The following is a 235,139-nucleotide window of genomic DNA, read 5'->3' as shown; positions in this document are numbered from 1 at the left end:
ACTTGATAAATACTTATACTGGATACAAAGCACCAAAATGTCAGCCATAGCTCTGCCATCATTTTGAATCAAATACTATGATTAGGCTTTATTATTAACGAAAAGGAATACCATTAGGCTTTAAATAAAATGCAAGGAATAAATAGTCTCCATCCCAGGATCATGTAAAACTGTCATCTAGAACGTATAGCTAAAGGCACAGTGGATTTCTCAGCATACAGTAAATATGTGACATTTGAATTTTTAAACAAATCCTTAGAGACATCCATGACAAGAACGGAGACATTTCCTAAAATTGCACACATTGGAGAGAGTCGCTTGATGCCTTAGCCTGGTCAGTTCCACTAACTCAAAGTGGACTATTTTGCTCCTTTTCTTTCCCCCTGGGTAGCAGTTGGTTCCACCACTGAAGTGATAAACTAGGAGTCACCTTAAGGCATAAACATGCAACATGAAACAATCTTATTTACTAATTTGAATTCCATGTCTGACAGGCACCAAAGGTATAGTAAAGAAGTTTTTCTTTCTTTTTCCTGCAAGATGGCCTGAAGTTTTGTTTCAGCCACTAGAGAATGTTTACACTGTTCACACATCTTGATTTCCCCCCATAGGCTGCATCCCTCCAAAGCTAGAGATTCTGCTGGGTGGCCCCTCCTCCATATCTTAGTTCTCACTGCGCTCCTTTCTATTCCTCCTCCATGTCCCTCTTGCCCTTGTGGTAATGGCTGGTGGCCATTGCTAGCCTCTGGGTGCCTCAATATCCCTTGTTTGTTCCTTTATCTATATCTCTGAAGGAGTTTCCTTATTGAAGTCCCTTCTTTGGAACTAGTTGAGGTAAGGTCAAGATAAAATCTTCTTTCTGCTAGGACCATTGTGGACCCACTTCATCATCTTCTATTTTTTCTTCTTTTAAATGCTTATTTATATTTGAGAGAGAGTGTGAGAATCCAAAATGGGCTATGCACTGACAGCAGAGGGCTCCAAGGAGGGCTCCAACCCACCAACCATGAGATCATGACCTGAGCCAAAGTCAGATGAGTCACCTAGGCACCCAGTCCATCTTCTTTTCAAAGAGGTGAATCAGAAAGAAGAGAAGATAAATGCTTGAGGAAGAGAAAGAAACAATATGGTTTTAAAGATAAGAGTTAACCAGGTAACAGCAAAACTGAAACTCATCAAAAAGAAAATGCTTTTCTTTGCAATGGATGCCCTAGTGAGAGGTCACTTAGTAAAATGGTCACCAACCTACTCTTCAACTTTGCCTTCAACAAAAGCCAGTCTTGATAAACATTTCACTAATTTCCATCTTTTGTTTATTCATCTCAAAGCGAAAATGAAACGTCTATTTATTGAGTACATACAGTGTGCTTATAACTCTTGATAATACTTTAAGGTATCATTCTTCTTATTTTTTTAAATTTATTTATTTATTTTGAGGCAGAGAGAGAATGAGCAGAGGTGGGTCAGGGAGAGAGGGAGAGAGAGAGAGAATCTAAAGCAGGCTCCATGTTATCAACGCAGGGCCCAACACAGGGCTCTAACCCATGAAGCGTGAAATCATGACCTAAGCAGAGATCAAGAGTCAGACTCTTAACTGACTGAGTCACCCAGGAATCCCTACTTAAGGCATTATTAATCTCATTTTAGAGAAGAGGGAACTGAGGCTCTGAGGTAGCAAATAATTTTCCCAGAATCAGATAGCAAGCAGGGGTTAAAGCCAGAATTAATAACTTAGCAAGTATGATTTCATATAGAATATTGCTTTTTTTGTATTATTGCAAAGTATTTTTATTTGTTTTGGCCACAATCTTCAGATGCTTTTGATGCTCTGCAAAACAATCTTATTTTGCTTAATTTTTTTATTAAAACAGTTGATCACACTTGCTATTTTTTGTCTTTCTTGAGATTCTTCTATAATTATAGTTAACAAATGAAAAATGTAAGACCAACTGGTGAAATAAAAGATAGAGTAGCCCTCAGCTGGTGAAAAAAAAAAATAGAAGATGACTATTATTCTTTCTACCCTAGCCTAAGTCTCTGTCTCTGTCACTGTCTCTCCTGGAGAATGCCCACAGCAGGGGATGTACTATGTAGGCAAACAATTAGAAGTTTCTCCCTGGAGAAATTGAATGGTCCTAAAGAAAAGACCTGCATTTTTTTTTTTTTTTTTGACTCTCTGGGTTCTCTGAGATAAGCCTATTGCTTCCACATGATCACTCTTCAGCAAAACTGAAAAACTTGCTTACAAACACAGAGTTCCCAGTCCAGCTTTTCTGTGTCCCATTCTTAAATCTGAATAGATAGGGATCACCAGGCATTTGAGCTCCTTAAACATGCAAGAAAATTTCTGAGATAAAAAATTCACTGGATGAGATTGCAATCAGTTGGATACTATAAAAGAGAAGATCAGTAAATTAAAAGAGAAGAAAACAGGAACTATCCATACTAGAAAAACAGAGAAAACCAGTAGTATGTAAAAAATGAGTAGTCTCAGAGTCTTGTGTAACAGCTGGAAACCTAGAAGGGGAAGAAAGAAAATGGTACAGAAAGAAATATGTGAAGATAAAATTTGATGAAATATATCAGCTTAAAAATCCAAGAATTTTGAGCAAAATAAGCACAAAGAAACCCATACTAGGCATATTATTGTCAAATTAGTCAAATGACTAAAAAATCACAGATAAAAAGAACATCTTAAAAGCAGCCAGAGAAAAAAGATACATTACACAGAGGGGCACAGTGATGAGTGGGCCTTGAATTCTCAGTCAGAAATGATGAAAGCTGTGGGGCGCCTGGGTGGCTCAGTCAGTTAAGCGTCTGACTTCGTCTCAGGTCATGATCTCACGGTTCGTGAGTTCAAGCTCCATGTTGGGCTCTGTCCTGACAGCTCAGAGCCTGGAGCCTGCTTCAGATCCTGTGTCTCCCTCTGTCTCTGCCCCTCCCCCACTCACACTCTGTCTGTCTGTCTCTCTCTCTCACACACAAATAAATAAACATTAAAAATTAAAAAGAAAAGAAATGCTGAAAGCTGTAATAGAGAGGATCAACATCTGTAAAGTGCTAAAACACACACACACACACACACACACACACACACACACACACACACAAATGCCTATAATCTTGAAATTCTATATTCAGAAAACAATTCTTCAAAAATGAATACAAACCAAAGACATCTTTTTGTTAAATGAAAGTTGAGCAAATTCATTATCAGTATTTCCAAATGACAAGAAAGGCTAAAGAAAGTGTTCTTAGGCTGAAAGAAAACAATATTATGTAGGAACTCAGATCTACACAAAGGAACAAAGAGTGGCAGTAATGGTAAAAAAAAAAAATTGTGGGCAAATAGAAATGAATTTTTCTCTTGTGTGTGTTTTTTAAATTTCCTTCAGGGATTTTTGACTGTTGAAAGCAAAAATAATACTTTGTGGGGCTTATAATGCATGTAGGAGTAAAAATATGACAACAATAGTATGAAGAACAAATGAGAGGAAATTACAGTGTATTTGCACTTATTTTATGTGGAGTAATACAATACTATTTGAGGATAGAATGTGGTAAGTTAGAGATATATGTTGTAAACCCTAGAGCAACGACTGAAAGCAACAAAACAAAAAGGTCTAGCTAATTAGCGATAGAAAATGAAATGGATTACAAAAAAGTATTCAGTGAATCCTAAAGGAGGCGAGAAAAAGGAGAAAAGATACAAAGACATAGGGGAAAAAGGGAAATAAATACAAGAAATATTTTCTTAAAGCCAATCATATTAGGAGCGCCTGGGTGGCTCAGTCGGTTGAGCGTCCGACTTCGGCTCAGGTCATGATCTCGCAGTCCGTGGGTTCAAGCCCCGCGTCGGGCTCTGTGCTGACTGCTCAGAGCCTGGAGCCTGTTTCAGATTCTGTGTCTCCCTCTCTCTCTGACCCTCCCCCGTTCATGCTCTGTCTCTCTCTGTCTCAAAAATAAATAAACATTAAAAAAAAAATTAAAAAAAAAAGCCAATCATATTAATAATTAAATTAAACATAAATGTAGTATACAGATCAATTAAGAGAGATTGCTGGGGTGCCTGGGTGGCTCAGTCAGTTAAGTGTCAGACTCTTGATTTCAGCTCAGGTCACCATCTCATAGTCATGAGATCAAGCCTTGCATGGGGCTCCATGCTGGGCATGGAGCCTGTTTGGAATTCTCTCTCTCTCTCTCTCTCTCTCTCTCTCTCTCTCTCTCTCTCTCCTCTCTCTCAAAATAAATAAATAAACATTAAAGAAAAGAGAGATTGCTAAAATGGATTAAAAAACAAGACCTGATATATTCTGTCTACAGGGAATATACTTTAACAATAAAAGTGCTGGAGCACCCAGGTGGTTCAGTCGGTTAAGGGTCCAATGTCAGCTGTGGTCATGATCTCACAGCTCATGAGTTTGAGCCCTGCATTGGGCTCTGTGCTGACAGCTCAGAGCCTGAAGCCTGCTATGGATTCTGTGTCTCCCTCTCTCTCTGTCGCTACCCAACTCATGCGCTCTCTCTCTCTTTCAAAAATAAATAAACATTAAAAAATTAAAAAAAAAAAACAATAAAAGTGCAGATATGTTTTTTTCCCCAATATTTATATTTTTAACCTAATTCCTCTAAGAGACTTCTAATATGTTCATAGCAACTTGATTTGTGTAACTCAAAACTGGAAACAACCCAAAGACTCCCACAAAGAGAAAATGGGTAGGAGTACCTGGGTGGCTCAAGTGGTGAGTATCCAACTCTTGACTTCATCTCAGGTCAAGTTCTCATAGTTAGTGGGATCAAGCCCTGTATTGGGCTCTGGTCTGGCAGCATGGATCCTGCTAGGGATTCTCTCTCTCCCTCTCACTCTGCCCCTCCCCCATGCCCTCTGTTTCTCTCTTAAAATAAATAAATAGACAGGGTGCCTGGGTGGCTCAGTCGGTTGAGCATCTGACTTCAGCTCAGGTCATGATCTCATGGCTCATGGGTTCAAGCCCCGTGTTGGGATCTGTGCTGACAGCTCAGAGCCTGGGGTCTGCTTCAGACTCTGTGTCTCCCTCTCTCTCTGCCCCTCCCCTATTCATGCTTTGTTTCTCTCTCAAAAGTAAATAAACATTAAAAAATTAAAATACATACATACATACATAACCATTTAAAACAAGAAAATGGGTAAATTGCAGTATGTTCATATAATTGAATACTACTCAGAATAAAAAAGGAGAGGAGTGCCTGGGTGGCTCAGTCAGTTAAGCATCTGACTTCGGGTCAGATCATGATCTTATGGTTCATAAGTTCAAGCCCTACATTGGGCTCTGTGATGACAGCTCAGGGCTTGGAGCCTGCTTTGGATTCTGTGTCTCCCTCTCTCTTTGCCCCTCTCCCACTCATGCTCACACACTCTCTCTCTCTCTCAAAATAAATATTTAAAAAAAAGAATAAAAATGGAGGAGAAAAGAAACAAACTACTGATAAAACAAAAGAGTACATACTGAATGATTCAATTTATATCATGTTCTAGAACTGACATAGTTAATATAATGTGAAAAATCAGAAATTTGGTTGTCCCAGGAGAGTGGAATGGTGGGATTGACCGAGAAAGGGCACAAGGGAATTTTCTAGGGTGATGAAAATGTTCTGTCTTGAGAGGGGTGTGGGTTACATGGACATATGTGTATCAAAACTCATTAAAATATACATTTATGATCTGTGAATTTCACTGTATATAAGTTATACCTCAAAATTAAAAGGCAAAAAATTAGATAAAATTCAATTCTTAATCATGATATATAAGCTTATAAAGATATAAAGATGAAAATAACTTCTTTAGCATTATGAATTAAGTATTTCTTTCAAAAACCTATTGAAAAAAAGGCCTATTGAAAACATCAAAATATAGTGAAATTTAGAAACATTTTTATCAAAGCCAGAGACATCTGCTGATAGCCAAATTGGTCAATACTGTATTTGCCATTGTAATAAGACAAAAGAATGACAAATATAGCACAACTTTTTACTACACACCTTTTAACATTTCTTTTTTTTTTTTTTTTTAATTTGAGAGAGAGAGAGAGGGAAAGGTCGAGCAGGCAAGGGGCAGAGAAAGAGAAAGAGAGAGAATCCCATGTCCCTGGAGATCATGACCTGAGCTGATATCAAGAGTTGGATGCTCAACTGACTGAGCCACCCAGGCACCCCACCTTTTCATGTTTCTTAAAGCATGTGAATATAATACCTATTACAAAATTAAATGAAAACAATATCAAAAATAAGTGTTGCTGACTTAGATTAGAAAAAAATAAATAAACTATAATAATTTGAAATGAATACCATCATTTCCTGATAATATTATTATCTGTATAAAAAAATCCAAGGGGCACCTGGGTGGCGTAGTCGGTTAAGCATCCGACTCTTGATCTTGGTTCAGGACATCATCTCACTGTGTGGGTTCAATCTCTGCATTGCACCAGGCTCTGTGCTGATGGTGTGGAGCCTGCTTGGGATTCTGTCTCTCCTTCTCTCTGCCCTGCCCCAAATCATGCACGCGTATGCACTCTCTCTCTCAAAATAAACAAACTTAATTTAAAAAAAAAAAATTCAAGAACATCTATAGACGGGTTACTGGATTTCTGGTGTCTCTTCCCCTTATAAGAAAACCAGTTTCATTGGATTAGGGCCTCATTCCTATGACTTCATTTAACCTTAATTACCTTCCTAAAGGCCTTGTCTCCAAAAACAGTTATATTGGGGGTTAGGGCTTCAACATATGCATTAATTTTTTTTAATGTTTATTTATTTTTGAGAGAGAGAGAGAGAAAGAGCAAGTGGAAGAGGGGCAGAGAGAGAGGGAGACACAGAATCTGAAGTAGGCTCCAGGCTCTGGGCTGTCAGCACAGAGCCTGACGTGGGGCTCAAACTCATGGACCACGAGATCATGACCTGACCTGAAGTTGGATGCTTAACCTACTGAGCCACCCCGGCGCCCCTCAACATATGCATTTTTTGAGGAAAATTCAGCCCATAACAATCAGACTCACCAGTTCATTAGTATTTCAATTATATATTATATAAAACCATCCCAAAACTTACTGTTTTATTGTCTCAATGCAATAATAATAAAAATAATTCAGTATTTCTCAAGATTCTATGGGTTAGCCAGGTAGTTCCTTTGTTTCATGTGGTGTTGATAACAGTTTTGCCAATTGTTTCACTAGCACAAAACATCGCTTACTATCCTTCTGGACTTTAATAGTAGTTTCCCCACTGCTTTTTCCAAGCTTCCACTAATAGTCTCCTTGCTCCCCCAGCAGTCTCTATCCGCTGCCCAGTCCCAAGGCCATGCCACATATGTTAAGTCGTTATTATAGCTGTACCCCACTTTTGGGTACCAATTTCTCTTTCAGCTAGTCTTTGTTGTGGAGTAAAATACCCCAAAACTTAATGGCTTAAATCAACAACAATTCATCATTTCTTGTAATTCTATGGGTTGGCTAAGCAGTTCTCCACTGCTTTCACGCAGGCTCATTCACACAGCTGCATTCAGCTGGCAGGTCAGCTGGCTGGGTACTGAACTTAGCTGAGACAGCTGCTCAGCTTTCTCTTTCCATATGCTCTTTTATCCTGGGCTTCATTATGGTATGGTGGTCTCAAGACAGCATTGCAAGAGAGTGAACGCAGAAACCATATCACTTCATGTACCCCCAGCTCTGGAGCTTGCAAAATGCCACTTCTGCCACATTCTAGTGGATAAAGCAAAGAGCAAAGCCAGCCCAGATATAAGAGGTGGGGAAATAGGCTCCACCATTTAATAGGAGGTGCAAAGAATCTGTAGCCATATTTACCACGGAAAGTTATGCCATGTTCCTAGATGGAAAGACTCAGTGTCCAAACGATGTCAGTTCCTTCAAATAAATCTGCATGATGTCATACCAACCGAAATTCCAAAAGAGTATTTCAGGAAACTTGGGAAGTTGTTCCTAAGATTCATGTGGAAGATGGACTTTGAGCTGTATTACAAAGCTGTCATCATCAAGACAGTATGGTACTGGCACAAGAACAGACACTCAGATCAATGGAACAGAATAGAGAACACAGAAATGGACCCACAACTGTATGGCCAATTACTCTTTGACAAAGCAGGAAAGAACATCCAATGGAATAAAGACAGTCTCTTCAGCAAGTGGTGCTAGGAAAACTGGACAGCGACATGCAGAACAATGAACCTGAACCACTTTCTTACACCATACACAAAAATAAACTCAAAATGGATGAAAGGCCTCAATGTAAGACAGGAAGCCATCAAAATCCTCCAGAAGAAAGCAGGCAAAAACCTCTCTGACCGTGGCCACAGCAACTTCTTACTCAACACATCTCCAGAGACAAGGGAAACAAAAGCAAAAATGAATTATTGGGACCTCATCAAAATAAAAAGCTTCTGCACAGCGAAGGAAACAATCAGCAAAACTAAAAGGCAACTGATGGAATGGGAGAAGATATTTGCAAACAACGTATCAGATAAAGGGTTAGTATCCAAAATCTATAAAGCACTTATCAAACTCAACACCTAAAAAACAAATAATCCAGTGAAGAAATGGGCAAAAGACATGAATAGACACGTCTCCAAAGAAGACATCCAGATGGCCAACTGACACATGAAAAAATGCTCCACATCACTCAGCATCAGGGAAATACAAATCAAAACCACAATGAGATACCACCTCACATCTGTCGGAATGCCTAACATTAACAACTCAGGCAACAACACATATTGGCGAGGATGAGGAGAAAGAGGATCTCTTTTGCACTGCTAGTGGGAATGGAAACTGGTTCAGCCACTCTGGAAAAAAGTCTGCAGGTTCCTCGAAATAGAACTACCCTACGACCCAGCAATTGCACCACTAGGTGTTTCTCCAAGGGATACAGGTAATGTTGTTTTGAAGGGGCACAGGCACCCCCATGTTTATAGCAGCACTATCAACAAGAGCCAAAGTATGGAAAGAGCCCAAATGTCCATCAATGGATGAATGGATAAAGAAGATGTGGTATATATATATATATATATATATATATATATATATACACACACACACACACACACACACACACACACACAATGGAGTATTACTCAGCAATCAAAAAGAATGAAATCTTGCCATTTGCAGCTACGTGGTTGGAACTGGAGGGTATTATGCTAAGTAAAATTAGTCAGTCAGAGAAAGACAAATATCATATGATTTCCCTCATATGAGGACTTTAAGATACAAAACAGATGAACATAAGGGAAGGGAAGGAAAAATAATATAAAAACAGGGAGGGGGACAAAACGTAAGAGACTCTTAAATATGGAGAACAAATGGAGGGTTACTGGAGGGGTTGTGGGAGGGGGGATGGGCTAAATGGGTAAGGGGCACTAAGGAATCTACTCCTGAAATCATTGTTGCACTATATCCTAACTAACTTGTGTGTAAATTTAAAAAATAAATTAAATAAAAATAAAAATAAATCATATAGAAGAGCAAAGGGCTCAGCATCACCAACACAATTTTGAGGAAGGACTGGTCTTCACAGATATCAAGACTTATTATAAAGCTATTTGAACAACAGGGTATTGGTATAGCAATACAAAAATTGACCAGTGGAAATGGCTAATAACTACGTGAAAAGATGTTCATTGTCAGCGACTATGGAAGACAGATACTGATTGCTCACAAATTTTCCTTCTTTCTTGCTCACAGACTATCCTGTCCCTCCTCTCCCACATCCAACAACCATGTACTCCAGAAGAGACAAAGTCCTTCTGAAGAGCCACAAGGTGTGAATCTTGATTAATACATGATTGGTTTAGAAGTGAGCATGTGATATAAATCCAGCCAATGAGACATGAGAGTTCACCTGCTGGGGGTTCTGAATAAGGTTTTATAACTCTTTAAAAGGCACATGAAGAAAAGACATGAGCCTCTTCACTTCTTCCCGTCTTTGGAAATTGTTGTGCAAGAGTTGGATCCTTGGAGCTACTGTCCTTTTTGCAACCATGAGAGAGTATCTGAATCAAAAGGCAATATCCTGACAATTACAGAGAGAAAATGAGGAAAAAAGACAGAGGACTCTGGATGTCTTTGAGCTATTCATTTAACTCCTCCAGCACTTCCCTACCTCCTAAATGGTGTGCAGAGCAAAGAGCAATTCATGTGAAGCCCACACTACATGCAGCATACGTGGGATGTATCACATCCCAAATGGCTTAATGGAGCAATTCACCTTTATGATTTAATAATGAAAATAGATGAGGTTGATGTTAACTAGACTTAGTGTGCTGGTCATTTTGCAACACTATGCTGTACATTAGATAACCAGAACTCATTCATCTTATGACTGTAAGTTTGTACTTTTTGACCAACATCTCTCTATTTCCCCCACATACCAGAGTCTGGTAACATCATTTTTGAGACTTGGCATAAAAACCCCCTCTTCCCATGGGGCATCTGGGTGGCTCAGTCGGTTAAGCATCTGACTTTGTGTGTGTGTGGTTTCTCCCTCAGAGTTTGAGAAGTACAGAAGAATTTGTACTTGTGGAGAGTTTGCAACTGACGAGATGCTAATGAAGTGCATGTGGACCTGGAGGTAGTTTGAAATAAACATAACAGAAACCCAAACCTGTGACTGTTGAGAAGGGCAACTCTCTGGAACTCAAGAAAGAACGAAATGCCAATGACAGTAAGACTTTTCTCTAAACTTAAACAGAAAGGTCCCTCATACCAGCAGTTTCTTGCATTCACACACACACACACACACACACACACACACACACACACACACAGAAAAGCTACCTATTATTATATAAAACAAAAGCCAATTATAGTGTAGGAAAGTACAAACTATAAAAAATCAGAAGTCAATAGAATTGAAGCAACTGGCTTACCTGAAAGAAGAACACCTCATTCTGAGCAGTTACTTGGTGAACACTGCCACCACCGTCCACAGGACCTCATTGGTGTTGGCCTTCAGACCGTATCTAAGTTGAGGAGGTGCCGTACTCTCTTGGTGGCTAAATCATACTGCTCGTCCAGAAGGGGAGCGAAAGCATTCTCCAGGACGTCGGAGGTGTGGGCTAGGTAAATAAGGGCCAGCAAGCATTTGTCCATGCGGTGAGGGTCATTCACCCATTTGTCAAGAACAGCCTTCTGTACCTTCTTGATGAGGCGCTGCTTGATATTGTGGTTGGTGAGGGGATGTGTCATCACATCAAAAAGTAGAAAGTTCTGGGGCGCCTGGGTGGCTCAGTTGGTTGAGTGTCTGACACTTAATTTTGACTCAGGTTATGATCTCATGGTTTCGTGGGTACAAGCCCCATGATGGGCTCTGAGCTGACTGCTCTGGAGTCTGCTTGAGATCCTCTCTCTCTCTATTTGCACCCCTCTTTCCCCCTGCACATGCTCTCTTTGTCTCTCTCAAAATAAATAAAGTTTAAAAAATGTAGGAAGTTTTGGGGGCATCTGGGTGGCCCAGTTAGTTAAGCGTCCAACTCTTGATTTCGGCTCAGGTCATGATCTCTGGTTTGTGAGTTCAAGCCCCGCGACGGGCTCTGTGCTGACAGTGTGGAGCCTGTTTGGGATCCTCTTTCTCTACCCCTCCCCTACTCACTCAGTATCTCTCTCTCTCAAAAAAAAAAAAAAAAAAAAAGGCAGAAAGTTTCTACTTGTTTCTCTGTTTCTCTGTTTCAATATGCCCTTTTATACCAGGTATTTAATCATTCTTGCATATTGCTTAACTGGTGATACAATTCTAAGAGATTCCACATCTCACCTAAACAAAAGTTTTTGAAAATTAGAGAATTTCAGCCTTATTTTTTTTCACTCTTAATATGAATAGCAAAATGTGTTCATGGTAGCTGGTGTGTTTCTATAGAAGTAGAACACAGAAAGTATTTTATGTTAGTCTGTTTTCCTCGAATCTGAACTTCTTATGGAACAGGAATCATATTTTATTGATCTCTGTAGCCCCAAGCACCAGGTATATTTCCTGAAACTTAGTACTTGCTCAGTAAGTATCTGTAAAAGAGAACGAATAAACTATTCCAACACACAGAATAGATGCCTAATAGTATGAGGTAGAAATGAGCCAAATTCTGGCACATTTCAGTTGGCATGAAGGTGTCAATTAAATAGCCAAAGGATAAATGAGAGAGGTTTAATTTTTTAAATAAACTTTTTAAAAGAATAATTTTTGATTTACAGAGAAGTTATGAAGATAGTAGAGCGTTCCCATGTGCCCCACACCCAGTTGGTCCCACACCTCACTAGTTTTCCCATTAGTGTGGTACATTTATCATAATTAATGACCTAGTATTGGTACATTCCTCTTAACTAAAGTTCATACAGTATTCATATTTCCTTAAGTTTTTGCCTAATACTCTTTTTCTGTTCCTGGATCCTGTCCAAGTTACCACATTCCATTTATTTATTATGTTTGCTTAGGCTCCTCCTGGCTTTGACAGTTCCTCCTTGTTTTGAGGACTTGAACAGTTTTGGGAAGTACTACTTAGGTACTTTGTAGATTGTCCCCCTATTGGGATTTGTCTGATGTTTTCCCCTTGATTAGACTGCAATTAAAGGTTTTTGGAAGGGGTACCACAAAAGTCAAGTACCATTCTCTTCTTATAATATCAAGGATGGACACTATGAACATGACTTATCACTGTTAGTGTTGTCTTTGGTCCCTTGGCTGAGTTTTCTCCTGAGTCAGTTTTGGCTGAGTCAGTTTTCTCCGTCATAAAGCCAAAGCCCCTGCCCCTTTTCATTCTGGACTCTTGAAAGGAAGACACTCTGTGCAGCACACATTTAAGGAGTAGTGATCTAGGGGCGCCTGGGTGGCTCAGTCGGTTAAGCGGCCGACTTCAGCTCAGGTCACGATCTCGCGGTCTGTGGGTTCGAGCCCTGCGTCGGGCTCTGTGCTGACAGCTCAGAGCCTGGAGCCTGCTTCAGATGCTGGGTCTCCCTTACTCTCTGCTCCTCTCTTGCTTGTGCTCTGTCTCCTTCTCTCTCAAAAATAAATAAACATTAAAAAAAATAAATAAAAGGAGTGGTGAGCTATGCTGCACTTCTTTGAGGATAAGGTATTTACATAAATTATTTGAAATTGAAAGTTTTACTTTTCATTAAAGAATTGAATTTAGGGGTGCCTTGGTAGCTCAGTCAGTTGGGTGGTTAAGCATCTGACTTCGGCTCGGGTCATGGTCTCGTGGTTTGTGGGTTCAGGTCCCGCGTCTGGCTCTGTGCTAACAGTGCAGAGCCTGCTTGGGATTCTCTCTCTCCCTCTCTCTGCCTCTCCCCTCTTACAAGCTCTGTCTTTCTCTCAAAATAAATAAATAAGCATTAAAAAAAGAATTAATTGAGATTCACATTAAAGATGGCTGGTTGAATAAGTACTCTATTCCTGACAAAAATGCCATGAAAATGAGAGCAGAGGGACTTTTATGGAGGCACAAACCTATGAGACTAGTAAAGAAAACAATAGCAGTAAAATTTTAGACACTGCAAAGTAAGTGGAAACGTGGTAGATGGATTAGCGATCCAAGAAAACGAATCCTAAACTGGCAGTGGGTAAAGCAGAGAGGTAACCCACATTACACTGCAGATCCCCAAGGCTCAGAAACTGGCACCAGACAGCTGTGGAAACATGGGTGGAGGAGCAGATAATGGTAGGGCTAAAAATAGAGAGATTGTTTGAAAGTCTTTTTAGAAAGTACCTCCAGATCCTCTCATCTATTCTGTGCAGCCAGCCTAGTAGAAGAGAACAAAACAGAGGGTCTCTGGACTCAGGCACACAGACACAGTCGAAGGAGGCAGGGATCTCTTACTGAAAACAGGGGGATCAAAGAAAAGTTTATGTCCTAAAATTTGTGACATCTTAGCCTTCTCCTTCCTCTCAATTCCTGGAACTCTGGAAGCTAGGATTATACCTTCCAGCCAAGACATTAGGAGAGTCTTCTCTGGAAAATTCTACCAGCCCAACAGAAAAGAATGAAAAACACTGACAAGAGAATTTCCTCAAAGAAGTATAATGAAGCCCCCACTGCACCACCTCCCATCATGAACACACATAGTTTCCAAATAACTTTTTGGGCCTCTCTTTCTAAATATGAACAGACTGCCAGGGAGTGCATTCATTTGGTAAAACCCCTCTAATGTGAAACACAGAGCTCAACATAAAATATGAAAATAACAAAAAGATGTTTATAATTGCCCTAAAATGGAACACTCTTCAGTGACAGAAAAGGGAACGACCTGCTGATGCCTGCTGCAGTGAGAACGGTGTTCACACACAGCATGTGAGGTGAAAGAAAGCAGACACAGAAGAACATTTATTGTACTATTCTATTTGTATGAAGCATCTAGAAAAAGTAAATGTGTAGAGACAGCAGATTATTGGCTGATTGGGACGAGATGGGAATGGAGATGAATTGCAAATGGGAGCATGAGATTTTTTTGGGGTGTAGAAATGTTCTACAACTGGATTGTATGGGGCACCTGGGTGGCTCAGTTGGTTAAGCCTCCGACTTCGGCTCAGGTCATGATCTCGTGGTCTGTGAGTTCAAGCCCCACATTGGGCTCTGTGCTAACAGCTCAGAGACTGGAGCCTGCTTCAGATTCTGTGTCTCCCTCTCTCTGCCCCTCCCCCATTCATGCTCTGTCTCTCTCTCTCTCTCTCTCTCTCTCTCTGTCAAAAATAAATAAGCATTAAAAAAAAAGAAAAAATAATAAAACTGGATTGTAGTGATGGTTGAATGATTCAATGAATACTCCAAACGTCAGTGAATTAGACACTAAAAATGAGTGAATTTAATGACATAGGAATTATATCCTGGGTGGCACAGTTGGTTAAGCATCAGACTCTTGATTTTGGTTCAGGTCATGATCTCATAGTTCATGAGTTCAAGTCCCATGTCAGGCTCTGTGTTGACAGTGTGGAGTCTGCTTGGGATTCTCTCTCCCTCTCTCTCTGCTCCTCCCTAGCTCTTTCTCTCAAAAATAAATAAACTTAAAAAAAAAAAGAATTATACCTGAATAAACTTGTTTAAAAAACGAAACTCAGAGAAACAAACTATGGAGGGAGAAGAAAAATGAAAAAGGTCATGGCTATCCCCAGAGAAATAAGAGATGATATGTATCCATATACAAGATGATAGTTTTAAAAAGGACATTCAGAGGATAACAACAACAACAACAACAAAAACTAGAAAAATAAAAAATTGGATGGCAGAAATGAAAAACTGAGTAGAAAAGTGGAGGATATAAGGAATCCAAAATGTAGAGCAAAATGGTGAATAACTGGACAATAAGAAAGAAAACATAAGAAATTAGATAGTTGATTCAGGAGGCCTAACAGCTGAATGATAGGAGCTCCAGAAAGAGAGGGCTAAAAACAATGGTGGGGGAAAGTATTGGTAAAATAACATAAAAGAATTTTCCAGAGCTCAAGAACATGAGCTTCTTCTCAGAAAGGACCTTTGGGTATCCAGCCCAATGAATAAAAGACAAAAAACAAAAGCAAACAAAAACCTCAACAAACAATTTTAAAAAACAACAGAAGACTCATTATTGTGAAGTTTCAAACACTGGAGATAAACAGAGGATAGTAAAAGCTTCTGGAAGGGGAGGAAGACATGGGGGGCGCAGATAATGGTGAGACAGATAATGAATAGAAGATTATGAATCAGAACGGCATCAAACATCTCAAATGAGAGGTGGAAAATAATGGAGCTAGACCTTCAAATTTATTTTTAAGTTATTTCTTAGCCAAGTGTTCCATATTTAGCCAAACTCTCCATCAAGTGAAAGAGTAGAAAAGAGACAATCTTCAAAAAATTTTTTTAAATATTTATTTATTTTTTTTTTTTTAACGTTTATTTATTTTTTTGAGACAGAGAGAGACAGAGCATGAACAGGGGAGGGGCAGAGAGAGAGAGAGAGACACAGAATCTGAAACAGGCTCCAGGGTCTGAGCTGTCAGCACAGAGCCCGACATGGGGCTCGAACTCATGGACCGCGAGATCATGACCTGAGCTGAAGTCGGACGCTTAACTGACCGAGCCATCCAGGCGCCCCAATATTTATTTATTTTTTGAGAGAAAGAGAGAGGGGGACAGTGTGAGCAGGGGAGGTGCAGAGAGAGAGAGACACAGAATCTGAAGCAGGCTCCAGGCTCTGAGCTATTAGCACAGAGCCTGATGCGGAGCTCGAATTCAGGCACTGAGATCATGACCTGAGCCAAAGTTGGCCACTTACCTGACTGAGCCACCCAGGTGCCCCAAAAAGAGACAATTTAGACATGGAGAGGCTCAAAAAATGTACTTCCCAGACATCTTTCCTAGGAAGCTATTTGAGGATGTGCTCGAGCGTGGATGAATGCTTGCACGTACACACACACACACACACACACACACACGCACACTAAATTGAGCCCTTTTGGGCTCAATTTAGAAAAAAGATATTGGGATATTGAGATACATGGGATTGAGGAGACAGAAGATCCAATGGAGACAAAGAGAATTCCCAGAGTGACAGCAAATGGAGTTCCAACAAAACAGGAGTGAAGCACCCGCAGTGAAACCTTGCAGACTGGAAAGCAGGGAGAGGCACTAGGAGGATTCTCTGGGACAGGAGTCAGGGGATGCAGGAGGCATGAGGGCCAGGATATAATTCTTCAATCACTGAACATGATTTGTATAAAGTGCAATTTACAGGTATTTTATAGAGCTGTTGAGGATGTGGGAATATTTAGTCAGTTGTTCAAAGAAAATGAAGAAAATATTAAAAAAAAATTTTTTTAACATTTATTCATTTTTGAGATTGAGAGAGGCAGAGCATGAGCAGGGGAGGGGCAGAGAGAGAGACACAGAATCTGAAGCAGACTCCAGGCTCCGAGCTGTCAGCACAGAGCCTGACGTGGGGCTTGAACTCACAGACCATGAGATCATGACCTGAGCTGAAGTCGGACGCCCAACCGACTGAGCCACCCAGGTGACCCAGAAAATATTTTAAAATGAGGCAATTATTGGGGAGCCTGGACAACTCAGTTAAGCATCTGACTCTTGGTTTTGGTTCAGGTCATGATCTCACAGTCACTGAGCTTGAGCTGCACATTTGGCTCTATGCCAATAGTTCAGGGCCTGCTTAGGATTCTCTCTCTCCTTCTCTCTGCCCCTCCCGTGCTCATACTCTCTCTCTCAAAATAAATACATTTTTAAAAAATTAAAAAAAATAGGGGCACCTGGGTGGCGCAGTCGGTTAAGCGTCCGACTTCAGCCAGGTCACGATCTCGCGGTCCGTGAGTTCGAGCCCCGCGTCAGGCTCTGGGCTGATGGCTCGGAGCCTGGAGCCTGTGTCTGATTCTGTGTCTCCCTCTCTCTCTGCCCCTCCCCCGTTCATGCTCTGTCTCTCTCTGTCCCAAAAATAAATAAAAAACGTTGGAAAAAAAAATTAAAAAAAAAAAAATTAAAAAAAATGAAGAAGCAAAATCAGAGAAAATAGCTAAAAAATTGGAACTGTTAACTTGGTGGATGATGGGGTAGGAGGGTTGAAGAGAAGGGACTGCTCTTTTATAAAAATCACTTTTAGTAATAATTGATCTTTTATACTATTCAAATGTAGCATGCTGATAAAAATAAGTGGATTTAATTATAATTATAGTTATTTTATTAAAAGAAAAAATGTAGGGGCACCTGGGTGGCTCAGTCGGTTAAGGAGCCGACTTTGGCTCAGGTCACGATCTCACAGTTCGTGGGTTTGAGCTCCGCATCAGGCTCCGGGCTAACAGCTCAGAGCCTGGAGCCTGCTTTGGATTCTGTGTCTCCCTCTCTCTGCTCCTCCCCCACTTGTGCTCTGTCTCTCTCTCCTCTGTCTCTCAAAAATAAATAAACATAAAAAAAAAGCAAAAAATGTATATTTGAAATTATTCAATATCAAAAATAGGAAACTTCAAATTATAGTATCAATACTCAATTTAATATGCATAAAATTGTATTTAATCATATGAATTAATACCAAAAAGAAGATTTGATTTGGAAAAGCCATTTTGCACTTTATGATTTGCTTTGTAGAATTGGAGTTTTAAAATTGTGATAATTAATTCATGAAGGGTTGAGGATTTGATTCCTACTTTCTGAGGTTTATTAATATTTAAAAGTCTGTATTTGAAGCATAAAGAACTTTATCAAATTAAAGAGTGGTAAATCATTCCCCTTTGAAGAAAAACATTATAATTTGCATTCAAATTCCTTCCTTATCTTTTAAAAAGAGTAAAGACAGCACTGATTTTTAGGCCTCATGATATTTACTACCCCAGGAAGAGTTTGCAAATGGGAATTATACCCAAATCATGAATGTAATCCTGATTACTTTTTCTTCTGGATTAAACATATGTGTATACACCCATATTTAAACATTAAGAAATTGGGGCGCCTGGGTGGCTCAGTCGGTTGGGCGGCCGACTTCACCTCAGGTCATGATCTCACACTCCATGAGTTCAAGCCCCGCGTCAGGCTCTGTGCTGACAGCTCAGAGCCTGGAGCCTGTTTCAGATTCTGTGTCTCCCTCTCTGACCCTCCCCCGTTCATGCTCTGTCTCTCTCTGTCTCAAAAATAAATAAATGTTAAAAAAAAAAATTAAAAAAAATTTTTTAAAAATAAACATTAAGAAATTGACAACAGTTATTTTACGCATCTGTAGTCTGAGCCCAATGATGGAACAGCCATTCTCCCTTCTACCCTCCCTCCCTCTTTCCCTCTTTTCCTTCTTTCCTCTTTCTAGAAGCATTTACTTTGTTCCCAGTACTAGCTGAGTGTTGAGAACACAAAAAAATAGTAAAATAAACTCCTTTCTACAGGGAAATTACAATCTGGTGCCACTTTACACAACTAGCCATAAAGCAAGGTGTAAGGGAAAGAACAAAGTATTATGAGAACAGAGAGGAATCAGAATTTGCAGGGTGTCTGGGGACAGAATGTAAAGGGAAAAACTCTCCAAAGAGGACACTTTCTTGCTTTGACTTGGAGAGTCAGACAAGCTAAGGGAGAGAGGTGATGCCCTCTGCAGAGGGCGCAGCAGGCATAAAGCATCCAAGGGCACAGAAGGAAACAGTGAAAGGTACAGAGTACCCAGTATCTCTGCCTCCCAAGGTGATTAACTTCTGGTCCATTTTTGCCCTGAACACTCATTCCCTCAAAGTCACCTGCATACACTGGGAAGAGAATAAGAAGCCCGAGGCTGTTGAGTTAGAACTGGACACGCCAGGGTGGAGGGCAGGGAGGGCTCTATAGAACTGGGAATGGCTGTTTCATTCCTGGCATGAAGGAGAATGCATTGTAAGCACATTTGAATAAAGGAGTGCTCTATGAATAGTACTAAATTTGAAATTCTTGAACAAAAGGATTTTCTTCAAGTTCCAGATTATTCAGGTTCAGGTGAGAAATGACTTGACAATTTATATTTGGAAATTGGACATGAGATGTTCTTTCATTTAACAATTATTTACTGGGTGCCTGCTGTGGCTGCTGTCAGTGTTCAAGACACTGGGAAAAAAAAAGGTCTTAACGTTTGTGACACATATTCAGGGGCTTCTTTATATTTATAGTTCATCTTTCTAGATTAAAAAAAAATAATTGCCAGAAATCAACTTAAAAGTTCATCAAGATTGGGGCGTCTGGGTGGCTCAGTTGGTTAAGCATCCAGCTCTCGATTTCATCTCAGGTCATGATATAATGGTTTGTGAGATCAAACCCTGCATGGGGCTCTGCATTGACAGTGCACGGCCAGCTTGGGATTCTCTCTCTCCCTCTTTTTGCCCTTCTCCGGCTCATGTGCATGCTCTCTCTCTCAAAATAAATAAGTAAACTTTAAAAAAAATTCATCAAGGCCAATTTAAGGGATTTACCACGAATATTGCAGATACTTAGATGCAAATGTGAGGAGGTGATTTTTAAAAAATTATTACAAGAGGGGTGCCTGGGTGGGTGGCTCAGTTGGTTAAGTGCCCAACTCTTGGTTTCAGAGCAGGTCATGATCTCACAGTTTGTGAGTTTGAGCCCCGAGTCAGGCTCTGTGCTGACAGTGCAAAGCCTGCTTGGGATTCTCTGCCTTCCTCCTCTCTCTGTCAAAGTAAATAAATAAACTTAAAAAAAATTTTAAATTTATTACAAGAAAATTTAGCATTGCCCCTAGTAATACAGAATTATGAAACTGAAAGCACTTATGTGGTGATCTAGTGCCACCGTGTGTCCCAATTACTCAATTACATGATTTAACAGTCAAGATTCTGTATTCTTTTCCTATTGCAGCTGTAACAAATCACCACACATTTGTGAAAAACAACAAATTACCACAAATTTGTCATAAATTTGTAATGTATCTCAGTGGGCTAAAACCAAGGTGTCAGCAGGGCTGTGTGCCTTCAAAGCCCTACAGAAGTCTCTGTTTTGTTACCTTTTCCACATTCTGGAGGCTGCCTGGATTCCCTCGCTGGTGGCTCCATTCCAGAACCAACAATGGCCAGTTGAGTCTTCTCATGGTAAATCTCTCTGACACTGCCTCTCCTCTTTCACTTTTAAGGACCCTTGTAATTACATAGGGCCCACCTGGGTAATCCAGGATAATCTCACCATCTCAAAATCAGTTGATTAGGAAACTTCTATCTGCAATTTTACTTCTCCCTTGCCATGGAACATAACATATTCACAGGTTTTGGGGATTAGGATGAAAATATCTTTGGGGGGGGCATTATTCTGTATACCACAGAATCTATTAGGTTTTATTTGGGGGGGGGGGATATGCTACTTTTTATGTTTCAAATGATAAAGACATTAAACTGTTTCTCTGTCCTTATTTGTAACTTGGAATTGATAAACAGGAAAAACATATCTTTTGCCAATGTCTGTAAAATTAGCCACTGTGAGAAGTGAAATGATTCATTTTCAGAAATACCAAATCAAAGCTGTGCTGTCTAGTTAACAATAGGTTTACAACCTATTGGGAATTTGTATGAGCCCCTCTCCCCCCGCACCCACCCCCCAAATGGATTCCCAAACCCTTAGACACTTCACTTCCTGGTTCTTCCCCTCTCCGTTTTTGGGCTTATTTTCACAGGTTTTGCAGTGAGCATGTGCCAAAGAACTGAAGTCTCTGTATCACCTCAAGGAATGTACATTTGTTCCAATCAGACTACTCCTTGCCTTGCATGGGCATAGGCAATGTCGGGTAAGGCTGTAACCTCTGTAGGGCTCAGCCAATGAGGAACCAGGGGAGGGACTTGCACGCTAGGAGATAAATTGCCTGCTGTAACTGCCCCAAGTGTGCCTGTCCACCAGACACCTGCTTTTGCAACACTGTTGATTAAAGCCTTGCTCTACTGTGCTCGGAGTCCCCACGTCCCTCCTTTGATTGGGGCAGTGGGCTTATTTCTCACAGCCATGCACTTAGAAATCCTTCCAGTGAATTTTTACTTATGCTTTACTAATCTTAGCTAGAAAAACCCAAACTAAACATTAAAATATTGTTAAATACATCTTAAAATTATTTTGACTTGGGGAGCCTGGGTGGCTCAGTTGGTTGAGTGTCTGACTCTTGATTTCGGCTGAGGTCTTGATCTCAGGGTTTGTGGGTTCATGCCCTGCGTCAGGCTCTGTGCTGACAGTGCATGGAGCCTGCTTGGGATCCACTGTCTCCCTCTCTCTCTGCCCCTCCCTCCCCTGTTCTCTTTCTCTCTCTCTCAAAATAAATAAACTTAAAAAAATAATAAAATTATTTTGACTTGGCAAAGGCAGGTGTAAGCCCAAATACTGCTTGATCATATACAAAGTATACAAGTAGAGGGTCTTTTTTGTTTGTTTACCGGGCAAATGGCTTTGTTCACAAACCAGTCAGAATCAAGTTCACAAAAACTCATAATTGGAAAATTTTGAAGGGATTAAAAGAGGAGAAGAAGGGAACCGGTGGATTTTGTTTCTTTACATGTATCTACCTCCATTACCGTAGCAGATGAGCACCCCACTTTTGTACTGGTCATTTTCCAGCCAGGGGAAGAGAGACTGTTCTGCACCCACCAGGATTTAATGGGCTGCTTTCAGAGTAGAGATGAGGTAAGGCAGGGTATGCTAATCAAGCCTCACTGGAAAATCAACAAGATAAAATACTTGTGATGTGGTTTGAAGTGTTGGGGTTTGGAGCTGACAGGTAAGAAAGAACTCTTGAGATGTCTTTGGTGCAAACAACGTGGTTTTATTAAAGCACAGGGACAGGGCAGGTGGGCAGAAAGAGCAGCACTAGGATTATGAGTGACTGATTACCCCGGAGCTGGGGGAAGTAGAGATAAGGGGAAGTTTCCAAAAGGACTTTCATATGCTAAAGAAGACTCAGAATCCTGAAGGCCTAGCTATTGTCAAGCTAAAGTTGTTTTTCCCTCTAGCAAAGCATTAACTTTAAGATAGTCAGGAGTTCCTGGAAGAATGCCATACTCTGCCTATCTCAAGTGTTTGTCAATGGGCTGCGGGTTATAAGGAAATTTAATTTTATCTACACTTCTTTCTGCCTTTGTTTCCCACATCACTTATGTTTTCTTTTTATTATTATTATTATTAGTTTTTATTTAAATTCCAGTTATTTAACAGTGTAATATTCGTTTTGGGTATACAAAATACTGATTCAACACTTCCATACGTCACACGATGCTCATCACAAATGCATTCCTTAATCCTCATCACTTTTTTAACCCATCCCTTCCCCCCCACCCCCACCTCGCCTCCGGTAACCATCAGTTCCTTCTCTATAGTTAAGAGTCTGTTTCTTGGTTTACCTCTCTTTCTGTCCCTTTCCTCACTTATTTTGTTTCTTAAATTCCACTTGTGAGTGAAATCATGGTATTTGTCTTTCTCTGACTGATTTATTTCGCTTAGCATAATACTCTCTATCTCCATTCATGTCATTGTAGATGGCAAGATTTCATTCTTTTTTATGGCCACACCTTTGTCCATTCATCAGTCAATGGACACTTGGGCTGTTTCCATAATTTGTCTATTGTAGATAGTGGTGCTATAAGCATCAGGGTGCTTTGAATTAGTGTTTTGTATTCCTTGGGTAAATACATAGTAGTGCTGTGAGATGTAAGGGAGATGATTCATTTTCAGAAATACCAAATCAAAGCTGTGCTGTCTAGTTAACAATAGGTTTACAACCTATGGGAATATGTATGAGCACCCCCCCCCCCCCCCCACCACAATGGAGTCTCAAACCCTTAGACACTTCACTTCCTGGTTCTTCCCCTCTCCGTTTTTGGGCTTATTTTCACAGGTTTTGCAGTGAGCATGTGCCAAAGAACTGAAGTCTCTGTATCACCTCAAGGAATGTACATTTGTTCCAATCAGACTACTCCTTGCCTTGCATGGGCATAGGCAATGTCGGGTAAGGCTGTAACCTCTGTAGTGCTCAGCCAATGAGGAACCAGGGGAGGGACTTGCACGCTAGGAGATAAATTGCCTGCTGTAACTGCCCCAAGTGTGCCTGTCCACCAGACACCTACTTTTGCAACACTGTTGATTAAAGCCTTGCTCTACTGTGCTCGGAGTCCCCACGTCCTTCCTTTGATTGGGGCAGTGGGCTTATTTCTCACAGTGCAATTGCTGGATCCTAGGGTGATTCTATTTTTAATTTTTTGAGGAATCTCTATACTGTTTTCCAGAGTGGCTGCACCAGTTTTCATTCCCACCAACAGTGCAGGAGGGTTGCCCTTTCTCTACATCCTTGCCAATATGTGTTGTTGCTTGTGTTGCTGATTTTTAAATGCTTGGGTTTTCAATAGTGCTTCCCCAGCCTTTTCTGGAATTTCACATATAGTGTACTATGGGAAGGGTACATCAATATTACGCAGGTAGGATGAGGAAGAATATAATAATTGCAGGCTTCTTTTTCTGTTGTAAAATTGTTACCAGCTATTAGCAGGACTGACCTGCACATCTCTCCAGGGCCCATCCATGTAAGGCTTCTGCCCAGCTTGAGGAAAGCTTCATGAAAACATTAAAGCATCTCCAACAGAATTTCCTTACAAAGCATTTCAGTAAATTAGCAGTCATTAAACTGCTGTGTAAGTCTCGGTGATAACCTGTTATAGTTTCCATTGTAGAGGTTTTACATATCTTTTGTTAAATTTCCTCTTAAGTATTTTGTGAAGTATAATGCTTCTTTAAAAATAGTAATGATTTAAAAAACATAATAATGGTTTTATTTCTTCCTTTGTGATATATATGACTTTTGTATCTTTTCCTTACCTTTTCACCGTAGGTGGGACTTCCAGGATAGTGTTGAATGGAAGTGGTCCAAATGAACATCTTGTCCTTATTCACTGTCTTGAGGGGAAAGTATTTAATATCTCATGGGCAGTATGGTATTAGCATCAGGTCCTTTCTAGATGCTTTTTTTTTAATGTTTATTTTATTTTATTTATTAGGTTGTTATTAATGTTTATTTATTTTGGGGGGGGTGGGGAGGGAGAGAGGCAGACAGAGAGGAAGACCAAGGATCTGAAGCAGGCTCTGTGCTGACAGCAGAGAGCCCAATGTAGGGCTCAAACCCACAAACTGTGAGATCATGACCTGAAGTCAGACACTTAACTGACTGAGCCACCCAGGCTCCCCAGAGCTTTTTTTTTTTTAATCATTTTTATTTTCATTTTATTAAAAAAAATTTTTTTTAATGTTTACTTATTTTTGAGAGAGAGACAGACAGAGTGCGAGTAGGGGAGGGGCAGAGAGAGAGAGAGAGAGAGGGAGACAGAATCCGAAGCAGGCTCCAGGCTCTGAGCTGTCAGCACAGAGCCCAACGCGGGGCTCAAACTCACAAACCTGAGATCGTGACCTGAGCCAAAGTCAGATGCTCAACCACTGAGCCACCCAGGTGCCCCCAGAGCCTTTAGTTTTAAAATTATGATGGCTATTGGATTTTATCAGAGGCACTTTTTTCACATTTATTGGTATGGTCATATAGTTTTTCTCCTTTGTTCTGTTAATGTGACAAATAACCTCAATTTTCAAAGATTAAGGTGACCTTGTACTCCTGGAATAAACCCACTTAACCGTGATGTAGTTAGTGTTGCTGCTTTCAAGTAGCTAATATTTTGTGAAAGATTGTTGTATCGTGAGAGATGTTGGTCACAAATTTTCATGTAGTCTCTTGTCAAGGTCTTGACAGGGTTATACTGGCTTCATAATATGAGTTGGAAATAGTTTCCGTTTTCTAAAAATGTGTAAGATTAGTATTATTTCTTTCTTAAATGTTTGATAGAATTCCCAAGAGAAACCATCTGGACTTGCAGTTTTCTTTATAGGAAGGCTTTTGATTAGCATTTCAACTTTAAAAATAGAGTTATTCAGATTTCGATTTCTTTTTGTATCATTTTGTAAGTTGTGTTTTTTTTAAGTTTATTTATTTTGAGAGAGCAAGAAAATGCAAGTGGGGGAAGGGCAGAGAAAGTGGGAAAGAGAATCCCAAGCAGCTTCACACTGTCAGCGTGGAGCCTGATGTGGAGTTTGAACTCATGAACCGTGAGATCATGACCTGAGCTGAAGTCAGATGCTTAACCTACTGAGCCACCCAGGTGCCCCTGGATTATTTTACTTAGCATAATATTTTCAAGGTTCATCCATGTTGTAGTATGTATCAAGGTCTCATTCTCTTTCATGATCAAATAATATTATATTATATGTATATACTACATTCTGTTTATCCATTCATCTGTTGATGGACATTTGGGTTGTTTCCATCTTTTGGCTGCTATAAATATGCTCCAATGAATATTGGTGTACAAGTATCTGAATCTCTGCTTTCAGTTCTTTTGGGTATATACATAGGAATGGAATTGCTGGACTATATAATTCCATGTTTAACTTTTTGAGGAACTGTCAAACTCTTTTCCATGGTGGTTGCACCAGTTTTACATCCCCACCAACAATATATGAAGGTTCCAATTTCTCCAAAGCCTTGCCAACACTTACTTTCCTTAAAAAAAAACCCAAAAAGTAGCCACCCGAAGGGGTATGAAGTGCTATCTCATTGTGGTTTTGATTGGCATTTCCCTAATGACTCATGATGTTGAGCATCTTTTCATGTGTTGGCTTCTTTTATTGACTAGTTGTATATCTTCTTTAAAGAATTCTTTATATATTCTAGATATTAATCCTTTATCAGATATATGATTCACAAATATTTTCTTGTATTCATTGGGAGGTCTTTTTCACTCCCTTGATAATGTTCTTTGATGCAGTAGAGTTTTTAATTTTGATAAAGTACAATACAAAGTCTTTAGGGATAAATTTGAAGAGATTTGGCATCATATTGAGACCTCCTATCTATGAATAATAATATTCTCCATTTACTTAGGTTTTCTTCTATGGCCTATAATGTTTACCTTTTATCTTATAAAGATCTTTTATATTTACTATACAATGTTGAATGTATGTTTGAATGTTTATTCTCAGGTATTTTATACTTAGGTTTCTGTTGTGAATTTCTTTCTGTTGCATTTTCTAACTGTCTGCTGCTGGTGAACTGGAAAACTACCAATTTGTGAATGTCTAGTTGCTATCCAGTCCCTTTGTTGAACTCTGTTATTATTTGCCAGTTTTCATCATATTCGTTTTCACAGTCTATCATTTGGTAGACTAATACTACCCCAGAGCCTCAAATCCCTAGGAATGACAGAAAAGTCATATAAAGAATAAAATCCATAGCATGAAGAAATACCCACACTTTCTCTTTTTTCATGTGCACAGTATGAGAGTATACTATATGCACTTGTTAGTCATTTTATATTTTCTGCTCCCTCCTACTAGTGTTCAATATCAGTACACAGAGAGGACCTCTTCCTATTTAAGGGTGATGGTATAAGGATGTACAATAACTTACTATGTCGTGCTGAGGAAACCTTCCCCAATCTTTTACTATTACAGTGAAAATCCTTGTATGAAAGTCTTTGCACAAATATCTGCAGGATCAAAAATTCCTAGAAGTGAAAATCCTAAAACCTGGATCAAAGAGTATATTCATCTTCAATACTGATAGCTACCATCAAACTGCCTTCATGAAAGCTGTACCAATACACATTCTCAACAACAGCATATCAGCATGCTGTTTTCTCACACCTTTAGCAACACAACATACGCTGTTTACAATTGTCTGAAAGAAATATAGAGAATTAGTATCTTTATTCTTTTTGTAGAAGATGCTGCTGACGTCCCACCAACTTTACCTGCAGCTGTAGAGGATAGTTCCTAAACATTCCAACAGCACCCAACTTGTGTCTGGATCTCTCTGCTTCTCTTCCTGAATCGCTTTTAGGTGCCATAGGAATTTGCTTAGTCCAAGCAAGGGCAGGCTTTCCAGGGTGGCTGGTAAGTAATAGCATATCAGGCTCTCAGAGGCAACCTTCAACATATGGGGAATGGAAACCAGTGGATAAATGTGCAAGCTTCCTCTTCCCTCAGCAGGCAATTCTAAGCCATGTTCTTACTGATTCCTGAGGGGAACTGAGCGCCTGTTGACTATGGCAGTAATCTCATTGATCTGTTGTTAACTTTTCCACCTTCCTACCTTACTTTCACTGCTTCTTCACATCCTGATTTCACCTCCAAGATAAACCACATGCACTCAAATCCCTTCAATACCTGCTCTGAGGAGGACTTAAACTAAAATAGATGACCAGGTTTGGTCCTAGAAAGTTGACCCTCAAGAATCGGACTACAGAATTTGTTCACTCCCTGGTCAGGGAGCAACGAGAATCTCATTGCCGGTTTAAGTGGGGGTTGTGGTAATCCATGGCATGCTGGGTTTACTAAGACTCTCATGTATGATTGTTTAGGATGAGGTGCAGGTAGAGGGTCTGGGCTAGGGAATAGTTACTGCTCTTGAAAGACATGGGGCAATGGTAATTATTAAGAACTGTGGAGGAGGCTGACTTTTCGTTAACTTTCCTGGAAGCCTCGGAGAATGGCACACTAGGTTGGCCAGCTGTCAACTCAGGGCATGCTAGAAGGCTCTCATGGCCAACTTTAATTAATCTGACCCTCATCTCTTGCAGCAGGAGGGCAGATTGTGCTGAATATTAGCCTCAGAATACAATCATAAAAATGTCACAGCTCTAATGGATATCTAGTGCACAGCCAGAGCAGGTGTCCCATCTTAAATTCAGAGCCCTGGAAGGGAAGAAATAGGATTGTGAAATCTGGATGGTTTTATTTAGGTGAATGCACTACACAGTCCAAACCCAATATTTCTCTGAATCTTCCAGACAGGCATGCTTCTTGGTAAACAGGCCGCCTTTCTCTCCTGTGTTGTCTGATACTTTCCTTCCCTTGCTCCCTTCCTTCTTCTCAAACTTGATCCATTTGTAATCTATTTTGTTGAAAGGAGTGAATTGGGAATCCGACCTTTTCTTTTTGAACTAGCTATCCAGTTTTTTAGCACCATTTATTGAATATTTCATCTATCCCCACTGATATAAAATGCACCCTGACTGTCTAATACATTCCAGTATGTACTTGGGTCTTGTGGGAGAGAATGCTAAGTATTCACCAAACCTTTTCCCTCCTCTTTCTGGGGACACAACAGGGTGGTCTCTCAGCTTCCAGCGCAGTTCGGAAATGATGGGCCTGATACCCAGAAGCCTTCAGCATGTGACCTTCTAACCTCCTTGCCTTCTGGTAGGTGGAATGGAGCTATCCTCCAGGAAAACTCAGGAAGCCACATGTTCACAATGGCAGAGTTACAGATACAAGGGGCAGGAGTCCCAGACGCCTCGTTTGCATGAGAGCCTGCAAAGCAGAAACACTGGTTTTGGACTTTATGAAAATGAGGAATAACTTTCATTTTTTATGAGCCATTTGCTTTTTCTTTTTCCCTTAAACTAGATATCCTTACTTTAACTAACATAGATCTATTTCTGGACTCTATTCTGTTCCGTTCCATTGTCTGACTACCCGTATGCTGGTATTACAGTTTTAATTAATATAATTTTATAATGTATTTTGGTACATAATAGGGCTAATCCCTTCATTAACTTTTATTTTACAGTTTTGGTTTCCCTTGCATGATCGTTTTTCCGTATGAACTTTAGAATTAGCCTCACTACTTAAAACAAGATCTCCTTCATATGCTTATTGAAACTGCATTATATGTAGCTTGATATATACATTGATAAAACATTGACATCTTTATAACATTGAATATTCCTCTACAAACACATATCTTTCCATAGATATTTACACCTTCATTTATATTCTTCCATAACTTCATAAAGCTTTTTTTTGTATAGGTGGTGATTTTTCATTTAGTTTATTCATAGGTTTTTTTTTTTTTTTTTGAGTGAAGTGATGCTATTGTAAGTAAGATCTTTTCTTCTGTTATATTTTATAATTGTTGTTGCTTATATAGGAAGCCTACTGGAGGCTGTGTTGCCCATCTTAGCGTGATGTCAAATAAAAATCAAACACCAGCCTGACAGCCAAGAAAAGCACTTAAAAGCAAAATAAATCTTAAAAATTTTTTGTAGATGTCTCTACTGCACAGCAGAAAAACAGACTGTATAAACAGAAGGTATGTGGTTGTGGGTTGATTCAGAATGGTCATAGAATGTCCTCCTTTTTGACTGAAGTTCCAAAGAGCTACTGCATTTATAAACTTTCCATACTCTTCAACAGACACGCATTGTCATGTTGCAGTTTGAGGAGGCCCAACAGACATAACTGTTCTCCAATAAGTTTCTAAACAACTTAGAAATATGCATAGGCATTCAGGCAGATGGAGACAAAAAGGTCATCATTACTAGTAAAACTGATATTAGAGAACACGGCTTAAGTCTGGGGCAACAACTGGATAGCACCCCAGATGAATTTTGCCGCCCACGGGCACCACTGCACAATGTAAGCTCTCTCTCCCAGGGCCTGTTCTTACAAACTATGGAATGAAGGACAAAGCAGAACATATACAGACTTCCAATAGAAGGCATTCGAGAATTCCCTTCTTTCACTCTTCCTTGCCTGGGGAGGAATGAGTAAAAGGGCACAGCAAGGTCAGGACTCTAATGGAAGGTGCCTCCTATAGAAGGAAAATCAGAAGTGAGGAAAAGTGTTTCTCCACCAACACTCAGCAAAGCTATAATCTTTTTAGGGACCCAAAGTTCATATCCACAGTTTTTGATGGTACTGTCCAATATAGGATTTTAATTTTAGGCCAAATTCAAACTATATGTATTAAAAAAATTTTTTTTAAATTTATTTTTGAGAAAGAGAGAGAGAGAGAGAGAGCACGCACGCGTGCTCTTGCACGTGAGCAGGGAGGGGCAGAGAGAGAATGGCAAAGGGGATCTGAAGCAGGCTCTGCGCTGACAGCAGAGAGCCTGATGCGGGGCTCAAACACACGAACCGTGAGATCATGACCTGAGCCAAAATCAAGAGTTGGACGCTTAACTCAAAGTATACTATAAACTCATAGACTCTCAGAAAAATACTCAAGGATGTGCAATAGTCAGTGGAAAAAGTGAATCAGCATAGAGGCATAGAGAAGGTGGAGAACATGATAGGTAGCAAATAGTTACGGTGATTTAAACCAAAAACAAACAAAAAAAAAAGAAATAAGAACTTTTAAGACCCATAACAAAAGAGCCTGCCATACTTCTTCTTTTTTTAAATGTTTATTTATTTATTTTGAGAGAAAGAGAGAGTGTGTGCAGGGAGAGAGGCAGAGAGAAAAGGAAAGAATCCCAAGCAGGCTCTGGGCTGTCAATAGAGTCCCATGTGGGGCTCGATCCCGTGAACCACAAGATCATGGCCTGAGCTGAAATCAGGAGTCAGTCACTTAACCAAATGAGTCATCCAGGTGCCCCAAGGCTGCCATACTTCTAATTTAAGGAATATAATGAACCCATGAAATATTGTGCTGATTTAAAAACTATTTAGTTGAGAGTCAGCAGAACTGCAAGATTGTGGCCCACATTCTCTTGGCGAGCTGCTGATCTAATCTCAGACAACCTTGGACTCCACTAGGATAGTTAGTTGCTAGGGAATGAAACAAGTTTCCAAGCATGCCAAAATTTTGTATAGAAAATGTATCATTCTAGTTCTTAATCATGTTTTGAGATTTGTTTATTGGCATCTTACACTCTGAGTGATGCGTTCATTTTTCTATGAAAACCAAAGAACCTATAAATTTAAAATAAATTGTTTCTTTAGAAAAAAAATAAAGAGTTGGATGCTTAACAGACCGAGCCACCCCGGTGCCCCAAACTACATGTATTTTCACATTACATTAACATGAGCACTGTGGAACATGCTTCTAATCAGGTGTTTTGTTTTGTTTTTTAATTTTTTTTTAATGCTTACTTATTTTTGAGAGACAGAGCATGAGGAAGAGAGGGAGACACAGAAGCCGAAGCAGGCTCCAGGCTCCAAGCTGTCAGCACAGAGCCAGACATGGGGCTTGAACTCACAAATTGTGAGATGATGACCTGAGCCGAAGTCAGTCGCTTAACCGACTGAGCCAACCTGGCGCCCCTACTTCTAATCAGGTTTTATCTCTAAGAGAACAGAGTGCAGAAGAGCTGGAAAACTGACACGATTGCCTTTCTCTCATTTATAACACAGTTATTCTATGGATATGATCACTAGATTACAGGTATTATCTTTTAGTTCTTTTGGACTCATGTTTTTGACATACCTAATCCTTGGTAAATGTTCTTGTATTAGTAATGCCTGCATTTGTCCAATTTGCTGTCAAAAATAGCATGCTCAGAAGAGGATGTACAACATAGGGCACACAATGTTTATTACTGCCAGCCTTCCAATGACCACTGATATTTTCTGTACTCATTAATTCATTAGACATTAAAAAAATTTTCTTTTAATGTTTATTTATTATTTTGAGAGAGACTGAGCGCAAGTGGGGGAGAGACAGAGAGGAGACACAGAATCTGAAGCAGGCTCCAAGCTCTGAGCTGGCAGCAGAGCCTGATGGAAGGGGGGCAGACTCAAACCTATGAGCCCCTAGATCATGACCTGAGCTGAAGTGGGACACTTAACTGACTGAGCCATTCAGGCACCCCTAAAGTTTATTTATTTTGAGAGAGCAAGAGAATGAGCAGGGGAGGAGGGGCAGAGAGAGGGAGAGAATCCCAAGTAGGCTCTGCACAGCACAGAGCCCATCGTGGGGCTTGATCTCACGAACCTCGAGATCATGAGCCAAAATCAAGACTTAACCAACTAAGCCACCCAGCTGCCCCTCATTAAACATTTTTGAGGCCTTATGATGACCGAGACTATGGCAAGGCCTGGGACTACAAAGATGTACGATATGACCTCAAGGAGCTCACAGTACACTGGGGAGGGCAGATGTAAACAGCTAACTAATGTGCAATCCTGGAGCCCAGTACAGAGTCCCTTAGGAACACAGGGATTCATGACTAACACAAGATTAGATTGCCAAGCTCATATAACTAGTAGCAGGCAGAGGTAGTATTTGAACTTGGACTGATTTTAAAGCCACCAATACCTCAGGGTCACTTTGTGATGATGGTGCCATTCAGTGCCTGTGCTGCTCCAGATGTGGCAATGCTGCAGAAGGTGGATGGTGCTGCCACGCCATTCTCAGGGCAGTTTCTGTTGAAACAGCTGACTTTCCAGTCTAGCTCCAACTCTGCCTCAAGGGAGACAATGAGGTATGTCCCTCCTTGAGCCGTCAGGGTCACGTCTGATGGGCTGCTACATAACCTTATGAGGCCACGCGGACAGAGGCATTCCCTCTTCCTCTGAGGAGCCCACTTTCCTTAACACACGCCAGGCAGAGGCAGCTCTGTGGTAAGGCTGAGACCCAGAGGAGGGACGCGTGTGAGGGGTCTGGAAATAATAGTGAATTGGTTGGAGGTACTCACTCCACCCCCACCTCCCTGTCATGCTCCAGTGGATACATGAGGGACTTTTTTTGGTACCAGGTCACCTATACATCAGCAACATCAAAAATGATGACAATTCTTGGGGCGGCTGGGTGGCTCAGTGGGTTAAGCGTCCGACTTCAGCTCAGGTCATGATCTCACGGTTCATGAGTTCGAGCTCTGCATCAGGCTCTGTGCTGACAGCATGGAGCCTGGGGCCTGCTTCGGATTCTGCATCTCCCTCTCTCCCTGCCCCTCCCCTGCTCTCACTCTGTCTCTCTCTCTCTCTCAAAAATAAATAAAGATTAAAAAAAATGATGAAAATTCTAGATTCTATGAAGGTAATTTTAGATTCTATGAAGGTAATTTTAAATTGGGGGGCAGGTAGCAACTTCCAAACAATGTCTACATCAGGGGTTTAGCATCACAAATTCTAGCTTTATCTACAAGCAGGCAGGAGGGAGTGTGAAGAGGAGCAAAAGCTGGGGCAGGCTTTGACTTCTCTGACATGCATCGCCCCCACCCCTGCCCCCAATTGCATGAATACACATTTTACAATTACGAATAAATAGATGCTTGCACCAATTTCAAGACAACACTTTTACACTATGAGTAACTCTGCTTAAAGCTGTTACTTCTTGGGGTACCTGGGTGGCTCAGTCGGTTGAGTGTCTGACTCAGTTTCAGCTCAGGTTGTGATCCCAGGGTTGTGAGATCAAGCCCTGGGTCAGGCTCTGTGCTGAGAATGTGAGAATGGAGCCTGCTTGGGATTCTCTGTCTCCCTCTCCCTCTCTTGCATTCTCTCTCATTCAAAAATAAACACATAAATAAATAAATAAATAAATAAATAAATAAATAAATAAATAAATAAATAAATAAAAAGCTATTACTTCTTTTCTTATGGGCAAGGACCAGCTTTCTTTGACTAAAAAAATTTGAAAATCCATTATTCACAGAAATACAGTGGAAGCTAATGTAGGGTTTTAAAAAAATCAGTGTTTAGGAAAGGCATAAGAAGAGCAGTTGAGACTTGGAATAGCCATCACAGGAGACACTAAGTAGGGCTGAGTTTGGAAATAACAGTCAATGTTTACTGAATGGTTCTTGTGTTAAGGGTTTTGTGTGTGTTATTCCTCACAACATCCCAATGAGTTAAGTTCTCTTACTGTAAAAGGGAAGCTGAGACTTAGGGCACGCAGCAGGAACATGGAGAAGGGGACACTGGAGCCAGGCAGTAGCTCTTTGAAGCTCACAGTTTTACCACTATGCTCTACTATATTTCAGTCATAACACTTCTTTCTTGTCTCAGTCTTGGCATGATTCACATCAACTAGGGTGCGAAGGCTCCTAAACAGTGCTGGTGGCCCACGGACGGGCTTCAGTGATCTGTCTGCTGTTGATGAGCATTTTGACGTTACAGACGTGCTAGGGATGCTTGTAGCTGGAGGATGGCTATTCAACAAGGTCTTCAGAGAACGTAAAATTGTGCAGCCTCAGCCTTGCTTCAGCCTCTGCAATGAGCCCCTGCTTCTGAATCACAGGAACCAAACTCACAAGATACTAATGTATAGCATGTCAACTTACTAATTTGCGGTGGTGAGACATACGCTTCCAGTGATGAATATTTACTGTGCAGAGAACTCCCTCCTAAGAATCCAGGTTCACAGAAACCTTGTCGCCATAACTTCATTTGTTGAACTCAAATGAGAATAAAGGGACAGGATGGCACTGGTGTTTGGGATCCCAGAAGTGCAGCTAGAACTACAAAACCACAGAGGCAGTGCAGGACCAGTTAGTTTAGAAACAAGCACAAGAGAGCGCTGTGACTCAGAATAACCAAGTACAGCCTAATAATGAGTATTTACACAGCTGATCCTCATGTATCTCAGGCATTTCTAAAAGATGTCCAACAAAAACTCCTTTAGTTTCATGCAAGTACTTTCTCCTAAGCTGTCTGGTGAATGAGATAATCTTGTAGTAAGAAACACACCACTGACTGTAAACCATTAGCAGTATGATGCACCCATTGCCAACAATCCAGGGCCACTACTGCTGAAACAAAATAAAGATTTGGATAGAGTATCATATAAAGGTGAAGAACTTTGACTAAGAGCTCCTTGAGGACAAAGAACAAAGATAGAGGCCTACAGAAAAAAAAAAAAAAAAAAGTATATATATATATATAAATTAAATATATAAATAAATATATATATATAAATAAATATATATAAAAATTATATATATAATATATTGTCATAATATATTATATGTCAATATATATGTCAATATATTATATATATATATATATATATAATATATATATATATAAATATATATTGAGGAGGGCACCTGTTGGGATGAGCACTGGGTGTTGTATGGAAACCAATTTATATATATATATATTATATATATATATAATATATATATTATATATATATATATAGTGCTCATCCCAACAGGTGCCCTCCTCAATACCCATCACCCACCCTCCCCTCCCTCCCACCCCCCATTAGCCTTCAGTTTGTTCTCAGTTTTTAAGAGTCTCTTATGGTTTGGTTCTCTCCCTAACTTTTTTTTTTCCTCCTTCCCCTCCCCCATGGTCTTCTGTTAAGTTTCTCAGGATCCACATAAGAGTGAAAACATATGGTATCTGTCTTTCTCTGTATGACTTATTTCACTTAGCAGAACACTCTCTAGTTCCATCCATGTTGCTACAAAAGGCCATATTTCATTCTTTCTCATTACCAAATAGTATTCCATTGTGTATATAAACCACAATTTCTTCATCATCAGTTGATGGACATTTAGGCTCTTTCCATAGTTTGGCTGTTGTTGAAAGTGCTGCTATAAACATTGGGGTACAAGTGCCCTTATGCATCTCACTCCTGTATCCCTTGGGTAAATTCCTAGTAGTGCTATTTCTGGGTCATAGGGTAGATCTGTTTTTAATTTTTTGAGGAACCTCCATACTGTTTTCCAGAGTGGCTGCACCAGTTTGCATTCCCACCAACAGTGCAAGAGGGTTCCCGTTTCTCCACATCCTCGCCAGCACCTATAGTCTCCTGATTTGTTCATTTTAGCCACTCTGACTGGCATGAGGTGATTATCTCAGTGTGGTTTTGATTTGTATTTCCCTGATGAGGAGTGATGTTGAGCATCTTTTCATGTGCCTGTTGGCCATACAGAAAATATTTCTAAAGAAAAACTTTTCTTCCTCAATACTGAGAAATATATACTTGTTAATACCAAAGCTATAGTCAATGCTTACATTTAAGTCCATTTTCAAGAACTTGCCAAAATCTCATGTGTCAGTGATATGTGTATATAATCCAAAACCCTGTATTGTGGTATTCCTCATTGATATTTAGAACACAGATGAAGGATGTCTTTATAAACTGTTTTTTTTTAAATTTTTAAAAAAATTTTTTTTATTTTAGAGAGACAGAGAGACATGTCAGCAGGGGAGAGAGGCAGATAGACAGAATCTTAAATAGACTCCACACTCAGCACGGAGACTGACTTAGGGCTTGATCCCACGACCCTGGGATCATGATCTGAGCCAAAATCAAGAGACGCTCAAACGAGACACCGAGGTGCCCCTAAACTAAACACCTTATTTGAAATGCCGGTGATATAATTTACCAAATTGGTGGTAGTCAATAGACAGGGACTGAATTTCATTCAAACAGAATTACAGAGCATGAGAACTAAATGATCTGAATGTTCCTAAAATAGAAATTGGTGCCCTTTTATTCCACCTGAATTAAAACGATGCTTGAGTCACATCCTAGTTCATGGGAATTATAACAAATGACTACTGAAGCAGACTCATAAGATCAGTGCTATGAACACACTGAGATCATACACAATTAGTGCTACGGTTTGATTTTAAATCTTTATTTTTTTAATTTCTGTTTTTTGTTTTAAATCTTTAAAATCTCAAAACATACCTTTTTATTTATTTTAGCACACAAAATAATTTACTCATAAAAGTAACATCCGTTTATAGAATTCCAATAAAATTTTTTCAAAACTTAAAAATAAATAGCACTCTTTTGCAATTCTGATTTTACAGAGAAAACTTTTTGGCACATAATGTTCTATCAAAATAGAAAGCTGAATCACTTTGCTTTGCTTTTCACAACAGAAATAGGCATTCACGCTATCAGCCTTGGGAAATTGGTGACGAGAAAAATTCGCAGGAAAATAGCATCATTGGAAAAATGGGATCTGGTGCCATCTATTGAGTGGCAATGGTAATGTGATCTTGGGTATTAGCCATCAAATTAGGTAACATACAATTGCAGTTACATGCAGCTGCACATGTACACATGTGGTCAAGGCCTGACAGTAACATGCAAAATGAAAACAAATGCTATGTTAGGACTGAGGAATGGATGGATGTTTTTTTTCCCCCTTTAAATGCCATCCTACCTTTTAAAGAAGAAGAAATTAGGTAGTGAAAAATAATTGCTGAACATGGGGAATGCTGAAGACGGGAAGACTTTGGTAAATTAAGCAAATGGAAAGTTCTATGATTTAGAGGGACTCAGATAGGGTCTCTTCCTCACGGGGAGGCTGGTGGAAGGCAGTTATGTCTTTGGGTATTTACCGTAGGTCAGAATTAAGGATTTATCTTTTTTTCTACTATTTACATTAAAAGCTAGTTTATTTGAAGAAATTATCAACCCAGACTGCCAATAAAGTGGCACTTAGGAACTGTAATGATAATCGATGCCAATACTGATCATCTGGAGGCACCAAAAACCCTGAAGGGCTTTTCTGATTAGCAAAGAAAATTTTTGTTTTGTTGACTGCTCAAATAGACCTTCTCCATACCAACAATAATGTGAGTTTGCCACAACAGCTGCACCACAACCCTGACAGTCTTGGAAAGGTAGGATTCCTGCAACATTTTCATGGACTAGCAAGTTTATTTATTTATTTTTTTGGTAGCTTTTGAGAATGTTACTTTCTTATTCTGCCAGGATGCCTTGAGTACTAAGAGGATGCCTAAGACATGTTTGTGGTTGCTCCTTCATAATACTTCTCGTAATCCATAATTTGTTTCTTAGCTATCCCCTAAGAGGGCAGGGGGCCTTGTCTATCCTGTTCATCACCATATACCCAGCACTTAATTATGTTTGGCACATGTAAATGCTCAATAAATGTCAGTTGGTTGAGTGAATAAATGAATGAATTTTGTACAGTCCAACTGACCTAGGGGGAAAAAACAACCCGCACAAAATGAGGAAGACTATGATGGAAAGGAAGAAAAATAAGCAACAATCAGTTGGAGGGGGGGAGGGTAGAACTGATGTAAAAAAAAAATTGTCATCATTCAACAACTGATAAGATCTGTTTGAGATTCAAACTATCTGAAAGATTTTAACAAAGTTAATATAAAAACAAAAGTCTTCTCTGGAAGACTCATTTATAATAAGTTAATGAAAACCCTGTTATTACATCAAGATGTTATAGGAACCTAGTGTTTTGTTGTTTCAAGATGGAGAACACTCTGCTAAATACACCAGGTGAATGTCTACAGCCCCATACAGGGAGCTCAGCACATTAAGGACTTTTTCTTGAATGGTGTCAACTTGCTCAGAAGGACAGTAATCGTCCAGACTTGACCTGGAACCGAGAAGGGAAAGAAAAAGAAAAATACACATAAATGTGATCATACTGTGCAGTGAGGAAAAGTCTGCATGTGTTGATTTCAATATAAAATAGAAACGAAGGTGTACTGAATTTTGGAATAATAACAGTTGGAAGCTACTAAATAGTTACTCTATGTCGGGTACATTACATTATATTCTTTAATCTTCTCAGCAACTCTATGAAATAGGTACTTTTACTATCCCTTTAAAAGAATCTAAACAGAAAGATTAACCTGCATAAGTCACATAGCTAGTAAGCGCTAGTGACGGGATTTAAAATGACACAGCATGCTTCAAAGCCTCAGTGCTTTATCATTAGACTGCTGTTTCCCTTAGAGGGAGATATGGGAAATACTGGGGGTTCTTAAGTGAGTGGACATCTTTCCTATCCTTTTATTATGGGTACACTAGGGCTAGAAATTACAAGGGTAGAGTCTTCCCAACTGATAATAGGTTTCTACTTCTACAAACTTTGTTAACAAGCATACAGAATTATCCAGAATCAAATGTGGAGATGTGCTGGTATTAGGATTAGTTTCCTAGATGGTATTAAGGAGAAAAGAGCAAAGTAGGATAAGGCAGGAATCTGTATCTTGGTGACTCTTTGTAGAATCACCAACTACAACTTTAGTTACCAACTAGTTACAATGTCACTGACAATTATAGCCAGATTAAGTTCTGAAATGACTTGATCAGCGTTTCCTGGTTCTGGACTCGGGTGAGGAAAGCCATTTGAGGAGGATGGATTGGAAAGAGTGGCATAGAAATCTTTATGGAAGGAAATGGAGGGGTGTCTGGACGGCTCAGTCAGTTAAGTGTCCAACTCTTGATTTCAGCTCAGGTCATGATCTCCCGGCTGTGGGATTGAGCTCTGAACTGGGCTCTGAGCTGACAGTGTGTAGCCTGCTTGAGATTCTCTCTTTCCCTCTCTCCCTCTCCCCCACCCCCGCCCACTCTCTCTCTTTCTCAAAATAAATAAAAATTAAAAACAACTTAAAAAGGGGTGACTGTGTGGCTCAATTGGTTAAATGTCCAACTTTGGGTCAGGTCATGATCTCACTGCTCGTGAGTTTGAGCTCCGCCTTTAGCTCTGTGCTGACAACTCAAAGCCTGGAGCCTGCTTGGGATCCTGTGTCTCCCTCTCTCTCTGCCCCTCCCCGCTCATGCTCTGTCTCTCTCAAAAATAAATAAAAAACATTTAAAAAAACACAAAAACTTAAAAAGAAAAGAAGGAAATGGAATTAGTTATCTAGTCCTTGTCACAAGTATTTTAGACCTAAATAATCTGTGAGACACAATCTGTGAGACTTCTGATAAACTCATTCTATTCTCTGGTGATCAGGTTATTTTTGAGACTAGATGTAAATATTTAACACACAATAAATAAGACAGAGCGATTAAAATTATTAAATACTACCTAATATATACATATGGATAAAGACCTACTTCAAGGAAGTATCATATATAAAAGTTTAATTTATAAGCCTCAATCAGTCAAAGCTTTCCGGCTTCTTTAAAACAGAGTAGTTCTTGATGGAAACTACCCCCAAGATGTAGTTTTGGAAATCTGTTGGTGCATTTTTGATTGTCACAATGATAACCGAAGGGCCAAGGTGAGAGGACAGGGCTGCTAAAATGCTTGCAACATGCAGGACAGTCCTGCACTATGAATGTGAATATGAATACTTGTCCTGTGTCCTACATACTTTTTTCCAAAGTTCATGGAGCATTCACATAAGTGAAAACCATTTTTAATTTTTTGAGCCTAGAATTTAATACTCTTTTACATATGAACAAAGTATTTTTGAAAATGAATTAAATATAAACTAAATTTCCCAAGAATGCAACTACTCTGTATATTGAGGGAAGACTGGACTTTAAGTTTAGAACTTTACCAGGAAATTGTTATGACCAGAAAAAACATGTCACATGGGGCACCTGGGTGACTCTGTCAGTTAAGCATCTGACTCTTGATTTCAGCTCAGGTCATGATCTCACAGTTCGTGAGACTGAGTTCCACATCAGGCTCTGTGCTCACAGTGCAGAGCCTGCTTGGGATTCTCTCTCCCTCTCTCAAAACAAATAAATAAACTTAAAAAAAAAACCAAACATGTCACTATGGCAGTGCTGTTAGGGTATTTGGCCAATACATCACGTGATTATCTGTCTGCATTTGTAACTGTTACATTTAGAGACTCCTTGTAAAGATGCTAGTCTTGTGTGGCATTTTAATACATACTATTTTATCAATTACTTTTATTTCTTTTATGTTAGGATTTTCTTGTGTGTACACACATATAAACATATGTTTAAATTATGTGTACAGGTATATTATTGCTATAGAATAAATGTTTGTGTCCCCCCCAAATTCGTATATTGAATCCAATCCTCAATGTCATCATATTTTGATTAGATAACAAGGGTGGACCCCTCATGAATGAGATTAGTGCTGTTATAAGAGACCCCAGAGACCTCCTTCACGAGGTTTACAGGGAGAAGACGGCTGTGAACCAGGAAGCAGGTCTTTACCACACTGAATCTGTTAGTAACTTTATCTTAGACCACCCAGCCTCCAGGACTGTGAGAAATGGATTTCTCTTGTTTATAAGCCACCTGGTCTATGGTATTTTTGTTAATGCAGCCTGAATGAACTATGTAGGTTAGATCACCTATGAATTTCATTTCAGGATGGTAAAAAGATGTTACAAAATATTTGTCATAAAATATATAAAGTACTAACCTCATAGTTCCATACAAAACCAGCCCAAAGATGAACACAGAAAAGTTTCATTAAATTGTTGTAACTGTTCAGCAATTATGTTCAAATTTAAAAAATGGCAGCAGCTAAATATTCATTTGTAGGACAAAGAAATAGGAATTCCTGTGTTCATCTGAATAGTATCACCAACTTGAAAGACAAGATAATAAGAATTGTATGTTTTTTGCCAACCATCACTAAGAGGAAAGAGAAAATACAACATCTGAATTTTGAGCTGAGTAGGTAAAAAATTGGTTAGTAATAGTAATCATTAGATTAACCTGTGGAAACTGTATTAATTTCTTATGGCAGCTGTAACAAATTGCCACAAATTTAGCAGCTTAAAGCAACACAAAATTACTACCTTACAGTCTTGTTGGAGATGAGAAGTCCTAAAATAGAGGGGCTAGCAGGGCTGCATTCTTCTCTAGGTTCTAGGGGAGAATGTTTGTCTTTCCAGTTTCTGGAGGCTGTCTGCATTCCTTAGCCTGAGGCCCTATCCTCCATCTTCTAAGCCGAATTCTGACCCTCTTAAAAGGACCACTGTGATCACACTGGTCCACTGGATAATCCAAGGTATTCTCATTTCAAGATCTTTGAGTTAATTACAACTGCAAGGTCCCTTTTCCTATAGAAGGTTACATATCCGCAGGTTCTGGAGATTAGGATGTGAACATCTTTGGCATACCACTATTCAGGCTACCACACTTACCTTGCAATTGTCACGAGAGTAGGTTTTGGTAAATTTTTCAGTAAATAATATACAGACTGAATAAGATACTCAATTTCTTGTTCTGTGCTGATATGGTGAGGAAGTTCTGAATAATCACAGGTTAGACCAGCCTGGTGAACCTGAAAATAAGAAAATTAAGAATTACACTATAAGGCTTTATTGTTTTTAGAAAATTCTTTAACCATTAGAGGACTTGCTGATACATTTTTTAATAATATTGTGGACTGGGATTGTTTTTTCCTTAACAGCTTCTGTGTCACAGAAGTTACCTATTCTCTCAAGTTTTGAAAGAACTGGCCTGTACATTTGTTTGGGCCTGATGCCTTTTGTAGGAATAACTCCTTAACTATTTTTTTTATTTTATAATTATGGATTAACTCAGTTTCTGTCTTTACTTGAGTCTATTTTGACAATTCATATTATCTAGCAAATTATCTATTACACCTAGATTCTAAAAGCTGATATAAAATTGTACATAATATTCTGGTTTTACCTTTTCTTTCAACATATTATTTTATTTTTAAAATACATGCATGTAGTGCTATATTCAAAGTTTTAAGAGGATACAAGGGAGAGTTTTCCTCCTGTCACCAGTTCCTTATATACCCTTTATGTACAATCAAATAGTACTGACATCCATTTATGTGTCTTAAATGTAAATGACTGATGTTCCAGTCTCATAGCACTAAACTGTGCCTGAAAGCTAGAAGTGGCTCACAGGCTAAGATTTTATATCCTTTGCTTGAAGTTTTGAAAACTGGAACTCAAGTATGTCACTGTTTTGCCTACTGTATATAAGTGCAAAGCATGGAAAAAAAAACCATTAATCTGATATTTTATTGGAGGTTCTGAATACACATCAAAAATTTAACTAGGAACAATCCACGTAGTAAAATGATATGAATGTTCTTTTCTACTGAACTGATCAAAACACTTAGTGTTCTAACCCTGCAGCTATAGGCACATCATATTTGATTACATTATCTGCAACCAAGCCCATGCCATCCCTTCTGTCTTTCAACAAACAATGTACAAACCACTCCCAACCAGTGGAAAATCCAGATGTAATATAATGATTATAGCAGACCTGCATGAAGACACATTCAATAATGTCATGTGAACTCAAAACATTTTTAAATCCTAAGGATCTTCTAACTCTATCACTCTTAATAACTGCCATGAAAAAAGGGGTGGACTAAGGCGTTTGGACTAGCTCCAATTTAAGCAAAATATTCTTTTGCTAATATTTTTTATTCTTATAAAGTTGGCATTAAATCAATACATAAACTTCAGTTCAAGTAAGGTGGTTTAATTGTATTCCATAACTAAATAAAACACTAGAACAAAACAATTTATTGGAAGTAAAAGCAGCAGCAGGAGTAAAAGAAGACTTAGAGGTCTTAGTTTTAGCACAAAATCTGAGAAAAGGCACTTGAACTTCAAATAGGAAATTTTATGCCTCAAATACTGAAAAATGATATAAAAATAAAAGAAATTATCATTAGAAGTATTCACTTTTGCCATAGCTTTCAGGTCACTGTTGGCAAACAAAGTCAGCAATACAGCTGATATGGCTGAGATGTACTTGTCAGAACACCTTCTTTTATCTTCCTGCTTGGTTTTTATAATCAGGAAAGTTTTTAGAGGGAGGAAAGAAAGAAGGAGGAAGGGAGTATAAAAATGAATCAATAAAGAAGGGACAACTTTAGAAAGCTTATTTTTTTGGAAAACTTTTCCAATGTTCTGACTTCTAAGAAGTGTGTATTTTTTCATTTCTTCTCATTTTTTAAAAAGAATTCATTTACACTTCCCTGGTACACAAATAAAAGCAAACCACTTAAATAAAAAGTACTTTTTCTACCCAGAAAAATGTCTTTCTAAAGGGTCAATTTTATACTGCAATATATTTACCATTTCATAGTCTGGTACTTCCATCCGTTTTTTCAAACTCTGTACAAGTGGAATTAGTGATTCCATTCTGGAAAAAAGCCACCCCTCAATTAAACATCACACCACCTCAACTAAAATTACAGAAGCAAATGATAGATACGTAACATTTAAAGTATATCTTTAACAATACATTTCACATAATTGAGAAATGAAAGATAAAGACATTCAAATATCATCTTAAAATATTAAGAAATAAATGTTGTTTTTTCTTACTTAAAAAAGTATACGTTGTGTTAAACGTTGAAAATTAACACTCAAGAAACTGAGATTTTCCTTTTTTAAAAATAGAAGCTCTACTGTGATTTAAAATTATTTTGATCAATAAGAAAACTAAGTGCCTTGAGCACATGGTGTTGAAAAAGTTACCCAAAAGTTCAAAAAAAAATTAAGAATATATTTATTGACATACACAATTACACCTGGGAAAGTTCTATACCATTTAGTATACTAACACTAGTGCCTTTAAGTCATTTAAATTTTATTTATTATTTATTTTTGATGCTTTTTATTTTTGAGAGAGTGCACGCAAGCAAGCGGGGGAGAGGCAGAGAGAAATGGAGATAGAATCTGAAGCAGGCTCCAGGCTCTGAGCTGTCGGCACAAAGCTTGACATGGGGCTTGAACTCGTGAACCACGAGATCATGACCTGAACAGAAGTCGGACTTTTAACCAACTGAGCCAACCAGGTGCCCATTATTAAATTTAAATAGAACTCTTTGGGAGTCCTGACTGATGTTTCTAGTATTTTGCCTTCCCCATCAATATCTATGCAACTGCTAGGAGGGAAAAAAGAAAGAAAGAGGGGGTCATGGAGACCTATCTATCCACTCATTCTGTTATTCTCTTTTTATGAAAAAACTTTCTGGTCTTCTAGACCCTAATCACCTACTTTATTTCTTTTTTTTTTTTTTTTTTCTTTCTGAGGGTAGGAACCCCTGCCCATTTATTATTATTTTTTTAATATGAAATTTATTGTCAAATTGGTTTCCATCTACTTTATGTACTTCTTAAGGAACAGTGAAGACTCCTTCATGCTGAGGGTCTGGCTCTTCAGGGGCATGGTAAATTTGGGGAGATTCTTCTTGCTATCTCACCCACTTTTCCTTTGTGCTATTCTATTTTCCCTCCATTCCAATCATGGTCTGGACTCATTTCTGTTGTAGCCTCATTGTTTCTTCAACTCTGTGACAGAACTCTGCAGGTGCTGAAGAGTTAACTGGGCATGCTTACCAGGCACAGTGGGTTTCAGTGAAAGTGGCCCCATCTATAGGCTAGATCCAGGACTCCAAGGTTTTCATGCTATTTTAAGTTTTAAACTCGGCTTGAGACATCACAAATTCACAAAATAGTAGGTACTTTTCAATGTTTCTAGGAAGAATCATGTTCTGTGAGATATTTCTAGATCTCCCTCTTCCATCATAATTTCAAGAAGGAGGGAATCATTTTTTGAATGAGTTCCCTATACTGAAGAAGAAGAGCATTAACTGATGTTAAAGTGCCTGGTCAATATTTATTGATGTGATGAATACAATTATGGTTTTTATTCCATACTACTCTTTTTTTAGAGATAATAAAGTTTTAAAATGTTTATATTTCAGGGAGGTTTCTCAATATTTGAAACAAAAATTACACTGAATATTTTGAATAGGTAATACATACACATAGCAAAAGATGTTTCTCCCTCATAACTTCATCTATTAGCCATACAATTCCTCTCTCCAGAGGCAACCTCTATTCCAGTTTCCTATGTATTCTTCTAGAAATCTGATGAATTATTACCAATAACAATGACATAATAAACCTTAGTGGCCCAAAGAACTATGATTCTAACTTTCTAATTTATGTTGGTATCTTATGACTGATTTCTTACATTTACACTGTGGAGAATAATCTGTTTGTGAGAGATCAGTTTGAAAATAAGCTGGTTCTGGTCTTCCTATGCTCATGGGGACAAAAAAGTTGATGTCTGATGGTTCCATTTTAGTTTTCAGGCTTTTTGTTGAGTCTATATGATTTAAAGAATTATTTCAAAGACTCAACATCACTAATCATTAAGGAAATGCAAACCAACACCACAGTAAGAAATTACCTCACATAAGTCAGAATGGCTAGTATCAAAGAACAAGAAAAGAACAAGTGTCGGTGAGGATGTGGAGAAAAGGAAGCCTTTGTGCACTGTCTGTAAAAATGTAAACTGGTACAGCCACTATGGAAAATAGTATGGAGGTTCCTCAAAAAATTAAAAATAGAAATACCATATGATCCAGTAATTTGGTATTTATTCAAAGAAAACAGAAACACTAATTTGAAAAGATATATCCACTCCTATTGTTACTGCAGTATTATTTGTTATAGTCAAGATATGAAAGCAACCCAAGTGTCCATCGATAGACAAATGAATAAAGAAAATGTAAGACAGATATATGCACATACACATGTCTATGTATACAATGGAATATTACCCAGACATAAAAAAGAATGAAATCTTGACATGTATGACAACATGGATGAACCTAGAGTATCATGCTCAGTGAAGTAAGTTTGATAAGTACCACATGATTTCACTTGTGCAATCTAAAGCAGAACAAATGAACAAACAAAAACAGAAACAGACTCATAAATACAGAGAACCAGTGGCTGCCAGAGGGGGTGGGGAGACAGGTGAAACAGGTGAAGGGGATTAAGAGGTCCAAATTTCCAGTTATAAAAATAAGTCACAGGAATAAAAACTAAAACATAGGGAATACAGTCAATGGTATAATAATATTGTATAGTAACAGGTGGTAACCACATTTATTGTGGTGAGCACTACAGAATATATCGAATTGTCGATTCATTATGTTGTATACCTGAGACTAATATAATATTGTACGTCAACTACACTTCACTAGAAAAAAATAGAATTAGTTCCAAGAAAAGTAACTACACTATTTATGTCAACATTCTTTCAAACTTGCTTTTTAACACTAAAGGCACTCTTCACCCCACCCTATAAATCGACAAATGATCACACGAAAAGAACTTTGTCTTCATGTTTTCAAGGTAATGTTAATGCTGAGATTGGCCAAATGAAATTGGCCAAATAGATGACCTGATGAAGAATCCAGCTTTCAAATCGTGCTTCCTCATATGATGGGCAGTTTTGACCTTCTACTCATATTGGGTTATCCTTAAAAGGAAGCAAATTTTCACATTTTAATTTACCAATCTAGTAATTTACTTTTTTATTGATAGGTTAAATTTTTTTTTTCTTACTCTCCTTTGAATGGGGGCTGTCTTACAAATCATTAATCTTCTGTAAGACCCAGCACCACATCTTATAGGAGCAGCTACTGCACAATGATTAAAAGCATACCCACTTACTATGGGACTCAGAGCAACTTAAACCTCTGTGTCTTAGCTTCCTCACCTATAAAATGAACACAAAGTCTTAAGATTATTAGAAGGAATAAATGAGATAAATGCAAGAAAAAAATCTTACAACTGGGCATATAGATAGCACCTAGTAAAGGCTAGCTATTGCTAGTAAATTTGTGTTGGCATTTTTTTTTTTAAGATACTATTTTTAAGTAAGCACTACACCCAATGTGGGGCTCCAACTCACAACCCTGAGATCAAGCATCACATGCTCTACAAACTGAGCCAGCCAGCATCCTTGTGTTGGCATTTAATACTAATTTTTAAAAAGTAATTTATCTAGCAAACTTAAAAATATATCTAGGACTGAAATAAAGTTGGGGAAAAAATGTTTCAAGGTCTTACCCAGGGTTTGAAGCCCATTTCTGTACAGTTTCTTCATCATCACCATCACACAAATCAGCAAAAGCAGCTTCTAAATCTTCTAACTGATGAATTCGAGTATCAACACAATCTACCAAATCTTCCTTTAAGTACATTGAAAAGCCAAGATTATAATTTTTCTTTGAAAAAGCAAGTGAAATTCCATTACAATGAAAATATCAGTTCAATTAGTTAAACCATGACTTGTAAGTACTAACCATGGGTTTACCCAATAAACACACAAAGATTCTGGTGAGATGTCCGAGAGCACTCTAACGGGCTATAAGATATTATTAGATATGTAACAGACAAAACGCAAAAGAAATAAATGAAGGATACCTCTGTCAGGTTGGCATCAGGCTTTTTAAATTGGTACAACTCTTGTAAGATTTTGTATTCTTCCTGGAAAACAAAACAAAAACCCATATAGTAGGGAAAAAAAACCTAATTTTTTTGATGATATTCTTTAAGTAAAAATGGCTGTGATATTAGGAAGATAGATAATTATTTAAAAATCAGTCTGTGAAAATCCAGCAAATGTATAGTTCAGATATCATTATAAACACTGTCATTTCTATACTGACAAGAATGTATGAAATAGCTATGGAAAAGACTTGATATGAAAGAAGATTTTTAATAATATTCTACTCTACAAATTGGTACATCCTAGGATCTGAACAGATTTTCGCTATTTACAGGAAATATACATGTCCTGAATAACAAAAGAACGCTCCAGGTTCAGTTTGCAGCCCTTTCCCTAGCTGCAAAAAGGAACCCTGAAATTTAAAGGTGATAGGGGAGGCAGTTACAATCGAAGAAGGATACTTTCTAAGCACTGACTTTGCAGGAGAGTGTCTCTCTTCATTCAGCACGCTAAATAGCCCCATAATACATGGGTATATCTGGCTCCAAAATCCCATTTAGGAGTATTGTTGAGAAGAAATTATATGCAAGAGCTGAAGTTCACAAAGCACAGTGTTGTGCCACTACCCTCACTGTAATAATCCTGTGACTTGGGTGTGATTATTTTGATTTTATACTTGAACTGTGGGTCAGAAAGGTTAAGTAACTTTCCCAAGAAGCGATAAGCAGAAGCAACAAACAGAACTTAACTCACTCTGGACTTCTGCACATGCTCTTTAAAAAAGGTAAACAAGTGACTTTAACTACATTAAAAAAAGTCTATTAAATTATAAAGTATACTACATGCTCTCTTCCAAAAGTTCCATAGTACCAAATGGTATAAAGGATACAAAAATCTCCACTACCCAGGTTTCCTGATAGTACTGGAAAAGGAATACCTGCCATTAAGTTCCTTATGTAACTTTTTAGAAATTTTCATTAAAAATATTTGATGAGTATATTTGTAAAATAAATTCCTAAAGTCAGTTTCTTCAGCTTTCAGACACGCCTATTCTTCAAGTTTTCTAAATAGCTCTAAGGTCATTTCATAATTCTAAGAACTTGTGGTTATAGTCACTGGCTCCAAATACAACAGCAGGAAGAAATAGAGAGCAATTTTTCTCCCTTATTTACAAGTTGGGAAAATACTCTAGGTCCCCCATTCTTGTTCCAGATTACACTAAATCCTCAAATCTTACCTATTTTTAATCATTACCTACTTAGAGGTCTTTAATAACTTAGATAAACCACCATGGCTTCTTATACGTACATATTATGATTGTAAGGTGCAACATCGTTGTTATAATCAAACACTGAATTTGGGTAGAAAAAACACAGTTGATCTGAATCACTGAAATAGGTCTGAATAACCTCCCAAATGTTGAAGAAAGCAGTTGTGCCCATAAAATGCACCTAGGAATGCTCATTTGGATCATGAATTTACCAGTTTCTTAAATGCCTAGTTCTATCTCAGATCTGTGCATACTAATATTGTCTGGTGATTTGCATTTAAGATCTGATGAGGTACCCTACAGATTAGAGGCCTGAATCATTAGCTGCAAATAGTACATGTGTGATCAGGCACCTGATTGTTCAGTGAAAAATCTGTCACACAGGGCTTTCTTTACATGTATAGAATATCTCTGGAAAGATACACCAAGAAACTGGTGATGTTTCTTTCTTAGTTTTTTCAACTACCCATGTACGTATTACCTCAATAAACACAAAATAAATACTATCTAGAGCAGGGATTTGCAACCCACAGCTCACAACCTGTTTTTGTCAAGTTAAGAAAGGTACATATAAACTTCAATTTAAAAAAAAGGTATGTATAATTTAAAAATGTTTAAATACAACAAGGAAGAATGTGTGATAGAGACCATATGGTACCCCCAATAAAGTAATTAATATCTGGTTGCTTGCAGAAAATTTGCTGAGCCCTGATCTAGAGAAATGTCATATAATCCTCAAGATCTACATTTTAAAAATGCCACACGTTTACCTGAGTGAACATTTCTTTGAAGGGATTCTTGACTGAAAAAAAATCCAAGTCAATATCCAAAACAAATGCATCCCCTTTCCTCAAAATTTCTAGAATTTCCCCAGTGCTGACTGTTGTCTGGCATTCTTGGCTTTCAGAAAAGCATGGATGTGACTGCTCTAGGCAAGTTTGGCCCTTCTTCTGTGTCACTGTGTCCTTTTCCAGTCCTTCTGAATAAGAGTCACAGTTAGTAGAGGCAGTGTTTTCTGCATCTTCCAGTGCTAGCTTTGGCTTCTTAGCAGAAGACACCGCATCATTTTCTTCTTGATTGTTACAGAGTTTGTAAGGTTTCACCATAATCACATCCAATTGCAAAGGTTTTTGGTTCTCTAGCTGGTCTTCAGTTACATAAAGACCGTCACTTAGAAAGTAATGATCTGTACTTGTAACCCTGCATTAGAGGAAAAAACTATTTTAAAGACAAATGGACAAATTAGCTGACATTTCATATAGTATTTCCAAAGCACTCAGAAACATAACAAAGAACATATTTAACAAAAGCTAAGAACTATCCCTACTTTTTGTAATTCCTGTTCTTCTGCAGAAATAGCATTCCCCAAATTTTTAGCTGGGCACACAACTGCCCAAAGACTGTTAAGTAAAGATTTCATAATCTACCTTGCAGCCAGGTGTGGCCATTTGACTAAGTTCTGGCCTAAGGCTGTGAATGGAAAAGAAGTGTATAAAACCTTGCTCTCCTTTCCTCACTGACTGACATATGAACATGGAAGTGGCAAGCCCACCTTGGACTATGAGGACAAAGGCAATACTCTAGAGATGAAGCAAAAAGATAAAAGGAACTGGAGTTGCTGAACTGGTAAACTGCCACAAAGGTCCTGGGCTGCATGTGGTAAACTCTCATATGAGAAAGAAATAAATGATCTTCTTTAATTAACCTAGTGTGTGTATGTTTTTTTAACTTAAAAAAATATTTATTTTTGAGAGAGAAGAGAGAGAGGAGACAGAGCGTGAGCGAGGAAGGGGCACAGAGCGAAAGAGACACAGAATCTGAAGCAGGCTCCAGGCTCGGAGCTGTCAGTAGAATCTGAGTCAGGGTTTGAACTCATGAACTGTGAGATCATGACCTGAGCTGAACTCGGATGCTTAACCAAATGACCCACCAAGGGGCCCCTTTAAGCTAGTGTTTTGGAGCTCATATCAGCTGAAACTTTAACCAAATAATCACTTATGAGAAAAATTGTATCTGGAAATAATTTCTCTTAACAGACACTCCCTCCGATGTGTTTCAAAGCTTTGTCAAATTTTATATGAACATATTTTAATATGAAAAGCAACTTAAAAATGTTATACATATGCACAATGCATTTTACAAGTTACAGATTTCTACTCGTAAGTTCTTAGCTTTTCACTATTTTATGCCTTAGTAAATACTTTGAAAAGCAAAACTAAGTGCTTCTTCCAGAGGCAGGCTCTATCCAACTAAAATAAAGGTCAGTATTTATTTTCTACTCCCCCTCCTCCAGTTATACAGCCTTAAATTTAAAAAGGTATTAATTTTCCAAAATAAGATTAATGACATAATAAAGCTAATATCCAGGCTTCTTATAAATTATGCCATCCTAAGAAAGACAAAGCCTGTATCCTCCAAACTAAATTTGCATTCTTCTTTTTTTCTTTTAATTTTATTTTTAACGCTTATTTATTTTTGAGACAGAGAGAGACAGAGCATGAACAAGGGAGGGTCAGAGAGAGAGGGAGACACAGAATCAGAAGCAGGCTCCAGGCTCTGAGCCATCAGCCCAGAGCCCGACGCGGGGCTCGAACTCATGGACCGCGAGATCGTGACCTGGGCTGAAGTCGGACGTCTAACCGACTGAGCCACCCAGGCGCCCCTGCATTCTTCTTTAATAAAGGACCCTTCACATTCATCTCATCACAAGAGAATGTAGAAAGTCAAGAACATGTTGATATTTATAAAGATAATTACAGTATTGCAATACACATAAAACATTGATTAAACTGCTTATACAACAAAAATAGTTGCACATGTAACTCAAGTCAGAGAATGCTGTAATTTAATTTAGGTTAATTACCTAAAGCTAGTCATAGTACTAAAATGAAAACTCCAAATCTACTTTTTAGCTATTGGATTTACAAAAAAAAAAAACAAAAAAAACAAAAACCCAAAATGAGATAATTTTGCTTTTCCACTGCTAACTGTTAAATTCAGTGGACAATAGTTATATTGTAAGGAAATAGCATTTCCTTAAATATATAAATCATTAAATATATATATCTATAAGGTATTTCACTGATTTAACGGAATTAGTCATCAATGGAGCCCGAATTCCAGAAGATGGAGACCATATTATTCAAAACCAACTTGACTAGCAACAAAATATAAATGACATGTGAAGAAGGTCCAGAGACATGAAAGCTTGGTTCCTGGTGTTTTGAGAACTATTTAAATAGTTGAGGCTTAATCTGACCCTATCTGTATGTAGAGAACTTACAAGTTATTATGGGGATTCAAAGTAAGATAAAAGAAGAATTCATTCCCTTTCACACTCACAAATATGATGACATTACCTGATGGTTGTGGTAGAAGTGTCTCTGCCTACTAAAAAGTGATGTTTCCCCTCTCTGATTTGCTGAGCCCACGTGGGATGAAGCCATAGAACATGAGAAAAATGGCCAGCATAAACCGCAGGCATAATCCAATTCTCAATACTTAATTCTCTGGAAAAGAAATAGAAAGCATGAAAGAAATAGAAATAGAAAGAATAGAAAGAAAGAATAGAAAGCATGAGTGGGTTTTCCAAATGTAATTTCACCCAGAACAAGATTTTAACAATTTTCATAATGACATCAAGGGCTTATTTCCCTTTTTCATTGTACTGACATTTGCACTAACAGTGCAAAGCAATGGTGGGTTGATGTCCTGAGATTAATCAAGGCAACAGCATCAACTCTACTAGTAGTCACTGTATTCTTCACTACCAAACACCACTGACCCCTCCCAAAGCCAGTTTCATGTAAAAAAAAAAAAAAAAAAAAAAAGCCAGTTTACTAGTTTACTAAACCTTGATCCTGAATATACATTTTAAATAGTCTGTGCAGTAAAATGAGAAATGCGCAAAAAGTACTTCTGCTACATACTTTGAGGTACCATGGTTGTTTCAAGGAAAAGTACTTGTGACTGAATTGAAAACACCATTTTTCCTGAAAGAAAGATTGATCAACATACAATGGTTATTCAGACTTGAAACTGAGTTGTTGGATTTCCACATTCGAACTGAGCTTTAAGAACCACTACTTGTCAAGTTTTGGTATGGTACTGAATATTCATAATTATCTGAAAAAGCTATGAAAATACTGTTCCTAAATTTTCTTCATATAGTTCCACCAAAACAACATATGGCAACAAATCGAATGCAGAAGGAGATAGGAGAAATAGCTGTCTCTTATAAAGGCAAATATTAAAGAGATGGGAAAAAAACTTAAATATTGTTATTCTTCTCCCCAGATACTTTGCTTTAGAAAATACATTTTTCATAAAAATATCATATTTATGGTAACACATACAGGTCTATTAATTTGAATGAATTATTACTTTAAACATTTCTCAGTTTTAATTTCAAATACGGTAAATGTCAATAGATGTAAGCTACACTTAGAAGAAAGCTCAGTAATTTTTAGGAATATACAGGAATCCTGAGACTAAAAAGTTTAAGAATTATTCTACAACTGTACAGTCTGCATACTTATAATAACTTTTTTCAATTTCTAAAATATGAAATCTCTAAATTTATAAAAGAGACTAACAACAATGGTAGCGCTACCACATTTCTTTAGAAATTAGCGCTCTAGGGGCGCCTGGATGGCTCAGTCGGTTGAGCATCTGACTGGCTCAGGTCATGATCTCATGGTTTGTGGGTTCGAGCCCTGCGTAGGGGTCTGTGCTGACAGCTCTGAGCCTGCAGCCTGCTTTGGATTCTGTGTCTCCTTCTCCCTCTACCCCTCCCTCACTTGTACTCTGTCTCTCATAATTAAATAAATAAATAAATAAAATAAATAGTGCTCTAAAATGGGGTTCTGGAAAAAGTTAACTAAAAGAAATGTGGTAGGTTAAAATTAATTCATGTAAACATCTATCTCTTAATTTTATATTATAAATAAAAGTTACTGCTATGTAACTTTTTACCTGATATGAGTAGACTACATTCTAACAAAATGCATACATAAACAGTGGCAGAATTTCAGAGAACTTTATTACTAAAGAAAGGCTTATAAGTCAATGTTTATAGATACATTAGGTATGATCCTTCCTGTGGATTGAGGTACAAATTGCGAGGTTGGAAGGACAATACTGGAAGAAAGGATATACAAATTAAAGATGTGTTGCCTATATAATTATTGAATAATGTGTTTAAGACACATTATCTTGTGCCTTAGTATTCAGACTTTTTAAGTGGAGGGGTAGGGAGAACTGGCTCAAGTAACATCTAAAGTCTCTTCTACTTCTTTCATTGGCTGGGCCACATTTTTTTTTTTTTAAATCAGATTTTATTTAATTAATTAATTAATTAATTTAATGTTTATTTGTTTTGAGAGAAAGAGAACATGAGTGGAGGAGAGACAGAGAGACACAGAACCCGAGGCAGGATCTAGGCTCTGAGCTATTAGTACAGACAGCAATGTGGGGCTTGAACCCACAAACCAGGAGATCATGACCTATGCCGAAAACTGGATGCTTAATGGGCTGAGCCACCCAGGTGCCCCAGGCTACCTGTTTTTGTAAATAAAGGTTTATTGGAACACAGCTACACTCACTTGTTACATAGTGTCCACCGTTGCTTTCATACTACAAGGGCAGAGATAAGTAGTTGCAAGGCAGACTGTATGGCCAGCAAGCCTAAAATATTTAATATCTGGCTCTTTATGAAAAAGTCAACAATTGGTGTAATTAAAATAAAACAGGCAAAGAAAAGAAAAAGAAAACACACGAGCTCGGCAAAGTCTAGTTCCCTTAATAGTTCATCACATCTGCAAATTGTATTTCAAGCAAATAAAAGATCTCTAACAGGGGTGCCTGGCTGGCTGTTGGTGGAGCATGCAACTCTTGGTCTCAAGCTCTTGAGTTCGAGCCCCACACCAGGGGCAGAGTTCACTTAAAAACAAAACAAAACAAAATATCATTAACAAAAATCACGTATTACCCAAAAAGTGTTTCCTTGTCAAACACAGTGTCAGCTGGCATATTCACAGGAATAAGGAGGTCTGGATGTGAATCGAAATGCACAAAACTTATATTACTGGCAGGAAGATGCTTTGAGCCAATGGCCCGGTATATGTAAGGCAGGACCTGTAAAAACACATGCACACATTCAGAATTGGCACTGAAATCATGAGCATCCGCTCAGCTGCAGACTGAGAAACCATGCTAAACGTAGCCGCCCGGAGTTCGAAGCGCACCGAATCGTTAAACGGTAGGCAAATACGAAATCTGTTCGTCCTAGGTGGGTTTAGATAACGTTCTCCAGCTTTTTTCCCTCAGAAGTCCCAGGTTGCACCTCCAAAGGCCTTAATGGGCATCTCTTGCTGCCATCTTGCCCCCAACACAAACTCAGAAGATGAAGCGGGTAAACAGATGGGCTCTCAGGAAAAGACCGGGTAATGAAGACACATTCCGGCATTAAGGGTGTGTTCAAGCCACCCTGGGTCTCCTGGCCTTTTCCACACCTTAGGATGGTGCAGCCGGGCTAGGTAGTCTGTCAAGCTCTGTTGCTCTAGATTTAAACCGGAAATGGACAGCACCGCTTAACCCACGCTTGGCTTTTGCTCAGGTCCATGCACTCTATCTCTAGGTCCTGGGAAACCCAACTTCCCGCCTCTCCTCTTAACTTTCTCCATCCAAAAATCCGGAGCCCACTCCTTCCCTCTTTCATATCCGGACAATCCCCAAGGTCTACTAATTAAAAAAAAAAAAAAAAAAAAAGTCTTAGATGCATGATCCTCCCTCATAGGCTTCCAGAAGACCAGATAAAGGCACCATTTTAGCTACTCCAAAGTAGCCCTGCCATAAAAAATAGAAAACACCTTCAGTGTTTACAAACGCAGGGCTCTGTGTTAGAAGATTCATAAGGAAGCTTTTTAATGTTTATTTTTGACAGAGAGAGAGCGCGAGAGAGCGAGCGAGAGACAGAACGCAAGCGGGGGAGTGCCAGAGAGGGAGCGAGACGCAGAATCCGCAGCAGGCTCCAGGCTCAGCGCTGCCCGCACAGAGCCCCAGGCGGGGTTGAACCCCCGAGACCGTGACCTGAGCCGAAGTCGGATGCTTAACCGACTGGGCCACCCGGGCCACCCCATATTGAAGGATTTATGTACACACCCAGCACACAATAACAGCAGCGGCCCTACGGGTGCTAAGGTGATAGTCCCGTTTCGCAGATGACAGCCCCACATTCTTTGCTAAAACCTTCCCACCTACACGGCAGGACTGTGTTGGAGACGCCAGGGAGAGCTGGAAGCCTCCGTTAAGAAGCAGGTAAAGGACACGGGACTCTGCAGTCAGAATGCGCAGGTTCGAAGCCCGACGCCACCAGTTGTTGGTTGTGGGATTTCTGGGCAAATCGCGAGGGTTAAATGAATTGCCCGACGCATACTCAGCGAACCATAAATGTCAGGGCCTGTTCCTCCCAGTTAGTCATTTTGGTGTTTTTTTCCCCACAGCAATGGAACTCGCGCGGGTAACAAATTCCGATTATCTCCGGCCTTCGATGCCGAGGCTCCGCCGCCTCCCGGGCCCTCACGCGATTCTGCCTCAGGACCCAGCAGTCGCCGGCTCACCTCCTGGTGATCCTCCACGACCCACACTGGGAGTTTGGAGTAGCGCCGGAGGCGAGCGCGCTCTCCCACAGAGTCTGCGCTCATGGTTTCCCTGTCAGCGTCCTTGCCAGCCGCAGTGCCGAGGCTAGGACTCCCGAAAGCGGGAGCTGCGGCCTCACAGACCCTCCCGGGTGGAAACGCGCGCTCACCCGGTTGTGGTTCCTTATTGGAAGATGTAGAGGACAGGGGGCGGGCGCCGAGGGGTTCTACAAAGACTATTGGCTTAATTATCCATCGCTCTAGTTGACGGACCAATCACTGCGCACAAGGCGCTGTGGCCAGCCCAGAAGCTTTCTCTGTAGAGGTCCAGCTTTCTCCGGTTTGCTTTTTAATTTCCTCGGTTTCCTGTTCCGGAGGCGCGGGAGGCGCTACAGTCCTGGCGGCTGTAGAATAATCCTAGCTTTGCTTTGACGGCAACCTCGCGGCGCGAGAGCCTTTTGTAGGTAAAAGGGGCAACTTGCGGGTGTTGGAAGAGGGAGCGTTTCCGAGTGTCCGGGTTTAAACGGGGCTAAGAGCCCGGGGCTGGGGCGAGAGGCGCCTTTGAGTTCTGGTCGTGCAGCCCCTCTTCAGTTCTGCAGCTAAGGGCAAAAAAGCGACCCTAGGCCCGAATCCCGCAAATAGAAATGAAAAATGAGACCTTTCATTCATTTGTGGAACGCAGGCGGTGGTCCGGGCCCGGGGCTGCCGGGGTCTCGGAGTGCCGCGAGACCCTGAGCCCAGCGCTTGCCTCGTGGGGCTCACAGTCTGGCGGGAGATGCAAACAGGGGAAACCGCAACTACAGATGAGCTCGACGAAGGTGACCGGCCTGCAGATGCAAGTGGGGGGAAAGGTGTTCTTAACGTAGTTGCGCACTTTGCAACTCTTTGAGCATAGGCTGATGTTCCTGGTCGTGTTAACTGTACAAAGCAGTTCATTCAGTTTTCCTGCTTCCAGACAAGCAGTCTAGGAGTAGACCTACGCCGCAAACAATTACTTTTCCAGTTGCAGTGAATTCCTTGACTTTTGAATTAAAATTTGCATCCATAAGATAGCCCGACTATGCCTTTAATATGTCAGTTTCATAATTAGTGTTTTCAGATATTCTCTCCATAGAAACATCCATGAGGATCTAATCCTGAAAGTATAACTATTACACACTGTCCAACAGTGTTAGTGTTCCTGTTTCGCACCTCTAGGTTCAGTACACTCCTTTGTATTCCTCTAGACGCTGTGTTGAAATCTTTTCTCTTGTTTATTGCTTTATTTAAGGAAAATGTATTTGTAAGTGGATTGAGAGCTTGAGTCTTGCAGGCTGTGTGTCTTACTCAACTTGGAGTCTGTGGGACCTGTGACATGTATAGGCTCGTTGAATATTGTATGAATCAGTGAAAAGGTCCACTCTTTGGTTTTGATAATGCAAATCTGTGCTGGATATATGTGAAAGGGAAATGTACAGTAGCAAGTAGAAACATATGCCATTGGTGAGATAGTAAACATTTATTGACCACCTATGTGCAGGATGTTCTGCCAGGAGCTGTGAAGGATACAGAAATGACTTATGAATCAACCCATGTCCTCAAGGAGCTAATAACCTAGTGGAGAAGTTAGAAATGTACACACATGACTATAATATGAGGCAGTCTCTGGTAAGTGCTGTAAAAGAACTAAGTATGGACTAAGCAATGGTAGTCTAGGGGGAGTGGGGTTATTTTCTAAAGGGAACTAGGCAAGGCTTCCCGGAAGAGGTGGCATTTGTAGGTAGATGAAAATTCAGTGGGCAGATTAATATGAGTAGGGAATTTTAGAAGAGTGGGAGCAAAGAACAAGCTGGCTGATAGCACCTGGTAGGTTAGGCAACTGGGGAAATCTGGGATCATAGGCACTTCACAGGGAAGGTAATGGAGGATAAGCCTGCAAGAAGTTGGGTCCAGGTTGTGAAGGGCCTTAAATGCCAAACATGGAGTTTGAATTTGATTCCATTGGCCGTGAACCATAAGTAGCCTGTGGTGGCAAGATCAACTGGGTAGGTCCTGGGTTTATCATGAAGGTCTTAGCCTGAATAATAATCATAAGTCAGACCATATTTGGTGCCTACTAGTTATTAAGCACAGTGATTGGCACTGCTATATAATCTGAAATTATTTTCGTGAGCCTTTTGAAAATCTACCTTAAGCCTATTGGTAAAGCTTTTAGTTAGATAGACTTTAAGAGGATGCTTCTGCATTAAAGTTCTTTGCACTTAATATTTATTTATTTAGTTTTTAAAACCTTTTGCTGAAGCTTAAGTATTTGGAAAGCCGTTCATGTTCACAGAATTCTTCAGTGGAAAGAGTTGAGAATGAAATCAAGGATAACTGTTGTGTTTACAAAGTTATTTTGTTAGTATGCTAAGTGCATTAGAGAATGCAAAAATCAATGTTCAGATAATTGCGGACATTAGCAGTTTGGGAAACATTTTTATGTGTATTTTATTCTTTCTGTTCTCTCTGTTCTGTTTTATTCTTTCTGTTCTCCCTATTCTTTCTGTTCTGTTCTCTAGAGTTTATATTCTCTGTGGAAGATGTGACGTATCCAGACAGTACGTCATGATGCAAGGCAATACGTGGTGAGTAGTGTGACAGTCATGGCAGGGGTTTTGGAAGAACAGAGAGAAGAAGAGAAACACTGGCACTGGGCCCTGAGAGTGGGAGGGATTTATATATGTGGGGAGAGGAAGAAATGTGTTCATGAGGGCCATGTACATAGTTAGGAACCCAGACTGCCCTGATGGAACTTACAGTTCTGAGGTGCAGGCAAACATGAAAGGTGGAATTAATTGTGAATTGGAATTACTGTAGGAGCTGCCAAGAAGAAGCACAGAGTGTGAGAGCAGGGAGCCTGACAAAGGCCTGGTAGGTTGGTAATAGTGATTGTAGAAAGGCCAGCAGTGGTGTTATTATTGTAGCCAGGGGAGAAACAATGATGTGAAGTGGATGAACTCCGGAAGTATTTATGAAGTAGAAGTGATGGGAATTTAAAATAAATTTTTGGCTAAGGGGGATAAGGGAGGAGAAGTTGTCAGATGTATGTCAGATGTATCCCTGGTGTATGACTTGAGGAATAATACATGTTATTATCTATTGAGATAGGCAACACTGAAACGGGAGCCAGTGGTATTGTCTTGGCGGGGAAGGTCATTAATTCCTTTTGGGACATGTTATGTTGAATTTGCAGAGTCTCTGCTGAGTGTGGAGGAAGGTGACGACAGGGAGATACTGGTGCAGGTGGAGAAAATGTGGGGTGTGTGGGTGGGATGACATGGCACAGTTCACACTTTTGGGGAGCCTGAGCGAGGACATAATAGCAAACGTTTAAACAATGGGATGTTGAGTTGGTCATTCTCGAGGAACAGCTTTAGGGAGTGACGGAGTCCAGGGACTGAGACAGGGGAAGAGGAGTTTATTGGCCTTGAGGAGTCTGAGGTGTTAGAGAGAACTCAACGTTAGATGGGTGGAATATTCCTGTGGCTGAAGGGGTCTGTCAGTTGCTCTTGAAGATGATCAGGCATTGTGAAACCCAGCTTATGGTGAGTTTTTAGTTCTTTTTCCCTTTTCTCTTTTTCTTTCCTCCCACAAAGTCATAGAATGTCGTTCCACCCAGGACGAGGGTGTCCCCGAGGGCGAGGAGGACATGGAGCCAGACCCTCAGCCCCAGCCTTCAGGCCCCAAAATCTGAGACTACTTCACCCTCAGCAGCCTCCTGTGCAATATCAATACGAACCTCCAAGTGCCCCTTCCACCACATTCTCGAACTCTCCAGCTCCCAGTTTTCTCCCTCCACGACCAGACTTTGTACCCTTCCCTCCACCCATGCCTCCGTCAGCACAAGGCCCTCTTCCCCCCTGCCCTATACGACCCCCCTTCCCCAACCACCAGATGAGGCCCCCCTTCCCAGTGCCTCCCTGTTTTCCTCCTATGCCGCCTCCGATGCCCTGTCCTAATAACCCCCCAGTCCCTGGAGCACCTCCAGGACAAGGCACTTTCCCCTTCATGATGCCCCCTCCTTCCATGCCCCATCCCCCACCACCTCCAGTCATGCCACAGCAGGTCAATTATCAGTACCCTCCAGGATACTCACACCATAATTTCCCACCTCCCAATTTTAACAGCTTCCAGAACAACCCCAGTTCTTTCCCACCCAGTGCTAATAACAGCAATAGTCCTCATTTTAGGCACCTCCCTCCATACCCACTCCCAAAGGCTCCCAGTGAGAGAAGGTCCCCAGAAAGGCTCAAGCACTACGAGGATCACAGGCACCGAGATCACAGTCATGGGCGAGGTGAGCGGCATCGGTCCCTGGATAGGCGGGAACGAGGCCGAAGTCCTGACAGGAGAAGACAAGATAGCCGCTACAGATCAGATTATGACCGAGGGAGGACGCCGTCGCGTCACCGGAGCTATGAGCGGAGCAGGTAAGGCACAAACACGTGTCTTTTTAATGAACTGCAGAGGTCCAGACACGGGCCATTTGGGTTTCTCTGCAAACCAGACCAAAAAAGTTCAGCAGTGCATTTTGATTTATAAAGGGAAGAATACATGTTCTGGGCTGTTTTAAAGAGGGAGAGACAACTGACATGTCAGAAAAAGCCACTTTTGAAAAGCATTTCAAAATTAATGTAAGCTCATTTCAATGAGTGTAAGCTGATTACGCTGTATACAGCTGACATTTTACTGGTGATCTAATGAAAGTTCATTAGGTTTTTCGCATGTTTTTTGCATTATCGTATTTACTTTTGTTGTATGATCACCGTGTCAGCTTACAGCACCTGAGTTCTTTTGGAATTGATCTGTGTATGTTATCAATTAGGAATCAAAGTAGTGAAGCGGAACTTGCTTTCTGGTTTTTAGGATAAGTGGGAGTTTATTGTACGTAATTGCCTTCTTGTTTTGTTTCCTTGTAAAGTGCAATGACATTGGTTACACATCAAAGTTTTCAAAATAGCTTTTAACCTGTTTTGTTGCATTGAAGTGTATTCATACTGAAGAAAGTTATATTTTAAAAATACCGTTTTATTCCAGATTACATGTTTTTTTCCCCCAAAAGACCAAATATGTACATATATGAGGAAGTAAGGTTTCCAGCAGATACTTCTTTTTTTGTTTAAAAATTTTTTTTATATTTATTTTTGAGAGACAGAGACAGAGCATGAGCGGCAGAGGGGCAGAGAGAGACAGGGAGACACATAACTCATAGTAGGCTCCAGGCTCTACGTTATCAGCACAGAGCCTGATGTGGGGCCTGAACCCATGAACTGTGAGACCATGACCTGATCCGAAGTTGGACGTTTAACCTCCTGAGCCACCCAGGTGCCCCTCCAGCAGGCATTTCTAAACTGAGATTCATAGATGGGTTTGTAGAAATGTTCTGAAATTAATATGCAGCATTTTATGTGTATGCATGTTTTTCTGTAATTAAATTGGTAGCTTACAGCAGAATCTCGAGGTGGTGTGAATCTATTTCTTCAAAAGTCTAAGAACTATTGGTGTAGATGGAAAATACAAATCTACATATTTTTTTGTAGAGAACTATCGTACCAATTAATTTGTACCTTTGGCAAACTCTTTGTATCATTGAAGTTTTCCAGAGGTGGAGCTAGTAGTGGTGCTTCTCTTTCTGTCCCTTATGGTGTGTTTACCCTCATTGTCCTGTGGCACTTCTGTGCTAATAATAAAAATGTTCGAGCTCCCCAAACCAGGTCACTTCACTATGTGGGTCTAGAGAGCTGGTGTTGGCTCCTGTGGCATCACTTTGCTTCTTGGTTTCCATGTTTTTCTCGTGGCTGTTGGCTTGATTCTGACTGAACATTTTGCCAGTAAGTGGTGGTGGTCATTCTCAGTCTTGAAGGGAGTTACTAATGCTTGGAGGGTTGGAAAGAAAATGTGTTGTGTCCTCTCCCTGACGCCCAGTGGAAGATGGAAGGGAACTTGCTTCCTGCAGGGATGACTGATTTCTGGTGGGCCAGAGCTGACTGAAGTTGGTGGACTTTAAAAAATATTTTCAGCATGAGTTATGTCTCTGGTCAATTTTGTCCTTAATTATTCTGTGATGGGTTAATTAGCAGAGGCTGTGATAGTTTATTTTATAATTTTGTGGCAAAAATCTGATCTGAAAAGTGTTTGTTAATAGTTTTCTGTAAACCTTAAAGTGATGATAATCTTTTTTCTGGGGACACACTTTGTTGCAAACTTTAGCATTCTAGAAGGCACTTTTTTTCCTATTTGGGGTGCTGCACTTAGAGGAGTTTTTAGGGTTCTGCTGTAAAACATTCTGTAAAATTCTTCCGCAAAAAAATTCTTGCATCAGGTTTTAATTTGGGGCTATGTATTTGTTTAAAGAAATTCATGTCCTGTCAACTGAGGATCTCTATCAGTAAGTGAAATTAAGTGCTGAGAATTACCACCAATCTTCGTTATCCTAAACCATAACTCCTTTACTGTGAAGGACCTGTTTAGGCAGTTAGTTCATCTTTCTAAATGGCCTTTATTTATGTTGGAGTTGTTTTGTAACATCCTTGGGGGTGTTTGTCCTGGAGCTGCCCCAGTGTCATGGCCACATTATAATCGGCTCCCTTTGAGGTCTTATGTAGAGTGCCAGTCACCTGTCTTATATGGAATGTTTTTGTGAAATAAAAATGGGGTGTGTGAAGTCCCAGTGTAACTGCTAGAAGTATATTGGAGAAAACCAAAACTTCACAAATTTGTGCATTAAATTGTGTTGAGTCTATTCAAATTCTATAGTCTGTCCTCTGGCTACTTGTCCCCTTATTCCTTAGGATAAGTCAGTCTATCCTTTTTCAGATTCCATCTTTCTTCTTTTTCTTCTCCTCCAAAATGTGCTTGAATAGTAATTACCAGATTGTTTTAGGACAAACTGTTTTTAGAAGAAGTTTGTGAAGAAGTGGATCTATGTATTTGTTATTATGAAAGATCAAAATTACTATGGGGAATGGGAAAAGAAACAGCCATAGATGCAGTGCACTGAGCACGCTGTTTTGCAGTGTGGTGGGACTAGTGCAATGGCTTCCTATAACTGAGTGGTGTCAGAGCACAACAATCCCCATAGCTGTCCTGTTGAGTACAGTGTGCTCAGGGAGCTAGTATTATATACCTTATATATCTCAGTGCCTGCAGCTAAGGAAGAGTCTTTGGAAGAGTAACCCAAATGTTGTTTTTCTTGCTCTAAATGTGTTCATTACATAGTGTTAACTGATGTGGTTTGTAACCAAATTGGCCTTTTCAGTTCATACCAACTCAGAGGTAGCAGTCATCATCAGAAGTGTCATTCTCAAATGCAAAATTCTATTGCCTAGATGTTAAAATACAAACAAAAATCAAGAGTGTCCTTTCAATAGAGTTTGATTCGGAAATTATTATTATTGGCAATTATTCTCCACTGCCATCAGTACACATATCTGTTGTGTGTTACTACTCACTAGTTGGGATTTTACTGCTTAAAAGTAAACTGTAATTTTTTAAATTTATTTTTTAAGTGACCTCTGCGTGCACTGTGAGGCTTAAACTTACAACCCAGAGATCAAGAGTTGTATACTCTACGCACTGAGCCTGCCAGGGGCCCCAGTAAACTGTAATTTTAGAAGTGTATCAGATAAAGAATGTAGAATCCCAAGCTCTGGCCACTTTATTTTAGACAGCTGGTGTGTCCCTGAGGCTTATGTATATGGTAAAAGTGTCATTCAGTGGAATCTTTCTTGAGGAGGGAGTGACCTTTAAGTGAAAAAACATTTCCTGTTTTAATATCTAAACAGTTACATTTTTCTCTCAGTTTTGTAAGTTTTGATTTTCAGTGTATTTACATTTCTTCTATTTGGCTATAGGTTGGGGGATATTTTTGATTTCAGACATTTTTATAGTCTTCTTGCTGGACTCAGGCTAATACATTTTTTTTACATGCTGAAATGGGGTGGTTATTTCCCTTAGACTTAGTTGTGATTGACACACACTAGAATTCCAGTTTTGTTCAAGATCTTCATTGTACTTATTAAATAGACTCAGACATTATTATTGTTATTACTAAATTCCCGTTTTACATTGAAAGGTTTTAAAATCCCCTATTCTATTTTACATTGTGTAAACTCTGTCTCTATTTAGAGTTGTTTTCAGATTAAAACACTATTTAAAGGTAAAGTGACTTACAGTCTCATGGCAGTTAATGAATGATACCTAGAACTATAACTCAGGCCTTTTTTTTTTTTTTTATGTTTTTATTTATTTTTGAGAGAGAGAGATAACACGTGTGGGGGAGGGGCAGAGAGAGAAGGAGACAGAGGATCCAAAGTGGGATCTGTGCTGACAGCAGAGATCCCGATGTGGGGCTCCAACTCACAAACCGCAAGATCATGACCTGAGCCGAAGTCAGATGCTTAACCTACTGAGCCACTCGGGCGCCCCCAGAGTTTAGAACCTTAGCTTAATTTTTACTATAAAAGCTTTAATTTACATTTATTTGATGGATGAGATTTAGAGTTTTCTAGCAATCACTAGGTAGTAGAGTCCTTTAAAGTTTTCCCTATAGGTTAAATAAAAGAATTGGCTGCTTGGAAGGTCTGGAGAGAAGATTATGATAAATCCCCTTGTTGCTTAGCATCAAGTATGACTTCTTTCTTCAAAGAAAACAACAAAAAATGTCCAAGTTAGTTAACTTCTGTAAAGAAAAAAACCTCCGTTATCCTTTAATAAATGATGAATAAAAATGTCCCATCGAGAATAGTGCCAGAAAAATTCTTAGGTGAGGTCCATTTATTTAGAAGATGAATTTATTCAGTGAAAAGAGATGGTGTTTTTGAGTCTTTCTGTTGAAAACAGCTCTGTGTATTAATTCCTTTAAGAGAGCGGGAACGGGAGAGACACAGGCACCGGGACAGCCGAAGATCACCATCTCTGGAAAGGTCCTACAAAAAAGAGTATAAGAGATCTGGAAGGTAAGCAAGGAGTTGACACTGAAAGAAGTCATAGGATTATCTCCTTGAATTTAGGTTTTGTGCTTCTGCAAACATCACCAAGTCTTCAAAATAGCCTAAGAGTCTGTCCAAAATGCCCTATGAAAAGCTAAAACAGCCAGTAACTTAAAAACCTTTACTTTCAAGATGTATTGATGATGCACAAGGAAAATTTTGATAAATTTCCAAAAATTAGAAATTATACAAGCCACTTTTTCTGACCTCAGTTGCTATAAAACTGTATATGTTAATAATTCAAGGTTTTTAAAGTTGTTTTTTTTTTTTTTTGAGAGAGAGAGGGAGAGCACGAGTTGGGGAGGGGCAGAGAGGGAGAGACAGAATCCCAAGCAGGCTCTGTGCTATCAGTGCAGAGCCTGACGCAGGGCTTGAACCCATGAACCCCCGTGAGATCATGACCTGAGCTGAAATCAAGAGTTGGATGCTCAGCCAGTTGAGCCACCCAGGCACTCCAGTAATTCAAGGCTTTAAAAAGAAACCTTGGAAATTCATAATTATGCTCTCAAATTTACTTGTTTCAGAAAAAAAAGAGTAAAACTGCAGCCATACTTTATATAGAAGAACGACATTGACATTGTTGTAAACCGAAACTTACAGGGTGTAACCAGTTCTATACTGAGAGGTAAAATCATGGTCTTATGTAATGGTAATTAAAAACAGCACTCTGGAATCTGACAGATTTGGGGTCAGTTATTTTCCCAATTTGGATATTAGGCAGAGTTATCTAACCTTTTTAAGCCTCAATGTCTTTGTCTAAAATAAGAGCAGTTTTACTTGCCTTTTTGCATGGTAAGGAGACGTTGAGAGAATACATGTAAAAACACTTAGAACTGGGTCCAAAGTTAGTGCCAAATGAATGGTAACTATGTATGTGTGTATATATATATATGCGTGTGTGTGTGTGTGTGTGTGTGTGTGTGTGTATAGGTTAAAGTTATATTAATATGTATAAATATGCATATCTAATTACTGTCTGATCACTTGGCTCTACAAACTGGTAGAGTATAAGAAAAGCAGAAAAAAGGATTTAAAGATAAAAAGAAATTAATGAAATAGGAAAAAGAACTATAATACTGTAGCAATATTTGAAAATGAATGCAAGACTTCTTTGAAAGGTTATACAGTTCAAAAAGTGGCAAATCTGGAAAAGAAAAACATACATTCCATTAGGTATAAGAAAGAATGTATCATAAGAATGAAGGGGATTTAAAAAGTATAATATGTTGGTATAAGTACAGATACTATATTTACAAAATTTAAAAACTTGGATGTGATGGGTTGATTTCTATGAAAGCAAAAATTACAAACTTCACACAAGCAGAAAGTTTTAATAGGCCAATAACTGTGGAAAAAAATGGAAAAAGTTGGATTTTTACCACTTCCAAAAATGTATTAAACTGTTCTAGGACACTGATGAAGATGGAAGGGAAAACAGAGATGGCAAAACCTAACCCAATGTAGAAAACTATAAAACAATCTGTTATGAATATGTCTATGAAAATTTTCAGTAGTGCGTTAAAGTAACAGAGTTTATTCCAAGATTGCATGGATAAATAGGTTAGTATCAGGACATCTATAATTAATTTTTTGTGTCAAAATCTGTAGAGTTATCTCTGTACCTGTCTATTAGATATTTAAAATAGAACCAGCATCCTTTTATAAATAGAAACTTTGGTAAACTAGGCATAAAAGTAGACTTTTTTAACATGATAAAAGAATATAGAATATTCTTAGAATACTCATAGAATATTATCTTATGATGAATATGATTGATACCATTTCAGAAGAGTCATATTTAATGTTGAAACCTTTCAGGCCTTCCCATACAAGTTAGAAAAAGGATTGAGGCTCCATTGCCTATCACTGTCACCTAACATTGTATAACTGAATGTTATACAATTCAGTTCTTCTTGAAGTGAATGAAAAACAGTGCATTCTCGTGTGTGCCAGGTATTGTACTGGTGTGAGTGAAACATTCACAAGAGTCCCCACTTTACAGGCATGAGAAAGTTAAGTGCTATGAGGAGTACTTTTGATAGAACAATTACATGTTCTGGGAACACAGCAGCGAAAACTCAGTCTTGGGTAGTCAGAGAAATTGGTAGAGAAATTGGTATATTACCTTTTTTATAATTGGTACTTGAAGTGTGTGTAGGAATGCATTAGAGAAGGGGATGGTGAAGGGAGAGAAAAGAGCACATGGGAAGGTTGCAGTATGGAGAAGTGGCTCTGAGAGGGTTAAGCCTGGAGCTTGGGAAATAAGTTTAGACAGCTTTTGTAGTGATCCGTACAAGAAGTGATTGCCTAGATCAGCTCAGTGACAGTGGTAACGGGGAATGGTAGAAGTAACTGAGAGGTGTTTGTGAGATCGAGTCAGTAGGATAACTGATGGTGAGGGAAGAGCAGTCAGCACCTGAGATCTGGTGGCCTCCATTGGGGGTGGGGAGCACTAAGAAAGATGCAAGGTGAGTACAGTTTGGGCATGTGGAATATAAGAATCTGCGAGACAACCAAGTGAAGTTGTGTGGCAGTTTATTGGTTACACAGGTGTAAAGCCCAGAAAAGAGATCCCAGCTGGAAATACTAAATGCCAAGGATAGATGAGATTAGCTAGAGTTTGTTCAGTGAGAAAGGGCCTGAGGAGGAGATAAGGGTAGGAAAAAAAGCCAGACACTGTGTTGGTAGATATTACTGAGGACCCATTTCAGGTTGGTGATTTTTAATGTAGAGTGCTGGAAACATCTTCAGTCTAGTGGTTTTCTTCTCCTGTGCCCAGTAGCTGTGGGGAAGGCAGAAACTTGGATTCTGTGAGTTCCAACTAATGCAGTGGATGAGAAAATTAAAATCATAGATGTACATGCTGCAAAGGAAGAAAAGTTATCATAGCCTGTACTATAGCTTATTGTTAAGAAACAATTTGTAGTTTGAATTTTGAAGTTTGGAGTGCCTGAGACACTTAGCTAAAAAAGATGTTTTGCCCCTGTTTTAAAATGACCCTCTCAAAATCTTAAAAAAAAAAGAAAAAGAAAAAGAACATTAATTGATATTCACAACAGACAACCCTGGCCATCCATCATTCAAGACACCTGCCTTAAGAGAAATGGAGTGAGGATATTTTTGCCCGTGTTTCTTGACAATAATAATAAACATTTCATGGGCTTTTAGTACAGGTCAAAATGTCTGTGTTAGACAACCATATTAGCATTTAACTACCACTTTAATAGCTTGGGAATATGGGTAAGTGATGCAGTTTCTAATTCTGTTTCCTCTGTAGGAGATGTTCATATCTGCCTCGTAGGATTCTTCTAAGGGTTAAATGTGAGTGTCAGTAAAGTGCTTAGCAGAGTGTCAGGCTTGCAGTAAGCACTAAAATAAACATACAAACCAAGCCATACCAGTGGGAGGTAAGAGTTGCCATTATTAGCTAATGGTATTAGCAGGAAAATTCAAGAGGATCAGCTAAGAAACAATGAGAATAATTCACTGAAGTTGACAGTTGTAAACAAACAAAAAAAAAATCAAAATTAATATCCTTCCTAAATACCAGAAACACCTAAGAAAATGTAATGAGGAAAAAATATACGTTCACTACAGAAATTTTAATTAAAATAAAATATCTTGATAAGCTTAAAAAATACAGATCAGTGTGAAGAAAACTATCCATGTAGCTGATGACAAGATGACATAAATGAATGGAGGGCATGCTGTATTCCCATAGTGGAAGTAGAAGACAGTGTTGTAAAAATACCAGTTTTCTTCAAAATAATGTACAGTATAATGTAACTTCAGTTGAACTGTGGGTTTTAAACTTTATAATGATTTAAAATAGAAGTGAGAATAATGAAAAATAATAATGCAGGGATATTTGAGCAAAATTAAAATGTTCTATACCCATAATTATTAAAACAATTTGATATGGGTATAAAATATTCCAAATATTGAGCAACATTCAAGTATATATAAAAAAATTTACCTCTGTCATAAAATTGTTTCAAATCGGAGGAGAAACTGATGTGGGGACAATTGACAAAACATATGGAGGAAGAAACTAAAGTTAGATTTATGCCTTATATCTTAGAGAGGTAGAATAAAAAAATTTAACGTTAAAAAGTAACTGAAGAAAATAGAAAATATTTATTTAATTTTGGGATGGGAAAGGATTCCAAACATACCACTAAGGCAGGCAGTATAAACAAGATCTCTAGGTTTGGCCATGTAAGTCATATGTAGCAATAGACAGAATTAAAAGGAAAAAGGTTACATTACATTTGACAGAAGGGCAGTTATCTTTTTATTATTTATTTTAATGTTCATTTATTTTTGAGAGAGAGAGACTGAGGATCTGAAGCAGGCTCTGTGCTGACAGCAGTGAGCCCGATGTGGGGCTTGAACTCCGAACTATGAGACCATGAGCTGAGTTGGATGCTCAACTGACTGAGCCACCCAGGAACCCCAGAAGGGCAGTTATCTTAATAAAAAAACTTTTTCAATAAATAAAAAAAACTGTACTCCTAGTTTTAACAATACTGGCATAGCATATGACTCAGATGTTCATAAATGAAGTGACCATGAAACGTTATTTCAATAGTGATAAAAAAAATTGCAAGTTAAATAAGACACTTCTTTCATTGGAATGGCAGAGATTAAAAACAGTCATGTTGACAGGATGTGTGGAAATGGGAACTCCCATATGGTTTTGATTTTAGTCTAGACTAGTACTACCTATCTATAGAGAAGCCTTAAAAAAAGTACACATTCTTTGTGTGAAATAATTCGACAGGTTGCAGAGAATGCAAGTGTGTTCACAGTGGCATTGTTTATGATGACAAAAAAAATAAATGGTAACCTTAATGACTATGATCAGATTTGTTAAATTATGGCATACATGTGTAAATGAATAATACGCACCTATTAAAAGTGGTTCAGGAATGGATGCTTATTGAAGGGTATTCCTGATTTTCTTTTGAGAAGGGCAGGTTATAGAGTTGTGTGTTTTGTTGTTGTTGTTGTTAAATGTGTGTATTTTTATGTATATATCGTCATATTTATAGGTTTTAACCCATTTGTTAAATATAGCAGTTATTTCTTAGTGGTTTTATGGATGACGAGTTTGTTTTATTTTTGTTAATGCTTTATTTTTCTACAGTGGGCGTATATATATTTTATTTTACAGTAAGTTTTCTGGTAACAAAATGTAATATTTAGAAGTTATGTCAATAAGTAATCAATATATAATCTAATTACCCACCGTTTCCCCCTCGATGTATACACACCTACATACTCACACTTTCCCTGTCATAAAGTTAGAAGTTAGTGGTAGAGTTGATGAGAATAGTTAATTTGTGACTGATCCAGATGTGAGCTTTCTTGGATAATAGTGACTTTGTTAGTGTTGCTGCAGAGGATGCTACCATAATACTAATACAACAGTTTCTCTCCTTGGCTAGATTCTCAGGGTGTGTATGGTTGCATTTAAATTTTTGGATGTCAAGTTAAAACCTGTCCTTTAGGTTTTTCTCTCTAAACACATCCATAGGATAGGCCTTTGCACATGTTAAGTCCTAGAAATTCAAGGAGATCAAGTTGTTTTTATCCTTTTTAAATGAATTAATATCAGTATTTGCAGGGATCAGAATTAGAGTGGTGGTTCACTAAGTAGTAACCCAAGTCTGAGCTTCCAGAGAGATGGTTAGGGATGATATAACTGATTTTCTCTTAGATTATGGTCCTCATAATCTATGGTCCTCAGGCTAAATTTATGGCCAAGTTGAGACTGTGTTTTGTGAAGCCTTTTTTTTTCCCCCTTGTCAAAGCAAGCTGTGGAGGATTCAAAAGTAGATTCTCATTGCTGAGATTGTCCATATGTGGAGATTTTCAAATATTTCCGAAATATCTTTCTCTTCTAGGAGTTATGGTTTTCCAGTTGTCCCTGAACCTGCTGGATGCACACCAGAATTACCTGGGGAGATAATTAAAAATACAGATTCTTGGGCCCCACCCCCGGAGACTGTGAATCAGTAAGTAGATCTGGGGTAGGGCCTGGGAATTTGTATTTTTAAACAACTAACTTCAGGTGATTCTGATGCCACCAGACTAGTGTTTGGGAATCACTGGTTTAACAAAAGTAAATATGTTGATTTGGTATGGCATTTTTATTTTAGGTGAAAAAATGAACTAAACAGGTGAAATAGAATAATCTTACAACATAAGAACATGTTAAATAATTAGCCTCTTTTACCTCCTTTTAAAGTCGCTCCCCAAGTAGGGAGAAAAAGAGAGCTCGTTGGGAGGAAGAAAAAGACAGATGGAGTGACAGCCAGAGCTCTGGCAAAGAGAAGAATTATACCTCAATCAAGGAAAAAGAGCCAGAGGAGACACTGCCTGACAAAAATGAGGAGGAGGAAGAAGAACTTCTTAAGCCGGTGTGGATTCGATGCACCCACTCAGAAAACTACTACTCGAGTGACCCCATGGATCAGGTGGTAGGTCTGAGAAGCGATGACCAGGGTTTCTCAACTTTGGCACCTTCAGCATTGGGAGTTGGGTAATTCTTTGTGGTGGGTGCCATCCCGTACATTGTAAGGTGTTGAGCAGCCTCTCTGAGTTCTGTGCACAGGATACTCCCCAGTTGTGAACCCAAAGCTGTCTTCGGACATTGCCAAATGCCCTCCACCCCTCTCCCCAGTGGAGAATCACTGCTGTAGACCAAAGCTGTCTTCCACAACCAAAGGCAAGAGTGCGGTAGATTAAAGTATCTCTTCGTTCCGCATTTTTATAACACTGTTAGTCTTGATAATGGTGGTTTTCTAGGTTCTCACACATAACTGCTTTATGCAGTTTGTGGTTGTGTTTGTATGTACATTTCCCCCCCAAAATGGGAAATAAGGAAGACTTTGAGTTTGTCTCTTAGAAGTCTGACCTTGGCCAGAGATAACCACAGGAAGTTTCCCATGCATATTGGCTGGTTTTGTGGAATGGCAGGGGTTATCACCCTTCATGGGCTCTTGAGAGAGCCTGTGCACAGGCTGCTCAAGGGGAGGTTCCTGGGCTCCGCAGCCCATGTGGAGTCTTTGTTGTATCAGACTCCATGACTTCCTCTTTCGTATGCTTGTTTCTTTTGCCTTTTTTATCTTTTATCTTCATTTTATTTTTGGTCACTCTCTGTTTAGTCTCTCTCTTTCTCCAGGTAGGTGTTAGGACTCCATCCCATTAATTTAGGCCTATTTGCCACAGGGTAGACACAGAGTGACGCTCATTGATTAGATGGGTGAGTGAAGGAATGATCGTCTATAAGTCTGAGATGTAAGTGGTTGGAGATGGTAGATTTTGTGTATGGGGTTAGATAAAAGAACGTTCTGTTTGGAATTTTGTGAAAATAGCTTCTGCTTGGCTTGGGCTCTTATCTGTAGAGAATGTAAAAGTAGACTCTCTTGTCTTTGGGAAAAAGAATTTGAGCAATCTCATGATGCTGTGATATTGTACTTGATAAATTAGAGCAGGGTTTTAAGTCATGGTTCATGTGATACAGGAAAGGGAAAGCTCATGCTGAGCATTTTATGGTGCAACTTTACTCGTGCTTCTCATATCTTACTTAATTCTGAAAACAGTCCTGGAAAGAAGGTATCTGTTGGTTAAGCATGTTTGTAAATTATAATACTTGACGAATTGTGACTTAAACTGTGAGCCAGGTTTGTTTTTCTCAACAAGTTGTCTGGAAGGAAGTGGTGGCTGGTGTACATTTATTGGCTCAGTGATGGCAGAGCTGGCTCTACTTTGCTATCTGCTGCTTTTGGAGCATCCACTGTGAGTTGCAGGGTGACTGCAGGTGTCATGTTCTTACACACGTCTGTCCAGACACAGGATGCAAGGGCAGTGCTGTGTAGGGCCAGCGTACCCATGGATCTTTCCTTCTATTCCTTCCCCAGAACTGTATCATATGTCTTTCCCAGGGCTTCATTTTCCATTGGTTCCATAACAAATTTCCACAGACTTTATAGCTTACCACAGCACACATTTATTACCTCACAGCTCTGTAAGTCAGAAGTTAAACTTAGGTGTTGCTGGCTGAATCAAACAAGGCTGTGCTCCTTTCTGGAGAGAATCTGTTTTCTTGGCTCATTCAGGTTATAGGCAGAGTTCAGTTCCTTGTGGCTATAGGATGGTCCTTGCGTCCTTGTTGGCTGGCTGATGAAGGCTGTTTTCACCATCCTGAGGTCATGTGCATCCTTTGACTCATAGGTCCCTTCCTTCATCTTCAAAACCAGTAGTGCAGGTCGCATGTCCCTTGTGGTTTGAGGATCTCCAGCCTCTCCTTCCCTTGCACCTCTGATTCCATTGCGAAAGGTTCTCTGCTTTTAAGGGCTCATATTAGATTGGGCCCACCCAGATAATCCAGGATAATATCTTCTTCTCAAAGTCTGTAACCTTAATCACTATCTGCGAAGTTTTTTCTGCCACATAAGGTAACATAGTTCCTGGGCGTTAAGGCAGGGACATCTTTGAGGGTCAGAGGGGGACTCTGAACCCACTTTTCCTAAGACCAGGAATTCTCTACCCCAAATCTGAAGGGAATCATGGTTCTTTTAGCAAAGAAGAAAAGGAGAATGGCTGCCATGGATATTATTCTTAAAACAAAATAAAATAGCAAAGGTTCAAAGAGTTAGGCAGTTTTTTTTTTTCTTATATATTTTATGGGTATATTAAAATTGGTGTAGAAGGAAGACTAATAAACTGTAAGCCCAACATTTGCCTTTGTGTTTTGTCATCTGGTGCAGAGAGGTGGCAAGAATGTCAGCTGTCCTCGCATTGCCAGTGTCAGTAATGAGCTGGGGCTTTGAAAAGCAATTACCCTCTTCTGGGATAACTGCAGATTTTATGATTTGCTTTAATTTGCCTTTTTCTGTCTGATAGGTCTGGTCTTTACATTTTGGAAATTACTAAGTTGAAGAATATGGACATTTAAAGTGATTTCATCCTGGGAAGAAAGAGTGGGGGAAAGTGGAGAGTTTCCTCTAGGAATGCATTATAGAATCCTGTGTTTGTGGAGTGTGGGTGTGTTGGTGTATGGGTGTGCGCACGTGAGTGTGCATGTATGTGTGTGTGTGTGTGTGTGTGTGTGTGTCTGTGTTCCTGTGTTTTATAGGGTGTATTTGTGTGTGTGTGGGGGGGAATCTATGCTTCTTCTTGAAAAAAATTTTTTATTTGAGTATAATTGACAATGTTACATTAGGTGTACTACATAGTGATTCAACATCTTTGTTATGCTGTGCTCACAAGTGTAGCTACCATCTGTCACCATGCAATGCCAATGTCACCATCGCAATGTCATTGACTGTATTCCCTATGCTGTGCCTTTTACTCCTGTGACTTCTTCATTCCATAAGGATATTTATGTTTGATCATTGGGTTGATGTGGAAGGTAGACTATCAGTGATTTTCAGTAGTGGGGAAATGTATGTTCCCTAGGAGAGTGTCAGATATCATGAATTCTTGGGTGGCGGGGGTCATGATTTATTTTTTCATATCAAAAGGCATAGGTGAACAGTTTTTATATTTCTTCTGAATGTTGGCAAGTACATTTTCCTGAGGATTGTGTTAGCCATAAATGTTGTGTGTGATTCAGAACACCCATGCCAGCATTGGCCATTTTGTTTTTAAATGTTTGTTAAATCGAAGGAAATGGCATCTTGCTATTACAAATCCTTCATTATTTGTGAGGTTGTATGTGTCTTTGGTATGGCTATTACTAATGTAGTTCCTAATATTGATTCTTTATTTTTCAAAGGGAGATTCTACTGTGGTTGGAACAAGTAGGCTCCGTGACTTATACGACAAATTTGAGGAAGAACTGGGGAGTAGGCAAGAAAAGGCCAAAGCTGCTAGACCTCCGTGGGAGCCTCCTAAGACGAAGCTAGATGAAGATTTGGGTGAGTTAGAAGTTACGAGACCAAGGCCCTGTGCTCCTGTTACTGCTTAAACCTCGGCTTTGGGGATATGTTCTTGAGAGTCGTATATTGAAATTTCCTCTTTTTGATTTATTTTCCTTAACTATAGTAGCAATATATATAAAAGTAGAACTTTCTCTGTTTTGATCTTATTTTTCCTTAGTTGCATTCAGCTGAATACATAAGCGATCTCATTTGTAAGGCATGCTAATAATTGTGTCCCTTGTAGAACTGTCCAGTCTTAGAATCAGCACCATAGTCCAGCCTCTCCACCAGAAGCAGGAGTCTATTCCCTGTCACCTGTGCCTCTAATGGGCAGGCATTCCCTTGTGGCTCTCTCCACTGCCAGGGAGCTCCTCCTTTGATGAGGAAATGCCAGCTGTAGGCCAGTTCTGATTGAAGGTTTCTCTCAACTCATATGGATAGTTTCCATAACTTTATCATGTGGTGATCTATTTTTTTTTCATGTGTATTGTGAGGTTCCAAGTAGATGCTGAGATCTTTGAGGATAGAAACTGCTTTTCACCACTTTGCAGCCTTAGCCCCTAACAGAAAGCCATTCATAGATCAGGCACTCCCTGTGCCTTTTCCCTGTTTTCTGGCTCTCATCTGCCACCTTCATTTTCCCAGCTGAGAGGCAGTGTCCATGGTGGGTAAAAGCACCGACTGAACCTCAGTTCAGACTCCTGCTCAGCCACTTGCTATATGACCTTGGGCAAGTGATTTCATTCTCTCCATGCCTTACTTTTCTCATCTATAAAAGAAGGATGAACAGCGTCTATCTCATGCAGTACTCAAGAATCCAACCATGTCGGGGTTGGGTTTTATAAATGTGATGTACTGTTAATCTCTTGTAGGAGTAATGTAAGTTCTGGGTCTGTTTTTTCATAAATATATATATTTTTAAGTTCATTTATTTATTTTGAGAGAGAGAGAACATGAGCAGGGGAGGCGCAGAGAGAGGAAGAGAGTGAGAATCCCAAGCAGGCTCCGCACTGTCAGCTCAGAGCCCAGTGCGGGGCTCAAACTCACAAACTATGAGATCATGACCTGAGCTGATATCAGAGTCACCGACTAAGCCACTCAGGCACCCCTAGGTCTGTTTTTTTAATTATGGTAAAATACACAGAACAGTAAATGTACCATTTAGCCATTTTGTAAGTATACAGTTCAGTAGTATTGAGACTATTTACATTGTGTGCTGTCTCCAGAACTCATTTTGCTCAGCTGAAACTCTGTATCCATTAACTCCTCAGTCCCTCCTTCCACCTAGCCTCTGGCAACTACCATGCTACTTTCTATTTCTATGAATATGACTACTCTAGGTACCTCATAGAAGTAGACTCACGTAGTATTTGTCTTTTTGTGACTGGCTTATATCGCTTATCATAATCCTTAGTCTGTTTTTATCCAGTCACTTTCAAGGACTAAAATCTTTTATTGCTACTATGGGGAGGAGAAAATAATTTAAAATCTTCAGTCTGGTACTCAGAACCTTCAGTCTGGCGTTTGTGACACTTAAACCCCTTACCTCCTGGTATTTTTCTGTGGGGCCTTTGTCCAGTGCTTGTGCTCCTCCCTCCATGCTTTTGCCTGAGTGCCCCCTTTGCATTCTTTTCCTCTTACCCGCTCATCAGCTGAACTCCACCCCATCCGTGTGCCTGGGTCGTGTGCACCTCTTCCAGGAAATCTCAATGACCTGAGTCAGGGTAGACTTGCCCTTTTCTGAATTACTACACCTATTTATTTATTTATTATTATTATTATTATTATTATTATTATTATTATTATTATTATTATTTTACTACTACACCTTTTTAAATGTGAGACTCCATACCGCTGCTGTGGTTTGCATTTTCCCTGGCATCGTTCATTAGGTCTTTCTCTAAAACTCTTGTTTTCATTGCTTCCTTAACTAGATTGTGACTTAGCAGTATGGGCTGCATTATTTTCCTGGTATTGCCTAGCAGAGTGCTTGGTGTGGAATAGGCTCCCAAATGTTTGCTGAAAGAAAAAACAATTGTAAATTTCTCCATCTTCTCTGTTTTCCCTTGCCTTCTATTAGAGAGTTCCAGTGAATCCGAATGTGAGTCTGATGAGGACAGCACCTGTTCTAGCAGCTCAGACTCTGAAGTTTTTGATGTCATTGCGGAGATCAAACGTAAAAAAGCCCACCCGGACCGACTTCACGATGAACTTTGGTACAATGACCCAGGCCAGGTGCGCATGTTTTTATGCCGTGTTCTTGCTACAAAGGTTGCAAACCCACACATCACATTTATGACTCCGGGCTCAGAAGATGCATGTTGGCTAGTATGAAAACTGAATTTTACTCTCAGGGTTGTGTGTCATCCCTCAGAGCTTATTCCTCTTCAGCTTCAGAGTTCGGCACCAAAGCATAAGTACCAGAGCAACTGTCTCTTGAATCATGTTTGACGATGTTTGTAAATTCCATGTTAGGGAGCAGGATAATGGTGCTGCCTCATTAAAGTTGCAGTAAACGGAAAGAGACAAATGGTAGGCTGAGGGAGAGAGCCCTTGTAGGTCTTTTTAAAAGCAATTCATCTGGAAGGTATCTTGCAGCAATATAGTAAACAATAAGTCCTGTAAGACTTCATATTTCTTAGCTGGTAATAGTCACAATTACTTATAAGTTCTTTTCCTATTAAGCATTTTTGAGCTAACGATGTCATGGCTGGACATAATCATTTTTATTTTTACTTACTGTTTTATTATGAAGTAATACTTAATACCAAATAGTATCTTTATAAAAGATTTATTTTACAAATATACAACACCTGCAAAAATAGTATCTTTAATGCACATGAAGTTATTAAGCTTAATAAAACATACACCCATAAAAAGATACTTTATATTAATTTGAATGCTTTTCTGGTTCTTATTAGATGACTGCTATCTAAGTGGTTTGTTGGTTTTTTTTTATACAATTAATATAGTTGGAGTACCTGAACAGAAATGTATTTTGTGGTGCTTTTTGCTCTCTTGGAATTGAGCAGAAATGTTTAAAAATTGCAAATGTGTTTTGAAACTTACTTTGATTTATTAACCATGTATATGATCTCTGTGAATAGCTTTACTGAGTTATAATTCACATACCATCCAGTTTACACACTTAAAGTATACAATTCATTTTTTGTGTTTCTGCTCACAAGATTTAACAGTCATCATCACAATTTAATTCTAGAACATTTTTGTTTCCCTGGAAAGAAATCCTGTGTCCATTAGTTGTCCCTCCCCTTTCCTCGTGTGTGGTCTTTTTAATGCACATAGTTCTATCAGGAAGCCTATCCCTCAGTTTATGTCCATTCTTATTTTTATTAGAGATTACAGAGGCTTCCAATATAGATAGTCTCACTCTTCTGTTTACTGTTTAGTTTTGTGTCCTCTGTACAGTCGAACCTTGTAAAGTGCTGATTTGCACTGGGGCCAAGACTCTGGTAAAAGGCAGGAATTAGGATGTCTGTCTACATCCTTGCAAATCAGTGAGGATGAAGTGATTTTTCTACTGACCAGCATTAGGAGTGTGTTGTGATTTTTGAGGGAATCCCATCACATCACTGTTTGCCAGCTGTTACTTTGAATAATACCTTTTTTTTTTTAAATGTTTATTTTTGAGAGAGAGAGAGCATGAGCTGGGGAAGGGCAGAGAGGGAGACACAGAATCTGAAGCAGCCTCCAGGCTCTGAGCTGTCAGCACAGAGCCCGACGTGGGCTCAAACCTACAGACCATGAGATCATGACCTGAGCCAAAGTTAGACGGTTAACTGAGCCACTGAGATGCCCCTAAATAATATCTTAATGTGATTTTTTTTTTTTTTTTTTTTTTTTACATAGCAGTGTTATTCCTCTGCTGTGCTACCTGAAGCTTTAGATTTCACAAAAGGATAAAGAAAGTTATAGTTTTTCATTTTAATACTTTTCAAAGTTTTATTGAGACATTTTCCTTGGATGTGAGTTATAAATCCCTAGAACTTTAAAGAAACGTGTGTTATGTGTGTGTTGTGTACATACATATGTATATATATACATATATATAACATATACATATTAACACATACATTATTTTATAATTAATACCGAGAAAGTGAGAGATGGATTCTCCCTTCTCCAAACTGATGCTCTCTGGTCTCTCTTTTGATTCACTGTTACCATCTGTATTGAATAAACTCACGAAACTGGCTTTTAAAGCCCTTGATGATTTTGACCTCAGTTCTGCTTCTGTAGTCTTCTTGCTGACGTAAATGATCTATTCTGTTTAGATGGGTCTCATGTCCCTGGAGCATAACATAGGATTTCTTCCTTCCCTTTTTTTCTCATGCTGGCGCCTTGTGTAGAATAGCCATCTTCTTCTGTCCTGTTCTGCCTTTCACATTTTGTTTCTGAAGCCAGTGGTATCTCCACCTGGACTTTTTTCCTTTTTCTTTAAATTACTAAGTATATCATATGTATGTTATATGTATAGAATATACATATAACTCCTGTATAGAATAAATATATATATATGTATATATGTATATAAATAAATATACATATAACTCCTGTATAGAATAAATATTCCTTGAATACCTGAGTTATTTGTCACCCTCCTTCCCCCCACAATGCTTAGCAACCATCTTTCTGCCCAAGAGGCACTCAGGAATTATTCACTCATCTTATCATGTGGGTGCAGTTCATGGCAGTAAAATGAATTCAGGTGAAAAAACAGATGTTGACTCACCTGATTAGCACTGAGCTAATGCTACTCTGCTTCTAGTGGCATTTTTTTCCCCCTCTGCTTTAGATACGTTTAGGTTTCTCTTTTGGAAACATTAAATCTGGAGGTCACCTTCAAAGCATTCTGTGTGTTCCTTCGGGGTATAAAATATGCTTTTCTTTTGTGAAAGAGTCATTTTTCCTGAAATAAGAAATAGGAGAAACACACTGAAAAGTGGTAAGAGAAGATGGGGGCAAACAGTGCAGTGACATTGATATTTTCTGCTTGGTTGCACAAATAACTTGGGAATCCAGCAGTGTCATACAGTTTCCCTTTATCAGACAATATAGACAGTTTGCAGCTTTATTGGTTTTGGAACATCCGTTTAATCTTCTAACCGTGACAGCCTCTTCAGAGCTTCCGTACTCATGACATTAAAACCCACACAGTTTCTGAGGCATCATTGTGCATGGTGTGGATTTTCCCCCCAATAAAAAAGAATTACATTCTGTTTCTGACAGATGAATGATGGGCCACTCTGCAAATGCAGCGCCAAAGCGAGACGCACAGGAATTAGGCACAGCATTTATCCTGGAGAAGAGGTAACCGATTTGGGTTATTATATTTGTAAGTGCTGAGAAGCCAGAAGTAGACAGATGCTGTTGCTGTTCTTTTCCCATAAATGAAATAATACCATCAAAATAGTCTTTTTATCTTCCCCTAATAGTCTCTGTTACTGATAATTGGAGAAGAAAAGTACTTGGGTTTTGGGGTGGGAGTAGGGAATGTTATCAAGGAAACTTAACGTTTGGAAGTTTCATTATTTGAAATAGGCAGGGTGTACTTGAAGGGTTTTTGTTGTTATTCATGTCTTAAAACTGTACATACAGTGAAATTTTTCATGTTTTCTTATAAATGGTTATGAGTTACCTTGGAAAAATGATCTTACTAAGGCACGTGTTCTCTTACCTTTGGGGTATGTAAGGGTCTGCTGTTGTCTCCGTTAGTCTTTGTTAGTCTGTTGTCCTCACTGACTGAGTGGTGTGTGGACTGTTTTACCCTGTGCCCCATCCCCTGGTTCATCAAGGACACTCCAGATATGTCGAACCGAATGAGTTGAATACTTTATTTATATCATAGAGTTACATGTAGTTGCTCCCTTTCAATGATTTTCCATCATTTCCCCCCGCCATCTTTTATGTTACTCTTACTAATCCCAGATTGTCACTTAATGATTCAGCACATTATATTTAAAAATAGTATGTGTAAATCCTCAATTACTATTTAAAACTTGTTTGGGGCTATAATAATAATTAGAATCAAGACTATGAGACAATGATGGATATTTTTAACCACTTCCTTGTTTTTACCTCATTTGTCTTTGGGTACCAACAAGTGTAGCTAGGAACTGAGGGACAGGATCTGCACCTTGTGAGTGTCCACACCTGTGCTTCAGACGCGGCTCTCTGAAAGCGGGTGCTGCAGTAGAGTTTGCGATGTGAGATGTTTCATGGGGTTTAGGCAAGAAGAGAGTGGAGGCAGGATTGAGCAAAGGGAGAAGTTCACCAGTGATGGACAGGTGTCTTAAAGCCAGAATTATTGGAATTGTCTTACATCAGGCTGGCATAGCCTTCACACCCCCACTGCCCTCTGTCTCTAAAGCAGGCTGCCCCAGGAAGGGCATGATCTTGGGGGAGGGGGCTCTGTAGCAGAGGCAGACCTTGAAAGAGCTGGTAGCTATAGGCCGTCTGCTGTCCTCACAGCTGGGCAGCAGGCCCTCCTTGAAGGAAGATCCAGGTGGCTGGCTGTGCTGACTGAAGACCTGTGGGAAGACAGGCCCATACTCAGTACATGTTTATTCCTGTGAGAGCAAACTCCTGGCCCTTTCAAGATGGATGGGGCCTATGTCGTCAAGTGCATACTAAGTGGCAGGTTGGTCTCCTCAAGGAATGGTGCCATTTGAGGGGCCCATCATTGGTCATTGTAGATGGCCTGTTGGATGTTGGGCGTTGGCAGTCAGCTTAGCCAGCTTAGCCTTGATAAGTCAGGTCCATGCTGTTGGGCTCATGTGCTACTGGGGCCACTTCATTCATGTGCCCATACTGTCAACTCTGGGTAGCTGACAACTGAGGCTGGCTGACTCCATCTGACCGAGTCATATGTCAGTCAGGTGGTTTAGTACCTCTTCTGTGGTGTGTGCTGTCTGATGTACACTTGGCATCACTCACTCCCACTTGTTCACTCAGAGGTCTACCCAAGACCTTTCTTTTTTTGATTAAAACAATTTTTTAAGTAATCTCTATACCCAGCGTGGGGCTCAACCTCAAAACCCCGAGATCAAGAGTCACATGCTGCACCGATTTAGCCAGCCAGGCACCTCTACCCCAAGACCTTCTTATCCCTCATCTTCCAATCTTTTTCCTTCTAGGCCTCTGACCAGCTGGCATGGCCACTTGCTTCTGCCATGAGTCCATCTATATTCTAACCTCAGGCTACTTTTCCCCCACAAAGTGGATGACCAGGTACATTGCCTGAAACTCTGCTCATTGGGAAGACTTCCCCTCATCGCTGTCTTTCATATTCCTCCCTGAACGATGCTGCGGCACAGTCCGTCTTTGGCTTGCTCCCCCATCCCTGACAGACTCATCTGCAAACCAAGCTTGGGCTTTTCCCTCTGCTTTCATCCTTCTGTCCTCAGCCATCGGCTGAGTGAGGGGCGCTCGTGCAGCAGTGGTGGGCCACCTGCTTGCGCAGCTTGTTTGTGCCTGCTGCTCCTGTGTGTGCCTGATTCTGGACGTACGGCCTCTGTCTTGGGATGGAATGTTGCTGGTCCCTTCCAAACTTCTGCCTGGGTGAGACTGACAGAACCCAGCTTCTGATGGGCACTTCAGCCACATGTCTGTTTCTGTCCCTTGGCCGTGCCTTCCATATCCACCAGGGCCCAGTAGCACACTGGGGGTTGTTTTTCAAAGGCATATAATTCTTTACTACAGATGGCATGGCTTTGCCCCAGAACACCACATACCAGCATTATGATTCTCCCAGTATGGCCGCAGACTCCCCTCAGCATCCATTCCTGCCAACAATGTAGGATTTGCTGAGTATTGTGGCCCCTGCATCAGGGCTGCTCTCACTACAGCTTGGAACTGCCGAAGCCTTTGTCGCTGGAGCCACGCTCAAAGCTGGCTGCTTTTTGTGCCACTCTGGGAATGGGCTGGAGCAATATCCCTGGGTGGGGGTATACTGCCCCCGAGCCCAGAGAGGCCCGCCTGGTGTTGTGCTTTCTTCTTCATTGTTGGAGGTGGACGATGCAATCATTTGTCTTTTACTTTGGACTGATATCTTGGTATTGAGATCATTGACTCTTAAAAATGGTGTGGCTGTGGTAGACCCTGGAGTCTTGGTGGGGTTTATCTCTCACCCTCCAGAGCATGCGTGCTTTGCCAGGGCTTTTAGATGATAAACATGATGTCATAGATGTAGTGGAACATTACAATGTTCTGCAGTATGTCCAGAAGGTCGAGAGTTCCTTGTACTGTTGTGACAGTGAGTGGGAGAGTTAATACAGCCTGGCAGCAAAACTGTAAATGTTGTCTTTTCTGTGTGAATGAACATAGAATGCGAACCATTTCTTATCTTCATTCCGATTGGGATGGAAAAGAATACATTCAGCAAATCAGTTCCTATACACTTTGTACCTGGGCTCATATTAATCAGCTCTACGCCGTAGCACCTGGCGCAGCTGGTACAGTCCGAGGTACTATGTGGTTGAGCTTGTGGTGGTCTGTAGTCATCCTCCAGGATCCATTTGTTAAACAAAGCTATGATGAAGATCGTCACTCCTGAGTCTTTGGATCCTTTAGGATGGCACTAATCTACACCATCCCCCCAGAGCGATACTGTTTTTGATACCTGTGTTGGGAATGGCGGTAACTTCGGTGGCTCCTCCTTGACCTTTCCCATTATGATGGCTCTTACTCCTCTTCTAGAGCAGTGTGGAGTGGTGCCATCTGCCAGTTTTGTCAAAGACAATGAAACATTCAGGGACAAGGGGAAACACTCACTGGGCAGATCTGTGTAGTCAGTGGACCTACTGTAAGCCAGACCTTGACCAAGATTCCATTTGTTACCTTAGCTTTATATCACCCACTCTAATGTGTACTAGGGTGATCTATCTAGTCTCCTCCAAGTATCAGTGTTGATTCAGATGCTGTGTCCAACACTCCTTGACCACTCTGGATTCCCCTTTCCCCAACGTACAGTTATTTGGGTAAATGACTGTATACCCTTTGGTGGAAGGACAGGGTTGTCCTGTCCTGTCCAGGTCTAGTAGGGCCCCCTTCCTCCTGTAGGCCTGGAACTGGGTAAGGGATCATGACTTTCTGTTGGGGCAGCCTACCTTCAGCCTCTTGGTTATCCTTTCTAGATTCTTCTGGTGGTACAAACTAAGTATTATTTTTGCTAGCTACCCATTCATTTTACCTAAGGACACCATGTTCTGTTAACTACTTCCATGACTCTCTGTGAACCAGACCCCTTTGGTTGCTACTTTGATTTTGCTGGTTATAATGAGACCTGGTTTCTAACAATTAGTCCCATCATCTTGCCTCCCTTGTTTCAGAGTCTTGTCATCCACATTGCTATCAGCAAGCTCTGCTCTGTGACCACCTCTCTTACAGTCAGCCCTGGCCTGCAGAGAAGGCCACCACTGATCTTCCTAGTGAGGCTGGTGCCCCTTCACCAACACATTCCTTTTGGCCTTTGGCATGTGCTCTGGGCCTTCCCACGGAATATGAGAATCTGGTGTATTTTTCAGTCACAGATAATATATCTATTCCAATGTGCCCACTTCCTTGAGTCTTTGAACTACTTCCTTCTCTGTTACAGCAATTTTGGCATTTTAACTTCACTCATCGTGGGCCATTGCTTTTTCATGCTTTTAGGAGACATCCTAGTAGGCAGTTCCTGACATCTGGTGTCCTTGAATCCTGAATGTTCCCAAGTCAATTAACTCTTTCCTAACTACTGTTTTGTTCTGGCCCTGTTGGTCAACCACTCTCATCTGGTCCCGTGCAGACTCTTGCTGCTGGCACATGCTGACTAGTTCTTGCAGTTCCTTTGGGATATAACCTCTCCTCTCAGCACCTCCCCAGCTGGGTTATGCTGTGACCTAATTATAGGTCTGTTGGCCGGGAGGGGAGACTGATGGGTGCTGGGACAGAGGGAGGTAGTGTTGCCTTACAGGGACATTGCCTTCAGACACAGGTGAGTGCTTGCTCTTAGTAGACAGGGATGGGCCACTTCTGAAGAGGCAAAAGGTTTCAGGGAGTCTGAGGAGTTAAACCTGTATGTCCTCCTCTCAGGTTTCCAGGTCTCTTCCCTTGGTCAATACCTTGGTTGGCCGTCAATTTTCTTTAGGGTCCATCCAATTCTGACCCTGCACTTGGTCCTGGTGCTCTTGGACTGATCCCTGCAGGTAACAAGAGCTTCTTTGTGTGCCTCCAACAGTCCGTCTGGCTTCCACTTGCCTTTCCTCCCCATCTCCTGTTACATTTCTGTGGACCACTGGTTCTCCAAACATCAGCTTTACCTGGGAACCTCTTAGAAATGCAGGTTTGTAGCCTTCTTCATCTGCTGAATCAGAAACCCTGGGGTGGGGAGCAAGCAATCTGAGGTTTAGCAAGCTGTCCAGGTGATCTCAAAGCACACTAAAGTTTGAGGGGCTTAGTGCAGCATCAGTGGTGCTTAGCAGTAGCTGTCTATCCCATTATACTTATAGCACGCATTTTCTCATAGTCTTAAGTACCTGGTACACTGCATCTGCTTCCGCTCGTATACCCTCCCAATTCACCATCTTTGAAAGTTTCAGTTGGCCTGCCATCTGGTGCCAGGGACTCCACCTACCACCTTGATGGGGTCCTCATTGCCAGTGGGTGCTAAGTGATTCAGATCCAAAATCCCTTCTTGTCTCTGGTTTTCTTGGTTCATACCTGGAGCTACACACACTGGATTCTGCAGAAGCAGATGTTAAGATGAAGTTTGGGTGCCCAGTGTTTCTTAGGGATCTTTGCCTGGGAGGGGAAGAGTGTGTAAGCAAGACTGGACAGAGGGATTATTTGGACTATGAGTCAGTCCTAACAGCCCCTGTCAACCTCATGGTGATCCAAGGAAGGAGAGCAAAAAAAAAGCATCAGTTTATGTTTTCCTTTTCCCATCTTGACCTCCATGCATACCCTATTCTGCCACCTCTCATGTGTTCTTCATTTCAGGAACCTTCTAATTTTATTCAGCGTATTTGATCCTTTTACTGTTTTTTTCCCCCTATCAAAACCTGCTATTACTTTCGAGATTATTTTTCCCCCCCTTTTTTTTTTCAGTATATTGGGAGTTTAGCCAAAGGTCAATTATTGTGTTATTTTACAAATAAGAGGAAGATACAGAAATTTAGATCTAGAAAGTTCTTTATGTTGTCTGAACTCCTGTTATTGCACATGAGGAAATAGGTTAAATACTGGTAACCGGGCAGTCCTTTTTCATCTTGTTAATACTGTTCTTCCTACCAACCTGTGAAGGAACACATTTAAAACCTCTTTTGTCAGATGTAAATCTAGAAAATACAGTCTATTTTTGAATAAAAATAATTTGCTACTTTACTTTTAAACTCATTTTTGGTTCCCCCCTCAGGCCATCAAGCCCTGTCGCCCTATGACCAACAATGCTGGCAGGCTTTTCCACTATCGAATTACAGTCTCCCCTCCTACAAACTTTTTGGTAAGTTCCTAACAAAATCAGATTTCATTCATTTTATTTATTTAATTAATTAATTTATTTATTTTTTACATTTTTTAACATTTATTTATTTTTGAGACAGAGAGAGACAGAGCATGAATGGGGGAGGGTCAGAGAGAGAGGGGGACACAGAATCCGAAACAGGCTCCAGGCTCTGAGCTGTCAGCACAGAGCCCGACGCGGGGCTCGAACCCACGGACCGCGAGATCATGACCTGAGCCGAAGTCGGACGCTCAACCTACTGAGCCACCCAGGCGCCCCGGATTTCATTCATTTTAAAATGTAAATAGGTTGTGTGCAAATAAGTTAAAATGTGAATAGATTCAGTACTGATTCATTTTTTAAATTTTCTTTAAAAAATATTTTATTTTTGATAAAATTGGCCTTTATCATAATGACTTTTATTTTGCTTCCTCTCACTGTACTACCTTCTGTACCTTTTTTTCAGTTATGTCGTCAGTACCACATAGTAGCCACATACATAATAGCCATGACTTTTGGAGCTATTCATTGGAGCTATGGGAGTTGGAAGAATGCACAGAACACTTTTGCATCCGTGAATAGCTAATATAAGCTAGCAATCAAGAAGGTCTATTGTATTTATGACAATAGTAGTAATACCTAATATTTATCAACTGTGGTACCAGGAACCACTCTAAGTATTTGACATGTGTTAACCTTTTTCTCACAACAAACCAACGAAGTAGAATTATTATCCCCACTATACAGATGGAGCAGTAGTCCACGTTTTACTCTGAGGTTAAGTAACTTGCTCAAGATTATTCAGATAGTAAGGGTGGAGTGAGGATTTAAGACAGTTTGACTGCAGTGTGCATGACTGTTGGCTGTTGCCCTTTGCTGTGTTGTCTTTCACAGTGCATAATTTATTAATTCTGGTTACTTGTATCCAGAGATTTCAATTTCAAAATTAGATTGTTAGTGATTATATATTTTAACATTATTGAGAGATAATTCATATACCATAAATTCACCCATTTAAAGTGTATACTTCATGATGTAATTCTTTTCACAGAATTGTGAAACCATCACCAGAATCTAATTTCAGAACATTTTCATCATCCTGAAAAGAAACCCTGTACTTAATGTAGTCAGTTCTTTTGTATCCCTCAGCCTTCAACCACTATTAAGAGACTTTCTGCCTCTATCATTAGCCTGTTCTAGATATTTCATGTGAATGGGATCATAGAAAATGTGATTTAGCTTCTTTCACTCAGCATGTTTTTAAGATTCACCCATGTTGTAACATAAAACTCCATTCTTTTTTTTATGGCCAAATAATATTCCCTTATATGGATATACTACATTTACCTGTTTACCAGTTGACGAACATTTGGCTAGTCTCCACTTTGGGGCTCTTACGAATAATGCTTCTGTAAATTTGTAGACGTTTCTCTGTGGGTGTATGTTTTCTTTTCTCTTGGGTATAAACCTAGGACTAGAGTTGCTGGATCACGTTGTAAGTATGTTTAAGGAACTACCAAGCTGTTTTCCAAAGTGGCTATACCTTATTATCTTGTCAGAAGTTCTTTCTATTATATTTAATTTAGACCAGCTTTATTTAGAGATATCCGAATAGAAAGTTAACAGTAATATTATGTTACTAATGTACAAAACAACTAATGTACATGTGGATATTCTTTAGCGTGTTCTTTCCGTTCTTCACGTATATATAATGTTTAAAAGAATAATGTTCAATACCTGTGTTAAAAACTGTCTTTTAAGTTACCAGTCTTGATAATTAGTTCCATAGTTAGCATCTAGGATTAAAAATGGTGGGTTATAAGAATAGCATAAGGAAGAGAATCTCATACACTTAGATTAACAATTGTATGTTTTAATCACAGATTGAATTTTCAGATAATTAATGTTTTTGACATTATGTGGGAATTGATTTGTAACTGTGTGTGGTGGGTAGCTTCTCTTTGGAGGGCCTGGGAATGGCGCTGTGAGGGGTTGTGCCTGTGGCACCCTGACGTCTTTCGGAGACTTTCAGGTGGTTGCTAGTCTTGACTATCGTGATCCTGAGTTTTTTTTTCCAGTTTGAGCTTTGAGTTGACTGTGCTATTATCTTGTTCTTGTTAGGACTTTTGTTAGGTCAGAAATATAGTTCAGTAAGAGTAGATCTGGTAGTATTGTGGGACTAAATACAACAAGTTCCTAGAAAATGAAGCCATATAGCCTTTTTCTCCTTTATGATACCCATAATAAACATTTTGATAGTCTCAGTATGTAAATATTATTGAAGCTAAAGAATTCCACCAACCAAGAGAATTCCACCTAAAATTAAACTTTTGTATAAAGTTGTCCCTGGAGTTTAGAAAAATGTCAGTGGAGTCCATTGTTGATAGCTTTGTATTCTTATGGATTTCTGCACATGCAAATTATATTATTTAATTCATGTTTTGTGTTTCTGTTTGCTTTCAGACTGACAGACCAACTGTTATAGAATATGATGATCATGAGTATATCTTTGAAGGATTTTCTATGTTCGCACATGCCCCCCTGACCAATGTAAGTACGTGCTAATTGACTGGCTTTCTCCTTTCCTGTATCCTCTTCTTTCTTTTCATTCTTTCCCTCTAAAAGTCAAAATAAATTTTTTTCTTCTGGCTTCTAAGTAATATTTACTTTGTGTTCCTCTGCATGAGCTGCAGGAAGTCTGCAGCAGTTTGTGTCAGGTGGGGGTGTGACATCTGTGCTAATGAGTCACAGGTTTGGTCCACATTAAATGGTGTAAGTAAACATGTGTCAGAATAACATTTTGAGAGTGTGAAAGATTGGAAAAGAAGGATAAACTGTGGATTAATGTGTTGAAGCTATTTTGAGTTGGGTGTCCTTCAGAAGAAGGTTGGAAAGTTTTAAGGAGCGGCTATTTAGTCTTGGAGCTATAGAAAAAGAAATAGCGCTGTGTATAGGACATCTGGACCCTGAATTAATTTCATACAAGTTTCTGCTTTCAAATCCCAGGACTATGTCTTCTTTAAGAGATTTGGTCTGACATACAGATCTGTGATATTTTTATATAGGTATTAAAGCTGCTTTGTTGGTAATTGGTTCAAATGGGAAGTTCTGTATCTATGAGTCAAAATCTTTCTCATTCAAAGCTAACAGTCTTGGTAATTGTCTTCTTCCGTATTCTAGTTGGACATAGAGTACAATTTGCTGGCAGCTCGAAAAGGCAGTACAGCAGTATACTTTACCCAGTTTAGATGCTGTTGTAGAACTTACTAAATTATAGCCATGATGTGCCTACATTAAAATACAATGTTCTTTAAATCCTTTCTGAATTGGTTATAAGAAATTACATTTGCAGTTTAAAAAGTTATTTAAGTGCTGTTTACTCAAAATGTGAAATTCTGTTCCACTGGAGAGTAAAGAATAAAATTTGCCTAACTTTGTTCCTTTCTGTCATTCTTTTTTCTTTATAAGTAGACATGATTCTATAATAGTGATACTAATTTATTTATTTAATGTTTGTTTATTTTTTGAGAGAGGGAGAGAGAGTGCGAGCATGAGTGGGGGAGGGGCAGAGAGAGACACACACGCACGCACGCACGCACGCACGCACAGAATCTGAAGCAGGCTCCAGGCTTTGAGCTGTCAGCACAGGGCCTGACGCAGGGCTTGAGCACATGAACCGCGAGATCATGACCTGAGCCAAAGTCAGATGCTTAACTGAATGAGCCACCCAGGTACCCCAGTAGTGATACTAATTTAAAGCAGATTTCTTTTCTTTTCTTTTCTTTTCTTTTTTCTTTTCTTTTCTTTTCTTTTCTTTTCTTTTCTTTTCTTTTCTTTTCTTTTCTTTTCTTTTCTTTTTTCTTTTTGATTTTTTTAAATATTTATTTATATTAGAGAGAGAGAGAGAGCCGGGGAGGGGCAGAGAGAGAGACGGAGACAGAATCTGAAGCAGGCTGCAGGCTCTCAACTGTTAGTACAGAGCCCGACAGCTTGTGAGCTGTGGGGCTGGAACTCCCAAGCTGTGACATCATGACCTGAGCCGAAGTCGGATGCTCAACTGACTGAGCTACCCAGGTGCCCCAAAGCAGATTGTTTTCTTAATGGAATTTTTCTTACTCTACTATATATTTTATCCTAGAGAATTTTCAAGCTCCAGGCTCTCAGCTGTCAGTACAGAGCCTGACAGTACGAGCCCATGGGGCTTGAACTCCCGAGCTATGAGATCATGACCGGAGCTGAAGTCGGACACTCAGCCGGCTGAGTCACCCAGGTGCCCCAAATCAGATTGTTTTTTTAATGGAATTTTTCTTCACCATATATTTTATCCTAGAGAATTTTCTTTAGAAGATAGTTACATTCTAAATATAAAAATAAAATCATTTGATAATATATATAACATCTACCTTCAGTGTGGACCATAATATAAAATGAATGTAATGTTGGACCATTCTTTTTCTGAGATATAATTGACATATACCATTATATTAATTCCAGGTGCATAGTGTAATGATTCAACATCTGTACATATTGTGAGATGATCACCACAGGAAGTTTAGTAACATCCATCACAACACAGTTACAAAATTTTACATTGAACCATTCTTTAATAGTCTTTATGAAAAGCCACTAAAAGGATTTTGAATTTTGATGGGTTCTTTACTTTTTTTTTTTTTTTAATGTCTCAGGCACTCCAACCTTTTGTTACACCAAACCTCATAGTCTCAGAGTAGGAAAGGCCATTGGAAGTCCTATAGCCCAGCTCCCCCAAAATAATACATTTCTTTTTTCCCCTCAGTGGGCTTGTAAATATAAATATTTTAGTTACTATGAAAATATTTAAAGTTATCTATCTTATCTCTTATTTCCTTAGAAGTAGTATAGATCTTGGGATCCCTGGGTGGCTCAGTCAGCTAAACATCCGACTCTTTATTTTGGCTCGGGTCATGATCCCAGGGTCATGGGGAACAAGCCCCGTGTCGGGCTCCGCACTGAACATGGAGCCTGCTTAAGATTATTTCTCTCCGGGGTGCCTGGGTGGCTCATTCAGTTAAGCATCTGACTCTTGATTTCAGCTCAAGTCATGACCTCATGGTTTTGTGAGTTTGAGCCCGGCATAGGGCTCTGCACTGACCACTCGGAGCCTGCTTGGGATTCTCCCCCTTGTTTGCTCTCTCTCTCTGTCTCTCTTGAAATAAATAAACTTAAAAAAACAAGTAATGTCATCTTAACTTTCAGGCTCACCTTAATCAAAGGAGGAAAGCATTGTGGCTCCAGAGAAACCAGGGGTTTAAACATTAGTGAATTCCACTTACTAGCTGTATGGTTTGACATTTCAATCTTTATAATCCTTGATTTTCTTATCTGTAAGATAGAAGTATTAGTTGTAGCAATCTTACCAGCTTCTGGGAAAAATAAATGAGAGGACACATGAAAAGTGTTTGTCATGGTTTTTGGCACATAATACATGTTGGCATTTCTTATTTCGGGTAGTATGTCAGACCTTGGTTTGTGTCTTTCTTCTAATTCTTTTTTTTTTTTTTTTTTTTTAAGCCAGTTCTTAATATTTATGTGACCTTGGATGAGTGATTCTTTGCACTTTTTAAAAAGCCTGTCAGCACAGGGTTTGGCACTGAGAGGCTGCTAATGCTTCATTAATTGCAGTTGTTACTGTTGTTATGCAATAAAAGATAGGTCTGAAAAAATTCCTGGCTTCAGCATATATTTTATATAAATACTCAAGTTCTCCAAATTTGAGAACTTAACTCTGTAACGAGAAGATAAGCCTCATCATTTATGTTAGAGATGTTGATAAAATAAATCGAGTTTTAAGCTGAATGTTGTACAGTTCATAGGGATTAGATCCATCAAAGGCCTCTTGAATTTGAAATAGCCTCCCAGAAAAAGAATTATTAAATCGCTTTACTGATCTGATTCATTTTCTTGCTAGAGAGAACATATCAGCAAGAAGGGCATGCAAATGATGGTAACATTAGAATCTCAGCAAATCTAGTTCTGACAAGTTTTCTTAAGATCTTCTTGAATTGAAGTGGATTGAAAGCCTTGTTGGCTAAGTATAGAGCATTTGGGAGAATTTTATCCTTTTATGTAGTACATTTTCTATTACTTGCAATACCTGATATTATTAAAGATTTTGACAACATAACTAAAGTTATAAAGATATATGTATTAGATACATCATGTCCTGTCCTCAAAAACACAAGAAAACCCCTGCTTTTAGTTGGCTTTCCATTTCTAGTAGTCTTACTGCCCTGGATTTAGCTGTCCAGCACCTGGAAGTAGTAGAGTTAGAATGTAGACATTTAGGGAGTGTTTTCTGTTTCTTTTTGGTAGTATGAAGTAAGAGTTGGTGTCAGTCAGTATTCAAACATGTTTTAAGAAATGGTAGGCATTTATATTATTTGATTGGCCATTGGCTTTGAAATAAATTGAGCTTGCCATATGTAGAAAAATGACAAATTCTCTGAGTCTTAGAGAGAGATGAAGGTTTGAGTAGAAAAGGAGACTTTGCCTTTCCAGAGTTGTATATCTCACAAGAACTCTAGTGGTGTGGGTGAGAGCCCAAAAGAAAATAAAGTATAGGGACACCTGGGTGGCTCAGTTGATTAAGTGTTGTTTGACTTTTGATTTCGGCTCAGGTCATGATCTCCTGGTTCATGAGATTGAGTCCTGTGTCTGGCTCTGCTTTGAGCATGGAGCCTGTTTGGGATTCTCTCTCTCTGCTGCCACCAACCCCCCCCCCCCCCACCTCCCCTGCCCTTTTCCCCAGCTCACACATTTGCTCTCACTCTCTCTCTCTCTGTCTCTCTCTCTTTCGAAAAAAAAAAAAAAAAAAAGAAATGAAAGAAAGAAAATAAAGTGTGTAGAAGAGAAGAGCTCAAAGAAGGAATCCCAGGAAGTGATTTTAGTTGAAATGATATGGGAAAGGACCAGTGGAGTTGCTTTTGCGCATGGTAGGAAGAATCAAGTTGACACTTTTGCTCTTTCTCTGACTGCCTCTTGGGCTATTCCCAAGGGCTCTGGTCCTTTTCTCTTCTGGATGCTCTCTCCTGAGTAATGTAGTCTCGCCCACGGTTTTTCCTCCCATGCATCTTCTGATCAAATTGATACTTTTGGCTTTGACGTGTGCTCCACACTCACATTTCAGATTGCCTTTTGGACATATCCACCTTGATATCCCCTCAAGTGCCTCACCTTCAACCTATGCAAAACTGAACTTGTCCTCTTCCTCACATACTGAATTTGAGGTATTCAGAGGACACCCTAAGAATTTCTTTGTATTAATGCCATTGTGATTTATCTGTTCATTAGGCCAGAAATCTAGAGATTATTCTCTCTTTCCTTTTTCACTTCCACATCAGAACAGTCATTGTATATTTCACTAACATCTCCCTTGTTTAAAATTTGCTCTTTTATTTCCAGTCTTCTCTTCATTTGGCTCCTGGACTGTTTTTTTCATCAGACTCCAGTCTGGGCTTCCAGTGTCTGGCTTTGCTCTACTATAAACCATTGCCACACTGTTTACATAGCAGCCCATCCAAAATGTAAACTCTCTCACTTAAAGTACTTGGGTAACCTCTCGTTGCCATAAGGATAAGCCTTGAATCGGTAACATGGTTTATACAGTCTGTAGCACACAGTTTATACTTTTCCTGTCTAGAATCTCCTTGCTTCTCTCTCTCCATGTATTTCACGCCTGAACTGCTTAAAGACTTAGTCTTCCCCAGCTCCCTTTTCTCTTTCTTGCTAAAAACTAAACACCTGTTCTTTCCCAACTTAATTTTTCTGGATGACCTAGAAAATTTCTCCCCGTCTTTGCAGACTCAACTCAGATGTTACCTCCTCTTTGGTTCTTTTGTACTTTATACTTTTTTGTTTGCTTATTTGTTTTCAGGTGCACTTACACGTTACATTGTATACATTCTATTTGTACTTGTTTACATGCTTGTTTGCCTCTTTAGATTCTTGCCTTTTAAAAAAGGCTGTGGCTTATTTTAGAGTAACTCCGAACCTAGCATAGTTGTTAGCAAAGAATAGATATTTAAAAATATGAATAGGGGCACCTGGGTGGCTCATTTGGTTAAGCGTCTGACTTCGCTCCAGTCATGATCTCACAGTTCGTAAGTTTGAGCCCCGCATTGAGCTCTGTGTTGACAGCTCAGAGCCTGGAGCCTGTTTCCGATCTGTGTCTCCCTATTTCTTCTGCCCTTCTCCAACTCGCACTCGCGTTTCTCTCTCTCTCTCTCTCTCTCTCTCTCTCTCTCTCTCTCAAAAATAAATAAATATTTAAAAAATATGAGTAATACACACATTTGTAACTCAAATATTTTTATATGCTATAGGAATAAAGAGCTTAAAAATAATAGTGGCCTTAGTATAAGTTGGATTTCTTATTAGAGTTAACTATAAATTTCACTCAAATTAGCCACTATCCTTAAAAAAAAATGAAAAAGCACCAAAGAACTAAACTTCTTTTCTGAGAAACACATTTCCAGCAGATGGCATTATAAGACTATTTTTGTTTTTCTTATCATTCTTTTTGGTGGTAGAATTAAAGTTTGTTTCTGGTTGCTATGGTTTCTAAAAAGATTGCATCTATATAAAATCATCTGTGGACAGATTGAATGGCCAGAAAAGCCTACTTAACACATCTCTAGGCTTCTGAGTCTATTATTTTCCTCAGCTAGTCAGCTAACACACTACAGTGACCTCACACTTTCCCTCTCATTCCTTCCTTCCTTGAAAAATATGCTTATGGAAAACCTATTATATGTAGGCCCTTGGCTAGTGTCTGATGACCAAACAAAATAGATGTGGTTTTATTTCACCTGAGCCTTCCTTCATTTTCACACAGACCCTGAGTATTAGAACACCTAATGAAAGGTGTATTCTCTGGTGCCTTAGAGCTGTGGTCTAGAGCAAAATTTTCTTATTTACCAGCTCCCATTTGCCTTAGACAAGGTAGCTGATGACCCTGCCTTAGTTTCCTCCACTGTACAGTGGGGATAATAGCTGTGCCTATCATATAGGTGTATGTGAAGTAGTACAACAGTGCCTGGCTCAATAACTGTTAGCTATTATTATTTTTATTACTGTGTATGCTTTTGCTCCAGAGCCACATGGGCAAAGTGAGTTATGTGCACTTTGGTGACAGGAATCTATAACCAGTGGGTTGTCATCTAGCTGTCCCTGATGTACCTGAAGAGCTAAAGCTTCTGAAGGATTTTAAAAACCTGAGTAAAAGAAATATTTAGTTGTGGTTTTATTAATACTTTAGAGGCAATATATTTGGTTTAAATGGGTTCTTATCATATTTATGCTGCTGCTAATATAACATGATAGTTAATTAAGCACCAACATTCTGCAGGCTTCCTATAGAGGCCAGGCTATCTGGGTTCTTGCCATTAAAATCCAGCAGTTGTGGTCAAAGCTCTGTGTATGGTACTGTTAGCAGCTTAGGTTAAGGTGAAACTTTCTCATTTGGTTCATGGCCTTCTGGGTCAGATAGCAAGTGCATGTGTACTGTGAAGGAAGAACTGAACCTATCATTTTTCTTATTGCAGATTCCACTGTGTAAAGTAATTAGATTCAACATAGACTACACAATTCATTTCATTGAGGAGATGATGCCTGAGGTAAGAGAAAAGGTTATTTAATAGCTTCATATAGTTTGCTCTTTTGTTTATTTCACACTTATTTGTTTAAAGCATTGAACTTGGTCAGCTCTGGCTATTTGCCATAGGAATGCCCTTAAAGTGTGGTGTTCACTGTTGAAAGGGCAGTGAGATGTAGCTCTAGGAGCAAGGTTAAAATTTGGGTCCTTTTTCAACTTCTACTGACCTATTTTGGAACTTCTTTCTCCTCATGTTGCATTTACTGATGGTAACTTTACATCTGTTTCCAGTTTGTTTTGGAAAAGGGGACAGATTTTGGTTATTGGTCGTTATCGGAGAGGAAATTAGAACAGTGAAACTGAATCTGATAGCTGTTGGAATAATCTTATTCATTATCTCCAGTGACAAGATCAGTGCTTGATTCATTTTTCTTCCCATATATTTACATATTTTTCCTAATTGTTTTTCATTGCGGATGCTCAGCAGCTGATTTATCTAAATATATGCAAGAGGTTTAAAATTCCAAAGCAAGATTAATGCGAATCTCAGAATGATTCATTGCCTGATCTTGAATTTAGTGGTGTCAACAAATCACACTAAGAAATAGCAACTAGACAGCAAACAAGCTTGTGCACTTAACATTTGTTGAGTCGGGGTCGATTTCCTGAGCCCCCAGCTCTTCTTGCGAACCTTGTTTAACAGTGCGGCTTTGTCACGGGCAGTGGAGCACTGAGGGGGATTGACGAGCACGACACACATGCTTAGCTTGTACCTGCTTCATTCTGAGCGAGTCCTGGGAATTCTACCTGTCTTTCAAAAAAAGTAAAGAGAAGGGGCCACCCCTTCATTCTCCAGCTTAAAAGGGCGTTTTTGCTTCCTTTTGATTTTTAAGGTCATAAGCCTTCATTTGCTGTTGTAAAGGTTGATGACTTCTGGCGTGATCTCACACAGGGTGATTTGTGAACCCTGAGCAAGACAAGTGGGAAGAATTAGGAGACAAGTCTCACTTGTAAATATATCGTCTGTTAAGCTTGTTGATGGGAGAAATTTTGGTACTAGGTTTTGTAGTTTTTCTTAGCCCTTTATTTGCCTTCATTAAGAATTTGAACTTTTTTGGGCACAAAAGACCTCTTTTTATGGTAACTCTGTAATAGTGATTCTGGGTGTTTGAAGGGTAAGGGTGAGCAGGGGTAGGGTTGGGGGACAAACCTATTAGAGCCTGTCAGTATGTGTGTGTGTGTAGTTTGAATTAACAAAAAGTCCCTAGGAGATTCTAATTCTGAGATTTATAAGTGGATTAGGAAAATACAAGGTTTTAATTTTTAAATTTCACATCATTTTATTTGTATGTTTGGAAGGGCTGAGTTCATATTTTTGTAGGAATTCTAATGGCATTATTGCCTACTTTATATAGCCAGCCAATTAGCTCTTGTAGGACAGTGGCCATATTTTTTAGGAAATTACATGATTTTAGTATAGTTTTAATACACATTTTTTAAGACATTTGACTGGGACAAGTTGAATCTTTCGTTGATATATATTTGCTGTAGTATAGTAATTTGATTTTGGTTTATTTTTCAGAATTTTTGTGTGAAAGGACTTGAGCTCTTTTCGTTATTCCTGTTCAGAGATATTTTGGAATTGTATGACTGGAATCTTAAAGGTAAATAATAGGATATAAAGAAAAGTATAGTGCTTATAAAAGAATATTGTAATATGTGTAAAAACTTATGAAAGTGGGGAAACAGTTGAAATTTCCCTTATTTTTGAAATACCCAGGGAAAAGTATATTATTCATAAGAACAGTTGTTATCATTTGATGTGAATAAGTTCTTATTTTAATACAGTTTGACAATGTTCATTAGCTAAAATTACCATTATCCATTATCTGATGATACCTCAGAAGATGATACCAGTTACTATGAGTAACTACCTTGATTTATGTACACTAGGGAAAATCTCATTAGTTAATATTTTAAATTTATTGACCTTTACTGTAATAAACTTCTTCTAAGCTGACAGTTTACTAAAACAGAATTTTGGTTAGCCTTCAAAACACACACATACACTTTGAGCTGTATCAGTTTAAAATTAGTTCTTTTTAAATTTTTTTTTTTTTTAACATTTATTTTTGGGAGACAGAGTGTGAATGGGGGAGGGACAAAGAGAGGGGGAAACACAGAATCTGAAGCAGGCTCCAGGCTCTGAGCTGTCAGCACAGAGTTGGACGTGGGGCTCGAACTCATGAACTGTGAGCTCATGATTGCTTAACTGACTGAGCCACCCAGGCACCCCCAAAATTTAGTTCTTAGATAATTGTTCATTCCTTTGGAAGTATCTGTATTCCATCAGTCATTGACTTACCTAATTTTAAAACAGTGTATTGATGGATGGCTTTTCAAACCAAGTTTTTAATGGCATTTCTCTCTTTACCCCCCCAGTTGTATTGATTAAAGTAGAACAGAATTAAAATACAAGCATATTATATCATGCAGTAGTTCAGTTATAACAAGTCTTTATATTTTTGGATTTCTAAAAATAGCTTTCCTGTACATGTCATATACTAGGTATATCCTTGGGGCCTTTATTCTCCTCTGACTTTGGGGACTCCCCTAACTGCAGTCTTCATTGGGTGTTTGTGGCAGTTACCACATGATTGATTGAGCCGTTGGGGAGAAGAAGGGATCGTGTTTTTTATGTCCCTACTTCTCTGGTGGTGTTTTGTTGTGGTTGTCATAAATCTTAGGAATTAAGTCGCAGCATTTGTTTTCTAAGGCTGTTTTATTTATTTTTTCTTTCCTTTTCACTTGTTTGCTTTAGGCCCTTTGTTTGAAGACAGTCCTCCCTGCTGCCCAAGATTTCATTTCATGCCACGGTTTGTGAGGTTTCTTCCAGGTAAATCTTTTGGCTTGTCAGTGACCCAGTGTGATAGTGCATCTGAAAATAAGCCTGCCGTTCTCCTTTCAATCTTTATGGACAACTTCCCATCTCAGATACTGTTAATTATCTACTTCTTAGGTCAGGAATGAAATGTAAAATTACACATTCTGATTTGTACCCCTGTATAATATATGATAACCCCAAATTAGATGAGCAGTGGACAAGCGATTTATAAATTTTGAAGATCTAGATAAAATATCAAGCAAGTATTAAAATTAATATGGGAAAACTATGACTCTAAAAAATGCATATAGTTAGTTGGAAAACAATTGGTATAAAATTTTATATGCACTATGATTATAACTAAGGCAAAAATTACTGCAATAATAGGTATATTAATATACTGTATTATAGGTGGTTTTTTTCCTATTTTTTTTGACACATGCTTTTATGCATTTTATAGTGAAAAAAGAAGTTATTTTCTCACTAAGTAAGTGTATTACTTTTTAATTTTCATTTATTTATTTTTTTTATTTTAGACAAAATACGAGTGGGGAGAGGGGCAGAGGAGGGGTGGCAGGGTGGGGGAGAGAATCCCAGGCAGGCTCCATGCCCAGTGTGGAGCCTGATGTGGGGCTTGATCCCAAGATCCAGGGATCATGACCTGAGCCAAAATCAAGAGTCAGACGCTCAACCAACAGAGCCACCCAGGAGACCCTTTAATTTTTTTAAAGCAGTATTTTAACTTTTACATTTTTTTTTTCAAGAGTCCAGCTATGCGATATGGTATTCTATTTAGCATTTTTAAAAATGGCAAGGTTTTCAATGAAATCTTTGGATGCGTTTTTGTTTGCAAAATCTTTACCTAAATGAATTCATCCCTAGAATCTCCTTGTGGCGTCACACTTTCTGGTGACATCTTTCTATTCCTCCAGCCTCTTATGCCCTAGTCTGTTTGCTTCTACCTGAATCTGTCTTCCCTTTTCTCCCTGTGTGGAGCCACCTTTCTTTGCCTTCTCTCTTCAGTCTTGTGCTCTGATGTCTATCTCTCAGCTCTACTGACCTCAGCCCCTTGTGCTAGCCACCAACCTCCATTGAAATATCAGTTTGGCCATTTGCCTTTTCTTGTTCTGTATATGGGCCACTAAGTGATACTGGAGAAAAACAATTAGCTGCTGCAATAGATCTGTGGTCTACAGTTTCATCTGGGGAGCTTTTCAGAGTGTAAACTTTCTGCCCACATCTGCATATCAGCAATTTCAGGAGGTCAGCCCTGTGTTCATGCTCTCCTTCTCATGCCTCTTGTCCTCCTGGGTGCTGGAGACCTTGCCTCCCCATGCCTCAGAACCCTCGTATGAGCCTGTCAGACCTTGGTCCATTCACAGCCTGGCTTTGCGTGGGCGCCCTACCCCCTCTAACTCTGTCCCCACCCCCTTGCAGCTGCTGATGCCAAAGCTATCCTCCCAAAAACCACATCAGTTTCAGTCTCTTCCCTGATGTGGTACCTGGGCTCTTGACCCTCTCTTCTGTGTGCTGAGCTCTTTTCGCTTTCCTCCTAGCTCTCTGATTTGTCTTTTATGGCTTTTGTTTCTTGTCTACTCATTCTAGTTTAGATTTTCCTCAAGATTTTGTCCTTGATACCCTTCCCTTAGTTGAGACACTCAGTCACAATGGCTTATTTTTATTTTAGAGTAGCGTTACTTATATTTTTGGTATTATTGTTAATGCTTATTTTATTGGAAAGTTTCATTTGGAAAATGCATTCAAAAGCTTTTCTCCTTTGTACAGCTGGTTTTATTTTATTGAGAAGTCCTTTTTTCTTTTCATGTGAATGTATCTCTGATTTTATAATGGAACTTTAGCAACGAACTTATTAGAAAATGGTGTTAGAGTGAGCTTGTTGAAAGCCTTTCCTTTCTCTATCTGTCTGCCTCTAGGCACTTTATAACCAAACAAATTCTAAGAGAAAGTGGACAGTTTTAAAATCATCTTAAAGAAAAATCTTATGTCAGATATTTACTTTGTGGGATTTGAACTCTTACAAAATGTTTCCTATAACTATGTAGGGATAACATTTAGTTTGTCATAAAGAAAAAGGTCTATTGATTTATTTTTAAGCAGGATTTACTTTTCCTTGGACTTCCTTTTGGAAATATATATATTAAAAAGCCCTGAAAGATACAGAAAAATATTTAACATATAAAATGCATTTTGGTATTGGGTGGCAAATTATGATTGATTTGTTTTCCACAATACGATTTCATTAAAATCTTTTAGAAAATGGTGAATAAAAAACATTTTAATATATATTTTTATTGTTGTTTGTGCAGAGGCTGTTTCTACATAGTTGTCATCATACTAATGTATGATTTGCATCCTAGTTTTTACTAATTCATTGAGTAGATGGATACTTTTAAAGAATGTGGTATATAGTACCAAATTTCTTCTCTAAAGAATAGCATCAGTTTATGCTGCCATGAAAAATGCATTATTAGTCATCTTCACATTTTGGACCCTCCCTCCTTTTTTCTTCACTTCTTCCTTCCTTCCTTCCTGTAACTTCATGGGGCTAAGGAGTAAGCAGTGTCTGTCTTGTATCAGTGCTAACATACTACTTGGCACATAGCAGGGACTCAATAAATATTTGTTTACTGACTTTAATTGATCACAGTAGTGCCTTAGTTAATTATTCCTGTATTTTGTTACTAATAAGAGTGAATGTACTTTCAAATGTTCTCTGGTATTGTCTCTCATTTTTAAAAATAAAATTTTTAATGTTTATTTTTGAGAGAGAGAGTGACAGAGTGTGAGCAGGGGAGGAGCAGAGGCGGGGGGGGGGGGGGGGGAGGAGGGGGACACAGAATCTGAAGCAGGCTCCAGGCTTACAGGGCTCAAACCTATAAACTGTGAGATCATGACCTGAGCCAAAGTCGGATGCTTAACTGACTGAGCCACCCAAGTGCCCCTTGTATTGTCTCTCATTTTTATTTATTTTTTTTATTTTATTTATTTATTTTTTTTTAATTTTTTTTTCAACGTTTTTTATTTATTTTTGGGACAGAGAGAGACAGAGCATGAACGGGGGAGGGGCAGAGAGAGAGGGAGACACAGAATCGGAAACAGGCTCCAGGCTCCGAGCCATCAGCCCAGAGCCTGACGCGGGGCTCGAACTCACAGACCGCGAGATCGTGACCTGGCTGAAGTCGGACGCTTAACCGACTGCGCCACCCAGGCGTCCCTGTCTCTCATTTTTAAAAAGTAAACCGTTGAAGTATAACACAAACACTGAAAAATGCCCATATCATAAATATAAGACTTCAGTGAATTTGCACAGTGAATATGACTGTGTACTCAGCACCCAGATCAAGATTATCAGCATCCAAGATCCCCTTTGCAGTCACCTCCCTGCTCCTCAAGGGTAGCCTCTGTTCTGACTTAAAATCACCATGTTAGCTTTGCTTGTTTTTTAATGATAAAAGCTATAATTGTGTGTTCCTTTTTATTTTTGTCTTATTTTGCATTGAGTTTTTGAGACACCTGTTATACTTAACTGTAGTTGGTTCATTCTCATTACTGCATAGTATTATATGGTATGACTAAGATATATTCAACCTATCTGTGATTGATGGGCACTTGGGTTTTGTCAGTTTTTGGCTCTTTCAGATACCATACATATGTTCATCGTTATACTTGTACACGCCTTTTGGTGAGTGTGTATTTGTGCTTTCTCATTGTGGATATATACCTAAGAGTGGAATAGAAGTTTTGGTTGTGTTTATATTAAGCTTTGTAGATAATTTCTAACAGTTTCCCAAAATGGTTGTTTCATTTTCCATCCCCACCAGTAGTATTATATGACCTTTCAAGTTATTCTGCATTCTCACCAACACCTGGCATTTTTCTTTCTTTTTCAAGTTAGCCATTTTGTTGAGTGTTCAGAGGTATCACATTATTGTTTTAATTTTCATTTCCCTAATGACTTATGAAATGGAGCATCATTTCATATATTAACTATTTGGATATTGTCTTTTGAAGTGTCTGTTTAAGTCTTTAGCTTATTTTTCTACTCAGTGATGTCTGCCTTTTTCTCATTTATTTGTAGGTATATAGTATATGGATTATAGATGAGACTTTTGTGAGATGTATAGATTGCTAATACCTCCTCTGTTGATTGCTTTTTAATTATCTTAATGGTGATTTTTGATGAACATAAATTCTTAATTTTAACATAGTCTATACCCAATTTTCCTTTTATGCTTAGAGCTTTTTGTATCTTGTTTATGAAATCTTTGCCTATCTTAAGGTCATCAAGATACTCTCCTGTATTTTCTAGAAATTAGATCTTTAATATGTCTCAAAATTTGTTTCTCTAATTGGTATAAGAATCAAGATTCCTTTTTTTAAATATGGACATCCAGTTGACCCTGCACCATTTATTGGAAAGATCATTCTTTCTTCACAGAATTGAAGTGTTACCTTTACCCTTTATTGGCTCAACTGTGTGTGTGTGTGTGTGTGTGTGTGTGTGTGTGTGTGTATGTACACAAATAATACAAAAGTGTGTAAAGCAAAAAAGTAAACATCCCCTTCTAGAAGGGTGAAAATGAGTAGGTGCTATAAATGGTTTGGTTTGTATTCGTTTTAATCCATATAGGGAAAATTATGCTTTTCTTCTTCAAGTGGGATAACACTAAATATGTTATACAGCTTGCCTTTTTTTACTTGACTATTTCAGACATCCGCTATAAAAATACATTGCCTTATTCTTTAACACCTTCATAGCATTCTGTAGTATGAATGGACATTAATTTTTTGGACAGTTCCTCTAGTGACGAATATTTTAGAGATCTCTGTTCTTTTCTCCAGTACATATGAATACTTCAACAATAGTCTTGTACATCTTCTATGAGCTAGAGTTCTAGAAGTGAAATTATTTGTTAAGACAGTATGCACATTTTAAATCTAGAAAGATGTTGCCCACATGTTCTCTAGAAAGGACATAATAGGTAGTTCTAACCAACATTTTTAACAGTATCCTTTTTCTATGTATCTGTCCACATTGGATATTATGTCTTTTATAGTTTGTCTATCTGACAGGCAAAATGTAATCTCATGGTGATTATCTGTATCTTACTTGAACTCTTATGAGAAAGAGCAGCTTTCATATATTTCAGGTATTTCATGATCCTCTCATTCTCATTTACTTTTCATTTATATCAATTTATTATTATATCTAATTGACAGTGTATCAGTCATCATAATTTTTCTTTAGTTCCCCAGTTTACACAGTTTTGAAGACAGTGGTTTCATTTGCTCCATACAGATTTATCCAAAATTAAGCTTATAGTTTAAAACCAAGGATTATTTAATGCAGGCCAGTTTACCAGGAGTCAAATCACAGAGCAACTAGTTTATTGAGATTTTAAGGATTTTCTCAAGTTTTTGTTTCTTTCCAATCCCTACCTCTACCTTTGGTAGCCAGACTATTGATAAGAGCTCTTCTTGAATTAAAGGTTTTATTCTTGCTCTACCTGGGGCCAAGGCAGGGTATAACTCAAGACAGGAAGCTGTACTTCTGGGAAACCTGGTCATTGCTTACATCATCACTGTAGTAAACCCTCGGAATTCCTGAATCCGTTTTGCAAATCTGTTTATTACCTTGCAAATTGATTTCTGGAAATTGCCCCATTCTGGAGAAGCAGTTTTCAAGGCATGGCTGAGAGAGAGCCAGAGAGGGAGACTATCTCAAAATTCCCAGGGGGCCAAGTGTAGTGGGATAAAAACATCAATTGATATAGCATCTTAATATAACTTTCTATTTGGAGAGTGATTTTTTGAGGGGGGAGTTTAGAAAATACCTGTTAATACACATTTTCAAAAGTTGAGATTATGTGAAGACATGTTAGCAGGAATATACAGGAAACATAATAATGCAGTTATACAGTTATTCTCCATGTAGGAAAGAGGAAGGTATTTTTATAGTTCTTAAAATAACTATTACACCATTGAAAAATACTTGTTTAACCAGCCATATTCTTAACACAGATTCCCTAACAAATTGTCCCCCCCCCCCCCCCCCCCGCATATAAATAATCAAGCAATATAAGCTGAGAGAATTGGGTCTCTGAGAAACAGTTTATAAAGTCTGTCAGTTCGTTAATGACTGTCCAGATTCATTCCCCGAAACACAAACTCCAGTTCTTCCCGAATAATGAGCCGTTGTCACAGCTCCAGTCCCAGTGCTGGCAGAATTCCTGCTAACCTTAGCTTACCCGCTCTCATTTCTCATTTATATCATGTCCTATTTATCTCAGCCAATGAGATAAAAATTACTTCCTAGCCCTCAGTGACATAGTTCCATAAATCCCCAACATAAACATGTAGCAAAACAGACAAACCAAAAGAGCCAATTCATTAACATTAGTAAATTCATGGCAGTCTGTGAGCAAGTGGCCATGTTATTTATCTGCTTCAGAAAATCATTCCACAAGTATTTATGGAGTGACTTTTTTACCGGGCTGGGTGTGAGGGATGCAGCCCTTGCCCCACAGGCTCTGGCAGGACTCTGGTCTCATCTTCCTTTTCTTACATTCCACAAGGATTGCGCCCCAGTACTGGACCTGGAGTAGTGCCTTGATCCTCCCCTGGGTAAAACTTTCATCTCCGGTTATCTGTCCTGAGTTTCTGCTTTGTCACAGTGGTAAATACCTATCTTTTTAGGTGTTAGTTGCCATTTAAAATATTTAGCAGGTTTCAGCACGGATTTACAATTTCTCCTTCAGCATCACCGACTTTGCACCGATGTGTATGTTTTTACATGGCTCTAGTTTTGATGCTGCTATAAAGCTCTCTTTTCTCATTAGCAGCTTTGTATGTGAACTAGGTAAAAGCATTCTTAGGAGCATTTGGTGGCCTTTTTTCTTTATCTTGCTGGTATTCTTCTAAATTGGGCTTTGCCCTTGGTTTGTAGGCTCAGGTATTCCCCTCTTCCAATACTTTTTGTTTTTTTAGACTTTTTGCTTTAAATTCATAGCACTTAGTCTATTTCATTGCTGTTTTGTTTTGTTTGTTTGTTTATTTATTTTTAAATTTACATCCAAGTTAGCATATAGTGCAACAGTGATTTCAGGGGTAGATGCCTTGATGCCCCTTACCCATTTAGCCCATCCCCCCTCCCACAACCCCTCCAGTAACCCTCTGTTCTCCATATTTAAGAGTCTCTTATGTTTTGTCCCTTTCCCTGTTTTTATATTATTTTTGCTTCTCTTCCCTTGTGTTATCTGTTCTGTGTCTTAAAGTCCTTATATGAGTGAAGTCATATGATATTTGTCTTTCTCTGACTGACTAATTTTGCTTAGGATAATACCCTCTAGTTCCATGCTCGTAGCTGCAAATTCTATTTCACTTCTCTTTGCGGGGCTAGGAAGTCAGCCCTCCGTAACTGCTAGTAGGGAGGTTCTAGTGCTCTTTTGTATACCTGGCGTTGCATGTATTTGCTCCTTCCACCGTACACCAGTCTCCCCAAATAAAATCTGAGTGTTTTTTTCTAATCCTTATAACAGAACAACACTCTCCACCTTCCTATGGCATCCTGGGCTTCTGTTGGATCCTTGTAGGCTCAGAGTTCTCTTTAGGGGTACTACCAAATGTAGAGATTATGAGCCAAATATTATTTTGTTCTTTTCTTGGTTCCTAGTGAATCTAGTCAGTGTGGTAGTTCTTCTCGGGGCTCTCTAGGGTTCCTTTCTCTCTGCTGTTCAGTATGTATACACATGTAGCATACATCAGCGTATTCTGGTTTTAAAGTTCTCTTGTCCATCTGTTTGCCTCAGACCCCCTGGAAGTAGAGACCACGGGGGGCTCAGACAGAGAGGCATTGTGGCTTTGCTGGGCTCCTTAGCAAAGAGGGGAACATCATGGATTGAGGAAGACATCTTATATGCAGGGAGATTGAAATGAAAGAAGTGTCTGGGAGACACTCTTCTCCCAGATTGCTGCATGGTGGGTTCCTCTGCTTCCTTCTAGTCTTTGCTCACATGACACCTGTTTGAAGACTCGTTTCCTGACCACCATTTTAAATACAGCCGTAGTGCCTTGCCCATTTTGATTCTGCTTCACGGAAGAATGTTCATCTTGACCTGCTCTGTCATGTAGTTGTTTTTTATGGTCTCTTTCCCTTCTCTGGAATATAGGGGGTTTTAGCTGTTTAGGTCACCATTGTGTCTCCAGGGTCTAGAAGAGTGCCTGCTGCATAATAGGTGCTCAGTAAATACTTACTGCATATAAGCAAGTATTTAGTGAATGAATGCATGCCTACATATATAGTAGCTCTAGAGCAGCAATGCTGTCCAGTTCCATAACAGCATCTGAGATTTAAAAAAAAATACAGATCAAAAAGGAATTTTGATCTTTACTTTCTTCTTTCTCAGATGTGTAATCCTGTCCAGGCTCTTATCTCACAGCAACTTATATAAAGATCTTTTATCCTCTTTCTAGTAACCCAAATTCCTTGGGTACCACTAATCCCTCTAGCACAAATAGGACACTCTCATCTGTGCCCACCCATCCCCATCATCTTGGTCCCCTTGTTTCTCCATGAAGTGTTTGGCCCTATGTTGCAGTTCCTAGCATATCTCCTGACCTGGGGAGGGTGGTCATTGTTCCCCATACCTTCAGACTTCTTGTCCTTCCTTGGGTCGAGATTAGGCAAAGAAAAGGGGTACAAGGTGGTTGCATACATTGGTCAAGAAGTTAAGCCCAAAGAGACGGCAGAAGCATGTGAACACAAAATTAATGGCCACATTATATTAATGTCTTTGGTTCATCAAGTACCAGATTAATTGGCTCTTTCCAAGGTACTTTAATTATGTCCTTTGTTGTTTTTATGCTCTGTACTTGGTAACATATGCTTCTGTAAGCCTCAGAGTACTTGGTATTTTTTCCGTGTACTAACTCCATAATGATCTTCATGATATTAGTACAGGCTTTTTAGTGCTATTCATCACGGCAGGTGCAGCACATTAGCACCAAAAAATTAGACCATAATGCAACAATAGCTTATTGGAAACATCCATAAATACCTCATAAAAGCTTAGAATTTCCTTAAGACAGTAACATCACTTCTAAAGAGCTTTCATCTGTTACCTTAGAAGGAATGATAAAATATTTAAGACATAACATAGTTCTGTATATTATAAACTGTGGCTCTTTATGCTAGGTGGTTTTAAATTTATTTAGGTAGGCACTTTTTTTATATTCATGCCTCACAAATGGAGCCTTTTATCATTTATAATGTTGTTGTTGCCATTTTAGTAAATGAGATGGTTTATGAGCACTGTTCATCAGTGAAACAAATGGCTTTTGTATTATTTGGCACCTGGTTAAACAATGTAAATTCTAAATTTCTTTTTTATAAATGTCCTTTTTTCCCCTTATTGTTTTGTTTTTCCTTATTCAGCTGATGATTGGCTGTTAAGTAGCCTTATTTTTCCCTCTCTTTCCACTCCTACTCTAGATGGAGGAAAGGAAGTGCTATCCATGCACCAGATTCTCCTTTACTTATTACGGTGTAGCAAAGCCCTGGTTCCCGAAGAGGAGATCGCCAATATGCTTCAGTGGGAAGAACTTGAATGGCAGAAATACGCAGAAGAATGCAAAGGCATGATCGTCACCAACCCTGGAACGGTATGTTCTGGTGCTTTCACGTTCTGAGACTGAATTACATGTTCTGAGACTCTTTCCAGGTTTGAATGTTGACAAAAACAGTAACAAAACATTTTAAAAGTTTTAAGTATTCATTCTTGTCCTTTGAATAATTTTCCCTTTTTTAAATTTCATTTTATTTTTTTAATGTTTATTTATTTATTTGGGGGGGCAGAGAGAAAGGGAAACAGAACCCTAATCAGGCTCCACACTGTCAGCACAGAGCCCATTGTGGGGCTTGATTCCACAAACCATGAGATCATGACCTGAGCTGAAATCGAGAGTCAGGTGCTTAATGACTGAGCCACCCAGGTGCCCCAAGTAATTTTTCCTTTTAAATATTTAGTAAATAAAAAAAAATTGACAAGGTAGTCATATTGAGTAGTAAATTTCTCTGATTAGTAAATTTTGCCCATTATGGAGAATTTAAAAGTTTTTAGATATGTTCATATCTGATTTTTTTCTGAGTATAAAAGTAACATACTTCACTATAGAAAATTAAGATAATAGAGAAAACATCCCAGAGAAGACAATAAAAGTTATCCATGGTTCCATTTTCCAGAGATATTACTATTTACTTTTCTAACCTCTTTAGAGACTTTCATATTGTTTTAAAACAAAATTGGCATCATACAATTAAATATTAATATTCAGATGTTTTTCTTTTCTTCCTTTTCCAGAAACAACCACAAAATTAATTTTTCATAGTCTTAATTTCTTTATGAGTATAATTTGAAAAGGCTCCTAAGTTATTTAATTTACCCCCTATTATTGGACACCTAGGTTGCTTCCAGAGTTTTGCTGTCACAAATAGTGCTGTAGTGAATTTGTATATGCATGTATAAACACATATATACATAAATATGTATGTATCATTGATTATGTGTCCGTTTAATATTTTAGGAAGAAGTCCCATAAATGATATTAGTAGGCTGAAGATATACACATTTTAAAAAGTTTTTATTTATTTATTTTGAGAGAGACAGAGAGTGTGAGCAGGGGAGGGGCAGGGAAAGGGAGAATCTCAAGCACACGCCGCACTGTTAGTGCAGAGCCCGACAGGGGACTCAAACTCATGAAACTGTGAGATCATGGCCTGAGCTGAAACCAAGAGTTGGATGCTCAACTGACTGAGCTACCCAGGAGCCCCTGAAGATACGCACGTTTTTAAGGCTTTTGATACATGTTGTAAATTGCCTTCTAGAAAGGTTCTAAAATTTGCACATTGACCGGGAGTATATGAGCATGCCCATGTCTCCATATTGGTTATAGTGTACTAGTTTAACAAAAATACTATCAATTTACCCGGGGGAAAAATTATGTAGTTCAGTATGTATTTTGGTTTCTAGCAAAAATTGGTATTTTAAATGTTTCTTGGCCTTTCATGTTTTCTTTTGATAATGACCTATTACTATCTCTTGTCTAATTTTCTTTTGTGATACTTGTCCTTTTTCATTGATCCTTTGCCATACTTATTACCAGTATTTCCCATTTCTTTGTTTCTTATTTTTTTTTTCTAAAAATTAGCCTGTAATGTTAATTCTTGAAGTAAAAATGAAAATATTAAGAGCAGAAAGTCAAAAGTTAAATAGATTCTCTTATAAAGAAAATGCTCTTTTGTATATTTATATGAATTAAAAGTTTTTTCTCTAAAGTATGTTACTGTAATCATAAAATAATTATATATTGGCTTCTTATCAGGATAAAGTTTTCCAGAAATGGAGAATTAAAATATTTTTATGTAAAGAAACAGTAATCTATTTAAACAAAGCTGTTGTTTTTAAAAGGCTGCCAAATTGTTTAATAGCCTTGATTCATAAAAATAAAAACTCTGGATCAACTTTTTCTAGCATGACAGTAACATCTGTACAGACAAAATGTTACTATTTACAAATCAAACATTCCAGCTAATACTGATTGTTTCAAACAAATTTAGACAGTGAAAGTGCTTAATAAAAATATGTTTAAACATAAAACTTGTTTAAAACTTAATCATACAGTTTTTACAATTACATTGTTAGGCCACATAAATAATTGTTAAAGTAACTCTAAAATCTATAAGTCATAGCATTATGACAATATAACTGTGAATTTGGTTTTTCTTCTTAAATAGTTGCATTAATTTACATTTCTTCTGCCAGTTTTAAAGTGGGGTCAGAGGATGGGTGGGGGTGACGGTGGTGGGAGACACACCTTTTCATCTTGGTGGGTCTGCCTGAAGAGTCTCATGATCTGTAGTAGACACTTTGGGAACACTTTCACCCTGGGGCTTCCTTCCACAGAATGGTTAACATTTCCTAAAATCCTAGAATCAGTTGGAAAGCTTTTGAAAATGTAAGAATGCCCTGACTGTCCCCACCCATATATACTTCAAGTATGGGGCCCAAGGATCTCTAGTTTAAAAAAAAATCCCGCAGTGCTTTTCTGATTCATCCATTGCTTGTTTTTGAGCCAAAGGCATTGAGGATATTTACTCCATTGCCATGATTATCATTTAGCTCCTTTGTTGAAGGACTACTGTTTGAGCTAGGTGTTAGTGAAGTACATAGATTATATATGTTGTTTGTCCGGGCACAAACTCGTGGCATAGCCATGTGAAAGTAGTCTGCGATGAATTGTTGAATCAGTGGACTAGTCAGTCGAAAAGCCAATCAAGAAGGCCTGTAGTTTCAGGCGGGATCCCTGGACCAGGCTGCCAGGGATACTTCATAAAGGCTACAGGGAGGTCTTTAAGGAATTGAGAAATTGTAGAATTTATTGGCATGAATAAATTCATATACTTGGAAGGATAAATGGTCAGTTTTGAAGATAATGAAACCAGATTAATCAGGATGAAAGGTTTATGTTGGGAAGTAATCAGAAATAAATTAAGAAAGATAAGTTTGGGTGCCAGACTTGGTGACATGTTAAAATTAATAAAAATATGTTTAAAGGAGGAAAATATTCTGAAATTCAGTATCATGGAAACATCATTTCATTATATCTTTTGCGAATAGAGCAGAGTAGATATGGCATCACATTTTATCCTCTGCAGTGCTTGCTTTGAAAGATTACCCAGTGGTAAGAATATTGGAGACTTTATTAAATTTTTCAAGCCATTATGGTCACATTAAGTACTTTATTGCTGCAGAACTTAAAAGAATTAATCTCCCTCCTGAGGCACTTTGCCTCTGCCAGGGAATACTTTGGTCATTAGCAAGAACTTTTTTTTATTCTTCCTCAAAGCTGGTATGATGGATATTGTAGGGTGTGGCCAAAGTCTAGAACTTATTTCATCTTGCCCCTCTGTAAATTTAGAGATGCTATAGATATTTTAAATCACAATTTCTTTGGTTGATGCCATAGCATGGTGTTTAAAATCATGAAAACATGAATAATTCACTGGCATTTTCAGTTGTGCGATTCCTCTTTTAAAACTGTATCCTGCTGCTTAGATATACAAAATCTCGGTAACATTTCTTAGACATAAATAACATGTTGCTACTGATGATGGGCGTTTAAATAATTTCATATTAGGTTACCTGTTTCTAGAAAATCTTCTCCAAGAAGTTTATTAATTTTGAGAGCAGAGTTCAACTTTTCCAAATACTAGTGAACTTTTGACTGTTAAGTGACATTTAAATATTCTTTTAAAACTTAAGTGTACATTGTTTTCTAATCAATGTGTATGAATTTACACAGATGTATTTATTTTGTCACTTACTTGGATTTGTCAGATGGCTGAGTGGGGCTACAATTATGGGTAGGGTAACCAGCTTGTTTCAGTTGCTGGGGGTTTTCTCAGTTTTACCATTGAAACCCCTCTGTCCTGGTTAAACCAGGCCACCAACCAGACTCTGACTGTGGGCATTGCTGTATGGCAGAACGAATCTTATTGGCCTCCACGTGGATCAACTCTGTGGCATTTGGCTCTAAAGCAGCTGAGTCAAAGAGTTTAGTTTCTAATTAGGGACTGCTGTGAGAGCTGGATTATAAGCAAGGAGGTTATATAATAGCTTTTACCATCTTTTCACAAACTTCACCTTTTAGGATGAAAGAAAGGTATTTCACAAACAGTATGTTGTTAACTGAAGAAGGAAGCACCTGTTCACTTCTTCCTGTATTAGAATAAAAAAAATGAGGCTTCTGTTAAAATTAAAAAGTGTTCTCCATGGACATAATGAGAAGCTTAACCATTTGGTTTTTGTACCACCATACCTTCTATTTTAAAGGTGTAGAATTAAAGGAATACATAAGATCGGGAGTAAGACAAGGATGCTCACTTTTATTCAACATGTATTGGAAGTCCTACCAGAGCAGTTAGGCAGGAAAAAGAAATAAAAGGCATCCAAATTGTATGGAAGAAGTAAAACTGTCACTATTTGTGGATGATATGACTTTATATATAGAAAACCTCTAAAGGTTCCACCAAAAAACTGTTAGAACCAATAAGTGAATTCAGTGTAGTTGTAGGGTAAAAAAAAATCAACACATAAAAATTTGTTGGATTTTTATATATTAACAGCAAACTATCAGAAAGAGAAATTAAGAAAACAGTCCCATCTATAATTACATCAAAAGAATAAGACACCTAGGAGGAAATTGAAACTAGGAAGTGAAAGGCCTGTCCTCTGAAAACTGTAAGACGTTGATGAAAGAAATTGAAGACACAAATGAAAAGGTGTTCTGTGCTCATGGATTGGAATTAATATTATTAAAATGTCCATATTGCTCACAGAAATCTGTGGATTCAGTGCAACCCCTATCAAAATTCTAATGGCATTTTTCACAGAAATAGGATAAACAATCCTAAAATTTGTGTGGAACCACAAAAGATTTTGACTAGCCAAAACAGTCTTAAGAAAGAACAGAGCTGGAGGCATCATGTTCCCTGATTTCAAACTATACAACAGGGCTATAGTAATCAAACAGTATGGCATTAGCAAAAAGAAAAATAGACACAATGATCAGTGGAACTGAATAGAGAGCCTGGGAATAAACTCCTGCATATATGGTAAATTAATTTATGACAAAGGAGGCAAGAATATACAATGGGGAAAGGAAGTCTCTTCAATAAATGGTGTTGGGAAAACTGGACAGCCACATGTGAAAGAATGAAATTGGACCACTACCTATGCCATATGCAAAAATTAACTCAAAATGGACTGAAGACTTGAATGTAAGATCTGAAACCATGAAACTTACAGGGGAAAACATAGATGGAATCTCTTTGGCATTGGTCTGGGCAATGATGTTTTCGTACCGGACTCCAAAAACGCAAAGGCAACAAAGGCAAAAGTAAACAAATGGAACTACATCAAACTGAAAAACTTGTGTTCAGTGAAGGAGATCATCAACAAAATGAAAAGGCCACCTACTGAATGGGAGAAGATATTTGCAAATCAGATATCCAATAAAGGGTTAATATCCAAAATATATAAAGAACTCACACAGTTCAATAACCAAAAAACCCAAATAATTTGATTAAAAATGGACAGAAGATCTGAATAGACATTTTTCCAGAGAAGATACAAATGGCCAACAGGCATATGAAAAGATGCTCAACATCACTAATCATTAGGAAAATGCAAATCAAAATCATGAATTGTCACCTTGTACCTTTCAGAATGGCTATTACCAAAATGACAAGAAATAACAAGTGTTGGTGAGGGTGTGGAGAAAAAGTAACCCTTGTATACTATTGGGAGTGTACATTGGTGCAGTCACTGTGGAGAACAGTATGGAGGTTCCTCAAAAAACTGAAAATATACCACATGACCCATGAGTTCCACTTCTGAGTATTTATTTGAAGGAAACAGAACCACGAATTCAAAAAGATATGAACGTTTATGTTCTAGCAGTATTATTTACAGTAGTCAAGATACGGAAAAAAATCGGTGTTCATCACTAGATGAATACACACGCACAATGGAATAGTGCTCAGCCATAAAAAAGAATAAAATCTTACCATTTACAACAACATGAATGGACCTTGATGGTATTACCCTAAGTGAAATAAGTCCCAGAAAAAGACAAACACTGTATGATTTCCCTTACATGTGAAATCAAAAAACAAAATGAATGGACAAAGCAAAGCCAAACTTAGATACAGAGAACAGATTGATGGTTGCCAGAGAGGAAGGGGAGTGGGCAAAATGAGTGAAGGGGATCAAGAGGTATACACTTTCAGTTATAAAATATATAAGTCATGGCGATGTAATGTAAAGCATAGTGAGTATAAGTCAGTAATACTGTGTTGCATATTTGGAAGTTGCCAAGAAAAGATCTTGAAGGTTCTTATCATAAGAAAAAATTTTGTAGCTTTGTATGGTGACAGTTGCTAACTAGACTGTGGTGATCATTTCATGGTGTATACAAATATTGAATTATTATGTCCTATACCTGAAACCAATATAATGATATATATGAATTCTACTGCAATTTAAACAAAAGAAAGGAAAAAAACAAGGTACATAGAGAACTAATGGAAAAAAATATGGAGAGAGGCATCTGTGTACCCTGAGTAGAAGTAAGCCATTCATTTGATATGTGAAATGAAACAGAATAAGCCAGCACATTTCTTCCCTGTAATGTGGAATATTTCCCGTGTCTTTAGAGAGGTTAAGGAAAAGTTATATCTGACTAGGTGTCCTTTTAAAAGTTTAATTTTTAAAGGTTTCTATGTGGACTACAAAAAAGGACAGACTCATTGTTCATTATGCCAAATGGCATAGACTCATTTACAGGGATGACATTATAGTTTTTATATAGAATAGCTGCTATGATTAAAGTATTTTAAATGACATTTTCCCTTGGGGGATGAGGCTTTCCCAGAAAAAAACCCGATTAATTTCTTCCTTACTTAGGTTAAAGTCAATATTGAAAGTCTTCTTATGGGAATAAACGGCTTTGATTTTTCTCTCTAGAAACCTAGCTCTGTCCGCATTGATCAACTGGATCGTGAACAGTTCAACCCTGATGTGATTACTTTTCCGATTATCGTCCATTTTGGGATACGCCCTGCACAGTTGAGTTATGCAGGAGATCCACAGTAAGATATTTCTCAGTGTTTGTCATAGCCAATTTCACCTTCTACTAACAGCTGAATTAGCAGAGGAATACCCTTTAGTGGATGCTTTCTTTGTAAAAAATTAAGACCTGAAATGAGCCATGTTTCCAAATTTAGGTTACCAAATGAAACACGTTTTGGTAGCTCCTGAAGAATTATTTTCTCTATTGATTTGACTGTAGGTAATTATTATTCAATAGGATTATCCTTGGCAGTTTTGGTCAACATGAGTCCTGTATGTTTTTAACCTTTAAGGAACTTTTCCTTTATTCATCATTATAATATTTATTGTTATTATTATTATTTACTTTTCCAGTGTACTCTAGAGGAAAGTAACACCATGTTGGTTCCTAGCACTGCCGGATTTATGCAGAGTTCTATTTTGGGAGGCATCTTAATAAGCTCAGGATCCTATGCAAAGTCAAAGGTTGTGTTCTAAGGAGAAGGCATGACTTCTGACTCTTAGAATTGATGTTACTTTCCACGTTTGAGTTTTTCCAACTCGCTTGTTAGTGTTTTTCTGGGAGAAGCTGAGGATGTGTGGGAATAGAAATAGTTCCATTATATTCTTCAGAAGTGTTTGGATTTCCTACCTCGTTAAACAAACGAAAAAATGGTTTCCTGACTTAATTTTTTTTTTTAAGGATTCATAATGGGAGAAAAGGGCATGGGAGATTTTCAATTCATAAATACAATTCTGGCTGATACATTAGAAGAGGCTAAAGGGTTTTGTTCTTTTTTTCCCCCCTTTGGATAAAAGTATGAAGCAGTGAACCAGGCACTGTGTAAGTACTTCTTTCTTTCCTCCATTCTCTAAAAAATTGTTACCAAAAAGGAGAGACCCAGCTAAGGCCGAGAAAGGAGCAGTTTGAATATGACAAAATTCTTTGAAAGTCCCTTCTTGTCAAAAATGTTAGTAGAATGTGATAGGCTGTCGTGGACTCTCCGATGGCAGGACTGTGTGCTGCTAAAGGACCGCATTTCTCTTCATTCCCAGGACGCTTTAACAGGATCCTTTACACTGAGCCAGCTTATCCCATATTTGGCTGCAACAAATAAGCTTATTTTTGTCATGGTAAATACAAATTGGTGCACACCATTCGTCTTTTTCCTTCTCCAGTGGAGAAATGGAGACATCTGTGTAGCTTGGGTATTGGCATGGATGGGGTTCTCTTTTCTAATATTCTCCAGCTTTTATTTTCAATGTAGGCAGTTCAGAGACCGACAGTATCCTTGTTAAGTAAGGGATCTTTCTTTCAACAACCTCAGAAAGTACATATTTAAATAAAATAGGTAATGATGAGAAATGATACATATTTCTGTTGGTTTTTATGTTTCTTTGGAATTCTTTCCAGAGAGATTTAGGCATATAGTGACACCTCATTTTCAACACAGACTTATAATAATGAACTTAATTACTAGGTTCCAGATGACTCTTGGTCATCCTGCCCCACTGCCCCCAAATCATATCCTTCCTTAGAATGAAGGTTTGTTACCATTAAGGATCTCCAAAAGAATGTAATTTATGATTCAGCAGGCCTATTAAAACAACTGGTTTTATTGCACTTCAGATTCTCATACTCCTTGTCTGAGATGTCTGTCTGTCCTTTTCCTTAGGTACCAGAAACTGTGGAAGAGTTATGTGAAACTTCGTCACCTCCTAGCAAATAGTCCCAAAGTTAAACAAACTGACAAACAGAAGCTGGCACAAAGGGAGGTTGGTATCAAATCCTGTTCTGTGATAAATGATGATGTGCTTCAGATTTATTTCAAGATTATTGCATTACACCATTCTTCTAGAATAAGGTGGAAAAACACTTAAAAATATCATACTTTTTCCTCACATTGGTATATAGATTGATTTTCTTTTCCATCTTTCAGTATCTAAGCATTTTGCCCCTAAAAAGACCAGTTTCTTCATGGATTCCTACGATTGGGAATAAATGTATCTTTTAGAAATTTTCCAAATTTTAAAACTTGCTAGGTCAGTTTTTTATCATTAATTAGACTGCATATAGTACAACGTGGGTCTTACTCAAGTTTCTTCATCTTAAGGTTGTAAAAGATTATCTTCCATATGTCTGTTAGTTTAGTAGGGTGAACTTCTAAGGTTTTATATCCCAAATTCCATATTTTTTACTAATGGGTAGTATTATCCCTGTATTCCAGGATTATTTATGTTTTAATTCTTAATTCATAATTTTAAGAATAAGTGGATTCAATGTCAACATAGATTTTATCTCATTGAAGTTTTATTCTGCTTTGGTAGTATAAGAGAACCAGACTTTGAAGATGGGAAAAGCGTTTGAATTCTGGTCTTGTCCACTTCCTGTGATTTGAGCCAGACATCTTCATTAAAAAGGAGGGAAACAAGGCTAAGAGAGGCTGACTCAAATTTCTCTCTGTTGGTGGACCCAGGGAAATAGGTGCTTGTGTGGACTTCTGAAATACTCCATTGAACTTTCCCCCCAATGGTATTTGGTCTGTGGTAGGCACTTAATGGTGGGAGTGGTGCAGTAGTTGTTGTTGTGAGTTCCTGTGAGATGAGTTCCTGTGAGATTCTTATTGAGTAAGCATACAAATATAAAATTATTTTTTATAATTAGTTTTTTGAAGGGAGGTAAAAGGGAAGAGTCTTGCAAAGTCTTGATTATGTCTTGCAAAAGTTTTGAATCATTGTCTTTTTAAAATAAAATGTACCCCTGCAAGAGTTTTTGTAAGGGTTTTGCAAATTAGAAGCAACTTTTAGAATTAGGTGGGTTGCAGGTTAATTTACTGATTGTCTTTCTTAGATGTAAATGCTTAACATAAGGCTTGATATAAGTATAATTTTTACATGATGATTTTAAGTCCCAAACATCACATTTTGTTTATCAGTACAAGGTCATTTTTTACTTGAACTCACCAGAATAGTCGATTTGGTTTAGATTTTTTTTCTTATGTAGTTACCAGGAAAGACCGACTTACACCCAAGGCTTTGAGGATCCTGGCCTTCATTTCAAATAAAATATTGTAATTTGGCATAAAGAGGTTTGAATACCTGAATATAAGGGTGATATTCAGTGAATCCAGCTTATAGTCTAATGCTTGATGTTTGGCTTAATATTACCTTACAACTGTCAGGTTACTTATCGTAATGAGTTCTTTTTTAGGAAGCGCTCCAAAAAATACGACAGAAGAATACAATGAGGCGAGAAGTAACTGTGGAGCTGAGTAGTCAAGGATTTTGGAAAACTGGCATCCGTTCTGATGTCTGTCAGGTGATGACGCCTCTGAGAACACAATTATACCTATATATCTCTTTTTTTAAAAGACATCTGCCACTGAAGTTTACCTAATATCTATGAATTTCCGTAGAACATACTGTCTTATAGCTAAATGGAACACCAACCATAAATTGTTTTCTGTTGTTTGGGTTTTGTTTTTGTGTCCATTTTCATGTTGTCTTGTTCAGTTTTGTGTGTGTGTGTGCACGTGTATGTGTGTGCCACTGCGTGTGTACACGTGTGCATGTGCGCAGTGGTGGGCAGTTACTTAGTAGTACTAAATTCTGTCTCTGCATGTTGAGTGAAGGCAAGTCTGTTCTTGAAATGCCCCCGCCTGTTCGCAGCACCTGTGTGGGTGCTTCTGAAAAGAGCTCCAGCAGCTCTACAGGCAGACTCCTGAAGGTGGTGTGTACAAACTTTCCAGACGGATGACTCAAACTTATACTTTAGAGAATTGAAGGCATTAATGAACAGAACCAGTGTAAATTTCATATTTGAGCCAAATGATAATAGTTTTTGATGGGTGAACTAATAGAAGAACAATTCAGCTATATATGACTGTCTCACTAGTAACTATTTTTGTTTTCCCTATGAGTGGAATTTATACCAGATTAGAGATTCCTAAAACCGAGCATCTCCCTGGGCTCTTCACTTGATTCTTTTGTTATGATTGGTACTGGTTATGCTCCATGGGAATTACAGTAGCAGAAATGAGTACACAGGCAGGGATCAAGTAATGTAGTTCACTGTGTTCAGGCTTTTGGAAGAATACTTACAGGCTTCCACTTAATTCTGTTTTGATGGTAGTATATATTGTAGTCAGTTCAAGCAGTCTTAGGAATTTATTTCATCATAATGAGGTTTATTTTTTCCTTAAGTCGGTGTTGGCATTTAATTATTATATTGAACAGTGGGATTTAATCTTATCATTAAATGTATTGCTGTGTAATTCATTTATGTTGTGATGTCTGGAGCTACATATTTTTGTGTTAAGATTAATTGCTATTGATGCAGTGTTACTAAATAGTTTGAGAATAGTTACCAACAGTGGCAACCACCTATATCTACCAAGTCTTCAGTTACTTTGTTAACTGACCAATTTTTTTTTTTTACCATAAGTACTTTCAGGAGTGAGTATCTCTGTTGATTCTTTCTTAAAGCCACTTGAAGCCATGATACCCAGGTTTTCAGTTTCTCCCAAACCAACATAATGTCATCCTAAGGTAGACATTATAAGAACAATATGCAGAATGTTCAACAATCTGTTCAAAATCTGGTGCTTTCAGTGATAAGTCAGAATTGATAGAGACATCATAAAATTGTGGAACATTATAAACTGGAAGGAACCTTAGAGATCTTTCAGTTCAGTGGGTTTTAAACGTGTGTGTGTGTGTGTGTGTGTTTTTTTTTTTTTTTTTTTGACAAAACCCTATAGAGCCCTAATTTGTAAAAAGATAGAAAATAACTAAGGGGTGGTGGGAGTGGATGGAGTATCCTGTTGTATTGATTTCCACCCTTGTAGCAGGCCCTAAGGCAGTTTTGTTCCACTGGACACAATTTTGTTTAAAGTATTGAGCCCTTGGGGCACCTGGGTGACTAAGTTAAGCATCCATTCTTGATCTGATCTTGATTGGCTTGGGTCATGATCTCACTTGTTGTGAGATTGAGCCCCACCTCTGCTCTGTGCTGGGCAGTTGGCTCCATGCTGGGCTTGGAGCCTGCTTAAGATTCTCTCCATCTCCTTCTGCCTCTCTCCCTATCCTCAAAATAAATAAATAAATAAATAAATAAATAAATACAAAATAAAATTAAAATAAAACAAAGAGCCCTTTCCCCCCCCCTTTCTTTCAGTGAAATGCGTGCATATGGGTGCTGAATAATCTTTTCCACTGCAGTTCTGTGTTCTTCAGCTGTGTCACAGATTTCTTATTCTGGCTTGTCAGCTAGATTAGAAGTAGCTGGAGGACTAGGTTATCATCTCTTTATGTATTATATTTAACCTTCTGTCTGGAGATTGGCAGGCAAAAGCACTCAGTTAATTCCTTTTACTAACTGGTCAGAGAAATTGGACCCTGATTAAAACTCCTGCCAAGGTGAGTACTCCTTGATCTAATAATAGTCCTTTGCTCTGAAGGACTCCCACTCTCCCAAAGACAACTGCCATCTGTTTAGAAGCCATGCTTCCAGTCTCCAATCCTATTTTTTACAAGTAATGTTGGCTTTATTTAATTTCTTATCCTAGAATAAATGTTTCTTTTTGTGTGTGTTCCTGAAATCAGATGGCAGGTGGCATGTAATAATGCAGTTTAAAACATTCAAACTAAAGGCATTTAGTATGTTTGGTAATGAAGAATAAGAATCTGAGAAAGAGCAGTTAAATGAAATTATACACTGAATACTTTGAGTAATCCTGAAGCCTGTGAATAGGTAGACTCATACCTAATTTTTTTTTTAAGTTATTTATTTATTTTGAGACAGAGAGCACACAAGCAGAAGAGGGGCAGAGAGAGTGGGAGAGAAAGAGAATCCCCAGCAGGCCCCGCCCTGACAGTGCAGAGCCTGATGCAGGGCTTGGACCCACGAACCACGAGATCATGACTTGAGCCGAAACCCAAGTCAGATGCTTAACTGACTGAGCCAGCCAGGCGCCCCTCACACTTAATTTTAAGGGAAAAAAACGCACTTCTCTAAAATTCTCAAGGGTTGGGCAGGGGAAGGATTCTCTATTTGGTAACACATTGATGTAGAACCCACTGTTCATAAGTAATAATTGCTACTAGATTGCTGGCAAAAGCCTTTTGATGTTATCTTGCTGCCTCTGAGATGAAACTGTTGTCACACATCTGAGGAGGAGAAACTTAAGTACCAGCCCTTTATTCTAGATGTATAACCTCCCACCAGAGAAGTTACAGGGTTGTTAACGAGGTTAGAAAATTCTATCTGATGCTCCAACCAATGTGAGGAGGAATGGGAAGCTAGGTGTGGGCCTGTAACCTATAATTACATGTGAACTAAATGCAGACTTGAAACTGTGTTTAGAGACAAACTATTGAAAGATTTATTCTGTGTTGCTGTTTATTAGAGTGAATTCTAGGTAACATGGGAGGAAAAAAAGCAAGAATTAAAACCTGAAACCAAGGCTGAAAAATTCAACAGTAGGACTCAGAAAAGGAAGAAAGGCAGCATGTTGCTACAGGATCTGTATTTTAAGAGTGGGGTTCTGCCCACTGAGGTTGAATTGGTATCTTATAGAAGTAGGTGCCTGTACCCTCTGCTATGGTAAGGAGGTAGATGGTCCATGGGAATCAATAAACTGAACCATAAGAATGGAGAATGGATAAATGTGACAAACAGAGACATCAAAAAAGAAGCAAGGAATCTGCCACCATTATCGTTATATAGCCCATATAAGGCTTATCCCAAACTGGGGAGATGAACTCATTGAGAAAACTAAGGAGGCACAGGTGCATGGAGAATTGCTGTTGGTGCTAGGGAGACAAGCTGAGTTGTGGTGGTTGGTCTTTGTACTGGGTAGATCCAGGGCTATATTTGGATGCATTAATAGCTGTGCTGTCTTCCCATAGTAACTCTGGAATGGAATGGAGGGCTGCCTTGCTGGATCACAATAACTGATACTCTCGCTTCATGATTTATCAAGGGGACTGAACAGTGTAAAGAAATATCTCTAGGGATTAAGAGTTTTGGACAACACATTGAAGGAGTCATTTTCTAAGTTTGAACTTGGGAGAGAAAATGGAGATTTATACCTCTGAGAGACATATGGCTTCACAGTTACTGATAACAAATTTTTGGACAATGAGAGGTACTTGATTTTTTTATTTTATTTTTTTGAACTGGAGATGTCGTGCTTCTCGTAATGGAAGAAAAGGAGATTTTGCTTGATGGCTGACTGGCCTGATAGAGAACTGTTAAAATTACATTTTTATTATACAAATTTCAGACATATAAAAGGTCAGGGAGAAAAGTGTAATGAACTCTTTGTAGTCCTCACACGGCCTCAGTGGTTATCAGCAGCATTTCTGTAATATCAAATACCAGCCAGTGTTCATGTTTTCCTGTCTGTTAGATCTGTGTCAGTCTGCTTGAATTGGGATTCAAACAAGATTCATACATTGCGATGAGTTGATGTATTTTAAGTCTCTTTACCCTAAGTTCTCATTCCATTTTCCCTTTGTTTTCCTTGCAAATTTTTGTTGTTGAAGAAACTCAAATCTCGTGTTCAGTAATGGTAGTGTTCCTGCGGTCTGATCTGATCTGAATTTTGCTGATTGTAACTTTATGGTATCATTTAACATGTGCTTCTCTCCCTTGTATATCCTATACATTGTTATAAACTGCTGTCTAATACAATACTACTGGCTACACATGGGTTTATAAACTTAAATTAATTAGAATTAAATGAAATTAGGGGTGCCTGGATATCTGTTAAGGGTCTGACTTAGACTCAGGTCATGATCTCACGGTTTGTGAATTCGAGCCCCATGTTGGGCTCTGTGCTGACAGCTCAGAGCCAGGAGCCTGCTTTGGATTCTGTGTCTCCCTCTCTTTGTGTCCCTCCCCGACTTGTGCTCTGTCTCTCAAAAATAAATAAATATGAAAATATTTTTTTTAGAATTAAATGAAATTAAAAATTCAGTTCTTAGTTGTCCTAGCCACAGTTCAAGCCCTTATTAGACACATCTTGCTATTGCCTGTTATAACAGCAGAGATGCAGAATATTTTCATCATCATAGGACGTTCTGTTGAATGGCACTGATCACTTGTAAGTGTATTTTTTTGCGCAACCTACTCTTAAGTGGTAGTGTGGTGTCTCTCTCCCTGTCTCTTTTTATTGTAAGTGGATTATTTAAGGGTGCCTGGGTGGCTCAGTCAGTTAAGCATCCATCTGACTTCGACTCAGGTCATGATCTCATGGTTCTTGAGTTCGAGCCCTGTGTTGAGCTCTGTGCTGACCGCTGACACCTGGAGCCTGGCGCCTGCTCTGGATTCTGTGTCTCCCTCTCTCTCTGCCCCTCCCCCTCTCACACTCTGTCTCTTTCTCTCTCACAAATAAATAAACATTAAAAAAAAATTGTAAGTGGATTATCCAAACATTTAATAGTTCTTTTAGAGAGTAAATTCTGTTCATAGAAATCTGACTTAATCAGACCATTTTTCAATTGAAGAAATAAGTCTTTGAATTGGAATGTATTTCTCCCCAGTCGTATACCTTATTTTAAAAATTGAAGTATAGTTGACATAAAATTAAATTAGTTTCACGTATACAACATAGTGATTCAGCAACTGTATACATGATGAAATACCACAATAAGTGTATTACAGTATTATTGACAATATTCCCTATGGTATGCTTTTTACCTCTGTGACTTATTTATTTTATAACTGGAAGTTTGTAACTCTTAATCCCCTTTACCTATTTCGTCCATTTTCCCAATCCCCTCCTGTTGGCAATCTCCAGTTTGTTTTCTATATTTATGAGTCTTTCTCTCTTTTGTTATTGTTTGTTCATTTGTTTTGTTTTTTAGATTCTACATGTAAGTAAGTCATAAGGTTTTTTGCCTTTCTCTGTCTGGCTTATTTCACTTAACATAATACCTTCTGGGTCCATCCATGGTCTCTCTTTTGTGTGTAGCATTTTTAGTCACTAATGAATTATGACCTAGACCCAGTAATTCACTAAGAGCTTCCAAAGTGATATTTTAATTCTTTCTGCATTTATTAGTTAGAATACTTTAAAAAAGAATCTTTCCCTCATCAACTATTTGATATTCATACCAAAAAAAGTACTCATTTTTCTTTAATACACTAATAATAGTCCCAGGATAACAATATTAATGGCACCGATTATGGGAAGCAGTTGTTTGGGGGTATTCCTTTTTATCTGTGATTATCTACAGATATGACACAAGGCATGCACACACATTACTGTGGTTTGGTCACTTGTGCTTATATCACAAACTGGGTACACAGATTCATTTATTTCATTTGACTTTTGATTTAAAGTGTTTCTTTTAGAAAGTATTGTTTTGTAAATCTGTAAAATATTTTCCATGTTTCCAAACTCAGGTTTATAAAGCCAAGTCTGTTTTAAAAAAAATCTAACTTGTATCTCTTTCCTCTACTCCTTTCTTGCCCCTCTGCACCCCTAAGGGTAGCCATCTTTTAGAAATGGTTTAATGTTTTCCTTTAATATAAGAAAACACGGACACGCGCGCGCACACGCATGCATACATTCTTTGTATGTTTGGCCTCCCCGCTGTCAAACTGTTTTTTGTTATGTGGTCCCTGTGAGCTCCATTTTCGTTGTTTGTTTGTTTTTTCTTTTTTTCTTTTTACATCTCTTTGTATTCAGGAAGGTTCATAATTCTGTATGAATGGTTATCTTTTTATTAACACCTTTGTAGTCTAATGAAACTTCTCCCTCCCCTCCTATGTGTGTCCCATTGCCCATTATTGAAAATAAATGATTATTATTTCTTGTGCTTCTCTCTCTCATCCAGCACCTAATTTGAAGTGATTATCCTTTTTTTAAAAATGTTTATTTATTTTTCAGAGAGAGAGAGAGAGAGTGAGCACGAGCAGGGGAGGGGCAGAGAGAGAGGGAGACAGAATCCAAAGCAGTCTCTAGGCTCTGAGCTGTCAGCCCAGAGCCCAACATGGGGCTTGAACTCACAAACTGAGAACATGACCTGAGCTGAAGTCGAATGCCCAATTGAGCCACTCTGGTGCCCCTCAAGTGATTATCCTTTTGCTGCAAGTTAGTATTTATGAGACACACAGCAGCCTCATCCCTACTCTTCATGGACTTCACGTTCTCCCCTCATTTTCTGATAGTTGTAGTAATCTGTTAGAGTATTAGGCATTTTCTATAATGTTGACTCACTTATTGATTATCTGTAGTTAAAAATATATTTGAAGGTAATTGCTAGTTTATATGGCAGTGTCTATCCCCCTTGTTTTGATTGTCTGAGCTCCTTTCTGGCAGATTCCTTAAGAAGGGCTTATTGAAACAATTATCCTTAAGGTCCTGCATGTTCCTAACCCTTTGTCTTTAAATATAAAGGCCACCTAAACTGGATTTAAAATTTGTGAGTTATGTTTTCTTTTTTTAACATCTTAAATATGTTCTCTTTGTTATCTGGCATAAAGCTCTGTTGTCAAAAGTGTGATAATATGAATTTTATAAGTGACTTGGCCCTTTTGTCTCAGTGCCTAAAGGATTTTTTTCCTTTAAAAACTAATAATAGCCATACTAGAATATGTCTCAGCTTTTTTGGTTAATTTTTTCAGATATGCCGTATACCCTTCAGTATATGCTTTCAAGTTGTCTTTTATCTCAAATGTTTTCTTGAATTACACATTTCATTATTTTGTCCTGTTGTATTGATTTTCTTTAAGGATTCATGTTATATGCACTTTGTACCTTCTTTGTTTATCTTCTATATCTATCACTTTCTTTTGAATCCTTCATTTCTTTTTGATTTTTTTATTTCTCTAAAATTTTGCCTTTTTCCATCTTTTATTTCTCAAAGGCACTATCCATTGGTTAATTTGCTGTTCATTCTCTTTAGTCTGTATTCTTAAAATGATTTTTTCCTTTTGTGTCTTTTCTCTGAGGTTTGTCACTTTTTTTCAAATCTTCCTTTCCTCCAGTCATTTCATTTCTGAATTAATGTAAATGTAATACTTATTTGTAGGGGTTTTTTTTTTTAATAGCTTCCTTTGTTTTCTTAATTTTGTTTATCTTATTTTGAAATGTTAGGTTACAGCTTTCATCTGTTTTGTTGGCATGTTTTTCTGGCTTTATTTTTTAATTATCTGAGGAATCTTATTCTATTCTTTCCATTTTCTGATAAAATCCTTGGATGGGGTATGATCATGCTTTTGTATTGCTCTTCAAGTTAAATAATGTTAGATAAGTAAGTGAAATATTTTCTCGTACTTTTAGGAGGGAGGTAGAAGTCAGATTAACTTTTCACGGTTAAAGAGCCCCTCCTGCTGCTTTTGCAAAGTGATAAAAGACATGGCTTCATAATATCTGAGACCTGCCCTCTCTGCTTTCCTCCCCTACTTTTATCTGGACTTTCTCTTTCTTTTGCCCTTTATTCTTCCTCTCTTGCTTAAATGTGGCTTTTACTCTCCGTACTTGCTTCACCATGGGACTTTATCCTCGAAGGGAACTTCAGTTTTTAATTTTGAGCATTTATAGGGCCTTAGCTTCTCTGGCAGCATTACACTGTCCTCTTGTACTCACCCGGTAGATTGGAATCTGCAGAGCCCTCTCCAGTTTTGGTCACAGTTTTATTTTTTTTATTTTTAAAAAATGTTTATTTTTGAGAGGGATGGAGACAGAGTGTAAGTAGGGGAGGAGCAGAGAGCGAGGAAGACACAGAATCCCAAGCAGGCTCTGGCCTGTGAGCTTTCAGCACAGAGCCTGATGTGGGGCTTGAACCCACAGACCATGAGATCATGACCTGAGCTGAAGTCATGAATGCTTAACCAACTGAGCCCCCCAGGTGCCCCACAAAGATTGATAATACAAAAAAGGGCACCTAGGTGGGTCAGTCGGTTGAATATCCAACTCTTGCTTTTGCCCTGGGTCATGATCCCAGGGTTGTGAGATTGAGCCCCACGTCAGGCTCTGTGCTGAGAGTGGAGCCTGCTTAAGATTCTTTCTCTTTCTCCCTCTGCCCCTTTCCCCTGCTCATGCTTGCTCACTCCGTCTAAAATAAATAAAATGAAAAAAAAAAAAAAACACAACTGAGCTAGAGATTTTAACAGTCTTATACATAATGTTGAGACTTTGTTGTCTAGGTTACAAGATGGACATGGGTCATATATACCTTTTAGTGATATTCACAAGAAGCACTCATATCTGTAAAGATAAACTAGTATTATTTGGAGCAAGTTTAGAGGAAGTAGTGAAAGGAATCAGAGCTGTTTGACATGAGTAAAGGTTAAAGGAAATAAGACTTAGGTTAATGAAGAAAAGATGTGGAGACATTACCATTAAATGTTTTTTTTGTTTTGTTTTGTTTTGTTTTTTTTGTCCCCAGGGGTATAACTAGGTTTCAAGGGATAAACCTCCAAGAGATAGATTTAGATTAAATGTTAATAATAACTTTCTAATCACCAGAGTACTCTAAAGAGGGTGTTCTTTCCTTTTTAAAGAATTTTTTATTAGAGTGCCTTGGTGGCTCAGTTGGTTGAGCGACTGACTCTTGATATTGGCTCTGGTCATGATCTCATGGTCGTGAGACCAAGCCCCGCTTTGGGCTCTGTGCCAACAGCTTGGAACCTGCTTCGGATTCTCTCCCTCTCTCTCTACCCCTCCCCTGCTCTTCCATTGCGCGCACGCTCTCTCTCTCTCTCTCTCAAAATAAGTAAGTATTTAAAAAATTATTTTTTATTGTTTTTAATTTTTTTTAAGTTTGTTTATTTTGAGAGAGAGAGAGAGCACAAGCAGGGGAGGGGCATAGAGAAAGGGAGGGAGAGGGAGAGGGGGAGAGAGAGAGAGAGAGAGAGAGAGAGAGAGAGATCGATCGATCCAAGCAGGCTCTGTGCCATCAGCACAGAGCCCAACGTGGGACTTGAACTCATGAACTGTGAGATCATGACCTGAGCCAAGGTGGAGAGTCGAATGCTCATCTGACTGAGCCACCCAAGTCCAGCCCGACCCAGCATTTTCTTTAGTAAGTATAGTTGACATACAGTGTTATGTTAGTTTTAGCTGCACAACATGGTGATTGAACAGTTCTATTTATTACATAGTGCTCACTGTGATAAGTGTAGTCATGATCTGTCATTATACGTTATTACAACATTATTGACTGTATTCCCAATACTGTACTTTTCATCTCTGTGACTTGTGTATTTATAACTGAAAGTTTATACCTTTTAATCTTTCACCCATCCTCCGCCCCCTTTCCCTCTGGCAACCACCAGGGTGTTCTCTGTACTAATTTCATTTGTTCGTTTTGGTTTTTTTTGTTTGTTTTGGTTTGGTTTTTTTAGATTCCATATAGAAGTGAGATCATATGGTATTTGTCTTTCTCTGAGTGATTTATTTCAGTTAGCATAATACCCTGAAGAGGGTGTCATTTTCTTGACAGGGGATGATCTCTTACTGGAGGTATTAAAAAAATGATTCATCAGTTTGAGTTCATACTTAAAGAAGATAGTTGCACTGTGTAGTCTTCATGACCCTTCTACCTTGAGTTTTTAGCATCAACTCCCTTGAGCTTTCTGCAATTTAAATGCCTGGAAAGTGATACCAGACATTGGTCACAATTTTGTTTCCCTATTACAATGTTCTTTAATGCAGCACTTATCAGAACAACATGGAGGAAATGCCAATACTTCTGATCATAATGGCATATCTCTGGGAAGCCCTTGAGGGCAGAGAGTGTCTATCTTTTTTCTCTTCCACAACCCTAGTAAGCCTTGCACATGGAGGTGTTCAATATGTATTTATTGAATTGAAATGGAAAAAAGGACTTCCTGTTGATTGGAATTCCTAATTGGGAGCATTGATCTTTCCTTATAAGTTAATAATACAGGAAACTGATTTCTGCATTTTCAAGCAAATCCATTTTCATGTATTTTTAAACAATGCCATCTGAAAATACTTCAAAGAGTAAAATGATATAAAGCGTATGTCAGTCATTTTGTGGGCTGTGCCCATCCTCTAGGTTCTGATGAATAAGATGAATAAGAATGACTCCTTTCTCTCAAGTTCTAGGGAAATATTATTAAGAAAAAGAGAAGGCTATGCCTTTTATGAAATTATTTCCCAATAAGGCATCTTTAGCCAAATGAGAAGTGATTGAAACCAAAGTAAAGGTTCCATGTCCTCAGGTGACTTACCTGTATTGGTGGTTTTATAAAAGTCGTCCTCAGATTATTAGATCATTAAGTATTAAACCTAGAATGGCCCTTTGAGATCATCTGGCTGAGAAGTTCTTACCTGGAGGATAGTGATAGGCTTTTAGGGGTCTGTGAACCCATTAAAATTGCATACCTTTTTTTTTTTACGTGTTTATGCACATAGGCATTTTTCTGGGGAAACAGTCATTTCCTTAGATTCTCAAAAAAGTCTTGACCGTGACAAAGTTTCAGAATTTGTAAGTCCTAATCCATTCTCTTGGAATTAAAGGCAGGAGGCCCAGAAATTCTGATGACTTGCTGAGATTACCCTGCTGTATCCTGTTGAAGCCGGGCTACTCCTACCTGAGTGAGGCTGAGAGGCCTTGTGCTGAGCATTTTTTTGTATTTGCTCATTTCATCCTTTTAACCACCCCCCCCCCCGCTCCCCCCCCCCCCCCAGCAAAAAAAAAAAGTAGCTATACTGATTATTCCCATTCGGTAGGTGAGAAAACTGAGAGAGGGAGGTTAAATAACTCCCCTGTCAAGTCCCACAATTAATGAGTGACAGCAGGAATCAGACCGGGGCACTGTGGTTCCTGAGACTACACCCTTCGTAACTATAGTCCACCACCCCTCATATGGGATTCGCAAAGATGCAATCTGGGATGGAAAATGGTTCTTGTTTGTTGTAAGTTAGATGAAGCATTTTTATAAGTTTTTATAGAGTTAAACATATTGAAATTTTCTTTCCTAGCATGCAATGATGTTGCCTGTTTTGACCCATCATATACGCTACCACCAATGCCTAATGCATCTGGACAAATTAATAGGATATACTTTCCAAGATCGTTGTCTGTTACAGGTAAGAATTACTCTCCTGTACACTCATAATGACAAAATAGGGGTAATTCATCTTGCAGGTTACAAATGGAACATTGAGATTCTCCGTTCTGGGAGATAATGAGGACGTTTAGAAACATAGCTCTCCATTACTCTGGTCTCTGGTTGCCACTTTTAAACGCTTTTTCTCACCTTTTTTTTTTTTTTTTTTTTGACACTGTCTTTAAAGAAACAGGCTAAAATTTGCCTGTCAACCTGAGTCCCTTCTTTCAGCCTTCCCTTCTCTATGGCTCTTCTTTTCAGGTGATGACTATCCTAGTTCTCCTTTGAAAGATGTGAATTTTTAGGTTTCTTTTCAGACGAGGACTTGTACTAGAGCTCTGGTACAAGCTCTGACACTGGAAGAGAGAAGATGGAAAGATGAGGGCTTAAAATTTGACTGGATACATAGATCTCTTTCCTGTTTCATTTGAAAACCATTTCAAATGATGGCACTTCTGAGTTAAACTAAATTTATTTCATTGAAATTTTAGCTGGCCATGACTCATCCAAGCCATCACTTAAATTTTGGAATGAATCCTGATCATGCCAGGAATTCTTTATCTAACTGTGGAATTCGGCAGCCCAAGTATGGAGATAGAAAAGTTCATCACATGCACATGCGGAAAAAAGGTATGTTTGGATTCTATCATTGTATTTTGGCCTGTGTTCTCTATTGTAAACTAAATCCTCATGATATGACTGTTTTATACTCTCATTCTTTACTGCTTTATGACCCATATATAACAGCATTCACTTTGAGCATTATTATAAGGATGGATAAAATTTTTAGAAAAATTTGTTGCTCCTTTTCAAGTGCTTTAAGTAACTTTAGTTGATCACACTTGTAGACATGCAGATATTAAACCTTTTGAAATCAAATTGGGGTAAAGTAGATAATTATCTATCTGTCATATCATGATCCTAGAATGCTTCTAACAGTATTTATTTGTGTATTTTTTTAATAGGAATTAACACCTTAATAAATATTATGTCACGTCTTGGACAAGATGATCCAACTCCCTCAAGGTAAAGTAACTTTTCTTAATAACAGCCTTATTGAGATATAATTCACATACCATATAATTCACCCATTTAAAGTATACAATTCAGTGGTTTTTAGAATGTTTACACAATGGTGCAACACTACTTAATTTTAGAATGTTTTCAGCACCCTGAAAAGAAACCCCATACTTCCTGTTTCCCCTCAGCCTGCCCATCCCCAGGCAACCATATTTTGCTTTCAGTCTGCTTTCAATCTCTATGGATTTGCCTATTCTGAACATTTCATGTAAATGGTATCATACAATGCGGTCCTTTGTGACTGGCCTCTTTTACTTAGCACAATGTTTTCAAGATTTATCCATGTTATAGTATGTGTTAGCACTTTGTTTCATTTTATTGTCAAGTGATACTCCATGGTGTGGGTATGTCATGTTTTATTCATCGTTGATGGGTGTTTGGGTTGTTTCCACTTTTTGGCAATTATGAGTAATATTGCTGTGAATATTTGTGTACAGGTTTTTGTGTGGATATATATTTTGATTTTCTTGGGTATATACCTAGGAGTGGAATTTCTGGGTCATATGGTAACTTTGTTTAACCTCTTAAGTAACTGCCAGACTGTTTTCCAAAGTGGCTGCATTATTTTATGTTCTCAGAAGCAGTATATAATAGGTTCTGATTTCTTCACATCTTTCCCAACATTTTTTATCATCTGTCTTTTGTGAATCTAGCCATCTTAGTAGGTAGGAAGTATTACCTCATTTGTGGTTTTGTTTGTATTTCCCTGATGGCTAATGATGTTGTGTATCTTTTTGCGTGCTTAATTGGCCATTTGTATATCTTACCTAAGAGAACTATCTGTTGGGAATCTTTTCCTGTGTTTAATTGGGTTATTTTAAGTTATCGATTTAGAATCATTTTTATATATTCCAGATATAAGTCTCATCAGATGCAAATTTGCAAAAATTTTTTCTCATTCTAAGGATTGTTTCTTCATTCTTTTGAAGATGTCCTTCAAAGAAAAGTTTTGATGAAGTCCAATTTTTCTGTTACTTCTTGTGTTGCTTATACTTTTGGTGTCATGTCTAAGAAGCGACTGCCTAATATGGAGTCACAGAGATTTACATCTTTTTTCTTTTAAGAGTTGTATAGTTTTTTTCTCTTACATTTAGATCTTTGGTCTATTTTAGAGTTAATTTTTGTGTGTGGCGTGGTGTAGGGGTCCAGCTGCAGTCTTTTGATGTGGATATCCAGTTGTGCCAGCATCATTTGTTGAAAATGCTAATCTTTCTCCACTAAATTGTCTTGACACCCTTGTTGATAATTAATTGATGGTATATGTGAGGATTCTTTTTGGACTCTCAGTTCTATTCTGTTGATCTTTATGTCTGTCCTTATGCTGGTACCACACTGTCTTGATAACTAACTTTATAGTAAGTTTTGAAAATAAGAAATGCAAGATCTCCAACTTTTTTTTCCTCTTCTTCTTCTTTCAAGTTTGTTTTGGCTATCCAAGAACCATTACATTTCCACATGAAATTTTGGATTAGCTTATCAATTTTTGCAAAGAAGCCAGCTAGGATTTTGGTAGTGATTATATTGAATCTGTAGATCAATTTGTGAATGATTACCATCTTAATATTAAGTTCTGATCCCTAAACATTATATATCTTTACATTTATTTAAATCATTTAAAAAAATTTTTTTATTTTGTAAAGGTTATTTATTTTGAGAGAGAGAGAGAGAGAGAGAGAATGAATGGAGGAGGGGCAGAGAAAGAGAATCCCGTGCAGTGCAGAGTCCGATGTGGGGATTGAACTCACCAACTGTGAGATCATGACCAGAGCCAAAATCAAGAGTTGAATGCTTAACTGATTGAGCCACCCAAGCACCCCAAGTCATGTTTTTTTTTAAAATACTAATATTATTGTGTTTTTATTTATTTATTTTTATAATATTTGTTTATTTATTTTGAGCGACACATTGAGCGGGGGGAGGGACAGAGAGAGAGGAGAGAGAATCCCAGACAGACTCCATGCTGTCAGCGAGCGCGGAGCCTGACAAGGGGCTTGATCTCAACGAACCATTAGAGTATGACCTGAACTGAGATCAAGAGTTGGACATTTAACCGACAAGCCACCCAGGTGCCCCTAATTAAGTCATCTTTAATTAATTTAATTTATATTATAGTTTTAAGAGTACATTTTGTCTTTTGCTAAATTTATTCCTAAGTATTTTATTCTTTTTGATGCTATTATATATGGAATTGTTTTCTTAATTTCATTTTTGGATTGTTCATTGCCATTGTAGACAAATAGAATCAGTTTTTGTATATTGATGTTGTATCTTGCAACCTTGATGAGCTCCTTTGTTAGCTATAATACTTTTTTAGTGGATTGTGTAGTATTTTTTTGTGTATATGATCATATCACCTACAAATAGAGGTGGTTTTAGTTTTTCCGTTCCACTTTGGATGCCTTTTATTTCATTCTTTAAACATAGTTGCCCTGGCTAGAGCTTCCAGTATAATGCTGAATAGAAGTGGTAAGAGTGGGTCCTTGTCTTCTTCCTAAAATCTTTAGGTGAAAGCATTTTTTTACTGTTGAGTCTGATGTTAGCTGTGGGTTTTTCGCAGATGTCTTTTTTTTTTTTTTTAATGTCTATTTATTTTTGAGAGAGAGAGAGAGAGACAGAGCATGAGTGGGGGAGGGGCAGAGAGAGAGGGAGACACAGAATCGGAAGCAGGCTCCAGGCTCCAAGCTGTCAGCACAGAGCCTGACGCAGGGCTTGAACTCATGAGCTGTGAGATCATGACCTGAGCCAAAGTCGGATGCTCAACTGACTGAGCCACCCAGGTGCCCCTGTAGATGTCTTTTAATCAGGCTGAGGAAATTTCTTTCTGTTCCTAGTTTGCTGAATGTTTTTATTACGAAAGTATGTAGAATTTTGTCAAATGTTCTTTTTGTTTTTTATTCATTTATTTTTTTGCTATTGAGATGATCTTTTTTTTTTTTTTTTTTTTTTTCATTTATTCTATTCATGTGGTATATTGTGTTCATTGATGTTGAACCAACCTTGCTTTCCTGGGATATATCTCACTTGGTTATGATGTATAATCCTTTTTATATGCTACAAACCTTGCTTTCCTGGGATATATCTCACTTGGTTATGATGTATAATCCTTTTTATATGCTACAAATTTAATCTACTAGTATTGTTGGGGATTTTTATGTCTATAGTCATAAGAGTTATTGGTCTGTAGTTTTCCTTTTCTGTGATGTTTTGTTTGGTTTTATTATTAGGATAGTACTGGCCTTATATAATGGATTGGAAATTTTTATATGTTAATTCTCATTATTGTCTTTCTTGATTTTAAGGGATACTCTCATATATTAACATTCTTAATTTTGTGTGGCCTTAAGCCCCTGAAGAATCTGGAAAGGAAGTGGATTGGGTCTAAACTCATTAACACCCCTGGAAAACTAATGGAGGCAATTGCCTAATGGCTGAAGAGTCTCTGATGTTGCCCTCAGGAAGCTTATCTTTGTGTGTAAAACACAGTGGGTTATACTCTGAAAGCCAATAGAGATTGCTAGAGGGCAGATTTCTTTTTAAAATGGACAGTTGAGAAGTTAAATAGCCAGGCTTATCCCTCTTGGATCCAGACTTAAATGGATTAAAGGTGGGTAGAGCCGGGATAGAAGTGACAGGGTTGACCGTTGCTGCAGCTCATAACTGGCTTCCACAGCCAAGAGCATGGCCAGCCATAGCTAGCATAACTTCCTTTTCTACCTCTTTCTTCGTCTGTCACTTTTCTTTTTAAATTGGCTTGCCTTGAGTTGCTCTCTTTTGAAATTATCATAGACCATACTATCTTCCTCTTCAATCAAGAGGTGAAAAGAAAGGCAGGATGAAACTTTAAAATTTTCGTTTGAAGATGATCATACGCCTTACTATGGTATTCTGTGAGAGCCTAAGATCAGAAAAGAGCTGTCTAATTAAAAGAGCCCTTAATCACACCCTCAGGGACAGTGTGGCCATGGTTTCCTTTTACCCTGCTATATTGTAGAGTCTCCAGATGACCAGTTCTGTGTTTTGATAAGTGGAACCCTGAGTTCCCTGCGGCCCCTTTGAAAAAGGCAAGGCTACACATGCCCTACACGTGTACTTTACACTGATGAAAGCATGAGCTTAAGTTATCTTTGTCTCATCTACCCCAACCATAGTTGTTGGTACGTAAATTGTCTCTGATAGCGTTGTTCAGACCTCACGATTTGTTTTCTTTTTTTCCGTCACAAAGAACAGGGCTTTCTTTCCGTGGCAGAAGGAATGATATCTGAGAAACCGTGTTCATTTTGAACTCAACCATGTTGAAAATGATAGAGAATAAACAGATATCATGTGTCCTTTGCTGCTTGTGTCGAGAGCCTCCTGATTATTGCTTATTGCTGATGTGGGGTTGACCCCAGGTTTCTGTTCAGTGAGAGCCTCCTCGCTTCTTTGGTGGCAGCGTCTGCTACGGCTGGACTGTGGTTGTCCAGCGGTCTCCGCTGTGCATGGCTCTTCATACATGTTTAATCCAACAGACGTTTATCAAGTACCTTTTGAGTTTGAGGTAATTTGTAGGTATTTTGGAGGATTTAAAGGCAAGTGAGACAAAGCCCCCACTCACCAGAAGGTGTGACTACCTTAGGTGGGGTAAGAGTGCTATGAACATAAATAACTTAATGTAAAAGATACTCTGCTAAGTGCTTCACTCAAGGTCAAAACAAAATATACATAGTCTGCTGTGGGGCTGAGGATAGCTCTGGTGGTTGTTTAGGGATTATAGGTCAGTTTTATATTATGCACTTGAATAATTGAGTTCACTTGAAATGATTTGCCCTCTCCTTTATTTCTTAGTTTGCTATTTTAAAACGGGATGCAGTTGTCCCTGCTCCTTGGAAGTGTTTGTGTATCTTTAAAGTAAACCCTGTCGGGGCACCTGGGTGCTTCAGTCAGTTAAGTGTCTGACTCTTGGTTTCAGCTCAGGTCATGATCTCACAGTTTGTGGGTTCGAGCCCTGTGTTAGGCTGTCAGTGCAGAGCCTGCGTGGGATCTCTCTCCCTCTCTCTGCTCCTTCCCTACTCATTTTCTCTCTCTCTCTTTCAAAACAAATAAATTAATTAAAAAAAAACTATCAAATTGCAAGTGTCAGTGGTTGTATCTCCTCCCAAACAAGCTTGCTCAGAACCTCAAACTTGAGAAAGGAAAAAGAGAAAGGGTGAGGTACTAATGGAAATAGGAATGTGGAGGAGCAGGACAGGCAGAAGAGAAGGGTGAGAGGAGGGGCTCTTGATCGAATCCTTCTCCTGATCCTCCTGGAAACCACTCCTCCCACCCCTGTCTATCCTGCACTGCAGTTAGTGACCACATTCTGCCACTTCTGCCCTCATACTGCCTCTGCATTCAGTCCCCTGGCTATTTCTGGAGCCTTACTTCTAGTATTTTTTTATGTCTGTTTATTTATTCTGAGAGAAAGAGCGCGAGCATGCACACAAGCAGGGGCAGGGGCAGAGAGAGAAGGGGAAGGGGAGAGAGAGAGCATGCACACAAGCAGGGGCAGGGGCAGAGAGAGAAGGGGAAGGGGAGAGAGAGAGCATGCACACAAGCAGGGGCAGGGGCAGAGAGAGAAGGGGAAGGGGGGGGGGGGGAGAGAGAGAGAATGAATGAATGAATGAATGAATATCCCAAGCAAGGCTCTGCACTGTCAGCACAGAGCCCGATGTGGGTCTTGATCTCATGAGTCATGAGATCATGACCTGAGCTGAAATCAAGAGGTGGACACTTAACTGACTGAGCCACACAGATGCCCGTCTCAATTCTAGTTTTTAGCTGTAACCTGCTTGAAAGCTTTTAATGAGATCTCATCACCTACTGGATAAGTCTGAACCTCCCCACCTGGCAATCCCAGCACCTGTGATCTGTCCCCAGGCCAGTGTTCCAGGTACACATTTCTTTTCCCTGTGGCTACCTACACACCAGTAAGACTGAGGTACTTTACTGTGCTATCTGGTGTACCCTTTCCCTTCCCCAAACACCAGCAGTCATTATACAGCTCCCCCTGGAATGCCCTGGAACTCTGTGTGATGGGCTTATTTTCTTTAGTGTAAGCATTTTGAAGGTCTGTGGTCATACCCTTTTTCTTTGTTTTGTTTTGTTTTGTTTTGTTTTGTTTGCAACTAGTGCCTTGCATAGAGCAGAAGCTCAGTAAGTAAGTATTAAAGAAAGAATGCCATTCGTGATAATACTTTCCTCTCTGGTTATTTACTTGTTTACATTTCCCTAGAAATAGGGAAACTTGATGTTAAGGGTCATGGTCAGAGCCATCAGTAGAGGTTTAAATGGCAGTTTAGTATCTTATATAACCTGATTTGACACTGGCTAGGATTTACAAAAAGGCATGAAGACTTAAATAAAAATATGTCTGCCTATCAAAACTATAAAATAATTAACTCTTATGATGGCATCATCTCATGTGAATATGCCACCCTTAATTTTTGAAGTGTCACTGTTTAACCACATAAATCTCAGTTCTATAATTATATTTAACTTCTGTAGATTGCAATGAAATGTTACCACAGAAAGGGTCTCTGAAAGATTAAACTTTAGGTGGCATTCAAGTAATCCATATATTATCAGTAAGAGCTTTAGGAAAGAGGGGCGAGAAGACTGTTAATAGAAAAATAAGCTGCCACGGGGCCCTGGGTGGCTAAGTTGGTTGAGTGTCTGACTGGCTCAGGTCATGATCTCACGGTTTGGTTCGTGAGCTCAACCCCCATGTTGGGCTCGCTGGTGTTCACGCAGAGCCCGCTTCAGATCCTCTATCCCTGTCTCCCGCTCTGTTCCTCCCGCTGCTTACGTTCTCTCAAAAATAAAAATGAGCTGCCTTGTTTTATTTTGTTTTTGATTTGTAGAGACAGGTATGGACTATTTATTAATGTCTCTGTGTTTAAAGAAGTGGTGGTAGTTAAAAAGTTTCAATCAATTATACCTAAGTATCTCGCATTAAAGACAGTAAAACATGCTTGAGTATATGTGAATTCTACTGAGTAGATTTGCTGTCTTAAATAATTTCAAGTAAAATCCCAGAGATGCTTATCCTGGGATCCCTATGTCCAGTGAATCTCAGATCTAGTAGCTCTCTGACCTCCCTACTCCCTAAGTGTCCAGACAGTTGTAATGAATAGAATTCCTGAATTGGGTGGAAGGTTCAGCTGATCTCTAGCACCCCTTCTAGCTTCACTGTACCTGTCACTGGTTAAGGCCTGAAATGCAAAGGTGGGAAAATGTCCATGCTGTCACTGTAGTAGTCACCCTTGGACTTGGCCCATCCCAAGATGGTTTTCCATGAAGTAAATGACACCTTACAGGAATTACTGTTACAGGGAGACCGTTATGTTTTATAAAGTGCTTTGAATTCCTCAGGCCAAATGTGCTGTATAAATGATATACTTAGTCTAGATTTCATAATGCCTTTGCTGATTCAGTTCTCAAAAACAAATGGAGTGTTTATTGCTCAGTAAACATCTCCTCTTGGAACTAGTTAGCATTTATAAAGAGGGTGATTAAAGAGTGTAGAAACAATAGAAGAAGGAACAAAAGCTTGGCCTCTGCAGTCAAGTGACTAGCAGCTCGGTGTGTCCATTTTTTTCTAGATAAACCGTTGAATTAGGAATTGTCCGTTACAATAATGAACTGAAGTGGTATTTAATCTCCATTTTTGTTTGTGACTCACGGCCAGCATTTAGTCACAGTGTAGACACAGAAAAACATACGCTGGATATGAGCAAATTATTTAGTAGATGGCAGACTCACTATTGAATAAACCTGTTTGAAACTGTGACCTTGTATTTTTAACACATTAAATAATAATAGTCTAACTTTGTGGTTATTAAAATCCTAGACATAGTTCTTGTCCTGAAAGTTTATAAAACAAATTAAAGTAAAATTTATGCCAATATGACTTCATTCAAATAGTATATGACTCAAAGCAGCTATTATTCTTTGACCAGATGTCTTATTTTTTTCCTAGATGTCTCACAGTTTAATAAAGCATAAGACAATCCAAATATGGTTTGTCCGCACCCCAGGTGTGGTTTCTTACTTTCCATGTTAAGCAGATTTTCTGTACAGTGCTTTGAACTATTGGCAAAAAAAATAGTCTCCACCACAGAAAATGCTATTCTCATTTTACTGACTTTTGGAAGAGAATAGGGTAATACTAATTTCTTTCTTTATAAAAACATTTCTTTTTGCTGTTCCCATCATCTCTCAGGATAACAGTTTATTAGGTTTCATGAAATTAAGTTAGCAAGAGGTCTTAGGCCTAGTTACCATGTTAACCAGGGCCTCTACTCCTTGATGCGCTAAGAACGATGACAGACACTTTTGGAGTTTTGGTTTATTTGGAAAACAAAATCACAGTATCAAGTAGCTTCTAAAACATACTTTTAAAATATAATGTTTACTTATTCTTGGCTAATGGATTAGCAACAAAGTCTTCTAAAATCTAATACAAAGTAGGTAAGACTGAGGAAAATATGTTTGAGGGCTTTTTTCTTTTCCTTTTCTTTCTTTCTCTTTTTTCTCTTTCTGTAAGCTATTAGATTATGAATTCTTCATCATAGCTATAAATTGTTTACTTTTTTCCCCTGCATTTTCCATTATTGACTATTAACTGCTTTCCAGAATGCCTTTTTCACATAAATAAAGGACATATTGAAATGAAAGTTCAGAATCATATCTTTGTTGCTCATATCTTTCTAGTTTTCTCCTATTATTTTTATTTTTCCTTTAAAATTCTAAAATGTGGAGGAATGAAAAAAAATGTGGAGGCATGGTAGGGTGGAAGAATTAAATTATGAGATATGTGAGATAATATAAAATTGAACTCAAGTTACCAAGTAGATGATTTGGTAGCCAGGAGTCATTTAATTTATAAATAACTATCTTAAAAAATTTTCCACATGTATGGAAACTATAGGGTGATTTTAAATATGGGAACTAGGGGTGCCTGGGTGGCTCAGTCAGTTAAGTGTGTGACTCTTGATTTTGGTTCAGGTCATGATCTCATAGTTGTGAGATCGAGCCCCGTGTTGGACTCCACACTGGACGTGGAGCCTGCTTAAGATCATTCCTCCCTCTCTCCCTCCCTCCCCCCCCCCCCCCCCCCCCCCCCCGCCCATTTTCTCTGCCCCTCTCCCCTGCTCATGCTCAGGTACTTGCACTCCCACTCTCAAAAAATAAATAAACAGGAAATAAGGAAACTAAACTGGCATACATGAGGCAGTGAACAATAAAAGATAGTATATAATTTTGTTATAAATTGAGTGATAAATGCTTAAGTCACGTGGGGCTAGGGGTGCTCCCGGGAGCTCCAGTGATTCAGGCAGGCCCCCAGCTGACATTAAGAACAAGCAGGATTTGGGAGAGGTCACATGGAAGGGAGAAGCAGTGGTGTGTCTGGTCAACTTAGAGTCGTGAATTGCTGTTGAAAGTAGATGAAACGGCTGGTTACTGTGGGACTAGATAAAGAATCGCCTTGAAAACCAGGCAGGTTTGGACTTGATAGTCAGCTGTTGAATTTTTGAAGAAGATGAGGGTCAGTATCAGAAGATGAGGAGAACCCTGGAGTTAGGGAGGTGAGATCCTGCCCAGGCCCAGGTCTGTCCCCTTCATTGCTCAGGTCCCAGGGATTTGGTGTGCTCTCCTTTCCCTGTCACTGTTGTCACCATCCTTCCTGGCTTCCTTCTGTTATAATCCTCCAGACCCATAGTTTCTTTGTCTGCCACTAGCCCTGAAACAGGAACCCGGGTTCTTCCCATAAGAGGCTTCAAACACACGTTAGTTTGCAGCCTATTCTAATCAGAATCGGGTTTGTCTTTTCTGTTTCACAGAGATGCTCCCCCCCGCCCCCCACTCCAGTGGCCTTAACAGTGTCCTCAGCATCACATCCATGCTCTCTTTGCATCTTACCTGGATCCGTTTCTTTCTTGACGCTTGTTCTTGTTTGCTGAGGGATAACACTGGCCTCCTTTTCCGCCCACCTCCCCAACCAGTCCCCTCTCCTTTGCTGGTTTTTCTTCTGCTTGACCTCAAGTGTGGCCCTCCCCTGGGCTCAGTCCTGAGATCCTTTTTTGCTAGCTTAATTCTCTATATAGGTAGTATCATCCAGTTCCATCGCCCAAAATCCTGTCTAAACATTGACCACTCCTAAAGATTTATTACCAGCTTTGTTCTTGCCCGTGAACAGTAGGATCATAGATACTGGATTTCCCCATTTGGATGTTTCATGGACATTTCAAAGTAAACATTCTTCAAATGCACCTCCTGCTTCTGCCCAAACCTGTTCCTTTTGGTCCTCCCCTCACAGTAAATGGCACCACCTTTCACCCAGCTATGGAAGCCAAAATCTAGGTATTGACCTTCATTCTTTTCTTTTCTCGCCTTCCCCACCATTTCCTCCCAGCTTGAGCCTCCGTCATGTCTTACCAGACAGCCACAGTACCCCTCTCAGTGCTTGTCACCCTGCACGCTTTCTTCGCACAGCAGCCAGGGTGGCCTTTTAAAAACCTGAACCAGATCATGTCACATCTCTGCTCAGCCAAAGGTAGCGATCTGCTTTAGCACTGAGGGAAGGTGGCTGTGCTGGACTTTCTGAGAGGCAGACAGAGGTTTCCTATGGACTACCTTCCCGGTCATTCAGCCTTACACTTGGATATGAGGAACTTAGCCTGGGAGATGTGCCTTCATCACACAATGAAGGTGTAAATAAAGTGTGATGTGCACTGAAGGGGGAGTATTGATTTAGATGAGAGCCCTCGGGCAAGCATTCACAGAGAAGCAGCATTTGGTAGGCCTTGAGGAATGAGTAGGCTCAGTGCACAGGAGTGATGGTGGAAAGCTTTAGGGCATATGCCCTTTTCAGAGAGTACCACACAGTTTGGGGGCAGGAGCCCAAAACATAGGTGGGAGAGGATACCAGTGGATACTGGGACTTGAAAAAATAGGTTAGGCCTCTTTTGAAGGACTTTAGATGCTAAGTTAAATTTAGAGTTTGGGCAATGGGAAGCTGTTCTTAGAACATTGTACCAAATCTTTTTCAGTGCTCAGTTCTAACTCATTAGAATGCATTCTCCTTTCTCTTACCCACCTTTTAGCAGTGTGGAAAGATTCACAGTTGTTAGGGTGATAACTCCTCACTTTAAATCTGATTCCCAGGGGAAGGAAGCCCTCAGGTAGGAAGGCCTTAAGTACAGAGTACGATAGAATGCCCCCTCCCTTACCCAGTAGGTGCGCCATACTTCGACTAAGATGGTGGTCAGTGCTTTTGATTATGAAGAATAAGGTAGAGTGTTTCAATTACAAAAGGAGCTCTCATGTGTCTTTTCCTTGAGAAGAGAGGGAGGGAATGTAGATGTTTGCTATTTTAAGTGATTTTTTAAAATTTTCCTACAGGATTAATCACAATGAAAGGTTGGAGTTCCTAGGTGACGCTGTTGTTGAATTTCTGACCAGGTAAGGAGGGTTTTCTGCTGTCCCCTAATAATTACATTTTATAGGTAACATACTTACTCTGTTACCCTCTTTGTAATTATCTAAATAAGGGATTGAAACACAATGTATTTTGTCTCTTCCGTACAGCTTGCAAGCTATCTGTCTGTGGCTCTTGCCCTGATAACTTGTACTCACTGACGCTGTAATGCACAAGATTATAAGATGAAAGGCTAGTGTCTTTGTCCTGTCAAGTTTATGTTCAAGTTGCTACAACCACAAGAGATCCAGCTTGTCTTGGTCTCGATGCTTCAGAGCTTATATTCAATTTGTAGAGAAGGGGATGATATTTTAAAATGTCATTTCATTTTCTAGGATTTGTCTTTAATCCATTTCTCACTCTTTCTGATCTCAAGGGAAGTAATTTTAACGACGAGATTTTGGTATGCATATGTGTGTACGTGCATGTGTGTATTTGTATGTATTTTCTCTCCAGAAGTGTGTTTGTGTCCTTAATTCAGGGGTAGGGGTAGGAAAGCCCACAGGGTCTCTCTTTTAAAGGGAGACAACATGTACCTCTCTGGGAACTATCTTGAGCTATTTGTATTCTTTCTGGGTCATTTCTTTTCCCAAAAAGGACATAATGAGACAGAGGGGGCTGTTCTCCAAGCCTGTTCTCACTGGACACAATAGGACTGAACAAGCTAGCTGCCCCAACCAACAGCAGATCCTAAAAACTGGGGTGAGATTTAGGAGCAGCATTTGCTGTCATGGTGCAACTGTCCATGTGGCCTTCTTCCAAATCTCCATGCTTTCCATCAACCCCTTTGGCTTTCCTTGAGGCCAGTCTTGGTTCTGTTCCTGTCCCTGTTGTATTTGTAAAGGATATGCCACCACTGCTGCCTGCTCGGGGCTTCCAGGCTTGTCTTCAGAGGCTACTCATAACTCAGCCCCAGCAAAGGTATTTGTTTCCAGGCCTGGTATCTGAGTGTCACATAAATTTGCTCTTAGCAGTCCATGACCAACCGCTCAGGTCTTTGTTGTCATCAGATTTGTCAGAGAAGTCTTTTAACACAAGTAGATGTGAAAATAGGAGTGAATGGTGCTGTTTGGGTTTTAGTACATTCAGATATACTGTGCTTCCTATTTAACTTTCATAGACTTTTAATCAAACCCTTCAGTTTGGTTCAACACAGCTGATATCTGTTGTGCAGATATTGTGTGCCAGGCCTGTTTTTGTAACTTGGAGCTACAGACAGAAGGTTGTGATGCATATTTATTTATGTACCTTTTTTTTTTTTTTTTTTTTTTTTGCAGTGTCCATTTGTACTACTTGTTTCCTAGTCTGGAAGAAGGAGGATTAGCAACTTACCGGACCGCCATTGTTCAGAATCAGCACCTTGCCATGTTAGCAAAGGTATGTCAAACATCTGAAGCATTTGTGGTAAAGTCGGAAGTTTTCTTCTTCATTCCATGCATAATTTTGCATTTGAATAAGTAACTCTTTAGGGTATATTAAGAGTTTAATATTTTATAGACTGGGAAGGATTTTTTTTTGTTTGGGTTTTAAAGATTCAGTCTTATTAGTTCTGTTACCTTTGTGAGTTCACCAGCAACTAATGAACTCCATGGTGAAGTAACTTGATAACAGAAGAGGAAAAATTTGACAGATGTGCGTGAATAGAGTTAAACATTTGGGGAAAAAGAACAAGAACAGAGCAAAGAAATGAAATATTTTGTATCTTCCCTTTGTGTAAAATTTCTGTATGGCATTTGTCTTTAATTTACGCTAATAAGCAGCATTATAGCTTTGAATGAAATATGCCTGCCCATTTATACCCACAAGGGATACTTTCTAGATGTTTGAGAATTCCCAGATATCACAAATCCCAGTAATTAAGATTTAGGGTTTAGGTTGTCCAGCCAGCCACATTGACTTCATTGTTTGACTCTTTTCAGTTTAGATTCATGGTGGACATTTTACTTATTTACATTATCTTATCTGATCTTCCTGTCTCTATATGGTGTCTTAGGACAGTAAATTAGAGCAAACCAATTCAGGCGCTGGAATTGGCCACCAGGATTCCAGTCCACGCCCCTCTTACAAACAGTGGGGTGAGGGGGACCTAGGCAGGTTGTTGTCTTTCCTCCAAGCCTCTGCTCTCTCATCTGTAAAGTGGAGATGGCATCAGTGCCTGCCACTCAGGGTGGTTGTAAGAAAGGAAATTATTGTTTGAGTGGTTTTGTTTTTTTAAGTTTCTTTAGTTATTCTGAGAGAGAGAGAGAGAGAGGGAGAGAGAGAGAGAATGCCAAACAGGCTCCACACCATTAGTTGAGAGCCCTATGCAGGGCTCGAACTCACACCATGAGATCGTGACCTGAGCTGAAGTCGAACACTTAACCAACTGAGCCACCCAGGTGCCCCAATATTATCATTTGAGTTTGAAGAATTCACTTTGTAAAGTACTTGCCATAATCCTTGTTCGTAGTAATCACAGAAAGAGGTAAATCAATTAGTAGGAGTTTGTTGTTTTATTGTTGCTACCACTGTTTTCATTATAAATTATGACATTTTAAAGACCTGTGTGTTTATTCAGTAGTAAGGGAAACTGTGGCTTTTAAATCTCCAAACACCAATCATTGATTCACTGGAAAAACTTTTCTGAGTTTCCCTTGATTTTTGCTTTCTTTTTCTTTTTTTTTTTTTCTTCGTTTTATAGAAAATACTGGATTAAACCCATCCTGGTTCTTAATTTGATCTTGCTAAGGCATTTAATATATTCAAAATGGTTAATTTTAGCCTCTGGTTTTATGTTAGCAAGAGTGTATTATTTAATTTTATGTAATACCATCATCATAATGATGGCATTTGAGAATGCAAGTAATGACACATTAATGAAAAACTATAGGCGACATGTATGCCAACTTGGTTTTAGGAGCTTCACAATGAGTGAAATTCTACAACCCTACGTACAACTACTTCAATGTTTCGTTGCTTTAATTGTCAAAATGTTTCCTGACAGGGCACATAAATGTCCACTGGAAATAAATGTTAATAAGTAGTTATCAACCCCCTCCCAATTTTTTTTTCAGTTTAAGATATAATGGATTGTTTTTCAAACAGTTGTAGGCAGGATATTTACAAAGTTTGAAAAATTGCCATAGCAGGAAAACAGAAACTGTTATGTGACACCTGGGGTATGTACAAACCTGTGAGTTAATTTGCCCAGTTTCTCCCTTCACTTTTCTGTATGCTCTTCTTCCACCCCAAGTACTGACACTCCCATAGCATTCAACATTCATCTGCTCCAGCAGAAGGCAGTGGTGGCCTTGCCCTCTGTCTAGACCAGTGGTTTGAACCATTTGGGAGGGAAGTACTTAACAGGATTGCTGAGAATCTCTGAGAATCTAATGAAAGCTCAGGTCAGCTCTCCACAGACAGATGAACTTTTAAGACAAGCACCAGTTGAACACCACTCTCCTTTTTAAAAGTTCCACTAATGCCTACGGGAAAAAGTAAAGATGTAGAGCAGGGATTATGAAAAGTTGGAAAATTCATAGCATTCCAGACTTGTTTGTAATATAAAACATGACTTGCAGTCTATTCTCAAACAGGGCTCCAGAGATTAGCAGACAATTGGATTTTCCCAGTGAAGTTGTGCAACAGGTGAAATTTACATATTCTAGCATAAGCTCTTGCACTTAGGGATCAATTTTTTAAAAGATGTGTTTCCTGCTGTTGCATTTGTGGTAGTCGAAACTCATTTGAATATATTTTGTACTCATGAATTCGTAGCAGTACAGAATACTGATAGCACATATGTCTGATTTGTATTGTCTCTTTTTCCAGTGTAAATGGATATGGATATTAAAATACACTGAGACACACGAAATCTGAGTATCCTATTTGAGGACTGATAAGACTTATATTGTCCTAGTTGGTTCATTAACTTGTGACTTGTTCCATAGTACATAGCATGTTCCTGTTTAGTAAGAATTTATTGAACTGAATTATAGGGTAATGGAAACAGATTTATTGCATGCATATGCAATGTTTGTATTTTTCTCCTTTTATGGGAAGAATTGTGATTTCCATTTATTCAGTTTCAGGAGTTTTATTTTAAAAAATCATTCATACTGTGTCTAGTTCTAAAAGGACTTGATTTGTGTCTTATAATAGGGTAAGAAATCAGTAGGACTTAACTCAAAGTAAAGAGAAAATATGCAGGAAAATAAATGAAGCCAGAAGTGAAGTTACTGTACACAGATATATTCATAAGTCCTACACAATTTCCACATCTTGGCCACAAATTTGGTTCTAAACTTTTCTGAGGCCAAATTAAAAAAAAAGAAGCATAATTCATTACAAACAATAGTCCAGGAGCCCTTAAGGTGAATCCAACCCTGTTGCTCAGATTTCACTGAGCCTTCTGAAAGATGAGTACAGAGACCTCACAGAGTGGACACAAGTACAGAGATAAAGGGCCACAGAAATCCTTAATCCAAACTACAAAAAAAAAAAAAAAAAAAGATTTAGAGATACAAGGCATTTTGAAATCTTCCAAGGGTTCCCATTGGTTCTGCCACATACAAATTTGTTCTGTATAGTACAGACATCAATACCATATAAATTGGGAATCAAAGAGGTTGACTTTGGGTTAGATTTGTGTCTCTAGACATGTTGGGTGACCCCAAAGGCCCATGGTCTTATAGCATAGTCTTTTTCCAGCTTTGGCTAGTGCTTGGTCTGAACTTGGAATTAGACTCAGATCTGATCAGTTCTGAACCATCAGAGTTGAAACATCAGAGTTCATAGAAGCCTAGTTGGGGAAAGGTTGAGATTAGTCAGATCTGAACCATATGTAAGGACTCCTAATGAATGGCAAGCTAAACTCTCTTACTTTATTGACATAAGACCAATTAATTTGTATCCATAACCCCTTACCCCCAGGAGATGTTGAGTTGTTGCAGTTATGACTTCGTCAGATTCTTTCTTTCTTATTGTCATTTTGAATTTTGTAGAAACTTGAACTGGATCGTTTTATGCTTTATGCTCATGGACCTGACCTTTGTAGGGAATCAGACCTTCGACATGCAATGGCTAATTGTTTTGAAGCATTAATAGGTAATTTCTCTTTTTATAATCTAATTTCTTGTATGCTTAAAATGTTTGGAGACCATATAAAATTCAGTGTGGAAACTTGGGACAAAGTTAGTTGTTTCCGAAGCATGTGAGGTCCCTAGTAGAACACTAACTTCACGTATTGTGGTTATTGTAGCTCTTCCAGAGCAGCAGTCTTGCTTTCTTTTCTTGCATTCCCCATGCCTGAACTGGTGTCTGATGTCATGTACGTGCATGGTTAGTATATACTGAATTGAACTGAAGTAAGTTAATATGTAGATGGATTACTTTCCAGATCTGATTCAGGACCACATGCATAAATAAACAGTAAGTAGGTTGCTTCTGAGGCCCTAACACTGTTTTTAATCACATTTTAAACTATTGACAAGATTTTCTGACTTCAACATCTTGAAAACACTGCATTTTTTAAATCCCAGGGCTTGAGTCTATGTAACTATTACTTACTCACTTGAAGCAAGACTGATGCAGACACTTTACTTCCTCGGTTTCTTTTTTACTATAACCAGAATATAGTTAGCTATTGGCACAGGAAAGTTAGGAAGAGTTAATGAGCTCGTGATTGCAAGTATGCTTTACAGTGAAATATAACAGTAGATTGACAATTCCTTGATTTTTTTTTTTTTTTTTTTTTTAGGTAAATGATTGAGTACATTTTATGTTTCAAAGGCCTTTGTGCTTCCTTATCAATTTTTCCTTCTTCCTTTGAAAATGAGTATAAAAGCATCCCATTATAGTTTTGTACTGATGATGGTAACAAGAGAATGTTTAATAATTAGTATCCACAGTCTTTTCACAGCTATGTCTGTTTTGCACAAATATGTCTATTTTCAGAGAATGTGTCACATGGAATTACTGTGCTCTGTACACATAATAATTTTGACAGTGTTACAGTTGGCTCCCAAGCCAGGCAGACATGATTCAATTCCTTTTTGCTTTATTTATCAGCACTGTGTCTTCACCAAGTTACTGAGTCTCTTTGAGCCTCAGTTTCCCCATCTGTGACATGGAGATAGGATCACTTATCTCACAGAATTGTGAGAATCTTAATATGCAATCCTGGCAGCCACCCCTTCAGAGTTCCATTTCCTTAAACCTTCCCCAAATCACCTACTATAAGCCCAAGTCCTATAAATCTTTTGTAACACTCTTTACTGAGGTGTCCTATGAAGGTGAAGATAAGAATGCAAAAATGCTTTGCACTTTGCCTAGGGCCTGAGTAGTCCCCAAACCACTACTGTTACTTTTACTATCCTCCTCATTGTTATTATTTTACTATCCTCCTCATTATTATTATTATTACTATAACTATGGACAAATAATAAATGTATTTATTCATCAAAAGTCCTGGTGACTAAGTGTCTTAATGTTTTACTTAAAAAATGCCTTTCTGAAGACATATATAAAAATATGATTTCAAAAATATAGGACTATCTTACTCCAGAGTTATTTGATACCCAATTAAAATGTTATTTGATTTGATACCCAGTTTAAATGTTAAATAGTTATTTCAAATTAAAGAAAAAGGTTGTCCTGATTTTTTAAAATTTATTTATTTTTTATGAGAGAGAGAGAGAGAATCCCAAGCAGGCTCTGCGCTGTCAGTGTAGATCCCGACCTGGGGCTCAGTCCCATGAACCGTGAGATCATGACCTGAGCTGGGGTTAAAAGTTGGAAGCTCATCACCAAACTCCACACCCAAAACCAAATAATCCAGTGAAGAAATGGGCAGAAAACATGAATAGACACTTCTGTAAAGAAGACATCCAGATGGCCAACAGGCACATGAAAAGAGGCTCAACATCGCTCCTCATCAGGGAAATACAAATCAAAACCACACTCAGATATCACCTCATGCCAGTCAGACTGGCCAAAATGAACAAATCAGGAGACTATAGATGCTGGAGAGGATATGGAGAAACAGGAACCCTCCTGCACTATTGGTGGGAATGCAAACTGGTGCAGCCACTCTGGAAAACAGTGTGGAGGTTCCTCAAAAAATTAAAAATAGACCTACCCTATGACCCAGCAATAGCACTGCTGGGAATTTACCCAAGGGATACAGGAGTGCTGATGCATAGGGGCACTTGTACCCCAGTGTTTATAGCAGCACTCTCAACAATAGCCAAATTATGGAAACAGCCTAAGTGTCCATCAACTGATGAATGGATAAAGAAATTGTGGTTTATATACACAATGGAATACTACATGGCAGTGAGAAAGAATGAAATATGGCCTTTTGTAGCAACGTGGATGGAACTGGAGAGTCTTATACTAAGTGAAATAAGTCATACAGAGAAAGACACATACCATATGTTTTCACTCTTATGTGGATCCTGAGAAGCTTAACAGAAACCCATGGGGGAGGGGAAGGAAAAAAAAAAAAAGAGATTAGAGTGGGAGAGAGCCAAAGCATAAGAGACCCTTAAAAACTGAGAACAAACTGAGGGTTGATGGGGGGTGGAAGGGAGGGGAGGGTAGGTGATGGGTATTGAAGAGGGCATCTTTTGGGATGAGAACTGGGTGTTGTATGGAAACCAATTTGACAATAAATTTCATATATTAAAAAATAGAAAGATAGAATTCCCCCCCCTCCCCCCCCAAAAAAGTTGGAAGCTCAGCCAACTGAGCCATCCAGGTGCCCTTGAGATTGTCCTGATTTTTATTTGCAGAAGCCTTCATTGATCTGAGCTCAAGTTTTATCAGGTCTTTTTATGGTCTAAAACATAAACTATAAATATAAAATAAAACCTAACATGCCCGTAAAGTCGGTATTTGTGCATAGTTCCCTTAGTAAGTTCATACCCATACCTCGCATGATAGTTCATAGTAGGCCTCTTTTTACTTAAAATATTGGATTTAGGTTTTAGTAACTTGAATTTCACATTTCAGTCTAATTTATAGTACAAATCCTGGCTAAGAGAGGGAAGATGCTACCTTTAAAATAGTTGCTCTGGTCTTGTCAGTTTTTTTTCTTTAATGTGAGTGAGTTTTGGCTTGCCTTTTTGCTTTATTTATAGAGACATATAATTTTCTTTGAATATTAATGCAGCCTTCCTTTTGGCATTCTCTTCCTTTTATCTAGGAGCTGTTTACTTGGAGGGAAGCCTGGAGGAAGCCAAACAGTTATTTGGACGCTTACTCTTTAATGATCCGGTATTTATCTTGAATCATTTGATTTTTCTCAAGTATCATTATAGTAGATTTTATATCAATTAGTGTTTGTGTTTAAAGAGAGAAACAAAGTTCCCGAATATGCCATGGATGGTAGGTTTCAATACAACAAAAATAACTTACTCAACCCTGTTGCAAATGGGAAAGTCCTGTGGGCATTTGCACTAGGAATTTGCCTTCTACCTGAGACCCCATTTCTCCCATGGCCACTTAACAAATTCAGTAATAATACTTTGCTTTATTTTCAAGTATCTTGAAGTTGATTATGATTTTCTGTTTTATAATGGTTGGGTACCTGCACCATGCAAGCTTACTTGAAGCTATAGCCTTTTGGCTTTTCTGTTTAGGATTTATTTTTATATAAACTATGTAGACTAGATAAATGTATATTTATTTTAGAAAGTGAGTTCATAGGGAGTTTCTGACAGGGCTATGAATAAAGAGTATGAAGGTACTTTTTTTTTTCTTCCTTAAACAAGTTATAGTTTAAGAACAAATGATAGATTCTAAAATAGTCCCTATTGTTACTAAAGTATTAAGCTATTAATATTGCTAGAGCCACTTTTTAAAATCCTGCATGTAATAGAGCATACTGGATGCTTTTTGTACCAAAACAAGTCAATTTAACATTTAAAGGGAGACGCAACTCTGTATTCCAAATTGAAATGTCATTATAATTGAGTGAAATAGCCCTCATGGAGCAATAAAGAACATAGGAAGCCAGTGTTTTAAGCCTTTGTGAAACCTTCAGCTTAAATGGCTGTCAGATGTTATTACTGAATAACTTAGGATATTTAAAAAAAAAAAGAATCAATAGTTTTGAAAAATGTGACCTCAATAATGTTCATATTTGAGGATTTGATTTTTTTATATTTGTTTTTATAGAGATTTGTGATGATTTTATGTTTGTGAATTTTCTCCTGATGGGGAAGTTATCTACAGATGTTCCATGTCCCCCATTTTGTCCTACACATACAAATGAGTGTGCATCTTGATTTATATCTGTAGCAGATGGCATGTATTTTAAGTCTTTTTCTCAAATCTTAAAATATCTTTGTTTTGGCCTTTATCTTTTGTTGGCAATTTCAGCAACTTCTTTGCTTTCTTCCTCCTTCCAGTCTTGCCTTACACTAGTCCCCTCACTCCCAGCTACTCCCTGCCCCCTTCTCCCATCGTACCTGCTTCCCCACCCCCCCCCCCCCCAAATCTATGCTGTGTTCCTGGTTTCCTGAATTATATGCAGGTTTACACCATGTGCTTTTCATTGCATCGGTTTTTGTTTAGATTCGTTTCTCTTTTTAAACTGCTTCTTTCTCCCACTTGTCTACTTAGCAAGCTTATCTTATATTTCCAGTACCGAGTGCAGTGCTGGCAAGCGCAGTATTTAATAAATATTTGTTAACAGAATAAAATGAATAAGTGATTCAATGAAGAAGCAGAGTCTGAACATGATCTTACAAATGGGAAGGCCGAGATTCAGAATTCATCTTAGTGTGTCTTTATGAAACTGAGCAGTGCTTAGTAATACATGGTCTTTCTGTTTCACCATTTTCAAGTGCACACACCAGGCCATTCTGACTCATTTGACATCTCCATATTGGTTCACATCTATTAGGTGTAATGTGTGAGAGATGGGGGTGAACCGTTGAATTTTTTCTTGAGTAATGATACTGTGAAAGTCTAATCAGCCACAGGCAGCCAGACACAAACCTGTAGGCCCACAAAACAGAGTTATTGAATCCATGTAGTGAGGGAGGCGGGAGGGCTGGTGCTGGCGGATTGTAAGGAGGAGCCAGGGAAGCAGGGATTAGTTCTTGGTTGGTAGTCTTTTCTGAAGCTGAGTTAGAAGAAGCCATGGGTTGGGGTGCCTGGGTGCCTCAGTTGATTGAATGACCACCTCTTGGTTTTGGCTCAGGTCATGATCCCATGGTGGTGGGATTGAGCCCCTCGTCAGGTACTGCACTGAGTGTGGAGCCTGCTTGAGATTCATTCTCTCTCTTTCTCTCTCTCTCTCTCTCTCTCTCCCTCCCTCCCTCCCTCCCCCTCCCCCTCTCTCTCTCTCCCCAACCTCCCTCCCTCCCTCTCTCTTTCAAAAAAAAAAAAAAAAAAAAAAGGCAGCCACGGATTAATTTGGGATTGGGTGCTGTCAGGAGCTAAGGGCAAGTTAACATAGTGTCCCCAGTAATGTTTATTCAGAGGAGAAGACATAGCAAAGCAGGTCAGAGGGCAACATCGGCAGAAAAGCAGTGGTCCCTCAAAGAGGGTGTTTTTTCTGGCATTTTACAGCGGCTGTAAGACCTTGAGGGAAACATAGTTTCCTGCCATCTTTGCAGTAGGCTTGATGTCTGTCGTCCCCCCTAGCCCTGTTGACAGCGGGACTGTTTCTGCATTCTCAGCCTGGTCTGATGTTCATTCACTCTTTCATCCCAGACTGTTTTTCCTGGCTCCATGTTTTCATCTTTGTGTAGCCCTTCATGGTTTCCCAATACATTCAGATCCATTGTTGCAATCTGATCGTCCCAATGGCTTCTTGGAAAGATAGGGAGAGATTACTATGTAATCTTTCATATTCTCCTATTCCCTTCCCACCCCCTTTTTGTCTTTACGTGTCTGTCCTAATATCTCCTTCCCTGGCCTTTCTCTGGAGCCCCAGAGATTGGGATGTCTTTTCAAATTGCCCCTGGGCAACTTCATGTGGGTACATACCTCGTTTCAACATTTTTAGTGTTTGAACTCATCACCTTAATACTAAAACGTATTTCACCTCTTTTATTTTTATCATCTAAACCGAAAACCTTACGATCTTCTTCCGTCCTGAAGCTTTTTCCTTCCCATCTCTATGAGTTGCAGACTCTTCTATCAGTTCTGTCCCTAGTATGTTTTTTTTTTTTTAATGTTTATTTATTTTGAGAGAGAGAGTGTGTGCAAAGGCATGATTGGGGGTGGGACAAAGAGAGAGGGAGAGAAAGAATCCCAAGCTGGCCCCGCACTGTTAGCGTGCAGCCCTATGCGAGGCTCAATCTCATGAACCATGAGATCATGACCTGAACTGAAATCAAGAGTGGGATGCTTAACTGACTGAGCCACCCAGGCACCCCTGTGTCTAATATGGCTTGAATTGGTTCCTGTTTGGTTTAATGTTTGCCCTCCTCATTTCTCACATGAAGTATTTAACCATTCCAGTCTATCATTCACACTACATTTAGAGTTGTCTTCTTTTTAGTGTATGGATTTGACTATTTTCTTTCTTGCTTAAGATCTTTGATTTCTTTACTGTCTGCCAAGGCCTATATTATACAACAGAGCATTTAATAGTTTTCATAATCTAATTCCCATCTATTTTTTGTTTCTTTTCTTCTCCCCCTTTGTGCCATTCTAGGAATTCCCTTTTTTAATTAAAAATTTCTTTTAGACTTGATTTTTTAGAGCAGTTTTAGGCTCACAGACATATTGAGAGTAAAAATTTCCCATACTCCCCCTCCTCCGCCACACGTTCCTAGCCTCTCCCATTTTATCAACATCACCCATCAGAGTGGTACATTTATTACAGTTGATGAACCTACATTGATACATCATCATCTCTCAAGGTCCCGTAGTTTACCTTAGGGTTCACTCTTGGTGTTACATTCTGTGGGTTTGGACAAATGTGTAATGCCATGTATCCATTATAATACCATATAGAGTATTTTCACTGTCCTAAAATCCTATGTTCTACCTATTAGGAGTTACCTTTTTGTACCTGTTTTCTTTGAGACATATTATTTATGCATATACGGTGCCCTGCTTTTGATTGCCACTCTCTGCTGATTTGCCAAATTCCTCATGTCATTCAGGATACATCTGAAGAGTTAGCTCTTCTTTGAAGCTTTATCTGATACCCCCAAGCAGAATTTTCCTTGCATTGATTTATATCTCTATTATAGAACTGATCTCAGTTCATTAAATTATACTTATTTACCTTCATTTTCCCCCACTAGGCTCCTTTGAGGACAGGAATAGTGTCTCATTTGTTTTAGTAAGCTAATACATAATAGGTATTTGATAAAAATATGTTGCTAAACAACAAGCGTTGGTGAGGATGTGGAGAAAAATTCTCTTCTACTGTTGGTCAGAATGAAAACTGGTGCATCCATTCTGGAAAACAGTATGGAGGTTCCTCAGAAAATTAAAAATAGAATTACCCTACAGTCCACTAATTACACTACTGGGTGTTTACCCAAAAAATACAAAAACACTAATTGTAAAAGATACATGCACCCCTATCTTTTTTTTAATGGGTAAGGACAGATTTTAATCAGTAATATACTATTGTGATAAGAAAGAAGGTCTAGTGTGAACTGATCCAACTTTGATTTGGACAGAATGACTGGGCATTTTAAATAGAGTCAGGGAAGTGAAAATGACAAAGGAGGGATCAGTGTAAATCATGTACTTTTATGTTTATTGCATTATTTTATGTTTATTGCATTATTGCATATGTTATTGCATTATTTACAATAGCCAAACTATGGAAGCAGCCCAAGTGTCTATTGATAGATGAATGGATAAAGACACACACACACACACACACACACACACACACACACACAAAGAGAAGAATATTACTCAGCCATAAAAAAGAATGAAATCTTTCCATTTGCAATGATGTGGATGGAGCTAAAGAGTATAATGCTAAGCAAAATAAGTCAGAGAAAGACATATACCATAAGATCTCACTTATATGTGGAATTTAAGAAACAAAACAAATGAGCAAAGGAAAAACAAAAAGATAAACTGAGAAACAGACTCTTAACTATAGAGAACAAACTGATGGTTACCAGAGGAGGTGAGTAAAGGGATGGGTCAAATAGGTGATGAAGATTAAAGAGTACACTTAGGACGATGAACAAAATAAAAAAAAATGTTGCATTAATAAATGTCTCAGCAGTCAGTGAGCATTTTCTGGAACACACTGAAGGAAGAGGTTTTTGCCTTGAATAGATGGTAGAGCTAGAATTCCAGTCTGGAGTTTTTATTTTACAGGCTATTTTCTCTCACACCAAGGGATGGCAGAACCTGATCTCTGAGTAGGGTAGATGAAAGGAAATGGAGGCAGTGGAAATAATTTAGGTGTGAGGTGTTAAGTGGTTATACATCTAAGACATCTCAGGAGTAATCACAGTGTCACTGAGTGAAAAACAGGAGAAAGGGGAAAGAGGAATTAGAATTAAGTTCCTGAGAATTTCGAATATTGGAGACGAGAGTCGGTTAGAAGAGCTAGCTGTTGATTATTACTGTTGATATGATCAACATTAGTAGTAGCATCTTCTGTGTGCCAGCACTGGGCCTGTTGCTTTGAGGAGGAAAAAAGCATGAGAGAACGTGAGAAAGTTGTAAGAAGGGAGTGACATTCTGCGTAATTCATGGTACAGAGAATTCAAGGGAAAGGTTATTGGTTAAGAGAAGCTCTCTAAAGTGCCTTAAAACAGTTTGATATTTAAGCTTTTTTTTTTTTAAATATTGGCAACAAAACACAAACCCAAAACCTCTTAAGTGTATTTTACTGGGATGCAAGTTGCCCAAAAAAACACTGAATATTTTATTTCACATGGTCATCATGTGTGCCACAGTGATACTAAATTTTCCTATTCTTCTCTGCCCCCCCCCCCCCCCAGTTTTTAAAAAATATTTTCCCCTCTTTTTAAAAATCTTTTGTTACTTGTTTGAAAAACCTAACATCAAGGCCAGAAAGTAGATTCAGTCAGAGGCTCCCTAGAGTCTAAAACTGAAGGAAAAACGCTTTAATCCTGAGGAAGTTCTAATTATAACTGCCTCTAGATTTAGCTCAGTGGATAAAATAATGTACTGGGCTTCTCCGTAAAATCCACTCATTTCCATATTTCAAGAGAACATTTGTAGTGACCCACAGTAAAAGTGTGGTCTTATAGATCTGAGAGTTTAGGCACTAGATATGGATGTTTTCCACTCCATCTTAAAGCAGCTCAAATGATAATGAACGAGTGCCTAAAATAAAAGACATCTGAGATGAGTTTTAATTACAAAAGGCACAGCTGATGCACATTTCTAGGGAATGATAAACTAAAAAATATGATTAAAACAGCAGCTTAATCCCATGTATTAGGTTAAGCAAATGTGTAACTGACTTTTAGAAGGTATCTTTGACTTCTGGGGGTGGAGGTGGCTCTTTTCCTCCCCAGCTTAATAGGCTAATTAGAGTCACTACAGGCGGTTTGAGTGGTGAATACACTTTAAAAAAATTAGTTTGCTAGCACTATTGAATTTGCAATAAGTGGAGTCAGCATCTGAAATAGTTCACTATTTCAAATAATGGCATTTTATTTAGTACTCCAGAGTGTGTTAAATGGCTCCCTCGAGCATTAAAGGCATCACTCTGTTTTCCAGGACCTACGTGAAGTCTGGCTCAATTATCCTCTCCACCCACTCCAAGTAAGTGTGACCTTCCTGTCTGCAGTGAGCTTTAGAAATCTGGGGGTTCACGTTATTTTAGCTTGCCTGTTTCCCCTCCTGCTTTTATAAACCTTTGATTCCCTTCAGTGGCACTATGACTTTAGGCTGGGTGTTAGGCAGAATTGGAAAACTTTGGAACAATAGTAAAATGAACCCATTTGTGTTGCATTTGTGCTCTGGGATGGGGTGGGGAAAGCCCTGGGAGTCGTCTTCCTTCAAGTCAGGAGGATCTCCTTGTGTGGTTGTGGTTTGGTGCCCTCTCTCCCCCAAAAAAGTGATATTCAAAGCTTAATGTGTTGATTGCAGTATATCTTCCTGCATGCTATTGTAGAGAAAGTAATATGGAGTCAAGTCTGGGCTTAGTAAAAAGAACAAATACTAAATGAACCTTGCTAAATTGTAACCTACTTTGGATCTTGGAAATTGAAGGCTTTGACTCAAATTGCATAAAACATTGTAAATTAAAATTTTAGTACAATGTGATGACTTTTTGCTCAAGATTTTGGTATTTAAAAGATGTGTGTATGGTAACCCTCTTTTTCCCAGTTTAAAAATTCTTTGTATTTGCTTGTATTTCTATTTTACTTGGAGATATACAAATGTATGTATACATGTATATATATACCTACATACTTTTATATATGCATGTGTGTATATGTACATTATACATATATAAGAATAATCACTAGTGGCTGAACTTTCATGAGAGGCTTTATGGTATGGTAATAAATGGCATTAATTCAAAGAACTTTAGAAACATTACTATGAAATTGTCCAAAGTTGTTGAAAATGTTCACTTTAATTATGCTTTTCGTGTTTGCTCTCTGCCAATTGTTAAAGGCTCATTGTTATGTGGAGCCACCTGCCTAGTGGTATGATAATCTCCAGTGTAAGCTGAATCTAGTTTTAGTGGTGTTCATTTACCAAAATAGGTGGTCCCTAGAAGACACACAGAGGTCATGTTCCTCTAATACAGTGGTTCTCAGAGGGCAGTTCCCAGACCAGCAGCAACTGTGTCTCTTTCTCCTGGGAACTTGCTTGACAGGCAGACTCTCAGTCCTTTCTCCAGATGTACTGAATCAGAAACTCGGGGGGTAGAGCTCAGCCATCTGGATGTAATAAGCCCTGCAAGAGCTCCGATGAACATGAGAGTTTGAGAAGCACTGTGTTACTAGATATACATATTCTCCACCAGCAGTCCTTCCTTTTGCCTCTTCCTTGGGGAGTTAGTATAATACTTGGGATTTTGAACTATCTGTGTACAGTACTTGGCCTTGAAATTTGATAGAAGATTGGAAAATATTTTTTGAGCCTTCTTTAAATATTAGGTTTGTTTGCCATTCTAAGGGTTGAGAAAGAAGCTTCCATGTTTTATTGGCATTTCAGAAATTTCTGCCCATAGGAGAAGGAATTTTATAAAACACTATCCTAGAATTGATAATTACTTTTGTAACCAAACACTGCACATAGTTTTTTATTTATTTTCTTCTCATGCAGCTACAAGAGCCAAATACTGATCGACAACTTATTGAGACTTCTCCAGTTCTACAGAAACTTACTGAGTTTGAAGAAGCAATTGGAGTAATTTTTACTCATGTTCGACTTCTGGCAAGAGCATTCACATTGAGAACTGTGGGATTTAACCATCTGACCCTGTAAGTTAGAATTGCTCGTGTAATCCCAGTGTGACCATTTAGACAGGAAGTCCCAAACCTTTGCTGCATGCCTTTCAAAGGAATTGGGATTTCAAACATATTTCCAGGAAGGTCACATCAGGAGATGGTGAGTAGCCAGACACTGGGATATGTTCCAATACAATATTTTTGGTTTCATTGTCGTGCATCTTATTTCTTCGTAGAGTAGAAGAGAAGCATGAAGGAAGTAAAAATTTTATCTGTAAAGGGATAGATATTAAGTATTTTAGGCTTTGCAGGCCATGTGGTCTCTGTTTCAGTGATTCAGCTCTGCTCTAGTAGCATAAAAGCAGCCATAGAGAAAATGTAAATGAATGAGCATGGCTGTGTCCCAATTAAATTTGCAAAAACAGACCAAGGGCTGAAATTGGCCCTCCACCCTAGCTCTAGATGAGTGATTTGGAGATAAGCTAATGTAATAATTAGGAAAATAACCAAAATGTTATTTTTTTGCATGTTGTTTTTCATTCTGTTTTTGGCTTCTCTCCCCCAAATCAAATATTCACAGCTATCTTTAAAGTGTAAAGATTTAAGATTCTTGTCATAGATATTTTTTTTAGTGTCCTTAAACTGGATTCCAGATAGAGTATATATTTCAATAAAGAAGTAAAGATTTAACAAAAATCTTTTCTGGACCTTTTTGCTTTATTTCGTCTGAATGGGGGTTCTCTGTGCAGATAACAATCTGTACTATATTTTTCAGTTGATATTCCTTAACCTCTGACCAGACACCATTTACCAATCTTTATTTTAGCAGTTTTGTAATCCTAAGATGGTGCTCACTTTCTTCTTCAAGACCCAATCTATATTGACTCAGATCTCTCCTCAATTGAGAAGCCTTAGGGACTTGTATTTAATTTTGTGCTTTAAAGCAAGGTGAATACATTGCCTTTTACAATCATGTCTTTTTAAAAATTCTGTTTCTTTTTTTAATAATACAAATGCCTATTGATCTCTTCTGCATTGATGTTGTTTTTTCCAGAGGCCACAACCAGAGGATGGAATTCCTAGGTGATTCCATAATGCAACTGGTAGCCACTGAGTACTTGTTTATTCATTTCCCAGATCATCATGAAGGACACTTAACTGTGAGTTTGTGCTAAATCATTCCCTCCAGTAAGATTGCTATATAATAAAGTGAAGATTGGAAGAGCCAGATATATATTTCTGTAATTGATTACTTAATTCTTGGTGACGTTAGCATAGTATATGGCTTTGTTCATTTCGTTATGCAGATTGTATACAAAGCAGTTTACGAGAAGAACTCATTTTATACGTCTTCATTAATGGTTACCTACTCTGTGCAAGACATTGAGCTAGGCTTCATGGGAAGAGCAAATATTAGTTGACACCAATCTATCCATAAGGAGTTTAAAAACTGGTAGCAGCAATGAAAAATGTAAGGCAATAACTGCAAATTGTCTTTCTCTTTCTGTGTGTGTGTGTGTGTGTGTGTGTGTGTGTGTGTATGTGTGTATACGTGATGTATATGTGTGTTATATGTGTATGCATACCCATACATGTGCACTATGAAAAACAGAAGTAAGTAATTGTAACTAAATGCAGGAAAGAACCATATGAAATATTATGAAGAGCATAGGTAAACTGCTGCACTTGTGCTGTTTAGGAAAAGATAAGCTTCCTTGTATCTGTGATTTCTAAGAAGGCTTTGTGGATATGATGATCTTTGAGCCTTTAAATACGAATAGGATTGGGCCATTAGGAGTTAGTGGGAAGAAATTTCTGTGCAAAGACATGCCACAACATGGGTGTACTGAAATAAGGGCACAACCTGAAAAACCAGAAGATAGAGACACAGTAGGGAATGAGTTTGGCTGGATCCAGGGTGGAGTTGAAAGGGACATAGGCAAGGTTTGATTTAATGAACAAAGTGAAACAGCCCCCATTTCTCTCATTTTTATTTTATTTTATAAAATTGTATTGAGCTTTTTTATTTGTTGCGTACTGTTTTTACTCTATGAAACTGATCAATAATATAGCTGGAATGGTGAACAAAGCATATCTGGAAGCCCCTCTAGAGTTGGGCATTGAGAAAACAAATACATTCCTGGGCCAAGAAAAACAGTAGTATGCTCTAAGATATTTTGTTAGTGTAGATTTTCTTCTTTATTATATTGAAGAAATAATAAGTCTTTCATAGTTTGCATCTCAACAATTTTATGCATGTTTTGCTTTGAATAGAATTGGATCTTATCTTTGCAACTGTGAACACTGGAAATAGTTTATGTGAGACACAAATATTGGAATTAGGGAGAATATGGTGATTTAACTGTGTTTAGATATAATTTCTCAGTGAAATTTCTAAGCCTAACAAAATGTGGTCTTTTATTCACTCACTCAGTGAGCATTGTGTTCTTACTATGCCCCATGTACTATTATATGGGAAATCAGCAATACACTTCTTTTAAATTTAACTTAAGGGGCTCCTGGGTTGCTTACTTGGTTAAGCATCTGACTCTTGGTTTTGGCTCAGGTCATCAGCTCACGGTTTGTGAGTTTGAGCCCTGCATCAGGCTCTCTGCTATCAATGCAGAGCCCACTTCTGAGCTTCTGTCTCCCTCTCTCTGCCCCTCCCCCACTCATGCTTACACGCTCACTCTCTCTCTCAAAATAAATATATAAACATATAAAAAAATAACAGTCTGATGACCATTTGAAGTTAACTACTTTTGGATGGACAAGGAAGTATTTTCCTCTTGAATTAATATTAAATTCTGAAGAACATAGGAGTATTTACCAGAAATAAACTAGTGTTTAGTGTCTTGTTCTACATTAGGGAGTCAATAACTGCTTGTTCAGTGTCTTCCATTAGGGAATAGACTTCATAGCTGTCAGAGTATCTGGTCGGTCTGAGAAATTACCAAACCAAGCCAAATGGCTTGAAGTAGTAATTCATTTTTTGGCCACATAGAGGCCAAAATGTAGAAAATGTATGACTTCAACACACGCATTTACCCTTGTATTCCTGCAGAATTAACTGTGAACTCTTGGGTTTTGTGGCAGTGGGATGCTATAGACCAGTTTACTGCTTCCTATCTTGGTCATTGCACACATGTACACATTGAACATATGATAAAACCAAAACTCAGAAAGGCACAAGTCCTGCCCAAGGTCTAGATGAAGGTAAAACCAGAACTAAAGACTCCAGTTTTATGTTCTTTCCCGAAGTGCTTCAGTGCCATAACTATAGTTTTATCCAAAGTGTGTTTATCAGCCTTGCTGTCTTAAAATTAGAGAATTTTTGAATAGCTTATTAGAAAGATGTTAAATGACAAAATTATGATATGACGGTTTTATTAACTATATTCACAGAAAGCTTTGGTAGAAATCGATAGGACTGACAGATCTGCTGGCAAAACAAAGATGATCTGTCATCAGTTGAGTACATATTTTAAAAGATATTAACTCTCATCGGTGCTGCTGCAGTTGCTCCCCCCACCCCCGCTTGAAACACTGCCCTTTGCTGGCTTCTGTGACACTGCATTTCCTGGTTTTCCTCTCACCTCCTTAGCCATACTCTGTTAGCCCCCTGTGCAGCTGATGGATATTCCAGCATCTGAAAGGCTCCCTTCCAGGCCATGTCTCTTCTCATGAGAGCCTCTCCCAGACAGTCTTTTCTGTGTCCACACCATCAGGTCCCCTCTAGGGGCAGTGATGTCCACAGGGACCTCTTTGGTCCTATTTTTTTGGTTTTTTTTGTCTAAGCTGTTGTGGCTGCCCTCTCAGCGTCTCTGCATGTCCAAGACAGAATGTATGGTCTTCTTGCACCTGGGTCCTCTTCTAGTATTTGCTGAGTAACCGAATGGCAGCATCAGCCAGCTGGTGTTGCAAGTCAGGAACCTAGGGATCATCTTTGATTCCTCCCTCCACCCATTTGCCTATATTGTAGACCAATCACGAGTCCTGATGTCGTTACTTCCTGAGTAGCCACCTCGTCTTCATCACTTAAATTCTTCTCTCAACCAGCCTGTCACCTGGACCACTGTAGCAACTTCTGCATCACTAGCAAAATGGTACAGGAATATGCTTGACAAAGAAACCCCATTAGAAGAGGTGGCATTTATTAAATTGCAAAGGATACAATCTTTTTTTTTTTTTTTTTTTTAACATTTATTCATTTTTGAGAGACAGAGCATGAGCGGGGGAGGAGCAGAAAGAGGGGGAGACAGAATCCAAAGCAGGCTCCGAGCTCCCAGCTGCCAGCACAGAGCCCATTGTGGGGCTCCAACCCACGAACCGTGAGGTCATGACCTGAGCCGAAGTCAGACGCCTAACTGACTGAGCTACCCAGGTGCCCCACAAAGGATATGATCTTAAGGGTGTGTTTATACCAAGCACTAGGCAGTGCAGCATGTACAGATTTCCCCGAGATGTTCGCAGCTGTCTGCAGAACTGGCCTTTGCAGCTGTGTGCTCCCCCACGGTGCGTGTTGTCTCAGCGGAAATCCTTCAGTCAGCCCAGGTTTCAGGCCTGTTGACAGTGTCATAGCTTCCTTATCCTGTATCCTTCCTGTATCCACTCCTGCCCCCACTCAGTGATGCATTCTCATGCTGTAGCGGTGGCTGGCGTCTTTTCACAGCAGACCTCCTGTGACCGTGCTCGCTGTTCATCTTCAGTTCACTTTGGTCATTTCTGTTATCTCCCCAGCCTCTAAATGTTGGAGTGCCCCTGTTCTCAGACCTCCTCTCTTTTCTCTTGGTTTCTTTTCTGAGTAATCTCATAGCTTTGAATACTTCTGCCTGTACCTCTCCCCCTAACTCCACTCAGGTCTTTATATCTCCAAATATACCTGACTACCTAGATGTAAAGATATATTGGAATCCCTAGTTGGATTTCTCTTAGGCCATCTCCATGGCCAAAACAAAACTGATTTTTCACCCCAAAACCTGCTTTTCTCTAGCTGTGCTCCATATCAGTAAGGACTGTTTCATTCTGTATTTGCTCAGGGGGAAAACCTTGAAGTCATCCATAACTGTCCTCTTTTCTTCATGCTATACCTATTAGCCACTAGCGTCCTGTTGATTTTACTTTAAAATTCTGTCCAGAACGTGACTACTTTTTACCAGCTCCGCTGTTAACTCCCTGGTCCAGGCTACTAATACCTTTTCCCTAAATTATAACCATAGCCTCCCAACTGGTCCATCCCCCCTCTCGCTACCCGCCCCCCCCCCGCCCCCCAGCCCTCAGTCTGTGTTTAGCACATCATCTACAGGGACTGTTTTAAAAGGAAGTCAGATTACAACCTCCTTGTTACCTACAAGACCCTATGACCTGCCTCTCTGATGCTGTCTCTGTCTCTCCTAGACTCTTCACATTGGCTTCTGTGCCATTCTACAGGACACTAAGCAAGCCTTTGCCTCAGGGTCTTTGCACATGCTGTGGCTAAATCCCCCATCTGCTTCAGGTCTTGGTTCAAATGCTATCTTACTAGTGATGCCTTTAACTTATAGTGACCTCTTCCCCTTGTCCCTAGTCCCTGTCTCCCAGCCTGAAACCTCATTTCCATTTTCTCCTTGGCATTTTCTATGTATTTTACTTGTTTACTGTCTTCTCTCATCAGAGTATAAACTCCTTGAGGGCAAGAGTTTTTGTCTGTTTTCTTCATTCCTGATTCCTTGGGTCCTTGGGAGTTGGTATATCATTGTTCTGCAAATATGCTCAATGAATGATTGTCATATCCCAGTCCAGTGGTTTTTGTTTATTCTTTGGATAGTAACTAAAGAGTAAGCAAGGCCCAGGGTGCCTGCCCAGCTGTCCACCTCATGTCACATATTCTTCTTTTCATTGTGCACCTCTATGCTGGCCTGTTTTGTGTTCCTCCAAGCCGCCTCCTGCCATCAGGCTTTGCATGTACTATTCTTGTTCTGGAGAATATTCTGCTTCCAGCCCTTATTCCCATCTGCGTGGTCTCTCCTACTCTTCCCTTAGATGTCAGTTCTGGCTTGACTTCTGGATGCAAGGAGAGCCTTCCTGGATGCCCTCCTGCCCACTCCGAATTCCACGTTCTTTTCTTTCCTGGCACTTTTTTTCAATTTGCCTGTCCCACTAGCCTGGAAGTTCTGGGAGATCATGTTTTTATTTATCACTGTGTGCCCAGGCCATATGGTAGGCTTTCCATACATATTTGATGAGTAAATAAAAGAGAGTTTTGTGGGCAGCTAAGTTGTACAGAGAGGGAAGTAGCAGTGGCACTGGAGGGAAAAGTGGCATGTTGTCTTATGTGTAAAGAAGGAGGCTGAAAACTTATTTATGAATGTCTAAAGATTAAAATTCATTTAAAATTTTGTTGGAGATTACTTGCTACAGTTGCATTTGTATGAGGGAAATAGCAAATTATTCATTATTGGATTAAAGAACATACAACTACATTAATTTACACTGGGAGGCATTCATTAGCTTTGAACCATTTCTTTGTACACTTGTTTTACAGAGAAGAAGGACAGCTGAGCAAATGAAATGGGAAGTTTTGGATGCTGATGGGGAAAAACATAGTGTTGTAGGAGTTGGATATTCAAAAAGTCCTGCGTGGGAAGGAATATCAGGCATATATAGTTGTACTAGGATGACTGAGGTTCATTTCATAGACTGAAGTATTTGTTTTTCAGGGTTGGGATTAGGTAAGTAGTGAGAGGGTAACAAAGAGCATTAACTCAGACCAGATGCCTGTCTTGTCACACTTGCAAGTTTCAAACCTGCATGTTGTTCTTCCCTCTAGATCATTCCTCCCTCTTAGCCTTTCCTCTGTGCTCCTGAGCTAAAAATAGTTGTTAACCCCATACCTACTATGTGCAAGGTACTATGCTCATTTGTGTGCGTCAGTGAGGTGAATGTGCAGAAAATTCTGTTTGCTTTTAGAAGAATGCTTTGCAATATGAGAAAGCAAGGATTATAAATAAAAAGTTTGAGAAACAGTGATCTAATCCCTCTCTGCTGCCTCCAGACAGCACTAAACATAAATCATTTGGACAAACACGGATCTTATGTACAAGATCTCTTTGAGAGGATAGATTCCACAGCCTCCTATTTGAGAATTTCTCTGTCACTAACATAATTTGCCTCTTTGTATCTGACCTGCATTTTGCCTGCTAGCATTTGTGTACCTTTTCTTTAGTTATCATAGGAAATGGAGACCATCTGGCTACCACTCTTGGTAAAATAGACCTGTGTGGCACATCACTGTCACTTTTAATAATATATTCTGCGTTCACCCCATGCTCTTATATTAAAGCCCGTAAAATAATAAATCACAGTCTACATATTTTACACTAGGTGGCCCTCTTTGGTTACTCATGTCCCACAGCTGTCGCTTCCTCTTTAGAATCGAGAGTGAATAGAGAAGTTGAAGGAAGAATGCCAATATGTTTCTTTGTTTGTTTTAAAGCAGTAAACCTTTTTCCTATTAAAAGTTAAGTTTAATTATGAAAGACTGCTGTGCTGAGATAATAAAAAACATCCTGGATTCTCAAAATCAGAATTCAAGGTGTGTGATATTTATACTGGGCCTGCCATTGCATCAGGAACTCAGCCATCTTCTCAGCTTCACAGAGAGTCCTAACTCCATCTTCATTTTTTCTCTTGATCTCAAGTATAATTTGTGGGGCACCTGGGTGGCTCAGTTGGTTGGTTAAGCATCTGACTCTTGATCCTGGCTCAGGTCATGATCTGTGGTTTGTGAGTTCGAGCCCCAAGTCAGGCTCTGTGATGACAGCGTGGAGCCTGCCTGGGATTCTCTCTCCCTCTGCCCCTCCCCTGCTGGCTTACAGGTGCACACACGCTCGTTCTCTCTCAAGATAAATAAACTTAAAAATTTTTTTCAAGTAAAATTTTGTCTTTTGTGGGTGGGGTTTAAAGAAATAGTTTTTAAGGGCAGCCTAGCACTTGCTAAAATGGAAAGCTTTGAAGACAATAAGTAGACAGGTATCTAGAACAACTGTGTTGAAGAAAAATCCAGAGGAATTTCTAGAACTTTATAGAACCCTTTTCTTGTAACCAAAGAGTGAGCTTATCTTTCCTAATAATGATGATGCTACTGTGGGTAACAATAGCGGCTAACACAAATTTCTTGTGTGTTTATTGCATGCCAGCCATTGCACTGTGATTCATTACAACCATGTGCAGTAGGTACTACTTGCTCCATTTAATTTTTTTTTTTTTAACGTTTATTCATTTTTGAGAGACAGAGCATGAGCAGGGAAGGGGCAGAGACAGGGAGACACAGAATCCGAAGCAGGCTTCAGGCTCCGAGCTGTCAGCACAGAGCCCGACGCAGGGCTCGAACTCACGAGCCGTGAGATCATGACCTGAGCTGAAGTCGGACGCCCAACCGACTGAGCCACCCAGGTGCCTGCTTGCTCCATTTTATAGATGAGGAAACAAACTCAGAGAGATGTAGTAACTTACACAGGGTCACTGAGCCAGGAAGTGGTAGGGCCACAGTTGGAACCCAGGAAACTTGGTGCCAAATGTTTTGCTTTTCACTACCACATCTAATGCAAGGCATTGTTCACAAAACACTCTAATAACTGTCTCAAGCTTAATTGGGTATTTAATATAATTTTCTAGCATTCTACTAAAAAATAAAAAGCAGATATTTCCTCTTTGTAAAATAATGATCTATAGCATCGATGTCGGCAGGTTTTCCAACCTCGTATCTTGCCCCATTCAAATCTGTTCATCAGAACAGTCTTTCTAAAATCAAAAAATTACCTTGCCCCTGTTCCCATTTGATACTTTTTGGGATTCCTCCTCCCCTACAGGAAAGTACAGACTTCCTTATATGACCTGCAAGACTTCCCCAGAGACCAGCTGGCCTCACCTGCATCAGTGCTTCCCGACTCCGCTCTGGAAGCTCTGACCTCTCCTCCAGTCCCACCCAGTGATCACCTTGCTGTGTCATGGTGCCTTGTTTTGCCAAAGCTGTTCCCTCTTCCTGGAAAACCCATTCCCAGCGTCTCAGTCTGTTCAGGCTGTTACAACAAAATACCACAGACTAGTGGTATTTTGAACCACTTATGAACAATAGAAATCTATTGCTCACGGTTCTGGAGACTGGAAGTCCAAGATCAGAGTGCCAGCATGGTGAAGTGAGGGCCCTCTTCTAGGTCACAGACTCCTCCTTGTGTTCTCACAGGGGAGAAGGGGCTACAGATCTCTCTGAGGCTTCTTTTATAAGCGCATTGATCCATCAGTGAGGGCTCCACCCTCATAACCTAATCACCTCACAGGCCCCACCTCCTAATGCCATCATCTTTAGGGGTTAGGATTTCAACATAGGAATTTTTAGGGGGCACGGACATTCAGACCGTAGCACCCACCCTCTGGCAGACTCTTTCCTTTGTTCAGTTCTGATTTTGTGTTTGTCAGAATCCACCTACGTGCACATGGCCAAGTTGTATCCCCAGAAATACTAATTCCTTGGTTCTTGGAAGGGGCCTGAGCACCAGTATCTCAGAAGCACCTTATGATTCTGATATAACAGCCAGGTCAGCGAGCCTCTGCAGTGTTTTTACTCAGGGGTCAGGTCCTCCAGGAGGCCTTTAGGCTGAGGTAGAAAGGAGTGCCTCCATGCACCGTGACCTCTGTGCTGTCACAGCAGCTACCACAGTGCATCACAATGGCCAGTTCGCGTGGCTTCCCTGGATAGTAGCAGCAATGGTGTGTCAATCATCTTGGGGTCTTTAGCTGTCAGCATAGTGCCTGGCACAGAATTGGGCTCCACAGCTATTAACACTGAACTGCCATAACTCCAGGTGGTTTTCTGCCTTGTGACCCCACCTTGGTTCCACTTGTTGGCAAACGGCATGATTCATTCTGAAGTAGGGTTCAGCAGAGGCCAAGGATACAAGCTATCATTTAAAGAACTGCCATTCAGACTTTGTGGTTTAGGTAAAGAGAAAGTCCTTCTCATCTTCTAAATTTAAATTGACTCTAAAAATATGGATGGTTTATAGCTTCCTTCTTCCACACTGAGTTCTGGTTTAGGCTCTTAGTTTTGGCAAGAACTTGAAGATCACTTTCTGCTGGCCACCCTACTGCTTCAAGACCTGTCAGGGTGTATCTTAGGTGAAACCAGAAGCACTTGTTAGCATCCTCACTGTTTTCCTCCTTATCCATCAGACAGCATTACTGTATAATAGTGAAGAATGAGCCCTGACTCTGGAAGGCAGCTTGTGTATGCTCATGTGTTCATTAGGCTTGTTGATTTTGAGGCCTGAAATCTCCGTATAGGCAACCTAAATTAGAGTTTTGTCTTCTCACCAAAGCATATACTGAGAGAGAACCCAACTTGCTCAGCACAACCGTATTCTCAAAATAGCCCTTCTATTCCCCCCGTCCTCTACTTTGAGAACTGCCTCCCCTCCACCTCCCAACTGGGAATCCAAATGAAAAAAGATCTCTCTCTTCCAGTTCAGTTGTTCTGGAATTACAAGATATTAGGCTAGTGGGCTCTTATTGGTTGGGTCTTTTATTAACATTATATGGTAAGCCTTTTTAATTTTGAGCTTCTCTGTGGATATTAATTTTAATGAAACATTTACTATATTGAGAAAAAAGATAGAGTTGGGGGAAATAGGAGGAGGAAGGGGGCAGAGACAGGCAAAGAATAATAGTCTGTAACTCAGCAGCAAGCATGGCTTATGAAGATCAAGTTGTATTTCTACTTCATGCATCACTGTCAGGCAAATTAAGAACATATTGTTTCTTATTTATCTATTGTCAAGGATGCAATCTCAGGCATTGAGAATAAATCTTGATTTTCATAAGCTCAGTTGGCACTGTGGAGCCACAGAGCATAAAACTTGCATCTAATAAAGTGCGATGTGGAATGGTAGGGGTGTGATACTAGCACAGCCCACAGCTGCTTCCTGCTCCTTGGCCCTGGTGTCACCGGTTTTCCTTAGCAGGAAGGGATTGTTGTAATAGACCAAGAATTTGTTCTAGCTGTTGTAAGAAGAGTTCTAGCTTTAGGTATGTTATTCCCCGAAATCTTAGATTTGGGGATAATAATTACTTTCAGCTTCTGTTTGGTCCATCTTGGCTTCTACCTGCTTCCCTAGCCACCCTCCCCACCTTCCTCTAGTGAGTGGTTAGCGAATGCTGAAATCCTAAACCATGCTTGTTTTATGGGCACCTCTGTGAAGGGTTTGTTGTATAATTTTCATGCACTGTTTAATGTTATTGCTTAGGATGGTGCTTAGAGGACTCTTTGCTGACTAAAATTTCTGCTAGAATTTTTGTTTTGAATTCTTGAAGTTGAAATATGAAAGTCATATTTTAATATAATTAGAGACAGTCTCAATTTGATAAACTATAACTCAGGATATATTGTATACATTTTTAAAATAATAAAAGTAAAAATATAAATAAATAATTGAAAGATTTTTAAATAATACTTACTAAAACATTACTTCCCCAAATCCTATAATATATAATTTAACATCAGTGCTGTGAAATGTGAAGTTTATTTTAGGCTTCTAAAAATACTCCCTTAAAACTAATGTACAGTGACAGAAAGCAGGTCAAGTTTGCCTGGTAGGTGGTGCATTGGACTGATTGATTGCAGAGGGGCACGTGGAACCTATTTCAGGTGACAGAAATGTAGAATGTTGTCAAAACTCATCTAACTATACTTAAAATGGGTACATTTTACTGTCTGTAAACTATGCTGCAGTGAAGTTGACTTAAAAATTTTTTAATACTCCTTCACTTAGTAGCATTACATTTAATGGATGCTGTGATCTTTAATCATAGTACAGTATCCTCCCCCCAACATAGCTCACTGCTACTAAACTAAATAAACTGTTTAAATTGTCAGGTAAAATCCAGGAGCAGAGTAAGCTATTAAGGGGAAGCTAGAAGCATATGGAGTTTGTCACGGCAGCCTGGGGATAGCAGTTGAGGACTTCAACCATTGCTTACCTTGGTGCCCCTGCCTGTGAAGGGGTCTCAGGCTAGTTGGGCCCAACACAGGAGCAGAAGAGAGACCACAGTGAGATGGTTTCTAAACGTATCTCACTTTCTTTTGGCCAGTTGTTGCGAAGCTCTTTGGTGAATAACAGAACTCAAGCCAAGGTAGCAGAGGAGCTGGGCATGCAGGAATATGCCATCACCAATGACAAGACCAAGAGACCCGTGGCCCTTAGGACCAAGACCTTGGCAGACCTTTTGGAATGTGAGTCTTAGGAATAGAGCTTTTCTCTTAACCTGCAGATTCAGAGTTTAAATCAGATGCACCCACATTTATCTTACTGCTCATTATTATTATGTTCTAACTGAAGAAACCTCTCTTCCATTTTAATTTTTATTTATGTATTTCTCCAAAGTTAATTAGAAGGAAGATAATTTGGAATTAAGATAAGTGAATAATGAATTTTATATTCAGTCTTTGTTCAGTGGTATCACCCCCATCCCTGCCCCTGCACCCCTCCATTCTACTGTTCAGCCATCACATTCTTTGTGTGAAACAGTAGCAGAGTGTGGAGATGGGCAATAGTGAATCACAGCTTTTTTTTTGCCACCCAGCAGCCTTCATATAGGGGCATAGAAGAAAGAAGGGTAATTTATTCACTAAATACTAAAACTATTATCTGTTGTTTTGAATGAGCTCAAAGCTCTACGGACAAATGTTGTCATCTTTGGCAGTTTCTGATATGGTCTGGAAGCATCATAAATAATCCTATTATAGATAACTAAAGGATTTTACACATCATTTTATTGTTTCTGATACTACTTTAAAATAAGTGGACCAATCACTGGGCCTTGGACCTTTTTTTTTTTTTTTTTTTTTTTTTAATATTATAGTATTCTTGACAGTTGGAATTATATACAAATATTAAAAAGTCTACCATGCAAAACCAGCTCATTTACAAAGTGCAAAGGCAGTCTAAGGAACTTAAAAGAACTTTTTCAACTAAAGAAAAGTAACTTAAAGATTAAAATTACAAAAAAAATTGAGTAATCAGTTTTACTGGAATTTTTTTTTTTCCTCAATGAAAGCTACTTTTATACCTTCCTTTAAAAACTCACTGTTTCTTTACTTGGTTACAGTACCTTTTAATGAAGTTATCTTTGGGGTCACCATTTATTAATCCAAAGTTTGATATATTGTTGTATTGTCATTAAGCCCAGTATTAACTTTTTTTCTGGGCAGATTGAGTCTATAAATTATTTCATTTCTGTTCATGAAAGGTAACATAGACCATTGTAAATGGCTGGTCTTCTCAGGATTGGTGTTGAGGATGGCAGGCCCCAAGAATGTGCTCATTCTGATGTCCTATCTGATCTTCAGGTTTTCTTCTGATTTGTTATTAACACAGTTGTGTTCCCAGATACCATTTTTTCCCTGCCATGTAGTAGCATTTTGTGTATCATTTTAACTATTTATTTAGCCTTTAACGAAATGTAATTTGGTCTTTGTACCCTCTGATTTTTGCATTTTAGTCACATCTATACTATTGCTTCTAATACCAGTGATGAAGGGTGATTCTTGTTTTAAGAAAGAGGATATGATAATTCTAAAAAATAGTGTCTGGCAGTTGAAAACCTCATTACAACATTTCTTAAAAGTCTGGGTCTCCTGATCTTTCTGGGAAATGGCGATAACATTGTGGTTTTATTTTTTAATGTTCTCCTTCTCAGCATTTATTGCCGCGCTGTACATTGATAAGGATTTGGAATATGTTCATACTTTCATGAATGTTTGCTTCTTTCCACGATTAAAAGTAAGCTCATATAAAATATATATTAGTTCTATGCTTTACGCTCGGTGATTCCAGAGCCCATTACTAAATACTTTCTGGGGACTTGCTGCAGGAGTTTATTTTGAATCAGGACTGGAATGACCCTAAATCCCAGCTTCAGCAGTGCTGTTTGACACTCAGGACAGAAGGAAAGGAGCCAGACATTCCTCTGTACAAGTAAGTACTCGTTCCTGCAGGCGTTGGATGCTCCGGAGTGATCATGACAGGGGTCCTGCACTGGGACTTCTTTACACTGACTCTGGGCCCAACACGGAGTCTCTCTGGGCATCTCCGTGTTTTCGTTCTAAGTAAAGTAGGTCACCTTTGATTATCGGTGCTTTGTTTGTCTTCTTTCTTGTAACCTCTGCGGGGCCATGCATCTAGATTAGAAGGTTGTGCTTCTTTCTCACGGTATTTGGGTGTTGGTCCCCACTCCGCTTTGAAGCCCTGTTGGCCTTTGTCCCTGTTGCCTGACAGCTATGCACTCTGTCGGGCAGTCGCTGTGAGAAACAGGCAACTCTTCACCGCCACTGCGTTATTCACATTTGGAGTTTTTCTTCTTAGAATGTGTGTCACACACTGCCGTGTAATTTTGAATATCTTTAGTGACAAATCGTTATCCTTTGAATGGTAGCCAAAAGTCATTCAGAAAGAATGCAGATCACTACACACAAGATACTGGTTTTGATGAAAACAGATTTGACTCTGACGTAGAGTAATTATCTTGAGACTCTTATACATTGATTCAGAAGGTGTTTTCAAAGAAGAATTGCAAAAGGGGAGAATTATCAAAATAGGTGGATCGCCTCCCCAGGTATTATGTGGGTGTATGTTTTGAAGGATGTTTAAAAATCGAATTTCAGTACTGGTTTACCTCCTGTCAGTGGACACACATGGTTGCAAGTACGCACGTTGGTGCGAATGTTCCATATGGAATAAAAACCCCTCTCTGTGGGCTCTCTCAGACTTCAAAAGGAGAAACACCAGAGTGGCAGGGGGAATTTTAATCCTTTCTTATGTCTTTATTTAATAGTCACAACACGTTACAGGCTTTTTCGCTAAAAGAACTGAGGCCAAGAGAAGTTTGAGTCACCCCACAGCAAGCCACTATAAATTGTCCCAAGAAGCTGTCACCGCCAAACAATGTTTCCTTTCCTTGTTGGGAAAAATCCCCAAATGTTTAGAAATAGCACTTTAATATGTACCTAATAAGCATAATGAATATCCAAACCATATTACATGAAAGGCTAAAGCTATTTCCTCATCAAAGCGATAATTAAGGTTCAATAAATAAAATGAAGACGATAAACTCGTAGCCCAGGCCTGATTACTATAATAAGTGCCACCTTGAAGAAGCCATCCGTGTGCTTTCATCCCACAGAGTGTAGAAACACAAAGGAAATGACTGCTCCCTTCTCATAAATCCCCCGGATGCAAGTACATAGCTTGTTCTTTTTCATCAAGATGTTGGAGTTGTTTTACATATTTTTTTCAAGATTACTGTGTTCATTCCATTATCTTTGTTGGCTACTTTCAATTTCCCTTTTCCATAAAGTTATCGGTTTTACTGCGTTAGAAATCTGCACCATGTCATTAAAACCCAGAGTACCTGGCATTTTGTGTTTTGGCAATTGTGTTGTGTAATTGGCATCATAGCAAACCTCTGAAATGATCTCAGGTGTTTCAGAAATTAAATACATCTTCTGATCTTTTAGATAAGATACCAGACATTGGGAAGAATTCATAAAGGATGAAACCATACAGGTGTGGCTTGAGGTGTATTGCCCAGATACTTATCATTTTCAGTTGTGATTAGCACTGAAGAACAGTGAACAGACTGAAATAGTTACGTTTTCACTGCTGAAAGTTTGTTAGTTTTATGATACTTGGAGTATACACACTTAGAAATTGTTCAAAATATCTTACACTTTGGTGCTAGCCTTCAGATACTGTTTATAATGCTTTGGGGGAAAAAATATGAAAATCCAGTGTAGAATTTTAAAAAATTTCCTACTTTAAAAGCTCTCTCTATATTTGTTAGGTTAGCAAATAAACTTACTCCTTGAATTTTCTTGTTATTTTTACCTTTCTCTGAGTGGTAAGTACATGTTTTTTCCTAGAGTTATATATTACCAGTAACAATTAAATAACACTTTACCCTAATTAAAGTTCCTTTTTTTCCTTTCAGGACTCTGCAGACAGTAGGACCCTCCCATGCTAGAACCTACACTGTGGCAGTGTACTTCAAGGGAGAAAGAATAGGCTGCGGGAAAGGACCAAGGTACGAGAGAAGATACTTTTAATTTCTTTGAATGAACATCCTGTGTGTCTGCGAAGTCCTTACTTGGTACTTCCAAGCTCTCTGCAGTCTGTCTTTCTAAACTCCGATTATAGAATGTTAAAGGGTAATAGCAAAGTGAATCCCAAGGATTAGTGTCCCCACCGAGCTCAGCCCCAAACTTGAGATTGGCCTTGGACAGTGCGAATACCGTTGGATAAGGGACTTTGGCTACCTTGAGAAAGCCACATTACCTGGTGCGCAGGTAAGTTGTATCCAGTTTTAGTTACCCAACATTGCTGGGTACCCAACATTGTTGCAAGTATTTTATGGGACACATCGTGCATGATAACAGCCATTAGACATTTGATTTCTTATCGTTATTCATTTGAGCTTTGTTGGAAATGCTTACATCTCTCAGGTAAAAAGAGTTATGTATATTATCATCTTTCTTTGAACCACCTAATTTATATCTTAAATTGAGAAGTGATTAGAAGTCTGTCTATACATATATTTTTTTCTCTTTGCTTCTTTAAACTTTATGCTAAGGATGTTTAAACTTAAGTAAGAAATACTTCAGACCTAATATGGAAGGCATTTTATTACAGTATTAAGTATTAAAGATGGGGAACAAATAACTTAAATAGGCTTTGTGCAAATAAATAATGTTCCTGCACGCCCTTGTGTATATTCCTGACTTGTACAATTCAGTATGTGACAGAAGTAATCTGATAAAATTTTATGCAGTGAACATGAAAATCAGCCTGAACAATTTGTAGCCGTAGCTTGTGTTTCTGAAAAAAATCTTTAAACTGCACCTTACCTTTATTTTATTTAATAGTATTCAGCAAGCGGAAATGGGAGCAGCAATGGATGCACTTGAAAAATGTAAGCCTGTCCCTTTTTGTATAATTGTATGTTCATAATGTATATTTTATAGAGAGAAAATGAGGAAATGTAAAAATGGTAAGTACTGATAAAATGTGATCTTCTTTTCTTCATAATTATTCTCCACATAGAGTGTAGTAGAATATAAGATATGTATAAAATGGGTGAAGAATTTTTTTTTTTAAGTATTTCCAAATGCTTTTTGATTTTCATTTTCCTTCTTTGTGTGGAGTTCCACTTTTGACCCAGGGAGCCCGTGTGAACAACCTAGTGTATTTTTTTCTGCATATTTCTCTATATTTCTAAAATCTTATGTAAGTGAAAGTTTTTTCTTTTTAGTTTTTGGCCACTGTTTTAGTAGAATGATACATTTACATACTTTTCTGCATCTTTCTGTTCTTACTCAGTAACATATCATGGGCAGCTCTATAGATGGTAGGGTGTAGCCCCAGTTCTTTCTTTCTTTGTTTCTTTCTTTTCTTTCTCTTTTTCTTTCATGTTTATTTTTGAGAGAGAGAGAGAGACCAAGCATGAGGGGAGGAGGGAGAGAGAGAGAGAGGGACACACAGAATCCCAAGCAGGATCCAGGCTCTGAGCTGTCGGCACAGAGCCTGATGCAGGACTTGAACTCACGAACCGTGAGATCATGACCTGAACCGAAGTCGGATGCTTAACTGACTGAGCCATCCAGGCACTCCCCCCAGTTCATTCTTTCTTAATAGCTGTGCAGTATTTCGTGCTATGGATTTGCCATATTTTATTCACCTTTTTTAGTTTTGGTGGACACTCTTTCTGGTTTCTTTTTTGAATCACTGTTGACGATAAATGACAATATATTGGTCCTTTTAGTTCTGTGAGATAGATTCCCAAGAGTGGGATGGCTGGGTTGAAGACACTGCAATTACATAATTGGCCATGTAGGAAATTGCATAGTCTTTTGTAAATTGAAGGCTTAAATGCAGAGGATTTTCTTCTGAAGTACATATACTTACTGTGCTGCCCAGCAGAACCTGTGAGCTAAACATGACAGTGCAATTCTATTACGCTTCAAGTACTGGTACCTGCTAAGTGTGGGAGAGAGAGCGCACAGTGGGGGAAGCTAGAAGTAAAGAGGCCCAGGGTTCTCAGCTGTGCGACATTCCAGGAAAGGCAAGAGGGCCAAGAGCCAAGTGGAAATTAGCAGACAGTAGCTTCCTCAGTGTGGGGAGGGAGGAGAAGTCGGGGCAGTAGCTAGTATTTCCAGGTTCCAGTGTCCATGGAATCTTCATTGAAAGTTTTAAGTTAACTCTGTTGGGAATTTTTTCATTTGTTATATACAAACGTACAATCACATATTGAGATAAAAGTAAGATTCTGTTTTCTACCTATAAGACTGTTAAAGGTTGTCTTTGGAGCTTTTTGTTTGCTTTTAACAATAGCACGGTATTAGAGAGATGGTCTGTTCTGAGACTGACCTCTACACATGTACTGGTAGAAGTGAATTGTTTAATAGCCGGAAAGCAATTTGACCATCTGTATCTGGTCCTTAAAGAGGATCTTTGATCCGGAGACTTCATTTCTAGGAATCAAACCTAAGGAAACAACTGGAGTTATGAGCTAAAGTTCACATGCCATGATGATAGTGACAACTTGATTTATAATAGTCAGAAAATAAAAAAGTAAATCAAACTGCATGTTTAACAGTAGGGAAATGTTTAAATAAATTATGGTATATCCCAGGGATTGGCAACCTTTTTCTGTAAAGGACCAGATAGTAAATATTTTAAACTTTGCTGGCCATAACGTCCTGTCATAATTACTCAACTCTGCCATTGTAGTGGGCAGGAATGATTCATATGCAAGTGAGTGGACGTGTCTGTGTTCTAATAAAACCTTATTTACAAAAACAGGTGGTGGGCTGTATTTGGCCTATGGGCAGTAGTTGACCCATTCTTGCTTTACCCAAATGTAATATTTTGCAATCATTACAGCAGTATTTTTGAAGAGTAATGGTATAGAGAAATGCTTATACTAGGATACATTTAAAAACAAAAGTGTACCCATAAAAACGTACCTATGGTGTTCTCTCCCAAAGTAAGGGTGGGTGGGGAAATGATGAAGTCTTCATGTGTTTATGTAATATATACACATTTACACTGTGTATGTATGTGTGTAGCATAACTTTACTTCTTAGGGAACTTAAGGATATATTCTAAAGGTTTATCAATGATTACATCTGAGTGGTGGGATCTTTTTAATGCAAATTAAGTTTTAGAATAGAATTTACTGAGGAAGGTAGGACTCATTTTGTAGAAACATGCTTTATAGCTTACTTTTATTTATTTTATCTATCTATCTATCTTTTTTTAAAGTCCTTACAGTGTGTGAAACCTGTGTTTTATATAATACAGAAGGTCAACTTGATATCATTTAGGGAATTGGATTTTATTCCTGCTTTATTTCTAAAATACAGATGTCATTATATATGTCTTTTGTTCAAAATCAGCCAGTGACTTAGATATACAACATCTGATTCACTGCTTGCCACTCAGATGTTTTTCCTACCACTGTGTTCCTGTCCCTTCTCCCACCTGGGGCTGAGGATGAAACACTATATAAAAAAGGGGGGGAAATAATTTAGAAATTTGCTGTCTATTTGTATCCACTTTAATTAAGCTTCAACTTTAACAAAAAATAAACTTGCTCTTCCCCAAACATGCCGTGCTCTCTCTCCCACATCTCTGAATCTTCATATTTTTAAATGTGACGTAGGAGCTCTTGTATAGAACGACCCCTTACTCAGTTAGGCAGGACAGCGCCATTTTCCCTCTGTGTTACCAGGTATCTTGGGTGGCTCTCATTCATGCACGCATCCGTTTGTGATGTTTGTTGTTGAAACATATAAGTGTTTGTTGACTGCGTGTATAAAGTGACTTTTTCCTTATTCCATCCTTGATTTCTTATCCCATCTCTACACTTGTTATATACCACAAATGATAGCTGAGTCATAAAATTTTTAAATCTTAACCAAGGTTTACACTGTGTCTGACACTCTTGCACAGCGTCAAATATCAAACCACTTGTAGCTTAAACTATACCAATGAGTGACCTGTTTCCTTTAACTAAATAAAAATGCTTTACCTGTGTTGCTGTTGCTGACATAACTTTGGGTATCTCGTGGTAAACTTTTAAAAATAGAATTATCAGAAATAATGACTTAACGCCGTTTGTCCACCAAATCTTTTTCTTCTTTTCAGAAATTTTAATTCTTGGTAACTAATGGTGTGATAATACCTTTATTTGTATGAAGCTTTTGGTTTTAACTTTGCAAAAATACACAGGTCCATTTGACTGTATTCTGTAATCTCTCTCTGACAATCACTTCTTACTAGGAGAACTGTGTTAAAACATCTCCTGCCTACCTGGAACCATTCTGAAACCACACATCTGTGTTCTAACATTTCTATATGTTTTGGTGCCTTTTATACTCAAGTTCATCTCAGATATTGCAATCTAGAATTAGGGGTCCTGGTGCAGACTTCCACTGTGTTTCTGAATGATAAAAGACTAAGGGAGCCCACCGAGCAGTTGCTTGCCTCTTGCCTTAGAATATGCAGCTCTCCATTTCCCTTGAATGTGTGTGTGGTTAGTTTACATCATTCTTTGCACTAGAGGCTACCCTTTATTGAGTATAAAATGTATCTCCTCGTGTCAGATAACTTTCCCCAGATGGCCCATCAGAAGCGGTTCATTGAACGGAAGTACAGACAAGAGTTAAAAGAAATGAGGTGGGAAAGAGAGCATCAAGAGAAAGAGCCAGATGAGACTGAAGACATAAAGAAATAAAGGCGGGCACGGAAGTGGTGGCGTATTTACTTGCTTAATAACTGTGACTGTTGCCCATTGAGATCTAGCCTAGTTTTCCTACAGACAATGAATGAAGTGTGCCCATTGAAATAAAACACAAAGTCAAAATCGCTCTTGTTGTTTTACTGATCTAATACGCTGTTTTTAGCTGGATGGTCTTTTTACAAAGTATTTGGTTTCTCTTCTGTTTAATGGAAAACCTTACTTTGGTGGATGTGCATATTCCCTTTTATTTTGTTCTTTAAACAATAAAATTTGAAAAGCATATTCTATGTGGAATAGATCATGTTCTTCTATGTCTGTCTGAGATTGTGTCACAAGCCTTTCAGCTGACAAGTGAAAAATTCGCCTCACTAGATATTTGGGCTACACTCTATTAACATCTATACTTTTGGAAATCGCTGGATTATTAACTAGATTTTTCAGCTTTCATCTGGATGTTTATCGTCTTCTCAACTGCAGAAATTGAACTTACCCCTCATTAAGCAGTGAATTCTTTGTAGAAGGGATCCCTTTAATGTTTAACTGGTTAGTGGGAGTGGGGATAGACATATATTCTTTGAGTCATCAGAATAGGGGAGAGATCACGACTCTAAGCCAGATGACACTTTAAATCAGATACTCTAACTCTGGGGTCAGTGGATGCTTTAAGAAGTTTATAGATGGACTTAAAGGAAGTCTCAGAAGCTCCTGAAATTGTATTGGATTTTGTGTCTATCGGGGGGAGTTGGGAGTGGGCGGGGGGCAGGATGAGGACCTTGTGGCTTTCATCAGCTTAAAGCGGTCCCTGCAATAATGGGCTAACGTTACATTAAAAGGCATGACATTTTTTTTTTTTTCAACGTTTTTTTTTTTTTTTTTTTTTTTTTTTGGGACAGAGAGAGACAGAGCATGAACGGGGGAGGGGCAGAGAGAGAGGGAGACACAGAATCGGAAACAGGCTCCAGGCTCCGAGCCATCAGCCCAGAGCCTGACGCGGGGCTCGAACTCACAGACCGGGAGATCGTGACCTGGCTGAAGTCGGACGCTTAACCGACTGCGCCACCCAGGCGCCCCGGCATGACATTTTTTTAAAAAATGTTATTTTAAACTGAATATCACTTGTTTTTTATTAATAAAGGCAAAACCTCTTCTTTAAAACAAATGTGTTTTCATTCATTATTTTGGCAAATACATAGTGAATGACTACTGTGTATCAGGTATTGTTCTAGGCTCTGGGGTTAACAAATTAAGTTGAACAGTGAACAAAATAAAACTCCCTGCCCTCAGGGAGCTAATGTACTAGTAAGGAATACACACAATAGACAAGAAAATAAAACATAGGTCACATGGTGGTGTAGATGATGGCCAAAAATAAAGCAGGGTGGTGGAATGGGTGCTGTTTTCAATCAGGTGGTTCATGAGATCCCTAAACGGTTTCATTTGAGTTAAGATCTGAAGGAGGAGAGTGAGTGAGCTTTTCAGGTATCCGGAGAGTTTCTTACTTACAACTATTAAATGTTACATATGCAAGATTGAAAATTTGGGGAATATATTACTTTTATTAGCAGGAGAAAGAAACATATGCTATTTTGGAAATTCTGTGGAGAAAGTAGGAAACATAGGCAGAAAAATAAATCACCCATGATTCCATCACCAAGAACTTTTGTATACTGTCAGACCTTCTGTATATAAACACATGTACACATATGCACTCAAGTATGCCTTAACAATTAGATACCATACATATGGTTTCCATAGACTTCCTTTTTCATTAACTAATACATCATGCATATCTCTGTGTTGAATCCACATTTACATTTACATTGATGGCTGCATATTAATGCATATCTTAAGTACCAATTGTAGATACACTGTAATTTATTGACTAATGAAAGATGTGTAGGTTGTAAGCAATCTGTTGTCGTAAATGTTGCATGCACATACGCACACACACACACACACACTCACACACATATTAGAGGAGTGAGAGAAGACCTGTCTAGGGCTTCTTAATTTGTTAATCATAAAATGTAAGATGGTATCTGTAAGAAAAGGGTGTCCTCGTGCTCCCCCTCCACACAGATAGCAAGACTGGACGGGAAGGAATGCTGGATTCATCAGTGGCCTTGAGACTGTTACAAGGGAAGATATTTGAAATTTTTATACAAGTATTTTGACTAGTCTTTATGCATTAAAATAATGCCAGAGCCACATGCTGCTTGGGACTTTTTAATGGACTTTGACTTTTTCTCTAATATTCTGGCCTTTTTCATTTACTCTCTCCATATTAATAGTTCTTGAAACCTGAAGAAGTCCATTAGAGTACCTAACAGTGAAACACATCAAACACACCATCAGGGCAGTTTAGCTCCAGGGGCTCTGTAGAGCAATAATGAGGCCAGCAGACACATTCTGTGACTAGGCACGTTGACCAACTCAACATAGCAGGCCACTGTGACCACAGCGTCCACCCTGCCTCCTACCCAAGCCAGCCCAGCCTTCTCACCTTATTCTGATCATGAGAAGTGCCAGTGAGAGTACATTCATATATTATTTCAACTGCATTATTATTTATGGAGGCTGAATATGAAGGTTCCTTCTCATAAGTCACTTGGGTCTAGTTTGGGAAACAGGTAATGGTGTGTCTATAGACAGAGGGTCTCCAACTGAGACTGGAGGGGAAGGAGGGAGAGTAGGCCACACTGGGAAGGTTCGCATTAAGGTTTAATATTTGGGGAGTTAACTGAACCTTAAAGATGAGAGACCACTTGCAAGGTGGGGGAGGACAGGTCTTTCCAAAGGAGCAACAGGATTGGGTAAGAAGAAAATGGGTTAGGATCCCACTGTATACCATGGGAGATGTAATGAAGGCTTGTAACAAGACATTGGGAATGGGGGTGCTGGGATAGAAGAGATTTGAAAGATAGGCTGTAGAGCTTTCAGGACGTGGAGTAGAGCAAGGTGTCTGTCTTGGCACTGTTGACCTTTGGGGCTAGATAATTCTTCCTTGGGGGCAGGAGGGACTGTAAGGTATTTAGTTACATTCCTAGTCTCTACCCATTATGCCAGTAGCATCCTTTCCCCTGGTTGTGACAACTGAAAGTCTCTGGACATTGCCAAATATCCCCTAGATGCAAAATCACCCCAGGTTGAGAACCACTGAGGTAGGAGAAGTGAAGTGAGGGAACACCAGGCTAAATTTTATACAATCAGGTTACAGACCATTTATGGAAAAGCAGAATTAGAAAGAAAGGTGTTGAGTTGAGTTTGCTGTTGAACTTGAGGGGCCTGAGGGATGTCTCTGGAGATGTTGAATAAACAGTTGGATACATGGTTTTGCAGCCCAATAAGGATATTTGAGCCGAAGTACAGATTAGAAATGGACTTAAAACCTTCAGTGCCATTTGTACATCTGCAAAGGAGAACACTGGTTTTCCTATGTTGGAGACAGGACACCATTCCAGTGATGCAGCACTTTGAAACTATAGATGTCACACATTCGGTACATGTATACCAGAGAAGGAACTCTGCTCTCATCTGAGCTATTTCATCTTTAGATAAGATTTTCTTAAACCAATGGGCTGTTTGAGAATTATTTCAATCATCTTTTAAGTTTTGTAATGTTTTGTGACATTTCTCTGTAATGACCTTCTACCAAGTGAAGAAGACCCTTTGTGAATTACGCAGGTTTCACATGAGAGTGTTCTCAACTGGGAGTAACAATGTATTTACTAAAGCGTGGCACACAAGTTCCCTATAGCTATTAGCCCCAGATTCTTCACTGGACCCTTAGTACTTATTCTATCTTATGAGGGATGAAATAAGAATAATTAGACGTTATAATAATTTATTTTGCATAAATATCAGAACATTTAAGAGAACAACCTGTGGAGGAGATAACTGGCCACAAAGGGTTTTTGCTCTGTAGAGTTGTGTTCAGGAAGTCCCTGCCCAACATTCCAGGTTCTTTGCATTGAAGTGAGGTTTAGTGGCTAGTTCCCATGCGTTGAATGTCAATAGCTCCTCTCCAATTTACTGACTAGATTTTGGTATCCAGGGAGGGGGACTTTGAAAGCCACCTTCAGTGAGAATGTGAATGGCTGCATGGAACAGAGCCTTTATCCCTATCCCACCACTTGCCCTCCTTTGATAGGGGGCTCCTACTTGGACTTTATATAAGTGAAAAACAAATAGCTGTGTGTTAAGCTGCTTGAGATTTGGGGGCTTATCTATTATAGCAGCTAGCATCACCTTAACTAACACAACTACTTCTGAGGCAGGCACTGAACAACCCAAATTAAATATTTGCCAGCCCAATCACATAAAAAAGAACATGTTCACCCACCTGTTACTAGATGCTATACTGAACTAGATAATGTTCCTTATTTAATTTTGATATGTTTTATTTATGGGTCAGAAATGCCCAACTCATATTTTAAAATGTTAAAATGTAATGACCATGAAATAGAGTAAATTCATATCTATGACTTAGGGTTTGGAGAGCATTCATTCTGAGATTTATTAGTGTTTGTAGCATCTACTATGTCCTGGGCATGGAAGATTTAAGCAGAGTCCTTGTCCTCAAGAAGCTCGCTCTTTAGAAAAGGAAACACATACACCCGTGTTTGTAAGGTACCATACAGAGGATCCGAGAGAGGGAGAGGCTCATTCCTTCTGGAGGAAGGATGGAATCAGAGGACGTCAAACCTCAGTTTGATCTTGGGAGATGATGTCAGCCCCCATGTCTGTTGACTCTCTTCCCCATGACAAAAAAGCCTTTTTCAGGTCAAATGTATTGTTTTCTTTTTCAACTACAACATCATCATGACACCTAACAAAATCATCAAGAACTCCTTAATAATTCCTAGTAACCAGTCCATATTCAAACGTACAGCTGGGTTTGTCCAAGCAATTATTTGAGCAGGATCCATACATTGCCTCTGGTTTTTATGTCTCTTAAGTCACTTTTAATCTAGAACACCCTGCCAGTCCTCTTTCTCTTCATAACTAGTTGAAGAAACCTAGTCAGCTGTTCCATAGAATCTCCCACCTTCTGGATGTGATAACAAGCTTTCTTGTGGTTTTGCTTGCTTTTTCCCTTTATCCTCCGTATTAGATGTAAAGGCTTGATTTTAAATTTAGGTTCAAAATTTGTGGCAAATGTAATTTTAGCCCTCCCTTCCCAATAATAATTATTTTAATAGTGCCAGTTCTCAAATTCTTTTGGGTAATAGATGGCTGTGGTGGTTCATTTTATGTCTCAGTTTGGCTAGGCGAGGGGTATTTTTTAAGCAGCTAAGTTTGTGGACATTGGTTATATAGCAGTAGAAAACAAATATATTCTCTTTATCTAAAGGGTAATCTTTTCATGTTACTATCCTGTTTAAAATATGTCATGGGTTCCTCATTGCCTGTAAGATAAAGACCAGATTCCTTACCAGGGAATTAAATTTCCTAACAACTGGACATTAGCGCCTCTGCTACCTCCTCTCTCTCACCCACCGCCGCCCCCCGACTCCATCCTGACTGAACAGGTTGCAGATGTTCAAACACATTTTACGTTTCCCTCCGGGATTTTGTGCTGCCGGAATAGGCCACCTCCTTGCTAATTACGGCTTACTCATTTTTTGGGCACCAACTCAGGAACTGTGTCCTGTAAGCCTTTCCTTGAACCTTAAATTTAAGTGTACATCCTTGGGCTCTTTCCTCATCTCCTTTGTCACACCATCTTGTTACTATGTCTTGACTCGCCAATCTTGCCCCCCTTGGACCACCAGCTCCTGGCTGGCAGGACCATCAGAAATTACCTTTGAACCGTGGGCTCTCCGTCACTGTCGACTGAATGAAAATAACCAGCCTCCTCCTTGCCATTCTTCCACAAGCCTCAGCTACCTTAAAGCACAACTCCAGCTTGTTCCAAGCACCCTCCTGCAGGAACTCTGAGGCTGAGGCAACAAGAATGACACATAGGAGACAGCATCTGTACCCTCTTGGGACCTCCTACACTTGGACTTGGTCAGGAGCTGGAGGCCAGAACAGGACAACACAAGCCCACGGGGATCCTGCAGGAAGCAGAGGAACCAGCTCGACCCCTCTTGTCTTCCCGGAGCTGATGTTCTCACCGCTCTCCAAGGCGGGCAGCTCACATATGTGGACAAGACAAAGAATGGCTCCAGGAGCTTTGTTCTAGATCATGAGATAGAGCCACAGAAGCCCGAGGTGTGGTCATCAGTGATGGTGGCTTGGGACAGGCTTTAGTCACCTGACCTTATAATCTCCAGCAGCAACTCCCTCTCCAATATTCTTTGCTGTGGTCTAATGATCTTACTCCATCTCATATCATTGCACTATGTAAACGTTGCTCCGATAGGCACCTCCAGCTAGATTGCGACTTCTATTTGGGAATTTGGGAGCGGCTATAAGCAAACGAGGGCAGAACCCCTACTTTTCCCTCAACTACATTCCCCCCCAACTACATTCTACCTCTCTGTCTTGCACCCTCAGAGGCCCCAGAGATGTCCCTTTGAAGAGACCCCTGTCAGATCTCTGCCAGTAACCCGGTGGTGAGTGAACACAGCTGTCCCATCACTCAAATAGCTGCTTCTCCAAATGTTCTCCCATTTGTCCTGAAATACTTGTCTGGTTAAGGAGGAAGCTTTAAATGGAGTTTAAAAAACAAAACAAAACAAAATCAAACAAACAAAAATCCACAGCTAGCTAATCATTTGTATGCTGAATATTAGCCCATCACAATAGAAAACTCCCAGATAAAACAACTCATAATGAAAATGCAGCAAGACCCTTAACTGTAGCGATTCTAATGCTCACCTCTATTATTATAATAATAGGGGTCTCAAATGGAGCTGTTGAGAACAGTGACTGCCCCTGACTAGAATTCAACCAGAAAGATCAAGAGAGAGCCCTAATTGCCTTTCTTCTCAGATCAAACAATTGACTTAATTCTCCAGGCCTACACACGGAAATGTGTTTGAGGAGATTCAAATAGGTTACTGTAGAGGATTAAGGTTTTCTCTGCAGATTATACTTTTATGCCCTGTAGTTCATTGCTTGAAGTGTTAAGTAGTTTTGTCAAAATAAGCAGGGCTGGAAGGATTTTTAAAATCTTACAAATCACACACTCTTGCTGAGTAACACAAGGGCGTCTGTTTTTCCCCCTCTCCGTCTTTATTATTATTATTTTTTTAAATTTAATGGTTGAGGCTTGGGGGTGGGGAGAAATTAAGCACATTAAAGATTAGTTGGAACTTGAAAGAGGCATCACAGATAAGAGCAATACAAGTGTGGGGGGTTATTGTGTTTCGTCTTTTAAAAATTGTTTCACAAAGTGATGCGGCTGAAGAAGCCACATAAAGAGAAGGGATTTTCTTGTGAACGCTTAACTGCCTGAAGAGAAAGTCCAGAGGGGCGGTGAAATCAGACCCTTGAGGCTTTTCTGCAGTGTTGTGCTAATCAGGGTTATTTTACTCGCTAAGACTTCATTTCTGCTTAAAGGAGTTGGTGGCGAAATAAGCTTTCGTTTTCTTCCAGTAGAGTGTTCCCAGGAAAGGGCACTTGTCAGAAAGTCTTCAGTGACATTCTGTCCTTGGTTCCACAGGTGGCTCGGTCATCCCCCCATTCCCCCGGAGAGTCCATTCCTCCTTAATCAAAGGGTTGTTCGATGCAGGTCATTAGCTGCGCCCTCCACTTCCTCAGTTCTGGATCCATCGCTCTTTGCAGAGCTACGTTAAATAGCTTTATTGATGTTGCAACGGTGCACAACATACCCAGCAAAAGTAAGCCGCAGACTAGGGAAAGCCCTGATAACGACTGGACAGTCCCCTCTGGAACCACAGCAAGTCTGTTTTTGTCCAGCCTGGCTCGGAGACGGACACTCCTGCCTCACCTTTTCAGTTTTTGCAGAGCTCAGCTCCATGCACTGGGTCTTGGCCGGTGCAAAGAAGGTTGTTCCTCTTGCTTTGATCTCTTGTCTCTGTCATGGGCCTGGCTCCACTTTCCCATGTGTTAGAAATCCACACAGAGACACGGCGCTTGTCAGTACTGCCAGTGGGGACATGGCACCACAACAGTCCCCAGTGTCCCACGGGCCAGGAAAGCTCATAGGTCCTTTCTAACCCCACCCACGCCGCCACCCCCACCCCTGCCCCCTAGAGGGCACCTGCTGGTAGACCTCAAGGAAGAGTCCAGTGGTGAGTGCAGAGATGTGAGATGGTCTGGACAAAGCTAAGTCATACAGGAGGAGAGAAATTGAAGGCCTGGAAGGAAGGTGAGGCTGATGGGGCCTGTGGTTCTCAGAGGCTGGGAGCAACCTGACCTGAGAAAGGAAGATGACAGCTGAGCAGAGGAGGGGCAGAGAGGGATGGGGATGGGGCCGGAGGAAAATCCGCTAGGGCATAGGAGGTCCCAAGTGCTGTGTGTTCCGCATCGCAGACTCCCTTCTCTCCCCGCCCGCCCCCAGAGCATCAGAACCCTCGATTGCTCGCTCCGTTTATACCTATTGCTCAGTAATGGAGGAGGGCAATAGAATGAATAGTGTTGAGTCCAATGCCCAGACATCCCACACAGGGCAATGAGACCACACATGGGGCCACACTGTATCTGGGTCACATCTCCAAGGGGACTGAGGAACCAGTTTCTTCCACTGCTAGCATTTTACATCTCTTCTTCTCTCTGTCACATTCCTTTGTTTGGCCATTCTCATCCTGATCAAGTCCTAAATGGACCCATCTGCTCTTTCAGTCCCCAAGCAAACCTTAGTCTTCTCTGCCTATAGAACATCTCTCCCTTAGGGTCTCAGCACAAATAAAGTCCCTGAGTGGCATGGAAGCATTCAAATTGATGAGGACTTTTGAGTCCCTTGGATTCAAAAGCAGAATGAATGCTTTAAGACAGGAGCCAGCAGACTTTCTGTGTAAAGGGCCAAATAGTACGAATTTTAGGCTTCACAGGCCAACAGCCAAAAATCAAGAATATTAGGTAGGTACTTGTAGAATGAATTTTTACAAAATTTGTTATTGGTAAAATTAAAAACTATAGACACTGAAATTTGAATTCCATATAATTTTCACATGGCACGAACATTATTCTTGATATTTTTCCAGTTATTTAATATTGTAAAATCTATTCTTAGCTTGTGGGATGTATAATAACAGGTCATGGGGTAGATTTGGCCCACTGGCTGTGGTTTGCTGACCCCCATTATGAGAAGTGTCACTAAAAAGGAAGCTGTACTCAAACACCCTGTTCTGTCTCTATACAGACTTGTTTGTGATGATCTGGGCAAAAACGTTGGTCATCAGAACCTCAGTTCCAAAATCATTGCCTATGATTCATGACAGGTAGGCAAATGGACAGAGTTATAGAACTTCTAGTCTCCTTCCAGATAATCACCACAGGCCCAAATGCCTTTGTAATGAATGCTGGCATGTCCCTTACGTACATGGCCTTTGTCAGCCATGGTGCTTGACATGGTGGTGGGCTTACATTTTTATGGCGATAATGTATGGTTTTCAGAGCACTTTAACTTAAAATATCTCATCAGATCTTAACAACCCAAGGGTAGAAAGGGTGATTATCCTCATTTTATGATTGAAAAGAACCTAAAAAAACACAAGTCTTCAAGAAGTGGTGCAGCTACCTGAGATCAGTCATCCGGTAGTGGGCAGGGATCAGACCTCAGGTGTTGCCGGGAGCAGAGGACAGAACGACAAGCACAAAGTTGGAGGTTCAGCTGAGAGGGCCACAGCAACAGAGAAAATAATCCTCCTAATGTTAGAAGTGGTGGTACACATATATTAAGATGAAAAAAAAAAAAAAAAAACACTCCCTCTGAATATTTCCAGAAATATTTAACCTTGTTTATTGTAACATAGAAGCATATCTGAAGGCAAAAAGCTCTAAAACTGAATAAATTCAAAAGATAAAAAGAACAGTCTTCAAGGTATTAATTATACTTCCAAACACACTCCCAGGGTGCTTCTGGGGGCCAGTCCCTAGAACGTGTGTTTTGTTATTACCATATATGTTAGTCTTAAAGCAGGCAGCAAAGAGAATGTTAAGAAAATCACAGAGAACAGGTTGACCCTAAAGGAAAGCATGAATCAGGGGACACAAAGGCAATGATCATGACCCTTTCTCACAGATCTGAATGAGATCACAGAGCCGGAGACTTTAATGAGCCGCGGCAGGTTAGTGATATAGGCTGTCCGGCTGCCCACTTATAGCTGGCTCCCTTCTGGAGAGAGGTCAAGGAAGCAGGGACAGCCTGCTGCTGCTGTCTGCTTCTATCACAGCCACGTGGTGACATCACACAAGTCCAAAGTCCTTTGAACACTGCCCTCAGGAAGTGTCACTTGGAGACAGAACTGATGCATTTAGAGCGTACTGGTTAAGAGTGAGAGCTCTGAACTTGCACTAGGGCTGGGTTCAAATCCTCAGTCCTCCCTTTACTGGTCTTGACCTTGGGGAGCTTGCCTCTGTGTTGTTCATAGTTTATAAGGGAGGATGATACAGTAGCTACATCATTGGCTTGTGGGGAGCATTAAATGAGATGATGCAAATAAAATGCCTGGCACATAGCAGGTGCACAATAAATGTGCACTATTGTTATGGGTGTTATTTATTAGGCCCAACAGCAAACCTGAAATGGCTAATGACTCTGGAGAGGCAGCTCAGAGGCAGAAGAAAGAACACTGGGCTGAGATTCCAAAGACCTGGGTTGCACGTCAAATTCCGACCCTTGCAAGAGGTTAAGTAATCTGAGGAAAGCCACTCTCAGAGTCTTAGTTGCCTCATCTCAGAAATGGAGTTACTAATATCTATTTTACGGGGTCATCGGGAGGATTAAGTAAGATGGGATGCGAGATTGCTTCATATATTATTATAGAGTTTCACAAAGTGTTCATGGCAACATCTCTAAACACAGAATGTTTATACACACATACACACACACACACACACACACACACACACACACACACCCCACATCTTGTTCCATAAAAGATTTGAGACGTTCTACAAACCTTAAGCAAGGCTCAAAACCCACATCAATTAAAAGAATCCACACAAAATAATGAACCATAAACATGACTTAAAAATGAGGACTGAGGACCCAGGAATGGGTAAAAGTAGGAAATAAACATTCAAAATTATAGGTCAGTTTTTTATCTACAATTCAAACTGAATATGCAATTTATCTCTTAAGTTTTCTGAGAGTCAGAGGGGAAAAGAGGAGAGGTGATTTATCAAAAAAAATATATATATATATCTCTTTCGTGCCTTCTCCTGCCCTTCCTCTCTTCCTCTCCCTTCCCACTTCCATTCTTCAAGAGAAGCAGTAATTTGCAACCTTTATTACAAGCTTGTCAAGGTAAGTACTATTTATAAATGAATAAACCAAGGCTCAGAGAGGTTATTAGCTATCTTGCCTGAGATCACACAGCTAGGGGGAGGCAAGGTCAGGATTAAAGTTCAAGTCCAAAGGCACCAAAGCTCTTGCTCCCTCCACTGTGCTATAAGTAAAATTGTTCCACAGGAACCTTCCTGGGCTGTAGTAGCCAAGGATGCTGTTTCCTAGAGAATTAGCTGGAGACTGTCTTGGTGCCCCAACTTTCTGCTCAACGTGTGATTCTGCAGAAAATTACTTGTGCAAGGCAAAATATGCAAAAGTAAACCTTCTTCTTGCATCATTGCTGGGCCAGCAGAACCAGTTTTCATGGAGGGCATGGACTGGGGGCCCCAAGGTAAGGGGCAATTTGCTATCCTTGGGCTCATAAGTGGATTTGGTAGAGGGCACTTGCAGAGGTGTCCTCCTCAGTCAGCATTTGCTGAAGGCTCGTGTGACAAACATGAGCAAGAGCACAGAATCTCATAAGAAAGTGCTCAGAAACAAGAGAAAATTTCCGCTCAGGTCTGGATGGGCCAAGAGCAATGCAGAGCCTGTTCATCAGCAGGAAGGGAACAAGGCAAGAGGAGGAGGAAAACAAAATGATTCTCAAAGTCCCAACCAGCCAAGCCTTTTATTAAGGCCTGGTAACTGATACCACTACTCCGTTGTCCAGAATTCCCAGTCATCATAAATAAATGAAGTTCAAGTTTACTATATAGTATAAAGTATATAGTTCCCACTGGTCTTTTTAATAGATCCATAAAGTCCTGAGTTAAGGAGCTCCTCTAGGCACCATCATATTGATATCTGGACTGGAGGAACCTACCCATTATTGCAGCCCAGAGTCAATGACACCCGTGATTTTAACAAGGTTTATATCTCTTCAGGTGGCTATAGATTATGTTAGCATGGATTCCAAAATGCATTTCATGGTAGGTTCATAAAAGGGGCACTGAGTGACAGAGTGCAGTGTCTTCAGGCGATATTCCTACAGCAAATGTGGCATCTGGTCTCATAAGCTTTTCCCTCTAGGGTCTCTTGATCAAAGCCAAGGGCTTGGCACCTACAGTACAGCTTGGGAAGAGTTCTGCAGAAGCCAAGACCACTTGGTTCGGTTCTGTGCCTTCTGATGTCGTTTGATCAAATGATAGACTTTATGTGCCACTGGGTCATATATTCTAAATAACTGTCCATCAACATCACTTTTCTAAACCTGAAGCTTTGATAAGAATTGGACAGTTGACAGTTTGGTGTTGTATTTTTAGACACTGTGTTCTTTTAAAGAGAGTTTGGCAATTGAGGATGGAATTGTGTTCTTTGGAAATAAAAAATAAACAGATGGCAATTTTATACTATTTTATGAAATGTGACCAGGCAAAATATGCTGTCTACTTGGATTGATAGTCATTGGACCATCACGTGGTGGCCAAATGCAGAAAACTAGCATATATCTTAGGAACTAGTTCTGGGGCTTTTCTGGTACTTGAGAAAAATGATTAATTAAGTCCTGAAAATTTTACACTATAGAGCATGAGAAGAAGCTTTGAGCCTGTAAACTGTTGGAGCAGTTGTTACTAGTTCCCCTCAATGACCATATAAAACCTGGACAGATAACACAGTTTTGATCAAAGCAGTGTTCTGGTGAAACTGCCAGGTTGAATTAATTTAAAGATGTACTTGCTTTAGCTTCTAAATAAATGTACCTATTTTATGGGATAATTGAATATGAACCAATTAGACTTTGGACAATATCTGCCAAAAATGATTTTAGTTGGGTCCTATAATTAATTAACTGGAGGCCCTCTGAATCAGAAGGGTTTGTTTGTTATCAGATATAATTTGGAGGAATTTTGGCCACAAATCCTTGGCTTTTTTTTCTTTTTAAAGTTTATTTATTTGGAGAAAGAGCATGGGTGGGGGAGGGGCAGAGAGAGAGAGAGAGAGAATCCCAAACAGACTCTGTGTGGGCCAAGCCTGATAAGCCTGATGTGGGGCTCAAACTCAGGAACCATGAGATCATGACCTGAGCTGACGTCAAGAGTCAGACACTTAACTGACTGAACCACCCAAACACCCCCTCCACCCCCCCGTCAGGGTGTTTTAGAGCGGGAGTTGCTATATATAGGAGAGGACCCTAAATGGAACCCTTGTCTTTAGTTTGAATGACAAGCATTCATGGACAGGACCAGTGCAAAAAGCCATAAGGGGTAACTGAAACACACACACACATGTGCACGCACACACGCAAATGTGAAGGAACATGTCCCAGGCCCAGCATTACCCAAATGAACTGGAATGCCACATTAGTAAGTCCAGAAGTATCCGGCTTCACAAATAAGTCAATAACCACTCTGCTGATGGGAACCTAGTTTTGAGAGTAAGGTTGTAACGGCAACATATTATTTTTCTGCCCCTTTTGTTCACACATCTTCGCCCAGTGAAGATACCAGTCACATAAGTAGAAATGAGAGTCTTTTCAGACTAGACACCCTTCAGGCACTAGAAGTGAGAGCTTATCAAGGAAGGGCCTCAGGTAGATGGCAGCCTTCAGGAAACTCTGTCGTCAATAAACAAATGTTGTCTTTGTCCTTTAGAAGGCTGTGGGGTTACCAAAAGACTGTAATATTCCACTTATCTGCCTTACATCTTCCACTTCAAAATATCAACTTCAAAATACAGCTCTGACTCAGAAGTATTAAAAAGCCTTACTTAGGAAACTCTGCCCCAGATGAAGCCATGTATTTGCTTCCTCAGTTCTCTCAGATTTATTGGCTCTTCTGGGCAAGATTCTTAACAAATACATGAATCTGGCTTATCCTGCTCTTCAGATGAGAAGCAGTGTACTATGACAGGAAGAGAAAGAGAATGTCTCAATAATAGCTGGAGATGTGGTCAGAGCCAGTGAAATGTTAAGTTCAGAGTAATAACAATATAAAATCCAATTCTAGACATGGAACCATATTTTATATAAGAATAAATTGTTGTGTATTCATGATAATAATTCTGAATTGAGACCTGACCAAAATGCCATTTTCCAGGGCATAAAATAATAAATGTTAAAATCGACCATAAAATGTATTTGTAAGCTCAAAATAAAATAATATCTTAGCATGAAGCAGATTTTACCATATGAAGGAAAATAAGTTTGCACCAAAGATAGACCAAAAAATAAGAGAATAATGAAAAATGAAAAAAATATTGGTTTAACAGGAACCACTTTCCATCAGATGTTACAGAAAGCAAACATCAGGCTTCTCACAAATCTGGATCACAGAAGCTCAAAGTGGTTTGCACACATTACTTAGAAGAGATCACTGGCATTAGGGTTTTCACCAAGGAGGAACTGCCAGGCCACAAACCAGGAAGCTCGGGACACAACACCGCTCTTGGAAAGATGTATTTGTGCGAAGAGGGGCCTGCACAAGTGAAACATGGGCATGAAGCCAGCAGCACCATGGAATTGCCTGGGGGTGGTACAGGATGTGCTGGGAGTGTGCTGAGTGGAAACCAGTTGTATAAATATACAAGATCAAGTATATGTGTTTGTGAACATTTAGAGGGGAACCAAGTCAGCATAAGGAAAGCAGTGCAGGTAGACAAAGCCTCTTCTTCCTCCTTCTCATGTTCACGCATCAGCAAGGGCTAGAGGAGTTCATTTGAAGGTGTAAGAGTTAAATTGGGATCACACCTGACAGCCACTGTTTTTGCTCTGTGATGAGAGAGTAGAAATCAGGGGCCACGTTTAGTTTTCTCTGTTTTTGAATCTGGAAATGTATACTCCATTTCTGAAAGATTTTCATTAAAATACATCTAAAATAATAAAATTTGATCTTTACAGAGGTAATACCGTGTAGTGGTTATATTTCTGACAAAACAAGTTCAAGTTCTGGCTTTGCTTCTTATTAGCTATATGACCCCAGGCAAATTTTAAATACCTTTACTAGCTGCATGACCCCCAGGCAAGTTTTAAATACCTTATCTTTAAAAAAAAAATAAGAAACAGAACATATCAAAATGATAAATACCATTGGCAGAGGTGTGGTTGAGAATACCTGTGTCCCACTTGAGGGGCATCACTAGTGACCCCATCATTTGCCAATTTCTATGATTCTGAAGACTCATGGTTAGGACTCATGTCATGTCCTTCCCATTGCTCATCTAACTTGTGGGGGAGAGTTCACAAATGAGATGGAGTAATTGGAGGGAGCAATGAAGAAACTGGAATTTGATCTGAATCCTGAAGGAGGGGACAGAGTTAGGAGAAGCAGAAGATAAGTCCCCACCTGACCATGGGATTTATAGAGGCTGCCAAAGCAACTCTTCTCCTGTGGGCAGAAGACATTGTTTCTTTCTGCTGTTTCTCAGAATTCTCATCCTCTCTCAGTCTCAGCTTTCCAAGGAAAAGGCCAGAAAGCACAACAATTATACTCAGAGAGACCTCAGGCTGCATGAGAAATAAAGACCATTTCCTGTTGATTTTCTATTAATTCAGCCACACCTAGATTCTCAGAGTAGAGCTGTTTGGAGAGTAGGCATGGCTGAGAGTGTTTCTTGAGGTAAGTAAGGCTGAAAGTGGACAACCTCCTACCCTGTTTCTCTTCTTCCATGATGGGGTCTACAGGGCCTCCACTTTGCCTTCTGCCTCCATGTTCTTTGAGTTCATCTGTCCTTTCATTGTCCATAATCTTGAATGCTGCTGCCAGAATCAACAGAAACAGGAGGCAGCTGGGCCTTTCAGACCCAGTCAGACACAGTCTTCAGCTCCTACCAGTGGATGGACGTGTGAGAATCTGGGCTGCCTAGAGCCTCTCCATTCCTGGGGAACGCCTGGTGGTTTGCCATGACTCTGTTCACATCCTGGAACTCATGTCTGATGACCCGGTCATCTCTGGTCTGAACCCATGACTTTGGCCATGGAAAATCCATGGTGTCACAGTGCTTAGCAAGTGGCTCCTTTGTTGCTGGCCAAGGTGCTGATCATGTGGGAGGCAGAACTCCAGTCTTCCTGCCAATGCAACTCCTGCAACGGGATGGAGCTGGAAACTTGTCCTGATTGGATGACCCAGTAACATCCTGCTACTTGGGAGGGGCAGTTATCACTACATTTCTGGGGTCTCCAGTGGCAATTCCCTCTTCAGCTGGGATTGGGGAGGGAGAGAGGGGGATAAGTGCTTTAAAGGCAACACATTCAGCAAGAGTAGTTTTATTTTGGGTAGGATGAGGTGGAGGATGAGGAGCTTGGGGTTAAGGTTCAGGAGACAGTTGGTTGGGAAGGACCATAGAGACTACCAAGGCAGCAAAAGAGGCTGAAGGATGGGATAAGGCAGAGGTGGAAGACAGGGGTCAGGGGATGGGGCCAGTAGGGTTTAATCCTGGACTATGGCAGAAAAACCTATAGTGACTAGGAAGAGCATCAGGGCTGGGAGTGGAGTACTTGCCTAGGAAGAATCTTTGAGATTTTGCAATATAATACATGACAGAGAGTCCCAGGGAGGGACAATTAGGGAAAGGAAACAGCAGAAAGGAAAAAAAAAAAAAAAAAGCCTTTTGAGGGCATCTCCTCCCATAGGAGAAGAGCTGCTTTTGGCAGCCTCTATAAATTCTAGCTGGCCAGGTGGGACCCCTGCTGTAATATTAGGTGGGGATTTATCCTCTACCCTCTCTCTCTAAGTGCATAATAGCTATCTGAACTGTTACTCATAAGGCAAAATCCTTGTTTTCAAAGAGTTTACAATTCAGCTGATGATATATCATGTTCACTCAATGGAGGGTTAAATAAAAACCTAGCAGTACAGAATAAAGTGACATGGTATTCAGAATGAATGGATGTTCTAAAAAGAAAGAGTTCACAAATGAGATGAAGTGATTGGAGGGGGCAACATGGAGAAACTGGAATTTGACCTGAATATTGAAGTAAGGGCAAACCTTGGAGAGGTAGTCGTTGGAAGAGAGGGGTTTTAGGTGGGAAGAATATACTATGGCAGAGTTGAGGAAGGCATTTTATCAGGAAAAATACAGTAGGCTGGCCAGGGTGGAAACTATATGAAGGGGGAAAATGAAAGATGCTTGGATAGCAAGGAGGCCCCAGTGATGTACCCTTCCAAGAACATGGAGGAAAGAAGGCTGTCAATACATAATATGCCAGAGCTTAGATATGCCAGGTTACCTTAAACATCAAGCTGTATTTTTGGCCTAGAGGATTGTACTGTAACAAGATAAAATATATAAAGTTAACACATATAAAGAAAACAATCAGAAAAAGTAGAGTTAGCCAAACAAATGAGATTTGGACATCCTCATCAAAGTCTGTCTGAGTTTTGTACCCAGATGATTTCTAGTCTTCTGGTCTTATTGGTAAGAGCATCACATGGGCAGATGTCAGCATCAGAAGGCTTGAGTAGCTATTCAATTAGATGAACAAATAAATGATTGAATGATCTTATTAAATATTCAATTAATCTGATTCTTCTCTTTTTTTCTTCTCTTTTCATACTCACCAAGGATTCTTTTGATTATAACTTAGCACTTCTTTTATATTTGCCTGCAAAGAGACAATGACTGATCATAGACATCTTAAGTATTTTAGCCTCTACCACAAGAATTTCCACTGTAAAATAAATCTTCTTGTTTCCTACATTATACTCATGAGTTTGGCTAATGGAAAAGATCCCCTTTTGGTTTCTGAGGCTATCAGATGCTGGATGGTGGTCAATTTGCTGGCACAAAAATATCTTTGTGTGAGGTTTCTTGAGGATAACCTTGCCATGGTTGAGTAAGTGCTGTGTGCAGCATGATTATGAAGGGTCTTAAGTGCCAGTGTGATGAGTATTGAGTTTATTCTGTAGGCATTTGGGTGTGGTTCAGGTTAGTGAATGCTTACTGAGCACTTGCTTTGGGAGAGGCATGCTCCTTGGGGGAGGAAAGCCTCAATTAATAGTCTCTGTGGAATCCATGGTATAGTAGGGAAGGCAGCTCCTCACAAAACCATTTATGATGAACATTTCAGATAAAGGTAGAAAGTAGACTTCAGGAAGGAAGTGGCATTCAAACTGGGCCTAAAAGAGGAGGGATAACTTTAGCTGGCAGAACTAAGGGAAAGGCCATTTTAAGATATGGGAGCAACATAAGAAATGACAAAAACCCCTCGTGCCTGAAGATGGGTGATGAATATCGAGAGGAGAAAGGTTGGTTGAAGCAGAGATGACCTTGACTAATGGGCTATCTTGTAATGGTGGTTTGTGACCAGACAAGTGATGCAAATGGATTTTATTTATTTTAGAAAAAAGTTAAAGGATTATGAATAATGAATTTGAAAAGGACATTTGAGAAGAGAAATATACATTATAAGACTGTGTTATGTATCAGGTGAAAGATGGAGAAAAGCCTGAACTACAGATATAAAGGGAATACAGTGGGAGTAGAAGGAAAAAGGCAGGTTTCAGGGCAGAGTTTTTAATATAGTGGCCGAGGGGCTTCTACAAGCCCTACAGGTGACCTAAGGGGATGCATGAACCTCAAAAGCTGTGTGTCAAGTTTTGTGGGAGTGCAAGTGTGAATTTGACTGGGGAGAGGATTCTGTTAGCCCATATCCCCTAACAAGCAGGTGCCAACATGCTGTTAAACATTTAAGAACTTTTGTAGGGAAAATGCCTGTGGGAGAAAGCTGGGAGGAAATTGACAGAGGCTGGGAGAGCCCTCAGCAAAGGAAAGCAGGAAGAAAGTTTTGGTGGAAGACTTATAGAATGCCCTGCCATTGAAAGAAGGTTCAGCAAAGCCATGGACAAATCCTCCAGCCAACTTACTGGAGAGAGGAGTCCCTACTCTCCCAGGAATGGCTGTGCCTGAGTATCCCTGCCATGCTTAGTAATTTTCTGTGAACGGCCTGTCAGAAGCATAGCTGGGGCACAAATGCAACAGCTCTGTTTCCAAGCACAGAAGCTGTGGTGCTTTTCACTGGCACTTCTGCAGCTGGAGACCTGAGAGGTTCATTCTCAAGACCACCACCAAGGCACACAGCCTTTATTGGATTCCCAAGGAGGTTCATACCAAAATAGGGTTAAAACATTACCTTTTAGAACATTTTGAGGTAAAGCTAATAATATATGCAGGTAATTTTCTGCATACTAGGAGAATGGTGGTGCCATTGCCTAATGCATGATGTGCAGGATGAGGCACAGTGCAAGAAAATGTGTTGTTTCTGCCACGTTGTGTTTGAGACGCTATTGAGAGCCCATTCAATATCTGTTGAGTAAGCAGAAGTCTCACGTGGCACAGGCTCAGCTGTAACTCTCTGAAAGACGGTGTTCATGTAATAACTGAAATGACAATGGAAACAAGAGACACAAATGAGTTTCCTTCAGGAAGAGTGTAGATTAAACAGAGCAGAGGGTCAAATGTTTTTGTTTTAGATGGAGGTATTGAGCTATAATTGTCCTCACACATGGTTGAGAGAAGCCAGGGTAAGAGTGAAAAGGAGTGGTCCAAAAGGGAAGGAGATAATCACTAAAGAACTTGTATCCTAAAAGCAGTGAGGACAGGCTCTAAAAAATAGTGGTGTTGTCAAAAATGCCCAATACTACCAGAATATCAAGCTGGAAGAGGTCCAAGGAAGAGAGTCATATTTTAAGAAGAAAAGAATCATGGAATAGAGACCTCGTGTTATCACTATATTAGCTCTGTGTTTGGTATCTCTGCATTTTTGTGAAGAACTGTTCATGACATTCAATCCCTTCTCAACTCTAAACCAGAATAAAGTGGGTACAGTCAGGAAGGAGGCTAGAAGAATCAGGTTTTATCCCCCTAAAATGAATGGTGTTCTTCTTTAAGTTTATTTATTCTGAGAGAGAGAGTGCGCAAGTGGGGAGGGGGCAGAGAGAGAGGTTGGGAATCCCAAGCAGGCACCACAGTGTCAGTGCAGAGCCCAACATGGGCTTGATCCCACAAACTGTGAGATCATGTCCTGAGCTAAAATCAAGAGTTGGTCGCTCAACCGACTGAGCCACCCAGGCACCCCTATTTGTGTATGTCTGAGGCATTTTCTTCTTTTCTGTGTCTTGAGAAGTTGTCACTCAAATCCCACAAAAGAAAAACTAAATAGTACCTAATGCATGTACTTTATATTAGATATTTTAGACCTACTACTGTATATTTGCTTTTGAATGATGATGATAGCGTTAAAAAAAATAGATGATTGATATCATCTTTTATTGAATTCATTTTTGAAAATGTATTTTCTAGTTGAAGATACCTTTCCCTGTGTCATGTTGGCACTAGAAACTTACACTATTGTCTGATAGTTCAGAAAAGCTTCTCAGTGCCAGTTACATATTCACATTGTTTGATGACCAAGGCTCGATTTCTATAAAGCGTAAGTGTGTGAAGGGTTGATTTAAGCATTGTCTATTTGATCGACATGTCTTTTTTTTTTTTTTTTTTTTTGGGCAAGATGGTAGTTTTTCTTTTCTCCACTACTCAGTGTTCTCTATATAAAGATCCACATGACTCATTTACTTGATTTTTGTTCTGGGAATATTTTATTTCTAGTGTGAAATATATACTTTTAACTTTTTAGGAAATATAAACTTTGTAATATAACCTCTTTCCGCTTTCCTCTTATTGCTAGAGCATTACTTGATACTTAATTGTAATATGGTTTAATCTTAGTCCTAGGAAGGTGACTTCTAGAGAAGTGCTTGGTAATATATACTTGGTGAATTACTGAATGAATGGATTAGTTCCTTTTGATCAACTCAGTCCTGTTTCTGCAATAAGTGTCATATTTTACATTATGCTTCAGCTTGTAAATTACTTTGGGTTATCTCAGAAGTAGACTGAGAATTAATCTTGAATTCAATCTATAAAACAAGCAAACTGCACCTACAAAAAAAAGAAAATGAGTTTCTTTGATTTTTTTCACCACTTAATGTCATATAATGTCATCTGTAAGAGTACAACCAATGTTGGTTTCATTTTTAAGGAAGGTCAAGAAGAAAAGTCACCATTTTTGGTTAATACTTTGAGTTGATTCAAAGAAATACGGGCATGGGAGTAGCATTGTCTTTGAAGTCAGATAGATTATATAAAACTTGCTAATGCTGTAACCTTGGAAAGCTAAATGGCTTCTTCCAACTTCAGCTTCTTTGTAAAACTGAGGCAATAATGCCAACTATCTCCTAGGGTGGCTTATGAATTAAATGAGATAAAATATGGGAAGCCCTGTACATATGATCAGACAAAGTTAAGTGTTCAGAGGACTTCAGATCCCTCCCTCCTTTTCCTGTGAGCATCACTACAAGCAGAAATTCAATTATGGGAGAAGAAAGGCAATCAAGGAACACTCAACTTTCCTTGCTGTTATAAATCAAGAACATATTTATGAATTATATTTTAGCGTGCTTGCCAGAGAAAATGAAAACAACAAACAGAAAATGCAGGTACAAAATCTCACTCTTCTCTTGTATTGTCCTGGCTGTAAAATGTCTATGGGTATTTTTTGTTTGGCATTTAAAATCTGGTGTTTCTGAGTCCTACGAGGAAGCCCACAAACCACTCACTCTGCTTCAAGTATTGACATTCCTGTGAAGAACTGGTATTTTTTATAGGATTATTACTCATCATGACTGAAGTTCAATAGATAAATTAAAAACACAGCCACTCCTCAGCCCTGGAAGTGACTCACTTCTCAAGTAATGCTCTGCGTTTGCTTCAAGATGGGCTTAAAGATGCCCTGAATCAGAAATGCTCATTGTCAAAGTGGCCTCTGGACCGTTCCCAGAAGAATTTGTGGGTTGTCTAATAGAACTGCACAGGCATTTGGCCCGGCGCTTTCTGGAGCTTGTCCTGCAAATTCCTGTAATTTGCACCAGGTCACTTGTTATCCATTTTAGCTGACTGAACAGTTTGAATCATGAGTGTGAAAAGGCAATAGTTAGCAGAGACCTTCCAGGAATGTGCTGTTGCCATCCTGATCATGTCTAAGCAGGGCCGTGAACTACAACAAGCTCTTCACTTTGCAGACACACACACACACACACACACACACACACACACACACACACCACTCTTTCAGAATAATTATCAGTTGCTGTGAAAACTAACTTACAACAAGAATCTGCAAAAAAAAGAAAAAAGAAAGAAAGAAAGAAAGAAAGAAAGAAAGAAAGAAAGAAAGAAAGAAAGAAAAAGAAAGAGAGAGGAAGGAAGGAAGGAAGGAAGGAAGGAAGGAAGGAAGGAAGGAAGGAAGGAAGGAAGGAATCTAAGCCTGACTGGAAAATACTTCAACTAACTGAAAGCAAACACTTTTAAACTCTAATGGGTCTCCAGCCTTGTTTTGGATATTTTCAGTGTTCTTTTTAGATTGATTAGAGCTTAAACAGTTCAGTGTTGTTCTCTATGTACATTGCAAACGTGGTGTTCAGGTAGTTATTTTCCAGTTTAGCATTTCACTAATAGTCTGTTATTTTCCGCCTAGGTTGCTTTGTGACAGTCTCATGCAGAATTTCCTCTTCTGTGGTCTTTTCTCTTTTAGATATGTCTTATTATCCATTAAAGAGTAATGAGATAAATAGGTGCCATCAAGTTACTACAGGGAATAAGTGCCTAGCGCAACCTTGCAAATAAGTAGTTGCTCTCTCACCTGGAGAGCTTTAAAATATGTCCATGCTGGAGACATTTTAAAGGGCTGACTTAAAAAAAAAATCTTTACTTAGTACTGCATCTATACTGTTCTCATAGGAGCTTTGTTAAAACTCTACTTATCATGAATATACGTGGGTGTTTATAGAAGAAAGAAAGTGAATATGAAATGATTTTCCTGTTGGGCATGTTTCAGGCAGGTTGTAAAACACAGAAATGACCAGAGATTCTGAAGGGGAAACCAGCCACTCAGCTCAGAGCCCTGAGGAATGGTGGTTGAAGGCAGAGGTGCTCTGACTAGAAGAGCTGTCTGCTGCAGCCACCAGGGCAGCAGACACTCCCTGGGCTTTTATTGCAGGAAGGAGGGCATGTAGCCCCTACCGGGGACCTGACCCTCTAGGGTGGGAGGAATGCATCTGTAGCTCACTGTGCTGTGTTTGGTATAAGGGATGAGGCCGACTGCCAGCTGGGCTTTCTATATCCTGTGTTGTCAGGCGGTGCTTCATTAGAGTAGGAGGTAGAACGGTCCACCTACAATTCCAGACAACATTCTTTGCTTCCTCTGTAAGTGTCCTATAGAGTTGCCACATGGTCTGTGCCATTCTCTGACCTCCATGTTCCATGGTTAGTGTCCAATACTCACATTCCTTCCTAGTTAAATTTGTGAAATGGACTTTGGAAGCTGGAATAACTCAGATTACAGTCCCAGAAACTTAAAAATAATTATTCAGAAAATCTCTTACATCGCCTCTATCTATCTGAATGTCATGGGAATTCAAATTTAGAGTTTCTCCTAAAATCAGTCCTAATGTTCATGTTGCTGTAGTAACATTGCTAATGAAAGGGAGTTTCCATGAGATCCATTTGTCAAACTCTGTTCAATTACAAGGGCTGGATTTATAAGCTTCATAGCTTCAACGTATAAGCTTCATAGCTTCATAGTTGAAGCTTCAACTTCAGCTTTCAAGTATATTTCAAGTTGAAATATACTTCAACGTTATTCCTCCTCTGCAACTTCCTGTTGGCATCAAACTTCCAGGCAACTTCCAGGCAGGCATCAAACTATGTAGCTGGATGAAAAGTTAATAAAATACTATGACAGATAGGCTATCTATATGGGGCAAATTAGAAAGATCATGGTCATTATTGTACACAGCCAGTATTTTCTTTGTTGAGTTCATATAAGCTCTTGGGGCCAAATTTTTCCAAATCCTGCCCTTAGCCATGATATAAAGACAGATGCCATCAAACTCCCCAGTCCAGAAAAAAATTATACATTCAAATTTCTGGAGCTTTGGTAAATTAAATCCCAATCTCAGATTTTGACTTTGACCCCATTCTCAGTTTGATATTACTAGTTAGTGTGTGATGCATTCTTTTGGAAATGATATGCCGGAGTATGATAGGATATACTCTGTGAAGTTATGCGCTTCAGTTTTAAGATGGAATATTTAACACATGTTTGTCTTTTCACAATTCCCAAAAACCACTGGGGAAAAAAGGACAGAAGTAGTTAACCCATAGTGAGAAGACCAAGATAAGGGGAAAAAGGGATGGGTCACCAATGGATAATCAAGTTCAGTGAATTTCTAGGAATGAAACTATGAGGAATGAAGGAAGCCCAGAACATGCCATGGGAGGTAGCAGTGCAAATGGAAGCCAAGAACCTTGAAGAGACTCCAGGTTCTGCATCAAACCATGAGTTAAAACAGGAGTAAAGGCCACTAGTCAAAGATAATCTTATGGAACAACTGCACAGGTGGGTCCCACAGTTCTGTATGTAGGCTAGGACTTACCTGTAAGCCAAACCAACCAACCAACCAACCAACCATCCAATCCAAACCAACCAACCAATCAGTAAAAGCAGAGGGCTATTTTCTAAAACAAATATGAACTCTGAGAAAAAGTCAAGGTCCCAGCTGTGTTGGTGCCTAGAGTAGACCTCTCTTCATTCGGCCTTTGGCTGACTTACAGCCTAACAGAAGCTGACCTTTCACTCATTGTAAAGTAAAACTGGCAGCTGACTCATGTCATCCATGTGAACAGACTTCCCAATCAGAATTCCTCAGAAAAGGAGAGGGCCTTTGAGGATATAGATCTACTTAAGCCACACCAGCCACTCTGGTTTCTGTTGTTAAATATGAATTTACATTATGAGTCATAGGACAAAATAGGATGAACTATCAGTCATAGGACAAAAACCAGTTGCATGGAAAAGAAAGACCAAGTAACCTGTATCAGCTAGAATGCATTCAAGTGTGAGTGACAGAAAACCCAACTAAAATGGACTTGAGCAAGGAGGATATTTATTTTCTCATATAAAGAAAAATCTGGAGATGGGAAGATTCTTTTTTTTAAGTTTTTTTTTTTTTAAGTTTATTTATTTATTTTGAGAGAGTGAGCACAAGTTGGGGAGGGGCAGAGAGAGAGGGAGAAAGAGAGAATCCCAAACAGGCTCTGCACTGGCAGCAGAGAGCACGACACGCGCTTCAAATCCAGGAACCATGAGACAAATACCTGAGCCGAAGTCGACTTCTCACTGAATGAACCACCCAGGTAGCCCTAAAATTTTTTTTAATGCTTATTTATTTTTGAGGGAAAGTGAGCCAGAGAGGGGCAGAGAGAGAGACAGAGGGAGACAGACAGGCTCAGTGCTTCCAGTGAAAAGCCTGACGCAGGGGTTCGAGCCCATGAACCACGAGATCATGACCTGAGCCAAAGTTGGACACTCAACCGACTAAACCACCCAGGTGCCCCAGGATGGGAGAGTTCTTAAATGGAGCAGCTCCACAATGTCTTCAAAGACTTAGGGCCTTCATCTTTTTATTCCACTCTCCTCAGCATGTTAGTGATTTCTTTCCTCATGGTTATGGCCAGCAGGAGGCATTATATGAATAAAATTGCTTTTGAAAGTTCTTAATTGTTTTTTTGGGGCGCCTGGGTGGCTCAGTCGGTTAAGCGGCCGACTTCGGCTCAGGTCATGATCTCGCGGTCCGTGAGTTCGAGCCCCGCGTCGGGCTCTGTGCTGACAGCTCAGAGCCTGGAGCCTGTTTCAGATTCTGTGTCTCCCTCTCTCTGACCCTCCCCCATTCATGCTCTGTCTCTCTCTGTCTCAAAAATAAATAAACGTTAAAAAAAAATTAAAAAAAAAAGTTCTTAATTGTTTTTTTTTTTTACCATGTGTTACTTATTATTAGTGATTATACCTTTCCCATAAATGTTGCAGGAGATTTTCCCTAGGATCACATTGGATCTCATGAATTGGGTCTCACACCTATGCCTATAAAATCACTAGAAATGGGAAGGAGACTGTTGAGAATGGCCTAGACCAGGGTCTCCCAACATTGGCACTATTGACATTTTGGAACAGAAAATTCTTTGCCATGGAGGGTTGTCCTGGACATTGTACAATGTTTAGGAGCATCCCTGGCCTCTACTCACTAGATTCTAGTAATACCTCTACCCTGTTGCAACAACCAAAAATATCTTCGGACGTTGCCAAATGTCCTCTGGGGGGCAAAACCACTACTTGACAGTAATTCTCAGACCTTTGATTTTACACCAAGAGGAAGTGAACTGCAAAGTCCTATAGAATTCTAGAGGAGTATCCTCTCGATCAGTCTCCAGTAGGCCATGAAAGACAATGGACAACAATGAGTTTCCTAGAGAGCAGAACCAGGGGTAGGAAAAGGACCATTGGGGCTGCATACAGAAAGCAGAGTCAAAGATCAGCTTTGCTATAGTGGGATTTGATATATGCAGCAAAACACTGACCTGTGTACATTTCCTGTTCTGCTATTTCCCAGATGAGTGGTGTTCATCCTGTTTTGTCTTGTTTTTTTGGTTTGCTGGGTTGTTTTTCAGTTATTCTGTGTCTTCTCCCCCCTTGTATATCAGATGTGTTGTTTCTTAGCATACACCATCTAACCCCAGGGAGAACCATCTACATCTGGCAGAGGATAATCACTCACAGACTGAGAACTTCAAGCATCTGAGTGAGACTGTGTGTGTGCCTCCCTTGGTGAAGGGGTGAGTGTGTTCTGCTAGTGTATGTGGGTATTGACGAGCCAAAGGGAGGACTTTGGCAGACACTGTAAATTGAATTACTCAACATCTATTTCCAACTTCCTTCACTTTACACATTTCACTATAGAGGTTGTAAATGTACATACTTACCCAGTCACCCACACAGCTAGTGGTAGCCACATGACACAGTTCTGATCAGGGAGACACAAACAGAAGTTTATGGAGGAGACTGTTCTAGGGAAGCATTTGCTTTGTTGATAAAGGAAACAAATGCAGTTGGCCCAGCTCTTTCTTCCCTTTTCCTCTTCCTCCTGCCTGGATCCCAAATTTGATTCCTGGCTTTACAGTCATGTTGCAGCCATGGGACAGCGAGTCAACATGCTTGGAATGGCACAATGGGAAGACAGAGTCTGGGATTTCCATCACCTCATTACCTCTCTATCAGTTCTGGTTTGTTGATAAGTTCTCTGGACTTACTGATAACTGAGCAATTTATAAGTCAGGTATTCTGTCATTTGAAGTTGAACAGGAACTGATTAACAACGTAAAAGAATGTTGAGTAAAGGAGAAAGGGTGGAATGAAGGATAGGAATGCTAATAGCCTTGCCTTATATGTAGTGGAACTGAAATTATGACTTCTGTCTTTGAAACCTGGTCCATGATAATATTTGGTAGTTCCTTATCTACCCTCACCTTTTGTTGTTATTGTTTTTGGTTTTTAATCTCAAGATCCTTTCCCTATTCTGAGCTTAGTACCTGGAGGAGGCTGGCATAACCATATGCATCAATCAAGTTCTTGGCTTTTGAGATTCTAAGTATGCTTTTGAAATTCATTTTCTTGAAATCCAAAGATTTTCAATTTGCAAGAGCCAGGCTTCTTGAGAAAGAATATGTCATTAAATTCCAAAAGCTGGGTTTTAAGTATCTGAAGAAAAATGTCTGCAGGAATCAAGCCATAAAGGAAGGTGTGTCTGAAGTGAGGAAGAAGGCCAGAGGTTCAGGGAATTAGAGGGAAAGCAAGTACTGTACTTAGGAAGTTGGTTGTGTTCTGCCCGGAGCTCTTCACTGAGTCCTGGGGCAGGAGAGGGTGAGGTTTGAAAATGTAAGAGTGAAAAGGAGCAATGCATTCCTTTATGCATTCATCTCCTGGAAGGCAGCAAGCCAAACAGCAGACCTCACAGAAGTCCCCCCCAGTGCCTAACAGAATGACGCCTTAGCGAGTGGGAATTGTAGGGGGACAGGCCAAGGTAAAGAAGGCCTGACACAGCCTTGCTGAGTTTGCTGTGTCCTCATACATCATAGAGGAGAGTTAGAAAACTGGTCATGGCCCTAAAAAGGATCAGGATGGCTAGTGGATCTAAAGGGATCTCTTATCGGAACATGGATGATGCAGTCCATGTGAACTAGTGATCAGAGATCATGCTGGTGCCTGGATCAGCTCAGTGGATGTCAAAAGAGATTCTGATGACCAAAGGTCAGGAGATGCCAAGGAGGACGGAGGTCAACCATAGATAGAAGCCTACCTATTCCCAGAGATCTGGCACCACATAAATACCTGGGAAACAACCTGCACTCCCGCGAATGTGGAGAAGGGGGGAGTTAAATCTGACCATATAAGAGATTACATGCAAAATGACTGAGTTTGCTTGGAATTAATTGGTAATGAATAAGGTTTCTGCCAGCTGGTGCAATGGGATCTCTTAGTTATAGAAATGAAGTTAATCCTTTTTATGTTTAAGAACGTGGCTTGAGAAAATCAAAACTGCTACATAAGAAACTGAAGCATATTATTTAAAGTAATTACAGATAAACAAGCAAATAAATAAAAATGATAGCACATCAAATATTATAAGGAGGAAGAGGTGGGAGAGGAGAGAGGATGGTTGTAAAAGTTAATTAAATCCTCATCTTTCATTTCTGGAAGACAATACGCTAAATATAAATTTGATACATTCAGAAACTTCATAGTCATGTTTAGTTTTGAAGGTAACAAGTATAGGAATAAAAAAGAATTGTTTCTTGGGAGAGGGACTAGGGATAAGTAGAAGACTTTCTTTTCATAATTATTTGTGCTCTACTACTTGATTTTTATTCTTACAACATACTCATTTTACTTTGATATAAATTAAACTAAATAAAAAATAATCACGAACCTGTGAGTGTTTGTGCTATATGCTGTAGCAGTATATGCTAATAGAATATATATTCAAAAGATAAAAGCAGCATAGGAAGTACAATCGATGGTGTTGTATGGTGATGGATGGTAGCTACACTTGTGGTGAGTTTAGCATAACATACAGAGGTGTTGAATCACTATGTTATACACCTGAAACTTATGTAACATTGTGTGTCAACTACACTCAAATGAAAAAATAAATAAAAAATAAAGATAAAAGTACACTTAAGTTTTCTAAGAATATGGAATATCATGCTCTAGAAAATGGCTTTGCAGAGCCCTGCAAGAATTCCTAGACTGTATGGGTAAATACGGCAACCACCCGGCCACTAGGAAATGGATATTATGAGTCAGGAAACAGAAGAGAAGGACAAATACATGTGAAGCTTAGATAGGGAGTCTTTTCAAAACAGTTACTGTGAGAGAGATTGTATCAAAGGTTGTGTCATAGCAGTTGGAACTGTGAGATAATAATTGTGGAATTTGAATGGTCTTGTGTGAGATGTACTAGGAGCAGTTTCTAAGGCATAAATACAGGTGCGCATGTGCATGTGCACCCCCCCCCCCCATACACACACACACTCGTATTGGATTTAGCTTGCACTCTAGCCCACTAATCATCTTTTTCTCACTTGGCCTTCATATCGGATCCTCGGAGCCCAATTAGAGCCCTCAGAAGTAAGTCTGTTACACTCTCTGTTTCCCCTACTTCATCCATGGCCCCACATAGACAGAGGACTGACAGACAGGGGCCAGAGGGTCAGGACTAAAATCAGTGGTCATTTGACCCGTGTGGAAACACAGCTCCTGGAACAAAGGACTGAGACTTCATAGGGGTCTAGGAAACAGACCAGCAAAGCCTTGTAGCGTTGAGCACATGACCTCTGTACAATTACATCAAAACCACTCTTTTTTTTTTTTTTTTCCCCAGTTTGGGTAACTTTTGTACTGATAACTCAGGCCAATAAACTTCGTTATTATTTTTGGGCTGATGGAGCCATAAGAGTAGAGAAATATTCTGGGAAAGGTGAATTCATGATGTGAATGACATCTCCTGATTACTTCTTCAGACAATATATGCAAAGAAGCATTTTCAACATTATATCAAGTTCATTCTCTTAAAATCTGAAGAAGCAAGTAAGGGTTATATATATTTGGATCCCAAATCAGTTCAAGTTGATTTATGGCTGGTAACAACAATTAGTGTGATTAATTAAAATGTTCAGCCAGGCAAATTTCCTGAAAGGATTTGTAGAAACTCTTGAAAATCAGAGAATGAGCTAAGATTTGTTTTTTAAAATTGATTTCAACCCATGACACCTTAGGGTATAATCATGCTGTTCACAACTATATTATGGTCCCACCAAAGAAAAATTCTATTCATGTGGCTACAGAGAGGTGAATGGGAACTTCTGACCTCTAACAGTGCAATTTTGCTTTCCCAATAACAGCATCCTGGAAGCACTGGGGCAGATTGCTTTCGCTAGAATGCAATACCTGAAAACTGGCCTTTGCTTTCTGGCCGTTCATTTGACCACCTAGGAGAGCACTTATTCACAGCTGACAATACAGAAAGAGATTTAATCAAAATCAAGCTCCATACACATATTTTATACCTACATCAGGGTGCTTTGGTTGAAATTCAACCCTAGGATTTTTGAAGTCTTGATGGGTAGGAGTTGGAAAACCTGTCGTTTAAAAACTGCCAGCAGTTGTCTAGTTCAATGGAGGTGTCGAAACTCCTTTCTGAACAAGATGGTTCTTTTGTTCTGGGTGAACCACCTGAATGGGCTGCCCTAGTCAACTAAGCGCAAATATACCTAATCCTTTTCTATCGATTTGAATTCTTTCCTGAAACCCCTGCCATTACGTGAAAAGCTGCTACATGGAAAATATTTCCATTAGTTGTAATGAATTCCGTCCTCACCTGAGGTTCCCAATTTTATCAGAGAGAGAAATATATCAATTGGATAATGAAAATGAAATTCAATAGTTAATAAACAACAATCATAAAACAGAATTTTCACACAAAATGTAGTGTAATGGAGGTTTATTTTGCTTTTTTTCTCTTATACTGTTTTCTTCACCAATCTTTCAACCATTTTAGAACCCATGGTTATCTGGAACTCAAACAATATTGAGAAATAAATTTAAGCACCGATGATTATCTGTAGGGAGAAATAAAGGCTAATCTTTCCACCTTTCCATCTTCCTTGCTCCATGTAGGCACACAGCAAAGCATCCGAGCTTCCAACGTGTGTGCAATTCAAATGTGTTCCAGATGATATTCTCTAACCAGAAGCTGTTGGCCTGAGTAAATTAGTGAATGTGTCTTTGCCTGAAAGTATAATTTCAAAATATCACTTCTTATGGCTTATTTATTTAGTATGTTTTGGGATATAAAGTCATTATAATGAAAAAAAAAGGGAGTGTGGTAGGCAGTATTATAATGAACCCCCCCCACAAAAATATTTAAATCCTAATCCCCCAAATCTGTGAATATATTACCTTACAAGGCAAGAGATTTGCAGATGTGATTACATGAAGGATCTGGATTATCTGGGTGGGTTCTGTGTAATGACAAGGGTCCCTGGAGGAGGGAAGGGGGAGAGGGTAAGAGAAAGAAGGGTGATGATGGAAGCAGAGGTCAGAGTGATGCAAGGAAGGTGCCACCAGACAAAGTGCAGATGGGTGGCCCCTAGATGCTGGAAAAGGCAGGAATGGATTCTGCCCTAGAGCCTCCAGCAGGAGCACAGTACTGTTGTTCCATTTTAGATTTCTTGCCTCAAAAGTTGTGAGGTAATCAGCAACCTGATTGTCCATCAGTGGATGAATGTATAAAGAAGATGTGGTATATCTATACCATGGGATATTCTTCAACCAGGAGAAAGAAAGACATTTCCTCCATTTGGGATAACATGGAACCTGAGGGTATTGTGTTAAGTGAAACAAACCAGAGAAGGACAAATACTGCATGGTCTTACTTACATGTCGAATCGGGCGGGGGGTGGGGGGGAAGAAGTCAAACTCATAGAAACAAAGAGTAGAAAAATGGTTGCCAGGGGTTGGGATGGTTGTGGGGAAAATAACGAGAAGTTGGTAAACGGGTACAAACTTACCACCTAGGTGGCTCAGTCGGTTGAGTGTCTGACTTAGGCTCAGGTCACGATCTCATGGTTTGTAAGTTTGAACCCCGCGTTGGGCTTTGGGCTGTCAGTTCAAAGCCTGGAGCCTGCTTCAGATTCTGTGTAACCCTCTGTCTCTGCCCCTCCCCCACTCACACTCTGTCTCTGTTTATAATGAATAAACATTAAAAAAAATTAAAAAAAAAAGGGTACAAACTTTCAGCTATAGATAATCAGATTTAAAAAATTGGCTAGTGTTTGTACCCTAGGTCTGTGAATTATCTTTCATTTTAAAAATTTCTAGTTTAACCAAAAGAGCCTGCTGATTACTTTCCTAAACAACCAGAAATTTAAAAAGTGGTTTTGAAAGTTGTTTTCCATAGCTTTCCCTAGGCTTGATAAAACGTGGGCTTGATAAATATCAGTGTATCCAGTTTAGTTCAGCAAACCTTTAATGGATATTTGTTCTATTTTGTCTTTCAAAATTCTGTCTCAGGAAATTCATGGGAACATTTTTTTCCCATTGCACAAATCTATCTCATTAAAAGATGTCTATTAAAAACCTGCTGTGTGAGGTTCTATGGGATCCACTACTATAACTTTAAACCTGGCCCAAGAAGAAGATACCATATGTTTAGTATGAGGGAGAAAAATTTATTGCTGGAGTCAGAAAACCAAACTCAGATAGGCTTAAACAAATTTAGAAATTTATTGACTTAACTGAAAAGTATAAAATTAGGCCTGGCTCCAAGCACTGTCTTCCCAGAGTTTCAAAATATCACATTTTCTTCATGATTCTTTTAGTTGTCCCTCCTCTTTGTGCCAGATTTATCTTCAGGCTGGCTCCCCTCATGTTAGAAAAATGACTTCTGCAATTCTAGATATCACACCCTCAGCACACCATCTGAGAAAGAAAGAATATGTCTTCTTGGAGTTCCTTCAGAAGATAAGGGAGACTTCTATTCTCAAAGCCCCAGCAAATAGCTCTTATGCCTCCTGGACCTTAATTAGATCATGTCTTCTCTTCTAAAGAAAATATCAAGACTCAGACTTGGGTGGGACTGGTGGATGGTTTATGTTCCACTTGAAAACAAAAGAGGAGTAAATTCCACCCAAGTCACATGGCTGAGAATAGGACAGGAACAATTGTCCCAGGAAAAATGTGGGTGCTCTTCAAGGGAAAAGGTGAATCAATGTATGTCCACAGTGTAGAGTAAACAAAATGCAGGAAGATAAGCACAAAGTGCTATGATGCTATGGTATCAAAGAGAGAAAGGCTCAATCTTTTGTCAGCGTTGGGGAAATAAAAGATTTCATTAAATAGTTGTAGTTTGTGTATTGATTCCTACTTATCCTTAAAGGTCCATTGTAGAGAGGGGGAAAAAAAGACATCCTTTGAAGTAGGAACACAGCAGCAAAAGGAAGGAGGCAGAAAACTGTAGAGTTGTGCAATGGTGACACTAATTAATGCAGCATGACTACAATACAAAACATTGGAAGGCAGCTGAAAAGGGAAGCTGGAGGCTTATTGTGTAGGACTTTCCTTAAATTCCAGCAGGAGGAGTCATATTTAATTTAGAAACCAAAGGGGAGCCATTGACAGGTTTTGAATAGAGGAAAGATATAACCAAATATGCCTGCTGGAAATATTAATCTGCCAGGAGTGAATTGGATGAATTGTAGCAGAGAGAGACACAATTCATGGAGAGCAGTTAGGAGGCTATTGTAGTATTCTGATGAAAATGATGAAGGAGGGTGGCAGTCAAGAAGTGGGAGGAGATGGTGGGCATGAGAGACTTAACATAGTGGGATCTTCCTGGCTTGCTAATAAATAGGTTGTAAAGGGCTAAAGGAGGAGGATTAGTAGTGACACAGAGCTCTGATGTCACTGTGATTAGCAAGACAGTGGTATCATTCATGAAAATGGAGAAATCAAAAATGGGAGGTGTTTTGCTGAGCAAGAACCTCCACAGGTAGGGAGCCATAAGACTGCCTGCCCCTGTGCCAGTTGATCCTTAATTGCTTGAAAAGCAAAGGGCTCCTCTGCTATAAGTCACCTCTTTTACAAGCAAAAGTAGTTAACTCTGACCTTTTTTACTGTGTCAATTCATTAGCTCTTAACATCACAGAGCCATAACCCAGGGGCAGAATCATGCACCTTCAGAAGTGTGGGGGGTTTGAATGGGTTGGAATGACATCCATTTTTTCCCTAAGCAGGTTCAGATTTGAAACTCTAGACTCAGTAGATGGAGATCAAAATATTATCTCTAGTGCTGAGAAAACCATAGGAGAATGTGGGTCAAATGGACTTCTTTAGATTGCCCAATTAAAACAACTGACTGATACACAGTCACTCCTTGGGATGCAGGCTTTCTCCTGTGGGGACAGAGCCTCTGAATGAAGACTTACACCGTGTCCTAAGAGAATGGCCCTTTCTCTATGGGCAGGTAGGTCCCAGAGAGAAAAGAGAGACATACAGGCCCATTTCTTTTCTTCACCAGTAGGTCCTTCCTCTCCCCCTGGGAGGAATGGGTGAGAGGGGTAGAGACAGACCTGAGGTTTTGTTCTCACTGACAGTGGGACTTTCTTGTAATCATGTGCAGAACTTGCCTTCTGTTTCTTCATCGTCTAAGCCTGGTATCCCCAATTCATGATGGCTTCTGGACTCTGACTCTCCCTGATTTTGACTCAATGAAGACATAGAGGAAGCCAGACAGGCAGATTTCCTAGTGACTGCATAAGGAGCTCAAAAGATTCGAATTTATGACCTGTTGTGATGATACTGGAGTTTTAGAAGGTTCCCTCTGGTGACAATGTAGGAGAATGGCACATGGTGGAGAGGTCAGTTAAGAAGATTGGGCTGGAATCCAGAGGGAAGGTGATGAAGGGTTGTAGCAAAACACTGACCATGAGGTTGGAGTAGGGGAAACTGATTCAGGAGTCATTTAAGAGGAATCCACAAACCATTTAAGAGGACTACAAGTAGACAGAAAGAAAGAGAAAGTGAGATAACTCCAGGTGACTGCCTTGGGTCCGTGGTTCAACAATGATGTCATTCTTCAAGAAAACTATAGGAAGATGAGCATGTTGAAGGGGGCAAAGTGAGATTTCATTTTGTGGTCTTTTAGTTGCATATGGTGTTTCCAAGTGAAGATGGCCAGAAATGACTTCACTTCTTTTTGAAGTACAGACAAAATAAAGCTAGAGATTGGCTTGAAGCGGGAGCATGGAGACACTTATTTTTCACTCTTCACGTTTCCATATTGGGTAGGGAGTTACATTGCCTCACTCAGAGGAAAAAGGAACACTCCCAGCCTCTCTCCAACACCTTACTCACTCCTTTGCAGGGCATCCTCCTTCTTCCTAACTGACTCTGTGTCCTCTTTCTTTCAGATCTGTCTGCCTATCTAGATGGCTTCCTCAAATTTTCCATCTGATATGTTTCTAGGCAAGTCCTGCTGCTTTGGTTTCGATGCAGGCTCTATTGACTGCTGATCCAAAGCCATACTCTTAAATCAATTTTATCAGTAATATAGCTTTGATCCCATCTCTGTTTCCGTCTCTTCTTTATCAGTTGGTTCAGAAACTCTGGAGGAGAGTGTCTTAGCTTTCTAGAGCTGTTATGACAAAATATCACAGAGTGGGTGGCTTCAACAACATAAATTTATTTTCCTACAGTTCTGGAGGCTGGAAGTTCAAGATCAAGATGTCAGTAGGGTTTGTTTACTCTGAGGCCTTTCTCCTTGGCTTGTAGATGGCTGTCTTCTCTCTGTCTTCACATGGTCTTCCCTCTGTAGTTGCCTGTGTCCAAATTTCCTCTTCTTTTTTTTTATTTTTTAAATGTTTTTATTTATTTTTGAGACAGAGAGAGACAGAGTATGAGCAGGGGAGGGGCAGAGAGAGAGGGAGACACAGAATCCGAAGCAGGCTCCAGTCTCTGAGCTGTCAGCACAGAGCCTGACGCGGGGCTCGAACCCACGGACCGTGAGATCATGACCTGAGCTGAAGCCAGATGCTTAACCGACTGAGCCACCCAGGCGCCCATCAAATTTCCTCTTCTTATAAGAAAACAGTCATATTGGATTAGGGCCCACTCTAATGACTTAATTTTAACTTCATTGCCCCATTTAAAGGCCCTATCTCCAAATAAAGTCACGTTCTGAAGTACTGGGGGTTAGGGCTTTAACATATGAATTTGGGGGATGAGCAGGTCACAATTCAGACAATAACAGAGAAAGAATGATATTTATTAACCCTCCAAAACTCTATCAACAGCCCCTATATTGTCTTTTTTTCTTAAATACATTGTCATACACAATTTTGAAACAGATTATTTTTTCCCCTCACCTCATTTAACTTTTTAATGTTTGTTTGTTTGTTTGTTTGTTTGTTTTGAGAGAGAGAGAGCAGGGGAAGGGCAGAGAGAGAGGGAGAGAGAATCCCGAGCAGGCTGTACACTATCATCACAGAGCCCTACATGGGGCTCAAACTCACCATCTGTGAGGTCTTGAACCAAAATCAAGAGTCAGATGCTTAACCGACTGAGCTACCCAGGTGCCCCTTCTTACTCCATTTATTTCAGTGCCAAGAACTAAGAACATTTTAATCAGGGCACTGTTTAGTTACCTTAAAATAAAAACAGGGCAATGATGCTCAAAGGCTGGTTCCTAGTAGGGGGAGGGTTGCTAGGTGTTGTATTACCTAGAATTGGTTCAAGACAAGACCTGGTGAAAACCTGTCCCCTGCTAATCAAAGCATCTGTAAGTCTTCCCTCAGAAACAGTGTGGAGCAATGAGATCATTGTTTGTACAACCCTTTGGAATTTACAATTTGCCGAAATACCCAAGGTTGATGTTGTGTACATGTTTAGGTTCACAAGTAATTATAAGGCTATAATCCAAGCCTATGTTTCTCCATTAGTTTTGTTCTTTGATATTTCTCTTACCAAATTTGAGCTTGAATGGTTTTCCCAAGGGAAATTATGCACCTGGAGTGATGGCTGATTTTTATGGAATTCTGTTAATATCCTACGTGACTGAAGATGGTCATTCAGAGCTTTGTTTCAGGGACATAAAACCTTTAGGCATTTCCACACTGTGAAAGGAAGAAATGACAGATCTGTGGCAAGGAAGCACTTTTTTTGATCAGTGTGATTATATTAGAATGCTCAACTTGGATATATTGATTTGTCTTTGAGAGCACTTTGTGCCACATAAATCTCATAGAAATATCTTTAAGGAGCTGCCCCAGAAGGCCACTACTTCCCTTCTCAGCAAAGAGAAGCAAAGCCAGGGAGTCATTTGTCAAAGTTTCAAACAGAATGGTCCATTTATGAACTGACACTGCATGGTTTCCTATTCTGACATTCATGGGATTTTAAAACAAAGATGCATTTTATGATTAACCTCGGCATATAGAAGCAAAGAGCTATATTTGTCTCTTTTGACTTCAGCAACCTGAATTTTTAAAAAATCACCTTCAAGGAGAATCATATTTATTATACCTCAAAAATTCAGTTTATATGCACCCTTGTTCAGAGCAATTTCTTTTTTCCTACATTTAATAGCCAAGTGGTCATTTGTTTTGGACATGCATTCATGCTTTGGAAGATTTGGCCACCAATGGACAAGAACATTTTTGAGGGTGGTTTTTTTTTTTCCCCTTCCCTTCTGCCTTAGTGTATGGGAAATAGGTCTAAAAAATTATAAATGAATTTTAAAAGATTGATTAAAAGCTTCTCACTTGCTCTGTGTTCTGGGACACATAGCCTCAATTTTCTAATTTTTAAGGGCTGTTGTGTAAAGATCATCTTCTCTCTCTCTCTCTCTCTCTCTCTTGAATTGGATGACCTTGAGCAAATTACTGGTTGAAATGTACTGTTTTTCCCTCATAAAATGAATATTATGATGTTCATATTACGAAACAGGCAGTATTGGAGGAAGAGGGGAAGTAGGTTAGGATATTATTTATTTAGGAGAGAGGATTTTGAGTCAGTGTGGCTTGGTAAATCTATTACTTGCTGGTTGGATGATGCTTGGCATGTGACTTAACTCCCTAAGCCTCAGTTTCTGTATCTGGGAGTAGGCATAATAATTGCTCCTTTCCCATGTGGTTGTTTGAAAAGAAAATGAAATAGTTTACAAACATAGTGCCTAACACACTGTAAGTGTGAGATCATAATCATCATCATGAAAATAACAAATAACCATTAACAGGTTTAATTACTTTATTTCCCTTAACATAATGAGTAAGACACAGACTCAAAGGGAAAGTAAAATCCATAAAATTCAAACTCTGCACTGGGCAAAATGGATTGAAACGAGAGTTATAGAATTTGGAATATATCTTTTGAATATCTGTATTCATATATACATATACATGTGCACATATATATACAGACACATACATAGATACTTATATGGAAATATAAAAAAATATATCTATTTATAGTCAGTTGAAATTTCACAGAAGTTTTAAATAACATTAAATGTATTTACCAAGATTTTACATTATATTATAAATACATTTCCCTTTCTAATGCAAAAACATTTTCTAAATAAAAAACATATTTAGTCACAAGTACAAAATTGGAATAAGATTTAATAATCTCCCCTAGGAACTGATTTTGAGGTTTAAACCATCCTTTTATGAACACTGCATTAACTCTTAAATCCTTCTTATAATGTCTTCATATTTAAGCTTCTGTGGAGAAAGAGAGGAACACACCATTCTCTCACTTATATAAAAATATTCCTGCATTTAAAAATATTAAGAGCTGCTTGAAGATGGCAGCATGAAGATAATTGTATTAAGCACCACTTTCTAATATCAACTGAAAGGAACACAGATCTAACAGAAGAGTCCATCTTTAATGAAACCAGGAGACAGATACAACCTCAAACAATGAAGGATTGCTTCTAAATATAGGGCCATGTGGTCCCAGTTCCAGGAGGATGTCAAAAGTGAACTCAAACTCAACAGTCCACGTACACTCTGCAGTTTTCCAATAGCAGGTGCTGCAGCTCCAAGGCATTTACCAGTTATCCCTTCCTGGAAACCATCACTTCCACAGACCATACTGAGGCACTGCGCACCTAGATGGGATTGAAAGGGAAAAAAATCCATTAACTTTGCAGGAATCATCTTGGAGGCATACAATGGGAATAATAATACCACAAACAACAATATCAACAATAACAATGGCCAATATTTACTGAGTGGTTACTGTGTGCTAGGCATTGCTTTAAATGGTTTACGTACACCAACCCAGGCAATCCTCAAAGTAACCTTATGAGGGTACTATTACTACCCCAGTTGTACTCATCAGTTATAGAACTTGTGCTTTTGAAAATGCTTATTTATTTATTTTTGAGAGACAGGGAGAGAGAATCCCAAGCGGGCTTCACACTCAGCGTGTAGCCCAACCTGGAGCTCGATCCCATGTCCTGAGCTGAGATCAACAGTCGGACACTTAACTGACTGAGCCACCCAGGTGCTCCTAGAGCCTGTACTTTTAGCCCCCATGTTCTGCTGCATTTCCATGGTGTGCATGGAGTCAGCTTCTGTCAGCGGCTCAACATCAGTTGAGGAGAATGAAAATAAATGTCAGGTGCCCACACAGGAACTGGATTCTGCCGGTAACCTGAATAAATTTGGAAGATTCTTCCCCAGAGCTTCCATGTAAGAGCCCAGTCCAGCTGACACCTAATTTCAGCTTTGGGAGACCCTGAGCAGGGAACCTAGGCATGCCATGCCAGACCTCTGACCTGACAGAACTCTGAGCTAATATATAAGGGAGTGTTTTAAGTCACCAAGTCTGTAGTAACTTTTACACAGCCATGGAAAACCAATACACAAACATCTTTCACTAATTTAATACATTTAAGAGAAAAATATGATGATAAGTTCTGGATGGGAAGAGTTAAGGGAATACCGCAGTGCTTTTGCAAAGAGTGACTAAACCGAAATGGAACTAACTCTTTTCCTCCTTGCTGCTCATCGTCCTCAAGGTCTCCAGCCACCATTTCTTCCTCCTCCTCACTCTTAGGCCACAAGTTCTGTCACGTGTACCTCCAAGATATTTCCTCTAGTTTTTATTCTCACTGAGTGGTCTTATTTAGAAGACTTCAGTACTTTCTACATTTTTTTGTTGAGATACAATTGACATGTTATATTAGCTTCAGGTGTGTAACACAGTGATTCAATGTTTATGAATATTGGGAAATGATCACCACAATAAGTCTAATTAACATCCATCACCATACGTAGCCATACTTTTTTTTCTTGCAGCAAGAACTTTTATGATCTATTCTCTTAGCCTTCATCACTTCTTGATTAAATTAGTATAGTAACCTCCTAACTCAGGGCTATACTCAATGCTCTACCTTGCTCTTGTTTTGAGGTTTCTGAATCCCTAATCTGATTATCTGCCTTTTCTACTTCAACTCCTTTAAGGACCTCCTCTAGCCTTCAGAATAAAATTCAAACTCCTGGCATAGTATTGCCAGCTTGAATTTCTCCCACACTTATCATTGGCTGTAGTCATACTAAATTACTTGCCTTTGCTACAGTGAAGCATATTTTTGCACCACTCTGTGCTTGGACGACTACTGCCAATTCTTTCTGGAAAATTGCTATTCATCCTTAAAACTCAATTCGAACATCATCCCTTCCAAAAAGTGTTTTATGAGTTAGATATGGACACTTCTCTCACAAGGTCCTCTTCATTAGCTAATTGGGTGCTTTAACAGGGGATCTTACCCCTTCTTCACTGACAGATCCTGACAGCCACTTTCACAACAGGCAGAGAGACCCTGGGTTTAGACCAGGGTCATGCAGATGTCCATCCGACAGGGTCTAGTCCAGATCTGAGAGTATAACTACTCCATCTCTATTGTTGTCTTAGGGTATGACCAGCTTTGAGGCGGAGATGGGGAATTTGCGTAGGCAACTCAAAGGTGTTGAGAAAGATGGTCTAATCACTCCTCTGTCTCTTCTCACTGCAATTTGCTTTTATAGAGACATTGGGATTTACAGGCTTTACCTGATGAATGTCTAATGATAGGGAAGAGCAAGGCTTTTCACATAGTGCTAGTTTAAGTTTAGAGAGAGTTGTGAAAGGTTAACACAAAGGGATGGTGGTTCCAGTCTATTAGGTGCTGCTGAAATGGCCTTAAGCGGGTTCATGTGGAGCCTGTACTCGCCCTGGCAAACGGTTATGTGGGAATGGAGAGGGCTGGTAACTCAGGCCCAACAAGGCATGGCCCACCTTGATGGACAAAATGGAGCACCTTCTCTTGAAGGCTGTCTTCACAAGCACCTTGGAGCAGAGTACTTAGCATAAGAGCTGCTGAAGCCGTCCCCTGCATTTTTACTCCAGGATGGTTCTTTGGCCTGAAGTGTCAGTGGCTAAAGAATGGAATGAAAAGAGATGTGATACGAAGTTCTTGGCTGGTTTCCTTCATACTGAGGGGACATTGAGGCGTGGGTAGGCCCCCTAATTGAGCTATTATTGCTTTGGTAGGTTGGTAGCATAGGGTCTTTGTGCCACCTATGGTGCTTTGGACTGATCTGCCTTAGCCAGCTTCTGCTCCTCAGCCATGTTGGAGGTGGGAAGACAAGATGGACTTCCCTCTGCTATCAGCATATTACTTTTTGAGCAGAGTCTTCTGGGATCTGACCATTGTCTCTTATTTGCACCATAACTACCACTTTCATGAGTTTTCTTAGTAACATTTTGTTTGGTTAAAAGAAACAAAAGTAAGTAGCCCTTTACTTTCCTCACTCTATGCAAAATAATCCAAACAAAACTATGTATGTATCTCTATAAGTAACAGAAACAAAGCTTGAGACACCAAAAGTATTTGTGTAACCAACTATGGCTGGAGATCTGATTGTCAGCCCCCAGCCAACCAAGGCTGGCACATGTCTCAACAGGTGTCTACAAGAACACTGTCGTATATTCATTGGTTTGCCTGTTTGTTTATCCATCCAGCTTATTAACGTTTTAAAATCATTTTTTTTCTATTTCTAGTGAGTAATTCACAATAGACAATTCAAAAAATGTCAAACCAATTTAAAAATGCAGGGTTTTATATCATATATTTTTGCTCATATGTTTTGTTATCACACTTGGTTTTACAGATATAACATGCATTCTCAAAGGATGATGAACTCTGATAATTAAGTATCCTCCTTAATTACAAGTTATTTTGATACTTGAGAAAAATATTTGACGCAGATTTGTTGGTAACATAATTTTGTTTAATCAAATGAATACTATGAAAGTTATAATAAAAACACTGCTCTATTAGCACACTTAAGATGTACTGTTTTCCTCCAAATTCGAAAATTATCTAAAAAATATATAAAACTCTCTTTCATAGAAAATATAGAGACAAGTTAGCAATGAAAAAATGTATCAAATGATTGTACTCCCAGGTGATATTTAGTTGCATCAAATACAATTTTACACCAATAAGAAATGCTTAAATATTTGTTTTTTTTATCATAATATTCCCTCTAATTCTATGAAAATAATTAATAGTTCAAACGAGAAAGGAGGGACACTAGTGATTTGGATTATTAGTCTCTTTTAAAAATCTTACTATGGATGGGAAAAATACTTTTTGTAAACCTTTTTTCTTTCCTCAATCTATGCAAAATAATGCAAAGTAGAAGACTTTGAAATACTTAGAAGCATGATTCAATGTACCCAATTCTACAAATGGAAAGGTAGCCTATTAATTTCTCTTTGTGAGTTTATTAACTTAAGCCACATAACAGACTAGTTAGAAAAGAATCTGTTACAGGTAAAATAGCTAGAGGTATCAACTAATTTTTTCTTCTAACTGGTGAGAGTATATACAACCATTTTTAATGAACAATGCTGAGCCATTCCCAGCATGAAAATATTTAACAACACTTTCAGGATAAACAAGAATCCTACTCTCTTTTTATCTCTGACATAGCTTTCTAAAGAACTTTGCATGGAGCAGGTGCCTGACAAATGCTTTTAGAAGCAATTGAATAAATGGATACAGAAACAAAGAGAAGTTAGTACAAGAGTTTGCCAAAAGCAAAACCCACATTAAATGTCTTGGATGTTTGGGATGTGGAGAGTAAACTTAGAACAAAATACTTTTTGCATGTAAGAAGTTATCCATTTCATTAACGCTTGTTTGGAAAACCATTATTTTTATCTAAACCAGTGATTAAGAAAATCTTTTTTCCTGGCCTGAACTCTCTAGCGTTGTGCCTCAATTATTTCTCCTTGTCACACTCCCCAACAATAGACCCATAGACATAAGTAGTGATCTTCAGAAAACAATGTTTTCTTTTCACAAAGGGCCCCAAATTCAGAAACAACATTAATCCCAAATCTTAAAAAAAAAAAAACCCTACTTTTGAAATTTCAAAAAAGTGTTTTCGAAGCTGCTAGATGAGACTTTTTTTCTGTCAGCTTTGACTGTGCAGCATTTTTCCATGGTCCACACTAATATCCTGAACGTTCTGCTTGCTCAGCACCATTCTCCTCTCCATTATCATGTATTCAGAAGAGATGAGCGTTGCCTTTCAGTGTGTGTATAACACTTGTCCCCCAGGTATTCAACCTCTTTTCCCTTTATTAAGAGGCCCAGCTACAATATTCAACATTTAAAAAAAAATTAATGTCTTTTCCAGAGTCACCATCCAACACTGTACCCAGGGATTTCAAGGTCAATGTATGTGATAGCTCAACACTGAGCATCTTGACTGTGTGGGATCATTGCAAACATGAAAAAGATACTTTATGCACTAACTATTGGAAATAAATGTGAGTGTGAAAGCATGTAAAATTTAAGGCACAAAAGCTTAGGAAAATATTACAGTTGTCATACCTGATTACTTTTAGACACAGCTTGATATTCCTGAAGAGTAGATATTAAAGAGTAACTCTTCTTCTTCAGAGATATAAAAATTCACTCATTCAGGTATTCAATAAATATTCATTGGGAGTCTACTGTGTACATAATGCGGCTGATACATTGATGGGTAACAAAGATGTATAACATATCGTATTGACCGTGCATACCATTTCCTAAAGGGCTTTACCAATGAAGCAGCAATAAAAAGGACTGATTATGTATTATAAATGGTGTCAAAAAGTATTCCTTATGTACCATAATAATATGACAGGGTATATCTTTAATAACCTTGTCCCCCCCAAAGATACATTATATATTACTCGCCAATAACAAAGGAAAGTCTTAAAAAGACTCTTTTCTGATGGAAGTAGACGTAAACCAAATTTGAGTGAGGATAGAGAATCTGAGCACCAATGCTTTAAAAAAATTCCAGGTGAAATGAGATAAGCCTGACTTGATTATACAGGTCGTCTGTTTTCCAAGATAATCATATAGATTTAAAACAAAAGGAGTCAGTGCAGTGCAGCATTGGGATCCCAAGATTAGAAGGGGGGATCTTGACATTTTTAGGAAACTGCTCATTCTCTAAGGACCTAATGAATAGTCTTTGAAACTAAGGGAAAAAGAATAATCAAATAGGTTGTTTAAGAGATTCATTTAAAGGCTTTTTCTATGAAGAAACATGATCTTTCAAACCATGAAGTAGATTGTCAAGAGATTGAAACTTTAACACTGCTAAATATGTCACTGAATTGTTCTATAAAACACAGTATTACTATTTCCCTAAATTTTCTACGTAACTTACAAGTTTGATGGAAAGATGAATTGCTTTATATCACATTACATATTTTAGGCTATTGGAAAAAAGGAGATGGCTCAAATTTTAATCATGTCAGACTATAGAGACTGGAGCTCCTACAAATTCATGGTCTTAAACAACTCAGACCTTAATGCTACCTGGAAAGCCTTCTCTTTGTAGTCATCTCTTTCTCCTATTCTCTGCAGAAACTCCAGAAACTCCTAACGCCAATTTGTCATCTTCTCAGTACCTCACATCCTCACCATTATACTCTCTCACTGCCTAATTTCTGGAGAGTTGGCAAAGTTCAGGACCTCACATCCTTACCCAACAACCAGGCTAATGTCCCATCTCCATGGCAGTCACTGTATCCAAGGTTATCTACTACTTCTTTTTCTCTATGTCCATTGGTAACTTGTCAGTTCTTATTTTAGATAACCCCTGGGTAACATTTTATACTGTTGACCTTTCCATCTTTATTATAACCCTTTCCCTAAATTGGAAACACCAACTCCCCTGATTTCCTCCTCGTTCTTGAGAAAATATTTCTCAGCCTACATAGCAGGTTCTTTTTGGTTTTGTTTATCCTTTAATTGCTGGTGTTCTGACAGGTTTTGTGTTGTCCTTCTTCCCTTAACACTCTATAGACTTTCCCTGCACAATCTCATTCGTTCCTATATCTTGAAATTGTTATCTATATACAGCTGGCTCTCTAGGTTACATCCGTATCCCAGATTGCTTTTCTTAAACTTCAGATCTATATATTCAACTGCTGCTTGACTTCTCTTGAATGTCACGTGAATACCTTAAACTTAGCATGCTTAAATTGAACAGATTGCCTTTCTTCAAATCCTTTCCTTTTATGGGACCTTGTCTCTGATGGTGTTACAAGCCACATACATACTCAGTCCAGAAACATGTAGGGATGGCCCACAATCCAATCAGTCAGCAAAATCATTCTAAATATCTCCTGAGTTCATGGACATAAACATGAAATTATTGTTACCACTGGGTTAGTACCAGATATTTTCACTTCCTGTCTAAATGACCACACTAGCTTTCTCTTGTGTCTGCTTGCTTATAATTCCATCTCCCAAGACTTTCTCCACACTAGAGCCAGAAATATCTTTCAAAAGAAAATCTTACTACTCCCCTTTTCTAAGTCTTATCATGGGTTCCATCTTAGAATAAAGTACAAACTCTTTAAACGGTCTTATACTGCTCTTTATGACCTTGTCGCCACTCTCCTTGCCTTTCATATCTCAACATGCTTCTCCCTTGCACGATACTCCAATCACCCAACTTTTAAAGTTATCTAAATGTACCGTGGTCTGTGTCAATTTTGAGTCTTCTCATAGACTGTTCATTTCATTTGGCTGTTCTTCATCTCATTTCATGCTTGACTCTCTTTCACTGTTTAGGATAATCATTTATTCCTCTCAGAAGCCACGGTTTATAGTATCCATACCCCCCATACTTCTATGACAGCATTTGATTATGCCCGCTTATTTATCTTTTTTCTGCTATACTGTAAACCCCAAATTTTTGTTATGTTCGAAGTTGTAGTCCCAGATATCTATCACAATAAATATTCATTCATATTCACTGATTTAATGAACATAGGAAAAACACATTAAAACAAAAAACTTTAAGAAATGAAAGGAAGATAAATGAGTGGCAACTTACTTTGCAGAATGGAGTAGTTGAAGCCTAATTTCAAGCATGGGGAGGGGATCCAGTAAGAAGCAAGCTGATTCATGATAATCCATAATAATGTCAGGAATTAGGGGTGCCAGGAACCTCTGATTGTCTGAGTGTGGGGAGTGGCTGAAAACAGATTGACCGTGAATCTGTATCAGGAGCACGTAGACCCCAGATCCTCTTCCTACCCTGCATATCCAGGTGACTTTTCTTCACTTCTGTTTCCCTGCTTAGGAACAGCAGGTACAGTTGAGGGCAGCAGGAAGAGCTGTACCTCAAGATGGTTAAGTGAAAATCTATATTATGAACATTGGGATCCTCCCAATTCCTTCTCCCATGTAAAGCTCTCCTAATATTGGCAACCAGGCTTGGACCCCCAGGGAGGAGATTGGAGGTATCCTCTCAGTGGAAATTGATCCAAGACAAAAGATTTACAAATGCTCCAGTGAAATCATCAGTTTCCTCCATTGTGGTGAGGCCCACCAATGGACACAGAGAGCTTCTCCTTAGCTTTTCAGGACCTCACTATTAAGTATGAAAAGACAGCTAGCAACCACTAGACATTTGAGGAAGATTTTTCATGTGGAAGAAAAAGACCAAAGCAAACACTGAAGAGAAATTTATAAAAACATAGAGATAAGCAGCGGAGAGCAGAAGAAAATGTTTTAAAAAATTATTCATGACATCAGAGAGATGGAGAATTTCTGGAGTGATATTGCAAGCAACAGAAAAGTACTAGAGATTACATGGTTGAAAGGAATTTAAGAATTGTGTCAGGAAGTTTGTGACTGAATTATGATAGGTGTGTACAAAGCTAAGCAAATTATTTAAAGAGAGGTAATTATGATTTTCAGGAAAAAATTAAGTTGAATGAGAAAGTTAAGTTATAGTACAGTATAAGGCTCAACTGTGAGCATATACACATAGGGTAAATGTAAACTCTTAATTACCAGCTGTGCTGTAACTATATTGGATGGATGGTGAAGTGAGCATCTGTGTGTATGCGTGCACGCGTGAGACCGCATGTGTGTACGCATTGAGGGTGTTGCAGTAAATCTACATATTTTACTCTCCATAGCAGGAAGTCAATGAACAATTTTCAAAACTGGAAACCCAAGAAATAATATCTTTACTTTGAACTATCTGAAGTTGTTGATACTAACCACTTTTTAGCCACTAAATGACCATTTCTTATGATCCAACCTAATATGAGCATTATTTAGAAATGTGGAAGTAAACCCTAGAAGAGCTATCTGGAGAAGTTGAAGGGGGTTACCTCTGGGTAAGGGAATGGTATTGAGTGGGTAAGTTTTGCTGTAAGCTTTATTTATAGAACTATTGGGCATTGTAGACAACATACATATATTAGTTTAATAATAATTAAAATTAATAAAATAATGAATAGGTGGCTTACTTCCAAATTACCTAAGTGAAAAGACCCAACTTTAGTTCCAGGAATGACTAAGAGCAGTAATTGATCTGATTATGCTCACCTTTTCTCCTTTAAGGATTTTTACCTTTTAAAAAGTGACTATTAGGAGAGCTTTCTCTGAAAAGACAAAAATAGCTGTTCTAATAGCTCCTTTAGAACTTTAATTGGAAGTTTGGTTGTGTCTTCTTCCAATTAAGCTAATTGAAGTGGTACTCTGATTGGGCCCTGGGAGAGGAGGCGCTTCCCAGCTGAGGCTCATAGAATAACAGCTGACTTTAAGAAGAGAGAAATAGAAGCAAATGCTTAGGTGAATCAACTCTAGAGGGATTTCAATTATTTACCTATTGACTGACACATGCAGGGAAAGTAGCCAGAAAAGTTCTGAAAAAAAAAAAAAAAAAAAAAAAAGAAAAACGGTGGGGGAGTGGAGAGTTTACCTGAAGTTTTAAATAGATATGTATCAACTACTCCTACTTTTTTAACTGGAAACTTGCACACTTTTCTATGGAGGGCACCTGTGTTACTTCCTTTATCATTTGCCAAACAAGCTTTACGTCCAGTAGGTAAAGGAAAATTGGAAGGCATGTGCAAGAGTAGTAGAACTTACATCTCTCCTCATCCCTTCCAGAGCCTTCTTTGCTAGTCAAACTAATCTACCCCCAGTTCCTCAAGTATGCCTTCGCCTTTACTGCTTCAATAGCTTCACATCTGTCTTGAATTCTGGTGTGTGTAAAAATCACTGGGAAACTTGCCGTAAATGCAGATTCCCAAATCCTGTCTTCACTTTAGGATGTCTTTGAACATATTAGGCATAATACACACAGTACCCATTTGCTCTCAGATGAGCTACAGTCCAAAAAAGCCTAAATTTTAAAAAGGGGCCTTCAAAATACAGAAGGAAAGTTGCAAAAAAAAATATCTCAATAGAAGTCTAATGGCGTATATGACAATATTACATAAACTAGTAAATTGCAACCTGATTAATGTCTCTAAGGTGAAGTATGGGTATATTTAAATATGTTTAATAAAATGAAGATGGAGTTTCCAACGTTTGGAATGTCCTGTGGCCTGTGGAGTACATCAAATCGCCCTCACTGTTTCTGGAGCTGGACTGGACTTTGCTGTAGGCACTAGTGTTCCCAGCTCAAGTCTTAATGCTCGGTCTTAGTGCTGGAATCAGTCTGTCTCTCAACCTTTCTCACCTGAGAGCTGTTATTTGAATTTTGGTGTCATTTTGCCAAATTCTTTTAAGGTAGATATATTACTTTGGATCCAAAAGGAACTAAACAGTCTGGATGTATCATGTTTTTTGTTTCCAACATAAATTATTTGTTAAATACATATTCAATTGTGATTTAATTTTTGTAACTTTGCAAGATTTTTCATGTAAATGTATTCACAAATCCAAAAACACTTTGTTGTGATCTTCTTGATTTATGATAAAGAAAAAAATATATTTTACTTATAAAGTAGATACTAACGTTCTCATCACATAGATGTTCAGAAATCATTGAAGACTGGTTCAATCTTACCATACTATTTAATATATTTTAATACTATAAAGGAATAATTTTTGTAATGTTTGAGACAGTAAAGGAAAAGAAAACACCATTATAAATTAGTATTAAATTTGAGACATTGACATTCTGAGGTAACATTCAGCTCTTTCTGAATCTCTGCCGAAGTCGTAAGTCAGGAGAGAATCAGGTGTCTTTCTTAAGCTTTTGATCCTGACCTTCTGAGAATGAGAAATAATGACAATAACATAAAGACACTTCTGATCAATAAACTTTAGCCTTCCCATTTTGTGAAGGGTGGGAGAACAGACAGGGAGGGCTAAGAGAATTACGCTGTGTTTTGTTTTGTTTTGTTTTGTTTTGTGTTTTTCCTGGAATCCATTCACACTTCCCAGCTCCCTGAGCAGGTTAGCTTTAAGCTCTGACTGCCTCCTCTTCTGGCTACCCCAACTCTTTATGTCATCTTAGACTCTTAGAAGTTCACTATAATATGAGGGAGGGCTTGTGGAAAGAAACCCCAAATGACTAATGTTGACTTTCTGTTGCTCACAGGATTAAGGTCCAAAACAGAAATTAAGCTCAGTTATAGAAAAATGTGGAAAATGCATTACTTGTAGTTTATGAGCAAAGATTTGTAGCTCCTGCTTTGCCACACAGACACCACCTCACTGGGCAGCTGGATTTTCTGGGGATTTCACAGCCACCATGTTACTGGGTAGGGTGCCAGGAGTTAATGGGTGCTCGTGGACAGAGCAAGTCTCCCTCCTTCCTCCACAGCTCCTGATTCAGTTATGAAATCTGAATTGCTTAAGGAGCAACAGGATGTCCTCATTCCTTGCCTTTTCCCTCTCCTGTTATAGGGCATTGCTACCCAACAGAGGGCTTACCACAATTTGATGTCTGAACTATCGATATTGTCAAGATTATTATCACATAAACAACTAAAGCTTTTGCTGTCTTGGGTGGAAGTTTATGTTTCTTGGGAATACTTTTCTTTGGGAACACTGTTCTAATTTTATCATTGAAATCAGTTGGATAACTGGGGTCAATAGGCAGATTTTTGCTTTTCAGGCTTTTTTTTTTTTTTTTTTCATAGAGCATTTAGACTGATCTTACAGATAGGAATGTCTTTGAGGCTGCAGCCCTCAGCAGAGTCCAACCTCATCTGAATTTGTAGAAAGGAGAAAAGAATCCTTTTTCCCTCCCAATAAATATTTCTCTCACACAGATGAGATGGGACTACGCATACAAAGAAGAAAATGTAGGGTTCAGTGGTAGTCTTGCAGCACCTGGGTTAAAAGAAGTGATTTTAGTTCTAATTCCTGTGATGGGACCTCAGGACAAATGACCCCACTTTGTTTGTTTGTGTAATGGGAATAGTATAGCCTATTGTGCAGGGTTTTTGTGGGAGTTATATTAAGTCATGTATATAATAGTTTTTTCTAAAGTGCTATATAAAAGTAAGGCACTATTATCAGGCAGCTAAGCAAAGTTAAAAGCTTTAATAAAACCTATCCTTTACTGACTATAAGGAGACATTTTATTACCAATGTGCAAACAAGACATATTTGCCATTAAAAGTTTAGTTTTTGAGACTAAATGGCTCAGGAAGCAATAAAGATGATCTAATATGTCAAGAAAGACATTTAAGAAAAGGAATAAGTATATCATAGACAGAAGTAGGAGACAATCTACTTCTTTTAAAGAGCCATATCTATTCATAGCATATTTAGAAAAGTATTGAATTCAGGAATATGAGACCTAGAAAAGTGATCTAAAGAATCAGGATGTCATTCAGTACACAAAATGTTTAGTCAGGCAAACCAAGATTAATAATGCGAGATTACAACCATGGCAGTCCTTGAGAGAAGGGTATGTGTAGAGCAGGGAGTGTCTCTTATCTTTTTACCCCTGTATCCCTATCACCTTCGTTGGTGCTAGGCCTATCACAGGTTCTCATGTGACTTTTGCAGAATGAATGCAGAGGTTCAGGAGTATTGCTGAGGGGAGATGCACCCCCCTCCCCAAGCTGAAATTAATCAACAAAGAGATACATGCTTGTTGGTTCAGATTTATGAAATAAAGATGTAGGCTAATTATAATGGCAGGCTGAGCCTTTTAGCTTCCTTAATTATTCCAAATTTTTCACAATCTGAGGATCAGAATGCTCTTCCCAAATGTCAGTGGTGGGTAGTCAACAAAACTTAAAATGAAAGAATATAAGTCTTGGAGTGCCTGGGTGGCTCATTCGGTTAAGCATCCGACTTTGGCTCAGGTCATGATCCCATGGTTTGTGAGTTTGAGCCCCGCATTGGGCTCTGTGCTGACAGCTTGGAACCTTGAGCCTGCTTCAGATTCTGTGTCTCCCCCTCCCTCTCTGCTGCTTCCCTGCTCCCATTCTCTCTCTCTCTCTCTTTGCCTCTCTCTCTCTCTCTGTCTCCCTCTCTCTCAAAAATAAATTAAAAACATTTAAAAAAAAAGAAAGAAAAAAGAAAAATATGTCTTCCACTGGAGAACTTAATCTCTTAGGTTGGAGATAGCAAATAGGTCCATATTATTCTATTGTTGATGGCCACTAGGGCATTCCTGTTAGGGATTCTAAGGCTACATCTGGGAGATCTATGAGTCAATTAATTAGAAATATCCACTATGGGCACTGAAGTCAGCAATAGCAGACTAATAGCTTTTGGAGGGGTTTCCAGGGGCAACTGGGTGGCTCAGTCAGTTAAGCATCTGATTCTTGATTTTGGCCCAGGTCATGATCTCATGGTTCATGAAATTGAGCCCCATGTCCTGCTCTTGTGCTGACAGCATGGAGCCTGCTTGGACTTCTCTCTTTGTCCTCTCTCTGCCCCTCCCTTGCTCTCTGTTTCTCTCAAAATAAATAAATAAATAAATAAATAAATAAATAAATAAATAAACATTTAAAATAATAAAGAGGTTTTCAAAATGAAGTTTCAATTTGTGGATGATTTCCTATTAGTGCTTTTGATAACAACCCCATGATTATTATGGGATGTGGCTTATTATGATGACTGAAACTGGAGGGAATTGGGAATGATATTGCAAGATTGACAGACATTGAACCTATAAGTGGCAGATACATATTAAGTATATCTTACATGTAAGTTACACTCACCAGAGTGTTATCACCAGGAACACAAGTCTTTGCCTGTCTACATCTCCCAGCCTCTGTCCAGTTAGTTTGGGGCCGTATGACTGAGTTCTGGCCAATGAGATATGAGTAGAAACGATATAGGCCATGTCTAGGCCCTGCCCCCCTAGAGACATCTCATATGATCATTCAGCAAACTTTCCTCCCTGGCCACTTTAAACGTTAGGGGCAGGATGCTCCAAATGGCATACCTACAAGAGGGAGAAAGGCTCACCACCACCCCGAACACCGTAAGAGTGAGACAAACTTTATGGAGACTTTGGATTTTGTCTGTTACAGCAGCTAGAGTGAATTACTCTAATACATACTAGTAACTATTATGGGAAGTGGTTTGTTTTGGTGATGGGAAATGGCTTAGACTGTCTAAACGTTTGCAGGAATCTGCTTCCTGAACTGGGTCCTTGCGACAGCACACTGCCCTTCCTGCCTATGTTACCTTTAGGTCAAGGTAGTTTCCCAGATCCTGCAGACCCCGCTTGCCTTGGGGTCATGAAGATCTGGGGGCGCAGGGGAGAGGCTTAGCTCTAGTACACCGTGCATACTACTGTGCAACGTACATGCCCTTCAAAAATGTGTGTTTCTAATACCATCATTCCTTTCCATGGGTTTCTATTTCCCACCAATAACGTTAAACCA

The 235,139-nt window shown here is 39.1% G+C and overlaps 2 protein-coding genes and 1 pseudogene across 10 annotated transcripts; 1 reads left to right on the top strand and 2 right to left on the bottom strand.

Annotated features, from left to right (window-relative positions):
* Positions 1–10,941: 10,941 nt before the first annotated feature.
* Positions 10,942–20,555, bottom strand: LOC109267660 (Golgi phosphoprotein 3-like; annotated as a pseudogene).
* Positions 20,556–36,825: 16,270 nt separating this feature from the next.
* Positions 36,826–57,267, bottom strand: CUNH5orf22 (chromosome unknown C5orf22 homolog). Of its 3 annotated transcripts, none has more exons than XM_019450728.2 (9): positions 57,084–57,267; positions 55,454–55,599; positions 52,824–52,973; positions 50,235–50,664; positions 48,170–48,232; positions 47,813–47,934; positions 44,012–44,078; positions 42,080–42,219; positions 36,826–38,583 (listed from the first exon to the last, which is right to left on the bottom strand). In XM_019450728.2, exons 1-9 carry the CDS (start codon positions 57,165–57,167, stop codon positions 38,451–38,453), a joined length of 1,335 nt encoding a protein of 444 aa, XP_019306273.2. In that variant the 5' UTR covers positions 57,168–57,267; the 3' UTR covers positions 36,826–38,450. The 3 variants fall into 3 exon arrangements, with proteins under 3 accessions (XP_019306273.2, XP_019306276.2, XP_019306275.2); XM_019450731.2 differs by lacking the exon at positions 57,084–57,267 and adding an exon at positions 53,394–53,456 and having other exon boundaries at positions 55,454–55,565; XM_019450730.2 differs by lacking the exon at positions 55,454–55,599 and having other exon boundaries at positions 57,084–57,197.
* Positions 57,268–57,441: 174 nt separating this feature from the next.
* On the top strand, positions 57,442–181,893 carry DROSHA (drosha ribonuclease III). 7 transcript variants are annotated; one of them, XM_019450725.2, is made up of 35 exons: positions 57,442–57,561; positions 58,621–58,748; positions 59,642–59,707; positions 60,719–61,552; positions 65,987–66,079; positions 72,022–72,132; positions 72,366–72,597; positions 75,900–76,041; positions 78,125–78,279; positions 81,295–81,375; positions 87,458–87,544; positions 90,008–90,094; positions 97,126–97,197; positions 98,758–98,839; positions 99,997–100,071; positions 109,571–109,740; positions 116,664–116,764; positions 118,424–118,523; positions 119,959–120,066; positions 131,714–131,821; positions 132,333–132,471; positions 132,807–132,867; positions 144,343–144,402; positions 145,696–145,795; positions 149,401–149,503; positions 152,604–152,674; positions 159,095–159,139; positions 160,658–160,815; positions 161,837–161,942; positions 172,906–173,047; positions 174,514–174,596; positions 174,688–174,791; positions 176,803–176,895; positions 177,734–177,780; positions 181,475–181,893. In XM_019450725.2, exons 3-35 carry the CDS (start codon positions 59,688–59,690, stop codon positions 181,603–181,605), a joined length of 4,101 nt encoding a protein of 1,366 aa, XP_019306270.1. In that variant the 5' UTR covers positions 57,442–57,561; positions 58,621–58,748; positions 59,642–59,687; the 3' UTR covers positions 181,606–181,893. The 7 variants fall into 7 exon arrangements, with proteins under 7 accessions (XP_019306270.1, XP_019306267.1, XP_019306271.1 ...); XM_019450722.2 differs by having other exon boundaries at positions 116,664–116,788; XM_019450721.2 differs by having other exon boundaries at positions 57,443–57,565; positions 116,664–116,788.
* Positions 181,894–235,139: the final 53,246 nt, after the last annotated feature.

This window comes from Panthera pardus, unplaced genomic scaffold (genome assembly GCF_024362965.1).
Source record: "Panthera pardus isolate Hobbes unplaced genomic scaffold, ASM2436296v1 HiC_scaffold_2, whole genome shotgun sequence".
Lineage (NCBI taxonomy): Eukaryota > Metazoa > Chordata > Mammalia > Carnivora > Felidae > Panthera > Panthera pardus.
This window is presented reverse-complemented; position numbering and strand designations above follow the sequence as displayed.

Bases quoted from the DNA above. Each gene is read 5' to 3' on its own strand.
- CUNH5orf22 (XM_019450728.2), bottom strand. From the start codon at position 57,167: ATGAGCGCAGACTCTGTGGGAGAGCGCGCTCGCCTCCGGCGCTACTCC. The intron at 55,600-57,083 runs GTGAGCCGGCGA...GTGTTTTTACAG, and splicing joins TCGTGGAGGATCACCAGGAG to GTCCTGCCTTACATATACCG. The intron at 42,220-44,011 runs GTAAATATATTG...TCTTATTTTCAG, and splicing joins AAGTACCAGACTATGAAATG to GTTCACCAGGCTGGTCTAAC.
- DROSHA (XM_019450722.2), top strand. From the start codon at position 59,688: ATGATGCAAGGCAATACGTG. The intron at 159,140-160,657 runs GTAAGTGTGACC...CTTCTCATGCAG, and splicing joins ATCCTCTCCACCCACTCCAA to CTACAAGAGCCAAATACTGA. The intron at 177,781-181,474 runs GTAAGCCTGTCC...TCCTCGTGTCAG, and splicing joins AATGGATGCACTTGAAAAAT to ATAACTTTCCCCAGATGGCC.